A 220,463-nucleotide genomic window follows, 5' to 3' on the forward strand; every position below is an offset into this window, starting at 1 on the left:
GCTATGGCAGGATCAAACAGACCCTCTTTAGATGGAGATAGTGGGTGACTTTTAGCTCGACAGCAGTTATTTGGAGCGGGAGGGAGGGAAAACAGATGAGACACAGGAACCTGGAAGGGGTGACTGGAGAAGCTGGGTCACCATCACAGGATGGTAGGGCTTTGAGGAAGAAAGATATGTGGGGGCGTTTGTTGGTTTTGAATCCTTTCCCTTGAATTGCTGTGTTCCTATTGCTAAAATAAGCAATGCCTTGGTTCTAATAAGACTGTTCAGTCACTGTACTCCCCACTGGTCACAGACTCCTGAGGGGAAAAATTGCAGGACCCGAACTCAGTCGGACCTACTCAGAAGCACCCTTGCGATACAATGTACCGTAGTCCAGGGCCTGCTCTGAGAGGGGGAACTATGAAATTCCATCCTGGGAGAAAGGTAAAGGCCCAAGGTCTGACGGGGTGCAGCTCACCCTGCAGCTGAGACAAGGAACCTAACTATATTAGTACACAATCACCCCCCGACTGACATAGTGATAGTGGTACAAAAACTATGTGCAGACCAGCCCTTGCAAGTGTATTACCTAAGGTCACACAGGAAGCCTGTGGCCAAGCCAGCAATAGAACCCAGTGCCTGACAGCCCTACCCCCAAACCACAAAGCTATTGTCCTCGCAAGGCTGTGACTGCAGAAGGATAAGGGCAGGCTGAATTCCTCTGCATCCTCCCCATGCTGCCTGACCGTGGTGTGCTGGCTGGTGCAGTGAGAACCTAAACAGCCCTGGGGGTTACACCACAGAAAAACCTTCAGGGAGGGGAAACCCTCTGGTGCAGAATTTGCATCTCAAAGGCCTTGCTGCTCCAACCCTCATATTAATAGGTCAGCTTTTGTTGGGTTTTTGTGTTTCTGCTTCTGCCTTTTTTATTCCAGCGAATACAGTCATAATTAGACCAGGGCAACTGCCAATTATCAATCAAATAGCTTCAGTGCATCTTGGGAACTGGTATGTTAAAAATTTCCACAAAGCACTAGGCAGAAAGGCCAACTCAACTGCCTGGCAAATGCTCTGGAGGAGGGTGAGAGGAGGTCATCCACGGCTATCAGTGCACCCGTGGGCTGAGATGTGGGAGCTTGGTTATTTTGTATGAGGCAGTGCAGCGAGGGGCTGCAGAACTGGGACTAAGAAAGCATCGCAGGTGTCTAGGGTGGCCAGCAGAGCAGTTGTAGCGCTAGATGGCATTAGGGATCCTGGCACTGATGGATTCCCATTAGTGCGAACCCCTAGTGTAGATGCTCCATACCAGTGCAAATCTACCTTGGTCTCATTTCTTACACTTCAACAATAATCCCTAATGAAGACAAGCCCACAGTCTCCAGTGGCACAGTGGATTGAGCTGGCAATCAGAGCTGCCACTGACTTTGGGTAAGTCATTTAAGCACCTTGTGCCTCATTTTTTTCCATCTATAAAAGGGGGATAATAATACTTCCCTACCTCCCACGGGTGTCACGAGACTGGCTAGAGAGTCAGTGTGGCCGAGGAGCTACAGCACTAGACTGGAACGGAGGAGAAATAGGTTCTATTCCCAGCATGGCCGCAGACTTGCTAAATGACCCTGGGCCAGCCATTTTGCCTCTGAGCCTGAGTTTCCCCGTCTTTAAAATGGGGATAATGATCATCAAATGCTTGAAATCTCTGAATGAAGGTATTATCACTTTCTGGAAAACATTATAGTTGGTCAGTATTTAAAAATCAGCAAACCGGGAATCAATGATTATAAAGGAAAAATATCCCTGTCGACACTGCCCTAGAAGCCTGATGGTAACAACAGTGTTCAAATGTGGTCATAATAACTCTGATTTGTTCTTAATGTGGACAAGGCCAATGGGGCTGTTTCTGATCTGACTAACACACGTGTAAAACAGGAATAACTGATCACTGAAGCCAACAGCATTGCACTGGGATGAGATCAGTACTAGACCATCTGAGGCCACGTCTACACTACCTGCCGGATTGGCGGGTAGTAATCGATCTATCGGGGATTGATTCATCGCGTCTAGATGAGACACGATGAATCGATCCCCGAGTCAACGCCCGTACTCCACCTTGGCAGGAGAAGTAAGCGGAGTCGACGGGGGAGCCGTGGCGGTCGACTTGCCGCCGTGAGGACGGCCAGGTAAGTCGAACTGAGATACTTTGACTTCAGCTATGCTACTGGCGTAGCTGAAGTTGCGTATCTTAGATCGATCCCCTCCCCCCAGTGTACACCAGCCCTGAGTCACTACAGGAGACCATAAGGAAGCTCTCTTCAACTCCCTTCTTTCTTAAGAGAAGCTCAAAAAACATACCAGCTCCCCCACCCTCCATTCCCTGGTAAGACAGATTGATCTCCTGGCTACTCCATTTCTCATTGGATAGTTTGAAAGATGGCATGAGGAGTCGGGTGGCACCTTAAAGACTAAAAGACACACACACACACACACACACACACACACCCCCAGTCATGTGTATTCTGTCTGCTGCTATCCCCCATATGTACATACACACTTCCTCCAGGTGTGGCTAAAACTGTCCTTTGTCAAGGTTAATTAAAGGAAATATGCTAACCGCTTCCCCTTCTCTGCTTGTATACGGTGTTAACTGATCATTGAGATGGTCATGATAGGAAACACATTTTCCTTTATTTCATAGCCTTTGAAATGAGCCTATTAAAAAGATCCCCCTAAAAAACATCCAAATTTATTAGAGCATAAGCTTTCGTGGACTACAGCCCACTTCTTCGGATGCATACCTACACTACCTGCCGAAGTATGCATCCGAAGAAGTGGGCTGTAGTCCACGAAAGCTTATGCTCTAATAAATTTGTTAGTCTCTAAGGTGCCACAAGTACTCCTGTTCTTCTTTTTTCTAAAAAACATCTTCTCTGAGAGACAAGGCAGGTGAGGTAATATCTTTTCTTGGACCAACTTCTGTTGGTGAGAGAGACAAGAGTGTCACAGCTACTTCAAGATGGAACAGATTGTTTAGCATAAGTAGTTAACACATACTGTATCAGACCATTGAAGGTGAAGTGGCCCGTTAACACCTTTGCAGGCATAGGACAGAAAAGGGATGGTTAATGGGTTACAGATTGTTGTTATAAGCCATAAATTCAGCATCTTTATTAAGACCATGCTTTTTAGTGTCTTGCAAAGTTATGAATTTAAGCTCCCAGGCTCATCTTTTGAAGGTGCTGTGCAGGTTTCCTATGAGGTTTCCTGAGAGGTCAGATATGGAGTGATTGCTTTGTGAAAAGTTTCAGAGTGGTAGCCCTGTTAGTCTGTATCTGCAAAAAGAACAGGAGTACTTGTGGCACCTTAGAGACTAACAAATTTATTTGGGCATAAGCTTTCATGGGCTAAAACCCACTTCATAGGATTCATGCAGTGGAAAATACAGTAGGAAGCACACACACACACACACACACACACACACACACACACACAGAGAGAGAGAGAGAGAGAGAACATGAAAAAATTATCCTATTATCAGCAGGAGAAAAAAAAACTTTTGTAGTGATAATCAGGATGGCCCATTTCTAGCCCACCTTAATTGATTAGTCTCACTATAATTGGTATGGCAACACCCATTTTTTCATGTTCTCGATGTGTATATCTTCCTACTGTATTTTCCACTGCATGCATCTGATGAAGTGAGTTTTAGCCCATGAAAGCTTATGCCCAAATATATTTGTTAGTCTCTAAGGTGCTACAAGTACTCCTCGTTCTTTTTGTGAAAAGTGCTCGCCTACAGGTGATAGGGTGGTTTTGTCTTTTATCATTTTTCTCTGCGAGTTCATTCGAGAGGGTAGTGATTATCTGGTTTCACCCACATAGCTGTTATTGGAGCATTTAGTGCACTGATGAGGTAGTGTTGTGATAGGCATGTGTAGGACCCCTGGATCTTGAAAGGTGTGCTGTGGATGGTATTGATCATCATAGGCATAGCAGTGGAGATATGTCTGCAGGTTCTGCATCTGTTATGGCAGGGTTAGTGCTGCTTTCAATTGGTGGGTCCTGATTTGTGGGGGGCTTGCTTCTGATGATGAGTTTGGTGAGGCTGGGAAGTTGTTTGAAGGCCAATGGAGAGGGTTTTGGAAACATTTATTTAAGGATGTGGTCCCCATCAAATATGGATTGTAATTACACCTCTACCCCGATATAACACGACCCAATATAACACGAATTCGGATATAACGTGGTAAAGCAGTGCTCCAGGGGGCGGGGCTGCGCACTCCGGCGGATCAAAGCAAGTTCGATATAACGCGGTTTCACCTATAACGCGGTAAGATTTTTTGGTGCCCGAGGACAGCGTTATATCGGGGTAGAGGTGTATTTAATGATGCCCCATATGGGTTCCAGTGTGGTGGGTGGTAGGTGACAGCTGGGGGGATGCAGTCAGATGGAGGGAATTTCCATATTGAAGCAGGTTCTCTCGGGGTGTTTGGGTGGGCTGTTCCATGATGCAATCTACTTCTCTGGTGGAGTCTCCTCATATCATGAAGGCGGTTAAAATGTTTGGAAGTGTATATCCCACACTTTCTTCTCAGAGCATATTCGGTGGTACCTGAGTGCCTGGCTGTAGGCAACAGATATCTTGGTGTGTTTGGGATGGTTACTGGATCTGTGAAAGTAGGTGTGATGATCTGTGGGTTTCCTTGTATGTAGTTGCCTGTAGTGTTCCATTGCTAATGTTGATGGAAGTGCCCAGGGACGCTGATGGTGGTGTGGGAGCATTCTAGAGAGAGTTTGATGGATGGGTGGTGGTTGTGGAAGTTGTGGTGGAATTCTCTGAGGGCATTTAGGTCATCTGTCCAGAGAATGAAAAGATCATCAATATATCTCAGATGTACCATTGGTTTCATGGTGCATTTGTCCAGAAATTCTTCCTCAAGATGAAGAGGTTGGCATATTGGGGAGCCATCCTAGTACCCATGGCTGTTCCCATGGTTTGGACAAAGTGTTTGTTGTTGAATATAAAATGGTTATGGGTGAGGATGAAATGGATGAGTTTAGCGAGGAGTTTGGGGTGGATATCTGAGGGTTGTCCATTGTCTTGTAGATATTTGAGGCAGGCAGTGATGCCGTCATCATGAAGGATGTTGGTGTACAGCAAGGTGACACCCATGGTGGCAAGGATGGTGTTCTGAGGGAGGTTGTTAATGTTGCAGAGTTTCTGGAGGAAGTAGGTTGCGTCCCAGAGGAAGCTGGCACTTGGTGCACTGAGTGGTTTGAGGATGGCTTCTAGGAGTCCTGATATTCCTTCAGTCAGAGTGCCATGGCCAGAGACGATGGGTTTGCTGGGGTTCTCTTGGTTGTGCATCTTGGGAAGCATGTAGAAGGTCCGTTGGGACGGGTTAGTGGAAGATGAGGTTGTAGACTTTCTCTTGGAGTTGTTTGGGGAAGGATTTGATGATATCCTTAAATACTTCTGAGACACATTCCACAGTATACAGCCAACTGATGCTAAGGTTTCTTTGGGTTATCATACAGTTAGCTGTGTGGGAGTTTTCTTAAACATCAAGGTCCTATCTGCTCTGCATGGGCCTTGAAGTTCCCATGACACTTTTCAGAATAGTAAAGGTTTACCCTGATGGCATCCAAAACTTCACCTTACCCCTACTGCAGTGCCGCAGGCTGCCTGCATAGCTTATCTCCCCACCCCAGGTAATGCTAGTGATACCTTAGCTACACAGGTAAGTGCTTTGAGAGCCACAGATAAAATGAGCTATCAATGAGCAATGAAACGTTCTTAGAATTGAGTCCCATGAAGTCAAGGGCAAAACTCCCATTCCCTTCATGGGAATAGGATCATACCCTTTATCATTCACTTTTCATAGTATAAGGAAGAGGGGCCTCAGTGCTTAGCTGTGGCTGAGTTCCATCTGGTGTAGATGTGAGCAGGTTGCAAGGTGGCTCTAAGCCCACCTGATGCTGTGGGGCTAAGAGCCCATTTATTCCCCCCTGATGCTGGGGAATGGTTCGTTCCCACACAGTGAAGAGCAGCCTCGAGGCTTCTTTAAGTTGTGCTCGCTGCTGTGACTTCCAAGGAGCTATTACAGCAGCCGGGGATGGCTGCACTGCAAAGCACTGTGGCTTTGCTCCTTTCTCTTGGCCATACACTGGGGCAGGGAGGGGGCTGCAATGCAAGTGGCATGATCTAGAGCTACTATGCTGGTTCTGTGCCACCCAGGTACTCCTCCATGCTAAGGAATCTTCAGCTGTCTGCTTAAGCTGGCTACCACCCCTTTGTGCCACCGGAGCAGTGCAGAGAGAGCCAGCACCTGGACCCTGGAGTCCTGGTCAGACTCGGTCCCAGCATCCCCCAGTTCTCAAGCTGGATGGGAGGGGAGCCTCATTTTGCTCCCAGGGCAGGGGGGAGCATTAGTGCTGGACTGGGCAGAAGAATCTAGGGCACCTGCTGCCCTCACCCTGGCTCTGACTTTGCAATCAGCAATTTTGTGGTTGCAAATCGCATTAGCTTCACACCTTGCACTCTCCCCCCTCACATCCCCCCAAACCTGTCAGCTTTCAAAACAACCTCATGCTGTTGTGTGAGCAGCTACACTGGAATTTAGTATGACAGGAAACCCTTGCACTGCATTGCTCTGCAGAAGAAAGGCAGAAACACTACATGAGATGGAGGAAATGCAGCTGCTACCAATGAGCTGAATGGGGTCGGTAACACTTGGTAACAGCAGCTTTTTGGGGGTCTTTGCAAAGAGCCTTGAAAATGCAACTGATGTAAACAGACCAACCTGACGGGGAGTGTGGGAGGCTAAAGATCTCCCTGGACACATGCTCTGAATGTCAAATGGGTCAGCGTACCCCCAAGGAATCGTCTCACTGACCCCCCCCAATCACAATCCTTAGGCCAGTCCTGGGCACAGTGGGCTCCAGATCAGGGAAAAGAACTGGCATCATCTAGATGGGCAGGTGGCACAAAACTGCTTCCAACCCTCTCTGAAACACTGGGCCAGTTCTGCTTGTTCAAATGTCGAGCCATTGTCTGAGCAAGCGCACTATGGCTGGGAGCCTGGAATGACAGCAGCAAGGGGACCTCTGTTCTTGGGCACTAGGGCCTGAAGGCGCACCTGTGGGATGTGCCACAGAGTTCTCACAACCCCGGGAGAAATATAGAGTAAATAGATTTGGGGGAGAAGGGGGAGGGAGTATGGAGATGATGCAGAGGTTGCCAGGAGCAGGGAGAGTATTTTACCACAGGCATATCACACGTGACCCTGACGGAGGCAGAGCATTTTCCAGGGAGCTCTTCTTAGAAGGTTGGCAACAGGTCACTTTTTGAGTGGAGGCTACAGGACAATCATTTGGGGGCGGTTTGCTTCTGCAGTGTTATTGGATCCGGGGGCTCCGGGATGAGGCTCAGAGGCCCACAGCACTCCCTGTCCAGATGTTACTATGGAAATCCGAAAAATGTTGAAATGCAATAGAGGAGCCCACTAGTCCAGCGCCTGGGACACCAACAGACTACCTCAAGGAAGCTGTTTCCCAGGCATTACACTGAAATACAGACGCGAAGACACAGGAGACTTTAACAGGAGCGCCTGAGACAGGAACGCATTTGTTAAAGAAAAACCTAGCAGAGGCACATCAGAAGGTAAAATGGAATAGGGAAGTGACTGGATCAAAGGCCAGATCCAGGCCAGATCCTGCAAGGTGAGAAGCACTGTTAATTGCTACCACCGGCTTTGCTGGGTGGGAATTGAAAGTGCCTAGCACTGAGGAAGTGAAGACATATTGAGCCCAGTACTGGCCCAATGGGATATGTCTACACTGCAGTTAGACACCTGTGGCTGGCCTGTGCCACCTGACTCCGGCTCATGGGGCCCAGGCTAAGGGGCTGTTAATGGTGGTGTAGCTGTTTTGGGCTCCAGCTGGAGACCAGGCTCTAGGACCCTGCGAGGTGGGAGGGCACAAATGTCTACACTGCAGTTAAACAGCCCCTTAGCCCAAGCCTCGCCCACATCCGCTGGCACAGGCCAGCCTCAGGTTTTTAATTGCAGTGTAGACATACCCATGGAGGCCAGTAGCAAAACTGCCTTTGCGAGCAGGAAAAGACCCTTAATGCCTGGCGCTGCAGGCTTTTCTACTGGGTTTCGCCCTCTAGCTTTCATTTCACAGAGCAGCAGAGCCCTGCAACACAGATCAGTGTTAAAGGAACAGAACGCTCACAAGAGTACAATTGTGGGGCAACGTTATTAGCTTGAATGACAATCCATCAACACGGTGGATGTCTGCCATTTTACAGCAAAATATATTCCAAACTGATCCAAATATAGAGAAAAACTCAAGTGGAAAGTTCCCCAAACCTTCTCTGGACAGAGACTACACCTTGGAAATTCCAGGGGGGGGAAAGAGATTTTTCTGGGACAGTTAAAGGAGGAAGGGTGACAAAATTGCGCTTCAAAAGCTTTTGACCTTATGGTTCACTGCAGCCTGAAGAGAAGGACTGGGCTGGTTCTTGCTTTCGCAGTGCCCTGCTCGGCCGATCAAAGTGCTGACATTGGATACAGTATAATTCTTACAGCGACCACAGCACGTGCCTGAAGTGATCGCTAGAAGGGACGTTTTATAGGGATGGGAAAACTGCTTGGTGGCCTGATCCTGGAGTCTTGTCAGTCACTTCAATGGGAACAGGAGCAGGCCCTAGGTTTGTATCTGCCGAGTTAACTCCAAACCCACATTGGTACCATGGCAACACACTGGAATGCTGACATCAGAAGAGATTGTGCTCTGGTGACTTCTCTCTATGGATGGGAGAAGAGGGCCAACTGTTTCCTCATGCAAAAGGCCCTTCCAGTCCCCTACTGTGTGCACATCCCAGAGCTTGCCCCCTCCTGGGGGGAACATTGCTATGCATTAATATAAATATATTTAAATCACATGGGTTGAATGAGTGATACAAATGGCTGACAAGGATTGGGACATCAGCATAGATAACAGACTAGCTTAGTGAATCTGATCATGTCTCCCTGTACTGGCTAGCCCTGGTGAGGAAAAAGGCCTGCTACTTACAGTTAAAAGAATTCTCCTTTAGCTACAATGAAAGAGACCTGTAGTTTTTGGAGCCAAAGCTCACAAGTTCGATACCCACTGAGAACCATGTTGCTGATCAGAAACTAGAAAATTAAACTGACTTAGTCTAGTTTCATTGTCCAAGCTGAGAGACATGCAAAAAATAAACAATGTGCATATACAGTGGCTAGTACATTAGACTTTTATAATTCTAGCCTTGTAAATAATTCCTGGAGTTAACAACCAAGCCCTGCACAATGTTGCAGAAAAAACAGATCCCATGCAAAACTCACCTGGTTTCTGGTGATGTTACTTCCTCAAAGTCCATCCCAGGCTTGCTGCAGGGTTGGCTACAGTTCCTGAACTTTCTGAATGAATTGGGGACCAGTAATTAACAACAATTCTTAGTCATGCAAACATGAGACAAGTTGAGAGTTTCCTGCACTGACTCCAGGCAAAACAAATGTTTTTGCATAATACTCGTGAAACACCCTCTGGTGTGATTTTCTCTTTAGGTCTAGAGTTTATTCACACTGGAAACGTGATTCACACAGCAGCTTTAAGCAAATGCTTATAAAGTGACCCAGCCATGCTTTGAAAAGCTCTAGCAATTAATGACACCTGTAGGGAATTCTTTCGAAAGCCCAGGCTCTTGCAGGAAAACCCATGAGAGGGCTGGGAAAAGGGAGTTACCTCAGAATCATCTCCTCATGAGGGGTAGGGCATTCCCTCCTCCGTAGGGGGGAGGGATAGCTCAGTGGTTTGAGCATTGGCCTGCTAAACCCAGGGTTATGAGCTCAATCCTTGAGAGGGCCACTTAGGGATCTGGGGAAAAAATCAGTACTTGGTCCTGCTAGAGAAGGTAGGGAGCTGGACTGGATGACCTTTCAGGGTCCCTTCCAGCTCTATGAGATAGCTCAGCTCCCCACTCTGACCTGCCAATGTCTTCAGTTGAGGGGGGTACATCCAATACACACTACAGGCCGTGTGCCACCTAAGTCCACCCTGGCAGCACAACTCCCCTTGGAAGACACGCTCTCATTGGTTCCTTGCCTATGCCAAGGGGGTTGAGAGAACAGAGCAGGAACTGGTACCAGATTTTGGCAGGTTTAGAGGAGAATGAGCAGCTTTCCCTTGGCCCAGATCTCTTCCCACCTCCTATGCATTCCCCTGCCACAGAAACCCAGATTCTCAAAGGTATATAAGCTCCTAACTTAGGGTGACCAGACAACAAGTGTGACAAATGGGGGGGTGGTAATAGGAGCCTATATAAGAAAAGGACCCAAAAATCAGGACATCTGGTCACCCTATCCTAACTTTGCCTGAAATCAGTGGAAATTAGGAGCCTAAGTACCTTGGAGAGTCTGGGCCAACACGCACATGGTGATTTTCTCAGTGTCAGAGAGAGGGGCCTCTGCCATTGTTTGGGCCGAAGGAATGGGTTTTCCTCTCCCATCATCAAAGGGCAGAAGGGATGGTCTGGCCCATGATTTTTAACTGGACACTGTCGCTTTCAGTTTTAACACCGAGCTACATTAGTCTGCGGGCTGCAAGGCCTTGCTTTGCTGCACTCCGTGTGGAGCCAGCCGTCCATGCCGAGCCATTCAGAGCTCAGCTCCCAACAGCTATGGGCCTAAACCTGTACTGACAGACCAGCATTGGGTCCAAATGACAGTGGGAAACAACAGATTGGTGAGAAGACATGTAGATTTTTACCACTTTAAGACAAGGGGGGAAGGTGTTCACTAAATAAAATGAAACTGGCTATTACTCAGTGGGTGGATTTTTTTTATCGGTTCAGAACACTTATTTGAACCCAAAATAAAAATATATCTATATTTTGGGCCAATCTCTGCTTGGAGATACTTGGAGGGTAAATCTGGAATAACTAGTAAGTTGACACCATCCTGCCCCAACAGAACCCGCTGGGGCCACCGGACTGACTGGTAGGATCTGTGCCCTACGGGCAGCCCACCCAAGAGCAGAATTTGACCCAATGGCCCTGACTTGGAACTTGGGGCAGTAACAGTGTGTATGTGGAGGCTGGGGGGAAGGGAGTGGTTAGGTCAGGGTTTCTCAAACAGGGGTCACTGCTTGTGTAGGGAACCTGCCCCGTCCGCAGGTCCGGCCGATCGCGGCTCCCACTGGCCACAGATCGCTGCTCTGGGCCAATGGGAGCTGCTGGAAGCGGTGGCCAGTACATCCCTCGGCCCGCGCCACTTCCTGCAGCCCCCATTGGCCCGGAGCAGCGAACCGCAGCCAGTGGGAGCCGCGATTGGCCGGACCTGTGGACGCGGCAGGTAAACAAACCGGCTCGGCCCGCCAGGAGCTTTCCCTGCACAAGCGGCGACCCCTGTTTGAGAAACCCTGGGTTAGGTGGCTTTAAGCGACCTTTGCACCTCTTGTATTCTGGGGCCACATAGTGTCTGTTCATCCCCTCCCCCATATGCTAGAACAGTCCTAGGGTCCCCTACAGGGGCTGGGAAACAGGATAGCCATAGTGCAGTCCTTCCTGGACATGCCCCACCCCAGGGGCTAGGAGCAGGGCCAGGGAAGAGTCCTTATGCCAGCTCCACACCAGCCAGGAAGTCCCCCTGCACAAGAAGTGTTCTCAGGGGGGCATTTATGCCCATTTTGTGGTCCTTTTACACTGCCAGAGCAGCACAAAGGGCCTTTAGTTCGGCTCTCTGTGAGCTGAGAGGTGAAAACATTATCTACTGTCTGAGCATCAGCCTCTGAAACACAGGTGAGGCTGCATAGCTTGGGTTGGGGGGCAAAGGTAGATAAGTGGGACTATTGGCCTGAGCGAGCGTTTGGAGAATTAAGGCCATAATCATATCTAGGTTAGATCTAGGGTGTGATGAGCAGAATACCCCGGGGGGAGCTATAGACCCCCCCATGGAACATTTATTCATTGGGGGGAGGAGGGCTTTGAGGTGCCACTGAGCCACCAGAGAACTCAGGGGATTCTAGCAAGGGACTCCTGCTGCCAGGAAAGTCACAACACCCTCCTACTCAATTCCCCCCATTCCCTGGAAATGTTCATTCAGATTTGGGGAACTCTGGCTTCTGATGACTCTCCCAAGGCCGCCTGGTTGCCTCCACGTCAGGATGCAGATGGGAGCCTGCACGTATGGAAGGGGAAGTTTTGCCTGCTTTTAGCATGTTTTCTCTGTCCCCTCAATTCTCCCAGGAGGGGTTCAGCACAGAGGCGTGGGAGGCAGTGGGATAGGGCAGGGCAGAACAGGCTGGGCTCATGCAAACTTTCCCCCCTCCCAAAAAAAATGTGGGCAGAAACAGTGAAAGTTAATACTGCCAGAGCCTTTCCTTCCATATTGTAGAACCTCCCTGTGAAGGATCCCAGAGAATCTGTGGCACTTGGATTGGCAAAACAGGGGAGTTCAGAGCTGGTGTAGAGCCACTGGCCTCTGGCGCATCCTCCAAGATCCAAGCTGGTCTGGGAAGATGGTTGGTTCTGTGGGCCAAATCCAAAGGCAGGAGAGGCAACTCAGACCCTCCCCTCCTAATGGAAAAATTCAAGGTAACTCCACAAGTTGAAACTCTTTGAGGCTCATAGTTTTTGTTTGGAGGTGTGGTATCCCAGTGAAATTTCACCCTTGGGCAGAGCGGTATTTATTTTTCTCCAAGCTATGGACCCCAGAAATCTCTCTTGAAGTAATGGCAAACATCAGCATCCCCAGAGCCCAGGCACTGGTGGAAAATAGAGTGCTGAATTATGCTGGGCTCAGAACCCAAAGAAATTCCAGTGAACCAGTGGAACGGCCCTGGTTTAAAGTTGGTGTAAGTAAGATCAGGATTGGGCCTTTGGTGTGTAGGCAGCATAGATCAGGGCACCTTAAATATTGCTTGGGGGAGGTGACATTTTCACTTTATTAACAACCACCCACCAACTCCCCCCCTGCCCAAGAGAAACGCAAGAGAAGACCCATACATTGAAGAAATGAACAAGTGCTTAGGTTTGATGACACTTTCAATGCAACACTAGAAATATTAGAAGACCCCGAAGACACCTGAAGGTCTATTAAATCCACGGCTCATTTTCCTTGGCTGCCTATTTGCCTCGCATAGATCTGCTTTGCCTTCGGCTTGGCTATTTTTATTATTTTATATCCATTTGCATCAAGCAACTAATCTTAGCTCCATAATTAAAAAAAATCCCAACCCAGGCACATAGCCGATTGGGGATTTTTGTCAATTAAAGAGCTTGTTTGCAGGAAAACGCCCGGGGGAGGGGAGGTTGGTTTCCCTGTGGGGGGGTTCGTTCCCTGCAGTGCGTTTATTTAGGGTGCTGAAAGGAACAGACCTCCCCCCTCTTTTTAGTGGCTGCAAAACCCTCGCTCCCCCACCCCTCTCCCCGGTGTCTCAATTGGAGGCGTGGCCGCCAGCACAGCCCCGACATCCGCCCCTCTATATAGGCTGCAGCTGGGGGCGCTCCCTGTGAATCGGGCTTTGTGCGCTGCAGAGGGGGCCGGGGGGGACGCGCGGTCCAGCCGAACAAAGGCCGGGGGGAGGCGTGGAGAAAACCCAGGCGAGCAGCCGCAGCCGCCCCCTGTTGTCGCGCGCTCGCTGTCTCTCGCTGCAGCCCAGCCGGCTCTGCAGCCCCAGCGGCTCCGCTTCCCCCCCCACCCCCGTCGCTGCGCCAGCATGACCGCCAACGGGACCTCGGCGCCGCTCCAGATCCAGTTCGGGCTCATCAACTGCGGCAACAAGTACCTGACGGCCGAGGCCTTCGGCTTCAAGGTGAACGCCTCGGCGCCCAGCATGAAGAAGAAGCAGATCTGGACGCTGGAGCAGGACGGCGACGACTCCAACGTGGTCTTCCTGAAGAGCCACCTGGGCCGCTACCTGGCGGCCGACAAGGACGGCAACGTGAGCTGCGATCGGGAGCAGCCGGCCGCCGACTGCCGCTTCGTCATCCTGGCCCACGACGACGGGCGCTGGTCGCTGCAGTCCGAGCCCCACAAGCGCTACTTCGGCGGCACCGAGGACCGCATCTCCTGCTTCGCCCAGACCGTGTCGGCGGCCGAGAAGTGGAGCGTGCACATCGCCATGCACCCGCAGGTGAACATCTACAGCCTGACCAGGAAGCGCTACGCCCACCTGAGCGCCAAGCAGGAGGAGATGGCGGTGGACCGCGACGTGCCCTGGGGGGTGGACTCCCTCATCACCCTGGTCTTCCAGGACCAGCGCTACAGCGTCCAGACCTGCGACCACCGCTTCCTCCGCCACGACGGCCGGCTGGTGGAGAAGCCCGAGAAAGGCACCGGCTACACGCTGGAATTCAGGTCCGGCAAGGTGGCCTTCCGGGACGGCGAGGGACGCTACCTGGCCCCCTCCGGGCCCAGCGGCACCCTCAAGGCCGGCAAGAGCACCAAGGTGGGCAAGGACGAGCTCTTCGTGCTGGAGCAGAGCTGCCCCCAGGTGGTCCTGAGAGCCGGCAACGAGAGGAACGTGTCCACCAGGCAAGGTAAGCGCCCCCCCGTCCCCTCCTTGCCAGCGGCATCCTCGGGCGAGCTCCCAGCCTCCGCAGGGCTGGGGATCGCTCTGCGCAGCCAGGCCTTTGTACCTTGGGGGACCTCGCTTGGGATGGGCATGTGCCCATCGGTCTTGGAGCTGGGGGGGGGCTGCCCCCTTCCCCCCCTCCCCCCCCCCCCCCCCCCGCTTGGAAGTGGTTCCCATCCTATACAGGGTTTGCGGTTTGGGTCAATGGCTCTCCGCCTCCCCGGGATACACATTGTTCTAGCTCCTTGCATACGCCTCGTGGCCGGCGGTAGGAACTGCCATCGGTGCTTCATCCTAGTCCTCGCTGCCTTCATTGTGCTCCTGGAGCCGCTGCCCGACCAACTGCTGCAACGGATCTAACCCATCCAAGGCAGCTACTTTAAACCAGCAACAAAGCGGCCTCTCGCCGAAATCTCCCTTTTACCACCCCCCTCCCCCCGTGATTAAAATGGCCTAGCGGGCTGCTTCAGACCTCCCCTCCCCCCACTTACTCCTGAAGCTCTGCAGAATTGCACGGGCAGCCTCCCCCCCAGGGCTCTGCAGGGAGAAGCCATGCTAGACCTACAGGCCGGGGCTAGCTGCTCCCCTGCACGCTTGTGCATGCTGTCTTCTAGTCCCGCTCCAGCCATGTCCCTTCAGTGCGGGCTGGCTTGTGCAGACCGGCTTCTCCCTTGCCTGCTCGCTGCAGGGCAGAACTTGGCAGGGTTATATAAGGGCTTTCACTGAACCTCGGGTGTTTAGCGGCTGATTTGGGTTGCGCAGGGAAAACATGACCTACATTCAGCTCACACAAAGGGAGCATTGCCTTTGCCTGCCGCTGCTTTGGCCGGCCCCGCGGAGCTCCCCCTCCCTTTGGAAGCCAGGTTTTTCTTGGCTAGAGTGCAGAGGTGACCAGCGTTGTGTGTGATGGGGAGAGAACCGAGCGGTATCTTTGACCACAGCGCTCACTGTTAACTGGGAGTTCAGCGAGAATGCAGGTCCTATCTTGCACCTTCTGCACCCACAAGTTTAACCACCAGTTGCTTAAGGCTGGTAACCGCAGAGAGCGGGAGCTACAGAATGGTGCCCCCCCCCTGCAGTGTGAGAGCTTTGATCAATACCCTATATTTCAGTTGTGTAGGTGGGAGCCAGTCCATTACAAACTGCCTGGCTTTGTGATACAGGTCAGATATACATGGTACTGGCTTGGCTTGCCAGATGTGTGTGAAGGCTGAGGAATGGATTTGGTCTAAGCCCTTCTGTGAACAATGACCAAAATGGATGTGCAACCACAAGGATTCCTACCTCCCCTCACTTGAAGTGTCTGTAATGGTTGGATGGCTGCCTGCTCTGCCTTCACTCTGCAGGCTGCTACAGGGAATTCACTGACTTAACCACATCCAACCCAACTCCCCCAAAAATCAACTGTTCCTTTGGCTGATATTTAATATTTGTCCAGTCAAAGGGTGGGTGGGGGGGATGGAGAGGCTGGTAGGAGAACAAGGGCGGGCTTGTGGTTCAGAAAGAATAGCTATTGCTGAGCTCATTGGGGGGAGGGGGAGCTGCTGCTCCAGTCTTTTGTCATGCTGGAGTATTTGGGATTGGAAAAGCAGATGTCGGGAGGGGTGGTATCTGTGGGGGTGGGGGAGGCATTCAGCAGTGGTCAGATAAGCACATTTAACAGCGGGCTGCAGAGGAGGGAAGGCCTCCCTACAAGCCAAGGAAGTGGAGGAAAGCTCCTGCAGCACTGGTGGAAAGAACACTGCTCATTTTCAGGGTGTGGTATGGCTATGAGTGGAGAAGCCCAAGCAATGTGGTTGAGCTGTCTGAAGGTCTTGGAGTCTTCCCAGGAAGGGGGGGTGGGGCAAAATCTCTGCGTATTCAAGTTCCCTACCTCAAAATACTTCCATCCACTTTGGAAGAAGTGAAAGAGGCTGTGGGCTCCATCACCTATGGTGGGAACTGGTCAAATGACCCAGACTAGTGAGTCTATGGGGCATTCTGCTCGGCCTGATCCTTAATTTGAAGAGGGTGGGTGGGAAGAACCAGGAGCAAGAGGACCAAACACTGGCTATCCCTGTTAATTTGGGTTCCTTGCTCCCCTGAGAGTTTTCCCATGATAAGTTTTCTGGCCCATGTTAAAAGCCAAAGTGCAAACCTTTGGGGTGGGGGAGCGGGCAGAAGGGATTTGGTTCATGGGTCCAGATGGACTCCAGTCTGGATTCTTGCATTCGCTTCATTCAGTCTCCTCCTTAAAGGGGAAAGAAATAGCACATCTCTCAGGACGGTCATGGGTAGCAGTGGAGCAGTTAGCTGCAATATGATCTCTCCTTTAAGTATGTTTCAGGCAGGGAAGCCGTTTCCGCTTGGTTAATCCTAGCCAGCAGCAGCAATGAACAGTTGTGGAGTTGCTGCTTCTCTTTAGGCTCAGCTGGGGCACAACTTGCTTGTTCTTTCGGTCCCTTGCTGGTTTCTCCCTCCCCCTGCAGTAGAACGAACCACTCTGTTCCAAGGTTAATTGGAAACAAACCTAAAAACACATGTCCAGGGGAGGCTTTCCTAGATGGCCCTTTCCCTTACTGGGCTGATAAGCCTGTCCCTACTGTCTGATCTGGCAGAGGAGAGGATGCTTTGGAGATGGGTGGCGCTCTGAGTGACCTGGCTAAAAGACTAAGGGAGTCTCATCCCAAATGAACACTTGATAGTGGCCCTGAAAAGCCTATATTTTTGAACTGACTCATTGGGGTCATGCTCTCCTTCCCCTCACCCCCTTGGTGAGGAGGAGGGCAGCAGTATGTTGGTCTAACTTGTCTCCCCCTCCACCATCAGTGAGGTTGCAAAGAACATGGGTGGCAAGTCCAGTTGAGAACCCTTTGTTTACCCCTCTCCCTCTAAAATACTGAGTTTGGTGCACAGACTTGTTAGTGCTACCTCTCCACTAATTGGGCTGTGCCTGGCCTAACTAGAAGTTAGATGCACAGTGGATAGACTTAAAGGGCCTCTGAGAAAAGGATCCTTGTATCTGGAGGGAAGGAAAGACTCTCCCACAGGAAGTCCAGAGGAGCTCCTGGGTTCAGATAGCTCTAGCTGCAAAAGCTATAATAGCTACTGCCTAGGCTTGTCCGTTTCCTGACGAGCACAGGCAGCCCCAGGGATCGTTGGAATCGATGAACATAGGCCTAACGAGTGCTGAGTCAGCAGAGATCACTTGGCTTTTGTTGCCACTCTATTCGGGTACAGAACACTTGGAAATGGGAGGAGCTCTTCTTCCCCCCACCCCCCCAGTCCACCCTGGAATGAAGCCCTGAACATCAGGGATTCATGCCTCACTAATCTAAGGAAAAGTCTGCCAGGGCGGGGATGTGTGACAGGAAGCAGGGGATGGCAGGAGTCAGCTCTGATTCACCACTTCTTTGGGTGCTTCAAATCCTTCCTGGAGATGAATTTAAAACTTCCTCGGGGCTTGTCTGAAGAGCCAAAGAACAGGGTAATCTCCTCTTTCTGGTCAGGATTTAGGAATGTACCCTAGAGACTGAAGCTGTCATGGCTGGATCAGCTGGAAACTTAAGTCAAACAGGCCTATCAGACAGGCAGCATGGAAAAGTGAGGGTAGAATTCTTTTGAGGATCTAGATTTGTCTGCTTCCTTCGGAGAGATTATGCCCAAGTAACTGCTTGCAGGCTATTTTAGAAACCCAGAGTCTGCCTAGGGAGCAGGTGAGATCAGACAAAGGTGTAATGAACTAGCCTACTTGGAAATGCTCGGTTACCTGGGAAGCCTGCCAAGACCACAAAAGGAGCTGGTTTGTCTTGGAGACAGACTGTACTTTCTAGGGAATGGGAGAGTGGGGCTATGTTAATAGGGTGCTCACATATGCAAATATCAAGGTCAGCCTGTAATCTCAGGTTAGAAATAAAATGTGGTTTGGAAGATAAACAAACAAACCACCTCTTTCTGGGATTGGGGATGTTGAGTCTGCTGTAACAGCCTCCGGTGTGGGAGTTAGGTTCCCTGGGGTGAGAGCATGCCCCCCTGCTGCTGAGTTTTTACCAGATGTTTTCTTCTGGTGGTGGGAGGCTCCTTCAGACAGGACTCTCCTTCCCTGGACAAGGGAGTGATGGAGCTCTTCCCTGGGTGGGTGGGTGATCTCCCTCTCCTAGGGTGACCAGATGCCCTGATTTAGGGACTTTCTTATATATGCAACTATTTCTCTCCCCTCCCCCCCCCCCCCCCCAAAAAAAAAAAAAAACACAACAACAAAACCCAAGTGTGGAAGAAAAATCAGCCCCTTTTTAAAATCTGGTCACCCTATCCCCTCCATATGTTTACTAGTGTTGTCAGAGCATAAGTACTTCTACCATGGCTTGACTTGAGGGAACATCCAGTGAGTTTACGGGCTGTGTGCCAGAAGCAGGAAGCATGGGGGGAGGGGGAGGTTAGGAAGGAAATGAGCGAAGTGATCAAAGCTAGCCTGCATAAGCAATCCGTGTAAGTGATCTCTCTAGCTCTGCTACTTGTGGGGAAGGAGAATTCCAGAGGGGTTTCTGACTCCTGGCCTCCACAATACACTGGGGATAGGTGACTGCAGAGAGAGGTGTGGGTTAGTGCCTGATCTCTGATAGCTAAATGCCAATTGTAAAAGGGGCTTCTATTGTCCTTCCCTCTTAGTCTTAACCTACTTCTGGGAGTCACCTGGCCAGAGAGCCAGAGGCAGTACTCCCTAATGCTCAGAGCAGGGGAGTAGGATGGTGACTCTTGATCTGTTCCCAGCTCTGCCCTGACCCAGAGGTTAAATGACCTGCTCAGCCATTAATATGGGGATCCCAATCTGCCTAATGGGGCCATGATGGGATTGATGCACTAGTAGAAGTCCTTATTGTGGCTGCATCCCAGGACTCTAACCAGAGCACAATTCTAGGAGAACTGCCGCTGCATGCCTCTTCAGGTGCTGCATTAGCCACAATTCTGTAGACCTCCTTTCTTCAAAGCCAGCCTGCATAGGTTTGTTTATTTACCAGTAGTTGTGTCCAGACTTAGCCCCAACAAACTCTTTCCTCCTTCACTAGGAGTCACCATTCAAGTGTGAGACTTGAGGTGTGATACCCAGAGAAGCTTTATTGTAAAGTAGTCTGGGGCAGTGCTGCAGGTATGAGGGGATGGTCCCCTTGCAAGAACAACTAAGCAACCAGGTTCCATGCATCCCAAGCTAAGCAATGGGGAGTGCAGGCCAGTCATCTAAACTGAGCTTCTGTACCTACAGCCAGAAAGTGAGGAGTGTAGCAAGAGCTGGAATGAAGTTCAGATGAAAGGGAAGTTGAGCCCAACTTAAAATACCTTCAAACCCACAAGTGCCCTGGATCTTGGCCCAGGTGAGAGACTGGTTCTAATTCTACGATCCTGAATTCATGGCTTGCCAAATTCCCTCCATCGGCATTGGCAGCTCTTTCCTGTACACTTCTGAGCTTCTAGTTCTGCTGGCAGACCCACAGCAATGACTGCTTAAAGCAGTTGGGCACGGGTGGGAAATAAGTGGTGTATCTGGGTTAAATTAGCACTGGAGCACGTAGTCCTACTCCAGCATGCAGGTCCCTCCAGATAGCAATACAGAAGGTCTGTCATGCAGACCTCCACACAGAAACTGTGTTGCTGGGTAAAATGCCACAACATGGGAGCTCTCTAGAATCTCCACAACATAGCAAGTTGTTCAAGGAGGAGTCCTTTGGCCACAAGTGGGGCCCTTCTACTTGGGTGTTGGGTGGCAGGTTTGGATGCATCTTTTAGCTGTAACCCTCCTTTGCTGGAGTGCTGGATTTCTTTTGAGTTGGCCTGTAATGGTGTGTGTCCAAACTATTTTGGTTACATGATTGACTTGCTGGCTAGCTCCTTAAAGTCATCCCTTCATTGCTGCAGCATAGGAATCAAGAAACCTAGGTTCAGTCTGCTGCTCTGTCACGAAGGTGCATCTACACACAAAAAACAAAGCCCATGGCAGAGAGTCTTGAAGCCTGGGCCAACTGACTGGGTTTGTGCTATGGGAATAAAAATAGCAATGTAGACATTTGGGCCTGGGCTTGGAGACCTAACCCTCTTGCTGGGTTTCAGAGCCTGGGCTCCAGCCTGAATGGGAATGTCTACGCTGAGTCCATTGACCTGGGCTTTTAAGGTGGGTGGGTGTGTGTACACATCCGAACTTGAGTCAATTGCTTAACCTCTCTCAATCAATAAAAAGGGTTATTCCTCACTCATGCCTTCTGAAGCTTACTTTGGGTTCATAAGTGCCCTGCAATTGGCATATGGAAAGCACTGCATAAATGCCATGCACACATTGTGGCCACTGTTAAGTAGCAAGCGTGTTCATGCTGGAAGTGGTTTTGGTCTCCTCAAGGTTAGAGGCTCGCCTAGTTGTTTGTGCACTCTATGCGCAGGCCAGGGAATTGGAACTATGCATTAATGGCATGAACAGACATCTGGCTTAATGTCAGCCCCATGTGCCAACACTCAAGGGGCTTGACCCTTTGAGTGGTGAATTTGAATGGAATGTGTTGCCTACCCTACTGGAAGGACCCACTTCATGCTGCTGGACCTGCTGCTCCTGCAGGGCACCCGTGTTCCAGCATTCCACCTCTGATCTCTACCTCAAGACTTTCAGGCCATTTATGAAGTAGTTTTAATTTTAGCCAGATTTGGCCCCAGGATGGTCACATGCAACCTAACTCCATGGGTCAGGAGGCCTCAGACCTGCAGAGCACTGCAACGTTATTGAGGTGGGAACTGAAGAACCCGCAACATCTGAAAACCAGCTTGTAACCATTCAGCCCCACAAAGAAAGACCTGCTGCTTTCTCTGATGGGGTTAACATGCTGAAGAGGCTTGGTCTATGAATAACCCTTCAGGGAGGAACAGGAGTACTTGTGGCACCTTCAGGGAGGGTTGATGGCCTTGTGGTTAAGACACTGGACTGGGATTTGGGAGCTGTGAATGCAGTTCCTGGCTCTGCTATATAGAGTCCCTGAGATCTTAAAGTCACTTAATCTCTCTGCTTCAGTCCCTCATTGTTAAGATTGAGAATACGCCCTCTGTCTTGCCTATTTGTAAGGGCTGTTTAAACACAAACTGAAGTGGTTTTGTTAAAAACCCTGTGTGGACACTCTCATTTTAGTTATGTGACTTATTTGAATTTAAACCAGTTGTTAATCTAATTAAACAAGGCTGGTTTTAAGTCCGTAAGCAGTGCAAAAAGCTGTAGAGATGGCTTAAAATAACCCCATTGGTTTAAATCCTTGCAACTCTATGTAGGCAAGCCTCAAGGTCTTCCGGAGCATGGTGCCTAGTACAGAGGCCTCCGTCTTAGTTGGGCTTAGAGGTGTATTGTACTACAGATAACCAGCATTTGCAGCTTCTGTAGTGGGTTAATGTCACTTGACTTGTTACATACACCATAGAGCTCTAACTTCAGTATGATGCACCTTAGCACTTGCATCTATAGCTTTATATCTCCAAGCACTGGGCAGTAACTAATACTACCTGCTGTGTACCAATTCCCAGCATTACTACAGCTTCTGCCTACGTTGCTGGAGTCTGAGCCCATGGGCGCTAACTGAAAGCAGGTGTGCCCATGTAATTCTGTCCCTTTGTTCTGCATGCGGTCTCCTTGCACACCTTTCAGCTTTCCACGTGTTGCCATCCTGTAATAACTTGCACTAATACAAGCTAGAGGAATTCAGAGGTTGCTTCAGTCTAAATATAGGGGACTCCTGCCTGAATGCGTTTACCTTGTGCACCTCCCTAGAAGGGTCTACATCTGGAATCTGCTTCCAGAGCAGTGAAATGGGTGCCCTCAGTGGATCCCTCTAGAGATGATCTTGTTTAGGGTCCTGAATTTTTCCAGCAGCTACAGACCGTATCCATCACTTACCACCCCATGTGTAGTAGGCTCAGGGCGGAGGAAAGGGTGTTGCTCTAGAATACTTCACCACTGACTAATGATGTTGGAAGACCTGTTTGACTCTGAATGTACAAGCCTATTTCATGCGGAGTCTATGCCTCCCTGTGGTACTGAGAGGTTAATCTCTCCGCCTGTTGTGCTGGCAGCAGTTGGAAAGCTTTCCAGCCAGGGAATTAGGAATCCCTCTCCTGATCCAACTCTGGCTTTTCTTCCTGTCAGTTTCCACAGCTGTCTTCCCTGGGGGGAGCTTAAGCAAAGAGGGGTTGGGCTGAGAGAATTCTTTTGTTATGTAATATTCCTGATGCAGGGGACAATTGTACATACAGCTCATTGTTAATGGAGCCAACTCATAAGAATGCTTGTACCCAGATGCCTTGGTGGTAGTCTACTTCTTCTCCTGGTAGAAGTGCTGTAATTTAGAGATGCTCCCTAATGGCATGAATTCTCCTCATTTAAAACTTTATTTTAATAGAGCAACAATATACAGACCACTCTTCTCCCTCTAGCTCCAAAATGTCTCCAAACAACGCTGTTAATCCCCCGGCAGCAGGGCTGGGAGCTCTCACCAGCTAATTCCTCCATCACCTGGTTTCCAAAGATGCTAGCAATCCTCTTGCCCTCTTTAATATCCCATGTTCTCCAGCCCTCCAGACTTCTTTCTTTGCCAAATGTGAGGAGGAGTCTTCTCCATCTAAAGCCTGCCCTAGGAAGTGACTTTCCCTCACCTCTCGGTTCCTGTTTCCCTGCCACTGCTCCGCCTATTGCTTTGGACAACATCCTCCCCCAGATTCTTAACTATGAAACCTGCCACAGTCCAGCTTCCCTTGTCTCCACTCTCCTCATTCCATATCATGGGTGGATTTTTCGCCAGGTTTGTCTGACCATATTCAATAGTCCAGTTACATGGTTTCTGTTGATGAGGGCTTCTCCTTTAGGCCCTAGTGCAGCCCCTACTGCATCCATCTGGCCAAAAGCAAGAGCCTCTCCAACCTATCAGACTGTCTCCTGAAGTGGCTTTCTATCCACTCTGGAGTTCCCTGAAGATTAGTTCTTGGTCCTATTTCCCTCTTGTGCCTCTAACTTTAATTAGCAGTTCTGTCAAGGTCAGGCGGAGTCGTGCTGATTTCAGACTGGAAATCTACAAAGAGCAGTAATTAAAGTTTGACGGTAACGGTATTTGCAGAGCGCTCTGGGATAACAACCGAAAACTTTCAATATAATGATATTGCTTCTGGCTTTAGAATCGGGCAAAGTGCCAAATTCAAGGTGCGAGCAGCAAGCCCAGCTCTCAGCTTGGAGGTCTGCAGTTTCATCTTATCAGGCATAGACCCTCTCTGGAGGGGTAAGGGTTGGGAGGCGACTAGGCAACACAACCACTATTCACACCTGTCTCAGAAAGCAACTGCTTGCTCTAGCTTCCTGTCTGTCCACTGTCTCCCCCCCCCCCCCCCCACAATGCTTAATATGGGTGCATAAAGCTGTTGTCCAGAAAGCAACCATAGCAACATAGAACTTGCTGATTGGTTTGAAAAGTGGAAAGCAACAGGCTAGACACCAAGTGGTGTGTGATGCACGAGGGCTGGGGTATTTATAAGCTGTCTGCATACATTATCCAGAGCAATGGACAGGGATATGGGAATTACTAGAATATGAGCCCTAAGGCTTCTAATGTTACTATAATTGCCTGTAGCACAGCCTCTGACAGTAAAATCCTCTGACTAGTAACCGCTGACTCAGCCATATGTCCCTGGAATCACTCAGTGTGGGGGAGAAACGGCTGTGGGTGAGAACTCTCAGCTTCTCCTTAGGTTCATCCCCACCTTCCAGAGGATGGGAAGCATATCTAGTCTTGATCAGTGGAGGAGAAGGTCCAGATGGCCAAAGTGGATGACTTTATCCCTAGAATTAGCCAATCTTTGATGCAGGCTTTTTTTGTTGTTTTTTTTTCTTCCCCTCAGCCAGCTGCTAAGCTGTGGGTACAATAGCCTGTTTTGGTCACTAAGGATATTTTACCATGCAACATTTCCCTAATTTTGCATGGCTGTGACCCTCCAGACCTCCTGTTCTGTCTCAGTTACAGCCCTTTGAAGCATTGTTATGCTGGAGTGTAATTGCATTCCTTTCTGCTGAGTCTGTGTAACCCAACTCCAGCCTGGCATTTGGGGAGGGGGGCTTCAGGGAACCTTCTCTCCTCTCCCACGGCCTGATCTATTCCCTGTGAGTAAGACCACCTATGGCTTACGATCCAGTGTGCCACATCTGGTACTTGTGCCTGCTGTACCTCTTGGATAGTCTCAATGGACTATTGAGAGTGCACAGCTGAGACTTGAATGGTAGTGGGGAAGAGGGTGGGTTCTAGTCAGCCAGTGCTTTGTCTAGATGGTTCTCAACCTGTGGTCTGCAGCTCCCTGTGATCCCCAGACTAAGATTTCCAATGGGGTCTATACCTCCATTTGAAATTTTTTAGGGGTCTGCCAATGAAAAAAGATAAACTGCACCATTGTCTATCTAGACTTTGCTTTATCACTCCCACTTAATCTCATGCCCCCAGGTGGGAGACTAGACCTCTCCTGGTACTAATTGTTTCTTGGCTAACTCTTGATACATTCCAAGTACCCCAGCAGGTGGTTCCTGCTGAGCCATAGTGTCTGGGAAGCTAGTCTCTCTTCAGTACAATTTCATGGCCGCTATCTAGCGGTTGGCTCTGAAAATGGTACCAGTTGGCTCTATCCCCTACATTCCAGTTCTCTGTGCAGATGCAGTCTCTGCTTAGGAGGCAGGGATAGGGGGAACGGTGGCTCATAATTTCAAATTAAAACCCTGATGTGGAGGGCTAGGTGACTTGAGGTTCAACCATCGCATGGAGACCATGTTCCCAGTCAATGGGTGTAGCGCAGCTGGAGCAGGACAGGCATGGCCTATTTCTCTGACCAGGGGGGAGAGAAGAAATCTAAATAAGTGGCACCTGGAACCGCCCTCCAGACCTGAGGGAACAGAGTACTAGTCTCAGCATTTTTGGGGGCAGCAGTGGGAAGGAGAAGGAGGCACCCCAGGAAGGTAGAATCTAGGTCCTGGCATGTCTTGCTTTTTGCCCTCCGCAACCCAGCACTGTCTTCCCCATACAGAGCAAAACATCCCTCCAGATGACTTATTTCAGATTAAGGGAAGCCAAGAACAGATCTCCCTGGGAGCACAGTGCTGTACCCTAACGTTTCTGATCAGAAACCAAGGCTATAGTGGCAGTTCAAGGAGATGTATCTGCATGTAGGGATGAGGTGCACAGAACGCTGTCCCCTTCAGGTTCTTGCTAAAATAAATGTGTGAGAGGATTGTGGGCAGCCATATTCGGTCTGTTCTGCACTGGCAGCTCTTACCAGCTCCCCTTCCTTCTCTGCCCCTGCTGGCAATAGCCCCCTTCAAAGCCTAAACCCCAGCAGCAAGGTAGGAGCATGCAGAGTGACTCCAAAGGTACATTCCCTACTGGAGGTGTAACTTCCAACTGGTGCAGATATCCCTATGGTTGCTCAGAGCTAATGCGCTTTTAAAAGCTGCCTGACTCACCTAGATCTCAGATGGGATTGTACTTGTTCAGCTAGTCCGAGTTACTGCCGGTGCTGCTGTGGCACCAGTGCGACCCTCGGCAGGCTAGCTGGATCGAAGCTAGTGGAGTGTCTGCCTGAGCTGGGAATGACCCCTCCAGCTGCAGTGTAAAGGTACCTAGCACTGGGGAGCAGAAGAGACTGAGGGGCTCTGCTGACCCCACCACCGTGCACGGTCCCAGGGTACTCTGCTCCATGGCTCAGAGGCACGCTTGTGCCTGTTTAGCAGCTGTAAATGGTCATTGTGGGTGCTCTCTAAATTCCAGATGGGAGGATGGTGGAAAGAAGATGCCCTTCTCTAGCCTTTCAAATGTGAGATGTCTTGTAGTTGCCAGCTGATGCTGACCTTGCTGAAAGGTGTGAGAAGTGGGGCTTGGATTGCATTGCCATATCTAGTTCAGGAGTTGGAGGGCCACAGGAAGTGGTGTCCCTTGTTCCTACAGCTCACTATTCATTCAAGCTGAATTCTGCATGTGAGAGGAGCCTGGCACTTGTACTCAATGTCCGTTTGGAAATGGACGGGTGATACCCTGCTGTCTAGGTGGGAAAACTAGTTTACATGATGGAAGCCACAGACTAGCCCTGCCAGGTTGGAGCAGGGAGGGGGAGAGAAATAGGTTAGAGGCTCAAAGCATTGAGCCATGGCACTCTCCTAACACTCTTGATTATCTAGATCAATATAGTTTCTAACCACCTTCAGGAGACATCAGTGACCATCCTATTTATGGCCCCTTAACGTTTACAGAGCACCACTGATCAACTGGCAAATGGGTGACTGGGACTAACCCAGCTGCACTGAACAAGCTCTGCTTGTTGGCGTTTTCTGAGCTGCTACGACTGGGATGGTGAAGCCATTGCTCATGTATTTTAATGACCTTTGCTCTCAGTGTAGGATTACTCCATGCTCCCACAAAACCCCTGGTGAAGTACCTGCCTACTTCTAGAGGGGCAAATGATGGCAAAGGTCGTGGAGCAAGTGAGTGGGAATTGGGATATGCTGGCCCATTAACCCCTAAACTCTGGTGCTTAGTCCTTGGGGCCCTGAATTTAGCACATGCATTGGATTGTGTATCCATAAGACTCTACAGATAGCTAGACAAACATGTCCACATGCACTCCTGGTCTTGCACTGCTGAATGACTGCCATAAAACACTTCCACCGTTTACATTATTGGGTGAATCGCTCTGACCCTTCTGACTAACTTGCCAAATTTCAATCTGAGCAAACTTGGAGTGCTCAGCTTTCACCATGGAAAGCTTCCTCTTAAAAGGACCTTAGCGCTGGTTCTGGGGTGATGCAACGTATAGGTGACATCCACAGTTAATGGGACATGTATAACTTAACCAAGAAGAGCTTTGATTCAGCAGGTCTGAGAGGCCTAAAACCACTGTGGGCTCTGCAAAATGTAGGCAAGTCCCAGGCTGGAATACCAGGTGCTGCAGGTGGCACTTAATCCAATTTTGGGGTTTTACAAAAATTGCAATTAACCTACGGTGCAGTTGCATAAAACTACAGTATTTTATAGTTCTGGTCCAGAAAACCGATTACGAGGAATTTCTAAATCACCTTTGTCAATAGTCAAGTGGGTTTTTCTGTTGGCAGTTCAGACAGTGAGTTTTCTAGAAGCTGAACAACCTGCAGATATCAACAGACTTGTTTCCTGTTTATCATTCCCAGCTGTAAATAGTCTACAGCAGTGGTTCCTCAACCAGGGTTTTGGGGCCTCCTGGGGGGGTGTGAACAGGTTTCAAGGGGTATTAGACTTGCTGGGGCCCAGGGCAGAAAGTCAAAGCCCCACTGCATGGGGCTGAAGCCTGGGGCTTTGAGCCCCAGCACCTAGAGCTGAAACTTGAGCAGTGTAGCTTCTGGGGGCTCCTGTTGCATGGGGCCCCAGGTAATTGCCCTGCTTGTTACCCCTTAATGCCGGCCCTGGCTTTTGTATGCAGAAAACCAGTTGTGGCCCACATGGGTGGGGCAGCCTCAAAGGAAAGGCTGAGAGCCCCTGGTCCACAGCATTCTACTTTGTGTCCATAAGGGGGAAAAAATAGGGGAGAGCAATTCCTGCTGGCTTTCCTCCTAACCCCCACGTTTCATGTGGCGTTTGGGGAGTACTATATATACCCAACTGCCTCCCCTTCCCCCAATTAAGCTAGATTGACACCTTGTTTGGAAGCATGTGGTTCTACTAGTCTTGAATCTTGTTAGACTACGAAGAACTGGTCAGATTCGGAGTGCTAGGACATAGGGCTAGACCTAGTGAGAGATCAGGCTTCTCTATGCAGTTTCTCTGACTACTCCACCTGTGGGAAGGTTGCTCGCTGCTGCCGTATGGCTGGCCTGATAGTGCTTGTCAAACAGAAGCAGGGGCCTGAAATCCTTGCTGGAATAGGATCATCCAGGCCAGTAGAGCCAAACCAAAGGGGTTTGGTCAAAACATCTTTGAATGAAAAATTCCCCAGTAGTTGTATTCAGTCTTCCATGTAAACAATTTAAATTCCAAACCATTCTATTCCTAACTGAACACTGGATTTGGGAGAGGAAACGTCCCCTTCTAGGGGGGAGAGCAGGGGTGACATTCTGTGGAACTTAGCAGGAAACCAAAACTCCTTCCTTTTCTGTGACTTTCCCTGCCAGCTGCCACCTTAATGTCCTTCACATCTCCTGGTTACCCAAGAAACATTCTGTGCTTCCATCACACTTTGCTTGGGGAGGGGAGATTTCAGGGTGAGGGCAGCACCCCACCCCCACCCCCAAACTACAAGCTGTCAGAACTAAAGGAGAATTGTCTTAAAGGACTTGGCTTGGGCCAAGCTCTTCCTGTTACTCAAACTTGTGCAGTCACATTCATTCATTAGTTCTGTGAGGCCTTATTTTCTGCCCCTCCTTCCCTACCAGGGGGGAGACCAGCCAGAGCCAGCCTCTGACTCATTGCGTTCCTCAGTGTATCGCCATTGTGTAAAGGCTTAGTCAAATAGACTCCCAGATGTGAGTGGAGCCCCAGCTGCTACTTCTGTTGCTGAGCACAGAGGAGCAAACCCCATGGCAGGCATGGAAAATTGCAGGCAAAGGGGGTAGCAGCATGGGGGGGGGGGGAGGGGTTGCAAGATCTATGCCTCTGCCGAAGTTAGGCCTACAGCTGGGGATTGAGGGTCCTTACCCAAAACTCTTATCCTGCCAGGACCCTGCCCCTCTCCTCCCATAGTCTATCTGATAGAATGGGCTGGACTGAGACTTCCTGGCTGTGTCTGCACAGAGAACTTGTGGGAAACCTATTTTCCCCCAAACACCCTTCCCTCCACACACATCAGCCTATTGAGCTGCAGATCTGAGACTTCCCTAAAACCATCCTTGTAGACAGGGCCTTTGACTCTAGCAGAAGATGCTATCCCATAACCTGGTAGCTTCATTCTCTGTAGCTGACACACCTGAGATGTTCCCATCTGACTTTCAAACCTGTCTCCACTAATCAGGTGACCCAACATGGGTCACTGCAGCCAGCACCACAAATAACGAACGTGCAGCAGTCCCGAACGTGCCACGCAGCTTCCTTTTGGAACCGTTGCGTTCCTACCCGCTAATGCTGAATGCCTGGCATGTCGTCTGCTTGTCTTGCATTGAGTTCGGCAGCATGCAGGACTGGATGTGGCTATGACAAAAATCATGGTGAATGAGCACTTAGTTCAGTTAAGGCCATGTTGGAGGAGAGGCACAACAGTAAAAATTCTTGCAGGGCAGAGGTGGAGTGGGGGAGGGGAAAGAACTGGTTCTGATAGCAGGTTCACCAACAGGGCTGACTTGAGCAGAGTGAAGACCCTGATTCTGGCCCCTTTGCCTTTAACCTGGCTAAGCTGAGGTTATTCTAACCCGCTGGATCTAACCCCCTAGGATTTCCCCAGCATTAGAGGCTTCTCAGGCAGTACATTGCTGCTGAAACCCCTCTAAGCCCTAGCAGAGGAGGCATGGCTGGAGTACTGCTGTGCTCTGGCTATTCTGAGCTGCAAAAACTGCCTCCCAAGGCTGTTTAGCTTAAGCCAGGGACTGGACTGGTTCCCAGTTGGCTCCAGAACCCAGGGAACTGCAAAGGTGCACTGAGACCCACAACTTGTTGAGCTGTGTAGAACTCTGCTTAGAAGCAGGGCCAGAGGATGGGAGGTAAGTAGAATCTCTCCTCCAGGAAGAAGGCAGGCTCAAACTGCCCCAAAACTCTTGGTATATGTGAAGATGGGCACCAGCAGTATTTTGCACTGAGGGAAGTTCAGCTGAGAGATGGAGAGCAGTATTGGTGGTACTGACAAGAAGCCAGTTTAGACACGGGTAGATACAATTATGGATAACAAAGCTAGGTAAACACAAAGCTGAAAGCAAAGTGCTAGTGCTTTGCTTATCCTTCCAATTAATCAAGTATAGACCAGACCTAGCTGGCCTCAGTATTGGCTATTAAATGCATGTGAAGGTTTAGAGATGGATCTTTGAAGCCACACCCCCCCCTGCCCTGCCCCAGCTATCTCTAACGTTGCCCCTATCAACTTCTCACAAAGGAACAGGGTTCACCTTGATATTTGACTAGATAACAGTTGTCTAACTAGCCTGCCTCTGTCAGGCCTGTTCCCTTCTATGGAAGTATCTAATCTAGTGGTGTGTTTTTTTTTTTTTTAATTTAATTTGGCCACCACATCCCTTTAATTAGCAATCTGAATGACTCTCTGAAAATGCTGTGCCAACTACTAGGTGTAACCCTCAAGATTGAAAGATTAGAGGAAAACTAGTCATTGGCCTGTGCATTTGAAGGCACTTGGTCTAGGCAGTTTTGCTGTCTCTCCCTTCCAGCTCTGCAAGTCTTCAGTTTCAGCTTTGCTACCACTGTTAATAGTGAAGAGGTGACAGGCCGGTTTTATACTGGGGGAGGACCCTCAAACATCAAGAGTGGAAAAAGCCCTTCACAAAATATTCTACTTTATCCCACTGAAGGATGCTGTGAACAGAATGTAATGGCAACGTCATTTTGGTAGACAATGGCCCTTTAAAACACATGCCACAGAGAAATTATGTTGAATGCTCCCACTTTAATTTCGCTCCAGAATCTGTCAAGTTCAGCACTTCATTCTTCCTAATGGGCAAGTAACTTGTTCTCAATAACCAGCCATTTCCATATTCTTCCTAGAAAAACCCTGCCCATCTGGGGCAGCCTGATTGTTCCCTCAATTGCTAGCATTCACTTCAGCAGAGTTCCCCCTACAGTTCTGATTCCAAAGCCCAGTGGAGAATGGCAGGCTCCAGGAATAGAAGCAAAAGTAGTAGGTTGCTAAGATCTCTTGAAGTCTGACATTGGAATCTTACTCTGGGCCTTTCTTGGCTCCAAAGTGCTGCTTGTGACTCACATCCCAGAAGTATTTTTAGGAAAAAGCTGCCAAGCTTGGTGAGTTTCCCTTTCCGTGCAGGGATACTTGGCCCAAGTATGTATTGACTAAGCATATTTTCTTGAGGATAAATGCCTCTGTGGTCAGATGCAAGTGTGGCCTCTCTGTATCTCTCAGGGCCAGACTGGCTTAGGGTGCTATGGCAGCTGTTTGGGTAGCAGTGTACAGGAGCAACAGGACAGTTAGAACTACAAGGAGCTGCAGGTGTGCGCAAGCCAGGCAGAGTGGGGGCAATGTGTTGGGATGGGAGGGAGAGAAGCAGGCTGGAGAGTTGGATCTAGGGTGAAAGTGGCCCAGTGCAGACAAGGGGGAAGTCTTTAAGGTGCTAGGATTCCAGTTTTAATACAGACTGCCTTTGATCTGTGTAGGATGCTAGTCTAGTCTAGGCCAGTTGACATCCTTGTTGATAGGGAAGAGGAGAGAGGCATCTCTTGTGTCCCATCTAAACTAACTTCTGGGGTGGAGGGACGTGACCACAATATGGCATACCCTGAATTCTGTCCTCCTTTGTACAGCCGATGAGGTGCAAATTGTTTCAGCCATATTGCAGCCTCTGATTCCCAGTGCTGCAGCATGACTAGGAAACATGGAAGTGCTTTGACCATTAACACATGCAAGCCCATGCCCTGGTTTTAAGCATGCCATAAAGTCTACAGATGTGGTGGAAAGTCACATAGCTGAGAGAGAAGTTTTGCTAGTGTAGATTGAATAGTTTAGCATCTCTTACACATGAGAACCTCTAGTAGCCAATTGTAACTTCCCCTCATTCTCGTTTTCATTTGATGGGCTGATCAGGAATAGGGCTGAGTAGCGCTCTCAGCTGTTTGTGGTGATTATTGCAGACTTAGCTGAAACGTTCTGTTCCAACTGCTTGAGCATCCAGATTAAAATCTTAAATGTCAGGGAAGCTGTTCCGTGGATGCTTGTACAGGCTCTTTTGCAGAAAGCCTATGCACGGGGTACTAGTGCAGCTAAGGGGGATTCACTAAGTAGGCAAACGGTCACAGAATTTTTCTGCAAAGCTTGCCCCACTTCCTACCTCGCTGTTGCTATTCTTGTGCTGCTGATTCAATTAACTCATGGGGTCCCTAACAAACATGTTGAAAATTGGCTGCATTAGGGGCTGTTCTCTAATACTCCCTGCTCCTCTGTCCAGTCTGAGCTGGACTAAGTTGGTTTGGGGGCAGGAGGGGGGGAAGGTCAGTCTCATGGGGAGGGGGCTTCTTGCCGCCAGATGAGTTTCCTGACTTTCTCCTATAGGGATGGACCTTTCAGCCAATCAGGATGAGGAGAGTGACCAAGAAACCTTTCAACTGGAGATTAACAAGGACACCAAGAAGTGTGCCTTCAGGACCTATACTGGGAAATACTGGACCCTCACCTCCAACGGTGGGATACAGTCCACTGCCTCAACAAAGTAAGTCTCTAGACTGTCTCCTGACCAGTGCTTGTCGTGGGCAGGGCATTCTGCTTGGTGGTTGTCTTTGGAGCCAGGGGTCTCGTTTGCATGTAGAACAGAATTGTTCTAGCCTCTGAAGGCCAGCTGTTCTAAGGTGGCTCTGATACCCCAGTACTGGAGTATCAATGCTGGAGTCCAGGGTCCAACTGAAAGCAACTGGTCCATCACCAAGGTTGTCCCTTCCTACAGGAGGCTGAAATGCCGTTGTCTTCCCTTCCAACTACAAATGTATTCAGTGGATACACAGGCAAGATCCGCGGCTCAGTGAAGGTGTGCAGCATTCCTACACATGGCCCTAGTAGGGTAGTGATGCCATGCCTGATAATAAGGCCACAACCCTCTGCAAGCATTCATCCCCTTTAAAATAACTTGGGCTAAATGGTCTCTTCAATGGGAGGGGGCAAACAGTAGCTGTTAGGCAGTGTAACAATTCATCACTCCAGACCACTGGCTATCTGGAGCAGGCAACTTGCCAAGCTTCACAGAAGACTATAATAATTCCCTTCAGTAGGAATAAATAATCCTTTGCTGTTCCTATCTGAAGCCTTGGATGTAAACTAGGCTGTGTGCCAGAAATGGTCCAATATCATCCGTATCTGAAGGTGCAGCAGAATCTTGTGCTTTCTGCTGTCTGTCTTGGTGTCCTTGGGACAAGGGCTGGCCAGGCAAAATGAGACACTATTTATGATCCTCCCTCGCCTACACTGAGTGGTGTTGCACCAAGTGAGACTCCTCACTATTTTATCCAGTCAAACCAGACTGGCTAAAACCCTGCACAAAGCTGGGGGGACTCTGATCACTTGAATTGCAGCAGCTGCCCTGAAAGCATACAGTCGAGAGTCCCTGCCCCCTCAATGTAATTAATACCCACGAGCCTCCTTGCCATGTGTACCCAGTACCAGATGAATGTGGCTCCACTGAGCTGTGAAACTTGTCACCCCCAAAGCAAAGCCTAGCAAGAGGGTCAGGTTGACTCCAGGTGACTCTTCAGTCCCTCTGCCCAAAACCTCTGTGCAAGTGAGCCTGAGTTTCTGTAACTGAGCACTCGCCAAACCCCTCCTAGCAAGGAGATAAACTAGCCTAGGCCTGAGTTTGCCACTTCCAGTTTGTCCTTAGACACTGCCTCAGCGAATCCCCTTGGATCTCATAATCTCTAACTGCATCCGAGGATAGTTCTTCTGGAACTCGCAATGAATGGATACCCCAAGTCAGGCCTGCTGGAGAAACAAGACTCCAGAGTCTCAAATCTAGACTGGAGTCCTAAAGTAGATCTCAGAAGGTGCCTGACCTCCCCCTCCACCACCCCAGAATGTCTTCCTTGGGCCCAGCTCAGGTAAAACCTGTATCGCATCTCTACACAGGGCGAAAGCCTTGACATGTCACAAAGGAGACCGTGGACACAAACTCCTAGGGCTGAACTTTGTTGTGCCTGCCGTCCCCAAGGCGATCAGCTGAACAAAGGGGAACTTTATTGCCAAGAATATAGTCTGCTCCACAAATTGCTGGCAGTTCAGACCTAAATTGTAGCCTAAAATTACCCAGTAGACAGCAAATTCTTGTTTTTAAACACTAAAACTCCTTAGAAAAGATGCTGGGATAAACCCACCGAACCCTCTTCAGGATCTCAAACATTAGCTGGCCCGGCTGGCTGTATAAGCCTTTGCAGAATGAGCTCTTCTCCGTGGGCCCCAAGGTACAGCACTGCCCCTCTGTTGGAGGAGAATGGTCCCCCAGTACAGCTCTTCCCTTCCCAATGGCTTGTCTGCTGTTTGTCTTTGCTGTGGCAGGAACGCCAGCTGCTACTTCGACATCGAATGGTGCGACAAGCGCATCACCCTGAAGGCTGCAAATGGCAAGTATGTCACGGCGAAGAAGAACGGACAGCTCGCAGCCACTGTTGAGGCAGCAGGTGAGGGGATGTCTTAGCCTGTGTAGCCCAGTGATGTCTGGGAAAGTAAGGGTTGGGAAGGCTTGGGAAAGCTATAAACCTCTGACCTCACTGATTGGCCTATGGCTTTGCCACCCCCTGGCCTGTCTCAGAGTGAAGGTGGCAAAGAGCAAGGGAACAGTCTCCTCTCTCAGGCTCTGATGGACCAGACTGGAGGTGGTCAATGGGTTTGACTTGAATCACCCTGAGAGGATAACTTGGGACACCTTGGGGGATCTCCATGGCACATCTCTTGTACTCACCCCCAGGGAATCTGGATCTGTTCTAACAAGCTGGGTACCTAACCCCTCTTCTCTCCTCCATCCTGTCTCCCACCCTTTCGGCTGGGTAGGTGAGACAGAACACTTTGTGATGAAGCTGATTAACAGGCCAATCATTGTCCTTCGTGGGGAACACGGCTTCATCGGCTGCCGCAAGGTGACTGGGACCCTGGACTGCAATCGTTCCTCCTATGATGTCTTTCAACTGGAGTTCAATGATGGTGCATACAATATCAAAGGTCAGTCCTGCTGGTATGCAGCCTTGGGGGTTCCACCTACCCACATCTTCCCCTGTGGCTGCATTTGTATGAATAGCCCAGCTGTTCATGCAGTAACACATGACCAAATGATCTCCTTTCTGCATCATTAGCAGTGATACTCCCCTAAGGGCTACATGAGTTTAATCTTCTACACCACAGACCAAGGCTGTATGGCACCCTTCCATAGAGTGAAATGACCAGGAGGCTGTCTGATCTAAGCTGCCTTCTAGATCCATGGTTGTCAACCAGGGTACATGTACCCCTGGGGATACAGAGGTCTTCCAGGGGGTACATCAACTCATCTAAATATTTGCCTAGTTTTACAACAGGCTACATAAAAAGCACTAGCAAAATCAATACAGACTAAAATTTCAGAGGCAATGACTTGTTTATATTGCTATATATACACTGAAATGCAAGTACAATATCCATCTCAGTCAATTTTATAATTGTATGGTTAAAAATGACAGTAACTTTTCAGCTGTGATACTTTTTTGTTTTTTTGTCTGGTAAGCAAGTAGCTTTGAGGTGTAACTTGGGGGTACGCAAGACAAATCAGGCTCCTGAAAGGGGTACAGTAGTCTAGAGCAGTGGCTCTGAGCCCTTCTAGAGTGTGACCATTGGCTTACCACTTGGCTGGAGTGGCCTCAGTCTAGGGGACTCCTTTCTGCTCTCTGCCTCGTTCAGGTTTCCCTTGTTAAGCCGCTGTGCCTAACAAACCCAATCCGAAGCGATGCTGGCATATCAATGAAACCTAAACCTCCTTGCTATTGTACTGTGAATCCTCAGCCTTGTTGCAGAGGGACAACTCTCTGCACCACTTCAGCCATTGGCATCCTGGAGGCTGCCAACAACCAGACACCTTGGACCATAATAAGTTAGCATTTGTCACTGGATGGGGGTGAGTCTGTCACTGCCATTGAACTTGGGCTGGAGACAGAGTGTTGGGTTGCCTAAGTGCTTCTCCTTCCCCCTGTGATTGCAGTGACCCGTGGGGACTCCTGGCTCCCCTAAGCTGTCAGAACCCAAGTTAATTTAGGAAGCGCAGGAAACTTTGAAACAAGCAGGCTGGCCTTGCGTGGCCCTCTCCAGTCTTCCCATGGGCAAACTGAACAGCTCAGGCTGCAAAACTGGCTCTCCTTTCAAGTGTCCTAAAGGTCTTTGGCTATTGAGCTGATCTCTCTAACACTCCAGTACTATGGATCACAACTCATGGGGATTGTAGTGGCACCACCTCTCCTATCTGGGATTTCACAACACTTCTTTTTGCCTTCTTCAGTTCAGCTTGGTAGCTGGCAGTAAGGGGAAACTTGCATCATGGGCTCTGCACTATGGCCAAGTCTGGGGGGCTGCCAGTGTTTTCTAGCCTCTGGCATCTATTCCAAATATCCTTCATTCAGGACACTGCTTTTCTCCCCTTTCCCACTCCCCGTCTGCAGATTCCACTGGGAAATACTGGATGGTGGGAAGTGAGTCCTCGGTCACCAGCAGCAGCAATACGCCAGTGGACTTCTTCTTCGAGTTCTGCGACTATAACAAAGTGGCTATCAAAACCAACGGCAAATACCTGAAGGGTGACCATGCTGGTGTCCTCAAGGCTTCCACCGATGCAATCGACCCCTCCACCCTCTGGGAATATTAAATGCACTTTAGCTCCCTTCTTGCCAATTTTTTGTTTTGTTTTTTGTTTGGTTTCTCTTTCTCTGTAAAAGGATTTTCAGACTGGCTTGCTGCTCCCTCCTGCCATAGAATCAATGCAATTTGTTGGAGGTTGGTCTTCCTTATCTCTTAAAACTGGATAATGACCTAGGGAAAATGCAACCTGTCTATAGAGCTAGTGGTGACTTTCCTTGAGTTTGTGTTGGGCTTGGAAATTGTAGTTGCCATCCTCCACCCTGGCTCTGAGCATCACCTTTGTTGTCCTCTTCCTCTAAAACTAAAGGGAATAAGATCCCCTCTGCTCTCTTGTGCCATATTGGAGTGCTGGCACCGTATCTCAATCTCCACTGCCAATGCCTGTGCTGCTGTCAAGCAAGGGTTAACTTGAACAAAGCTGGAGAATCTTGAGTGCCAGCATCCCACACTCCTGGTATTTGCTCAGACCAAGGGAGGTGAGATGGGTTATGTTAAATCCCTGTCTGATTAAATGTGCTCTCCACTGTTCCCAGCATTGGGAAGAAACTTTCTCCTTTTCTCCCCACTTGGCTTATGATGGATAAATACCTTCTGCCCGAGTGGGGGCAGAAGAGGTGTTCTAGCATATCATACCCAGCCCATCAAGGGGCTGGTTTCAGCCAGCAAAACAGACCTCGGCTGCAGGACTAGCAAGCTTAACTCTCAGAACTGGAAAGACATGCAGGGGGTTCACCTAGAAACTCTCCTAAGGCCAATCAGTTTAGAAGGCTTCAGACTCCCAGCCCTATCAATGGGATTCTCCTTGTGCCCCAGGTGTGCTTCTAAGTGTCAAAGGAGCATCTTGGAACCTGCTTGAGAGGCTCCAGCACATCTCACTGAGACAAGTAGCTGAGAGGCTAATGAAGCTGCCTTAGAGCTAACCCTAGACTTTTGGAAGGGGACAGGCTTTTTTGAATTGATATCAACGGATGCTGTGGGTGGACACATTGAGCGAGATTAGTAGCAACCCTCTGGCTCGCCTCTCTGTGTACAACTGGGGAAGACTTCCTCTCCAAAAAACTTCTCCCTGCCAGCCAGGCTGGGAATTGGATTTCCCAGTGGCTGTTTAAAAGGGGTAGTGGAATTTGAACAGGGTGGGCATACCTGCCTATTGGTTAGCAAGGGTTGGGTCTTACAAGGGCTCTGAGCCCCCTCCTCTCCCAGTGTCTTCAGGAGGAGTTGAGTGAGCCTGGCACACAGCGGGACTGTGCCCCACCAGCTGCTGTATCTCAGTGGGTTTTTTGCCCAGCAGCCAAGTCTTCTGGGCTACAGGAGCAGTGTAAACAGGCCGACATTTCTCAGTGGCTGGAAGCAAAAATAGCAGATCTCAGTTTAGAATGGAAAACTTATTAGCAACTTTTGCACAGTGGTATTTGTTCAGTTCTTATCTCATACCCTACTGGAATCTTAACCCTCACCACAGAATGGTGTGGTGGCAAAGTGTAAAATGCCCACTTCTCATGTATAGGTCTGATAAAGCTATCTCCTCTCTGCCACCCCAGTGGGGCGAGGATGACTAGTCAGTGTCTCTGACCCAAGTGCCAACTCTGCATTGATGGCATGAAAACTTAGCAACATTACTGGAAGCAGAAAGGACCAAAACAGTATTTTAATGTCTATTTATATATGCTCTCCATAGCATTATTATCAGCTGTTGTCTGCATTAGAAGTATAACAATGTGTGCATTTGTAATAGGTGATGCTAACCCTCTTCAGGGTATCAGTAGGCACTTTGCCCTTTGAGGCCTTCCCAAGGGTGGAGTTCTACACCCTGTGACCACCCAAATAGCCTATCTTTTTGTACTTGGTCAACCCAATGTCCCAGTTTGAGCCTGTAATGATTTTGGGGGTGGGGGAACAGACAGGTGGATGTATTCCAGATATAAGGTGCTGCATCACAGCCATAGGTTGAGTTCAGTGGCTGGCTCCCATGGGTCAGTCCACATCTCCATGCCTTGCTAAGTTATAAACCATGCATGGTGCTTGTGGCTTCACATCTGTGCCAAAACAAATGGCTGCTACCAGTGGCCAGAGGCAAGGTAGGGGGAGGGGTTCATAAGCCTTAAAGCCATGTTGCCATTATATGGGTTCTTCCCATAGGAGCTTGGTGCTAAACTCTCTATTCAGAGAGCAACTGGCACCCCTAATCTGAGTGGGGATGAAATGGGCTCCTTATCATCATCTCTGCTCCTATTGTGATGTCAGGACTCTACCTCTGGGTTCATCTACCTTCTTTCAAATTCAGGGGTGATCATCTGTCAGTCTTGTAAGTGTTTAAACCACAATCAACTCTAGGGACACAGATGCCTCTAAAGAAACAAGTGGCCTGCTGAAATCCTGAACAATCCTGTGACTTGGCACATACTGCTTGCTGGCTTTCGCATCCACTGTGGCCCTCTTCTTCCCACTCCTAGCTGCCGTTTGAACCATGTAACTCCTGCTCTGGCTTCTTCCATGTGACAATAGGTCAAGAATTTTTCAGTCTCCTTTATCGGGTGTCGTGGCTTTGAAAACATCTCACTCTGAAATTTTGTTAACAGTTTTGGGTTTGTTTTTTTTATTTTTTGTAAGTGCCATTTGTATAACTTAAATAGCTTCAAGTGGAGAAAGACCAATAAAAACCTGCATTTGGAAATGAGGAAACTGGTGTGTGGTTCGTTCATGTGCCTGCAATTCTATGGTGGTTTCTCTGCAACATGCTGTTGGGCTGGGCTCTGGTAGCTGGAGTAGCCACTATTCGGGCAGAGGGAGAGGTTGGCACAAGGAAAAAGCAGGATTCAGGGAACTTGGTGGTGGTACAGGCTAGTCAACACATCCCATGTGCTGCTGGAGGGTGAAAATCTATAGCAGAACTTACTAAAACTTAACTAGCAGGTCTCCTAAAGCTGAACAGAAGTGAGACCTGCTCAGACCCACTCTTGGCTATGAAGGACCTACAAGCCCAGAAAGACTCCGAGCTAGATTTTACTTGTGTTATCCCAGTAGCTGCCTAGACTAGACCCCACTGTATCCTTGTGCTTGGTCTCAAGAAGGCTGGACACTCAATTTTTGGATTTGGGAGTCCAGAAGTTACTTTCAAGCACTGTTAAGCTAATAGAGGGGGGGAAAAGGGGGAAATATATCCTTGATTTAGTCCTACTCCCTGTGCAAGCAGATTAGGGGCTGGAGAGGAGTAGGAAGGCCACTATAAGTCACCCGAAGGGAAATGCTCCTCCTACTTTTGACACTAGACAAGCTGCCTGTCAAGTCAAACATAGGGCAGAGCTTAAAGGGGAGTAGTGTCAACTCAGCCACATGTAAGCATCAGGAAGGCCACTATTCTACCCAGCATGGACAGAGGGTGCCTGCCAACTCCCATCCCTGCAGCTATGCTTCCTGCCCTTAATGCCTAAGGGGGGGAGAGAGATGCTCTAACATCACTAGCTGGAGGCCAGCATCCATCCATAATGAAGAACCACATCCTCACCCCACATGAATTGCTGGTTCTGGCAGCTCTGCAAAGGGGATTAAAGGAAGCTTCTGAAACTTGGCTCCTGTCCAGTGAGCTCCTGGCCCTGCAGTTATGAATGAGTTATCTGCTCGTGAGGCACTATCCGCTAAGGAGGTGAGCGCACACCCAGCTGGGAGCAGGGGACAGAAGGCTCCTGTTAAAGGTTTATGGTTCTTTAGTAGCTTGAGGGGGGAGAGGCTTGATTCAGCTCTACTCCATTCAAGCCCTGATCTCCCTTTGCAGGAGAGAGAAGGGAGCAGGTCATCTCAAAGTAAAGAGCTTCCTTGGCAAGGCCTTAACAACTGGTCCTGGGGGGGGGGGGGGGGAGGAGCTTTCCTACCAGAGGCCCATCTCTACCTACTATTGCAAAGTTCAGTTGTTTGTGGTACTTCTCCTTGACAGTGCACTGGCTCCCCCTTAAGCTGGGGACCCTGCTGCTTCCTGGGGCTGCATTTCTTTGACACCAGGTCAAGTGAAGAACCAAGACTACAGTAAGAGCAGGTGTCAGGGAAGAGTGAAACAGGTGGGGTTTCATTCCATGCTCTAAGCCTGCAGTAGCCTGTCTGCTGGCAGCCTGGATGGACTAATCCCTTGTTAGAGCAGGTGCTGTTCACCTCTGCAAAGCGCCATTCAAAGGAGGGCCTGAGTTCAAAACACCTTCCTGGCCTGCCCATGCCTGGTTAGATCATAGAGCCAGATAAACTAGGCAGGACTGGAGTGAGTACCCCCATGCTGTGGCACAGCCCCTCACGTGTGTGCCTGGTGCTATTAGTCCTTTGTCAGCACTCACAGCCCTCAGGGGAAAAGCCTCAACTCCAATGGCTTTTTAACTTGTGTACGTACACGCCCCTTCATCTCCCCCCACCCGTCTGCAGCCTTTGACATCCTCTCACTCCTCCTGCCACTAAGATACAGGCAACTCACAGCAGAGACTTGGGTTTGTCCTAAGCAGCAGTAACCTTACTTGAGTGACTGGCTCCTACCAGAAGCTGTCAGTCATTCATGCCTGGGTTGCCCCATGCAGCCACCAAGCTGGCCCTGCTCAGGGTCCAGCCCCAGAGACCCCACCCACCCAGGGATGAGGGAGAGGGGTGAGGCTGTGCTCAGCCCAGTATTTCCCTGTTCCTTTGAGCTTCAGCGAGAAGCTCCAGGAGGCCAGTGGGAGCATACTGGTGCTCAGCTCCCCGGGCAGACAAAGCAGCAGGTCAGGAGAGGCAGACTCAGAGTGGCTGATGGTTAAAGGGTTTGGCAATAGCTTTTTAAAGCAACACTAGGGAACACCTGTTCCACTGCTTGGGACTGAAGTTGCAGAGAGAAAATCCTGAGACAGAAAATCCTAGTAACGGGGGGGGGAAATCAGGACCTGAAACTCATGTTCTCCCCCTGAGGTACCCCTGAAGCAGCTTTCCCCCTCCCCATGCACCTGGGAACAAGAGGACTCCGCACAGAGGGGAGTGGGATATACAGCAAGTGGGAATGAGCACGTGTGAACTGGTTGGATAGTTTCTCAGCTTAAATGCCTCAGCTGGGGAGGCAGGAAGGGCTGCTCCTTGGCTCAGTGATACGGACAGAAAGAGAGTCCCTCAGCCATAAGGAGGATGCAAAGAGCTGATCCCAGCTGCTCTACACAGCAGGTCCTGCTGCCATGGAAACAGAGGCCTAAGGCTGAGGGCTCTCAAAGGTAAGGGGGGGGGGGAGCATATGAGGCCAGGCAGAAAGAGGAGGGCTCACTCCAGCCCTGCAGCATGCAAAGGGAAAGCAGAACAGCTTGGCCCCTGCAGCCTCCACTCAGGCAGCATCTTTCGCAGGCCTGGGGTTGAGCATGTCCCACTCACAGCTATTAGCCAGCAGTTAACAGTGCAGCCTTCCACTGAGGCCAAGCCTGGACAGTTGCATCTCCTGGGGCAGATTCCTTCAGTCTCTATGGTGATGAGCATAGCCCTGCCAGTGTGTGGGGATGGGGGATGTGGAGAAGCAGGCAGCTAGTTTTCCTTTGAGGAAGGTCCGTGTAGGGTCCCTGTGCTGACCCCTTGCTGTGCAGCAGATCAAAGGCTGTTCTTCTGTTACAAAGAGACCAGGAAACTTCAGCAGTTCTGTGACAGAATGGGACGGGACACTACCAGATCAGCTAAGCCCAATTATATATAGATTTTAAAAGTGCATCAGGGGGAACATGACATGAGTACTCCTGGGGAGAACTGGGTGAAATTTTTCAGCTAACTTTTTTTCCCACTGAAAAAATGCAAATTCATATCAACCAAAACAACAAAATAGTGGAGAAAAAAAAATCAAAATGTCTTTTCAACCTTTTCAAAATATTTCAGTTTGAAGAAACTTTTCAGTTTCAAATTTCATTCCATTTTTTTTAAAAACACAAACTTTGAACTAACTGTCTCAAAAGGTTTTGTTTGCCTTGAACTTTTTGCCAGAAAATTTGAAAAAAATTGCAGTTGGTGTTGATCCAAAACAATTAATTTTTTTTTCCAGTCTGGCCCGTAAGCAAACAATCAGTTATTGGCACAGCTCTGCTCCTGGCTTCTGTTCCTGGCTCCACCACAGAGTTTTCAGTGCCTCCATTTCCCCATCTGTAAAGCAGGGCTGATAAGCCCACAGAGGCTAGATGACACATGCTAGAGTAGTGCAAAGTATTAAGAGAATCTAGAGTAGAAGCCAGTGAAATGTCACACAGCATGACTGCATGAGTGCTCCCTAACGCAGTTCAGCTCCCAAACTATTTTAGGGGACACTAAATAAACCTCTCTGCAAATATTGCCCCTCCCCCATCACCTGCTTTAAACAAAATATTTTCAGTGATTTTTAATGTCAAAACCCCACAGCTTCCCCCACTTACAGAAAGTAGTGAAAGGAACCAACCAAACCTGGGTTCCAGCACAGGACATCATCATTACCTCTGTTAACAAGATCCCCCCCCCCCCGGGGTGCCAACTCTGCTAGTGCTGTGGAGGTGGGGGTAGTAGATTTGTCAGACCTGTTGCCCCTCACCCTCTGTCCCACATCCAGCCCTGCTCCCCAGCATACCTGGGAGGGAGTTACCACGGACAGGGCAGCCCTGCCTCAGTAGCAGAGCTGGGTCCTTCTCCCCCCACCCTTCCCCTGCACAACAGCTCCCGGCCAGGCTGGGGGGCTCATTTCAGCACTGCCAGCCCTTGGATTCTACTGCCAGCATCAGGGGCCAACCTCTCCCCAGCCGGCTCTGTGCGCCTCTGCTCCCTGCCGCCCCACCCTGGGACAGGACCATGAACAGCCTCTCTGCCTCCCCTTGCCCTACTTAAATAGCACCTCTGGCACCTGCCTCCTCTCCCCTCCCTGATAGCTTGACCCCCCCATACCCTTTAATGACCCCCCCCCAGTTTAGGAAATGCTGCATTAAATGCTGGACTCAATCTAAGCAAGGCCTCCTTGGACTAAGCCGAAAGATGCCCAAGCACCACCCAAATTTCCCCTGGAGATGACCCTGCTGCACTTTTCAGTCGCTCTCCCCCGCACCAGGGTCATCTGTCTTTTTCTGAGAGCAGCCCAGCTGAACTCGGGGGTGAATGGAGACGGGGCACTGACCTCGCTGCCCTGCCCTGAACAGCAAATGGGGCTTCGCCTGGCCTCCCCGGGGTCACCTGACTCTTTGATGCTGCCCCTCAGGGCACTTGGGAGGGTTTCTGAATGCTCCCTGGCCATGAATAGCTCCCACCCCTTCGGGAAGAGGCCCTCCTCCCACGCCTCCCCCCTGCCAGCACTTGAACAGCTCAGAGGATAGGGTTCCAGCAGGCCGACATGCACACTCCATTTCACTGGGCCGTTTCCTTCCTGGCCTCTTGCTTTGCCACATCGTCTTTAATAAAACACAATTCCAGCAGCACGGGCTCAGCTAGACAGATCTGGCTTCCCTGGCCAGGAAGCCAAGCCTCGCCCGAAGAGCACAGAGTTTCCTCCTCCTCTCTCTCGCCCTCTCCTCCTTCCATTTGCTGTGTTTGTGCTGAGAGGAACAGCTGGGTCGAGGCACCAGTACCAGTTTGCCCTGGGACCCGATTTAGGCACCATAAGGACCGTCCCGAATCTCAGCCCCAGGCTTGGAAGCAGCCCCACCTTTATAAAGAACGCGTGGAGCTGTGCAGTTAATCAATCAACACTGCTCAGCTGCTGTCCATGAACCCTGCTCTGCCCCCATTCTGAGCAAGCACTGGAGGAACCGAGATAGTAATAACACCTAGATCTGACATAGCACATTTCACTCATCTGGCTCAAAGTGCCCTCCAACGGAGGGAAGTATTACCTGAGACACGCAGGGGGGAAGGGACTTGCTAGCACAGCAGACAAGTAGCAAAGCCAGGAACAGGACCAAGGTCTCCTGAATCCCAGTCCAGCAGCCTAGCCACCAGGCCACCCAGGACCCCAAATATATGTTGTAAGGTTTCAGCACATGGCAGGGCATCTCTGGAGCAGCAGAGTCCCAGGGAAGAGAGGAAAGAGGGCAAGGGAAGAAAAAGTACAGAATCAGTAGGTGCAGGCAGCCAGAAAACTGACCCTAGTGTGAAGGAAAAGGGCAGGCACTGAAGAAGGGAGAAGGATGTAAGAGGGTTTAGGAGTGGATGGACCAGACAAATGCCCTGAAAACATTCTAGAGTTCATCCCACTGCACCTTCAGGGGCTGGGAGGTTTGCCCAGCTTGCCCCAGCCCTGGTGCCTTGCAGGCTTGATTTTTCAATCAGCGGCTCCATTAAGCTTCCCCAAGCTGTCCTACCAACAACCTCCACTCTGACCTGGAGGGACCAGAGCTAGGCATGAGCTCGTTGTCAACAATGGCCCATTTCACCATTGGCCTCTCTGTTGCAAGGGCGCAAACACAATACACAGGTGATGCCTACCAGGAACTTGGCTGAGGCCACGAAGGAGCCATAATGGGCGACGCTCATTGTGGGGTAGGTCACATTCAGTGACTCTGAGGTGCAAAGCGCCATCTCTAGGTCTCAGTCCCTTAAACCACCAGGTTCCCCCCAAACAGCTTTCACTTCAGCAGGGGCTTACTGGCCAATAGTTGCGCTCAATGCAAAGTAAGAGACAGCGTTAACTAGAGTACAGGTATGACACAACCACAAAGCCAGGCGGGCTTAACTTCCTTGGACAAGGAGAGGCTCCATGCCACAAAGACAGCAGAGATCACCATCCCTGCCACACCCAGGGCTCTCCGGCTACCACAGCTGGTTGGCTGGCAACTGCCTGGGGCCTGATCTCACCTCTCGGCCTCCACACCTGCCAAGCTGGGACACTGTGCCATCAAAATAACAGCTCCCCTCCCCCCATTAACCATTACATGTTGCAAAACTGCTGTTTGTTTTCTTGGGTGAGAAAATGGCCCTAGAAACAGGTTTGACCCATTACAATCAATTGCGGCACCACATGTCACAACACCCAGGTGTCACATAATGGGGGGGGGGAGCAATTCAAGTAATGCACATCCCCCCACAAACAATGAAGCTCACAGTTAAAGCACCTGCCCTCCACTACCCCAATTACTGCTGGCTGGCCCCTCCCTACCTTGCTGCTGCCCCACGCTGTCCTCCTGGGGCCTAGGCACACCCCACGCCTGCTGCAGCTCTAGGCTTCCTTGCTCCCCCCTCAGGAAGGCACCTGGGACAGGAGCCAGGCAAGAGCTTTCAGGTGAGGGAACTGTACCATTTTCACCAGAGGGGAGCACAGGAGCCCAGGCCAGCCACTCAGGTCTCAGACTCCCCCCCTTCCCTGGAAACAATGTGTCAGCCCAGCTTCCTCCCTCCTTGGCCCTCCCCTATCTGAAATCCCCTGTAGGTTCCTGGCCAGGGGCCTTTCTCTGCTCCCTGGAGAGAGGGACCCAGAGCTACAGGCTGGCAGCCCCAGGCCTGCAGGGCAGGGAGGCTGGGCCGGCCCCGCCCCCATGAGGGGATGTGCCACTCCGTGCCCTGCAGTTCAGAGTCTTGGTGACACTGCATCTATTTAGATTGTACACTCCCTAGGCAGGGGCTGTCTCTTAACGTTCGTACAGCACCTGACACAATGGAGCCCAGAGGCACTACTGCATTAGATGTAGCTATTAAGTGGTGGCATCCTTACACCCAGTAGCTGCTACTAGACGGGAAAGAAGGTGGGAAGCTTTGACCCCTGCTGCGCAGTCAGTGCTGAGACGATTCTAGCAAAGCGGCCGCAGAACTGCACTGATCAGAAGCTGAAGGCCTTGTTTGGGGCAGCTAGTGTACTTCGCACACTCAGGGGCCCAGAGAAGCAGCCCTTGGAGGCAACCTTGGACCAGAAAGACTTTTTTTTTTTTTTTTATAAATAATTGCTTTAAATAGTAATTAGCTGAAGCATCAGATTTCTCCGGACTTTGAGTCCCAGCCCAACTGCTTTCACTTGACCCCTAATTCTCCCTGGTGTAATTAAACCAGCGAGAAGGGGCAGCCGGTAAGGAAGGTGGTTGTGGTCAGCAGTGGTGTGAAGAGCAGATTGCAGAGTGAAAGGAGGGGGCTGCGTTTGTGCCACATAGGGTCTTGGAAAATCCCAGCTCCTGCTCCCTGCTGCTAAACACACAAAGTTACAGAGAGGAGCTAGCCGGCAGGGAGGTCCCTACGGACATATACCAATGCCAGAACTCCCTTGCGCTCTCCAGCTCTGGGGTCTCTGGTGCTCCCTGGTGCATTAAGATCACTAGCACCAGGGCTGCATGTCACAGCGCACCCTAGAGTAAAAGCAGCAACTGGCCCACAGATAAGGCTCCTGCAGGAGGCCTCATCCCGCTCCTGGCCATGCTCCCTTGCCCCAAGGGGAGCGGTTGAAGGGGCAGGCATGGTTCACACCGCAGATTCCCTTTCAACTAGGGTAGACTTTTCTCTGAGCTTGGGAGCCAAGGCCTGATGGTGTTTTCCGAGACGTTTGCTCAGCCGTTTTGAAAAGAGGCAGGCTCGGTTGTTGTGTCTTGCGAGGCCGCGTTCCCTGAAGGTCAGCTTCCCTACCGTGTGCATCTGCTGCAATCTTTCATTAGCCACCCCTCCACCCCCGAGTCTCATGGGTAAGCAGTATGATTGCTCCCTCTGTGCTAAAGCCAGACAAGCTTCCTCGGCAGCTCTGCGAAGCATCTCCTTCCCTTCCAGACCTGGGTCCCCACTCAGTTCTGCTGAGGCACCTCAGGCCTTAGCTAAAACAGCCACTGCTCTTCCGCATGTGAAAATCGCAAATACAGTCTGCCTGCCCTTCCAAAGAGTCGTGTGGGGTTGTCGTACTATCTGAACAATCCCCTCACTATTACTGGTATTACAGCAGTTCCTGGAAAACCTGACAGCTCAGAGCCCCGATGTGCAAGGTGCTGTACAAACCCACAACTGGAATTCTGCTCTCCAGCACTATAAAGCGGCTACAATACACCTCTCTTCTACTTCTCATGGGGCTGACTTATGCCACTGACTCAACTAGTGTTTCAGATGGCTTTGTGCCAGAGTCTCAAGGTTTGCTTCATGGGATTGATTCTCAGCACCACCAGCTGCCCACAACCCCAACTAACGCCGGGAGTTGCAATTGCTCAGCACCTCTGAAAATAATCAGGCCTCACTCTTGAAGCACAATCCCAGAGAGCGCCAATGCCGTGATTGCGTCTTTCATGTAATAGGGACCCTTGAGTATGCACTTAACTACTACAGTGACTGGGATTCGAGAAGCACCGAAGAGCCCCGGCTTCGTTAGTGCCAGCACCATTCATAGAGGAGATGCTTCAATAGGTAAGTGAGAATTTACTGAGTTCTAGGTGGGGCTGGTAGCACAACCCTTCTTCTTCTAAGACCTTCTTTCCTGTTGCTTGTAACTTTGCCAAAGTTGAACTGTTCAGGCTGAAATTTCCCATGCAGCATGTCTGCCTCAGGCGGATTTGATTTTTTTTTTTGAAACTTTCAGCCAAAACGATGTAGCTGTTTCTGAGAACAAGGCAAGGGAAAAATACATTTTGCCCATGTTAAATTCTTGAGGCCTTTCCTTGGAAAAGCTCTAGCACCACCATCATTTATAGCAGGGACTTCAAATTTGACAGGTGAGTAGCCTTTGGGGCGGGAATGGACCTTTTGGGAAAATCCACCTGGATTTGGACGAGTTATAAGTGTTTGAAAAATTGGTTTGCTCATGCTTGGTAGAGGTCTGCTAAAGCTTCACAGCCAAAGTCTATAATTATTCCATCCTCACCGAGCACGCTCCCTTGTCACAGCTCCTAATACTCATGGACTGCACATGCACTGTCCCCACAGAGCCACCAAGTCTGCTCCAGCCCAGTGCTACAGGGGCTCAAAAGGAATGACTGCTCCGCACTGGGGTGGGGCCAGACACTGGACTTGAGAGCTGAAAGCCTCTCTCTCCTGTGCTCTCAACGAGCCGGGCTGGCCCCCAGGCAGTGCAGAGGAAGCCATTTAATTCAAGTGTGGAAAGGAAAAAAGCCAGATGGGTGCAGAGGAAGGGCAAATTGGGGCAAGGAGACTGAGTCATGGGCTGGGCAGGGAGGCTAGGACTGGGAGATGGAGGCAGAGAGATTGGACAAGGAGCTGAGGGGAGACTCTGGTGGGCTGGGTAAGGAGACTGGAGGCAAGAAGTTGGGGCAGAAGGGGTGGGACTGGGGGCGAAGGGGGATAGACTGGGAGTCAGGGAGACTAGGACAGGGGGGAAGAGGCTGAGGAGTGGAGAATGGGACTGGGATGAGAAGCCAGGGGTGAAAGGACAGGGACAGGTTGGAAAAGGGGTCAAGCTTGGGGGAAACTGACAGCACCGTCTGTGTCTTTTACAGCACACTCCCCTCCAGAGCCTGGCATGGAATCCCACACTCCTGAGCCTCACCCTCTCTCTGCTGTCAGCAAATACCTGTGAAACCCACTGGCACAATGTCTCCCATCCCACACGGAGAACGACAACCTACAATTGCTATCAGGTTACGCTGGTAGCTCAAGTCACAGAGGTTGGTGCAGTGGAGGTAGACGTTTCAATCCCGCTGAAGACCCATGCGGGTCCCAACATGATGGCATGTGCTGGAATTTTTTTCAGCTTGCTTTTTTTTCAACTCTCTCACACCCTATCTTAAAAGAACATCCAGGTTGCAAAGTCAAGCACTCAAAAATTAGGTAATTACCATAATTACGGTTGTCTGTGCACCCTTAATTCAGCCCCCTTGTGCATATGCATGACAAGTTTTCAATTATGGAATCACATCCCAGTTTTCCACAGGACCGCTGCCTCATTCAGTGCCCAAGATAAGACCTGCTTTGTGGATGACGTAGGCTGCTATCCATAGGATCCCAGCCTCGTTTGCTGCAGAAGTTAGTAGGGAAGCAATGGATGAGGCTAAGGTGACCAGACAGCAAGTGTGAAAAATCGGGATGGGGGTTGGGGGTAATAGGAGCCTATATAAGAAAAAGGCCCCAAAATCAGGACTGTCCCTATCAAATTGGGACATATGTTCACCCTAGATGAGACAGGCCATTGCAGGAAGAAAAAGGAAAGTCTCATGGTTCAGACTGTTGAAAGTTGCCCGGGAGAACTGGATTCTAGCCTTGTCTCTGCCACAGAGTTTCTATGCGTGGCTACACAAGTCCCTTAAAACAAACTTTTCACAGGTGGTCACTGGTTGTGCATGCCTCATTTTCTGGAGGTCTGGCTTGAGACCCGTGGGCCTGATTTGTAGAAGTGCAGAGTCCTCGGAGCAGCAACTGAAGTCAATGGGAGCTGTGCTATACTCTGAAAAACCAGGTCCTAGGCATCTCAAACTGGGTACCTAAAATCAGCGGATACTTTTCACCTTAAACTCTGCCTCAGCTCCCCATCTGTAAAATGGGGGCTAGCCCTAGCCCAACACCTCCATCTCCCGGGAGCATTGTAAAGATTAATAAAGGAGTGTTGGTGAAGCACTCAGATACTAGTGATGTGTGCCAGAGAAGAGCCCACAAGGAAATTAATAATTCTGACTTCAGAGCAGGGTTTGAATAGCGCGCAAGGAGAAAACCAAATACCGACTAGCTGCTTACTGGCTGAGAGACCCATCGGTCCTGCGCGCTGAAAGAGCCAGGGGTCCTGCGGGGGAAAAACAAAACAGTAGCTGATCACAGAATTAAAAACTTATCATGCATCTATACACAAGGGTACTGAATTAAGGCTGCAAAAGCACCTTTAATCTGGCCTTGCCGAGAGAGAGAGAGAGAGAGAGAGAGAGAGTGTGTGTGTGTGTGTGTGTGTGTGTGTGTGTGTACACACACACACCTTGGTTCTCTAATTCTACCTCCTAGAAAATGACCTGAGGGGAGCGGGAGGAATTAAATGTACTGACAAGATAGGGGAGAGCACACAGTCTCTGCACAAGCCGCACAGCAAGCTGTCTACCGCATTACTGCTAAGCCTCTCATTGTGAGGGCGTGCATGCTAAAGTGCACTGAACCTGCAGCTTCCACAGAGCAGCTGGAGAGTGGGGGATGCTGGAGGCACTGAGCCTTTGAAATGCCCGGCTAATCGTTCTGGATTTGCCTGTTAATTATCCACACAAAGCTGTACCTCTGCTTAATGGGACCGGGGACAGTTCTCTTCTCCTGGAGGGCGGGGGGGAATTCACTCCCTAGGAAAAAGAGGAGGGGAAAATCAATGTAACCCCCCCACCCAAACAAAGCTACTTACCTGGCATCAGGAGCAAGTCCCTCAATAGGAAGATGGGGCGTGCAGTGACAATGCCTCAACTCAAAAAGTCAGTTTAACCCTTCCCGCTCCCATCCACAAAACAGTACACGGAGAGAGCAACTGGGCCCTATTGTCTTGGTTTGATTTAGAGAAGCTATGATCATTGCGTAGCTTAGACCAGACACCAGGGAGTGTGTTACTGAAGCTAGTCACTGAGGCCACGTCTCGACTAGGGAAAAAAGGGGGTTGATTTCTTTTTAATGTATGCGCCCGCACGCTGCACCACAACCCCCCTATAGCTAGGCCAAATCAAGGCAAGGGACAGTTTTACCTCAGCGTGGCCCGTAGGGGTAGAAACCTTGGGTGGGGGAGAGAGGGGAGGACGGGTACCCCGAGCTAAGACAGCACTTGCCTTGTCTGTACAGGGATTCTATTACCTATGTCTCCCCTCTGCCCATGGGCTGCGCCAAGAATTGCAGCAGTACAGGGTTTGGAAAGCCAGGGCTTGACAAGAGCGTGGAGTCCCAATGTAAATGCTTTCTGATGCCTGCTCCCCTCATCCCACGGCCATTTTTGCCTGATTTTAGAGCCAAGTCTAGCGCTCCCAATGAGGCTGGTTGTGGTTTTTTGTAACCCCCCCCCGGTAGTATGAGTTCACATTTCCCTATTTTTCACTTGCTTTTTGGGGCTCAGGGACCCTTCCCCCACACATTTATGGGGCTGAAGCCAAATGAAAAACGCCCAGCAAAAGGACTGAAAGACGAGAGTCAGGGAAGTCGCCCACAGTTCCCTGCCTCCAACCCTCTCCCTGCTCTTCCTGTCTCAGTCTGTCACCAGGCTGCCAATATGGACATTTCCTCTTTCATTTCCTGTTTCTATTTTAAAACATTCACATCACAAAGCAGCCAGAGCATACAGGTCAATATGGCCTTGAAAATCCAGATAGGCCAGAGCAGGGGTTCTCAAACTGGGGGTCGGGAGGTTATTGCATGGGGGGGGGGTTCGCGAGCTGCCAGCCTCCACCCCCAAGCCCAGCTTTGCCTCCAGCATTTATAATGGTGTTAAATATATAAAAAAAGTGTTTTTGATTTATAAAGAGGGTCGCACTTGGAGGCTTGCAGTGTGAAAGGGGTCACGTCCAGTACAAAAGTTTGAGAACCACTGGGCTAGAATGTGTCTACACATGCTCATGTGCACACGCAGTCCGTTTAGTGATTAGTCCTGCTTCACACAGCAATGAGAGAATGGAAGCCATTTTATATCCCATTCTCGTTTTCCTTTTAGGCTTTTGGAACACATTAAGCTTTTACAGGAGGCCCGGATGTTTTGCCGACTAACTTTTAGAGTGGTTAAAAACTGTGACTGAAATCTGGTTCGAGAATTGTGGTTGGTCTCCCCTTTCTACCCATTGTCGCCTATAATTACCCTCAAACTCAAACCAACAAGCTTCTCGTGGAAGGACACTGAATTAGCAATGAAAAGCAGAGAAGTGAAAGCCAGAGTGCACAAAATTTATTTACAAAAAATTCAAATTACAATATGATACAGGGACTTTTTACACACAGAATTAGAACAGTTTTCTACCAGAGGGTAAAGAAAAATATTATTTTTTTTAATAAACGACCTATTCATTTTCAGCTATTGTTATACAAAGTCGCGGAACATGCACAATCTGTCTTTACAAGGTTGGGTTGTTTTAATATAATGTTTTGCTAAGTGCAAATACCAAATTTCTCTCTCCACCTTTAAGGCAAGTAAAATAGGACACTGCAATTAATCATAAAAAGTACCAGTCATAACATTGATGTGGGCCCACAAGACACACCTCCCCGTCTCCCTTTGAAGAACATTGGGGTTTCAAAGGGGGCAAAGGGTATGTCTACACTGTAAAAAGGCCTGCAGCAGCAACTTTCAGAGCTCGGGCTCTCGGGGCTCCAAACAGCAGTGTAGATGTTCAGGTGCGGGCTGGAGCCTGGGCTCAGAAACTCAGTGAGGGAGGAGGGTCTTAAATCCTGGCCTCCAGCCCATGTCTGAACAGGTACCCTGCTATTTTGAGCCCTGAGAGCCCGTGTCAGTTGACCCAGGCTCCGAGACTTGCTGTGGTGGGTCTTATTTTGCAGGGTAGATGTACCCATAAAAACACCAGGTAAGTCCAAAACATGGCATTTTCTGTTTTTAATTGCGCAGGAAATGGTTTGTTCTTTAAGCCGAGAAACATCCCCATTAACCCAACTGATGCTAGAAGACAATGTAGGGCTCTAAAATCACCAGTTAGGATGACAGGGAAGGAGAGGCCCCACATTTCTCTGCAGGGCAATTCCTAGTCCAGTTTTTCCTTTGTGACAGGAGCCCCAGCATAGAGCCGGAAAGGACCGAAAGGTGAAATGCTGGGTGAAGAGCTGATCTGATCTCTCCAGACTCTGGAGCTGCCCACAGGACTTGATGTTGGTTTCATACAATGGGCACTGATTTCTCTCCTCGCAGACACAAAATGGACCCTCACCATTGTGACAGGAGAAAGAATTCTCTCCTTCCCCTCAGCAAGGCCGCCCTAGGACCTCCAATGGAGAGAGACATCAAGCACGCACAGACTACAGGAACATGTCAGCGAGGACTCACCACCACTGCACCTTCCCCAAACACTACCTAGGGGGGACCCTGCTTCCCTTTAGCATGGAGATGGGAAAATCAGGCTTGCCGTGCGCCATCAAATCCAGAGGGTACAAAGTTTGCTCATGTAGTAGGAACCAATGCTTACCTTTAACAACGACTAAAAACTGGTCAAGTACAGACACGAGACCTCCCTTGGTTACTCTGCCTACTGCCTCTCCTCCCATTTCCAGCCTTTCCCTGCGCAGGCGAATATATATATAAAAGCCAGGAGTTTGAGCCAGGCCATTATTTTTGTTAATGGGCTATACTCTAGGGTTTCAATATGGCTGTGTGCAAATGGCCACATCACTTCTAATTTTGCACGGTGATAAGCATTTGCTAGTCTATGGTCAAGCACTGAGGCTGAAATTCGCTTGAGTGATTGGCACAGTACAGTAGAATCCAAACGCTCATGCTGTCCAAGCAGTTTTGCTGAACTCCGACTGACACAGGGGAACTAAAAAAAAGTAGTAACTACCGTATAAAATTGAATCTTTCCACCCAAATTGGCAAGACACCATAAAATTAAACCTAACAAAAATTACAGAGAGTTGGTACCACCACCCACTTCAAAGATATGGCTCAGTTGAGAGTGGTGGGTCTGGTTGTTTCCAGCTCTTTACTGCGGTGACAGACGTTCACTACAGGAGTTTATTGTATCTATGGAGAGAGACGCGCACATATGGCCAAAGATTCATAACCTCACATTTTTAACTGGCGAGTGCTTCCTGCTATGAAACCATCCCCGAATAGTCTCTTCTACTGTAACTGCACATGCAGGAATAGGGGGAAGTATAGGGAAAAGCAATTTATATTTAACTGGATTTGAAGGAACAGTAATTGTGCTTGATAAGCAGAGTATTCAAGAGTCCTTGTGCAACACACTTGAAGAATGAAGGACACAGACTCCCCAAAGGCACTGGGTATTAGAATTAGTACCTGCTTCATCTGAGGCTTTCAAAGAGCAATTGCTTTATTTAGGAAGTACGTGAATGGCGACGAGGAGGCGGCACTCACTCCATGGGCCAGGTTTGTTTGGATAAAGGCCACAGCCATGGTTTGGAAAGCCATCAAGATTTCCCATTCTCCTGTTCCTCAAATACTTCTATTAGCTGTACCAGCACCACCAGCATGCTAAGGTGACCACCAGCATCCTGCCAGGGGAAGTACTTTCTTCAGACGGCCTTTAGGATGTCAGCTGAAGCCAGTTCCTAAGCCAACAAGCTGTTTCAGCTACAGTGTTCTCCCCACCCACAATGAGGAACTGAACCTCACCCCTTCCAACAAGATTCCAGATAAACTTCTTATCAGACTGAGGAAGTCTATGAGATGAGCATTTTGCAAAGGCAGCAGCCCTTCGTCAGGAGATGTTCCATGCTGCTTAGAGATGTAGCTGTTAGCAATACGTCTGAAGCATCCTACAGGAGACACCGACTGGGCTTTCCTGTACCCATGTTCATGCTATTACTTATTTTTTTTAAAAAAAAACCAACCCTCCCAAGGGACTTGACCCCTTTTTTCTTTACACTTTGTAAAACCAGACAATGGACTATCCAGTAACAGGGGTCAGGGCTTTTCTGCTCATGTCTCAGGATAAAATGAAGGGCCAGCTGACAAAGGCAAAATTCACCCCACCCTGCCACTCCTGGATGCCTGATTGGACTACTTCCTTAAGACCCAGCATCATGCCTCTAGCCTCCCAGCTGAGTGAGGAAAAAAAGAAAAGACTCCTCCTGAAATACATTAGCCTTATTCCTTAATGGGCTAGATCGGTCACAGGATAGCATGCGGAGCACCATCTCTGGAGCGAGAGCCGAGGTGGATTGGCACTACTCCTCAATTCAATTAGACGAGACACACAGCTAAGCTCCACCTCCAGTGCGGGCACTGACCGGTTAGAGGGAAGGCAGGATCTCCGCTCTGTGCACGAGGCGCGGGAGGGATGGCACGTTCCAGGCATGTTCTTGAAGCAGGGTATGATGCGGTGGGACTCGCTCTGCACACACAGCTGCCTCTGCGCTGTGGGAGCCTCTCGAAGGAGAAGGCATGTGGCCGAACCCTTTCAACTGAACTACTGAGAAACTGCAAAGTGCACACACCCAATCTGCCCTCCATCCCTGTCCCAAACATGGTGTGTCAACATACCTGCCCATGGCTACTGAGGGGATCGTTCGGTATAAGGTGCAGATTTAAACCTGAATAAAAACCAGCTGAGCAGCATTCGGTAACCCACTACGTCCCCTAGGCTATTTTTTAAATTAAGAAGTCTTAGCAGCAATGTCAACAAATAGTTAACGGTGTGGTTATTAATGCTACATGGGCAACAGCACTTGACAACCCGGAACAAACAGTTAACAGGGCATCTCTCAGCCTATACATAACACCTGGGTGTGGAGAAATTGTATCAGCTCCCAAAAGTATGAAAACACCCACTGTGCAAGGGACAATCCCCCTACTGATAGCAATGTCCTCCTCGCAGCCCAGCCAGGTATTGCTCGCTGCCATATTCCTCCCGAGAGTACACGCTACCCATGACAGCACAGGCAGCCACCCTCATGTGCCCTCCTCCTGCCACTGCCAGTCACAGACTTCACAGCGCCCTGGTTCACTGCCTGCTCAATGCTCAAAGAGACGCTGTTTGCAGAGAGGGACTATGGAGAGTAGCAAGAGGGCAAATCTGACACAATAGAGAGGCAAGGCAGACACCTGTAAAGAAATCTGGGGTGTTAACTTGCAGGGAGGGAAATCAGAAGAGGGGAGATTAATTTGATCTGGTTCCTAACAACAACAACAACAACAAATACCAGTTTGGGGGACAACTGTGTGATGAAGTGGTTGGTTTTTTTAACTAGATGACCGCATTTATGGAAGGATATTCTGATAGTCTCATCCTCCACCCCGTTTTTTAAAAAAGCTCTGTTCCTACCAGTCACTACAGGAAGTGTGCGTGTGTGTGTGTTGGGGGAAGGTTTGTGCCTGCAAAGCTGTAGCTCTGGCATAAAACTTACCCATTTGACATAGGCAGCGTCAAGCCTTCCACCCCATCCTTCACTTCTTTCACATCCCTCACTTGGCTTGTTCGTCTGCAGCCAGACCACAATGCTGTCCCAGAGTCACACACTGCTCCCAGTTCAAGCCAGCCAGAGGTTGCTCCTTAACTCAGGTCACAGGGAAAGCAGGAGCGAGCCTGATTGCCTAAAGGAGTTTGCCACACTGCTTCTTAAAGGAAAACTGTTTCTCCTAAGCATCCCTTTGGCTAAGCTCAGCAGTATTACAGTTTGAAGTCTTCCCAAGCTGATTAAACGGATTTTTTCAGAAGTTTATTAAATGCGTCGAAAGGGGTATTTTGCTGCTTACCCTAGAACTGGAGGTGAAGTTTCCAGCTCGGTTAGACATACCCGCACCACCTCTGATTGAGCTACCATGCATGTGGCACGAGCAGCAGGATGGGCGAGCGGCTCGGAGAACGCTCCCATCCGAGACTCTAGACGTGCTCGGGCAGCCCGTTACTCATGCTGCTGTGGCTACGTTGCCATTTTTAGCGCACTAGCTTGATGAAGCTAGTGGAGGTATGTCTACACCGACTGGAAAGTACACCTCCCGATCTAGACAGCATCTCTGCAAATCAGTTTCCAGCCCATTTTAAAGTGATTTAAACATGCATGAAAAGCTTTGGGCCCAGGGTTTCAGAGCTGGATGTGTGCACAGTGTATGTATACAGCTACCAGGCTTGCATGCACAGCAGCACTAAGGGTACGCAATCGGTTACTGCAACGGGGGGCATGCAGTTTAGCCCATATGCAACTCTGAATCTGGGCCTTCATGTTTATCTTCTGAACAATTTGTATGTTTCTACCGACTGTTATAACCAAGGTTTTCATAAATGACTAGTGATTATGCGTGCCCAACTTGAGACACTGAAAAGGGCCCTGTGTTTCAGGAAGTATTGGCCACTCGTCCTCTGAAAAATCATGCCCCTTTAAGGTGTCTCATGCTAGGCACTCAAAATCAAGCATCAAGCATCACTTCTGAAAGTTGTGGCTTACAAAACTAAGCCAGTGGTTTGTAGCCTCTTTCTTTGAGCTGCTATGCAGTGGCATGAGTGGTACTTCGCAGCAAGATGGCTTCTGCCTCCTAGCACTGGACTCTTACCAGGACTGGCACTTCAGGGCTATTGCAGATCACAGTAAAAATTTGGGACTATTCTCTGAGGGATAATCAGTCCTGATGCTCAGATTCACCCCTTTTCCCCAATATTATCCAGGCGTGAAGGAAGACACAGCTGAAATCTTATCAGCATCTGAATAATTTCAAGCTTCCCCACCTCACCTTCCCTTCCAGCTAGCCTTTGCATTAGAGAGAGGGGGGCTGCTTTTGCAGACAGGAAGGTAAGTTTTTGGCACAAGGGGTGGGCTGAATGGCCACATCCCCACATAGCGTCACTTCCCTCTCAACGGTTGACTGAACAGCCTTTGTGAAACAGAAAGGCCCTCAGAGATCCCCTGGCCTGAACTGTGCAGCCTCTTATTGCTCCAAAGGCTGGGCAGCATGGTTAGAAGATTCAGGAGAACCAAATGTTGAATTACAAAGATTTAAATACTGTGCGTGTAGGGGGAGGGGAATCGAGATCTGTTCCCCTTGCATCTGGCTGAAATGATGGGGGACAGAGGGGAGGGTGGTGGTGGGGCCAATGTGGCTTCTCCCTGCAGACTCCATTACTAGTGCTGTTTGAACCAGATCAGAACCGATGCCGAGGCTGTGGACCAAAGTGCATAGGCAAGTTGTGCTCCAGCTGAACATTGATCTGGGGGAAATCGTAGTTCATCCGCATGTTAGGCAGTGGGGGCACGTATGGGGCAGGGATGGGTCCTATGTTCAGGGGTATGTTGTTGTACAGCGGGCGGACAGGAGGCAGCGGGAAGGGTGGATGCACAAAGGGATAAGGGGGCATTCGGGGCTGATGGAGGTTCTGAGGGACTGGTCTTGGGATGACTTCAACTCTCTGGATTTTCTCCACAGGCTTTTCCACAGGAGGGCCGATCCTCTTGAAACTGCTTTCTGCAAAGAAATTAAAAAGAAATTAGAAAGACCCCAGGCTGGAGCAGAAATCCCCTCCTCTGTTCACAGGGAGGTTCTTCAGTTCCAGCTGTGGGACCGTGCGCTGTTCGTGTAAGGAGCGACTTTGAGCTCTAGCAAGAAGCAGGCATGGTGCGGACAGGCGCAGCTCTACCACTGCATTTGGATTCTTGGCTTGCAGCGCTTCCACCCTTCTAGCACTGAGGTTATGGGCAGAGGCTTCCAGTTGTGTCAACTCTGATGGCAGCACGGAGTAACCCCTGGCTCAAGAGAGAACAGTTATGGACCTACAGCAACTGCGATTCTCCAAGATTTAGTCAGCGTTGATCCCACTGTTGGTGCCCATGTACCATGTGAGAATGGATGTTTGAGTAGCAATCTATCAGGGCTAGGCATGCACCCTGGGCCTCTTCACCAGGGCATAAAGGGTGGAGTGGCCACTGTCCTACCTCAGCTAGCACTGGCTTTGAACTGTAAGGGCTCGGAGGACCCTGAACAGCAGGGATGGAGGGTGTGATTTCCTGCAATATCTTTGGGAGATCTTCGAGTATTAAGTTTATGTATCATTGTGGGCCAGTGATTGTATGTAATTCCATAGGGGAGGATGAGCACAGCTCCTCCATGAACTAAGACCAGTGGGGAGTGATTATGCAAATTCACTCAGGTTGTAACACCACCAGAGAGGTACCACCACCTGGAGAGACTCACATATACTAGTTCAAATTGGATTCTCCAGAGACCAACAGACAAAGGACTTCTTAATAAACTGACTCAGGGTCTGCTTTCTGATCCAGCAAAGGGGCAGGACCTTCTGTTCAAGGGGGCTTCCCAATCCTGCCTGGGAAGGGTCGTAAGGCCTTTGGCCTATTGAAGCCCCCTAAGACTGATGGGTGACCTCTGGGGAGCTTTTAGATGAGTGCAGGAACTTTGTTTCTAATATGTTTTACCTGAAGTGCTTTCACTTTACAAATAAGCTTTCTGGCTTATAAAAAAACGACATGGTAACTCATGGCTGCAGGTGACTACGCTGTTCATAAGCCTTCCAAGAGAAAGCAAAGTGCAGACGCTGGCCTGTTTAGGCGGTCTGGTCTGGCTTGGCTTGCTGGGGATATTACAGCAAGGCAGAGAACAGTAAAAGACCTTGGTCAGGAGGGAGAGAGCCCAAGAGAGGTGATGGCTGAGGAGCCAGGGCGGGTACCTGTGGTAGATCAAGAGAGGGCAATGCAGGTGCAATTCCCCTGAACTGTGGCACAGGGATCCACACTGACAACAGCTTGAAGAACTACGGTTACAAGAGGGAATTAACCATTCTCTCTCCTTTGAGTACCTGTCAGCGTGGATCCCACTATAGGTGACTGGCAAGCAGTATCCTCATTGGACGGTGGGAGTGAGGAGTATCAGCTGGATCAGTGGAACAACTGAAGAATTACTCTGCCAGACTTGGCATCTGCCCTGGTAGCATGTGCATGAGCAGGGCATAGCATTTCACAGAAAGCTCAGAAGGGTACTCCACATAGGAGCCTTGCAGGTCTCAGATTATCACTTTCTGAAGCAGGAGACAGATGCGGCCTGTGCCCTGGTGGAGTGCACTTTGATGTTCAGAGGGAGAAGCACTCCGGCCAGCTGATAGCAGGTGGAAATGCACTACGTTATCCACACGGAGATTCTCTGGGATAAGATGGGTTGGCCGTTGGATGAGTCAGAAACAGCCACGAAGAAGCGGGAAGGCAGCGTTGGTCCTATGAAGGTCTGTAACACTTTGGATAGGTCCAGGTGTGAATTTCTTTTCTCCCGGTATTGAGTATGGCTTGGGGAGAAGACTGGCAAGGTAATGAACTGGTTCAAGTGAAAAACTGAGAACACCTTGTCACTACAGAAGAATGTTTAATGTGGTCTGGTCAGGAGAGCTTGAAGTTCACTGATTCTGAATTGAGGAAATGACCACTAGAAAGACCATCCTGAAGGTAAGGTTGGGTATGAAGCATTCCGACAGCCAGTCATCCAAGTACAGGTAGATACAGATTCCCTGCCTCGATAAATGCGCTGCCACTACTGGCAGACATTTTGTGAATATACTGTGCTGTGCAGAGTCCGAAGGGCAGAACCCCGTATGGATAATGATTGGGCCCCACCGAGAATCTGAGGTACTTCCTGTGGGCCAGATGGGTCGCTACGTGGAAGTATGTATCCTGCAAGTTGGTAGCCATGAGTCAGTCTGGAACTTGGAGAGACTGAATGATGGCGGCAAGCCATTGGGCAGGTCTACACTACAGCTGGAATCGACACTGTGAGATCGATCCACTGGCAGGCGATTTAGTGGGGCTGCCAAATCGACTACAGATCGCTCTCCAGTCGACCCCTGTACTCTACCCCCTACGAGAAGAGTAAGGTAAGTCGACTGGAGACTTTCTCCCGTCGATCGACCCCGCAGTAACTCGACCTAAGGTACGTCAACTCCAGCTATGTTATTCACGTAACTGGACTTACCGCGGTAGTGTAGACATAGCCTTAGTATCCTGAACCTGAGAGACTGTATGTGTATTTGTGGAGTCTCCTTGGGTTTAGGATAGAACACAGTTGTCTTCTCAACCCCCTCCCTTCAGAATAAGGAAATGAGTAGAGGCCTCTTCCCCTGGATTCTGTTGGAACCTCCTCTGTGGGCTCCTAGATCACTGGTTCTCAAACTTTTCGGCATCCTGCCCCCTTTTTAATTTTCGAGAAACCCTCACGCCGCCCACCTCTCCTTTAGCATCATCCAACCCCCCTTTAAACAAATTCAATTAGTAATTTAAACCCCCTGCTCCTTGTCCCCTGACCACCCCCTCCCGGGACCCCACATCCTATCCAACCTCCCATGCTCCTTGTCCCCTGTGTGCTGCAGGATTCTGGCTTGTCCACTAGCAGGATCTTAGAGCTAAGTCTCTCCAGGGTCTGAAGAGACCTCCATGGATTGTTCCAGAAGCTGGAGTCTGAGCCATGCATCTCACACACCCTCAGGGAAAGTGACAGGCACAGGGAGCATCTGCTAGGTATGGCGACTCTAGACAGAAGGCGTGCTCACTGTGTCTAGCTTTGAAAAGGATCCAGCGGTTTGCAAACTGTGGGTCGGGACCCCAAAGTGGGTCACGACCCCGTTTTAATGGGATCCCCAGGGCTGGTGTTCGACTTGCCGGGGCCTGGGTCTGAAGCCAGAAGTCTGAGCCCCACCGCCCAGGGCTGAAGCTCTCAAGCTTTAGCTTTGCCCCCTTCCCCCCGCCCGGGGTGGAGGGACTCGGTCTTCGGTCCCACTTCCCAGGGTCGTGGAGTAATTTTGATGTTGTTGTCAGAAGCGGGTTGCAGTGAAATGAAGTTTGAGAAACCCTGGATTAGCCCATCACAGGATGGGCAGGACTTGAAGCCTACAATTTCGAGTTTGCCAGGCTAAGGAGCCCTGTGGGAGATGTGTGGGTGTACAGAGGGTCTAGCCATCAATATGTGGTCCAGACAAGTCGATAGGATTACAGCGGTTGAAGATCATAGAAGTTCTGAATAGTTCAGGTTTACAGAAAATTTAGTCAAAGCTTCCAACTAGCAGGTCGGGCACTTGCTAGGCTTTGTCTTGCTGCCAAGGGCTGTAAGAGGGAAATGGGAGAGAGGCAGTGTCCACCCTGCCCTGTATGCACAAGGAACGCACATGTTCAGCCCTGCTAACACTGCTCCTCAAATTTCCGGTCTTGCATGCATGAGGCACATGCAACCCTAAAATAGGATCTACAGACACATACTCTGCAAAGAACACTGATTTTTAATTACCTCCTTTGTTGGATGACAACAACTCTCAGAGAGCTGCTCTGGTTTTAGGAGGTGCTGAGAGGCACTGGCATGCCTATTAGAGCTTTGCAGAGAAGAGCATGGCATATCAGCATTACACTGTTTTTGAATCTGTAGCGGTCAGATACCGAAGGAATTTTCTGCTCTTCCAGAGTCCCCTCCCAGCTGCTCCCAGAGAATATCTAAATACACAGGACTGTAGACTCCTCTCCCCTTCCAGACCCCAACCGTATGGGTAGAACCCCCTAGGCTCCAGTGCAGGGAATCCCTCACCCCACACAACTGTCCAGGCCCTGCACAGTTTAGGTTTGGACAATGAGGAGTACAAGGGGAGGCCCTAGTTGGGAGACACTAGTTTTGTGGCTTTCCCTCAATTTGGTTCCTAATTCATCTTCATTTAGGTCTTCTGAACTTCCTCCATGGCTTCCTGCCTTTGTTTTCATTTAATTTTGAAGACCAGAATCTGTCAGAATTCAGATAATTTAGTTAAAAGGCACAATAGATTTTTGGACTGAGAAGTCTGACTTTCCTCTCCCTCTTCCTCAGCCGTGAGGAGCCTCTGTTTTCTCTCCCACACTGTCCAAGAACGGGCGAGTGGCATAGTCTCCTGCCCTGAGTGGCCCACAAGCTGGAGCAACGGTGAGGCACAGACATTTTCAACCAGTGTCATTTAGGCCTTTTCTGACCACCCCCAGGGTTAACGGCTTCAGCTCTAGAAGACACCCCAGCAAAGATCCCGGTGCCCTGTCTATACTAGCATTTCCACCACTGGCAACGCAAGGGTGAAAATCCTTGCACAGAGACAACCTTTGGGGTCATATATTGTAGTCATCCCCCTTCTGGCTAAGGGACAGAAAATATTTCCTTTAGAAACAACTGAAAACTCCTTAAGCTAAAGTGGTCACTTGAGAGACAGTGCACACCCTTCTGAGGCAATCCCAATATTTAACAAGATAAGAGGACCAGAAAACAAACTAGTTCCTGCACAGCAGATCAGAGCCATTACCTACTATGGACACAGGTGGGGCAGTTAGAAGTTTTTGTACAATATGAAACCAACAAACTTCTGTAGCAATACTCCAAATGAGATTTATGGGAGTGTTATTACAAGGGAATCTGCAAAGAGCCTGGCCTTTGAAGATGCAACTAGGGACCAGAGACTCACCAGCAGCTTAGAAGCTCTTGCTCTCTCCTGGTGCCTCTACAATCCACCCTGGATCGCCAGTTTTGTATGAGGGCAATTACATGACCTACCTCCATTTTTCTTCTTTTGCTCCTCTTCAGCCTCCTTCTGAATCTCCTGGATTATTTTCTCATCATCTTCCTAAATTACAAGGAAATAAAACAAACAGGTTAATAAACCAGTTACTGCTGCAAATAGATCTCTGCATTTTGACCAGGGCTAATGCAGTTTTGTGTGCGTGTAAAGATCAGATGCCCATTGTTAAAAGTGAATCTGGCACAGTGGTCCTCTTGCAACCACCCTTGATTTTGTCAGAAAAGCATAATCAGCCATAGCAGTACTGCAGTACAGGTTCTGTACAGAATCCAAACCTACTCCACAGAGAATAATGAAGAGCCATATGATTGCTTTTCAGCTAGATCAGTGTTAAAATTCACTAGCTTGACAAATCAGAGTGCAGCAGCTAAACTCCCTCTCCCGTCCATCCGAAGAGTTGTTGGAGTGCTATTAATCTTTTAAAATGGCAATAGTCCATTAAATATTTACACTACATCAACAGCTCTAGAGTGGTGGGCCCAACAATTGGATTAACACAACTTAAATCCTGGCTCTAGTAGCTGAATGTTGCACTAATGAGTCCATTTAGATCCTATCTTGGATTCTGAGGACATGAATTCTAATGTTTTTTTAAAGCCATCTACAAGTTATAGTAAGAATGTTCAGTTATATTATATCAAGGGATTTGCAGTATTGTTGTAACCGTGTTGGTTCCAGGATATTAGAGACACGAGATGGTCTGAAGAAGAGCTCTGTGAGCCTAGAAGCTTGTCTCTTTCACCAACAGAAATTGGTCCAATAAGAGAGATTACCTCGCCCATCTTCTCTCTCCAATATAAAAGGGTTTGTGAGATCAAACTCAGGACTGAAAGTATCCCTCCACATCCAGCCAGCATGTGCAGACTGGGTCCTCCAATAACTTCTTCACCTCTTTTTCCTCCTCTCCAGCTTCCTCCTGAATCACTTGCATTACCCCTTCTGCACCTCCTGGATTTGCGATAGCCTTGTGAATCCTAGACATTCAAACAGTTGTGGTGGCTAATAGCCAGCATTTAGATAGACGGCGCTTTTCATAAAATGGTCAAAACACTTTGCAAAAGGTCGGTATGAGTGACTCTAGAAGGAGGTGCGGTGATGGGGGCCGTAAGTACCTAGATAGATGAGAAAAGTGCCTGAAGTGAGGGGAATTGATTGTGATACCCAGATGATCCCAATCAAGTTGATATAATTAATCTTAATACAAATCATTCTAATTTTAGTGTGAAAGCCAGGAATCATTTTGTTTGTTTCTTTTGATATCAACTATCCAGTTCTGCCTGTTCCATATCACTCTGAAAATGGCTTTTCCATTACAGAACAGCAAGCAGGAACTGTCAAGGCAAATCAGATCATGTCATCAAAGGGCCAATGAGATGGCTTCCTATTTGTGCCTAACAAAAGAACATTTGGGATATTTGGTTGTAGAACCTACGTTTGTATTTATGGCCGTGATTCTCTTAACCATTCTTTGCAATGTTACATTGCGGTTACTTTCTATCAGCCATTGGAGGCTACCGAGGTGAAACACTGACCCCCGTCATTCTTTGAGAAGAGCAGGAAATAAGCATTCTGGCCAGCACCTCTTTCCTCAGCAATAGTTTCTAAGACCTAAGGCTGGGCGTGGGAACTACTGCAGGACACAGAATATCTGCATTAGTCAGAAAGCACTTGGGGGTCATTTGTGTAAGAAATAAAAGTTACGTTCTCTTCAACTGTTGAAGAGATTGCAGTTGGACATATGGGGAATTTCAACAGTGGATGCCTCACAATATGCCTGGCTCTAGTTAATTCTATCCATCTTATTTCCATTACTGCAAAACCCATACATTTTTTCTTGCAAATTTTTAATGTGGAAAATATCCTGTATTTTGGAAAGTGCTCTGGGACACTCCTGTGAAATATGCTAGGAGTGTGCACGTATAAAAGTGATTGTAAGTTTTGCCAGCTTCCTGATTCAGAGCTGGTCGTCCAGTACTTGTCTAGCAGCAATGGCGGCTAAACTTCTTCAGGGGGTGTTCATGGGTCGGGGGGAGGGAAGATAAACTAATTGTCTCTGGGAAACCTTATCCTAATCTGAAGGATTATCAAGCCTAATTCCTTCCCCCTCTTTGATTATTCTTCTGAGTCAGTGGTTAAATTTAAAGTCTTTCCTAAACACTTTTTCAAAGGGGCTACTTCCATGGATTGCTAATGATAGTCTATATATTGCCATGAAAGTGCTGAAGCACAACTATTTTATGGAATAAGCTTACCATAAATCATGCACACGCTTCTAATTACCCTCCGAGTCTGAACTACAGATACCAGATTGCTCTTTTCCCTGGCTGGGAGAGTCCCAGAACACAATGTATAGTTAGGAACAGGCAAACAGAGTTCAGAGGCATATCCAGTGTTGAGTTTTTAACTTAATCTCTGGCCTAGAATTCTCAAGCTATCAGTATTTTCCATTTTCAGCCGGGTTAAAATACTATTGAAATAGCTGTTTCACCCACAGTATTTCCACTTCTTGGAACAGCTGCTTCTAAAAATTTGTATACAAGGAACAGGTCACTACTTCTGCTAACCTTACCCTGCCCCCCACCCCCACAAAAAGGTATAGCCTGCACCTTATTTTATCCGAAGCAACACACCCACCCCTAACAACATGCAACTGATAGGAGCCGGTCTTCTGCATACCAGCCCATGGAATGCTCCCCCTGGAAGAACTGGCTCCTGCCATGTACATCAGGGGTTCTCAATCTTTTTCTCTCCGAGGGCCCCCTCGACATGCTATAAAAACTCCAGGGCCCAGCAGGCGTGGGGGGGCTCGGGGTAGGGGCCTTGGGCAAAGGCATAGTTTGACTTCTATGGGGGTGTGGCGGGGGTGGCCAGCGGGGCTTGAGCCACCTCCGCATAGCGGGGTCCAGGGAGGGAACGCCACCTCCACCCACCAACTCCACCTCAGGAGGCCACCCAGCCTGTCTGAGCTGGGGGGGCGGGAGCGGCGGGTGCGACCAAAAATTATAACTCAAAGGTGGGGGGCTTAGCTCAAAAAGTTTGAAAACTGCTTAGGGTGCAAGGAGGGGATAGCTAGGGGCTGTGTGCAGGCAGGGGGAGGGGTACCTCAAGGTGCAGGGAGGGGGTAGCTGGGGCTGTGTGCACACAGGGGGTGGCTGTGGGTGCAGGGAGGGGGTGGCGAGGGGCTGTGTGCAGGCAAGGGGTAGCTCAGGGTGCAGCGAAGGGGTGGCGAGGGGCTGTGTGAAGGCAGGGGGTAGCTGGTGCTGTGTGCAGGCAGTGAGATAGCTCAGGGTGCAGGGAGAGGGGTATTAGGGGCTGTGTGCTGGGAGGGCTCCCCTGCAGTCCCTGTTCCCGAAGGGGTTTGCTAGCCATAGAGCCAGGCCCCCCCACCTGGGCAGCTCTTACTGGCTGCCTCTGCAGAAGCAAAGGGGGCTGGGAGCTGAAGGAGGAGCTTCAACCCAGGGCACCAGCAGGAGATGAGGGAACGCTGCCTGCTGCCTGCTCCATGGCACCAGCTGCCCCGCACTGCCTGGCTTCCTGCCTCCGACCTGGCCAGGGGCGGGGAGAGGAGATGGGGCTGCTCCGGGACGGCCATGCTTTTGCGCTGGTGTTTGGGAAGGGAGGGGAGCACCAATGCCTTCCATGTCCCCAACTCTGCCCATGGGCTCAGGGCTTCTGCCTCACAGGGGGCACCAGGGATCGGGGCTTCAACCCCATGGTGGGCGCCAGTGATCGAGCTCTGGGTTTCAGCCACAGGGCCCTGCAGCTCCCTTGAAAGGGCCCACGGACCCCTGGTTGAGAACCGCTGAGGTACATGCAAAAAGAACAGGAGTACTTGTGGCACCTTAGAGACTAACAAATTTACAGCCCACTTCATCGGATGCATAGAATGGAATGGTTGGGTCATTACACTAATTTAATCTATTTCCCCATGTTAAGTTATCCTCACACCTTCTATGGGTCACTTTGATTATTACTTCAAAAGTTTTTTTCTCCTGCTGATGATAGCTCATCTCAATTGATTGGCCTCTTACAGTTGGTATGGCTACTTCCACCTTTTCATGTTCTCTGTATGTATAAATATCTTCTGTTTATTCCATTCTATGCATCCGAAGAAGTGAGCTGTAGCCCACGAAAGCTTATGCTCAAATAAATGTGTTAGTCACTACGGTGCCACAAGTACTCCTGTTCTTTTTGCGGATACAGACTAACACGGCTGCTACTCGGAAAGCTGATGTACGTGATGCAGTTTTACCACCCCTCAGCAAGGAAAGCTTCATCTTTAGGAGATTCCTACCTCCTGAGCAAAGAGAATGCTTTTTGTGTCACTTAATGACAATCCCAAAGCCCTGCTGACTTGTATAATTTCTGTGTAGATTGTGGATTCTGTGGACACTCTTGTCACAGTAGCTCAATTCCGTGGATGACATCTGAAGCGGATACATCAACAGTGCAAGTTCCCTCTGCTAGGAGACCCTACTACAGAGATTCAGCTTTGGGGTCAAGACTAAAAAAAATGTAAACTACTGCAGTTTGGGTACCTAGCCAGCCACCATACCACTGTTATTCTCTGCCTCAATTGCCAATTAGCCCATTAGGGCTACCGGGGCAATATTTAGACTGTGTAATAGTGTATTCACGCAATGCTCGGAGATAGACTTTTTTGTTTAAATACATTAAAATAGACCCGTGAATTCCCGCAGATCAAATACACAGCCACACCATCAATTAAAAATTAATCTCACACACAATCCCCAGAGTCCTGCAGCAGCTCTCTCTACAACCCACTTCCTCAGGAGCCACAGAGAAAAGGTAGGCCTTATGGCACACCCTGAAGTCTAAAACTCTGGCTGTTACAGACCAGGGGGAAGAAGACTTGAAGAACACTCTGCCAGCCACACCCTCTCTTATATCTGTTCAGATGCCTCAACTGACTGCAACTGCGGCAGCGTAACCGGGGAAAGATGGAATCTCTTAGGTAGGTAGGCCCCAGCCCACTTAGGGTTTTATAGATCAAAAGCAACATCTGAAGATCAATCCAGAAACCCAAAGGCAGCCAAGTGCAGGTCATAGAGCACAGGTTTAACATGCTCCCAGAAAGAGACACTGCTTGACAAGTTAGCTGCTGAATTCTGAAGCAGTCGGGCAGCAATGAAGCAGTCAACTTTTCCATTGTGAAATCCAATTTTCAGGAATATTTATAATTAATTCCACATTCTGTGCACTGCAAAGCCTCGGCCTAGAACCGTTTTGCATCCATCTTCTAGAAGAGTGATGTCTACTAATGTAAGTGTACAAAAAAAAAAAAGCCAATAAAACACACTTTCCCACTTAAAATAAAAACCCTGCATTAAAACATTAGATTTGGCAAGTGCTTAATGGGGTTTAATTACTGTCAGTATTTAAGAAAAATGCATACCAGCTGGAATACTGAGGCACAAAAACTGATGCAATGTGAGAGTAATAAGAGAGACTTTAGGACATTCTTGTGGAGGAAAGTTAACACCACAAAGCACTGACTGTTAGGGTACGTCTATACTTACCCACTGGTTCGGCGGCAAGCAATCGATCTTCTTGGATCGATTTATCGCGTCTTGTCTAGACGCGATAAATCGTTCCCGGAAGTGCTCGCCGTCGACGCCGGTAATCCTGCTCCGCGAGAGGAGAAGGCGGAGTCCACGGGGGAGCCTGCCTGCCACGTGTGGACCCGCGGTAAGTACCTTTAAGTTCGAACTAAGATAATTCGACTTCAGCTACGTTATTCACATAGCTGCAGTGGCGTATCTTAGTTCGAACTGGGGGCTTAGTGTGGACCAGCCCTTATATGCGCAGTTACAGGTCAGAATTAAAATCTGAAAAAACAATTCTTACTCCCGAGATCTTAGTGCTGTAAATAACCACCCCTTATAACAGGAATGCTTTCACATTTTACTGCTATGCCCCTAAAGCAGAAGCTATCCCCTGATAATAAAAAAAAATTAAGACTGTAGACAAAGCCATTCCCCCCGCCCCAACTCCTACCTCCCAAAAAACCCAAGAACAGTTTTCACTAGTGCTTCACCTGCAACTGTTCTTTGCTCTGAAAAGAAATCTGGTGCAGCTTCAGGTGTGATGTTCCAGCATGGTTTATTGATTACCTTCTGCAATGGAGATACTTCCCTTGGGCATTTATTGACCAAAGATGTATTATTGTTATCGGGACAGCAGGCGTTCAATAGATTTCCCCCCTTTTCCCATTTGTAGCTTATACACAGATTTATCAGTCCCCTTTAGTTCTTAAAAGGAGTGATATAAATACCAGTAAGTTACGCAGCACTACACGGGGCTGGAAATTTAGCCCTTTTGCTTGTACTTGATCTGCAGCACTTCATGGAAACAGCGAAACAGAAGCTGCACTGACGGACACTCTAAAACGAGTATTGATAGAGGCCGTGCGTGAAGCAAGCCGTAACAATCTTTTTTATTAAAAAAGGTGGTTGGGCACTAAACTTGCCATAGGATTGCCACAATCCTGGATGAGCTTCCCTTTGTGCTCACCAGGCTGCTGTGATAGATCCAAACCTTGGATCCCACATGATTTTAATCTTGCAGGGTCAGAAGCACTCACTCTAGGCCTCTAAGCACACTCTCGGGGTGCAGAACCTCTATCTAGCACTCCTTCCTGGGAAACTGGACTCCACAGTCCAATTGCCTAGGCCCTGAAGTTAATGCTGGTCATCCCAAATCTCACCAGTAGCAACAACATGCTCCCCAGAGCTGGACCCTTCGAATTACTATTTCATCCTTCAGAGACTATGTGACAGTTAAAGCAATGGATACACAGACTTTGCAAAGGAATTTCTAAATCAAACACTTTTTACATAGACTAAGCATATGAGATACATAGATCTATGGAAGAATAAAGCATATGCGCTCAAATCTCTCCCTCTAGTGTCCTCATTGCTCAGAAAGCCCTTTGTGTTTTGATCAGTCCTTTCAGGGCCTTCCTTTCCCCAGCTCAGTCATGCCTTCTTGTTCCGGTAAGCGAGAACATCTCCCTTTTATAAAAGTTCCAGTCCCCCTCTTGTCAGGTGACCCCCCTCACCCCAAGGAGCTTCAAATCCATTGTCAGTTGATTTGTTTCTTTGTTACAGCCCACTTGAAGTCCACACTGGGAAAACTGGTGCTCCTTGGCTGCAGCCAGCGGATTGTTTTAAGGTGCTTCCATTTGAATGTAAGACCCTCCAGCATAATGACTCCTGATTGCTCTCCCAGTGGGCAGAGAGAGACCCTGATAACATCTACTGGATAACCCAGTCCAACATGGAGGTTAAAAAAGGAAGGCACGGTGCATTTCAGAAGCAAAATGATGTTCATAAAACAGAATAGAGTTTGCAGAATGATGGAGACAATCCAGACACACACTAATCTGTCACACAGGGCTTCTGTGAGGAGTAGGCAGTTTATGAACATCATTTTGCAGACATGAACAAATAATTTTCCACACTACAGACTTACGTGGAGCTCACAAACAATAATTGAGAGCAACAGTTTGGGGAATGCAAACAGTACTGGACATTTGCATGGATAACAAGAAGATCCAGAGTTCTAATTGGAAGGATTAAAAGAAAAGAGTTCTAGAAAGGATATAAACTCCCCTGCTTCTGGGCATAAAGCAATCTCTAACTGAATGGAATTAAGAAGAAATTCCTTATGGGCAAGTCATTCCATAACTGCTTCCTGCAACATTTCTTGCATCTTCTTCTACAGCATCTGGTACTGGCCAGTGTTTGAGACAGGATACTGAACTATATGAACCGCTAATCTGATCTGGCAATTTTTGTGAGCCTATAATTGCTAGTGTTAATTAGGTGAAGCCAAACACGACAGAAAACTATTTACAATCATTGACAAGGCGCCCGTCCTTTCCCGAAGTAACCAACCAGAGGGTTAAGATTCTGCACCCTTACTGTACTGGCAGAGTTTACCAGATTAGTAGTCAAGACCAGGGAAGAGGTTAGGAAGGACTAATCCTTGGGTGCCAACAAAACCATGTTAAAAACATGATGTACCTCCAAGTAAAGCAGCAAGCACAATTTATACTCTCTATCAGTGTTATACATCCCAACAGATTTAATAAGAAAAAAATAATTCTCAGCCAATATTCCAGTCTGTCTGTTCACAGGCTGCACAGATTCAAGCTAATCAAACCAAGTTGGGAGGAACAAGAAATCATCCTGTCCCCTCGGGCTTGTTAATAGTAGGAAATCTAGGATTCTCTTAGCCTCCTCTACAACACCAAGCAGGGTTCACACATTAAGATCACATAGGCACAGGAACCATTTCTGTGATGATGGTAGTTGGGGGAGGGGGGGGCGCTTTGCTTATCTTGGTCCTTATATATAAGTCTCTTATATATGAAATATAAGGAGGTGCCAAGCGAAACGCGATTAGGCAGATACCACATCACAAAGTTGCTCAAGACCTATTAAAATATTCTGCATTTTAAATGTCAACAGAAGACTAAGGGCTTGTCTACACTGGCACTTTACAGCGCTGCAACTTTTTGCTCAGGGGTGTGAAAAAACACCCCCCTGAGCGCAGCACGTTTCAGCGCTGTAAAGCGCCAGTGTAGACAATGCACCAGCACTGGGAGCCGCACTCCTCGTGGAGGTGGGTTTTTTTAGAGTGCTGGGAGAGCTCTCTCCCAGCACTCTGCCACAACTACACAAGCCACGTGCCACGGCAGCGCTTTAACGTTGCCCGTGTAGACTAGCCCTTAGATCTGCCCTGAATCCAATACGTGGGTATGCAAACAGTGTCTCACCAAGTTCTGCCAGTCAAATGAAAGACACGTGACGCAGAGAGTAGAACGAAGAAGAGTGCTGGACTGTTAGCTGACCAGTTTTCTACTTTAAGGAGGGATTCCAAAAACAAGGGAAGGATCTGGTTACATCTTAGAGAAAGAAGGCTCTTCCTTTCAGCTGCTTCTCTTTTGAGTTCAAAGGAATGCACAAAACAGTATGCCAAGCACGGAGGAAGAGGATGGCTCTGACTTAGCGCTCGTGGCAGATTCGTGGAGAGATTAAATAAAGAGCTGGGTTCAGTTGCTAGGGAAAGCACCTTTTCATTGCAACAAATGGAAAGCAAATTCTGACAATGCTTTTGAGGAGGAAAAGAACACACGCATCTACTGCCTCAGCAGCCCCGTGCATGCACACAGTGAAGCCAAAAACATCAGGGAAGAGAAACTGCAGTGTCAAAGGATAAAGGAAAGATTCACAAGTCACAGACAGAGGCTAAATCCCAACCGCAGCTCCCAAAATAGAATCTATTTTATGCTATCAATGAAGCTTTTCAAAATACTGTTTTTATCTGCAGGGTTTTTTGTACCGTCTTTAATTACCGAGCGTCACAGAAAAATGTCTGCCAGCCTCATGCAAAAGGAGAAAGGACAGACCCACTCATTATTTCTGGGTTGAGTTTTTTTGCTTTAGAAAAATGACGCTGAATGGGTTTATCCACCAGGGCCTCCCTTTCTGGTTTTTTTAATGCTCTCTTTTTTCCATGTATGTGTGGCCACAGCCGTTATTAATAAACTTGAAATGATTTCATGAAAGAGACTTCCAAAGGATTAAAGGTTTTGGTTTCAAATCATTCCCAGATCAGCTGTGGAGAGCCTGAGGAGCACCAGGCGCAGACTATTTCTTGTGCGTTCCTTCATGCAACAGGAAAGGGGGATAAAGGCAGTTCTGTATCATAAAGGGGACAGGGTAGATGCAGTACTGCAGGAAGAGGGGGGTGCTGCTAGAGAACACATTGGCATAAGAACATAACAATGGCCATAGTGGGTCAGACCCATGGTCCATCTAGCCCAGTACGCCCTCTTCTGACAGCGACCAGTGCCAGATGCTTCCGAAGGAGTGAACAGAACAAGGCACTCTATCAAGTGATTCACCCCATCATCCAGTCCCAGCTTCTAGCAGTCAGGTGTTTAGGGATACCCAGAACATGGGGTTGTGTCTCTGACCATCTTGACTAATAGTCATGGATGGACCTATCCTCCATGAACTTATCTAATTCTTTTTTGAACCCAGTTATACTTTTGGCCTTCGTAACATCCCCTTGCAACAAGTTCCACAGGTTGACTGTGCATTGTGAAACACCCTCCAAGAATTCTAATAGAGTGGAGAGGCATGATTTCCTTTTACAGAAGCCATGTTCGTCTATGTGTCTGATAATTCTGTTCTTTACTATAGTTTCAACCAATTTGCCTGGCATTGAAGTCAGGCTTACCAGTCTAATTGTCAGGATCACCTCTAGAGCCTTTTTGAAAAAAACTGGCATCACATTAGCTATCCACCAGTCATCTGGTACAGAGGCTGATTTAAGCAATAGGTTACATACCAGAGTTAGTAGTCCTGCAATTTCATATCTGAGTTCCTTTAGACCTCTTGGGTGAATACCATCTGGTCCTGGTGACTTACTACTTCTGCTTTATCAATTTGTTCCAAAACCTCTGACAGTTCCTCAGATTTGTCACACAAAGAGATGCAGAGTTATTAAAATAACAGCCATTCAGTTTTGAAGGGCCTGAGTGGATGATATGCAATAACCACAGTATTATGACTAAGGCATTTTAGAATTTGTGGTCCCGCATTAGACTAAACTGTTTTTTAGAGAGATTCCTCCCCCCACTTCCCCCCAGCAGAGTTAAAGTTGTTTGAGTGTCTTAGTTGTACATTTCTTACCTTAACATGTCTGGAGTTTTTTATGTATAAGCTTAACTCTGAATTTCCTCTGTTTATAATGCTTGATTTGGGGATAACTGCAACGTCTGTGGAATGATTTTTGCCTTAAGTTACTCAAGCATACTCTCAACTTTAACTCCAGCTTAACATAGTTTGTCTGGGAATTTCCTAAGTGTTTTATAATGTCATAACCCCGAAACAAGAAACTCAACGTAAAGGCTACCGTGCAATATTTCCAATAATTTGAAGACAGGTAATATTAAACGAACATTTTAACGTTTTTAAACTCCTAAGGGCAGATTCACTGGTTCACCAAAACAGTCAAACTCCATGAGTCATTTGGGTTTACAGCGGTGTCGCATCATCAGATCAGCACAGACCAGCTGAGCATACTGGTAAAATCTGGCCCTTAATTTGCAACTGATTTATGGGCTTAGAGGGTGGCCTTAGTGAGACCAGCAGTATGTGCCGGGGGGCAGGGAACTAGAGTCCCAATGTCTCTGTGCTTTCAGAACTCCCGGCAGCACTGCCTGAGCGTGCAATGGAATCGAAGCTGCAGTACCTTTCAAGACAGCATGTGGCCACAGAACATCTGAAGTGACAGCTGGGCCAAGCAGCCTACCAATGAGAGCTGTTGGCATGTGAGTCCAGCCTCCCTCATATCCCTAACTCATGACAACTAACAGAATTATTGAATGCAAATTAGCTGCAGAGGTGATAATTGGTTAAACTATCCCGTATGTCACAATGGCTCCACTTAGTAGTTGCCTGAGCTTGTCTGTAGCTTATAGAACCATAACCATTAGATACAATCACTAATAACTTAGCTTAGTTACAACTTAATCTTTTAAAATGTTGCCTGTGGACCAGATTTAAATTATTTTGACTATATAGAAAGATTTAAGTGCCTGCATTATTCTGGTAAGACCATTTGGGACAAAGAATGAAAATGCTAAATGTTTTAAAGGACTCAGTTTTTAATTATTTTTTAACAAACTAATTAACAGATTCATTTGTATAGTCTCAGAAGACTCATTCTAGACCAGGGTTCGGCAACCTTTCAGAAGTGGTGTGCTGAGTCTTCATTTATTCACTCTAACTGAAGGTTTCGCGTGCCAGTCATACATTTTAACATTTTTAGAAGGTCTCTTTCTATAAGACTATAATATATAACTAAACTATTGTTGTGTGTAAAGTAAATAAGGTTTTAAAAATGTTTAAGAAGCTTCATTTAAAATTAAATTAAAATGCAGAGCCCCCCGGACCGGTGGCCAGGTTCTGGGCAGTGTGAGTGCCACTGAAAATCAGCTCGCGTGCCGCCTTTGGCACCCGTGCCGTAGGTTGCCTACCCCTGTTCTAGACTCAAAGAGTGAGTGTTCTAAGTTTGGGGAAGGATACTTGGTATTTTTCATGCAAAACAAAGGTTAAATTCCTGGCTTTAAGGACAAAACAGAAATTGGTCTTAACTACGGGGTCTCTACCAATGCCTCCATAATGGGTTCTTCTTCACCAGGCTATCAACCATCCCAAAATGTAACAGCAAGTTAAAATGCATTTTCATGAAAGTGCAAAGTGGACTCCTGCACCATAGCTACCATTTCTTGCTCTGTTAATAAGACAATCAGAACGTGGTAACTCTGTTTGCCCTAACCGAAGTAGTGGGGGGAAGGGAGATGCTGAACTAGTCCAGGGTGTACATTTATAGACCAAAAAGAGCAGTGAAGGGGGAGAAAGCAGCTTGCTTCTAGATCTGCCCTGCCTCTAATAAAAGCCTCACTTGAATGCACACGTCCATTTCATGATTGCAGCACTCTGTAATACTGATAGCTGGGCAGGAGCTGCTCGCATGCACAGGGCTGCAGATTCAGGAAGCCGCTGCGTGGCTCAGGCTTTTATTTTCTGTACCCTTAGCACTAAGTTTGCTTACAAGGGCACATGATCCAACCATGGACACTCCAACTCCATACCAAGCAGCATGGAGCCTTCTGTTGATTAAGGAATAAAGAGGGTTAGAAAGGAAAGAAAAAACTAAAAAGGATTACACGGACAAGGGGTGAAAGGGACACACACAAATGACAATGGTGTCCAGACGTGGAGCACGGGGGCACAGTGCTGAGCAAGGTACCGAATCACTGAAATGAGGTCACCAAGACAGAGGATAGGAACCCCGATAGGGTTCCTGATGTTCTTCTGCCTCTCTCGATTTCCCCTTATGAGATACACAACTCAGTTTGCATCTTGCATTTCTTGACCTCGGGTTACTTTCTCTGTCTTGTTCTTTCCCCTACACCCCCTTTCCCCATGCTAGAGCAGAGCTGGGGCAAGGCTGAATTACCTGCCCTAAACCCTTCCACCTATTCTCTTTGAAACCGTTTTTTTTTTTTTTTTTTTATAAAGGAGTTAATACACAAAAATCCATTTACAATTTCAGCTTAAAAGCCTACACTGTCCCATGTGTTTCATGGCACCCCTGTGTACACTGAACGGAGAACTCACCCAGCTTCAACTCCTCAGCTAGCCAATGCTCGGTCATCCAAAAAAGTTGGCAGTTCCACCTCCCAGCTGAGAGTGGGAAATTTTGCTTTGCCACGCTGGTTAATTAAACAGAGGAAGAGGGCTAGATGACAGTATATGCTTTGTTTTATTCTAAGTACAGTATGAGCTTTTTGAATGCCCTTGTGTTCTCCCCGGCTCTGCAGAGATGCCATTGCTGAATACAATCAGCAGCCTTGTGGGAAACGAGGAAGCTCGACTGTTCCTGACTTGCAGAATCATGTCCTGATGGGAAATGGAACAGTGGAATTAGACTGTTTGGACACTGAAGGAACAGGCATCAGAAGTACTTTGGCTGTGGCACGGGGAAAAGGTGTAGTTAGTTCATTGTCTGGCTCTGTTCTGGGCAAAAACTATTCAGTGCTGGGAGAAGTCAGGAAAAAGGCAACTTTTTGGGGGGGGGGGGGGGGGTGGAGGTTTAAACCAGCGATTGAACCTAGCTGGGTTCAGAATTATTTGGAAACTCCTGAGAGCCTGCAGGTAGAGGGGAGGGACGGTGGGGATGTTCACCTAAAGGATGGCAGCAACGCAGGGCGGTTCACGGAGTAAGGAAGTCAAAGAGGTGCATAAAGATGAACCAGTGAAGCTCTGGTAACCCACTGTGGTCCTAGTGCTGCTACTCCTTCAAGGGTGAAGAGTTTGTACTAGTCAAGCTCAGGCAAGTACTGGGGAAAACTGGCTTGCAGCTTTGCTGTTTTAAGGCTGCTTCCTGGCAGCAGGAAGCTCTCAACTCCCTTCTTCTGCCCCCATCCCATTTTCTGGCTCTGTACAAATTAAAATCGTCAGGAATGTGACTTCCCTGGTTATTATACCTATCACAGCCTCCCACGTTAGAGCGACACTCCAGTCCTCCTCAATGCAAGCACTGCCAAAAGCAGCAAGAGTGGACATAACGGATACGTTATACGAGTAACTTTGTACCTTTCAGGCACTTTACAAACATTCACTCATCCATCTACACCCAGAGTCACAATACCCATATCTGATTGGTAATCAGGCACAGAGAGCAAGCGATTTCCTCAAAAGTCAAACAAGGAGCCAGACACAAAACTGAGAATAGATCCCTGGAATCCCAACTCCCATCCGCTGCCCTAAATACTACATACACACCTCATTCCTCTTTGCTGCACGCCTGTCCCACCACCCAGATGCCATGATCATTGTTCTTAGCATTCCCAACTGGAGAAGCATCTTTACTAGAAGTCTTTCAGTTTTTTCTTTGTTAAAGGGAATGCTGGGGTCCTTTACCAGAGCAATTTGGCTGTCCCTGATGAAAGGAAACGGTTGTGCTGTCTTAAACCTGCACCTATGCTGATCTGTAAACAGAGCTCATACGGTGGAGAGCTCCTAACACAAGGTATTAATACTCAACAGTGATTGTAATAGTCCATGATTGGTTAATCACTTACCGTGGGGTCGGTCCAGAGAGAGCATTTTGCACAATCCTGGCAAGGGGCCCCTGGTGATCGAGGATGTTGGCAGAAGTGGTCATACCCATTAATGGAGGCTCGGCAGAGGTAGCACATTTGGGCACCACAACGACAGGACATGCGATTGCAACCCTCGGATTTAATTAGGCCAGTCCCACACTTATGGCATTTTCTAATTCGGGCTGCAGTCATTTTTTCTTCTCTGCAACATAAGAGGGGTAAAAGGGAAAGAAGTTGGAAGCGGTATATTTGCTTTGCCTACTCTCAGCGTGAGTAATGAGAACCCAGCTCTCTCAATAGCACTTTCCCTAATTTCCCCCTCACTTCTTAGAGGGTCCTGTTTCTCCCTACTTCGTCTCCAAAGCCTCGTGTTGTTCCAAGGAGGTCTGGGCTGAACTGCATTTGGAGCAGAAAACAAATTGAGGAGTAGAAAACAAATTGAGTGAAAGGAAGTTAATCACCGGTTACATTCTACAGGCTTAAATCTGGTTTCCAAGTGAGCCAAAATGCAGCAGGGCTAAGCTGTGGGTTGGAAAGAATTTCAAACCAAAGTCAAAGGTGCAAAGGGCACGTGGATTCTTGACTTGGCTGCACAGAAATATAGTCAAGGAGATAAAGGTGCAGGGAAAGCAAACTGAGTAATGTCATTCACTAACTCCAGCTTTTGTGTCTGGCTGTTGCTTTGGTTACCAAGTTGCCACGAACATATATTTCAATTTTTAGTCCGCTAGGACTGAGATTTTTGGACATTTCTTTATTCACCAGAAATTAAAGAAAAATCAAGTCTTTCCTATGGAGAATGGGCATTTTATCCCTCTTGAGTCTACCCCCATTCCCACACAGACTCTCTAGATGTTACTGTTCAAAGATATGCACATCGGCTTTATGATAGCACAGAATACAAGCTGGAATCCAGAACATTATCTGGAAGTGTTTGGTCCCAACAATGGCACTGCACAACCCTTCCCTCTGGGAGACGGTTTGCGGACGATGGACATAATTCTAGGATTATAATTCTTGGGGTATAATCCACTGGAAGGGCTCCATTAACTATATTATCTTGGTGTGGGAATTGGAAGGAAAAGTCTTGGCAATTAGTTCCTGTCACCGTGAGGGCTGAGAAATCTATTTCTGATTATGAGATCCAGGCCAGGCTAAATTCGCCACCTAGGAGAAAGCGATACTAGGAAAGTCCAAACCAATAGGTTGGAGACTGAGGAATGTATCACAGTAGCCCAGTGGAGGTGCTGCACTGGTATTGAAAGAGATGGATTCTTTTGCCTCGGCTGCATATGGAACAAGCTACATTTCCATGGGGGTGGTGTGGTGTGTGTGTGTGTGTGTGTGTGTGTGTGTGTGTGAGAGTGAGAGTGAGAGAGAGTCAATCTAGTGGACTTGTGATGTGGACACAAGTTCAGCACACAATCAGCCAGATCAAAGCCGTCTGGAGCTCATCAGCAGAGGCTGTGTTGTATTGAGGTGCACTAGCGGAGTAGTGTGGAGGCAACCTTCACAGTCACAGCCCATAATATCCCTTGCTCTCGCCAGCATCATTAATTTCTCACAATTCAATTAACATCAATTTCAGACCTAGCGTAAGTTTTAGACTGTAGTGGATAATGAACTAGGATCCACACCCTCTCTGAATTTCATCCAAATACTTGGATCTGTATTAGGAATGGACAGAAAAAGCGGTCCATGGAACTGAATCTGCTCCGATTGCTGCTCCTCCCTCGGTCTCTTAACAGGATGCTGTTTGTACATTTTTGGAAACTCTGCACAAGGCAGGAAGCTAGGCCCAAACTCCAGCTGTGCTTCCTTTTCCTTATATTCAACAGGAAGCTTTATTGTCTTCACACGTGAAATCTCATCTGGACAACTACTGAAGGCAAAACTCTGTTAAAGGTTTTAAAGCTACTTTTCCCTTCTTATTTGGGACATGACAGTCACAATACTCTGACTTCCCCTTTTCTACTGGGAAAGGAGTGGCAGAAAGATACTGAATGATGCCCACGAAAGTTAATATTTTGCTGAAAATATATGTACCGAGGGATGAATGAAGAGGCTTCACTTGGACTCACAATGCTAAAACCTCCACAGTTCAATTCTAGTATTGAAACTCGATTTCTGCCTGCCCCAAGCACACTAAATACCAGATCAGAGATGACAAGATACAATATTACTAGAGACTGGGATACACCCAAGAGAAAGAGAGACCAAATTAACAGCAGCAGGCTGTTCTAATTCCAATATGCCAGACCAGCAGTTTTATATCGCAACTTACTTTCTACAATTAGAATCATAGAATCGTAGGACTGGAAGGGACCCCGAGAGGTCATCTAGTTCAATCCCCTGCACTCCAGGCAGAACTAAGTATTATCTCGACAATCCCTGACAGGTGTTTGTCGAGTCTGCTCTGACAAATCTCCAATGACAGAGATTCCAGAATATTTTGGCTGCCGCTACTGTATGGACAGAGATCAGACTCCAAAAGAGATTTTATGAAACTCCTTACGTTTTAGCATCTGCATTTCAAATAAAGGTCTATAAAAATCTTCACAGAATAATCCCTAGCTTGTAATAGCATGTAAAATGTGTGTGTGTGTGTGTGTGTGTGTGTGTGTGTGTGTGTGTGTGTGTGTGTAAATGTATGTGCACGTCTCCTTCTATGCAGAAGAGTAGGCCAGATGGGGGAGAGTTTTGTGTAAGTGACACCTAGGCAAACCGCACTGCATCATCAGTTTAGATTAGCACTGAACATTAACGAGCGACCTGGTGACGAACTAAGGATTATTGTACACACATACAGAGAGCATAAACAGGTGGGAGTTGTCTTACCAACTCTGAGAGGCATCCGAAGAAGTGGGCTGTAGTCCACGAAAGCTTATGCTCTAATAAATTTGTTAGTCTCTAAGGTGCCACAAGTACTCCTGTTCTTCTTTTTCCACATTAGAAGCTAGAATAAGTTTCCAGTTTTTCCAGATTCAGGAAGTTACTTACATAGATGTTCTATATTTTATGTCATCCTTCTCAGCCAGCTGTTCACAGGTAAGATTAATGTGCTCCTTCCATAGCCCCTGGCACTTCCTGCAGGTTTCCTGAAGAGAACAACATGTGTTAATGGGAAGAGACCATCCCAGACACATCACTGAATAGCAAAGCTTGTGAGGGTGCTCCCCAAACCGCATAGATTTGCGCTGAAAGATCAGGCCTACAACATACAGCAGAGATTCACCAGCAGCAGCCGAGTTTTGCAAACCATCAGCATGCAGCTAGAGACCCCAATGATGGGGAAAGTGCAAGAGGAATTTGGGAGCTTCCCGCTATTACAATAATCGCTTAACAATGGGCTCTAGGTAAGAAGCCGTCACCAATAGCTATGTAAGACGTGGCCAGGAACGCTTAGCTGAACAAGTTTAGAGGGACTAAGATGTACATATGGTGCTAACTGCAGCTGTCTTAGTCAACGTGAGGGGAACTCCAAAATGGTGCTAACCCTCCCCAACTTGAGAGGATGCTCATCATGAGAAATGGAGGGTTTCCATAGCATGGTCATAATGAAAAGCCTCGCACCACTTCTCAGGTGGACTGGAATCTCCATGTCACCCAGGCCACAAAGCAAATCAAGGTCCGGCTTAGCAAGTCCTCACAAAATTAAGAGAGCAGTCAACTTTAAATACACCAGTGGCCTGATGCTTAAAGGCAGCATGTGGGCAGACAGTTGGAGAATGGAGAAGGAATCTGAGCCAATTATTATGAATCCTTAACCTGAGCAGAAGTGATAATTTAACCAGAAGTTTGGAATAAACCCATCCTCTCTTCCCTGTAGATTCTCTCTTTTCCAATCTGGGGTTTGTAAACCCACTGGGGTCACGAAAGATGTCAAAACAGGGTAGGGAGGGAGTCTTGACACTAACTAATCTATTTCTATTTGAGGGATGAAAAATGAGCCATTAGCATCCTCTGATCAGCAAACAGTTAAAAAATATTTGATATGTATACCTATTTTTATATATACACACACATACACACACACACACGCTCATTTCCTGGCTGACTAACCTGATAAATTACCACAGTTTCCATATATGGGGTAGAAGCAGTAGCTCGGAGCCTGAAGAGAAGATAGCCAAGTCCAGTGCAACTCAAAATACAACCCATTTCCTCTTGACATCCCATGTCTTTCCAACCAGGATTCAATTATTACTGACTGTTTAACAACTCCAGGGGTCTCATTATATCATAGATAATACCTTTCTGAGGAATCAGGTACTACTCAGTCTCATGCTAAATCATTCCACTTGCTTCTCAACACTGGTGTTTTGCTAACATTGCTCCCATCCTTGCCTCAAACACTGTAGATACCTAACCCTCCCCCCCCCATCTCCCTTCAGGGGCATTGGAATGGGGAGGGGCCAGGGGACCACGGCCACCCCACTTTTTACCAGCCATAAGGCGAACAATAGGGGGTAGGGGGCAGAGAGGAGCAAACAGGGGACAGGGCCTCAAGGAGAAGGGGTGGGGTGGGAGGACAGGGCCACGGTTCAGGTGCCAGTGGCCCCCCCACTTTTAGGGAATCTTCTGCCACTCCTGTCTCCCTTAGACCACAGAGACTTCAATTTACTTCCAAATAGAATTCTCATCTTCTGCTCCCAGGAGGACTTGTTCCTCCACAACGAAGGAGCGAGAGATGGTGCTGCACTCCCAGTAAAGGGAATTAAAATGTGTCCAGTTTCTCCCCTTAGCTTCCACCATGCCTAAAGAAATGGCAATTATTGCCTTATACACTGCTGGGATCCTTCACAATCAATATTTGCACAAGTGAGCTGTTAACCAATACAAGAGGTAGGTTAAGTGCAGCTGAAATTGAATTCTAATGAGCTCTCCCCCAAAGATACTCTGCATAGCTTTGGCAAACATTCCATATTGTTTCTACCACTATGAATCTGGCCTGACGGGCCACCTAATAGCCTCACGGTGTTTTACCAAGATCACAGGCCTGGACATTTTGCATTGAGCTCTGTTATAGGAATTGAATTGACTAGCTCAGCTATTGAGCATTTACATGTACTAAGGCTACAATTTTGTCACGGAATCCGTGACTTCCAAAGACCTCCGTGACCTTCAGTCCCTCTGCCCCCCCACAGCAGCCAGGAACTGCGGGGGCTCCCCCAGCTCCAAGCTGCCGTGGGTGGCTGGGGAACCCTGCTGCTCCTGACCGCGGATACCCCGCAACTCAGAGCCACGGGTGGCGGGGGACCCTGGAGCTCCAAGCCCCCACTGGTGGTGGGCCCCAGGAGCTGCCAGTCAGCCCCTGCAGCTGCCCCGTAGCTCCCCATTGTGTCACGGATATTTTTAGTAAAAGTCAGGGACAGGTCACGGGCCTCCATGAATTTGACTTTGTTGCTTCTGACCTGTCTGTGACTTTTACTAAAAATATCTGACAAAATCTTAGCTTTAATACTAAGTAACCATTGGTCTCTGATCATTGCTCAGTTTGAACAGTGAAAGTCTAGCCCATTATTAAGAAGCTTTTTGCGCTTTACAAAGCAGCTCTGTTTCATAAAGAGAAAGTGCATTTCTTTACTGTCTCTGTTTTCTTATATGCAGCACTCCAGGCTGAATTTTACAGCCAGCCTGAATTATTTATTTGTATTACAATAGCACCTACATGTCCAAACCAAGATTGCCTAATCTGTGCGGCCCAACATACAACCACACAAAAAGCCCCCCCTTACCCCAAACAGCTTACACTTTAAAAGGATAAGGGCAAAAAAGTGTGAGGATAAACAGAGGCACAGAGGAGATGTGACTTGCCCAGTGTCACACCAGGAACAGAACCCAGTTTGCCGACTCCCAGGCCAGGGGACAATGCCGCCTACTTATAGTTCTGTTCATCCTGGCGCCTAACTTGGGAAAGTTAATTTTGCGGTATGTTTCCAAGACAGTGAGTTTATTTTTGTTTGGTATTTATTTTACCTGGTTTTCTGCATTCCTTTAACTCATCCATTCACCTGCTATTTTAGCAGTTTAGGTTCTCTGTGTTACCAGCACCGAGCTTTCAGTGTAACAGTCAGCTTGTCTAGATTAGCCAATAAACACACGGTCCTCTAAAAGGCCATTGCATTACTGAACAGTTCCAGAATGACTATGGATAATAAGGGGGACATTAAGTACTGATTATTTGGTTGCATCTGCCCAAGCTTGCCAGGTAGGGTGGGACAATTCACTAAAACATTGAGCAGGGAGAAGAGAAAGGAGGATGTGCTGGAGAACCCTTCAATCACGTAATGTAATCTTTTCACTGTACATCTATTGAAGGTAGTGGCTCCTGTTTCCTGCAGGCTGACAGGAAGCTGCTGTGATTAGCACAAACATGTTGCGGCTCAGGATGACCCTTTGTTTCCAGGAGAAGAGAAGTAGTTACACAGCTTTCCTATTTGGGGCCAGAGGTAAGGATAGCACGTTCGCATTCAGCAGAGAGATCAAAACAGACAATCCCTTGCCAGTTATTCCAAGACGCTGCATATGCAAAAGTCTAATTGCAGCCCTCTAAATGGCTTGATACTTGTGCCAGAATGAACATTAAGGGTACTTCCAGTCTACCCGCCGTATCAGCGGGTAGCGATCGATTTATCGGGGATTGATATATCACGTCTATATCGATCCCCGAACGCGCTCCCCGTCGACTCCGGAACTCCATTGGAGAGAGCGGCGGTAGCGGAGTCGATGGAGGAGCCGCGGCCGTCGATCCCGCGCTGTGAGGACCTGAGGTAAATCGATCTAAGATACTTTGACTTCAGCTACGCTATTCACGTAGCTGAAATTGCATATCTTAGACCTTGGCTACACTTGCGAGTTACAGCGCTGTAAAAGCTCCCCCAGCGCTGTAACTCACTCCCCGTCCACACTGGCAAGGCATTTGCAGCGCTGTATCTCCGCGGTTGCAGCGCTGCATGTACTCCACCTCTCCGAGAGGAATAGCGAGTATTGTGCTGCCGCTGCAGTGCTGCGGCGCCAGTGTGGTGCCCAATGCGCTGTGAATGGCCTCCAGAATTAATCGGCAGTATTCCACAATGCCTGTTCTAGCCACTCTGGTCATCAGTTCAAACTCTACTGCCCTGGCCTCAGGTAACCAGTCATGTGACCCACCCTTTACATTCCCCGTGAATTTTAAAAATCCCCTTCCTGTTTGCTCAGCCCAGCGTGGCATGGAGTGCTATCAGCGAATCTTTGCAGGTGACCATGCCTCCACGCGCCAAGCGAGCCCCAGCATGGAGGAATTACAATACCTTCGGGACATGATGGAAAGGGGCCATGACCGGGACGCCCTGCAGTGCAGGATCAAAGTGAAGGAGTTGCGGAGTGCCTACCACAAAGCCTGCGACGCAAACGGCCGCTCAGGTGCTCCCCCTGCGACCTGCCGATTCTACAAAGAGCTGGATGCGATACTTGGGGTTAACCCCACCTCCACTCCGAGCACCACCATGGACACTTCAGAGCCGGTGGGGGGGGGGGGGGGGGGAGGAGGAGGAGGAGGAGGAAAACGGGAGTGATGGTGGTGGGCCGGACGGAGAAACCCCGGAATCCCTGGAGCCATGCAGCTAGGAGCTCTTCTCGAGCCAGGAGGAAGGTAGCCAGTCGCAGTGGCCCGTACTTGGTGGAGGACAGACAGAAGAGCAGGTTCCCAGTAAGCGGGTTTTTTTTTTTCGGGAAGGAATTTTTTCGGTGCGGGCTCTTTGGGAGAGAAGGATTAGGCATGCATGCCTAGATGCAGAATGGTGCATTGATGTGATTTATCATATCGCGGTAATCTGCCTCGGTAATCTCCTCGAATGTCTCATCCAGAACGTGTGCAATGCGCTTGCGCAGGTTTATCGGGAGAGCCACTGTGGTCCTTGTCCCAGCCAGGCTAACGTGTCCGCGCCACTGTGCCACGAGGGGCGGGGGGACCATTGCTGCACACAGGCAAGCGGCATATGGGCCAGGGCGGAAGCTGCATTGCAGTAGAAGACCCTCCCTTGCTTTCCAGGTCACCCTCAGCAGCGAGATATCGTCCAGGACGAACTCCTGTGGAAAATGTTGGGACAGTGTTCAGTGTAGGTGCCCCCTGAAGCTGTTGGCTCTCCCCAAGGCACAGAAACCCAGAGGACAGTGCAACCCTGAAACAATCAGTCCCCCTTACTCACCATTTTGAGGCTCCCGTGGGATGTGTGTGCTCTGTTTCGGACGGGAAAATTATGTTATTGTGTAGACCCTGTGTGTTTTCTACTAGTTAAGAAGGGGGGGAATCATTACTCTGTCTGGTATAAACAATGCTGCCTCTGTTAAATGTTGCATTTTGCCTATACAGCTGCATCAACCTTGAGACCTCAGCCGTCCCTCTTATCGCCTGCGCAGAGACTGCAAAGACTCAGGAAGAGACCGCGAAAAAGCAAAGAAGACATGCTGCAAGAAGTGATGCAGCAATCTATTAAAGAGAATGAGAAAGCACAGGACTGGAGGGAGAGAGAAAGCAGGATCCGCCAGGAAAATGCAGCGCACCGGCGGCAAAGCACCGCACACCGGCAGCAAAGCACTGATAGGCTCATAAGCATTCTGGAGTGCCAAGCAGATGCTATCCAGGAGCTGGTAGCCACGCAGAAAGAGGAGCAGTACCACAAATGCAAACGCCACCCCCTCCCTACAGCCCTTGTCCCAAAACTCTTTCTGTTGTGCCCCACTGTCACCTCCAACCCACTTTCCCCAACTTCCATGTTCTTCACGCCACCCGCTGCCTCCAACACCAATATCTTCACCACCCAGCCCTAAAAATCATGACCCTTAGCCTCTGCACTCAACCTCCATCACCATGCAGTAAAGCTATCCTGAAGTGCAGCACTCACTGCACAGCACACCAGACAGGACATACGCGAATCTGTGATTGTACCGTTCCCCACTCCACCCCCTTGTTTCTTTTCAATAATTTTTTTTTCTTTTCAATAAATGGATTCTTTGGCTTTGAAAACATTCTTTATTATTGCATAAAGTAAAAGACTCCTTAGCCCAGGAAATAAACAGGCACTGCAAGTCTGCTTGTCTGCTAAGCAGACACTGCTTCCTAAAGATTGGAACTACTGCACTTCACTCCTGTGCAGGGTACCAGATATCACTGCTGGTTTTCAGCCTCAAATTGCTCCCTCATGGGATCCCTAATCCTTGCAGCCCAGCGCTGGGCCCCTGTAATAGCCCTGCTCTCTGGCTGTGCAAATTCAGCCTCCAGGTGTTGAATCTCGGAGGTCCATGCCTGAGTGAAGCTTTCACCCTTCCCTTCACAAATATTATGGAGGGCACAGCACGCGGATATAACCGCGGGGATGCTGTTTTTGGCCAAGTCCAGCTTCCCATACAGAGATCATCAGCAGCCCTTTAAACGGCCAAAGGCACACTCCACAGTCATTCGGCACTGGCTCAGCCTTTAGTTGAACCGTTCCTTGCTGCTGTCCAGGCTCCCTGTGTAGGGTTTCATGAGCCACGGCATTAACAGGTAAGCGGGATCTCCAAGGATCACAATGGGCATTTCAACTTCCCCTACCGTGATCTTCCGCTCTGGGAAAAGAGTCCCGGCCTACATCTTCCTGAACAGCCAAATGTTCCGAAAGATGCGTGCGTCATGCACCTTTCCGGGCCAGCTTGTGTTAATGTCAATGAAACGCCCACGGTGATCCACAAGCACCTGGAGAACCATAGAGAAATACCCCTTCCAATTAACATACTCGGATCCTAGGTGGGGTGGTGCCAGAATAGGAATGTGCGTCCCATCTATCGCCCCTCCACAGTTAGGGAACCCCATTTGTGCAAAGCCATCCACTATTTCCTGCACCTTACCCAGAGTCACAGTTCTTCTGAGTAGGATGTGATTAATGGCCTTGCAAACTTGCATCAACACGATTCCAATGGTCGACTTTTCCACTGGTTTGCCACCGACCGGTAGCTGTCTGGAGTTGCCAGCTTCCAGATTGCAATAGCCACCCGCTTCTCCACTGGCAGGGCAGCTCTCAATCTCGTGTCCTTGCACCGCAGGGTGGGGGCAAGCTCCTCACACAGTCCCATGAAAGTGGCTTTTCTCATCCGAAAGTTCTGCAGCCACTGCTCGTCATCCCAGACTTCCATGACGATGTGATCCCACCACTCGGTGCTTGTTTCCCGAGCCCAAAAGCGGCGTTCAATGGTGCTGAGCATGTCTGTGAATGCCACAAGCAATTTCGTGTCGTGCGCGTTACGCAGCTCGATAGCATCGTCGGACTCGTCCAGGGGGAAATTCCAAAAAGCCGGACATGTGCGGGAAAATAGGGAGGGGTCGTGGGGCTTGGATCCGTGCTGGGGCCGGAGCCGGAGCCGCTGGGGCTGGCGCCGCTCGGCCGGGGCCGGACAGGCCGGTGCCCCGGGGCCCGAGCTGAGCCGAGCCGGAGCCGCCGGGGCCGGAGCCTATCGGCCGGGGCCAGTGTCCGTGTCCCGGGGCCCAAGCCGAGCTGGAGCCGCCGGGGCGCTCCGCTGGAAACCGGGGCCAGCGCCCCAGGGCCCGAGCCGAGCAGGGCCAGAGCCACAACCACTCAGCCGGGGCCAGTGCCCTGGGGACAGAGCCGAGCTGGAACCACCGGGGCCGGGGCCGGCGCCGGCGCGCTCGGCTGGAACTGGGGCTGGCGCCCCAATGCCCGAGCCGAGCCGGGGACGGATTGGGCCACGCCTCCTCGCGCCCCGCCACCCCAGCTTGCCTGCCTCCCTGTTTCAGGCTTCCCGCGAACATTCGACTCGCGGGAAGCAGGGGAGGGGGAGGAGCAGGGGGGTGGAGCGTTCAGGGGAGGAGGCGGAGTTGGGACAGGGACTTTGGGAAAGGGGCGGAGTTGGGGTGGGGAAGGGGGCGGAGTTGGGGCGGGGGGGGCGCTTGGAGTGTCCTCTTTGTTATTTTAAAAAATGGTAACCCTAACAAAACAGCAGTGATAAAATTAGCCTGCTTACCCCTTCCCCCAACCCACACAACAAGCTTTTCAAGATCCAATCTACAGATGATCTGGCAAAGCTAAAAATTCAACACTTCTACCAATCAGCCTCCACCCCTGCTTGGCAAGCCAGCGCTGTTCACACTGTCATTATCTGATCAACACTGACTGTTATAGATTCAGGCCAGATAACTGCTGCATGGAGTGAAATGTAAGAAGACAAAAGAGAGATGCCTGACTCACTGCCCACAGCATTCCTGCATGCTTGCTCCCTCTCGTTGCATAAGAATTTACACAAGGCCATTTACTGATCAAGCAAAATGCAGAAGAAATCAACGGCAGGCTCCACCACTGGTCTGTCATCACCACCCTCCCACTCTCAGTGGCAGCTGTAAGGGGGGCCCTGTAACTTGCCGTAGCGTGTATGCTGGTTAATTCAAGTGCTGTGTTATGGCTATTCAATGACATCTTAATACTGCTGCTCTGGGAGTCCGGCACGTTTCCCAAAATATGTGAATGACAGCTTGGTATACTGTAGCAGCTACTCCTCTGTGGACCCTACATCTAAGAGGGTTCGATTATCTGCTGTAAACAGAGTACAGAATTAGGGTAAAGGTAGGGTGACCAGACAGCAAGTGTGAAAAATTGGGACAGGGTATGGGGGGGGGGTAATAGGAGCCTATATAAGAAAAAGACCCAAAAATCGGTACTGTCCCTATAAAATCGGGACATCTGGTCACCCTAGGTAAAGGTAAACTGGATTTTGAATTTACTGAGTGCCCCAGCAACAGAATCTCTGCTGCCTCATGCATCCTGAATGGTGATTGGATTTTGAGAGTTTCATTGACAGGCAGTGAGGACCACAGTGCTCTCAGAGTAGCATTTTAAGGCTGGTCTGTACAAAGCTGAACTCACTCGTTGAACTAAGGGTACGATTTTTAAAGCAGTTAATTGAGAAGTGCAAGCGAGCAGGGCCGGCTCCAGCATTTCTGCCGCCCCCAGCATTTCTGCCGCCCCAAGCAAAAAAAAGTGTGTTTAGAATGTATTTAAACAAAACTAGGGTTACCATATGTCTGGATTTTCCTGGACATGTCCGGCTTTTTGGTCGTCAAATCCCCATCCGGGGGGAAATTCCAAAAAGCCAGACATGTCTGGGAAAATAGGGACGTATGGTTAAAAAAAAAAAAAAAAGCCGCGATTGGCGGCGGCAGTTCAGCAGCAGGTCCTTCGCTCCTAGAGGGAGCGAGGGACCTCCGCCCCTGAATTGCCGCAGGTGCTGCCCCTCTCCCTTGGCCGCCCCAAGCACCTGCTTGTTAAGCTGGTGCCTGGAGCCGGCCCTGCAAGCGAGACACATATCACTAGCTTTAAACGGATATTAAGAGCGTCCAGACAAAGCTGCACTGGATTAGCTAAAATCAGTATAAATTAATTAAATGGGGTGTAACCTCTGTATGTCGACAAGCCCACAACACTCAGCATATGGGACTGTTTCTAGGGTCTCTCAGGTAGAGCTAGAACAGTGAAGTTAAAGAAACTGAACTAAAATCCAGTTTAGCTAGAGAAATGGATATCCGAGCAGCAGAGATGTACAAGGATATGTACTTATCTGTGTGTTGCATGGAAACTTGGCAATAGGATTCTGGGCCTCCAGACTTGCCAATATGGAAACAGCCTCTTCCTAGGGTGGATTGCTACATCCACTATTTAGTCCAGAAGAGGATTAACACTGTTGATTCAGACGTGTAACACTGGCAGCAGGTACCAACTCCAAATGCACTGTATACCTGCAGTATGGCAGAATGCACATAACACGCTATGTACACAAAGGGGACAGTGTTCAAATATAATTACCAGTTGGAAGGTATTAAAATGAAGCCTATTTTCTTCCTTCCCCTGATAATTTGCTTTGTATGCGCCTCCTGAAAGTTTCATCTGTTTCTCAGTTAATGCTGCCCCCTAGAGACCCAGAACTGTAATCGCAGCTGCTTATCTTTTTAAGAAGAACACTTGACTGGCAGTACTTGTTGCCATGTGACAAAACAGAATCTAGGTGCTAAAAGAATCAAACATGTTGTCAACAGCTGTGTAGCCTAGGAAGAGGGAAGCCTCCGCTCTTTTTAGCATAGCTAGGTTTCTTTAGGAGGATAGGTGTTGACAGGAATCCTGAACCAGCTTGGGTTGGCTTCCAAGATTGTGCTAAGCAAGATTATTACCTACACAAGTTTATGTTGTGCAAATGATTGAACATTAAAACAAACATGGGTGAAGAAAGGCTTGTTTAATTTCATACTGTAAATCAGAGCTAGTCAAAGTTTGTTTGCACATTTGATGAAAAATTGATTTTTAAACAAAAACTTTTAGCGAAGAGCTGTTTTTTCAAAGTTGCTTGTTCATCAAAGCTGAAAGTGTTGACATTTTATCCCCCTTTCCCCTCCCCCGAACGCAACAGACTGAATGATGTCACTCACACTTTCAGTTTTCTTTTGCTAATCTAACTTTTCCAAAAATCATATATTTTTTTGAAAAGTTAAAGTGGCAAGAGGAAACAAAACCAACCTTGCAGCTCTATCTTTTCAAATGCTGGATACGTTACAATAGAAAAGAAAGAAAAAAAAATTAAGAGTGCCACCCTGGACATTGTTCATTTTACTGCACTCAGTGGCAGAGAGAAGAGAAAAGGGGAGAAAACTGTTCTCTTTTAACGCCTTGCAAAATTAATAGCTTCAAATTTGTTTGTGAAATGGCTTTTCTGTTTTTTGACAAGCCCTATATTTAATGTTTGTAAAAAGGCTTGTATGGCCTTTAAGGAAGTTAACTCAACCAATCTCATCAAGAAATCAGAAAGGTGAAATTTAACCTTCCTCCCTGCAAAAGCAACTGATAAAGCGTACTCCACACTTGGTCCGTGGACCACCATTAGAAAATTATTGGATCCCCCTCAACTAGGCACTCATAACTTGAGCTGCTGTAGAAAGAAGTCTAGTGAATTCCCATGACCGGGTTCGGTTTTAGAGGTGAGCTACCAAGTTACTGGTAGCCTGCTGGAGTATTCTGCAATAATCAATTGTATTCTTTAGATCAGAAATGGGTTTCAGAGAAAACAATGTTTTTCCAGAGGTCTGATTCAGAAAGGCTAGGCTAATGGTCATTTGATTGCAGCAGTCAGACCTATGCAACAAGAATGTCAGCAGTTCCATGCAAGAAAACACTGCCAGCCAACAGTACTGAGGTACTGCTCGCCAAGTCTGGAAACTGCATTAGTTCTATCAGAGTAGCCCATCAATCTACTGCATACTTACTGTACTGGGAAGTGGACGGTCTGTATTTAGAATCTAAGACACAGAAACTTGTAGAAAAGAACACTGGTTTAACCTGGCTGCTTGCTAGTCTAAAAAGATTTCACCATTTGAAATGTTGTGTGATTTATTTCAAAACGTATTTCAACGCCATTTCTGAACTGAGTTTGATAGATGAAGACACGAGAAATGGGCATCTAAGGCTGCAGACACTGAGATGTGAGCACTAAATGGGATTAGAACTATTTGCATCAGACGCAGCGATCTTCATCACATCAGAATCTTGTCCTTTCCCCCTAACTAGATGAAGAGCTGTGTAACAAACTTTTCAGTACGGATCAGCTTTTCTCTCCAAAGTAACAATCTAATTCTACAGTCAGCCCTATTCCTTTGAGCTGATAAGCACTGGGGGAAAAAAAAGCGACATCCAATTTGCTCAGCAAACAGTTCCGCTTATACATAGTGAGAAAGGCCTCCACGCACCAACCTGCTTCAACCTGCACTCTAGGGCAGTCAGAAAGTGTGCCATTCGGTTAGATTTATATAGGCAGGTTAAATATAGCCTGTGACTTCATGCTGACGATAACATTTAAATGAGCATACATGGAGCCATTTAGCTTTTTGCTGGGGCAGGAAGTTGTATCAAGTTCAGTCATTTGCTACCAGAGTGTCACATGTAGTTGACCACAGGTTTTAGATTTGCTAAGTTGATACAAGATAATGGGTAGAGTCTTCCCAGCCAAAGTAAATAATTAAATACAAGCAGGCTAGTTCAAAGCTCTCACTGCCCGGCCCTCCCACAGCTACACCAAACGCACAGGACTGATTACCTTATTCCATTTAACAGAGTGGGCCTCTCAATGGTATCCACTTAAATCCTAAATGCAATGTTTTGCGAAGGTAGATGCCACTTCCAATAGCTTGAGCTCTAGATCATCTCCTGCTCCAGACGTACCAAGTAACAGTAGCCATGACATTGCGGGAAAAATACAGTGAAATCAATAGAGCTTGCCTTTATTAGACCACACTAAAGTAGTTTCTGAGACCTTGAGACCACACTGAAGTAGCTTCCAAAAGGTACTAAGTACAATTCTGTTTCACTTTTATTTGAAGGGCAACTCTAGCAAGCAACAAGTTGGCATCCATCCCTTAAGTGGTCACACCCAGATTGCACTGTGCTACAGAATATTGTAAAACAAAAACGATTCAGCTTCATGACAAAGGCTCTAACATACGCTGAAAGTGACATTAACGGGACAACAGCTATTTAAGTCAATTCTGTGTGCGCCGCCATTTTTTCCCCTACAAGCAATACCTCTAGTTACTCTAATTGAAAGGGATCAATGGAGTTCATTTCTGTTCTTTCCCTCCAGCCCCCAAGTTGGTTTAATTTGCACTTTTGACCACATTTTGCATAGTTATTTTTCACTCTTTCCCCTGTCAGTTCTCCTGCTTGCACGAGTCTTTCGCACAGTAACAGGGAAGAGAACCAGATACACAGGAAAAGGTCTTTAAAGTAACAACCGTCTCAGGAACACTCAGGTTCACGTAACACACCTAGGAAACACTAACTCATTTCTTGAAACAAGACTGGAGTTTCAGGTTGGCCTACCCTTTCAAACATTCTCTGTAAAGTGACAACTTTGATGGTATCTGATTTGGTGATCTGTGGTTAACAAAAGGGTCAGAGCTGAAAATCAGAAGCCCTGGCTACAGTAAAAGTTTAGACACATGCCAGGCTGCAGTACAAACTTTTGCCAGCACAGCAGTGATGAAGTGCGATCCCTGGCAGCTTTGCAAGCAAAAGCCCCTAGTCTTGATGCAGTTGTACCAGCAAAACTATGCTTTATCCAGTGTAGCCTATTTCATTTGGGACAGGCACTGCATGGCTGTAATAAGCTATATTGGTAAAAAAGCTTCTTACCATATATAATGGCAAAACTTCACTGCTAGCCACAGGGCAGAGTGCAACTAACCAGACTTTTCTTTGAGAACCACTTCATTACAGCTAGATAACACAAGATGTGTGTTTGGTTAATTATTGATGGATTTGCAAATGAAGTATTTATGACAGACTTATAAAACTCTTAGCAGCCCTGTGAACCGCCAACCTCAGCCTTGCAAATTTCACCCTAACATGAAGGCGAGTCATCTGTAAGTCATTTACTAACAGGGAAGAACAATGAGAAATATATCTGTAAATCTCAAACCAATGTCCTGCAGTAGGTGCCTGGGGAGACATTCCTGGGTGGAAACAGTGCTGCACTAGAAAGAGTCAAGGAAATCAAAACCATCAAGAAATGGAGTATTATGAAGGGGAGATTAGTCCCTAGGTTTTAATATAAGCACACGCACACAGAATCTCTCCTCACTGAACAGAGTGCCATCCATCCATTGTGCTAAGGCATGAAGAGGTTTGGAAGAGACCATGCAACAGTCTATCCTTTCATCAGTGGAGAGAAGACTGTCTCTACAGACATGTAGGCAGTGCAAAGTACATGTGGGGAGTAAAGATGTAGGCATTCATTCCATTTTTAAGCTCTAACAACACTTTATTATTCTAACATTGCAGCTTTGAGGGATGTTGTAGGTCTTTGGAATTGGAGGGAGCAGGCTTAGAGCACAGACAGCTATTTTGGTGTGAAAAAAAGGGAAAAGAGTGGCTTCCAGAACAAGAGGGCAGGTGGAGATTTCAGGATTCCAGTCAGACTATTTGGCAAAATAAGAAGCAGGAGATGGGAGAGCGCATTTAGTAACTTACATGACGTATTAGACCCGTCAGGTGTACACACACACACGATCATTCTGATTAAACAAGCAATACCAAGTGAACAAATACTGGTATTTTCCAGCCAGCAACGTAGAGGGTGTAAATCCCTATAGACTTAAAAGCTTTGAAGCAGCAGAGAAATCACCCCTACCTCGGAGGCAAAATACACAAATGTAGGACTCTCCAGCCCCACTTTGACACACATTCCTCAGCTCCCTAAGCAGGGTGGGGCATACTTTTAGGGTCTGTTTTCATTGCAGTTAACCCAGGCTCTCTCTCAGGTGTTGCCTCAACCTTCCTGCCATTCACAAACAAAACCCTCTCACCCAAGTTTGGTGGTGCCTTCAATCTGGGCTAGCTGGCCTGCTGGGGGTATAACTAAAGCATGAGTGAGGTTTACACTCAGGCAGGTAACCAGCCCTATTAGTAGTGAGGACACAGCTAGGCAGGCATTTGAGTGCCAGTAGTTCTCCACTGCCTTCCCACAATTCCTCCAGTGTGCACAGGAAGACAAACTCTCCCAGAAATCACCATGAAAGAATCAGAGTGGCTCAGCTTACTGCAGACATCCTAGTGACACAGACATGCAGGAGTACACCACCAGTGAGGACTTGGCAGTGTCCGCACACTCTGGAGCTAGGCTAACCGATCAAAGTCAACTCTGCAGTGAAGGTGCAGAAGCTAAACACTAGTGAGGCATGTTAGCATGACAATCTCCTGCCTAATAAGGGCTCACCTATACACCATCTTGCACCAGAGTGGTTAAATCCGTTTTAATTAACACCTTCAATGGTGTCAGAGCATGTCTGTGCGTGGAAACTCATTCTGGAATAAAAAAAAAAAGTGTCCTACTGTGATTTGTCACAAGTCAGTCAAGAGTAAAAAGAGAAAGGAAAAGACCACATGTATTTCACACTTCATCCCATCCTCTGATTAGTGCAGTCTCAGCATTAATATGGGAAGAGGGGCTTATCTCAACATAAGTTAGACAGGGAGAGAAATCTGCAATGACTCTCACAGTATTGTGAAATCCATAGAAAAATAGTTTCCTTTTTGTTGCAACACATTTCACTGCTTAAAAAAAAAAAAAAAAAAGCTTCCCCTATCCCCTTTGCTGAGCAGTACCCCAAAGAGTTTTCATTATGCTCACTGCTAGATCGTTTATATTGCTACTGGCCTAAGGACTGCTTCCTGTGTTAGTGTTCTTCCGCCTTTCATTAAAACCCCCCAAATAAACCAGAACACCTAGACTCCAGAAAATGTGTTTGAGAAGGTAGCAGTAATTTCTAAGTAGCAGTAGTATTTTCTTCTATTGCCCAACCACAGTGGGGAAACAAACCAGAACATTTTAAAATTAGACCACTTATTTTAAGGTAGTTCAGTTCAGAGTTAAGAGCTCTGGTTCGTGCAGCAGAAGGGATCTGAAGACCTAGTCTTCTCAGGGAATAGGGAAAATAGCCAGCATCTTCCAAAGATTGGCCAGAGAGAGAGAGAGAACGAGAATGACATGGAGATTTGTACTATTGCAAAGACTAGTGCTTGTTTTGACATCATTGCAGAAAGAGAACTGCTTTACTCATTTGGCACCAGTATCGGGGAGTTTACTACAACCAGAAGTCATGTTAGGATTTACTCATTCTTCCTGTGTCAAACATTTACCAGCCCCAAATTCCTCTTGCAACAGCAGGGACGAACACAGATGCACACACAGCCCCAACTTCAATTCACATTTTCTGCGTTCTCCTAGCACTGGGCTAAGCATCCAAGCACAACAGTCAATTTATACTTTACCACTTAAAAGTGGCCTTTGGCTTGCAAAGAGCTCCAGTTTCCAGCCTGCAGGGACATCCTAGCCTGGTAAAGCTTATTTTAGATAAGAGCACCTTACCGCCAGGTATAATTATATACCTATATAGAGTATAAGCCCCTTGGGGCAGGGACTGTTTTCACAGTAACCAGCACAATGGAGCCCCAGACATCATCATACCAATAATTTTAATAATCTTTTCTAAAAGGGAAATATAGTGGTTTATACACAAAGTTGTAAAATGATTGCTGTCGGAATAAAGTTGTCCTGCAGCTATTCTAGTCCAAGGCCTCTAGATCAGAGACTGCCACTCATGCCAAATTGTGTATTACTTATTGTGGTGTAGGAAAGTACACACTAGAAATGTATGTAGCAGCAACAGTGTGTCCTGTGGCACCTTTAAGACTAACAGATGTATTGGAGCATGAGCTTTCGTGGGTGAATACCCACTTCATCAGATGCATGCAAAACTTTTGTTCAAATATTCACTATACCACTCCAGTGTGATGCTTCAGCCAGCCCTTTCCAGTGTTTTTCTGTGAAAAACCCTTTACGTTTGTCAACTGTTTGACATGTCACAATTCAACCTCAGGCACAGGACCTCAAAAAATTGTGATGTTTCTCGTGAAGACTTTTTTTTTTTTTAAATGCACTTCAAGCAGCACGTGCTTTAATAGTTTTCAGCTTGCAGGTAAGGGAGGAGTCAAGTTAGGGCTGCTCTCAAAATACCAACTGGCAGGTTTTAATATCTCAGTTGACATCCCTTGTGTGGTCTACTCTGCAGGATTAGTCAGGCAGCAAGTCCAGCCATGGTAGGTGTTTACATTCAGGAAGACATAAGGCCTAGGATATCATAACTGGGGGAAGCAAGGCAGCAAAAATGCATGAATGGCTTTGACAGCCAAGTGAAAGAACGGTTACTTACCTTCTGTAACTGTTGTTCTTCGAGATGTGTTGTTCACGTCCATTACACATTAGGTGTACGCGCGCCGCGTGCACGGACGTCGGAAACTTTTTCCCTTAGCGGCTCCCGTCGGGCCGGCAGGGCCCCCTCCTTCCCGCCAGAGCGGCGCCCCGCTCCAGGGTATATATATCCCTGCCGACCCGACCCCTCCGGTTCCTTCTTGCCGGAGACTCCGACAGAGGGGAAGGAGGGTGGGAAGTGTAATGGACGTGAACAACACATCTCGAAGAACAACAGTTACAGAAGGTAAGTAACCGTTCTTTCTTCTTCGAGTGATTGTTCACGTCCATTACACATTAGGTGATTCCCAAGCTTACCATTGGAGGTGGGTAGGAGTCAAGGTACAACTGACTGTAGCACAGCCCGACCGACCATCGCGTCCTCTCTGGTCTGATGATGGATCGCGTAGTGGGCTGTGAACGTATGTATGGACGACCAGGTGGCTGCCTTGCAGATCTCCTGGATAGGGACCTGTGCCAAGAAGGCCGTAGAGGACGCTTGGGCTCTAGTCGAGTGGGCCCGGACCTCCGGGGCCGGAACATTGGCGAGCTCATAACAGGTGCGTATACAATGCACAATCCATGCCGACAAACGCTGTGTCGAGATAGGCAAGCCTTTCATACGTTCCGCAATCGCAATGAACAGCTGGGGTGTTCTGCGGAACGACCTGGTCCATTCCAGGTAAAATGCCAACGCCCTTCGGACATCCAGGGTACTTTAAGTACCCTAATGAGCTGTTAACTACTGGCTCAACACTACTATAAACTAACTGATAACTGCTAGATAACACTAATGACTATTGCTAAGGGACACTCTCAGACGAGAGACAGAGTTGTTCCAACGCCGCCACGGACGGTAAGAAGGAACTGGAGGGGTCGGGTCGGCAGGGATATATATACCCTGGAGCGGGGCGCCGCTCTGGCGGGAAGGAGGGGGCCCTGCCGGCCCGACGGGAGCCGCTAAGGGAAAAAGTTTCCGACGTCCGTGCACGCGGCACGCGTACACCTAATGTGTAATGGACGTGAACAATCACTCGAAGAAGAATAAATGCAACAAGCCTATTAGGGGGCTATTTTGACAACCCAATCCTCCTCAATGCCATAGGAATAGATGCCTCCTAGTTTACAGACTGTGCACCTTGGCCAATTCCAGTAAGTTTTCTAGATGTCTTTATAACAAAAGTACCACTCAACTACGAAGATTTATGGGGAATAGCAAAACAGAGAATGTAACATGACAGACTCTCATTAAACCACCGCTAAAGGAGGTGTTATTGCTATTGTGAACTATTTTCAAAATGCTTCCCCAACACTACTACTGATCGCTTATCAGCATTCCTGAAGATAGGAGGTTTCCACCATCAGATACAGACAGCAATTGGGACATTCAAGTCAAAAGTGAGGAAATAAAGGTGTTAAAATGTCTGAGAAATTTTAACAAAAAAATAAAATAGTAACTGGTTGAAGGAATTAAGTCCATGGTGCCTAAAATGTATTGAATGTACTTGAATTTAAACACTATTTTCATGCTGACTGTTCTGTTTCATTTGTTCAGTTGACAGAAGTATGAAAAGTTCAGCTAGTTTGATTCTACTATAAGAACAAATGGTATTGCAATTGCCCGTTGAGGGGAAGAGTGGATGGGAGCCCATAATGAACCATTACATTTTGCCTCCTTACTTTCCCCCAGTGAGGGAGAAACAGTGACCTATTTTGTGTTTAGGTCAGTAGTTGTATGAGGCAGGGACAGCTCATGAACCATACGGAGGGCACCACAGCAAGTGACATGCCAAACTGACTAATTTTGCATTTCATCAAGGTTTAGAAGGGCTGAATCAGAACTGTAACTCGGCAGCTGCCAACAGGTTTCACGGAGAGAACATAAAGGCAGCACTTACTCCTTAAACACCTAGATTTAAACCACTTACCAAACCGACAACTGGCACTGAATTAATGAAATACAATCTGAAGCAAGTAACAGGGGCTACAGAGTTTTTGGGGGGGTTAGGAAGAGAGAAATCACATCAAAGATTCTCCTAAATACAGATTTACCCTCTACTTTAATTAACACAATCTGCTGCTCGTTACCTAGGTGAGCAGCACGGGTTCAGTAGTCCTTGAATGAAACCAGTGCCAGTTGAGAAACAAACATCCCCTTATCTAGTATATAAAAGGGCTCATAGGGATTGATGAAGGAAACTATTCTGGATGAGATAGCCTTTTGGGGATGTATCTGACACTGTGTAACTGGTCAAATGAATTTTTAAAGAGGGGGCAGTGTCTTCGTGGCGTTTTTATAAATTCAGCAGTGTTGGTGCACATGAAAGCCATCCTTGCCCAGACCCATTCCAATTTCAGTTTTCTTTTCACCCTTGGAAAATATGGATGGTCAAAGCTGCTACTGGCTATTTTAAGCAATAGGCTTAAAAAACAACCCCCTCCCAAACCCAACAATAATCAGCACCTTTAGGGAGATGTTGCAATTCTGCTTTTTAAAACTGGAATTTACTATGTTGCAAATTACCCCCACCCCCACCCCTTCCAGCCTTGTGTGTGAACAACCCCTTCCTCCCAACGGAGCAAGTCTCAGTTCCACTTCCAACCTGCGCTTTGAGTGTAAGGGGAAATCAACACTGCTCGCCATAAAAGGAAAAGAAGCCATCTGCTGCATTTCTACAGAGGGGAGGCAAGTGGTGTCAAGAACAAGGAACTTCAGTGACTTCCTTAAAATGCAGGAAGCATCAGACACCAGTCACCACCCTCACTGGGACCCTGTCCAACTTCATTACGGGAGGCAGATGTGCTACAAATACAGAGGTCTTAAAAATATATATATATAAAAAAGAGACAGCAGGAAACTGGTGGTCAAAAGCAGACAGTGTTTTTACACAGTTACCTTCTTTCTGGGCAGCTACACTTGCTGTATGTAGTGTCCAAACATTTCGATAGCACAGATTTGAACCAGAACCCTCCAGCTTCATAAGCAGCAGCAGTTCTGCTAGGTGAGCTACAAACAGAAGTTCCTTCTACTGCTGCTAAGTGAACAGATTTTTTTAAAAATCTGAAAAAAAAAAAAAATGTAAATACTCCCCACTTCGTCACGTCCTACATACTCTATGTATGGGCACATTTACGTTTACTTAATCTTCAGATTCCTTCTTTGTATACTCAGGGTGGTGACACTTTTTAAAGAGTTGTTAGAAGGGGTTTAAAAGCTCATAGCTTAAACCAGGTGTGTTCACGTTACTGCATAATATGAAAACTAAATGAATTAAAACAGTTTACTGGTCATCATTAGTGCAGTTTAATCTTTGCATTTTACTCACTTTCAACAGTAAAAACTGCCTAGTCAATTTCACTTTGTTTAGAGTTATATTCGTTTTCTGGATCATGCAGTAGAGCAAGGATGCGATGCTTGGATGGCAAATACTGCTGGGGAATGTTAAAATATTTCAGAAGTAAAAGTTATATTGATCTTCAGTTTTGTAAAACCAAGATTTTACCAAACCTAACATATTGGGTTTAAAACGGACATGACCACTCAAACAATACAGCAACAGATTTTTGCTTTAGCAAATAAGTCTACCTAGTATAGAATCTTCTTTTTGTACTGTGCAAGAGTGTGCTCCATCAAGGACAAAGTATGACAGGAATCAAAAAAACAATTAGTTATACAAACATGCACGTTGCATTAACTATGAAGTTACTAACAACTTATTGTTCTGTCAGATGATGGAATACCATTCCTGGAAGCTTATAAAGCTGTGTGACAGTCTGATTGGATTTATTAGAACTTGTGCTAACAAACAAACAAACAAAAAGTTTCCTCAGGTCTGCAGAGTCATTTAGCCACTCAAGGTTGGCTGTGACCGAGAATAGATACACACCAATATTTGTCCTTGGGGAGGCGGAAAGCATCCACAGCGAATATCTCTTTTCATTGCATAGAAGACTGGCAGCCTCCTTTGTGAGACTGTGGCAGAGAATCACCTGAGAATGGATACTCTAACTAGAAGAATATGCAGTTCCCTGATCCAGATCCAAAACTCAGCTATGGGCATCAGAATGGGTACATCTGCCATTGTTAGCATTCCTTTCTCTTCAAGAGAAGTTGCACTTAGAAAAAGTTAACAACTGTGCAACTCAAAACTTGAGAGGTTCCTGACAGAGCTGTCCCTTCTATTTCCCAGTCCCATTACACAAAGGCTGCATCTTTGTCAATACAATAGCGGGAGAAAAGCAATTATGAAGCTGAAACTTTGATTCCTTTGAAATGATATTTTTAATTTAAAAGCAACACCACATCAATTTCATAGTTCAGAACATACAAGTCTTTTTCTTAGGTTGTTCCCACGTGCATATTTGCACAATGCACCAGAACAGTCCCTAACAGGTAACACCAGGAGTCACCTGATTAAATGAATAGGCTACAGGTTTAGAAACAAAACAGAAAGTACATCTTCGCACAACACAGTCAATCTAGGAACTCGCGGCCATGGATTGTTGTGAAGGCCAAGAGCATAACTGGGTTCAAAAAAAGAATTAGATAAGTTCATGGAGGATAGTTCCATCAATAGCTATTAGCCCAGATGTCAGGGATGCTACCCTATGCTCTGGGTGCCCCGAAACCTCCAACTGCTAGAAGCTGGGACTGGATGATAGCAAACGGATCATTCAAAATTGCCCTGTTCTGTTTATTCCCTCCGAAGTATCTGGCACTGGCCACTGTCAGAAGACAGGACACAGGGCTAGACAGACCACTGGTCTCACCCAGTATGGTCGTTCTTATGGATAACAGCAACTTGTCTAATTATACTAAACCATTTCCTAAAGAGGAAGAAGCCAGGAGCACTAAATGGCCAGTGCCCTTTTTTGCAATATACAGTCAACAGGAACAGAATCAAGTACTTCTCCCTTCCGCTCCAGCCCTTATAAATGTACTTGGAAGCCCAGGGCACCCGGGGCACAAGGTAAGCAGCGGAGCATTCTCATTCTCTAACTGGCATTCATGGTTGGGCTTGTGACTCATGCAGAGCTGCTGGAAGTGTGTCTTTCACCACCCGCATTTCCCCAAGATAAGTTGAATGCTGCTTGTGCCACCTGAGGAGGCTAATCTAATCTTTACTAACACACACTGCAGCACAATGCACGTTCATTAAACAGTTTGGGGCAGTGGTTTAGGTTCTCTATGGTGGCTGTACTGAGCAGCTGCAGCGGCTATTCGAGAGGAGCCATTTATAACAAACACTATTGGACTTCCCAAGAGTGCAGAGAGGATGTGCTATATAAAAGCCCCACAAAAATTCATTTCCGGTTATTGTCAACCTGTCTGGACGCACCAATTTCAAAGTGCAACCTTCAGCATGAACATGGCAAACAAACACTCACCCTTATTGTAGAGTCTCATTACAGAGCTGTCAAAAAGGAAAAAATAAGCCTCAGTAGCGCACAGTACAATATCAGAGTTATTAAATATAGAACAGCTGTCTGCCGCATGACTTCAGGTTGCAAGATCCCCTTGGATGTATTGTTCAGTGTGTATTATTTTTAAGGCTGACCTTCAATAGCATATGTTTCTGACCACCTGCGCCTCCATTAGCATATGCTCAGCTAAGCGCAATGCATCTTCCAAAAGATCAGCTGTATTTGCCTCTGTAATCCCCAGTTTCCAGTGGGGAAAGGAATAGGCAAGGTATTTGGGGGATTTAGGACACTCCCTGCATTCCACCACCTCAAAAAGCGGGGCAGACAGAAACCAACACCTCATTCTATTATGTTCAGATTCAGACAAAGGCCTATCATTATTCTGACAAGTGGGTACTAAATAAATCGTCCGTAACGTTCTGTGAATAGAAACGAGGAGGAATCTTAAGACTGCTTCTAATTGTCCTCGTCCTTTTCTGATATTTCTATTAGTACATGTAAAAAAAGACATGACAGGGATGTCTTTACTATACAAAAGTCATGAATCTCAAATTATGAGCCTAACGGTAAATTTTATCTCCCCTAATGAGCAAATGAAGGAGAATAAAGGCCCTAGGATTGCTTTACTGCATTATAGGTAGTCTATTTTGTAAAGGGCCAAGTTTTAATAAGGTTTCAGACAGAAGGAGAAGTGCACAATTTAAAATACTGACTACACTTAGAGTAAAGTTAGTCAGTCTCTGTAGATGATTCATACATCAAATTAGAAGGCTTCTTCAGTTCAAATGCAATGTAAGTAGTTCCTAAAAATGGGATTCCACCAAGCCATAAGGCTTGAATGTTATCATAGAAGATTAGGGTTGGAAGGGACCTCAGGAGGTCATCTAGTCCAACCCCCTGCTCAAAGCAGGACCAATCCCCAGATTTTTGCCCCAGATCCCTAAATGGCCCCCTTGAGGATTGAACTCATAACCCTGGGTTTAGCAGGCCAATGCTCAAACCACTGAGCTATCCCTCCCCCCGTTTATAATAAGACAAGCTCTTCAGCTTACTAGCCCCCTGACATTTACCTCTCGCCAAATGGTGTCAAATTGGATGTAGGGAACAGGGGTCACAAGGATGTCCTTATGGTGAAGGCATCAGATGAGCAATCAGGAAGTTGGGTATTATTCCCCACACTTTCTTTCCCGACACTTGTAAATTTGAGCTAATACTTCACTACCCTACTGGTAAACGGTGCAGCTGTATCTGTTCATTGTTGTTAGCCACTTTGATACTACAGCAATGAACAGCACAGTTGCTAGGATCTATGAACTGGAATATTTGGGGGTTGTTGGTGGTCAGCACTGACTAATAAGCGGTGTGGGAATTCAGCGCTGCTATCGCTGGGGGAGGCACAAAGTGTGGCATGGGAAGCTTGCAAGGTGCTCCCGTACAGGATGCCCGACTCCTAGCCAGTGTCAGGACACTCTTTCCCCTCCATCCCCACCTCTCTTCTGTGAGTAACGGTTTTTGGTTAAACTATCTACTGTCTTCACACCATTTTGGCCATGTTTTACTATAGTGCCTGCTTGCTCCATAGCAAAGGTTTGATATGACTTCTACCCTGTCAGCTACTGTTTTGCAGCACTCTGGTGTTTTACACAGTGATTTTATTCAAGAAGAGTAATCTACTGTGAGCCCCGTATTCATTATTTAGGTTTCTGTAGCAACTCAGAAGCCGGGCTCCTCTGTGCTAGGCACTACACAACTACACATACTTGCATTTTGCATGCAGATGAATGGCTCCTCACAAGCAGATCTAAAGCCTTGCGTACTACAGTATAGTTAAAGTGGTGCCTTCCCCCCTCGGGCATGGATACAGTTATACCACTATTGCTTATTCCGCTTCCTGTTTAAAAATAAGCTATACCAGTATAGCCAATTTTATACTGATACACCTTTATACTGGTGTAACTATATAGTCCCCCCTCCCTAGTCATAGAACAGTTGAGACCAGCCCCAAACAGCTATTTACGGAGACAGCCTGGGTAAGATTTATAAAGGAAGAGGAAGCATAGGGACTACTGGACAAAGGGGAAAGCATTCAAGAGTGGGACTCTGGGGCCCTCTTATGGCTGTTTGCTATCTAAGCCTTACAAAGTGTAAAAACCGAAGAGACTCTCCTCTATATACAATGGTGTCCTTCAGCTAAAAAGGAAGGAGCACTGCTAAGATAACAAAGAGGGGGAAGGGCTCCTTTGAAACTTTATTTGGCTGAGTTCTGGCTTTAATAGCGTGAATTTAAGCTACGGCTACTTCCTTGTTTATATGTATGCGTGGAGAGGTCCACATTATGAAGGCAAGGAAGAAAAACATAGCAGGGCTACTCCCCTCCAGAACTTGTGTTATTCTATTACAATGTCACTAGTGCACATCTCCTAGCACTAAGGGACTTCCTGAAGTTTAATTTACACTGCCTAGTGGTCAGTCCTCTGCAGGGCCATCCTGGAGATCTAATATAATTTTGTCTAAGCCCCTGAGTCTTGCGCAGGCCAGGAAAGGTTTGGGATACAGAGCTATATACTTTGGTTTTAAATGGGTCAAACCCTGCAACCAGTTCACTAGCAATGCTGACTGGCCCCAAAGAAGGCATTCCTCGTTATGGTAGTAAGGCAAGAGGCAGGCACTGTTTGTAGGTAGGGAAGGTGGCTCCTATAGGAATTTAGAAGATTCCATAGGGAAACAAAATACTTATGAAGGCAAAAATGCTAGTTGTGTCTGTGTTTCCCAGTCCAAAGTCAGTGATTTCCATTTCCCTGTTGCAAAGACTTGTGCACTGACTTTGCTATTATGTGCAGTTGAAATACGCTGAGAACAGCTATTCCAGTCTCATTTGCTCCCTTTAGTGTCTTAGGTCTACTGTGGATCAGAATTGGATGCCTCAGGAAGCCAGTGAGAAAGGCTGGAGAAGAGAAGTTGTTAAGAGTTTGGCAGTAGGTCTCATTTCCTTTTCTGGCAAATGATAATTTAACCATTACATCCTGAAGGCACCTTACATGAAGTTTGATTCTGGAGAAGAGCATGGTTCAAGCACAGCATGGGAAGCTAGGATCTGCCAACTTCTAATGCCGGATTCCACTGCTGTGGCTCTGGGAATTCATGCACCATGCTGACTCAATTTCCCCATTTTGTAAAAAAGGGAACAATACCTACCTACCCACAAGGGTAGGGTAAGTATTAGTGCATGTGAAGTGCTCTGAAATGAGAATGCTATAATCACCAACAATTATTACAACGAGGACTAACGGAACTGGCCAGGCATACATCTCCTTTCCTTCCCCCAACTCCAACCCCAAAGAGGTCTTGCTAATTCACTTCCCCCATGAATTGGAACATCCACTGTTTTCTACACGGGGGCTTCTCTCCAGTGAGATTTCCAGTTTTGCTGTGTTTGAGTCAGGGGCCAAGTGTCACCTCTGGCTCAAATCTACTTTAATGAAAGTAAGGAGTTTAGTCTGTCTATTCCAGCCTCTCAAAACTGGGCCTGAAGAGTTGGACGCCTACTCACCAAAGCAGTAACCATGCTAATCTGCGTGAAAGACGCCCGCCTCACCACATCCCTCCCCCAAACCTGCGCTTATTCAACTCACATTGTTACATCTTCACTCCCGTCTCCCCCAGTCTCAATCAACTCTGTCCGCAACCAGTTCTATCCCCCTAAAACAAAAAAGGCTGCATCCCAGTTAAAGCTGGGGAATCCCTCAAAACAATGTTATCCTTCCAATAACTAAATGCTGGACATTACCTCTTCACAAGGCTCCTCTACTTCATGCTGACGGCCCCCTAGCATTCAGCTCATCATCTTACACCAGGCTCTGTTCTCTGCTCCCCCATCACTACTCTTAAAATACAGTAGCACCAGCTCAGAAGCGATTTTGCTCCCTCCTTCTCCCCTTGAGAAAGATATCTGCTGCAACTGCCCTGTTCCCCCAGGGCTCAGAACACCAAGAGTGTTCTGTCTCTGCAGTCCACTTGCACGCTTGTTAAAAGAGCAGCTGTACGTGACCCAGTCTGTTCCTCTCCCCTACTCCCTTCTGGACTGGACAGCAGCAGTTCACGGATCCTTCTCAGCCGGGCAGAATTCCTATTTGCCCTGAGCGTACAGGTTTTTCAGGCCCTGTTTAAGCAGTGTATCTACCCCACTTTACAATCTAAGGCGTGGTCTACAGCTAAAACATAGGTTGACCCAGTTGTGTCACACTCCAGAGAGTTGTAGTTAAGCTGACCTAAGCCCCAGTGTAACCACCACTAGCTTGATGGAAGAATTCTTCTGTCAGTCTAGCTATTGGCTCTCGAGGGGGTGGTATGAAGCAGAAGGTGGGCCACGATGAGGAAGTCCCAGGTCACTTCCTGTTTGTGAACACGTGAGCTGCTTGTGCACGCTAGTGCAACCAGGGACAGCTGGTGGCGAGCCTGGTGTCCGCCCCAGTGGGCGGTACAGCCACGCGGGAGATGCTCCTTCAGCTGGGCGCTGGCTCCTGCGAGTTGTGGCCTGACATGCTGCTGCTTTTGCCACTGTGGTTCCTGGTAGAGCCCTGCAGATATCCGCTTTATATCCACGGATATCAGTTTTGTATTTGCGCAGGGCTCTAAGAAGAACCACAAACGGAAGCACACATAGCCAATACAATAGTAAAGGCTTTGACTAGCATAGCTCTCTAGGTCCACTTTACATGACACATGTAAGGGTTTATTAGCAGGAATTAACTAACCGTAGTTCAAGTTTATGTTGTACCTTTTCACAGAAAGCTCCCAAAACATTTTAAAAAATAGGGATCCTGTCCCACACTACTGAAACACAGCCACTTCTGGCACGAAAAAGCTGCTGTTTATCGTAAATAGAACATACACCATACCCAAGTGAAGAATACCTTAGAAAATTAAATCCACAGTGGGAAATTTAGGTAAGGCAATTACCCAAATTGCAATCTGGCTAGTGCCTACTGCACTTACCATATGGATCTTTAGAGACCACTGTGATGTTGCACTCTATATGATTTTATGAAAGTATGCTAATGAGTGTGAATATAATGCAACTAAAATATGCTTCATGCAAAAGGTCTCTTGTAAGGTATCATTACAAAGCTTATAATCTACTGAGTGTGGTCATCATATTTGCATAAATGTATCACTTGTATCTGAAACTAGAAATATGAAATAGAACTCTAAGGCCCTTTTGTAATTATGCAAAGTGCAGGCCATTAATGGTGGTTTGGAATCTTGATGGCTCCCATCAACCAGGACAACTGACTGTGGATGACTCTGTTTGCAGGCAGGCCTTCCTGTGAGTCAGGCTGGGAGGAATGAAGGCTTGGGGTCTTACAGTGACATGTGATCATGTCACCTGAACTGGAATCCATCTTTAACCTGGTGTTTTTCCATTGAGAAGCAGGGGTGAGAACCCAGAGGGACAAAGGATTCCCACCTTACGCAAAAGATATATAAGTGGGTGGAACAGAATAAAGGGGACGGCAATCATGAGGTGGTAGCTAGGGGATTTCTGAGTTGGAACAAGGGCTGTACCAGGGGAAAGGACTGTGCCCAGACTAGGAAGGCGTCCAGTCTGTGAAAGAAACTTATTGAAACCTCTCCGAGGGTGAGATTTTATCTGTATTCAATTTTATTACTGTATTGGGCTTAGATTTGCGTGTTCTATTTTATTTTACTTGGTAATTCACTTTGTTCTGTCTGTTATTACTTGGAACCACTTAAATCCTACTTTCTGTATTTAATACAATCACTTTTTACTTATTAATTAACCCAGAATATGTATTAATACCTGGGGGAAGGGGAGGGGGGGGGAGAACAGCCGTGCATCTTTCTCTATCAGTGTTATAGAGGGCGAACAATTTATGAGTTTACCCTGTATAAGCTTTATACGGAGTAAGACTGATTTATTTGGGGTTTGGACCCCATTGGGAGTTGGGCATCTGAGTGTTAAAGACAAGAACACTTCTTAAGTTGCTTTCAGTTAAGTCTGCAGCTTTGGGGCACCTGGTTCAGACCCTGGGTCTGTGTTGGAGCAGACTGGCGTGTCTGGCTCAACAAGACAGGGTGCTGGAGTCCCAAGCTGGCAGGGAAAGCAGGGGCAGAAGCAGTCTTGGCACATCAGTTGGCAGTTCCTAAGGGGGTTTCTGTGATCCAACCCGTCACAACTACAAATGACACCAGGATATCAGAGAGAGACAAGGTGGGTGAGATAATACCTGTTATTGGACCAACTTCTGCTGGTGAGACACACAATCTTTCGAGCCAGGATATCAAGTTTGTGTTTCCTTGCCAAGATGCCACCTCCAGCAGCAGTTCCTGTTAATGTGCTGTGCACTGCGAGGGAAGAGCATTACCTACTGAATCAACACTATCACTTCCTACAGTTCCTAGATTCCTTGGCAGTCTCCCATCCAAGTCTATTCAGATCCAACCTTACTTAACTTGTGAGATTTAGCAAGATCACAGCTTGAAGTGATATAGCCATACACCATAATGAAGTTACAAGGCAGCAGATTTCAAATGGATAGGAGGAAATACATTTACTATATTTTCAAGGCCAAGAGGAACCACTAGGGTCCTCTAGCCGGATTGCCTGAGTAACACAGGCCATAGAAAATAACTCGGTAATTCCTGCATCAAGCCCATGACTTCCAGTTGAGCTACCGCATCTCCTTTAGAAACACATCCAGTTTTGATTTAAACGCTTCAAGTTAATGAGAATCCACCAAATCCTTAGGTAAATTGTTCCAATGGTTAACCAACCTAACTAAGAAAGATCTGCTTCTTATTTCTAGTCTGAGTTGGTCTAGCTTTAGCTTCCAGCCACTGTATCTTGTTGTGTCTTTGTCTGCTACATCGTAGAGTCCTGTAACATCAGAAGTCTTCTCTCAATGCAGGTATTCTAGATTGATGAAATCACTTCTCAACTTTTCATTGGAAAAACTAGCTTTAGCCTCTCACTGTAAAGGTAAGTCTTCCAGACCTCAAATCCTGTAGCTCTTTTCTGAATCTTTTTCAACATCATTCTTTAACTGGGCACATGGCATCACTAATGCCAAGGTACACTGGTAATAGGTCATCCCTAATCCTACTCTAATATTCCCCCGTTTATAAAATCCAAGGATTGTGTGATCTTTTTTAGCCACTGCATTGCACTGGGAGCTCATATTCCATTGCTTATCCACAATGACACTACGTCCCTTTCACAGAACTGTCCAATCCAGAATACACTCCCCCATCTTATAACTGTGCCCTAAGTGGTATGACCTTGCAGTGCTCCTTCAATCCATAGAACTCTGCTGCACGATATCGTTGAAGCAAACAGCAAGATTTAAAATAGCATTAGACACTGGTAGAGTAGCTTCCACAAACTATTAAAGAGAAGTAATAAGGGCCATAGAGAGGCATAAGCAGATCAGCAGTTGGGTTAGGAAAAAATACTGGGCAACCAAATATATTCTATGGATTTTACACATTCCTCTGAGGCATCTGGAATGAACCCATATTGGAAACAGGTTAGATGGCCCTAGATCTTTTCTGGTATAGCTATGTCTATGTTCTTAAGGTAAGCACACAGCAGCCAGGGACAATTTTAACATAGCTGATGTTAATCGCTGTGTGTTGAATAGACACCTGCTAGTCCGATGGGATTGTGTGCACGTCAAGGAAAGGCAATGCGACCCCCCGCCCCCCACAAGACTGCCTTTCAAAGTGTGTGCTGCATACACAAAGGTACTGAAGCACCGACCCACAGTAGAGCAGTTTTACCACAGTTTTTGTCTGTCTGTTTACACAGAATTGGGAATCATTAGGAAAGGGATAGATAAGATAGAAAATACCATATTGCCTCTATATAAATCCATGGTACGCTCACATCTTGGATACTGAGTGCAGATGGGGTCACCCCATCTCAAAAAAAGATATATTGGAATTGGCAAAGGTTCAGAAAAGGGCAACAAAAATGATTAGGGGTATGGAACAGCTGCTGTATGAAAAGAGATTAATAAGACGGACTTTTCAGCTTGGAAAAGAGACGACTAAGGGGAGATATGATAGCGGTCTATAAAATCATGACTGGTGTGGAGAAAGTAAATAAGGAAGTGTTATTTACTCCTCCATATTATACAAGAACTAGGGATCACCAAATGAAATTAATAGGCAGCGGGTTTAAAACAAGAGGAAGTATTTCTTCACACATCACACAGTCAATCTGTGGAACTCTTTGCCAGAGGATGTTGTGAAGAACAAGAACAAAAGAACTAGATACATTCATGGAGGAAAGTCCATCAATGGCTATTAGCCAGGACGGGCAGGAATAGTGTCCCTAGCCTCTGTTTGCCCAAAGCTGGGAATGGGCAACAGGAGATGGATCACTGGATGATTCCTTCTGGGGCACCTGGCATTGGCCATTGTTGGAAGACAGGATACTGGGCTAGATGGACCATTGGTCTGACCCAGTATGGCCGTTCTTACGGCATGAGAAGGGGGATAGTAATAGTTATGGCAATATAGTAAAGAGTCCAAGCCACCGATAGTGGGCCTGACCCGCATGCTGTTGAGTACCCTGGGCTCCCATTCAGTCCTCAGTTCTCAAATGGTGTTTAACAACTAAAAGAATTAGGCTGAGTGTATTGTGCCTCCAATATCACCTTTATTTACCCCCACTTTCATGCAATGAACTCATCCCATACTTGTGCCGATATGAGTGAAGAACTTGAAATAATACTTCCTTACTTAAAGTAACTATGGCAGAAGGAGACACTTCATCCTGGACACCACTGAGCTGTCCTTAAACAACTCAATACCAGTCTCCCATACAGACCAAGGTTCAGTTTGGCAGAATGAGATACTACATAAAACTGGGTTCTTCTGTCAGCTTCACATTCACCCACCTGACAGTGCATGTAGAGGGAGGGAGAAAATCAGCAATGCTATTTAATGCTCATGGTGATGGCACAATACCAATACCTAGGTAGATTTAACAGTCTTAATTCCAGAAGACAGAAAGGAAGCTACTTAATTTAATAACAGCAGCCTTGTAACCACTGAAGAGAATATGGTTTGGGTCCTGGCTAACTGATAGATCACTTTTCTCCTAGTCAATACCCTGCCAGTTGCCAATCACCTCCCTGGTCTAACGAGGGGGTTAGTAACAGGCCACACTCAGGATTTATCTGCATGAGATTACACCAGTATAAACTAAGGTGTGAATTTAAGCCAACAGTTATACTAGTATAACCTTGTCTGCACAGTAATGCCTAGTTTTTACACAGCTTTTTATCAGTAGATCTTTAAGTGCTTTACAAAAGGGAGGCATCATTATACCCATTTTACAGATGGGGAAACTGAGGCACAGAGGGGTGAAGTGACTTGCCGGGGTCCCCCAGCACACCAGTGGCAAAGCCAGTAAGAATGCTTTTTTTGATTTAGTCTGAGTCACCTGGAAAGGTTTAAGCAGAAAACTAACCCCAAAAGCCACGTTTGTAGGAGAAGAGCGTCCACATGTGACTTTTCCAAATAGACAATGCCTCCTTGACCCAGGTCCTTGGCTATTGTCTCATTTGGGGGGTGGCACCTGTGCCACTCTAAAAGCACATGAGTATTGCAGTTTAAGCAGTAAGTATGAAGCTAAGCCAATGTTGGGACTGTACCTCAAGACCTAGCACAGAGGCGCGTGTCCTCCTGACTGATCCAGAATGACACAGAAAAGGGGAAGTCAAATAGAAGCCTCTGCTGAAAAAAAAAAAAAAAAAATGTAAGAGCCATTAAAAGCCAACCCTTTCAGGTCAACTTCATAGGAGATGAATCATTGAACAAATGTGTCCATCTTTATCTTGTTGGCAATGGTACATATAGGCTTAAACTTTCAAAATAATATGTGGGAGGTAAGCTAGGTTTGGATGGCTGACTTCTTATCTCCAAAATACTGCTCTTTAATTTTATAGAATGAGCTTCTTTGTTTTTAAGCTATATGATCTCTAAACAGTGCTGAGTTTGCTTCATTTCGTGCCTCCCACAGCATTCCTGGATTTCATGATAGCTCCACAGCAAAGTCACTGTAGAAACACAATTGATTTTATTTCGCCACAAAGACAACTTGTTTAATAGAAAAACGTGATGCTTTTCTCATCTACCATATCCCACAAAGATGGACAGTCAGTTAAAGAGACACCACAAGCACTCAGTGAATCTAAGGGAAGAACCCCCACTTGGTCACATGGAGCTGAACTGTTTCCTAAGCCCTCCACTACAGCCTACACTTTCCCCTTTAAAGTCAAACACCAACATGAAAAATAAATATAGTGAAAAAAGCAGCCATTGAATAGCTAATGGCCAGATATGCTGGTGGCTGGAAGATATAAAAGCAGCTATGTCTGTTCAGTATTTTGGCACGGATTTATGACAAGTGTACTTGTGTTTCCATTAGCTGAGGCTTTCCCAGATGACCCCTCGGTTTCAAAAGGCAGACTCAACATTAAACTCCCATCAGATTTTAGTACTGCTGAGCTCATTCTGAACACTTGTAGCAATGTTTTACATCAGTCTAGGCCAACACATTCCATTAATGCTCCTCTTGACTCCTGGAAACATCTGCTTTGTTTACACTAATAGCAATATAGAGGCCACTTAACAGTTACCTCTGCTCCCCTATCTGCGTCTAAGACAGAAACCACCTTGAGCCGCACACATCAGTCACGTCAGCCCGTCCACACATGTGCCAGCCCCTGTCCCTCAAAATCCTCAGCACTAGGACCTAAGGGTTCATTGTCTGGCAGAAAAAAAAAAAATAGAAATAAGCAAGAGATTCATCTAAACAACCAAAAATAGAAGGCAAGGGTTAAATATGTTACAGAAAGGAAATGGAAGAGGCTAAAGTTTAAAGAGGTAGGTTAATGTTTTATGTAGTTAGGCAAAGGTTAGCTAGAAAATAGGAAAGGCTAAACAAGGCACACTAGGTTAGGGTTAATATAAAAGAGAGAGAGCGCTAGGTATGGGGGCTCATACCAAACGGAGGAATTCGGCATGGGTCATTAGTTTTATTATAATGAAATTAAAAACGTGGTCTTGTTTCCACCACTCTGGTCTCACTACTTTGCTGGTACATAGCTTCCCTTCCTCCTTTCATACTTTTTGTCTTTCTAGAGAATGCTCGTCAGGCCAGGCGTGATTTTCTTCCATGAGCTTACGCAGTGGCTAGCACAATGCGGCCCTGATCCTGACTGGGGCCTTTGGTGATACACTAGCTACCTAAAAACCCTTGTAAGCAGAGAGTCTGTTTCTTGTATGGTGCATGCTTCAGTCCGCTGCTCAATATGAAGATCTGTCTTGATTTGGACCTTTGCTTTTTACAGTTTAACCTACTCAGTGTTGAATCCCAAAGACACCTACTCCAACTTGATGATCCATAGGAAGCTATGGACAAGCAACATTCAGACAGTGAAGGGTTTAACTGTGCTCCATCTTACATTCACCTTTCCAGTCCTTTCAGCCTGCTGAACAGTTCACAGCTTAGGTAATTTCCTCAAAATAAAATTGTCCCTCAAAACGTGTTTTCACCTAATCCTCTTTCCACCAAAGAGCTTCAAGATGAAAAATTAGTAGAGAGAGAAAGCTGGCACTTGTTTAAATTATACAGCCCCTTTCCAGTTTCTGAATCCATACAACAATGCAGCTATGGCTGGCAATTTTAATCTCAGGAACAATTAAATAAAATTAATTTCAAGGAAAGAGGCCTTAAGCAGTCAAAACTCCATTAATCCTGATGCCTTTAATTAAAAATGCACATGTAACATTTTTGACGTACAGGGAGCATTTTCTTGAGCACAGACACTTGACTTCAGTTGCAAATCAGTACATTTTTAGAATATGAAGTTGTAAACTGTTAGACTAACTCCACATTTACAAATACTTAATTAAAAAAATAAAAAGCAATTACTGCCCAGCTTCCATTTGAAGAATGCACGCCTGGTCAAATGGACAATCCTACTCTCCTTCAAGAACTTTGGCTTCACTATAGAAATGTTCTGTTTTAGGCTTACTTTTATGAATAATGGGGCAGCCCTGGCCATCCTGTAGTTAACATGGGAGCTGGGCTCAACTTTAAGAGCCTAATTGATCTAAACACAAATGCAAACTTTTAAGACCTGGTCTACACTAAAAACTTATGTTGGTATAACTGCATTGCTCAGAGGTGTGGAAAATCTACACCTGAGCAATGCAGTTATACTGACCTAACTCCTGGCGTAGACAGTGTTATGTTGACGGGACAAGCCCGACACAGCTACCGCCTCTTGGCGACGTGGAGTACCTACACTGACGGAAGAAGCTTCTGCTGTCGGTCCAGGTAGCATCTTCACTAAGTGTATGTAGCGTCTTTAATAAACACTACAGCAATGCTGTAAGTGTAGACAAGCCCTAAGATGGATTTGAAAATCAGTTAAGCCAGGGAATAAAACTTGACTCACTTCACCCTGGATAAACAACTCAGGGAAGAGGGCAACAGATTAGAGTAACTAGTCCTTCCTTTGAAGACTCGCTCATGATAACAAAAGATCCAAGAAGAGAGAGGTAAAGGCAGGGGCCCAAGACAACTGGTGACTATAACAGTCAGGTTTACAGAGGAGTGTAACGTTTCAAGGGACATTGTCACGGCTGGCTGGCCTAAAATCCACCTGCATGTGAAAATATTTGGAGACTATCCTGATGGAATCCCGCTGCTCAAATTTTAGACCTACCTTGTTGAGAATACAAGTGAAACGTCTATCTAGATCGAGAGCGAAGTTCTTCAGCCAGTCAGGGAAGGAGATTAGACGCCCCCCAATTATTTTGATACATTCCTGTGGGCCTCCAGCAACACCACCATCTAGTTGTTGCCAGAACCGGTGCAAGGAAGTTTTGCGCCCTAGGCAGCTCCCCACCCCCCCTCCCACCCTGAGGCACCCCACCCGCGGCAACTCCCCACTCACTGCCCTGAGGCACCCCCCCCCCGCAGCAGCTTCCCCCTCCAGGGAGCCGTGTGGCAGCTCCCGACCCCAGCTCACCTCTGCTCCGCCTCCTCCCAGAGCACGCCAACCCCGCTCTAATTCTCCTCCCCTCCCAGGCTTGCGGCGCCAAACAGCTGATTGGCGCCGCAAGCCTGGGAGGCGGGAGAAGTGGAGTAGTGACCGCGTGCTTGGGGAGGAACGCTGTTTAAAAAAAAAAGATTGGGGGCACCGCTTTTGGGCGCCCCCAAATCTTGCCGTCCTAGGCAACCGCCTAGTTTGCCTAAATGGTAGCACCGGCCCTGGTTGTTGCGCACATGCAGCAACTTTGCTCCACAAAGTCTAATATGAAGGAGGCTAGTCTCCCTCCAGTGCAACTCCACTGATGGCAGAATTAACACAGAGCATGTACCAGCATTCACATGACTGTTGTCTAGACTTGCTCTGAACAGGGTTAGATCACATAGTGGCCAGACAGGCCTGTGCGCGGTCTTACTAGACCTTCCACCAGTTGAGGATTGCCTTAAAAAAAAAAAAAAAAGTAGTCTAATCGAGACAGCCACAAGGGGTCAGGATGAAGCCACGCGTTCACATGGCTTCTTCTGACTCTCACATTCCAGTGTGCTTTAACTGGCCAGCTCTTGCCCCCATCCCCCTGCTCCATTAATATATTAAAATTACAACATGCTTTGTCCACACTAGGATTTTAACGCATTACCAATAGCCTTCTTCCTAGCGTAGACGTGGTCACAACATAGGGATAGCACTGTTCCTACTTGCATCCAGAGTGCTTTCTCCACCAGGAGGGGGATGAGGGGGTGTGTCTGTGTGTTTTCCCAAGTGAGATAACTTGAGGTTCACCCTGATCAGCTAGATAGAGGAAGATCTACCCTGTGACTTTTCTCTGCTAGGATTTTTAAACTTAGGGCTAGTCGACACTCTCAATGCAGCAGAGCTTTAACGTGCCATGTGTGGTCACGGGGCGCGGCTCCCAGCACTGGGGCACGGTTTATACTGATGCTTTACAGCGCTGCAACTTGCTGAGCTGGGGGTGTGTTTTTTCACACCCCTGAGCCAGAAAGTTGCAGCGCTGTTAATGGCCAGTGTAGACGAGCCCTTAGCTATCCTGTAAAGCCCACACCCTTCTCCCAAGTGAAGACACAAGCCTTACAATGAAGTGGAAGGAGCTTCAGAATAACTCTACTGGGATACTTAAGGGAAGAGACCCAGAAAGTCATGCTAGCAGTTCACCTTCGAAGCTTTTTGGGAAAGACTTTTTTAATTTAGCCTTTTATTACTAAATATTTGCAATTTTCTATATTTGCATATTTTTTCTAACCACCCAGGTATTTTAACCATTCCAGATGGCCTCTCTTCAAAAGAGAGTCAAATGACCTTGCTGCTGTGAAGTGATTGCTTTCTGTTAACTGTCACTTATCGTAACAGTCAATACATTTTGCAATGAGTGACACTTCCCTGTTCACACTTGCATCTCATTCAAGAAACAAGCACACACAACAGCGTAACTGTTCACAGTAAGGGCCCAGAGGGATGCCACACTCCTGAGGGAATGCTTTGCCAATTGAGTGAAAAGGAGCAGCTACATTAAAAAGAGTAGGGGAGACAGACGGCCTTATGCTCACAGTAGCCCAGCATTCACAGGTTAACAATGTTTTCACCCTACAACCCAAAACTATATTCTACATTTACCGTGAAATTAGCTGCACAGAAAAATTACTCCTCTCCTTCACTGACGTCAAGCGGAGAATTGCACATGGGTAGCTGCTTTCTGCTATAGCGTGCCCTTATGCAAGCAATGGCAGTTGGAGTGCATGAAGTGTGGCAAGCTCTGAACATAGAACTAACCCAGCCGTCTATGCTCCCCCTCCTTTCACTGACACTCCGAGAAGGGGCTTCATTCTGCAATATGAAGGTTCAAAGGGCACAAGTTTTAGGATGCTCTTAGTATTATTAGAAAGAACAGCACGCTATTCAATTTCTCAGCCTCACTAGAGACAAAGCCCAAGGGATTAATATGCTGTTAGCCATTTATATGTAAAAGGTAAAGAACCCCAACCTGCACACCCACAAACATACACTCCCCTGCAACAAATAATCTCACACAAGTGGGTCTGTTGGGCAGTTCTGGTAGCAATACTTTACCATGAGACTGCTTCCGGACCCAGTTTCTACCTTGCTCTTCACTCCTCTGTTACAAGTAGTCATGTCAGCATTCTGATGGATTGCTACAGCCCCATTAATAATGCATCAGCAGTAACAGGGTGAATGCATAAGAATGCAGAGCCTTGAAGGTTAAAAGCAGTAAGAGAGAGAAAGTTTACTGGGATGCAGAGATTTTAAGCTGTGAACTTCAAAACAATGCCTTTCAGATGGGTGACTCACATTCAGGCCTAACATACACCCCACCCCAACCCTCGGTGATTTTTACTAAACTGAACAGCACAATTTCACTTTCAACATGGCGACTACTGTTACTGCCTGTCGGGGTCAGTACTGTATATTTTGCATTTGGCAGTTATAGCATATGAAATGGAGGGCAGTTGTAGCTATGCAGTCGGCACACTACTAGTACATTAGCTTCCACACCACAGAAAGATTTCTACAGAGACGGGCTATATCTGGCTTCTGTTTCACGCCCACATTCATCATCTCGTAATGGTGCACCCTAAAGCAGTGTCGCATGGGTAAACCACATGGTATGAATGATGTGCACTACGCACCCACAACAGAAGCAGAGGAGTTCAGAGATTTGGGGGTGTGCTCCTGCATTTCAAATCTCTGAAAGGTGAGAGATCTTATGTTCCAGACCCTGCAGGGTCTGGAACAGAAGGCCTCCTCCTCCTCTTCCTCCTCACAGCAAGGATTGCAAGAGCATTGTCTCTCCCTGCACAAGGCACAGCAATACAACTCTTACGAAAAGAGTTGCCTGTGGTACAACGTAGATCAGATTCACCTGGAAAACCCATTTTTTTCCCTGAGAAGTACAGCCTATGAATCAAAACCAAAGCTACAGGCTAGTTATTGATTCTTCAGCTGTTTGTCTCCACATTTGCTTCCAGGTGAGACAATGATCACATTTTATTGTTACCTTTCTAATATAGGATTGTTCGTTTGAGTGATAAAACAGCTCTGGCTGCCCACTTCAACCCAAAAACGTGGAGAGTTTAACAGAATTCCTGACTGTTGGACCGTTAGTAAGTTTTTCCTCTTGTATTCCAGCAATCAATGGCAATTTGGCTGTGCTTTTTTGTTGTTGTTGTTTTTTTGGGGGGGTGGGAGATGAAAGATCAGCCCTGTTTTAGAGAGGGTCACAAGTGCCTCATTCTCTCTACTTACTTACTTATTTTTATAGGCCATTTAGCTCTCACATTGTCCCTTGCCAGTCACACTGCTTCTCTTTTGATGCTGTATGAAATAAAAACAAAATCCAACCTCTCATAAGGAGATCAGGTAAGTCACTAACCCCCCTTCTTTGCCATACACACACAAAAATGCAAATACTGTTTATAATAGTACCTACGAAACAGTCAAAATGCAGGTGAATGTGTTTGGCTTTCTTTAAACCTTTCTTTAACAATCTTCTCCCTTTTCATGAGAAAAGTAATAATTTTCAAAACTCTTCTGGCATTAAAAGTTCAAATGACTATCCATATGGGATTCTCAACCAACAAGATCATTAAGATTAGCTCCTGAGCATTCAGAAAGGACAGTGACGGGATGAGTAGGGGGAAAGAAGATGGGGGTCATCAGCATAGATTCTAGGTTAGCTTCACTTTTTTTTTTTTTATAAAGCTGCAGAGACCTTAATAAGTGTCACTTCCTCTATGGAGAGGAAGTGAGATGAACTGTAGGTTCTCTGATATGAACAGTTTCCCCTCCACTACAATGATATAAAAGGACAAGTGCTTTTAAAAAAAAAAAAAAAAAAAAAGTGAAGCAAGCCAGCCCCAAGCATGCTGTGACCAAATTAGGAAACAAACTCCACCGTCAGCCTCAGAGACAGGCAGATACAGTGGCCTTGAATTAGCCCAGGAAGCCTGATGACTGTCTCACATGCAGAAACCTGTTTACACTAGTACAGAATGGGGAAGCTAAACACATCTTTGTGCTGCATATACAAGGACATGCCATCCTGATGCACTTTTCTGAAGTGCAAATCTTTTTTCACCACCCCACACCCCCAAATGTTCAGAATTACCATTGCAAGAGCATGACTAGCTAGTGCAAGTCAAGGTGTGTGCTGAAAGTCATTCTGTCATCCCATAGGTTTTACAGCTCTCTAATGGACAAAATTGAGGAAACAGAGCAGTGATGGTTGTGATAGGGATCTCAGTGTGGGAGAGGGAAAGAGGAGATTTAGTTTCTTGAATAAGTTCAGAATAACGTTTTAAAATTGGCCTGGGAATACTTATAGTCTTTTCTACCTCAGGACCAAGCTTAAGAACACTCCCATCAGCAGAGCCCCAGAGAAGTGTGCTGGGGCAGGTCTGGGGTTTAATTCACTCACTGGCCCATCTCTAATCTTTACTCACTGGTTTAAGAGAGTGACTCATGGCCTTTCCTTTTCAGAAGTCAGCTGATTTTAATGTCTGAAGTGGGGAGTGGTTCTCAGGTCTCTGAGCAAAGATTAGCCTGTTCGCCTCACTGTCTGCTCCGAGGACAAATGCAAACTGTAAATAGGGAATATGCAACATTGAGGGGGAAATGTAATACATTCAATGACTAATTGTTTGTACAGAGGTTCAGAGTTGCCTCCATGACCCTTCTAAAACATCGCAGTGATCACATTAAATTACCCTCTCCCTTTTGTTCCTTATCATTGAACAGAAGAAACCAAGCATGGCACCACTCACCCCCTGCAAAGATAAAGGGGGTCTCAAGGAAAGTGGGCTGAATTTAAGACAAATCTCAGGCTGCAGAAGATCCCCAGACTTGCCTCTGGGCAATCCTTCCCCCACCCGGTGAGTCAAAATAGTCTCACACCCCACCTCTGTGTCAGTGGCAGTAGTTACAGTCCGGTTAAAAGATGTATGGAATGCACTTTCCATAGGTTGCCATACAGAGGCAAGCAACCAGCTTTTCCAGTCCGGCATCACCTGGCCAGAACACTCTTGCAACTTTAAATAGTGATCCTGAAATCCACCAGCTGATCAATAACTAGCGTTCAGGGCAATTTTGCCCTGAGACACCAACAAGAATCTGAATAATTGTCAAGATAGCCAACTATCTTCACCACCGCCACATGATTCTGGGCTGAGTCTAGCTACAATTTAAGTGGAAGGAATGGATTGCCTCAACTCTATTACTAGCAAACTAAGTTTCCATCCCACATGAAGTCAGATCCATCTTATTGCCTCTGCTCAGTAGAGGCCCAAAGGACTGAACTATAAAGGGAAGACAGCACTACCTCTTATGGACCTGAAAAGATGCATCCTCTGGGTCAGTGGCAGAAGAGTGTTACAATCATCTTTTCACTGAATGGATATTGCTTTATATGGTAGAAGCAGAGAACAGGAATAAATTGTGTTGCACTAAATTGCATTGACTTACATGGGCTATTTTTATAGAGCCTGGTTTGAAAGTTCCTGTTTTAGGAGGCTTTGGGTTAGATACACAACAGAGACACACTATTTCACTCATCTCTCTCATCAGGTCAGTTTTTAAAACTATGTTTTACTTTCCCTGCACATCTCGAGCGTACCCCTTTCCTTTACGCATGTGTAAAGGGCCTTGATCTCGCAAGGTGCTGAGCAAAGTCGACTCTCAGCAATTTCCCTGGGAGTTGGACATTAAGCACCTTGGAGGATAGGTCCTGTGGTTTGGTGCACACATTTTATTCATATGTGGGATCTATTCCTTTAAATAGACTTTGCTATTCCACCAGTGCTTTCTTCCCACCCTGTTATCTACCTTGCTTTGGCACTTCATCAGAGTCTAAAGGGACATTATCTGCAGAGAGTACACTCACCCCCAGCCTCCCTCTGGCCTTGGTCCCTCCCTACTCCCCCCTCCCCCAGTCCCTTTGAGGAGCAGATACTGAAATTCCAAAGCTTCTGCTGTAATATCGCTGCTGCTGCTGTCGATAGCATCTCCCCTTGTCCTGCTTTCTGACTGCAGTGCGGAGAGCACCAAGGCTACAGACAAGTTTCATTGCCCTTTTATGGTAGAAAAATGAATCGCCTGCCCAGCAGCAGAGTGCCTTAGAGCTGAGCGTAGACGACAGACGGAAACTTGCCATTTGTTGTGGTTTTGGCAGCAATATAATGGAGCCCGTTCCCATCTACACCATTCAGCTAGAAGGGTGCACAGAAGGCATTCATCAGAAGGGGAAAAAAGCAAAGCCCTGGAGTACAGAGACATACATCCACTGAACCCCAGGGAACTGCAACTGAGGGTGGGCAGGGTCATTAGCAAAGAGAATAGACAGCCTCAAAATGGTTCTACTGGACAAGGCACAAGTGAGCAGCGTGTTGCCCCATGAGAGTCCGCACATGCATGCGCGAGCACACCTAAGTTCATACCAAACCCCATCAGTATGGACAGGAGCAAGATGTGCTGCATCACATTTCCATTCCTTCCCCACCCCAGCAAATTCTATTCAAATAGGATGAGGGAATTTAAAAAAGTGAAACTGGGACTGGAGGTCACCACCACCAGGCAGGAAGTGGGGGATTCACTGTAAGCAAAACAGCCATCTCCAGCCTTGCCCCCCACCCCCAAAAGCAGAGAGGCAAAATAAAAGCGGCAACTAAATCCAAATAAATAAATACTCTCAGTGAAATACACAGAGCCCAGGCATATGAACTGATGAATAGGGAGTGACACAAGAGCATGGGACCTTCGAAATGTTTGCACTGCTGTCAGGAAGCTGAGTGAGACACAGCAGACTCAGCAGCTGGGAAAAATGTTGCAAAACAAGGAGAATTAAGCAATTCTCCATATCCACATCCAACTCGGGGGCATTTTGGACAAGCTTAATTTCTTTAACTGGAAGAATTTCTTTCCACATTGTTTGTGCAGATAGTGACAGAGTCCCTGATGCATTTTAAGTCGTAGGGCCATATAGGCATTTAAAGCTTAACTGCCCAAACCTATGAAAAGCAGATGAAGAATATTGTTGGGTGGCATGTATTTGTTTCTAAAATTACATGCTTGGGCGGGGGGGGGGGGGGGGGAGGGGGGAAGGGGAGGAGAGTCTACCATGGAATGTGATGTCACCTTGTGTTTACCCTCAGCTGGTCGGTCCTTTGTTTACACAAACATTTTCCTCCAATATAGAAATCTTCTTTTGTAGGGTACAACCAAGACATATGTAGCTTGGGTGGCATAACTGCTCTGTAGCAAATAGAGCTGTTTCCTACAGTAGTCCTCTGCACGGACCCCAATTTGAGGAGCAAACCCCACTGATTGCCTTGGTAACTTTAAAGCTGGCTGATTATGTAATACCCTCTGTACAATGTGGTTCACGCTTCTTAACACAGACCAGAGATGCGTTGTTCGCACCCCGCTAGAAAGGGCCATGTTCAAATAGAGCTCGCTAGCAAAAGCTCTGTACCAGCTTAGTCAGGATTTCAGTTCAATAGGAAAGGAAGGTTAAAAGCAACCGGGTGAGCTTGTTCATAGCCACCACCTTCAACTCAATCCTGGAAGGCGGCTCCAGCTGCAGCTTTAAAAAAAAACAACAACATCCAATAGTTGCCTGGCTGTAGCCAAGGGAACGATACTGACAATCTAAAGGCAAAGCGGCAGGAGGGTTTTCCACGAATGTAGGTATCTCAGAATCACCCTTTTTTCCAGCAGGATAGCAGTGAGTACTAAGCGGGCACATTCATTTCCTAATCACAGCCTCATTTAAAGGAGACATTACTCCTGGAAGCTAATCTAGTCAGAGGGCCATTCAGCTCAGAGGCAGGGAGAGTTTCTGCACTCTAGGAGGCACCACCCTCTAAAAAGAGGAAGGCAGCCCAGCTTGTCAGGGGAGAGAGAATGGCTCCTCAGTGACATATGGGAGTTCAGAAAGCGAATCTAGGAAATGCAAGAAGCTACCATGCAGCGGAAGGTTCCAGTGTAGCTTGAAATTATTCTGCTTGGTGTTTTGAGCTCCCCAGCACCCAGAGGGACAGTGCTGCTTCGTGCATGTGTTATTACCATGGCAACATCTTTCACCTTGTCATCTTTTTAGCTGTCTGGAAGTCCTGCAGTGCTTTGTGCTGCGACTGCCAAGAGGGGTGACAATCTCCCCCGCCCACAACACAAAGGGTCTGTGATACCTGCAAGCACACCATGTAACACACCAGACTGCACTGCCTGCACACACAGGAGTTTATGCAAGCTGATCATGGGGGCCACACTGGGGGAGAAGAGGTTCTCTTTTCAGAGAGGAAGAGTATTTCCCTTGTGGATGAGCGCCTGCCCTTTTAGTTTTTGAAGTCATGAGAGAAATACTGCTTGGTAATTTCATCAAAGGGCTTGGCAGCTTCAGTTTGGAAAACTGCAAAGACCTCAGCATGTCAAAACGCATGGGAAAGTAACATGCGTCATTAGAGGGCTGGAAGGTTCAAATGCCACGGCTGCACAGAAGTCTACTTTGATGTGAGGCAGCATAGAGGCGCTGTAATGCATCACCAGCACTGGCTAGTCCCACTCATATTTGGCAAGTCAGAGCGCTGCTGCAAACCCGACACCACTGTGTGCAGCCTCTTCCTACACACATCATGTACGTGGCTCACTACAGAACGGATCGAATGCCTTGAAACTCACGGTGGTTTAGCTTCAGCCAGCAGAGAATTGCATGATGTGTGTTAGCAGCTCCACAAAGCTAACTGCCTATACCCCAGGGGTCGGCAACTTTTCAGAAGTGGTGTGCCGAGTCGTCATTTATTCACTCTCATTTAAGGTTTCGCGTGCCGTAAATCTCATTTTATCGTTTTTAGAAGGTCTCTCTCTAAATCTATAATATATAACTAAACTATTGTTGTATGTAAAGTAAATAAGGTTTTTAAAATGTTTAAGAAGCTTAATTTAAAATTAAATTAAAATGCAGAGGCCCCCGGACCGGTGGCCAGGTTCTGGGCAGTGTGAGTGCCACTGAAAATCAGCTCATGTGCCACCTTCGGCACGCGTGCCATAGGTTGCCTACCCCTGCTAGAACTCAATACAAAACACTGACTAGCTCAATGTTTAATATACAAGAGGACATTCATGTAACACACGCAGACCACATTGCACGGGTACAAGAATCTTTTCTTTACTTGCAGAGTTGCTTGAGCTAGGTTTCTCCTCAGTGAATTAAGCTTTATTATACTCCCTCCAACCAGCAGGTGACATTAAGACGCAAGGTCTGGGCAGCTCACTAAGAGAGAAACTTCACATATCACAGCTGGAGATGCAATGGCACTGACAGATGGTGTGGACTCATTACCAGAGATACTAGAAATCCATTTGCCACAGAAAAATGCAGTATTTGTGGTATTTTTACGGAGAATCTATAGTTATTTTTTCACAGAACGTAAAAACTATTTACTAAATGTTACCAAAAGTGCCAGTGTCACTTCTTCAACGCACACAACCTCCCCCTCTTGTGGTTGATTTTTGAATGTGCTTTAAATATACATAGCTAAACATACTCCAATAACCTGCTTCTGGCATATAGCGGTTACTCAACAGCGTATAGGGGGGTCGTGTTTTACTGCATCTCAAATTTCACTTCAGCCTCCAGATATGAGTAATTAAAATTATGTAAAGATGGCAAACACTTTAAAAATCACCCCTAAAGACCATGTCACTGAGTTTAGCAAGGACAAATTTCATATTGATAAGTAATGTGCTATTCTGTACTGTTTGCAGGAATGTTCAAAGGCAGACAATTCTACAACACGTGGCAAGCACGACACAAACGGAATGAAAACGAGGCTGAAACAGCAGAGGCATTGGCAACAGTAAAGAGACAACGCACTGTAACTGGATCATTCTATTAATTTTATTTTATTATAATGATTGATGGCATTGGTAGGCTTCAGACATGCTTAAAAAGATATCCGTAAAACATTATGTTTAACTGATACCTATATATTGTGACCCGGGAAACTAAAGTTCAACGTTTCATTTTAATCATGGAAAAACACTGATTTTTATGTTGTTGTTTTTTTAAATCACAATTTTGTTATCACAGAAAGCTAGGATCCCTGCTCATTACACGCTCTTCATATACAGTAGTTACTGTAGGCAACTGGCAAGGCCTCCCTCTTACTGGCAATTCTGTCCATTGCTGATGTTAAGACTGGTTACGTCTCAGCCGCTTCGAGGACTGATCACGTGCGAGAGATGCACAAGCAATAGCCCCAGCAGAGTGTCTGGCATGATGCCTGCATGCTGCAGGCTGGATGAAGCACACAGCCAAGGGCTAACACTTTCAACTCTTCAAGGGGTGCAGATATACTTTTGGCCCAAACTTGAACCAACCACCACTCTACAAGATTTTAGGGGAAGTTTTGGGAGAAGCCAAACATCAGTGTGAACCCTGGAATTGAGACCAGAGAGGCTGAGAGAGAGTATGAAAACGCTATGGGACCACCATCTGGTTCACCACTCCCTGCCCCCTCACAAGGATCCTGTGTCCCCTCTGCTGAAACCTCAAGGCTCTCATTTCACCCCTACCACTTCACTTTATACTCCCCTTCACTTTACGTTTTGCATTGCAGCCGAAGTCCTTCCAGCCAAGGAGGGATTCCAGAGCCAGCTGTCGTAACTTGCTGGAGGCACCACTGTTGAGTCTCTGCAACCCTTCCGATATCGAGCATCCACTGCTCTCCTGCATCACCCCACATTCCCATACTAACCCTTTATGCGCTTCACTAAAAAAAAGCTTCCTGCAAATGGGGATGTTAACTAGTAAAATCCCCGTCATGGAAAGACAAGATAGATGGAACTTGGGGAAACCGTTCAACCACAGCTACAAAGCATAGGCAAGTCCTCCCATTTCAAGAAACACATTGATTCTTCCTATTAAGCCTAAAATTGTTTCTTTTTAAGTAATCTTCTAAAAATCCTGATCACCCCCATAGACCTCTGGCTAATGCACCAATACAAGCTGTTGATATTGTGGAAATCCAGTCCCTGTTTTAAGTACCGGCAAGTTAGCCTGAAATATTGTGGTATCAGAAGAGCCAGCCAAACAAAAGGATAGTGCATTTGAAGCACTGATCAACCTGAAAACACTGCCATACCTTCATGCCATAACTTTACATTCTGAAACGAATACCTGTAATTTTAGAATACTGTAATATTCTTCAAATATTTAAACTCCTTATTTGCTGTAACCTGTGGGATTGACCTGTATGGTTCACTTTAAAAAAAAAAAGAGGAGGGTTCTATTCTTTTATCAAGCAGTTTTAAAAATTGGTTGATTGTGCACAAGTCACTGGTGCCATCTAGTGGTTCTCAGCCTTCCTTAACCTACATGTCTGGATGCTGTAGTTATCACTTGGGCTGGCAGTACCGGCTGACGTTAGTTCAGTGGGTCTGTATGCCAGAATCCAAAAAACAACTGCTGATCCTTCATCGGGCTAGTCTTGCTCTCAGCTTCACAATGCTGACAATAATGTAGTTATCTATTCTTAGCAATACAAGTTACTCCAAAAAAATAAAATGAGACTTCCAGTACAAGATGATTACTTCTCATCATAGGCAAATGGCCACACAAAATTTAGAATTAAGAACTCTCAGTGGCTACAGTAGCTACAAGCATGAGTGCGATTCATTTAAGACAGGAGCTTCTGTGATACAGACCATTCCATAAGAGTCCCTGAAATTGTGGCTTAAGTTGAGCGAGACTCATTAGGTATTAGAGCTTGGATAAAGACACCATGTAGGTCTGAATTCATTGGCACTGTGAGTTAGAAGGCACTCTGAGAAAAAATGTAGAAGTCCTACCATCAAGATTCTACATGCATTTAGCACTCAAAATATCTAGAAGAAACTAAATCCTATGTCTCTACAGAGCAGATGCAGCACAAGCTGTGGCAATTCAAGGTTTCCCTATTCTGCTCTGCCAGTGTATCTCTCTCTTGATCTGGTGAGACTACCTCCACGGCTGAAAGGGTGGCTCACTCTCCAGGACCCATTCAGTGGCTAAGCCCTCTGCGGAGATGGCAACAAGGGTGCTGATTAGTGGGTTTTGTGAGGAGTACATAAATTCCCAGTCCTTTGAGTGTACAGATTTCATGTAAACCCTGCAGATGGTGACTTTCTGGCACTACTTATGAAGTCTGGACCCAGAGTGGTGACATGCAGCAACAATAGAAAGTGTCATTCTATTATGGAATTTGATTTTGGTTTCCCCAGTTCTCTTAAAGTTTCATTACAGTGAGAATGGTCATAAAAGCCAAATGACATTTTAAAAAGACCCTATTACAAGTCCAGTTTAAACTTGTGCTTAAGTATCTTGAGAGACATTACTGTGCACCCATCTCCTAAGCGGAGCACACAGAACTGGATTTAACCAGGTCTGTATTAACAGTACCCTGAAATGCAGTTCTGCGTTTAGTCACGTGCCTTAACAGAAGACCAACAAGTCACCTTGGCAAGAATTCTATCCCTCCACCACACCCATGTCACATGCACATTTCATACCGCTAGCAAAACAGAGCAGCCCTCAAGCGCTATACCTCAGAACTCTGAAAGAGACGACCAGGTAAATATCAGCCTTTTACCTTCCTGCAGCGAGGATTGGGACAGCTGAACCGCTTCACATCATTGTCCAGGAGTGCCGGGAAGTTACAGAAAGGACACCTACAGTGCAAAAAAAGACAACATTAACATCCTGTATTCAGTAACTCTGTTGTAACAAATCCACACGCCCATTAACAAGGTGGCCAGCTAAGGCCTGTCTATCAAAGAAACGATTCAATGATCTCAGCACTGCCTCTTCTCTTCCTACAGTTCTCTGATTGCAACCCCGCTTTGTGTCCTAAAGATCATGTGCTTAGTGCTGCTTCTAGACTAATTTCACACAAAGGATTAGTGCAGAGCTGACAAACCACAAAGGATGCAACGCTCTATTGATCTGGATTGGTTTCTACCTACCAAAGAAAGCAAGCTTCTATGAATACAAATATTCAGGGGTAAAAAAGTCAGATGCCTCAATTACAGACAGCCTTTAAAAAAAATCCAGCTGCCTTGTATTACCAAGCCAGCTAATGTTTTGGGCTATAGAACAAGAATCTACTGCAACACTAGCTGTCGAACGACCACTTGTTCATCTATCTCACAGTATTAACCCACTTTGACACGCTGGGAACTTACCTGACTAGCTCATCCGCACAGGCAGCGGCCACCTCTTCCTCAGCTTTCCGCTCATAGTATTTACACAGGATGTTCTCTGGGAGTACCTTCTCCAGCTCACTGGTCGGGAATGAACATGTGCAGCTCCCTTCCATGCAGCTGAGCTCTGACTACATTGGTGAGGGAAGAGAAGAAGAGACAATGAAAGTTCATAACACGTAAGGCACCGCTCAATTCTACTGAATCAAGATTGATTCAACAGAACCGAGTGGCCTAAAACAAAGAAAATGTTGGTATTGAAACTGACATTTCCCGATGTGACCACAGCAGATGTCTACATATGTGCAGAGGTGGAAGGGGAACAAGTGCCATATGCCATGTAAACACTCAGCTATCAAACACGGTCAATCGTTTTGTGCAGCGGCCATTTTCCCACAGAAGGTAGATCATTAATGGCAGAATTCATCCTTTTCAAATATTTCAAAATATTTCTACCTTATGAACAGAACAGTGACATTGTTTTATGAGATAAAGCCTGCTAAGTGCATATTTTTGTTGTCACAACCCCCTGTGTGGACTTATTTTTAAGTCACAGATGTTCAACTAGGCATTAGTATTGCTATACCACTACACTTCAGTTCCTCCACTTCAAGCTACACCACGAGACATGGTACATACACCTCTACCTCGATATAACGCGACCCGATATAACACGAATTCGGATATAACGCGGTAAAGCAGCGCTCCGGGGGGGTGGGGCCGCGCACTCTGGTGGATCAAAGCAAGTTCAATATAACATGGTTTCACCTATAACATGCTAAGATTTTTTGGCTCCTGAGGACAGCGTTATATCGAGGTAGAGGTGTACTAATATCAATGAATGCATAGATATCTAAAAGCTAAAACAAAAAAATGGAATTGGAACACTACACAAGAGAATCCCCTAAGACTTCACTCCCTGCACGCCTCAGAGCAGCGGTTTTCAAACTTTTTGAGCTGAGCCCCCCTTTGAATAATAACTTTTTGGTTGTGCCCCCTCCAACCCAGACAAAAAAAAAAAAAAAAAGGAGGTGAGTCGGGGTGGAGGCGGTGCTCCCTACCCGAGTGCCGAAACCCCAAGCACCACCGCAGGGGCGGAAGTCTGAGCCACTTGGCATCGCAACTCCCACCCCACCCCCGACACCCGCCCCAGTCCCTCCATGCCCCCTTAGGAGGGGCTCACCCCCCAGCTTGAAAACCTCCGCCTCAGAGTTCAAATCTTGAGCCCCAGCCACCAACCTACCCCATTGTGCAAAACCAGGTTACGGCTCTGGTTTGGAAGCAAAGACATAGGAAGAAAGTGAAAATATTGTCTCTCTTTTACTCACCCCATTGAGCCTGGCTATTGACTGGGGCAACTGTACACCGTTGGGAAAAATGTTGCTACGAGAACCTTAATTCCGCTTGCTTAACTATGTAACCTTAACCAGACATTAAGTTTCTGTGCATTTAGCACTGTTAAGGAGATATTCAATTCAGCGACAAAGATCCCAGTAGGCAATTGTTAGCTATCTGCAGGAGGGCAAGATGAATTTGTTTTTTTGCTACTAAAGTTGAGTGTGTTCCACACGATGGAACACTTCACAAGAAGTGCAGTTATACCAAGTTCACAAATTCCTCCAGCATAACCACATACTTCACATTATTGTTTACATGAGCTTACACATGATGCCTCCATCCACCTTTCATGCTCTTGTTGGGACACTTACCTTCCCAGAGCCAAAGACTGCCTCCTGAGCATATTTGATTAGGCACTCCTTGCAGAACAAGTGACCATCTGCACACTGCGTCAGTTCCTCAAACGCGAATTCCCCATAGCAACAACGACACTCGATCATCTGACCATCCTGCAACCCATTAAAAAGGATTAATTCCCCCACCATCCAACCCAAGTAACTACAGCGATAGGCTATTGGAAATATATAAATGAGACAGCCATAAAATTAGCATATGCAGTTGAGAGAACCTCACCACCCAGTCTGAGACTCCCAATAAGCTGAAAGTGGCATGAGCATTTCTATCGAGTAAGAATAGCTACAGTTTGTAACAAATAGTTGCTTTGTTTAGAGTTTAAATTCCCCAAGAAAGTTAAAAACCGGAGGCATTAACCACTCTCTAAGCAGACTGCGATATAGGACAAGCTATCACTGTAGCCAATTACCAAACCCATGCATGATTTGGTGTATTTGCTAGGCTGCCTAAGTGTTAAGAATTAGGAGATTTGAACTACAGAAGAACAAAAGTATCACTAGAAGGGGAGGAAGGGGACAGAATGCACCATTCACATTTGGAGACTAGGATTCAAGTTTAGTGGCCTACAACTACCCCAAAGGATATTTATCCATATCACAGGTCAGGAATATGGTGCCTTGGCAGCACTGTTGTAGAGGCTGGGAAGCTTGCACAGTTCCTGTCTGTGATACGACGGCACTAAGCATGTTCCCGTCCTTGTAAAGGCCTATATGCACTCCAAAGCTTAAAGGTAATAGCCATTGAAAGGAAAAAGGTAATCTATGGCAGCTGAATAGAACTCCAACTATCATCTCTCTTAACTGAAATGGAAAGGCTTCGTTTTCAGATTTCTAACAAGCCTCCACCGTGAATGGAAAAGAAGCCGCTCCAAGAACAGCACATCTGTTTTAAATTGCCATAATGTGCGTAGGAATGGCAACCCTGATACTAACCTTTTGCAGTGCTGGCACTGGCCAATCAAGTTATAAGCAGCAACCAAATGAGTTACTACAGATCATTACGTGCATCCATACTGCCTTCCTGGACTCAGCTGTTGATAACCTTTTCTAAAAGCCCGCCCGCGCCCCCCCCCCCCACTCTATCTATCGGGGTTCTACCAGCTCAGCAAAAGCAATCCTACAGCAAATGAATGGAGTATGTGAGGAGCCAGACCAAGTCAGCTTAGAAATCAGGGAGTAAATCCAAATACTTATTACAAAAATCAGGTGATAGAGCTACTGACCTTCTGATACTGCTCCTCGTTCATCTGCAGGGCAAGAAGGAAGTCTGCATGCTGAAAGAGACATGTGCATTTGTAATTATAGAACTAATAAGGCTCCATTCCAGTCGCTAAACACTTTTATGTAATCTTAAGATTTAGGAATCAGAAGTATGTTACACATGACGGGCTGCCCACAAACTGCTCAACCTACCATTCCAATTGCAGATACCCATCAAGCTATTTAAGACTCTGCTCTTCAACCCACCGCTGCTATGAACCAAATTCCAGACAGGCAGCAAATTCAGGCTCTTGCAGACCCAATGTGCAGAGCAGATACCAGAGTCAAGGGCTTTTACAGAGATGATTCTGAGAGCATCTGCCTTGTTTTTAAAGGAACACCATCAATTTATAAAGTTTTCAAAGCAATTCTTTCCCCAGCAAGTCAGTGTTAAGGTAGAAACTCAGACCTTTCCTAGAATCTGAGCTGCAGAGGCAGTTTGTAGTAATGGGTGCCAAGGTTCTGCTTTGGCAGACTTGAGTTTAGGTTCTGCTTTTAGTTTCAATGTAGGTAGACAGAGGAGTTCTGCATAGTATGTCTAGTCTCCAGAAGGTGAAGTGGGTAGACAGATTGCCTCGTAGGCACAACAGGGATCATGCTAGTTATAGTGTTGTATTAAACGCCAAAAGAAATCTTACCATTAGTACTGTGATAAAAGAAGGGATGTTACTGCCAAACAGAGGAAGAGGTTTAAAGCTTACTGGGGCCGAGAATGAGCAGTCCTATAACTCAAGGAACAAAATCAAACCACACCCCTTCCCTGGATTAAGGAGGGTCCAGAATGGCATTTTAACTCCAGCTCAGCATCCCAAATCAAGTGAAAATGTGAGCTGCGGGGAGATTTCTCCAGGCAGAAATGGTAGGTAGCTGCCTACGCGTGTAGTAAGCTCTGAATAAGTTGCTAGCTTGGCTATTCCCAAGGCGCCAAACCACAGCTCATTTCTAAAAGTCATGAATGGGAACTGGGAGGAGGGAGAATTGATAGATATTCAACGTTTTGTTCTGGTATTTGTATTTCTGCAGGAGACAGACAGACCGACCAACGATGAGGGCAGTTCATGTCAGTCTCACCTCGGCCATCTCTTTAATTTTCTGTTCATAGAACTCCTGTTCCTGTTGCACGGGTGGGAGAAGCGAGAGTCTATCATAGGACCTGTAGTGCCGTCTCTTGTTCTCCAAGAAGAACATCCGCTTCTCAATTTTCACATCACCTAAAGCAGGATGAGAAGGGACTGGGCAGTGAGAACAAAGCTCAGGGTGTTTCCTCATCTATACCTGTGACATGACAGACCACTACTCATTATACAACTTCAGGAGCTCAGAAGCAAATACTGTATCAAAAAGACATGGTATTTATTCATGAAGAATACCATATCTTCATATCCATACTAGACAGTGGAAGAAAAAGTAGAGGTTTCAGAGTCAGAGCACCTAACAGTGGTTCCTTCGGTGGTGGGTAAGCTCTGCTCGCAAGATGCACACAAACTACCATAAACACCATCTGCCACTTACCTTGCTCAAATTTGAAATCAATGTAGGAAAACTGGTTCATTTCTTTCCTCCGTTTTCGCTTCCCACTGTTTTCGGGAGACAGCTCCTGCCATTTTTTGAGGGCATCGGAAAAGGCCTTAAAAACAAAAACAAAAAAAACACACACACCCCAACAAGAAAAGAGGGACGTTAACACAATCACTCCAGATAAGTCTGCACTACTCTTTGCAAGAAAACAAGAACTGTGTGTGTGTCCATGAAAGCACTACAAATTCACAGGGCCTTCAAGCCTGACTTGAAGACAGGGAAGCAAAAGCCTCAGAAATAAGTCTGCTTCTCTATCCTTCACTCATCCTACCACCTTAGAGATGTGGGGAGATCACATCAAGTTGGAAACCGAGTGCTTTATTGTTCAGGCACAGTGGAATGATATACAACAACCCCTAAAGTGCTATCTATAATGCTGCAATGCCAGTACCCAGAAAGTAGTGGGTACAGTCTAATACATTCTGAAGGATGTTTTTGCAGGTAATCTGTGAAGGTTTAGGGCCAGATCATGCAAAACTTTTCTACAAAGCATTAAGCTAGTCTGAGGTGTTTAGTCATATTTCAATGTTGTGGTATTAGATGGGGGAAAAGGATTAACAGTTTCAGAAAAAAAAAATGGTCACTAGCCAGCAACAACTCAGACTAAACTAAACTAAACATATCGCCCCTTGAACTCACTTTCTTTGAGCTGCTCTGCAGTTCTGCTACACGGATAGTCTTCTAAAAAGAAACTACCGTGCAAGCTAAATCTAAGGGGGCCAGAATGGCTCAGTAGACTCAACCAATTCTTCGTAACTCAGGTGATTAGAAAAAGAATGAGTGAGGAGAGAGGGATCTCGCATATCAGCTGTAAATTACATAAGGGGTTGATCACATCTGCTTCTTACTCATCTAATTTAGGAGGTGACACTCCGTTATGTTTAAGTTGTGTTTGTATAAAACTGACATATTTGTTTTAAGATTTGGCTAGAATAGGCGTTGCTGGCAATTACACCTCCTTTTGGCCATGAGGCCTGGAATGTTCCTTGGGATAGGCTATGTTGTAATCACCACTAACTAGCCAGCACGCCCCATAACTCTGTATTCTGGGAGAAGCATAACAACATCAGCAGCAAGACGGGATGCTTCAGAAATGTCACAAAATAAGCTATTTCCTACCAGCCAGTGATCTGAAGATCAATTGCACTCCAAGTAAAGGAGCGTTTTTAATACTAGCAGATGGTGCAAACAAACAAAGGAACCAGGCTGCCCCCTTCCCAGCACCAGGGAGAGGCAGTCTTGGAAAGAAAAACAGAATCTGACTGAAGAACCTTGCGTGTGATTGCATAGTGTCCCTTGAGTTCATGTAGTGCCCACTTGATGTCCTGACTGCTCAGCATTTTGAAGTCGGCCATAAGGAGGTCAGCTGCTTGGATAAAGCACCGTTGATCAAGCGGGGCGAGTTTGGAAAAGTCAAAGTAGTCCACTTTAGGCACCTGGAGAGAAAATTAAGACAGGAGTTAATGCAAGCCTGACCTTTTAAAAATAAAAAGGCTTTCCTCTTTCAGCAGTGATGAGCGAACATTGGCAAGACCACCCAGAACTAAACTGACTGTTCTGAGAGTGTGCACAGTGTGTGTAGAATTAGGTTATTCTAATGATGAGTGGGTTCATCTGAGTAGGATTAAGATTTGCTCTGTTCTCAAGAGGATGAGACTTAATATCTATGCTGTCTGGCCCCTGTATAACCATTGGAGATCTACTTAAATAAAAGGAAAGTAGCCAATGGGGAGACAAGGAACCTTCCAGTTACTTTTGATGGAAATAAAGTGGGGAAATACACTGAAGCAGCTAGCCAGGCTAGTGACTGAATGGTAGTGCTCCAACGCCACACGGAGAATTGGATTAGAATTTCAGACTACTTCATACTCCAAGGAACTGGGTGTGCAGAAGCACTCCATATTAATATCAATTACCTACCGAAAAGGATTGAAGGGGTCAGAGTGCTTTCCATTTCTCCTTGATTGAAGGAGATTGCATGTGATGCAGTCTTGTACGGTACATTTGAAGGAAAAAACTGGCAGGAACTAGGGATGCACAAGACCCAGTAGAAGAAAGCCCTTTGGAAGTCATTTTACAAGCATGCTTTTAATAGATTTATAATATACCAAAGGCTCCCCAATCAGGGCCCCATTGCACTAGGCATTGTGTACAAACATTTACGGAAAGGAAAAGCTTATACTGAAAGCAGCCCAAATGGAATGTGTTTGCTGGGATGCAGATTAAACATGAAGACACTTTTCACTTGCCTTTGTCTCATCTTGGCTGGCGAGCAGGCTGCTATTGGGATTTAAAACCACTCTGCCTTCCTTCTTTGGATAATCTGGATTTTCCAGAAGAAAATTACAAAGTCTGCAAAGATAAATGTAGTTACTTGTGGGTTTGCGAGCCCACATCCCTGCATACATTCCTTTAAATTTTAGCTTCTTCAAATTAAGAAGCCCTGTGGATATGCTACAGCTGGGCATCACAGGCTAAAAGGCGGCATTTCAGGTTAAAGTAAACTACAGCCAGGAAGGTTTGAAAGACAAATCCACTCGTTTTTATTTATTGTTCAAACATTTGATCCTTCTTTCACTTGACCCTGAAGTTCAGTTCACACAGATGAGTTGGCAACATCATAACTATTTCCATATCAGAAAGGAGATGGCAAACATGACTTACCTCACTACATTTAAAGGCAGCCGTGGTCAGAAAAGTGGCCATGTTCAATCAGGCACCTTCTTTGGGTGTATTTCAAATCATTGTTGACGTCAGATAAAAAACATTTACTACTTTTTTAACTTGTGCTTCACTGTAGAACTAACAGCACCGAGATTGACTAGGAAAGGGTAAGCGCCAGCATGCAGCACTAGTGGCTGCCGTTTCAGCTAGAACAAAACCCCCTTTCGAAAGTTTTATTTTAAGAGCAAAGAAATCCCAGAGCACAAGGTGTTGCCCCGGCCCTGGACCAGCCTTTCCAAGATGGAGATCGGTTTCAAATCTTAGTTAAATCCTCCACCCGCCATCTAGCCTCACACAGAAACAGAGAAGAAACCATGTTTAAACTCGGTTTGAACACAGGGTACGAGCTCTGACTATGGGTTTCACTACAATAAGGTTTAAGTCACACAGGCACTGTCTAGACCACATTAGGAACTGGTTTAGCTACAACTGTTTAAGCCATATTTAAAAATTTTTGTTTTAAAAATAAACCACATACTTCACTCCAAACCCAATGGAGCAGAGGTCCTACTACTAGTGACCACGAATTTGGCAGATGCAAAAGTTTCAGTTTAGCTTAACTAAAAGCTTCTGCTCAGAAAAGGCCGTGGCAAACAGCTCATCAGGGCATCTACGTTGCCAGAGCCCTGAGGAGAAGATTTCAGAATCTAGCTCTACAGAAATGGGTTGTAGTGATCAGAGCAGGGGACTGTGAATCAGAACTCAGTGACATATTGCCAGCTCGGTTACTGAGGTTATGACTATACTGTGGCAAAAGACCCATGGCATGGCTGTGGCCGGCCTAGGCCAGCTGACTTGGGCTTGCAAGACTATAAATCTGCTGTGTAGTTGTTCAGGCTCGGGCTGATGCCTGCCCTCTGAGATTAGGGTGACCAGACAGCAAGTGTGAAAAACCAGGACGGGGTGGGGTGTAATAGGTGCCTATATAAGACAAAGCCCCATATATCGGGACTGTCCCTATAAAATCAGGACATCTAGTCACCCTATCTGAGATGCTCCCACCCCTCATGGGATCTCAGAGCCCAGGCTCCAGGCCAAGCTCAATCATCTGCACTGCAATTTTATAGCCAGAGCCAGCTGACCTGGGCTCTGTGACTCGGTGCCACGAGTTTATCGCAGTGCAGACATACATGCCAAAACTAGCATAGCCAGTCAGGGTCACACAAACAGTTCCTTAGGTTTCATCCCGTTGTGTGGATGCAGAGACTCTCTCAGAGGTGCTAGGAGGAACAGTTAATGTTTGTAAAGCACAGAAACCTTTCAATGAAAGGTGCTAGATAACAGCCATAGCATTCTTCCTAGCTCCAGCCAATGCTAACGACTCATTTTTGCAATCAGAAGAGGGGTTTTTCTTAAAAAAGCCAGTTCAAATGCAGCACTTTCCCACCCTCTCAACACTATTATTTTAGTCCAACTCTCACACTCAAAGCAAAGCGTTATATTAGGCACTGACATATTGAGCCAGAAAATAAGCTTAATCAAAAGTGTCCGCAAATGAAAATTTAAGATATATGGTACCCTGCTACGTGGCATGTTTACATTTTATCTTCTATGTCAGAGGAAAATGTTTAAGATGTCCATCTTGGAAAACAGCCTCATGCCATGACATTGTATGTGTCTGACAGCACTGGGCATTTTTTTAAAACTGCTGATGTCCAGTGAAATGGAAATTTCACAGAGTTCAAGCCAGAGCAGCTGAAATGTAACAGTTTAAATTGTGGGACAATCAGTTTACATTTTAATTATACTGTGTATGGTCACTTGGGTGCCTAACATTTTCAGGGAAGTTAACCTTCACTATGCCTGACAATTAGTTAAATGGGCCCCTCTATGCAGTGAACGTGCTGCAGTGCACCTGCACCAGAGGATATCAAGCCTGTGAAGAGCCTTGTCACAGCCCAAATCTGGCCCCTCCTATTTATTACATTTCAGCTTGACATGCCATCGAGATGAAAGCGCTCTTGCAAGTAAGGTTGATCAGAGCTCTGACCTGCTTATTCCAACACAAAAGATGTGATGACAACCCAAAAGATAGCTTATTAAAAGGAATAAAAATACAGGCAAGAAGCCTTTGTTGACCTGTCAGTCACCCATGCACCACAGAGCAGATCTTTTAGAGTGCTTACTGGATACTCTATAAACACCACCTCATTTGTCCTAGATCAACAGGGTCCTAGAAGCTAAAATTGGAGTTTAATCTAGTGAACCCTTGCAGAATAGGGTATTTGACAGGAGACTGGTGGGGAAAGGATGCTTCAAAGCATGAATGGGAAAGTGAGAAATTAGTGGCTTCTATTAGGGAAACCAAAGTCCCAAACTCTTGTCTCTGGTGGAGAGATCTTAAAGCACAAACAGCTAATGTGGGAGACTAGGAATTCTATGACCATTAGGTATTGAACATCCTAGGTTCATTGCTGACTGTCCTAATTATGGTTCCACATAACTTGTAGACTCATGCACCCTGATCTTGTTCAATTAATTGCCCTGTGCAGCCAGACAAGAGCTACCTTCATATAAAACGTTGTGAACACTCCAGCCACTGACCGTTATTTTCAATTTTTGCTTCACTTATTAATCAGCTTTAACATGTTTTAGCCTGTGAAATGGCATCTTCAGGCCATACTGATAGGCTCTACGTTACAGACCCAGGCTGATGAAGCAAAATACCTGGAGCCACTTCCTCTTGTTTCAAAATCATGCAATTTACCCAGTTCTGCTGATACCAAGATATTAGACTCCTCAACTGCCAAAGGGTATGTCTTCACTACCCGCCGTATCGGTGGGTAGCAATCGATTTATCCAGGATCGATATATCGCGTCTCATTAAGACGCCATATATTGATCCCCGAACGCGCTCACCGTCGACTCCGGAACTCCACCAGAGTGAGCGCCGGTAGCGCAGTCGACGGGGGAGCCGCGGCCATCGATCCCGCGCCATCTGGACCCCAGGTAATTCGATCCAAGATATTCGTGTAGCTGAAATTGCGTATCTTGGATCGATCCCCCCCCCCCCAGTGTAGACCAGCCTTAAGTGTCCAGATTTCGGCAAGGAAATGAGGAAGAGGGTGGTGCTGCGTTAATGAAGTACATTAGTCTTTATTCAGTGTTCAGTGGCATTTTGATCCTAGGGTGATCAAGAGAGATCTCAAATACAGTGTTTAACACAGAATAATTTTTCTGGAGTCACCAACGCAACTGCCGAAATAATTTAACAATCCTCAGATTGGTTTACAACTGGTTTTACTTGTCAAAGTTTCGCTCAAGTTCTAGGCTACCAGCAGCTGATATTTATAAAGTTAACACTATCAACTCACGACGTGTTCGATTTTTTTCCTGAATATTTTCTATACACATGACAAAGCTAACAGGGCAGGCCACTCCAGTGTTACGGAAAACCACATCAAAGCATCAGGAGGCGAGTCCAGGACGTCGTGTCAGCTTCATAAGGAATACATGCCAAGTCAGTCACAAGCTGGAGAGCAGGAACAAGCAGGAAACTAATTTTTCAAATCAGATAGGCAAAGGAAAGTCAAGCCCATCCACCGACTTTTTTAAAGCAGCAGGGGGAGGAATAGCTCAGTGGTTTGAGCATTGACCTGCTAAACCCAGGGTTGTGAGTTCAATCCTTGAGGGGGCCACTTAGGGATCTGGGGCAAAATCAGTACTTGGTCCTGCTAGTGAAGGCAGGGCGCTGGACTCGATGACCTTTCAAGGTCCCTTCCAGTTCTAGGAGATAGGATATCTCCATTAATTTGGGGAGGAGGGATAGCTCAGTGGTTCGGGCAGTGGCCTGCTAAACCCAGGGTTATGAGTTCAATCGTTGAGGGGGGCCATTTAGGGATCTGGGGCAAAAATCTGTCTGGGGATTGGTCTTGCTTTGAGCAGGGAGTTGGACTAGATGACCTCCTGAGGTCCCTTCCAACCCTGATATTCTATGATTCTATGAAAGCTAGTAAAACATCATCAGGACAGTCTATAAATATTAAGGGTATAAACATGAAGGATGGAAAGAAACTATCTAAATGTTTATTTAGAAGCAATGGAATATATTTAAGGGAAAATCAGCTCGAGAGAATGTAGGAAAACATCTTCCTGAATGCGAGATCTTGTAGGCTATAGAGTATCTCCCAAGGGAAGGAATGGAAACCTCTGTACCTGGACATTCAAAAGCAGGCTAAATGTACTAGAAAAATAGAGCACAATCCTGCATGACCTAATAGGACTTTTTAACTTTGTGACACTATGAACATTCCAAAAGTGAGAAGATATGTGGTACCAACATACCACTCAATTTTGCCAAGAACCCAGAAAAGTATTATTTTAAGCTCTACTTGTACCTGCTCTAATGTAGCAAGAGAGCTTTAGCCGTTCTGGAATGATTCAGTCTCCTTTGAGCAATGCTTTACAAAAGTCATCTCTGTGCTTTATTGCCGCCTAGACACCTACTGGCATTTTTCTAGAAGTTTGTTAGTAATGAAACAACTCTAGCTGCGACACAAAGATTTGAACGAATAGAAAAGCTGAAGGCAGAGTATTTTTCATGTTACCAAGAATAAGGGTGGTGGAGCTAGAACATAATGACAGCCAGTTTTGCTGAGCTGGGACAATGCCGTGGTGGGGGCGGGGGAGGGGAGAGGGGGGGAAGCTTTGTTTTCAAAAAGGATTCTATTATGATTAAGGAAGGATCTGTGCTTCTAGACACTCATGTCAATGCAGACTTCCTCCCCGGCACATTTTGAAGCAATATGATTAGGGTCAGGACTATGAATCTGTGACTGTAGCCAACTTATTTGTTATTTCATGAGTAAATAGTCCCATTAACCAATTTACAGCTATGTGAGAAGCTCGGACTCTCAGCTCTGTACTTACACATTTAGGTCATAGCAGTTCTTGATGTGAATTAATTCCTCAACATACTCTTTCCTCACATCTGGGAATCTTGCTTCCTATGGTGGGAAAAGCAAAAGGTTTGTTATATTGGAAATTAAAGTAATAGAAAAAACCTAGCACCAATATTAGTAGGAACAAAATATATATAGCTTAGCTAGCATGTCCCCTCCTTCAGGTGTCAAAGCATCGTCTACGAGAAATTTAAGCTTAACCAGCCTGGAGGGTGGCAACTATAGCATTCAGGTTCCCCCATTCAGTATCTACTCACCACACCCACCCACCCCTTTGCACAAGAGGTTAGGCCAGCTACCCTTGGGCACACTGGGGGTGGTGGTACTGAAGGAAGGCTCTATGAAGCAAGTGTAGCTATTGTTCAATAGTTTCCTGTCCTAAGTAGTTTAATCTTTTCTGCTAAGACTCGCAACACTCAAACACAATCAGTAAAAGGAGTCCACTCCAAGCATCCAGGTGTCTGTCAGTGATAAGATAAACCAGAACTGAGAAGACTGAACTTTTCTTATAGTTTTTGTATAAGCTTTTCCAGCATTCTTCTTACAAAAGGCACCACCCTATCCCTGGAGGGACAGAGAGTGTAAACCGGATCATGTACAGCATTTTGACTTGCAAGACTGTCAAAAAACGTAGTAGTTAAAGAACAAAAGTCAACTTTGTTATGTCCAAAGTTAAGCCCAAAGCGAACTGTGAAGAAGCACAAAGGGATCTCACAAAACTGTGTGACTGGGCAACAAAATGGAAGAAGAAATTCAGTGTTGATAAATGTAAAGTAATACACGTGGGAAAACATAATCCCAACTATACATACAAAATGATGGGGTTTAAATTAGCTGTTACCACTCAGGATAGATCTTGAAGTCATTTGTGAAGCAGCAGTCAAAAAAAGCTAACAGAATTTTAGAAACTATTAGGAAAGGGATAGATATTTTCTGCCTTATCATAATGCCACTATATAAATCCATCGTACACTCAGACCCTGAGTACTGCATGCAGTTCTGGTTTGCCGGAAGCTGGGAATGGGCGACAGGGGATGGATTGCTTGATGATTACCTGTTCTGTTCATTCCCTCTAGGGCACCTGGCATTGACCACTGTCGGAAGACAGGATATTGGGCTAGATGGACCTTCGGTCCGACCCAGTATGGCTGTTCTTATGTTCACCTCATCTCAAAAAAGATACATTAGAATCGGAAATGGTACAGAGAAGGGAAACAAAAGTGATTAGGGTTACAGAACAGCTTCCATATGAGGAGAGATTAAAATATGCCAGGGGATAAGGAGTATTTCTAACTCCAGATTGTAGCACAATCTGTTATTGTTGCAGAGCTTAGATGACTGCTCCATTCCACTAGGCATTGCACACATGGAGTAGAAGACCATAACTGCCCTGAAGGGCTTACAATCGTAGAAGACAACACAGAAAAAGGGTGGGGGAAGGAATATAAAGCTACAAGCAAAGGATGGTTTTCCAGTATCAAGTTAGTGTCATGATTTTATGTTATTATAGGCAGTCCTACCAGCCCCACCTTTTCCTAAAGTTACCTGACACTTCCCATTGCATGACTCTGTTTTCAGTTGCTTATGAAACTTTGTAAAACTGTTTGAGATGAAATCTACATGCCAGGCATCTGTCTGTGGCTAACTGTTTTGGAAAATTTCAGCCAGAAGGTTCAACGTCTCCAAGAACGAGGCTAGGGAAAAATACGTTTTGCCCATGTTAAAAGATTTCTGGAGACATTTTGTTTGCAGAAAGGTCGGCCAGTGGGAGCCGCGATCTGCCGAACCTGCGGACGCGGCAGGTAAACAAACCGGCCCGGCCCGCTAGGGGCTTTCCCTGAACAAGCGGCAGACCGGCTTTGAGAACCACTGCCCTAGAGCCTCCATGCTTTAGAGCAAGAACCTGAAATCTGGCAGGGGGTGACCTTTGTGCCTTTTTCAACCCCCATGAAAATCCATCCAAATTTGTCCAAATTGTAAGTTTTTTGGGGGGTTGGGAGAATTAGGAGGAGGAGTCAGTTTGCACATGCTCATTAGGGACTTGCTAGAGCTTCACAGGTAAAGTTGCCAAAGAGTCTGTCTGCACTGGGCATGCTCCAGTTTGCATGTGGGCAGGACTTTCCCTACAATTGCAGATCTGGGGGGCTGCAGGCTGTGCCAGGGTGAGACACCAGAAATGAGCACAGGGAGCCTGCATTTCCTGTGTTCTGAATGACACCCTCACCCCTCCAGCTTAGCCTAGGCAGGATGAAGGAGAAAGTTACTTAATTTGAATGCAGAGGAGACAGGAGCTGGATGTGGCAGGGAATGGGGAGGGAAATCTGGAAACAGCTGTGCAAGGAGACTGGGAGTGGGATGGGAAGTCTGGAGAGGTGAGACTAGGATTGGCTGGGTAAGGAGATTGGGACAAGAAGGCAGGACTGGGACGGGGCAGAAGGAAGGGAGTCAAATTTGGGGGGGAAATAGGTAGGAGAATCTGTGCCCACTAGAGAACACTCTCCTTCAGAACTGGGAACAGAACCCAAGATTCCCAAGTCCCACCATTCCTCTGCGCTCAGACATCTGTGAAAGCTAGTGGCAAAGAGTCTCATCCACCTCTAGAGCTGGTCCACATAGAGGATGACAACTTTCTACTGCTATCATTTATTCTGTTGGCTCAAGTAATATGGATCTAAAGGTGCCAATCCCGCTGATGACCCATGTGAATGTCAATATGATGCCACATGATGGAATTTGTTTTTCAGATGGCTTTTTTAAAAATTTAGGAAGTTACACTCAACAAATCTATATTAAAAAGAACAGTATTAAGGATGCAAACTCAAGCACTCAGAGGTTGGGAAATGCTAGAATTAAGGTTGCCCGGGCAACCTTAATTCAGCCCCTTTGTTTTTATGCATTATAATGCAGTCTATAATTATAGGATCACATACTATTATTTCCACAGGACCTCTGCTTCATTCAGTGCACAGAATGAAATTGCTCTGGAGATGAATCAGGGCTGTGTAGTAAAGGAGACATGTCTATAGGACCCCCGATTCATTTGTTGCTGAAGTCAGAAAGTGTAGTGAACAAGGCAGGAGATTGCAGGAGGGTCTTGTGGTAAGGATAGCTGAATGCTACCCTAGAGAACTGAATTCGATCCCTGCCTCTGCCACAGAGTTCCTGTGAGATATACTCAGTTTAAGATGACTTTTGCCTAACTTTTCACAAGTGGTCACCAATTGTGTGTTCTTCATTTTCTGAGTGTCCAACTTGAGACCCTGGGGTCTGATTTGACCAAGGTAACAGGCACTCACAGTTGCAATTGAAATCAATGAGAGCTGTGCTTTGAACTCGTGAAGGGCTGTATCAGGACATATTCTGTCCAAAAAAAAAAAAACACATCATTTTTAAAGGCTATAAATGCACAGTGTGGGCAAGTGAATGAGGTGACTTCCTCAGCTAACACAACACACAGATTACTTACTGTTTCTTTGATGAGCAGGGCAGTGAGGTCTTCGTCCTGCCCAGCGGCTCCTTGCTCTGGAACGTTACCAGAGCCAGGATCATGTGACCCCTGTGCAGGGAAAGCTGGGCCTGGCTGTTCATTGTCTATTGCTGCCCACTGGCCTCTCATTTCCTCTGGTGGATGAGCTGGTTGAGGAGAAGCAGGGCCTGGAATCCCATCCTGTTGTGGTTCAGGTCTGGGAAAGGCTGGCCCAGGGTTCTCCTCCCGGTATGCCCTTAGCAAGGATCCCAGTTCTGCTTCAGGCTGCCCTTGCTGCGGAGCACAACAGCTTGCTACAGTATGTGGCTCATTGTCTACAGGCTGGAAATAAGGATGATCCAACCGACTGTTGTCTCTGGTGGCCTGTCTGCTTGCTGCTGCTGCAGCAGCAATTGCTCCTCTGAGGTTTTGTAAGAGCTCTTGATTCAAGTCTTCATCCTCCTGGTCCTGTACTTCCAGATTTTCCTCCCAGATAGGTAGGAAGCCAGCTTCCTCCAGGTTGATTATTTCCCTTTCACCAGTGGGTTGTGGACTTGTCTTTATTGCTTGAACCACACTTGGCCCAGGCTCTGAATCACCCCCTCTTTCAACCCTGTGCCTACAGTGTTCAGAGGGTCCAGGCAGCTGTGAGGCATGGTTTCCATTCTTGTCTCTGCTTGGCCCTGCACCATTCTCCCCCATGTGGTTACAATGGGCTCTCTGGCACACCACAAAAGGCCGAATCCCCTCTTGCAGATGTAAGCTCTTCAATGCCATGTCACCCTTAGATACTTCTCCCAGCTGGTTCACACCTTGCCACTGAGCAGCAGATCTGATGACATTGGGACGCGGAATCTGCTGTTTTGGGGTCTAAAAAGAAAAGAAAACTGAATAGTGGGAGCTCTCCATTTTTGCACACACCATGGAGTGGTCTGTCTAGATGACCTGTGCATCCAACTAAAATTCTGGCCTGAGGCAGGGGAAGTAAGATGTTTAGCAAGCAGTATGATTAAGGGCTCTAATACTCATTACAGGCAACTTGCCCTACCTTATATTTCACTGTCTTCTCGCAACACAGTTCAACTGTACTTTAACTCTGACCAAAACGAACAGTAAAAGATGTCCAGGCAAATTAAGTACACATGATTTGAATAGACTTCTATCACACTGCACTGCTCACCCTTTAAAATAAAAAGTGGGAACTCTGACCAGTTTGATAACCACCCCTCAGTTCACCAATTCACTTAACAGGCAGCAGGAATCAGAACGTCATGTGCTAGTCCCAGCCATTGTTTCTGCTTTGAGCAGACTGAGGTTTGCAACCCACGAATCGAGGTTGAAGAGCCATTTCTACTTTTTTCAAACACTTGAATGGAATGGTCACTCTGTTAAGAAATCTGTTTTGCTAAACACCTGTAGTTGCTTTAATGGGGAAAAAATTGGACAACTTACAGGATTTTTTTTAAATAGCTTGAAGGTGAAATATGCTCTTTAAGAACAATCTAAGTAAGTTGCAGCTTTTGAACTTGTTCTGTATGCCGACATGTGCAGGTGAGAAATAACGTTATAAGGTAGAATATGCTTTGCCTGAATATCGTGTGTTTGTATTTCTGCAGCTTTAGAAAAATGTAACTAAAATCTGAGAATGTATTATGCACCAGATCATCAAAAAGCATATTTAGAAGACCAGTAGTTTTAGATAAAGCAAAAGGTTTTGTAACCCATTAGAACCCAGGCTCTAGCAGTCTGGTTCAAGTCGTGTGTTTTCTTGCAACATTCATTGTCAAAAACAGTGAGGGAGCTGATGTCTGCCTCGGAGGACTCATTAAGTCTTGCAGGGATAGAACTCTAAAAAATCAGGTAATGGAACTATGTGCCATACGTGTATCTTGCATTTTAGAGGTATGAGACAAGCTTCATATCCCAGGGAACTTGTGCATATTTAGGATACAAGACATTACGAGGAAAGGTGATGGGCAGACAAGAGTTACAGCAACAGGGTAATGTTGTGGTGGTGGTAATGCCCACTCAATGGTTACACTCTCTCCTACATTAACATTACATTCAGTGAAAAAGTATAGTTCATAAAAGGGCTTAAGAAATTTGAAGAACAGGGTTTGTGTGGCACAGAGAGCCAGGGAGAAGGATGTATGTGTTAGGGGCCATGTGGAGGAATATATTCAGATGCAAGTGGGAGGAGATAGGAAGTGGTTAATTTTGCACCCTGGGCAGAGTAAATTGACAAGAATCGGAGGAAAGAGAAACAGAAGAGTAGGAGGAGTGATACGGAGAGAGAGCTATACATATTCTGTTAAGGATTTGAGGTTAAGTTATTTAAGTCATTTTAGTTCACTTAAAATCCAGATTTCAGGATCCAAGTTAAGAGTACAACAAGGTTAAAAGTTTAGCCACAAAGCTTCTTTGGTTAACTGTAAAACGCTAATGTTTACATTTTCTTCAAGTATTATGCTTCTGTTTTATTTAGAGAAAAACAATGAACATATCATAACCTACTAAATATCCAACCATCTCAAGAGATCCACTTACAACTCAGTTGTCCCCTCTGACATGGAGAAAGCATAGATCCTTTTTGTAGTACACCTGGCACCCTGTGTTCTTAAACTGTACTAAACCCTTAGATTGCTTAGTCAGGAGAATTCAGGGTGACAATGCTCTTGGACTTCACCTTTCCCCAGCAACAGTACTGAGAGCAACCTCAGAGATATTTCTGTATTGACCCCCCGCCCCCAGGAAAAGATACCCACCTACAAGAAACTAGAGAGAAAATGTTGGGAAGGTGGTGTGGCAGAAGGGGACCTGGTAAGCAATAAACTATAATAATTGTATTAACACTGTGAGAGACCAGGTCAGCAAAGGGAGATTGTGTGTTCTGGGTTTTAAGGCTTTCCCATGTGAATGCGCTCCTCTAACTTATATTGGAGCTGTGGGGAAGAACAAACGAGGAAAGCAAAACAATGCCTTCCCCAATCAGAACACCTAGGCACATACTAGAAAGACAATGGGGCCCAACTGTTAACTTCGGAGATATTGTATCTTGTCTCCAACTGTAAACCTTATTTCGTAGTGCTGGGACCTACCAGCTCAAAGGGATTCAAACAGTTTAAAAGTGGATTCCTGAGAACGTAAGGGCACTTGTCAGGAGCTGTCTAGGGAGACTGGCTGGTGAAAGAGAGACAGGCTCCATGGAGGAATCTATGGAATTGGGCCTTCCCAGATCCAGGAAGTGGTAAGCAAGCATTATATTTAGGCTAATTTACTGTTTTTAAGATGTTTCTCTGAAATGTTTTTGTTCTAAATAAATAATACACCTTGATCACTAATTACCACTGCCGTTGCCCCAGAGGAACTAGAATTGCAGAGTCTTGAGTCTAGATCAGACCTGCTAACGCGATCATGGTTAACACACTGGGGACTGCATCCTAAACCCAGTCAGAGTGAGAAAAATGCTCCTTTCCACCCCAAGAAAGAGGTGCCGGCCCAAGACCTAGAGCAGTGTATGTGGAGAGGAGAGGAAAGGTGTTAGAGGAAAGCAGCAGTCAACAGCCCCACAATTGCATACCTTGGCAAAAGCTTACTGCATACAAAACTGAAGTCAAGAATGCAATGCATTCAACATTGTGCCAGGAACATATGCATCCAAAGTATAATATGTAGGCATCAAACCAGGGCACTGGTATACTACATGGAAATGGTTAAATTTAAGACCGTATGGCATTGCTTGATCCTTTTCATGTTGAAGATTAAAGCCAAACAGTCATTGCACACTTACCCTACACTGCTTTGCTCCTAAGAAGGCTGGAAACACAGAGTCAGTTTACCACAGGTTCCCTTATGTGTCAGAGGTCAGGACATTCTGGCTATTAATGCTTAGATTTGAACACTGAGACATGCCATATGCCTAAGGGATTGGATAGTTAAATACTCAAATTTACTTCCCTAAATGCAAGTCCAGAAGTTTACTGGAAGCAGTGGGCAAGAATTGTGTGCCCTTGATTGCAGAAGTGGCCGACACATGCCCATAAGTCAAGCAAAGTTCATGACCACTCATTTTAAATATGAAGCAGCCCTAGGAGACTACACATCCCAGTATACAGTGCTCCATCTTCTTGGATTAAGAGAAAATCACTATATGTTGGGAACTGTAATCTTTGTTGGCGACACCACTGTCTTAAGCCGCATGGCTTTGTTAACCTCACTTTACCCAAATAAGATGGAGGAGTTGTGATCCTGAAGAGTTGCCAATGCAGCCATCAGCCAACACTAAGCTCAGGTGCTCCTGCTGAATAAGCTACCACAATGGTCACTGTGAGCTCTGAAGAAGCATGTTATTCACCTGCACAATAGATTATTTAGAGAGGCAAAGAGTAATGTGGTAACTTGTACAACGTATGAAAATCACCTCCACCAGGATGACTACATCGTCGTCATCTTCCTCCTGCCGCTGCTGAACTGGCGTGTCTAGCAACAAAGGCAATTCTTCATCTGAGGAGTCCGATATGGTGATAAGTCCTTCATCTCTCCTGTTTATCCAGTCTGCAGTAAGGCAGAGAACATGATCTATTGGCTAAAGGTTTGCAGCAGCTCATAAAATATTTAGATCCTACAATTTCAATCTTTAAAAAAAAAAAAAAAAAAAAGTTCTAGCGTTTGCATTGCAATAATGGGGAAAGGATCTCAAAGGCACTAGTGCCAGTGCACTTCATTGGTACGGCCATCTCCTTACCAGTCAGCATACTAACGTAAGGAAATCTGTACAAATGCAGACAACAGCAGAAGACACCTCAAGCAGAAGCATATGTAAAAAATACATTTACTCTTTAGTGCTGTGCAAATCCTCATCTCAGATTCCAGCAGGAGCCGGTTTAGGGAATGGCATCGCAGCACAGGCTGCTGAAAGTGCTAATAGATACTCTAGTCTCAGTGCTCAGCTTCTTCAAATTCATTTCCACAAGGAATCGGATAGGAGGCACTGCATACACGAGGCTCCAGCAGTCAACATCTTAAAGGCTGTTCATTTGATTGATCATTTGAGCAAGTGCTGGAGGAGGGAGAGGATCCAAGTGCCGTTCATTCTCTTATGAAAGCAAAGAATGATCTAGCAGGAATCTGAGTGAATGAGGTAGGATCACTGGCTTTAGGAAATCTACTACTCCAGCCAAAAGTGTATTCTGCCAGGAAGTGGTGTCCTTATCTTACAAGGCTCTTTGCAAGAATGGGAGAAGAACACAGAAATAAGCATAGTTACTGGAACCTTGAACACACTTTTCATCCAGAGATTTATGGTTTCTCTACGTGACAGATAGCACTTATCCCAGAGGCAAAGCATGGATTTGATACTCAAGATTTTGGTTCAACCTTCAGTAATCCGATACAACAAAAGACTGCCATGACAGCCCATCACTTGCCTACAGAGAACAGATTTATCCCTTTATCTCCAAATACACAAAGACATTGGTATTTTAAACTCCACTTGTGAAGGAACAAATGCCAACTTACATAGTCCTATCAGGACATGAACGCAAAGCCAGCCTCCATGCCAGGAGACCCTTAACAGGTGGGCTGCATTACCAGCCCCTCAAAGATTTGCAAAAGTAGCTCTATTCTGAGTGGCTATTTCCAGGAGTTTAGCAAACAGCCTGAAGAAAGTGGAATGGGAGAAGGAGAAATTCAGACATTTCCTGGCAACCAAATGAGTATGCGATTTGGTGCAGCAGAGCAGGCGAACACCTTACGTATTACTCACACAGCTTTCAGAGGTTTACTGCTTGCAAGCACTAGTGTTCGATCTAGGGACTTTGCAAGTGCATGTGAAGTTACTTACCTTTCCCACTGTGGCTACGGAAACTGTTCAAGTGAATTACCTCTTCGTTGCCACCTCCCTCTGCCATTTTAAACAGCTGTGCATATGAGCATCAATACCTGAGCATGGCAATCACAACTTCAGGACCTGGAAAACAAGACCGAAATGGGGAGTGAACACATAGATGGTCCCATCTTGTTCTCTCTTCAGAGCCCACACCACACATGGACAATTTCAGTTCAGGAAGGATTGTGTTCCAAAACCTACTGCAACTATGCTCAGTTGAATTTTTTCAATTGCAGGTTCTAGAAATGCAGAATTACTTCAGGAAAAGCACACACATTTTAAGGGAGCTAAGCCTGTGACATGGTGATCATATTAAGCAAAGCGAAAACAAGCCACTTGAGATGCATAGGTGATTTTTTTTTTGGAAGCTATTGGAGTCAAGCAAAAGGTAAAGGTGGCCCTTCACTAGAGAGAATCAGTGTTTGGATAGTTAGTGTACTAGTCAGAACTGAGACAGGTAGTATCTTGAGCCATTTTAAAGGCAGACCTCACCATTACCCCTCACCTGATTTTGATACAGCCTCATCTACAGTCATTAATTCATTGATGGAATTTGCTTCTCAGATTTATTATTTCCACCACGCAATTGAGAGGGCCATTCTTGAAGCCAAAGGCCTAGTAATTTTAAATGTCATCCAAAGAAAGGAATCATTTAAACTTGGGGTTTTTTTTAGTGTTCTGGCACAGAAGCCAGGAAACTCAGGTAACAATTAAATCTCTCCTTTATTACTAGTTTTCAGCCAAGATCACAAATCATTCAACAGGTGGGATGCCTATTCCAGTATAGAAAGACGTGACAGGAAAGAAAACTAGATGGTAAGAAGCTGCCACTCTTCTGACCTGGAAAAGAACAATGGAGGAGAAGTAGGATTTCAAAAACCACCACCACCAGCAAAACAAAGGACAGGGGAAACCATAGAAAATAGCTTCCACAGAGCCGCTCTAGGGAGTGACTGTGTTACACCACTGAATCTGTTTTAGGAGTTTGCAAAGATGCTCACATGGGTGCATTATAGAGAAGGCTACGTTTATGTGATGGAAATTATGGAATTAGTGACTGAGACATCAGTGACATTCTCTGTTTCAGCCCCAGGAACTGTGGGACTCAAGCTGGCAGCCAGTGGGTCCCTGGCAGGGTTCCAGCGACAGGTGGCAGACTCCTGAGGGGCCCCCCCTCAGGGTTCCAGGGATGGGAGACAGCCTTGCACAGGGGGTGTGCGGAGGGAGGGAAGGGGGGGGGACACTTTGGAAGAGTGGCTGGGGTGTCCCATTTTCTCTTTGGGAAATATGGTCATCCCGCAGCTCCCAGCCACCCTGGTGACAGGGGAAATCACGGAGCCGCAGCAGCAAAAGCCACAGACAGGTCACGGCTTCTGTGAATTTTTGTTTATTGCCCGTGACCTGTCTGTGACTTTTACTAAAAATAACCATGACAAAACCTTAGCCTTAATTATAGATGCAGAGTAGAAGCGCACACATGCTTCACAGAGAAGGAATCGGACTTAGAGGACTAAGTGTTCATACACTTATCTGAATAGGCCTCCCTGATACAGACTAAGCATCTTTGGGGTCCTCCAGGCCCTGGTTGGCCAACCCTCCCGCGTGCACACCCACACCCAGTCTTTGGCAGAAAATTCTCAACGCTCCTTACAACAGGACATGGTCCAGTTTTCTTTTGTTCTGAGGATTAGGCTAAAGTGACTGAAAGGAGACGAGACCAAGGAGGCATGAGATGCTACGGAGAAAGTGACAAACTGGCTTTAAACCACCTGATCCTGGTGGGAGAGATGGGTAGCTCATTTAAAGATCCCTAAACGAAAAAACTCTAAACTTACACTACCAGAAATGCCACACTGAGTCTTCAGAGGTAAACCAAAGAATGACAGACTATCTGGTGGGGTTTTCTGCTGCCATCTGCTGGTAGAAAACACTATTTGTGTAGGCTGGTAACTGAACAAAACTGTAGCAATTGAAATAATGGCACTGTGTTATCAGTTGATAAACCCCACCACCACTACTATCCTTACGTTATGAAGCAAGCCATATCACAGTTTTTTTCTAGAGCCAATAAGAGGCCCCAGTACTAAGAGATGGTATCTGTGCTATGAACAAAGCAGTGAACCAGAATTCTTCAGAAGTGGAACTCGGGAGCAATTTTATCTACTGGTAGAACAGTGTTTTCCCCCCCATCTTGATTTTCTACCAATCTTTAAACTGTTTGAGAACACACAATGAAATCCCAAATTCCAACAGGTGTTGACGAGATGAGAGAGAACCTGAGGGTTAAGAGACATTTTGCCGCTCATTCCCATTAACATGGCTGCTCTTGGCACTTCGTTCATCTAGTTGGGGCTTTCAGGTAGGTATCACGGTACCGTGTACACAGTTTCCCTGGCAGCAAACACACAGAATACAAATACGTATTATTCCCCTGTTGATGGCACACCCACACCAACACTCCAAACAGGCAAGTGAAGGAATCCCAGGAACTAGTGGTCTTTCACAGACTTTGTTCTTAACACCAGGAAAGTGCCCTCAGATCATGCTTTACTTTCCACAAGAGATCAGATTCCTTTATAGGGCAGAGGATTTTGGCTTGGATTAGTTTCTCACCCTGATAACGTTTCTCACATCTGCCATTATAGAATGTGCAAGATGGCACCAATCTGACTATTCCAGTACAAAAGAGAATCTGGACTATGAACTCAAAGAAAACATCCAGAAACCATTCCAGCATAAATAATAGATTTCCATCTTAGAGAAACAAGATGGGTAAGGTAATAATCTTTTACTGAATCAACTAAAGAAGAGATCTGTGTAACTCAACAGAAGCTGGTTCAATACAAGATTACCTCACCCACATGGTCTCTCTAATATCCTGGGACCAACAACGCTACACCACCACGACAAACAGATTTCCATCTTGTTTTTTGTGATAGTCCATGGCTATTTCAGTTGCAGGAGGGAGAGGAAACACCGAAGACAAGGTGGCAGCCAAGCAAACCAAATGACCAGAGAGCAGTGGCAGTCAACCTTTCCAGAGTACTGTACCTCTTTCAGGAGTCTGATTTGTCTTGCATACCCTCAAGTTTCTCCTCACTTAATTCCTTGCTTACAAAATCAGACATAAAAATACAAAAGTGTCACAGCACACTAGTACTGAAAAATTGCTGACTCTCTCATTTTTGCCATGTATTTATAAAATGAATCAATTGGAATATAAATATTGTATTTACATTTCAGCATATAGTGCCGTATAAACAAGTCATTGTATGAAATTTTAGTTTGTACTGACTTCGCTAGTGCTTTTTATGTAGCCTGTTGTAAAACTAGGCAAATAGCTAGATGAGTTGCTGTACCCCTTGGAAGACCTCTGTGTACCCCAAGGGGTACACATACCCTAGTTGAGAACCACTGCCTTAGAGTCTAAGTTATGTGATCACACATGGTGGGGCAAGGAGGTGGGGGTGGTGGGCTGGTGCTTTTTTTTCCACTTTTTTTAAAACCACAAGTCTGGAGTACCTTGCTTTGAAGAGTTCAAACTTGTCATAGGAGAAGTTTGTGATGTTTAGATATAATTAAGTTGACACAGAAGTTAACTCCTGACAGAGAGGACCTGTAAAAGTATAAATTAGAACAGCTCTTCTGCACAGGAACCACCCAAGACACTTTAGTCTCTAGGTGCTTTGAAAGTCACATGTGCCATGTGTCTACTCCCATCATGCACCAGTGCAAACAGATGCTCCCCCCACATTTCAAAACCCCATCACCAGAGTGAATAGAAGATGGCACATTGCACGTTTGTTTTTTTACATACTAGACAATAGCTTGGTTATCACACCACCTAACAACTCCTGTCCTTCCCATTCCCAGTTCCCCAAACTCCCAACTTCAAATATGTATGTTTTAATATGAGCTCGGAGCCCAAAGTTTAGTCCTTTAGGTAAAAAGGGTTCCTTTTTGATGTAAGAGCGGATTGCTCACTGCGAGGGTGGAAAGGTGATCTATATTACAGACATGAAGTATGCACTCTTATGGAGGGCAGAAGGAACACAGTTGAGAACTTGTTGCCAGTCATTTGAAAAGTGGTACACGTCAGTCCCTAGGATTCTACTTTACTACTGTAGACAAATCGCAGTAACGGCAGTAGCCACAGAAAGAGGAAGGAAACAGTTAAAGTATATCCAAGCAACTAGCCACCTTTAGCACCTGCATAAGAAATACAGAGGCAAAACAAAGAATGAACTTCAAAGTCTAAAGCACATATTGAATCTCAGCACTAGAGACTCCGCTAACTCCCAGTTAGGAAAACAAGCCTTAGCTACAGGGCAGTGTGCAAATACACAGCTGCAGAGCCCATGACTGTAGACAAATAAGCATGATTGAGAGTTGAAAGCAGTGTTTTCAGATCAGTAGAGCAAGGATCTTGCTCAGTACAAATTTAACAGCACCAGCAGTATGATTCAATGCTCTAGGAAAATAGAGCAGTTTTTCCTCAATGTCACAGTCCACCACACCCAGACCCACTGCACCAGACAGAACACCCCAGTTTAAGTAATTGAGCCCAATATCAAATAAAAAAAAGTGAATGGTTCTCTTTGCGACACACAAGAGTTAATGTTGCACACAGGGCATAATTAATAACTTACTGAGGAGGACTCGGACACTAACTGTTGGCACTACTGGGGGAGGAAAATAGCCCTTACTATGACTATTATCTTTTTAACAAAGACAGCATTGTGTCACTCGGTAGACACGGCCTAAAATTAACCAGCCCCTGGGCTGCCAGTTGTCACTATTTAGTATAAATATTCTCCTGTTTAAGGTCTTGTCTACATTACAAGTTGCTTCATTTCAGCTTGCACTGATGCAACTGATTAAAGCAAGATGCAACAATGTAGTGCATTCATACTAGCGATAGAGGCACATAGTGTCAACAGGCCCTGCACAGTATTCCCTGCTAGCAATGCAGGGCCTGTAGATTGTTGCAATTACCCAACCTTGGCTGCTTTCGGAGCCTGCATGCAGCTAACAGACAAGTGGCTTGTCAGGTGACAGCCAGCGCTCAAGCTGTCAAAACTGCCACCAAAAGGTGGGCAGCAGCATTTTGGGATTGCATAGGGAGGACTAATTGCACCATTGTCACTGCCCCACGATCACTGCAAAAGAGCCCCCAGTGACACTGCAATGAGTACTCCATGTCACAGTAATCCGTTTTGCTCAGAGGAAGGGCAAGCGACTGCAAGCACCTGTGTGGTGTTTTACAGGTATGCTAGGGGTTGCAACAGTATTGGCAACATACTTTAGTGCAGAAGAGCTTTCAGAGAACTTCTTCTCCCAAACCCCATCCAAATCGGTCAACAGCAACTTAGCTAGTCCTGTTCCCACCTCCGCAACATGACCCGTCTTGCTGGGAACTAAAACATTGGTGTCCATATCCGAAAGTTACTGCTCAAGGCAAAAAAACTAAAAACCAGGATTTTATTCTCCATAACCAGCTCAGTTTCACCCAGAGGGAAAACTCTTCCAATTATTTCACAAGGGGGAAGAAAAAAAAAAAACAACAACAAACACTTAGAGTGGACAAGTTTTTAACATCCTGAGGAGTAACGGCAAGCAGATACACAGACAGATCATATCTCAAGCAAATTTAAAGGAGGCAAACCTGCCCTCCCCTACGGTAGAACGACACGTGCACGTACATCCAGAAAATGAAGGAGCTTTGCCATCCATTACATTTTTTTTCATTCTGAATTTCACTGCCATGTACCATCAAAACAACTTCAAGAGTAAAGGCCAGGCTCAGTGCTGCACCAACTTTTTCCATCTTATCACTTTTCTTTTCATGAAGGGCAGTGATCAAAAAGTCAAAGGAGAATCACTCTAAAAAGGTAAAACCAGACTTTCACCCAGAACAAGACATTCATTAATATCCTAATAAGGGTTCATTTCAAGAACCTACAAGCATGGACGGACAAGTTCCACCAAGCGGCATGAATAAGAAATTGATGAGTTTGTAGTGCCAGGCTGGCAACAATTCAATAGGCAACAAAGATCAAAGAACCCTACAGTTTTACACTGAATGAACACGGTCTTTCACTGCATGAAGAATAAGAAAATGAGCAAAAAACATGAAAAGTTACACTGCACCCTCATTTGCAGGACTTTAGTTGCAAGGGAAGTATAAACCTACTTATAACCAGACTAATCATGATCACCACCACAATTACAATATAGTCTATTTAAAGGATACTAACAAGAGGATTAAACCTGTCCAAAAGAGAGATAAGAAATACACAGAAATATGGCAGCCAAGCTATTCTGTCCCTGTACTCCCACCAACACAGGAGAAGATTGAACTGGGATTTATATTTCACTTCCTTTAGGCTAAAAACCTTTGAGAGGATGATGCACAACTTGTACCATGATTTTGCAGCCTCTGTGAGCAGCTTACAGTATATTAAAGGAACACCATAAAACAAACAAACAAAATGGAATATCACTGAAGCTCCCCTACACTTCTTACATAACCAAGAGGAGATTAAAGAGTTATTTCTCTATTTCTGTTTGTTTACTCTGCCTATTTGACAGCAATGCCTGTCTAGCCAATTTCACTGTATAGTCAGCACCCACTACTGTCTGTAGGTCTTTCACGCTGAAATAAGGGAGACAAAAAACATCAATAGAACAGTGTGATTGTAAAACCACAAAGACTCGCAGGGCACTTAAACAGGTGTAGTACCTAAAACTACTTTTAATTTTTTATACCGATTAGACTTCAAGTTGGCAGTGTCCCTCTACTTACTCCTAGACTCATAGGTGTACTTTCCAGTCATGGTCCATGCCTAAAGACATCATGATCTGCAAAGCTTTTTGCTGTCCCAATTAGAGCTAAGAGCTGAAGAATCTACTCTAGTGTACTAAATATGTGGAGATCATTGATTACTGGAACTTCTGAGGACTGTCAAAAATCCTTATGAAAAATACCATGAATTTGCAGTGGTGACTTAAGTTGAACTAAAAAAAAAAAAAAAAAAAAAGGAAGTTCCAATGATTACAACACAAAGAAATTCTGCATGCAAGGGACAGAACTCAAAGTGCCCTCCCCAATTCTTCTCTGCCTCCCCCTGCTTGTGTTGGGATGGATATGTTCAGATGGCACAAGAATTTAGAGGGGAACTCTGCTTAGTTATTTTTTATAAAAGTTGTCTTTAAAAGTGTAATTTAATTTTCTGTATTTATGCAGTTTTGAGCTTAATGCTACTTGGACAGATGTTTCTAGACCTTTTCATGTTCTGGCTCTAGCACAAGGCTGCAGTCTTTGGGTTGCAAATACTGCAGGGAAGATAGGGAATGTGGAAATCCTAAGTGTTTTGAAGAGACACCAAGCTCCCCACACAACAATTTGAGCCTAAGCTACCCAACAATATAGCTCCCTTATATCAACAGAAAAGTGTCAGCTCCCACTTTTTCGCTGCAGGCAGCTAACTTGTTTTCTGTTGTAAAGCTAGTTGAATATTTGGCTAATTTCAAACTGTAAAAACAAAAAGAAGCGACTTAAATAATGCATGAATTGTGACTAAACACACAAGAGGCATGATTCACACTATAAAAGACAGAATAGCAGCCCTTAATCAAACAAACAAAAAATAAAACATGACATGTTAAACTAGCCTGTCTTAACGTTTTATGTTTTAGATTGAAATTTCTTTGCAGATTTCATTACATAGAGCAGCACCTACCAGACCACGATTGCTGAACAGAGCTAGGTAGAGGTTAATGAAAGCTCCCCATGTTAAGTGATAGCTTCACAGGCAAAGAGTCCGACAAAAGCAAGCACAACAGGAAATACAGTGCACTATTGTATCCGATTCCTGTTGCTACATAGACATCAGCTATCTGCTGCTCACCTGGAACTGCTGGATTACACCTTTCAAAAGAGTAAAGCCAAAGTTTACAATTTATATCTGCAACATTGTTTCTGTTGGAAATACACTTGCGCAGAGGTCAAAGGACAGCAGACGCACTGGGTGGGGGGAACACTATGAGAACACTGGCTCCAGTCCAGTAAACACTGTCCTGTCCTCTAGGGCAGTGGCTCTCAACCTTTCCAGACTACTGTACCCCTTTCAGGAGTCTGATTTGTCTTGCGTAACCCCAAGTTTCACCTCAGTTAAAAACTACTTACTTACAAAAAAGTGTCACCGCCCACTAGTACTGAAAAATTGCTTGCTTTCTCATTTTTATCATATAATTATCAAATAAATCAACTGGAATATAAATATTGTACTTATTTTTCAGTGTATAGTTTATAGAGCTGTATAAACAAGTCATTGTATGAAATTTTAGGCCTGGTCTACACTAGGCGTTTATGTCGAAGTTAGCGCCGTTACATCGAATTAACCCTGCACCCGTCCACACCGCGAAGCTATTTAGTTCGACCTAGCGGTCTCTTTAATTCGACTTCTGTACTCCTCCCCGACGAGGGGAGTAGCGCTAAATTCGACATGGCCATGTCGAATTAGGCTAGGTGTGGATGGAAATCGACGTTAATAGCTCCGGGAGCTATCCCACAGTGCACCACTCTGTTGACGCTCTGGACAGCAGTCCGAGCTCGGATGCTCTGACCAGCCACACAGGAAAAGCCCCGAGAAAATTTGAATTCCTTTTCCTGTCTGGGCAGCTTGAATCCCATTTCCTGTCTGGACATCGTGGCGAGCTCAGCAGCACTGGCAACGATGCAGAGCTCTCCAGCAGTGATGGCCGTGCAATCTCAGAATAGAAAGAGGGCCCCAGCATGGACTGATCGGGAAGTCTTGGATCTGATCGCTGTGTGGGGCGATGAGTCCGTGCTTTCCGAGCTGCGCTCCAAGAAACGGAATGCAAAGATCTACGAGAAGATCTCTAAAGACATGTCAGAGAGAGGATACAGCCGGGATGCAACGCAGTGCCGCGTGAAAATCAAGGAGCTGAGACAAGGCTACCAGAAGACCAAAGAGGCAAACAGACGCTCCGGATCCCATCCCCAGACATCCCGTTTCTACGAGGCACTGCATTCCATCCTAGGTGCGGCCGCCACCACTACCCCACCACTGACCGTGGACTCTGAGGATGGGATACTGTCCACGGCCGGTTCCTCGGACATGTTAGCGGACGGGGAAGATGAGGAAGGAGATGAGGAGGACGAGGCAGTCGACAGCGCTTACAATGCTGATTTCCCCGACAACCAGGATCTCTTCATCACCCTTACAGAGATCCCCTACCAACCGTCCCCAGCCGTTAACCCGGACACAGAATCTGGGGAAGGATCAGCCGGTAAGTGTTTTAAACATCTAAACATTTATTTTTAACAGAACAGGAATATTAACAATAACAAAAATGGGTTTCTCATGATTAGTTTGCCCTAGGCGCTTAACGTTTCAGTCCAGGGCAGTGCAACTATTGAAAAAAAATCTAACAATGTCCGGTTTAGCATGATTGTTCTGCCCAAGCCGCTCTACTGTCTAGTCACTGCCAGTGCAGCTACAGTAAAATGCGGTCTATATGTCCGGGGATAGAGCAGAAATCCTCCTGGGACATCTCGAGGAAGCTCTCCTGGAGGTAATTGGAAAGCCGTTACATCAGGTTCCTGGGGAGAGCGGCCTTATTGGGTCCTCCGTAGTATGACACGTTTCCGCGCCACGAGACAATCAAGTACTCAGGGATCATTGCTCCGCACAGCAGGGCGGCATACGGCCCTGGTCTTTGGAGGCTTTCCCGAAGCATTCTTTCTTTCTCGCTGTCTGAGATCCTCATCAGGGTGATGTCGCTCATGGTGACCTGCTTTGAATTAGGTAGGGGAATGTTAGTGTTGGGACTGCTTGCCCGTTCCTTTACAGAACTGTAACCGCTGGTTTGCGGCCACGCGGTTGAGGCGGGAGAGGGGCAGCCTACAGGGATCGTTCCCGGGGACAGCCGCGAGGGGGTGGGACAGGGGCAGAGTTCCTGCTTGCCGGATTGCTGGCAGCAGGGACTGACATTGCTTTTAATGTGAAATGAGGCCAGTGCTAATATTTAAGTTTTAAGCTGCCACAAGTCTACGGCTTACCATGTCTGCCTGCTACAGAAATTCCGGTGTCCTGCCCCACTTCTCAAATCTGCTGTGCAAGACCCCAGGCACTGAATGCGAAGGCCGAGAATTCGACCTTGTGCTGAGTGCGCATGTGATAGGTGCTGTGCATGGTCTTGTTCACAGAGAAAGACTATGTTCTTTGTTCACAACTACATTTATCTTTCTGAGGAATTCACTCCCTTTTTCCCATTCCCACAGCCACATCTGCGACTGTCTCACAACCTAGCCTGGCATCACACTCCCAGAGGCTAGCGCAGATTAGGCGTAGGAAGAAGAGGACACGGGAGGACATGTTCTCGGAGCTTATGGCCTGCTCCCGAGCCCAGGCAGCACAGCAGACCCAGTGGCGGGAGAACTTGTCCCAAATGCACCAAGCAAACATGGATCGGGAGGAGAGGTGGCGGCAGGAAGACCAGCAGGCGACTCAAACCCTGCTTGGACTACTGAGGGAGCAAACGGACACGCTCCGGCGCCTTGTGGATGTTCTGCAGGAACGGAGGCAGGAGGACAGAGCCCCGCTGCAGTCTATCTGTAACCGCTCTCTCCCGCCACCAAGTCCCATACCCCCCTCACCCAAAGTGCAAAGAAGGAGGGGCGGCAGAGTCCGTGCTAACTCTCATTCCACCCCTGCAGAGAGCTCGAGTAGTAGAAGGCTCTCATTCCCCAAAATTTGACAAGTTCTTTCCTTCCCGCCTCACACAAGCCCCCGTCCAAGTTTCACCTCCCAGTTCCATGTGTAGTTGCTAATAAAAAATACGTTTCTGTTAATTACTGTTTCCATCATGTGCTTTTGGAGGAGGGGGGGAAGGGGGTTGGTAATTGGACAGGACAGTCACCTTTGGCAGGGTACATAGACGGGGGCAGGTCCAGCAGCAGGTCACATACACAGTGCAGTGATTAGTTACCCTGGTCAGTCTGGGAGGTGGTTTTCATGTTCTGTGGTGGGGGGTGGGTTGCTCTGTGACTTTGTGGCGGGGAAGGGCAGTTACAGATCTTATGCGGCGGTCCTTATCCTGGATCACAGAGCCACGCAGCAGGGGATCTGTAACCGTCCTCCCCCTGCCACAAAGTCACATCACCCCCCCATACACACAGTCCCGATCAGGAGGGGTGACAGGCTCCTTTGAAACAACCAGTCCACCACAGCGGAGCCTGTCAATCCTGGAGTTTAGAAGCTTCATTTGCGTCAGTACACTACACCCGCTCCCCACCACAGTCTGCGTCCCAGTTTTAAAACATTCCCGCGAAAACAGTAATAAAGACAACGGTGTTCATTAACAAAGTAGAAGTGATTTTATTTCTAAACGTGTGTTGGAAGGGGGTGAAGGGGATACGTAACTGGAGAGGATAGTCAACATTAACTGGGTAAAGAAACGGGGGCAGGTTCAGCTTCTCTGTACACTAACTGAAAAGTCACAGGTTACCCTGCTCACTCAGGAACCCAGCTTTCAAAGCCTCCGGATGCACAGCGCGTCCTGCTGGTCTCTTCTAATTGCCCGGCTGTCTGGCTGGGCGTAATCAGAAGCCAGGCTATTTGCCTCAACCTCCCACCCCGCCATAAAGGTCTCCCCCTTGCTCTCACAGAGATTGTGGAGCACACAGCAAGCTGCTATAACAATGGGGATATTGGTTTCGCTGAGATCACAGCGAGTCAGTAAGCTTCTCCATCTCCCCTTGAGACGGCCAAAAGCACACTCCACCACCATTCTGCACTTGCTCAGCCGGTAGTTGAAGAGTTCTTTTTCACTGTCCAGGGCACCAGTATAGGGCTTCATGAGCCAGGGCATTAGCGGGTAGGCTGGGTCCCCGAGGATGACTATAGGCATCTCCACATCCCCAACAGTTATTTTGTGGTCCGGGAAGTAAATACCTTGCTGCAGCCGTCTAAACAGACCAGAGTTCCTGAAAACACGAGCGTCATGAACCTTGCCCGGCCATCTGACGTAGATGTTCGTAAAACGTCCCCTGTGGTCCACCAGTGCTTGCAGCACCATGGAAAAGTAGCCCTTTCTGTTAATGTACTGGCTGGCCTGGTGGTCCGGTGCCAGGATAGGGATGCGAGTTCCATCTATGGCTCCACCGCAGTTTGGGAATCCCATCGCTGTGAAGCCATCTACGATCGCCTCCACGTTTCCCAGGGTCACTACCTTTGACAGCAGTACATCAACGATTGCCTTGGCTACTTGCATCACAACAACCCCCACGGTAGATTTGCCCACGCCAAAGTGGTTCGCGACTGACCGGTAGCTGTCTGGCGTTGCAAGCTTCCAGAGGGCTATGGCCACTCGCTTCTGGACAGTCAGGGCTGCTTGCATCCGGGTGTCATTGCGCTTCAGGGCAGGGGACAGCAACTCAAAGTTCAAGGAAAGTTCCCTTCCGCATGCGAAAGTTTCGCAGCCACTGGGATTCATCCCAGACCTGCAGCACTATGCGGTCCCACCACTCAGTGCTTGTTTCCCGGGCCCAGAATCGCCGTTCCACGGCATCAACATGACCCATTGCCACCGTAATGTCCTCGGCGCTGGGTCCCGTGCTTTCTGAGAGGTCTGTGCTACTCTCAGACTTCAGGCCCTCACCGCGGTGCCGTAGCCTCCTTGCCTGACTTATCTGCATCTGCCTCAGGGAAAGGTGGATGATAAGCTGCGAGGCGTTGAGAACAGCCACAACTGCAGCGATGGTCGCAGCGTGCTCCATGCTCGCAGTGCTGTGGCGTCCGCGCTGTCACTGACTAGAAAAGTGCGCTAACTGATTTCCCGCCGGCGCTTTCAGGGAGGGAGGGCGGGAGTGATGGACGGATGACGACAGTTACCCAAAAGCACCCTCGACACATTTTTTTTACCCAGAAGGCATTGGCGGCTCCACCCAGAATTCCAATGGGCAGCGGGGACTGCGGGAACTGTGGGATAGCTGCCCACAGTGCACCGCTTCCAATGTCGACGCTTTCCCCGCTACTGTGGACTCACAAAGTCGAATTACTGTCCTTAGTGTGGACACACACGTTCGACTTTGCAATATGGATTCCAAAAATTCGATTTAAGTAAAATCGAACTACTCTCGTAGTGTAGACATACCCTTAGTTTGTACTGACTTCGCTAGTGCTTTTTATGCAGCCTGTCGTAAAACTAGGCAAATATCTAGAGGAGTTGTACACCCCCTGGAAGATCTCTGGCTGGTTGAGAACCACGGCTCTAGAAGTTATGAATGTGTGGACAGACTTCCACTGGCAAGGCCACTTTGTTTCCAGCTGCAGCACAGCTTACTGCTCTTAAAAAAAATTAGATAGTGATAAAAAGGGTATAAACTATGATAGCACTAAAACAATGCCTCTTTTACGTCCACCATCATTTAACCATATTTCTCCAAGGTGTTCTCTCCATTCACTTTTGTTACTAGTAATATCTATGATCACTATAGTTTAAAGATTAGCTAAAAAGTAAACAATGTTCCTCAGACAGCACTATGAATAGACGATTTTCCTGGAGAGAGATTTTGCTATTTGTATGGAGTTTTCCACATATCAACCAAAGGGGACGGAGCGGGGGGAGGACACTTAAAAAATTTGGAAAGTAATTCTCAAGTCACAAATATTGGCAAGAGGACTCAGAGGCAGGCGTATCTAATACTACTTTTAACTCATTTTGAAACCGAGTAGATTTCAAAGTTGACTGTGCCTTTAAAGTTACTTCCTCTGTTACCACTTGTCAAATTCAAGTACTAGAAGTTTCATAAGAGGGGCCAAACCGGGTCAGACCAATGGTCCAGCTAGCCCAGTGTCCTGTTGTCTGAGAGTGGTCAGTGCTAGCTGCTTCAGAGGGAACGAACAGAAGAGGGCAATTATTAAGGGATCCATCCCATCATCCAGTCCTCGCTTCTAGCCCAGGGGTTCTCAAACTGGGGGTCGGGACCCCTCAGGGGGTTGCAAGGTTATTACATAGGGCGTCGTGAGCGGTGAGTCTCCACCCCAAACCCTGCTTTGCATCCAGCATTTATAATGGTGTTAAATATATATTTAAAAAGTGTTTTTAATTTATAAGGGGTGGGTCGCATTCAGAGGTTTGCTATGTGAAAGGGGTCACTAGTACAAAAGTTTGAGAACTACTGTTCTAGCTGTTAGGGACAACCAGAGCATGGGGTTTCATCCTTGACCATTCTGGCTAATAGTCATTGATGGACCTATCCTCAAACAAAGGCTTTCCAAACAAGCTAAGTCAAATCACCCTAATGCCCTAGTGGTGAGGTTCTGTATTGTTATGTTACTCTGGCCAGCTGAAGAGGAGAGTGCTATGTTGGAAAAGCAGTATGCTCAGCTCCAAGGATGAGGGAGCCTTGGTCACTCAGTCCATAATGCCATGGTGAGCCCTGGCTAGAGAGATGGTTACTGCAAGGCCTTGTTTTTGTTTGAGAGTAAAGTGAAGAACCCCAAGATTTTGCAAGTGAAGGATAACTCAGCATTAAGATACTGTATGGAACATTAATCTGCAACAGTGGTTCTCAACCCATGGCCTAATCAGCGCACAGCTGGAGCACATATGACATTCTCATGGCCATACAGGCAGTATATATATTGTGTGGATGCGGACCACAAAAAACACCACAGAACTACATATGCGACCCACAACGGTAAATTGAGAATCACTGCCCTGTACACTCCAGAAGAGAATTTTAACTTGCAACTTCCTTGCCTGAGATAGAGCAATAGAATCTCAACCATTCAAACCCTTTGGACCACACCAAATATGTTGGGATAATCAAGTCATGCTGGCAGTCCACTACAGGGATTGTTCAGTTATTAGAAATACAACTGTACTGGAATATAGGAGTAACACACACACACACACACACACACACACACACGGTGGTGCAAATGGCTCCTGAAATAGCTCACAACTCATCTTTCAATCAGTTGTTTTAAGAAGCTATTTTGTCCTGAGGCTGGGGACCAAAGAAATGCCATGATTTGTTGTTTCAACATGCTGCATTACGACAGCCATCAGTTTTTCTTCTAGTTTTCATTCTTGCAGATTAGCTGTGAACCTTCACATTTAGTGACTTCTAATGAAATGAAGATAGGCAGACAGCCTCTCTTCCTGATTCAGAGAAACACCATTAACTGGAAGTTAGTAGTTACTTTAAAACTCATTCTTTGAAACTTGAGTAGGCGTCAGGTGCTACACCTGCCTGTCAGTGCCACAGCCAACTTCTTATTGGACATTGCTTTCTTATTTTTAATCCGTTTCTCTCTTCCTCAATGTGCAAAAGGCCCGCACAAAGAGCAGGGGACACTGACTGGCTGGCTACAGAAGGGCCACAATGAGACTACCAGTATATAAAGTACTAAAACACACAAAGTAAAAATAGTGCAGAGTATTTCCTCTTATTTGTTTTATCAGTTTCAGGAATCTTCAGTGTTACTTGTAACAAGAATAGGTACAAACATCCAGCCATAAATGTGATTTTTAAACTACAGTCGAACACCTTGGATGCACATCTTCAAGAGTCCTTAAGGCTGCTTCGCCAGCTTCCAGCCTAGGCTCTTAAGGCGGAAGCGAGAGAGATAGGAAAGCGCCCAGGGCTGCTGGCTGGACTAACCCCAACATGCTGCAGCTGGGAGCCAGAAGAGCTATTTGAGCAAGAGCATGAAGTGATGCAGGCAGCTGGCAAACTGCTGTCGAGAATCAGGGCTAAAAGTAGCAGCTCATGGAAGCTGCAAGGGAGAGATCAGCCCCAAACCAACAGGTGCAGCCAGAATCTCAGAGCCACTTTAAGTTGACAGCAGCAGACAGAATTGGAGACAAGGGAGGCAGGGAAACTAGTTGTACTACGGTGAGCTTAAGGGCTTCACATGGTACTCCAAATGTATGGCAGCTGAGCAGAGAATGAACCCAGTGGACTGAAGAACCCAAGAGAGAGAACACTAAGCAGCACTCAGGAAGATCCGATTTAGACATGGATCCATCTATTATGCACTAACCAGGGAGCGTCACTAAGAGCAAACAGAGAAGGGGAGTGCATGTTGTGTTATGATTGGAGTTACCACAAACAGTTTCACTTTCAAAGGGCTGGTCTACACTGGGGGGGGGGGAAATCGATCTAAGATACGCAACTTCAGCTACGCAAATCGATCTAAGATATGCAACTTCAGCAAATAGCGTAGCTGAAGTCGAAGTATCTTAGATCAAATTACCTGGGGTCCACACGGCGCGGGATTGATGGCCACGGCTCTCCCGTCGATTGCGCTACCGCCGCTCGCTCTGGTGGAGTTCCAGAGTCAACGGTGAGCGCGTTCAGGGATCGATATATCGCGTCTTAACGAGACGCGATATATCGATCCCAGTTAAATCGATTGCTCCCCGCCGATACGGCAGGTTGTGAAGACGTACCCAAAGAGCTGGAGTCGGTGAGCATATGTGACGGGTTGGATCACAGAAACCCCCTTGGGAGCTGCCACCTGATGTGCCAAGACTACCCCTGCTCCTGTTTTCCCTGCCAGCTCAGGACTCCAGCACCCTGTCTTGCTGAGCCAGACACTCCCGTCTGGCTCCAGACACAGACCCAGGGTCTGAATCACTTGTCCCAAAGCTGCAAGTTTACCTGAAAACAGCTCACAGTAGTGTGCTTGTCTTTAGCACTCAGATGCCCAACTCCCAATGGGGTCTAAACCCAGATAAATCCGTTTTACCCTGCATAAAGCTTATGCAGGGCAAACTCATAAATTGTTCGCCCTCTATAACACTGATAGAGAGATATGCACAGTTGTTTGCTCCCCCAAGTATTAATACATACTCTGAGTAAATTACTAAATAAAGTGATTTTATTAAATACAGAAAATAGGATTTAAGTGGTTCCAAGTAGTAACAGACAGAACAAAGTCACCAAGCAAAATAAAATAAAATGCGCAAATCTATGCCTAATCAAACTGAATACAGATAATCTCACCCTCAGAGATGCTTCAGTAAGTTTTTTCTCAGACTGGACACCTTCCAGGCCTGGGCACAATTCTTTCCCCTGGTACAGCTCTTGTTGCAGCTCAGGTGATAGCTAGGGGATTCTTCATAATGGCTCCTCTCTCCCTTGTCTCTTCCACCCCTTTCTATATCTTTTGCATAAGGCGGGAACCCTTTGTCCCTCTGGGTTTCCACCCCCCCCACTGGAAAAGCACCAGGTTAAAGATGGATTCCAGTCCAGGTGACATGATCACATGTCATTGCAAGACTTCATTACTCGCTTGCCAGCACACACATATACAGGAAGACTCACAGGTAAATACAGCCATCTGCAGACAATGGGAGTCATCAAGATTCCAAACCATCCTTAATAGCCCACCCTTTACATAATTACAATAGGCCCTCAGAGTTATGTTTTATATTTCTAGTTTTAGATACAAGAGTGGTACATTTCTACAAATAGGATGATCACACTCAGATTATGAGCTTTGTAATGATACCTTACAAGAGACCTTTTGCATGAAGCATATCCCAGTTACATTATATTCACTTCTATTTTTATAAAACCATATAGACTGCACAACGTCACTGCATACCCCATTCTTCACTAACAGGAACAGTTTGAAATGAGGTAGAAGGCATGACTTTCCGTGGCTCAGTAACAATGATCTTTTATTGCAGCAGCTGGCCTGCTTATCTTGGGCGGGGAAAGGAGAGTTTCAGGGATCAAGTTGTACAGTAATTTTTAAAAGAGGGTTCAGCGAAAGCTGTTTTTAGAACAAGCAGATGTTCTCCTGAAGCATTTGAGACCCAAACATTCCAGTATTAAAGACCTCTCCGTGAAAATGACAATTGATTTTCATTGTTTTTGTCTTGCATTTCTTACAGCCGACAGAAAAGGGGCAGAGGTAAGTAAACAGGATTTTAAATGATTTAATAACTTAAGAAATGTTAATCACACAGTGGAGAGGTTAGTTTACAACATAAGATTTAAGTTGGCAGTGACCCTTTAAAAATCAGTTGCATGCTAATGATTATACAGTACTTTTTTCTAAAACATGCAAACCAAAATTGTAGTTAGTTAATTGTTGCAAGGGTTGTTAGCGACCGTAGTATCTACCATAGTGCATTCATAAACTCTTCTACCAGCAGGGATGCAGAACTACTTCTCCATAATGTATGTTATGCTATCTTTACATTGTACAAATCACAATAGTAGCTAGGCTCCACGTACAGGTGTTTTAAGCTTCTGTATAATTGTGGTAAGCTATAGCAAGCCATTTGCTGGGGTGGAGACCTTCCGGACCATCTCTGAGTGAGATGGTCCAAGGTCGGGTTACATAAAGGCCTCAAACCTGTGGGGGTCTGACAGAAAGAGATTTAAAGTGCAACCTCTACATTTAAGCAATTAACTGTCTACCACTTTTACCGTCTTTGCTGGATCACTGTAGTTTTGTCATCCTCCCTCGGACACAGCACACATCAATGTGTGTTTGTGCATAGCCACTGGGATCTTGATGGAGAGGCTCTTCTGGCTCCCTTGGGGAAGATGGGGCAGCTAGGCAGCACTCCTCCATTTAAGACTCTCTCTTCATTGCAGAGTTAACACAGATCTAGTTCAGGTGCAAGCGGCCACATTACAAAGCTATACTCAAGCATGTCCATTTAACAGCATCCACACTGGTGCTGCACTCACTCCTGTGAGGCACTGGGATTTCTGAAGGCATATCCTATATGCTACACTGCAGCAAGTGAGCCACTCAAATTCTTTTCCAGTGAATTGTAGGAGAACTTGTCTTTTTTCTGGGCACCTGGGGGAATTGTGGGAAGGTGCTAGAGGACTATCATTACTTTTAATGCAGGCTAAACCATGAAACTGTAAAATGGGCTGGTTACCAGCCCAAGTGCTTGCAGCACACTGGCTTTTTACCCCAGGAAGGGCCAGCTAGCTCAGGTGTAAAATACCACTATCAACTGAGATTTTTTGTGTGCAGATGGGAGTCTGATTACAGGTAACACCTGAGTAAGAGCCTAAGTTAACTCTGCAATGAAGACAAGCCTTTAAGTATCTAGTGACCTAATGATAACCCTGTATTTCACACTGTATTGATATTTGGAGAAGGACACACAAATGATGTGCTGTAACTAAAAAGTTGGTCAGAGGTAATCTTGTTGGAATAACAATCTGAATTTATTAGTGTTCATTCAAGCGCTAATGATTCCTAATGATTAGATACTCACAAGAACGGATTGGGAGGCCTCTTTTTGGCAAGGGTGTTTTGTTTTATTGTGCAATGGTCCTTCTGTTCTCTGCCCTCAACTCATCTCTGCTCAGGAGAAGCCATGATTGCATGTTCTCATAAGCAGAGAGAACGGCTGGCAGGCAGGATGGATTCCCGCAGCCCCTGGACCATCTTGAGCCCTGTCACGTGAGAGTGGCCAGTTCAGGGTGTTTTTTTATTATTAATTATTATTAAGTATGTGTCAAGATACCTGAAAGCACATGTATTCATATATGAAAGACATAGGATTTCACATCCTTACTCAGAACTGAAATAAGGATAACTAGCTAGTGGCCCATCTCAGAAGTGTTCTGTATTTTACATTATGCTTTTCTGAGGTCTCTCTGCTTTACGTACTCTACCACTAATTAAAAAGCCCATAAAGACAATGAATTCTCTGCTGACCAGCTAAAATGCTTTGAAGGCAGGCATTGCACATCTGTGTTTCAGTTCTACAGAGGACATTTAGACCACCAGTTAGAATCCAGCAGTTTCATCTAGTCAAAAATAAACGCTCTGCAAATATAAGGGTCACTACGGATGAAGCTAAGAAGGTTTGGCTGCAGCCTGTGCAAATTTGGTTTGGACAAATTATTTCTTTTGCCTTTGTTTTTGAACCCCACACCTCTCAGTCTCTTACACATCTGAAATGCCAAATGCAGTATGTTTTCATCTAATAAAGTGCAAAAATACTGCAAGGGGATTTACAATTGTACTTCATCAAACAGCCTCGTAACTGTTTAGAGCAGAGCCACAAATGAAAAACAAAATCTGTTGAGTGCTCTGTTGATGTGGTATTAAAATTAAGCCTACATTCTAATAATTGCAAGCCTACTTATACTATAACTGATCCAAAGGGATACCCGTTACTACACAGTTTAGCCTGACCCACTACAATACAATTCCAATGTACGCTGTAGATGGGCCTTTAACCATGTTCTGTAGCAGAGCTAAAAACCTATGAATCTTGCCAGTTTCCCTCATCTGCTGCTGAAAACCCTACAAGCAGCAGCAGAATAGAAAATCTTATGCAGCTGCCGGTTCTCTGTGTAGGGGGGAAAAAGGGAAGGGAATATTTATTTTTCTCCCTTTCAGTTACACAGCTGCAGCTGCCTCTTCTCCCTCCAACCTCCCCCCCCAAAAAATTGCAGGAGTCCTTGGAAACAACAGCAGACTGAGGTTGACAACTTTCTGGTCAGCTTCCCTGTTCTGCTGCATGTAGTTGTGAACATTAGACTTTGTCAGTTTCACTCAGGTAGCCAGCTTAACCCACTTTGCCACCAGGGAATGTTTTGTACTAGAGCCTGGGTAAATGCAGGTTTTCAAATCCTGGTTCAGTCTTAGTCTTTACGTACCTTATTAAGCAAAAGTGACCTGCAAGAAGCACTGGAGAGCTGTTATTTTCTCTCACATCAAAACCAAAAGTGAATCCGCTCTTCTTGGGAATGTTACCTAGAGGCTAAGTTCCATTTCCAGCCCTGCAATGGCTTTGGGAAGTCACAACCTGTCTCTCACTTGCCTCTGACTGAGAAATGGGAACAATACTGGCCACTTCCCAGTACTGAGAATTTGTTAGTGTTTATAAAGCACTTTCAGGTCCTCAAATAGCAGGTGCTACAAAAACAGACTAAGTTTACTGGAAGTCACTTGCTGTAAAGTTTCTTACCACATGTGATTCAAAGAATGAATGGAATCTATAGTGGGTAGACATGTTTCTGAATTATAGTGCACAGAAACATCAAGTCAGACCTCTACAGACCTTAGTTAAAAGCTTATCAAAACAAATGTTAATTCACCAAAAAACTTGTTTTGGACTACAGTTGCTCAGCCAACCTACAGAGGTGAGAAGTTGGTGTGAATGAGAATGAGTAACGCAGTGCCTGTCTTCAGAAACCAACTTAAAGTATCATACATCACAATGATCTTCAGAGCCCAAGCAGCTGGCTACACCTTTGACTCATCAACTTTCTTACATTTCAGGTTATAAATAATGACAATGACAAACCTTAAGAACAGCCTTAACATGACTGACAAGCATCATGGACACTGAAATGTCAGATTTTCATGAAGATTTTCATGCTCAATTTACATTTCCCCTGGCTGAGCAGTGCAATTAGAGAACTCAAAGAGAATAACCCAGCTGAACCGTTGCAGTACTAGCTCTGCCACCCCCCATTAACCACCTCTCATTCTCACAACCACCTTCAAGTGCCTCTCTTGGCAGAAGACTGACCCTGTATGCCAGCTGTCTGAAGCTAGCTATCTTGGCAGGAGACAGAAACAGACATAGGAGCATTATGCCTCAGGGAATAAGTAACAAATTACACTACATTCAATACTTTCTCCATTTAAATGGACATTTATAATGCCTCTTGCATGTGGAAACAAGACTTGTTAGCGTGTCAACAGCACAGAAAACTACCTAGGAGAGGGAACCCTGACAGGTACAAATATTAACTGTCCTTTAAAAATAGTTAACATTCAGCGCAGCAAAAACACTGAATCTTTCATAATTGGAATGGGTTAGAAACTTGGGCTGATCACTATCAGTTTTCAGGACCAGTACGCCTTTCTAGGTATTGGACCGGGACTAGGGATCAGTCTGAAAATTCCACACTTAAGATTAGTCTCTAAGGTGCCACAAGTACTCCTGTTCTTTTTGCGGATACAGACTAACACGGCTGCTACTCTGAACACTTAAGATATTGCAAGATAAATCAGCATGGAAGCCAGAATTCTATAAGAGTAATGCAAGAGTTCCAACAACCGAAAACAAGGTAATTTGAGCTCCACATCTGTGACTCAGATCAAGACTGTAGAGCATTCCATATTCTCTATGCTGCAATACTTCAAGAAACATGGCAAGTTATGGATAACCTGAACATATTAACTGGACATTTCTTTGCTCATCAGTTTCAGCCAGCTGCTTAACATTTTACTGTAGTTCTCAGTTGAGTTAGTTTTTCAAATTAGTGTTACAGACAGACATGTCATCAGACGACAGATAACCCAATGAATTACATTTGCACTGAAGCCTATACAAACGATCATGTCAATACATAACTAAAGCTTGATCTCATGGGCTAATAGATAAGTAGCCTCCCAAATAAGTTGTATATTCCATGGCTTCTACTGCCCATGTACTTACTGTAAATAGCAAGGGATCTATTACAGTCTGTATAACTCCCATTTACAGTAACTGAAGTTATGTGTAGCAACTTCAGAATACATAAACCACCCACCCCCACAATAAAAAGGCCATTCGTTTAGTGAATGCCCATCTTTGTTAGTTGCCTGGAGGAGAAAGTCTAACATGATTTCAGAACACAAGTCCACTTTTTTGACTGATATCATTTAAGCCAAAACTTAAAAGGTTTCCAGATGGAGTCCACATGCAACATGTTTCTGACTGGAGAAATATTAGCACAGTTCCAAGTCCCCTGAAAAGAATGCAGCCTACTGCAAGCACTGAAACCCATTAGTGTACAGGAGTTAGCCTGCACTATTACACTGAAAGCTACTCAAAATGTCAAGAGTATTTTTCTAGATGCACATTTCAAACTAATGAATGGGAGTTTCTTCCAGACTCTGAAAACACCAACAAGGCCTCACTTCCTCTCTACTTTGGTGTTTGGGCTGTTTATTCTTATTAATCAGCTCCTGGCCACTCTGCAACACTTCCTGTCTCCTTTCAGTTGTTTCTCCAACTCATCCTTCAATTTCAATTATTTTAACCCTAATACGAGTCATCGACTTTTGCCACTTAGAGACTATTAGAATGTACAGTGTATGTCCAACTACAAGACAGTGCTAAACATGCAACTGTTGGCCATGTCTGTCAGATACCGTTCTAGCACCCACCTCATTTCCAAATAAGACACAGCATCAGACTGCCGTGGAATTTACAGCACCAAAAGAGTTTCTGAAATATAAGTCTAAGGGTATGTCTACACTACCCGACGGATGGGGGGGCAGCGATCGATCCAGCGGGGTTGATTGAATGCGTCTAATCTAGACGCGATAAATCGATCCCCGAGCACTCTCCCATCAACTCCACTGATACTAACTGTCTAAATAGGTAGTAATTTGGCTTCAAGCTAATATTAGGCAGAGGAGTCTGGGAGGGTAGAAAGTAATGCGTAGCTAGAGGCAGGCGGAGTTGATGGGGGAGTGGCAGCAATCGACTCACCGCAGTGAAGAACTCACAATGAGTAGGTCTAAGTACGTCGACTTCAGCTACATAACGTAGCTGAAGTCGCGTAACTTAAATCGATCTCCCCCCAGTGTAAACCAAGGCTAAGATGGAAAGCGAGTCACAGGCTCTTTGTTGTGTTCATAAGCACCTAGCACAAAGGAACCCTAGTCATGGATGACAACCAAGGTGCTACAATAAATAAATAAGTAGTAATAGTGCCCTGTTGTAAGCGATAATACATCCCACCCTTCCTCACCCCTGCCCCACTTTTAAAAGCACCCACTTGCACTCATTTATTTAGCTGTATAACAGTGATCAGCTTGACCAAAAATCATATTTAAAGTCTTTTTTGTGGGTGGTATAATGCTTTGCATCAACAGCGGAGGGCAGCATCACTACACAGTATGGACTGAACCAAGCCATTACAGTTCTTCCACTGAAAATGGGTCTGAATCTTTTGCCAAGTGTTTGTAACCTCCTGTTGAGCAGAACTGCTCGTCAATATCTAGTCTCATTATTAAGGCTAAGATTTTGTCACGGGTATTTTTATAAAAGTCACAGACAGGACGCGGGCAATAAACAATAAATAACGGAAGCCTGAGCTCCACCATGCGTGGGGCTGACAGCCTGAACCCTGGCATGTGTGGAGCTGAAGCCAGAGCCAAAGACGTCATGGAGATCTGTTAAAGTCACAGAATCCATGACCAAATCATATCCTTACTCATTATGCAGACACCCAGCAAATAAAACCCATTAAGATGTTTGTTATGTAATACGGAAAGGCCCACTGAAGTAGGTAGGATTTTGCATAGCAACAGTACTACAGATGGAACTTTTACATTGATTATAGTATTGCAGGGGTAATAGCTTTAAAGTTGGCCCTGCAGTTTTGCAACTGCCACAGAATAAGGATCCTGCCCTGCAGCTAGTACCCCTCCCTTCCCCGCATGGCACTATACAACTGTTTAAGAGCAGCAGCCAAAGATTTGAGTCAGTGGATATCCATTCTGTTCCCACACAGCTACTGAAGGTTCCAGGGGACAAAAGGGAGAGTACATTCAGACACCAGTTCCTCCACCAGCAGAGAGAGGCACAAGAGACAGCCTTCTAGGGAGGGGCGTAAGATATAGCTTGTTGCTCTCTCTAGCCACTGAGGCCCATCTTCTCCCAGAGAGCTATGACTAGGACCCTACCAAATTCACAGTCCATTTTGGTCATTTTCACAGTCATAGGATTTGAAAAATAGTAAATTTCATGATTTCAGCTCTTTAAATCTGAAATTTCACGGTGTTGCAATTGTAGGGGTCCTGACCCAAAAAGGAGTTGCGGGGGGGGGGTTGCAACGTTATTGTAGCGGGGTTGTGGTACTGCTACCCTTACTTCTGCGTTGCTGTAGGTGGCAGCGCTGCCTTCAGAGCTGGGCAGCTGGAGAGTGGCAGTGGCTGCTGGCTGGGAGCCCAGCTCTGAAGGCAGAGCCATCGCTGGTAGCAGCACAGAAGTAAGGATGGCGTGGTATGGTATGGCCACCCTTACTTCTACGCTGCTGCCCGCAGAGATAGGCCCTCAGTCAGCAGCCGTCACTCTCCGGCTGCCCAGCTCTGAAGGCAGCAGCGCAGAAGTAAGGGTGGCCACCCTTACTTCTGCACTGCTGCTGGCATGGCGCTGCCTTCAGAGCTGGGCGCCTGGCCAACAGCCACCACTCTTCGGCCACCCAGCTCTAAAGGCAGCGCAAAAGTAAGGGTGGCAATACCGCGACCCCCCTAAAATAAGCTTGTGACACCCCCCCCAACTCCCTTTTGGTGCAGGACCCCCAATTTGAGAAACTCTGGTCTCCCCTGTGAAATCTGTATTGTATAGGGTAAAAGCACACAAGACCAGATTTCATAGGGGGAGACCAGCTTTCACGGTCCATGATGTCTTTTTCATGGCTGTGAATTTGGTAGGGCGCTAGCTATGACTGTCAAGCGTCTACACACTGCAATGTCTGAGGAAGGGTAGGAACCACAGAACAGAGGACACTTAAAAAAAGAACCAAGACTCTAGGATGAGGGAAGAGGGGGGAAGGATAGCTCAGTGGTATGAGCATTGGCCTGCTAAACCCATGGTTGTGAGTTCAATCCTTGAGGGGGTCACTTAGGGATCTGGGGCAAAAATCAGTACTTGGTCCTGCTAGTGAAGGCAGGGGGCTGGACTCAATGACCGTTGAGGGTCCCTTCCAGTTCTATGAGATAATAATATATGGAGATATACCTATTATAAGAGTGAAGACAGACATGAAAACCGATGCAAATTGCTTCATTTTGGCATGAAGATCATCAGCTTCTTTCAGCTATCAAGCTAACTATCTCAGCTATTTGGATCAGAGCTGAAACATTACCACCGCCTACTTGAAAGCGTCCTGGTGAAAGACACCAATAAATAAAGTCATAGCCCTGTAGTATTTCGCTCTTACCTCTAGTAAAGAATGTGAGTGTGGATGAAGTATACATCTCATTTTACATAAAGAAACCAGAAGGTATCAGATTGACAAGTAAGACACAAAACTTTGCTTAAAGAGTTGAAATTTCACCCAGTTTTGACAAACAATCAAAAAGCTGAAGAGAAAAATGGACTTTTTACTTTTTTGTACTGTAGGCAGATCTATTTTAAGATTTATAAAAACACAAGATTGAAGCTAATCTACATGTAGTCTCAGCACATGCCACTTTTCAGACATTTACTGATACAAGTGAAGAGAGACAGTCATTAAGGTGGGGGTTTTCAAAAGGCACAAATGACAGGTAAGTGCCCAATGTTAGTAGCATTTTTGCAAAATCTGCTGCAGAACTCTTAAGAAAGATGGCTCACAGTCGTAAAGTTGGAAAACCTATATTACTACTTTCCAGGAACACCAACAGTGTCTTCAGTGCTGTACCATCACAAGAGGTATGACCCTGAAAAGCTTACACTCTAAAAAAGGCAGTGTTCTAATATACCAGATTAAATATACCATATTGTAGATGGTATCTGTTCTTGCATCTGAAGAAGTGAGGTTCTTACCCACAAAAGCTTATGCTCCCAACACTTCTGTTAGTCTTAAAGGTGCCACAGGACCCTCTGTTACATATTGTAGATACATTTTTGAAAATTTGTCTCCCTCATTCCTGCTGGAAATCAGTTAAAAGTGTAGTTCCAATTTTCACTGCTTTAAGTTCTAACTAGAGAAGGATCTGACTTTAAAATACAAAGCGTCAAGTTACCTTAGGAACAGGACTCTCTTTTGAAACCCTGACCTTGCCTACAATCATTTGTCTACAAGAGGTGTAATTCCAATGGTAACAACTGCAGAAAAGTTAGCACAGGCCAAACACAATCATTTCCCCCATTGTATCATCGATTACCATGTGGCAGAGCTGCTAGTGTCTCCTACAACTAGGCACTTCGCTTCCACAACTGCTCTCTCAGCCATGGAGCCAGCATTTGAACCCATGGCTCCCTTTAAATGAGAACCGCAAGGAGCAGCCAGGTTTTGGTTTTCACAATAGAAACTCCTTTAACCCCCAAGCTTCCAACTCAGCCCGAAGCGTCGGTTCCACAACAGGAAACGAGGCGAGAAGCGGAGGCGAACTTCGGGTACTTCGGGGAGCTGTTCCAGGCCCGACTCCGGCGTGCTGCTGGAGCGGTTCAGAAGGTAAACACGCAGCACGGCCTAGCCGAGGCGAGGCTGGGCAAACCGGCCCATGGCCAGAGGGGCTCTTAGCTCGGTTACAGGCGGCCAACACGCACACGCTCGACAGCTGCTAACAGATCGGAGGCACCGAAGCAAATTCGCCGCAGCGATTGTAGCCAGAGCAGCGTGTCTCGTCTCCGGGCTCGGCGGCGAACGAGCCGGTCCCGTCCCTGCTGAGGGGCATCACGTCTGTTACAGACGCGCTATACAGCGAGGAGGCGGCTAGACAGGCAGCTCCCCTCCCCGGGCCGGGCTAGACCGGCTGCGACCCCCCCTCCAAGCCGGGGCAGAGAGGCAGTAACCGCTCCCCCCCCGCCGCTGGCAGCTCGGCTCCCGGAGGAGACACCCCCGTGACACGGGCCCCGCCAGGGGACAACGCCTCCTCCCCCCTGCCCGGGGGGGGGGACACCGGCCGGGGGGGGGGGGGGGAGACTTGCCCAAGGTCACGGGGCGAGCCAGGGGCAGTGCCGGGTATGGAACCCGGGCCGCCGCCGCCGCCTCGCTCCCTTCGCTGCTCTGGGCCCAGCCCTGGCGCCTTCCCCGCGGCCGGGGGGAGCGGGGGGAGGGGGTGACGGGGGGACTGGACGCCCGGGGGGGGCGGAGGGGAGCCCTGCCCGAGCCAGGCCCTGCCCAGCGGCGGGGGGTACTCACCAGCCCTGGCCGCTCCGCCACCCCCTGGGCCGCTCCGTCCGACCCTCACCTCCCCCGACCCCCGCTTCATTTAGCCGCCGCGGCCAGGCAAGCTCCTCGCCTCCTTCCGGCCCGCGCTGCGCCTGCGCGACGCGCCACGTGACTGCGCCTCCCCCGACCATAGAGAGGAAAGGACGCGGGGCGGGGAGGGAGGTGAAGGGAAAGGCGGTCGGCAGGGGCCCGTCTCCGGGAGCGCACCATAGAGATGGGTCGGGCTGGTCCTCCCGCGTCCCCCTATCTGCGGGGGAGGGATTCAGAGCCGGGGGCGGGGGAAGACCCATGGGGGGAAGGGGGTCAGGGAAGAGCGGGGGGGGGGGCAGATAGACCCACACCCCAGTACAGCCCTGGCAGCCCAGCATGAGGGGGAACTGGGGCTGGAGAACAGAGCCCTGGTTCTGGGCTGTGCTTCGCCCCCACCCTGGCACCCTGGCAGGGCAGAGCCCCAGCTGATGAGGGGCCATCCTGGGGTGAAGCGGGAGCCTGGGGCGAGGGCAGGGCTGGAGCCTGGATGGCAGAGCCCATAGGGCCAGGGGATGCAGGGGCAGGCTGGCCTTAGGGCTTGGTGCTGGTCAGATCACCCCTGCCCAGCTGAGCCCTGAGGGTGTAGAGGCTGCCACAGGCCATTGAATGGTCTTCAAATGTACCATAAATTTCCCCCTAGTAACAGGGGCCAGGGCAACTGCAAGATCCAGATATACCCACCTGAGATCCAAGGACGGAAACGTTTGCAGTAACGGTCAGGGGGTGCTCAAGACCCATAACTCACTTCATCCTCAAGGTGGTACAGAGCCCTCATGCCCTGCCAGCCCTTTGCACAAGGGTGAGTTTCACTACCACTAAGCAGAGGTTCAGTTCCTAGTTGAATGCAGGTTATTGCTGGATGCTAGTCCTGTGTCTCAACCACCCAGAACTGTCATAACCACCTGAGGGGCTGTTCCCCTTGAGACACTGGCCTGGCTAAAGTGATCATATCTACTCCTATGAAAACAATACAAACGTCAGTATAACTACTGTATTATAGTAGTGTGTGCTTACTGAAACAGTACAATACAGCGATAAATCACAGTGACTTTAAAACAACTGAAGATGGTGATCTTACGTCAGGTAACAAAGATCAAAGAAAATAAAACTGAAATTAATAAAAGAGGAACAATCAGTTTCTATGAGGTCAATACACTAGTGAAATAATACAGTTCTGTTCCATTCCATCCCCTGGGCTCTATTCTTCTTCCTCCCCCACCCCATCCCATCCGTTTCCCTTGGCTCTTTTCTGCCCCCTCCCACCCATTCCCTTCCTAGGGTGAGCTTGAGCAAGTCACTCCACCACTCGGTGCCTCTGTTTTTTCATCTGTAAAATGGGACTAATACTGACCACTATAAAACACTTTGCAATCTACTGCTGAAAAGCGCTATATAAGGGCTAGTCATTATTACATGTAAACCAGAGAAATTCATAGCAAATGGCATTGCTACAATAAAGTAAAAATAAACAACACTGACTAGTAGGTAACTTTTGACTCTATAGGCTCAAGGTGATTCTGAATTAGCTTTCTAGTTCTCTAGCTATTTATGTTGCTCACATCACCACAGTATCTGAATGACTCACATTGAACCCAGTATAAATAACTGACTCCATTAAGACAAAAAGAACAGGGTGTTTATCCCCCACTTACCTGTAGAAGAAATAAACCTAAGCCCATAAACCCTGCTATAGAGAAGCATCTTGTATTTACATATAAACAAAACAAAATATGCTGGTTATAAGGCAACCATTGTGCAACTCCAATCAAATAAAAAACTGCCACCTACTGGGCTCTAATAAAAGTGCCGGCACCCTCATGGACGCTTCTATTACAGCCTTTCCTACAACTCTTGGAGGCTGGAAAAGTCTGATCTACGTGCCCAGGAAATTTGAAGGGGTCTCTGACTACTAATGTGCAACAAAGCACGCGTAACCAGCAAAAAGACAAGTCATGCATGTCATGGTTCCTGATTTCCTATAAGTTAGTCACGCCGCCAATAGACAAAAATGGTTTCAACTGGATAAAAATCAGAATTCTAATGTTTTGCACTCAGTTTGCCCAGGTCTGCATGACCGTGCAAGGCAGTGAAGAATCAGGCTCCTGGAAAGTAACATACCCACGAATGGATCAAATAAGGAGTCCTGGTTCAGTCTCCACTCCAGTTGAAACTAATATCTAACTGACAAGTTTTTCACCTCTGGATCACTCTGTTCCAGATCTTAAATGTGCGGTAACCAGGTAAAAATCAACACAGTTGCTTAAAGCAACATAGTCCACAACCCACTAGTCTGAAGTCAGAAAAGAGACTTGCTGTAAATACAGTCAAGCACTGTGGCCCTTATGGAAAGAAAGTTCATGAAGATCAGTATGTTGAGGCAAGGAGCCAGGTGACACAGCACAAACCTTCCAATCAGAAATTCATACAAAGTACAAGGCAACAGAAAATGCAGTTTCAAAAAGGTTCAGTACATAGAGACTGACTCAAAGATTAAAAGAGGAGGAAAGGTTTACATATACAAATCATCAGGCTGGAATTTATTATTTGTATTCCCACAATGCCCATGGGCTGCAGTCAGGGATTGGGGGCCCATCATACAAGATGCAGAACAAACAAATAATAGAAAGACAGCCCCTGCTCTAAAGAGTTTACATTAATGACAAGGCAGCAGGTGGATGTAGCAAACAAATGGGTAAGATTGGGAGGGAAAACAGATAGCAGTAATATGAGCATGTTACGGCCTAAACTAACAGTGTGACAGGCACAAGTATGAAGTTTCTGATTGATTTAGAGGCAGCTGTAAATCTGGTAGATGGCCATGCTATGTCCAGCTGGAGGATAAGAATAAACTAGTGTCAAACAAATACATAAATACAAATAATCCGAAGAAGTGGGCTGTAGTCCACGAAAGCTTATGCTCTAATAAATTTCTTAGTTTCTAAGGTGCCACAAGTACTCCTGTTCTTCTTTTTATAAATATTTTAGAGTATGGAAATTGTAAGCCACTATCCAGGCTGGGCTTATTCAAAATAAAAGTGACAGTTTTGTGGCTGATCTACTTTATATTTAACATGGCAAAAATCATCAGGAAACCTGCTTGAATGTAGCCAATGCCATTAACAACAGATCCAGTGGATCACTGACTTATCCAAGCCTGCCCAGTGGAACCCTGTCAGATGTCAAAACATATTCTCAGATGGAAAAAAACACTGATTGTACTGAGGGTTGAAGAACTCTTTCATTGACACTTGAATGGAAATTCATTGAGCGCTTTTACTGATCAGTAAGCCCTGGTAACCCTATTTAGAAATCCTAAAGCTACGGAACTGAAGGAGGAAACTATTTTGCTGTAGTACACGCAGCTGAAAAGACCACCTCCTTTCCCTACACTCTTGTCTCCAACATTTATTATTATTTATTTGTATTACTGCAGCACCTAAGAGCCCCAGTCACAGACCAGGCCCCATTGTGCTCGGCATAGTACAAAGAGACAGTCCCTGTCCCAGCTAGCATCATGCTACGCCATTTAGTTAGATGATTTAAAAATACATGTCCAGGCTTATTACAATGGCAGGCAGCGTACTCATTGGTATTGCAATCTGAGGAACTAGCTGTTTTATTAGTTGAACCTTTTATTTTTCTTGCATCTGTCATCGATCTCAGTAACCTTTTTTAAAAAGAAAGAAAGAAATTCAAGAAGCTGAAAAAATATTTTTTCCTCTAAATCAAGTGATGTGCAAATTGCATTTGCCCATGGAAGTGTCCGTGCAGCTCCACTACGTCCCTATGTGGCATCAGGTATTACTAGGTAGCTGTTTCCTGGGAAATTTTCACAATAGAGTGTTTTCACTGAGATTAAACTTGAAGCAGGACTGGTAGGAGCTAGGTAGCACTGGAGTATCCTGTAAAACTCTCTTCAGTCAATCAAGTATTAAAGAGCAGCACTGGTGAGTTAATTAATTAGTGAAGCTTTTCCAGCGAAAGGTGCACTGGAGAGGTGCAGATGGGCCGTGCTGCAGAAGGAGCCTGGTTGACTCAGCCAAAGTTCCTTCTGGGGCTCCTAAGGGAACTTGGGCAGAAGGTGCTCACTCCATACCTAGATAACTCTGCTGGCTATTGTGGAGGGGATAGGGGGACTCCGCCATGGCTCTCCCTTGCCCCTGCCTCTCCCTGCAACCTTTTGGGTAGCTAGTAAAGGTGGCACTGCTAGCAGGGTCTATGCTGCCAAATAGGACCATACTTAGTCCCTGCACAGGGGTGCAAGTGGCAATGGGAGGCTTCTTGTACCCTCTCCCCTGTTCTGTGCACCCATTGGTGGCTGGGCACAGTCTGGCCCTTAGGGTTTTTATGGCACTGGAAAATAAAAAAAAGCAACAACTTGAAAAAAAAAATTAATTTCCTGCCCCTAGAGGCTCTGGACCAAGTTACTTTCTCAGATCTACAGGGTATCCCCTTTTGGCTTCATTCCCACTCTCAGCCGGTCCGTCAACGGGATTTGCGCACACACCATTCTAGGTGCAGATTTGCAGCTGAGTGTGGCCTCTCTTCTTTCCCCATCTCCTTTTCCAGTTCCTTGTCTCCTTCTCTCATTCCACTCAGATTGGGGCAGGGGCCATCTTTCATTATATGTGCACAATGCTGCCCTGACCCCTGACTGGGGGCTACTGCAATGGAAATTATAAAAAATAAATTCCTTCCCTCCATTCCCTTTCTAATTCATAAGAACATGAGCGCGGCCATTCTGGGTCAGACCAAAGGTCCATCTAGCCCAGTATCCTGTCTTCTGACAGTGGCCAATGCCAGGTGCCCCAGAGGGAATGAACAGCTTCTGGCAAACAGAGGCTAGGGACACCATCTCTGCCCATCCTGGCTAACAGCCATTGATGGACTTATCCTCTATGAATTTATCTAGTTCTTTTTTGAACCCTGTTATAGTCTTGGCCTTCATAACATCCTCTGGCAAGGAATTCCACAGGTTGACTGTGTGTTGTGTGAAAAAATACTTCCTTTTGTTTGTTTTAAACCAGTTGCCTATTAATTTCATTTGGTGGCCCCTAGTTCTGGAGTTATGAGAGGAAGTGAATAACACTTCCTTATTTATTTTCTCCACACCAGTCATGATTTTATAAACCTCTATCATATCCCCCCTTACTCGTCTCTTTTCCAAGCTGAAAAGTCCCAGTCTTATTAATCTCTTCTCAAACAGCAGCCGTTCCGTACCCCCAATCATTTTTGTTGCCCCTTTTCTGAACCTTTTCCAATTCCAATATATCTTTTTTGAGATGGGGTGACCACATATGCATGCAGTATTCAAGATGTGGGTGTACCATGGATTTATACAGAGCCAATATGATATTTTCTGTCTTTTCTACCTATCCCTTTCTTAATGATTCCCAAACATGCATCCGAAGAAGTGGGCTGTAGTCCACAAAAGCTTATGCTCTAATAAATTTGTTAGTCTCTAAGGTGCCACAAGTACTCCTGTTCTTTTTGCGGATACAGACTAACACGGCTGCTGCTCTGAAACCTGTCATTAATGATTCCCAACATTCTGTTCGCTTTTTTGACGGCCGCTGCGCCTTGAGTGGATGTTTTCGGAGAACTATCCACAATGACTCCAAGATCGCTTTCTTGAGTGGTAACAGCTAATTTAGACCCCATCATTTTATATGTATAGTTAGGATTACATTTTCCAATGTGCATTACTTTGCATTTATCAACATTGAAAATTCCTTCCTAACTGGGTCATTCCTTCTCTTGTAGAGAATTGTCTCTTTTGTTTGGCTTCATTACCGGCCGCAGCGCCCCCCTTCTCTTCCTGTTTTGTGTCTCCGCCTGTCCCCACCCCTTTGCATTTTAATTCTAGTCTCTCTTTCACCAAGATTGCCCCTCCTTCTCTTTTCTTGGCCCAAATCCTGGGCTCCAGCTTACCTGGCTGGGGTTCTCAGGAGTACTACCACACAGGTTGCAGAGCTGCTCAGCAGTCCTGCAGGTCCTGAACCCTCTCCTCTGCAGGGAACATTGGCTGAAGGATCCATGTAGTGATGGATCCACCAACTGTTCCACTGCTCCCAGGACAGCAGTGCACAGAGAACCCTACAGAGCTGGGCTCCAGAAGGCACTGGCTGGGCACCTCCCTGGACCACCTCTACAAATCCTGCCTCCACCCCCACGGCACTGACTCCGGACAAGTCCCACTGCATCTAGAAGCCACCGCACCGGAGTGTCCAATTTTTCTTCTTGGGGGGTATATTCTTCCTTCATTCAAACACATGCGATTCTGGCTAACGCTAATGGGATTTCCTCATGGAGAATGATAGGACACATGGGGGCATATTCTGCTATCTCCTTGCTTTCCCCTTCCCCATGGCTAGTTGTTAGTAATTAGCCATCCATCCAATGCACAGCATGCAACACTGATCACATCATTCCACTGGGCTGTAACAGACTGACTTTCCTCTGTGTTATATTTTAGGCAAGAAGTTGAGCTAATTTCCACAATCTGAGGCTTTGCTTGAAGTGGTGAAGATCAGGGGCTCTCACTCACCAGGGCTATTGCTTTCTTGACATACATTTCCCTGGGTACAAAACCCTTCCCCTGCTGACAACCCTTGCATAAAGGAGGAATGGATGAACATTAGGGCATTAAAGAACTCTAGAACATTTGGAAAAGTTCCTTTGTCTCATGAAGCCTCTAAAATTAAACAAACAAAAAAAACCAACCTATCTTCACAGGTTTGGCTGGAATAATGGCAGCCAGAGCTTGACGAAACAGAATGATCCTTTAAATCAGTGGCCAGAACTGAGTCATTCCAATGGAATCTCACACTTGGCCCACTTCCCCCTCCTCCCCCCATGAATTTCAAAGGCAATGCTTTTCTACTCACCACTTTTTCTAATGGGTGTCACACTCATATTCCACCACAGGAGAATAGGGCTCTCAGAATTAGATAGTGTGGTAAGGATACCTGATAAGAACCTAGAGAGAGAGACAAGAGTATGTCTACACTGCAATAAAAGATACACACACACTCCCCTCCACTCCCCGGCATGGCCCAGATCAGCTGATTCTGGCTTGCGGGGGTGTGTGTGTGGGGGGGAGGAGGGGTGTCCGGCTGCAGGGCTAAAAATTGCAGTATAGACATTTGGGCTTTTTCAGATGCCACAATTCACTTCCTCTTTTTCATATGCATGTGGATCAATGTACCGCAGAAGAGGGTTGATGGCAGATTGTTGTTAGAATATTCTTGCTATTTTTTGTTAATTGTAGTCTCTCTGAGACACAAACACAAACACACACACACACACATCACACAGCTCAGTAACAACCAGAGCATACAATTCTGAGGGTTTTTCCCTCACCTCTCAGCTCTACTTTTTGCTGGTCGATTCGTATTTCCACCCTGATCCCTGACACTATTTTTCACTGTATCTTATGATGTTAATGGAAGACTGCCTTGCTGAAGAAAGATAAGGCAGTTGCCTACGAGTCAGACTTCCTCCTTTGTGATTTTGGCTTTTACCAAAACACATGGGCGTTGAGGATGAATTAGTCTTTTTAAGGTGCATTGGGATAGGAGGTACCATACAAGTGCACAGTGTTGTTATTAGCATTTAGATACCAGAGTAATGGGAGCATTCTAAATATACAAGTTAGTAGACAGCTGGACCGCAGATGATAACTTTTTTGGTCCGAAAATGTCAACTCATCTAAATGAACCGTTTGCAGGAAAGAGTCAGTTTTGACCCCTGTTGCTGTTTCAAAAAATATTTGGAAAAAAAAGAAAAAGAAAACATCCTGTTTCGACATTTTCAAAATGAAAAAGTGCACGTTTTTGGGTCAAAGCAACTTTTTGTTTCAAACTTGAAGTAAAAAAATAAATAAATAGGTCAAAATTGAAATGAACCATTTCAAGACTATTGAAGCAAAATGTTTTGATTGACCTGATATCAATTTTTTTTTATCTTTTTAGTCATGAAAATTTGAGATTTCAACTTTTTATGCCAGTTTCAGCCTCTCGGAAATTCTTGCAAGATGGGAAAAATGCTTCATGTCTAGATCAAGTAGCTAGCGCCTTATTTAAATCAACTTTCATGAATAAATGCACACAGTATATTTCAAGTGGACAGTGTCTAAATATCCAAGCAACATAAAGTGATTTGATAGTATCACATGACTAAGTCATAGGTGTTTTAAGGAAATGAATCTGACAGCTAACTTAATAGCTTTGGCCAGTGATGCTGGAAACTATTTTGAGGGGTGACCGTGCAGTCGAAAATGGCAGCACCCAGAGAGTGCGCAGAGAAGACGCCTTGAACAGACCTCTCCCTAATCTACTCTAAATCTAATTTATCAACCTTTCTTAAATACATCTAGACTTTTGCATCATCAGCAACGAAATACATCCCTCTACCACTCGGGCCATGTCTATACTACCGGGACTAGAGAGGCACAACTGTGGGTGTGGTAGCTATGCCCGCATAACCTCGTAGTATAGACGCAGCCTACAGCAACAGAAGGGGTTTTCTGCCATTGTAGGAACCACCACCTCCCTGAGCGATGGTAGCTACATCGAAGGAGGCATTCTTCCATCAACCTAGTTGCATCTACACCAGCATAGCTACACCAGTCAGGAGTGTGGATTTTCACACCCCTGAGCACCAAAGCCACGTCAACCTGACTTTTAAGCATAGACCAGGCCTCAGACCCTTTCATTAGTAGCAAAGGCTGCACCTTGAACAATAGACTGGGCAATAACTGTGCGTACTTAAAAATTCATTCAATTATCAGAGGCTAGTTTGAGACCAATTTACTGTTTTACGTCTCTTAAAAATGCAGCAGGCGCAATAGGAAAAGTTCTGTGGTTTTGTTTTTCTTTCAGTGCAAGTCATTCGGTAAATAACTGAAGGCAATTCAAAGCCAGTTTAAGACTCTAATGAAGTGATCCTAGTGTGTTTTCAAACCTCGCCACTCGGGGGCATTGGCCTCGTGCACAGAATCGCGGCACTATTTCTGCTCTTCCCAGAACTTCAAGCAGCAGGTGTTTCAGGTGAGGGCTGATGTTCATTGGCAAAGCTGTGTGAGGACCCAGGCAACGGCAATGGCGTGGAAGGTCAGGGCTGAGATGTGCTAGCAGGGCAATGTGAATGGTCAGGAGATATTGCAGATCAAGCAATCACAAGACCTGTGCACACCATGCCTAGCTCTAACCGGAGATATTAGGCCCAGCTGTTAACATCACTCTTTGCTGCAGTAAGTGCTGATTATACCAGAGGGCGACAGTGTGGCCACAATTACTCACTGCATCAGACTGGGACCTCTCATTTCTACTCTGCTGCCTTTCCAACATGCCATTTCAGGGCAGCTTAGCTAACAAACGACTGTATATCCACTAGGTGGGGCTCTGGGACCAAGAAAATCAGTTGGCATGGTCTCCAGTTGAATGGACGTCTGTTAGTCTAGAAGGTGCCACAGGACTCTGTCGTTTTTTACAGATCCAGACTAACACGGCTCCCCCTCTGATACTTGTTACCTGGTGTTCCCTGCCTTCCTTCCAAAGACAAGCCCCTAAATGGAGATATAGTGCCGAGGGTAAAGCAACATGCTTGTGTAAACATATAGGACTGGACACAAACCTCCCTTAGAGGACGCACATTGAAGGTTTATCATTTTCACCTTAAAATCCATATTTGCATGTTGGTCCGGGTGTTGGAACAGGCTCGGGGTTCATTGTGACAATGGGATTCTGATGATTATGTGAGCCTAGATATAGGGTATAGAGGTCTGAGTCTAGGTATGCGTATTATAATATTTGAATTGTGCATTTCCTCTGAGAAGATCAAAGAAGTCAACCAACATTAATGAATTTAACCTCACAACAGGTACATACATGTTGTTATTCCCATTTTAAAGATGGAGAAATTGAGGCCCAGATAAGTTACATGACTTGCCAAAGATCACATAGGGAGACAATAGCACCAAGATCCCCTAACTCCCAGCCCTGTGCTTTAGCTACATGCTAATATTTCTTCCCTACAGGGGTCAGGTCTGTGTATATGGGGCATGTATGTATGAGTGTGGGGTCTGGGTATGGAAGCATGTGCAGATGGGGATGTGGGTTGGGTATATAGGCATGTGCAGGTGGAGATGCAGGTTGGGTAGATAAATAAGGTTTTTAAGGTCAGGCTTGACGAAGCCCTGGCTGGGATGATTTAGTTGGGGATTGGTCCTGCTTTGAGCAGGGGGTTGGACTAGATGACCTCCTGAGGTCCCTTCCCACCCTGATATCCTAGGATAAGGGTCTGAAGAAGTAGGGATGTGGGTAACCCACAGCAGTGCAGTGTAGATTACCTGGTCTCTGTTTGTTAGGTATCAGACCACAAGTGCAAAGCCCAGAATGTTTGGTGGGAGGGATGAGCTCAGTCAGAGAAGTATACGTCTGTCCGTGGCATACACCTGCCGTCTCTCCTTTGTCTTCTCTATCATGACTATTATTTATACAGTGCTGTAAGTTCTGCCCATCTCTCTTCCCAGCTAGTGCTCCTTCTGCTGACAGCGGAGCCTCTGTGCCAAGAGGTGGTAGAGTTGCCACTCATTGGAACCTGTCCTTTCTTCCAATCGGAAAGAGTCCTGAACTAACGCCCCGGGGCAGACCCAAACACTCCTCACTCTTTCCTTTTCGGGTTGTATGAGGGGGAGCCCAGAATCCAAACCCAGCTCTGGATCTGGGCTTTGGGGCTGGGATCAATCTCTATTATGAACTGAACTAAAACCCCAGCTCCAAACACACCCAGATTTCTGAATCTGAACTCTACAGCTCTCGTAACATAAAAGCCATGTGCTTCCTCCCAGCCCACCTATTCTAATTGCCAGTTTCAGTTGCCAGGTACTTTCAAGACTCCCTCCACCCCCCACCCCCCCACCCCCCCGTTGGTGAACAGAGGCGTGAGGAACACAGAAGTTTCTTGTTTGTTGTGGGATCCAAACTTTCCCGAAGTTCAGGGGTGTTTGGATCCGATTATTATGGCCAGAGAAACAAGTGTAACTCACACACCTCCTGGGTGTGGTGTTCTGTCCCATCTAGTGACACCGAGGCCACTTAGAGAGAGAGATGAATGGGTCTGCTCTACAGCCTTAGCTAACAGGTATATGGCTTTTAGCTCTTGCACTAGGCCCCAGGTTCGATCCCGCCCGCCGATGACCAGGGTCTGTCGGTGTTACAAACGGACAACCAGGATAATCAGGTCCACAGAGAAAGCTGCATGAAGTACAAACTCTTATCCATTAACACCATATGCTGTCACAATACTACGGTACAGTCAATTCATTTGATCTGATAGCAGCTCTCTAGGTCTAGAGGAGGTAGGCAGGCAGAACACAAGAAATACACTGAAGGAATTAAATCACGGTCCAGTGATCATGTGGATGGGAAATGGATATTCTTCATCTCTCCCCACAACCTGACACATGCCTGTTACTGATGGAGCCAAGTCCAATGACGGGTTGCGTGGCTTTGATCTTTAAGACCCATTGTCAGTCACAGAGCACATTTATTAATTATTATTGGTATGACACTAGCAGCCAGAGGCCCCAGCTGAAGTTCAGCGCCCCAGTGTGCTAGGTGCTGTACAAACACAGTGAATGAAAGTTCCAGCCCCCAAAAGCTCATCAGTTAACAGACATAAGAAACAGGTGGATGAAACAAACGAGTGGGTAGAGGGAGGATGGGATGACAAAAATCCTAGGATGTATTAGCACAGAGTGGCTGTGTGCACAATTCAATAGAATCAATCGATATCAGTGATCACAATACAGTAGATTCTACTTATTAGCTACCTCTTGCACCCAGCAAAAAGTTGCCGTTATCTGGAATAAGTGGAAGGCAGGTTTGTAGGGCTACAGCCAGGGCAAGAAGTGCTGGGACATGCCTTCCCTGGCTGCAACCCCGCAAATCTGCCTGCAGCCAGGGATCTGCTGCCCACACAGGAGCTAATAGGCTGGGGTGCATGCATCCCTGCCTAATGGGGGAACCTCTGGTGGAGTCCCAATGCTGCAGCTGGGAGGGGAGATTGCAGGCAGGGGATTGCAGCAGCCTAGATGTTGGGGCTTTCCATGGGGACTGCGGCGCGGGTCACCCATGGAGCTGCATGGTACCTCCCCCGGTGCTCTCAGGGCTGCATCCTGCCTTGGTACCACAAGGCTGAGACCAGGGAAGGAAGCACTGAAACGTGGCAAGGCTGGGCCCACGGTGCCAGGGCAGGGCGCAGCCATGAGAGCACAGGGAGTGGTACTGTGCAGCTCCATGGGCTGCCCAGAAATTGATGGAATTATGGACTGAGAAACATTGCATTTGGTGCCAACGTGAACATTGACCACTCTAGGGTACTAACAGTGTTACTCTATGGTCTGGAAGCAGCTGCATGAAAGGAAACAGACCTCAGAAGGCTGGAGGCAGAGGAGACGAGAGTTTTTCAAAAGATGGCAGGTGTAGAATGGAATGATTTTCAGACAAATGAAGTTAGAGGGAGAGCAGGATGAGAAGTCAGAGTACGAGTCTGGCTGCGATCAAAAAAGATTACGACAGGAGGGACACTGGAGTAGGCACACAGCTAATAGGATGGCAAAGAAAATAAGGCAGACACTACGAAGGTCAGTCCGACCTAGAAGCCAGCCCCAACTAGGTGGCAGGCCATCATACGCAGGGACTTAACCAGGCTGGGCTTCAAGGAGGAACACGTCTGGGGCAGGAAGGAATGGTGATGCTGTACGGCTTCTTGTGTCTGCAAAGATGCTTCGGGATGAAAGATATATACACACACATACACAATCAGTTAGCCTTAATATTTGCTTGTATTTTCCTTGGTAGATGAATAGGAACTGGAATGCCTGGCTGCTGCAATGAAATGGACAGACAGACTGTTTATACCCCATATTAAGCTAGGCAGGTAAGGGATCAACTAAGGGCATAATTAATGGAGATATCCCATCTCCTAGAACTGGAAGGGACCTTGAAAGGTCATTGAGTCCAGTCCCCTGCCTTCACTAGCAGGACCAAATACTGATTTTGCCCCAGATCCCCAAATGGCCCCCTCAAGGATTGAACTCACAACCCCGGGTTTAGCAGGCCAATGCACAAACTACTGAGCTATCCCTCCCCAAGTAGGCATGTTAGAGCAGAGATATAAAGAAGACCCATTGGTCAGAGAAAGGTCTCATTTATCCAAGGCAGGATGGAAACATGGTTCTGCACTTTCTGGGCCCGTCAGACCCAGACCAGGATGCAGGGAGGAGCTGGGAAGCTGTTTATCTAGTTAAGCGGATGGTCAAGAGGCATTGTAAATTAAGGACAGTTGGTTTTCTCCCCTCGCTGAGGCAAACCACCCTTTGTTTGCCATGTCACTGTTGTATTCTGACCGGGCTGAAGAATACCACAGCCCTGGGCCACATGCTGGGCCAGGCTGGAGCAGCGCTCGGCGCAGAGGGGGTGATGAGTGTTAGCTTGACTCACTGAAATGCTATCTAAGCAGATGGCATTGCTCATTGGGTTGAGCTCAGCAGCAACAGAAACAAAACTCCAGGCATTCACAGAGCCAGTGGGGTTGACTCGCCTCGTTGGGTGCTGGCCTGTTGGAATCATTCGTCTCTGCAGAACAGATCTAGAGGCAGTGGAGATAGCTGCCTAGAGCTCTCCAATCTGGACCCGGTCAAAGAGCCACTGGGCACGGTAGGCTCCTGGATTATAATGGAAAGCACTTTGCAATCATTCATTTTGGGTTCTTCTGTAAAGCAACACACTCCAGAGAAATCTCTTCAAGGGGACTCGGGGTGTTTTCCACTGTGGGGCTCAGCATGGTGCTGTGTAATTGTGATGGTGATGGCAGATCCATGTTGCAAACCCAGCATCTCAAAGGACACACGCACTCATCAGACTTGGCCAAATGGAAACATCTGCCTGACAGCACGGCACAAAAAACAACGTATCAGTCCTGGGCACGTCCAATCCAGCCGCAGCCATGGCCAGGCAGGGTCTGAGTTAGCAGCATCTCTCTGAAGAGGGCCATTGTGTGTTACTGGACGTATAGCAATGCCAGGATCTGGGAAATCGCTTTAATTGCCTGAGTGTTTCCTAACGTTTGGCTCCCGGAGACTTTATTTTTTACTCCTCGCACGATACAGCAGGATGAAACAAACAATCCAAATTGAGAAAAAGAGCCTGAATAGAAGAGATCAGGCGCAAAGGAACTACAATGACTGGGCTAGAGATGAGATCGTTCTTGGGGCTGGATTCGGAGTTTCTTTTCTGAAATATCGGACTGATATTTGGCGGGGCGGGGGAGGGCAAAGAAACAAAAAGCTTGAAATGTCCTCTTTAGGGTCCATGTTTCTGTGCCGATCCCATCTGTACGCTCATCTCCCCGGCGTCAGCCACACCTGATCCCACTGGGATGAACCAGAGGTGGGTGAGCCTCGAAGTTTTGGAATTTCAGCTCGGATAAGCACCCCAAGCCTGGCTCTGCATCCGTAACTTTTTGGGGCTGCAAAACTGGTCTGAAAACACAGCCAGAGCAGCTTTCTATGCTCAGACCTCCATATGAACAGCTGAACGGAAGAAACCATTTTCAGCACATAACAGTGAGTTTTATTGGCCCTACAAAACCCAGGAACTGTGCTACATAATCTCAAGCACCATCTACTGGCATCTCATCTATTGACTATTTGTCTGGATACAATTTTTGTCACAGTAAAATTAGGCAAAATTCACAGTGCAGTCATGGTAAAAATGTACAACATCCGGGCATGCTCATGGCAGGGTTGAAGCCCAAGCCCCACCATGCGGGGCTGAAACCAAAGCCCGAGCAGGGCTGAAGTTGAAGTCTTGGACATCTGTTAAAATCACAGAATCCGTGACCTCCATGCCAAAATCATACCCTTCATTCTTTGTTTGACGTGGTGCTGAAGACGTGTTGGTCCCAGGATATGAGACACAGTGAGGGAATATTTTTACACCAACATCCCTCACCGTGACAGCATTGCATCCTGCCTCATATATCTACAAGACAATGAACAACACTCACATCCACCCCAAGCACATCGCCAACCTCATCCATTTCATCCTCACCCAGAACAACTTTACATCCAACAGCAAACACTTTGTCCAAACCCTGGGAACACCCAGGGGTACTAGTCCGGCTCCCCAATATCCCAACCACTCCATGGGCCAGCTTGAGGAAGAATTTCTGGAAAAATGCAAGATGAAACCAACGCTGTACATGAGATGCCATCAATGATATTTTCATCCTCTGGACAGATGACCTAAACTCACTCAGAGGTTTCCACAACATTTTCAACCACCACCACCCACTCATCCATCCAATTCTTTCTAGAACATTCTCACACCAGCACCAATTTCCTGGACACCACAAACAGCTTTAACAATGGAAATCTACAGACAACTGTATACAAGAAACCCACTGATCACCACATCTATATTCACAGATCCAGTAACCACCCCAAACACATCAAGAAATCTGTTATCTACAGCCAGACACTCAGGTACCACAGAATATGCAAAGAGAAAGTCCAGGATACACACGTTAACACACTAAAACCACCATTTCTAAACAAGGACACTGCACCAGACAACAGGCCACCCAAATGCCCTGAGAGAACCTGCTTCAATATAAGGGGGGAAAACACCAATTACACACCCCTAGTTGTCACCTACTAACCCATACCATGTATTATCAAGCAATTACAACCCATACTTGATGGGGACCACATCCTGAAAGAAATCCTTCCTAAACCCCATCTCCTGGCCTTCAAACAAACCCCCAACCTGGCCAAGATTAGAAGTGAAGTCCCAGCATACAGGTACTTCTTGAAACTGGAATGCCCTAAGCAGTGGGCCCCAAATTGTTTCATGCCAAGACCCTCTTTCAGCTCACTTCTGTTACCCGAGAGGGGGTGGAGTTGCAGAGAGAGCCTGCCCCACACTCACCCCACATCAGCATCTCTGGCCCCTGGCTCACATTGCAGCACCTGACGGAGGAGGGTGACGGTGCTTAATTTGAGGGAGTGGTGTTGTGATCCCATGTGCCCGAGGCCAGGCCACAATGCCCAGAGCAGGGGGCCAAGACCAGCCAGCCCCAGGGACTGAAGCCACTTCAACTAGGAGATATTCTGGCATTCTTGCATTTTCCTTTTCCCCCTTTTTTGTCCATGTCTTGCAACCTCCTGGTACCTTTTTGTGACCCCCCCTCTCCGCCCCCTGGGAAATGCTGCCTTAAGCATTCCTTGTGCCTGGATCAGTGATGGCTAGAGCCCCCAGGAGGCAGGAAATGGTAGTGTTTAGTAGCCCACCTAGATAGGCATGTCCCAGCCGTGTTTACATCCCTTCTACCCCATTTTGCTTTGGCCTGTTATAGAATCATAGAATATCAGGGTTGGAAGGGACCTCAGGAGGTCATCTAGTCCAAACCCCTGCTCAAAGCAGGACCAATCCCCAGACAGATTTTTGCCCCAGATCCCTAAATGGCCCCCTCAAGAATTGAACTTACAACCCTGGGTTTAGCAGGCCAATGCTCAAACCACTGAGCTATCCCTCCACTCATGGCCTGCCCACGGAGAAGTCAGATAAAAACAGAAAATACTCTTGCTGGAAGCTCACAACATAACACGACTTTATTTCTTGGAATCCAGAACCAGAACACACAAGAACCGAAAAGAGAGTGAGAGGGGGCCCCCAAACGAAGTGGCCTTGCAGCCTGGTGCACAGGGTCCCAGCACAACTCAGGTCTGGCCCAGCCGCCCCTCCGTTGGTCTACAGGGAGCAGACAGGCCATACCTGAGTGGCGCTGTGGCCCTGCTTTGGTCACTTGAAATATCGGAAGGGGTGCAATTAAAGTGATGGCTTGTCATTTAAGCTTGCACTACGTCACGTGGCCAACCATGGTTAGATCCACCCCACCCCACCCCTGGGGCTTGGGCTATCAGGGTTTTGTCCCACTTTCCTTGTGGGCCTTTGGGTCTGGGCAGAGTGTACCCACCACCTTTGGGTCTCTCCTGCAGCATTTGGTTTCCTCTTTCCCCTTGACACTGGCCCAGGATCTGTGCTGGTTGACGGTGTTTAGTCTCCCGCTCCCTTGGGGCTGCTTTGGCCAGCAGTCTGCACTCTGGGGCTGGATAGTCATTAGCCCAACAAAGAGCCCTTGCCACAGAACCTTTGAATCATTGAAGGGATTAGGAAAAGCAGCATCGGTGCCCCTCTTCTTCACCCTCTGGTGCCTGCCTGTGCCTCCTCAAGCCCAGAAGAGCCCGATTCTCCGTGAAACATCCCATTAGATACCAGAGTGGAGGGAAGTGCTCAGCTGGCGCCGAGGGAGACATAAAAGCTCCCAGCGCGTGGGCCGCGGGTTGCACATTTTCACTCCTCTCCACACTCCCTTGTGAATCCAGCGGAGGAAGGTGAGAACAGCAAAGAGGAGGAGAAGAGCTTTTCACAGGAGAATGCCTATCAGACAAGATGCTGCCCAAGGCAATTGACAAAGCAATAGTCTTATTAATAAATCATGCCCACGCATAGGCGACGCGAAGAGGGGGGCATGCGGGGTCAAGTGCCACACAGATTTATGCTTGGCCTGGGGGGGGGAGTCCTTCTCCCACTGCACCTGCCCCGTGGCACACTTGGCCCCTGTACTTGACAACCGGGCCCAGGACCAACCGCTTCTCACGCCAGCTACTCCGGGTCGCTGCTCTGTGCAGTGCAAGGGGCTGGGGAAGCCAGGGAAAGGGGCTGAACACGGCGGGGGGTGGGAGGTGCAGCGGGAGAAGGACAGAGTCCCCTCCCCCCCCCCCCCCCCCGCAGGTAACTCTTGTGGGGCGGCAGCCCTGGGATGGGCTCAGGATGGAGTAGGGGCGCGCTAGGCAGAGGAGACACATGGGGCAGTCACACGTCCTCCCCTTTAGATTGTGCCCCCCGGATTGAAGAGGCACGAGTCGTCTACGTGCACATGCCACACCCTGCTCTCTGCGCTGGTAGAGGCAAGGGGATTTGAAGACTCACCAAGAGGGTCCGACAGAGTTTACATTTAAAGAAATCCAAAACCAGCTACTGTCTCTGTCAGATGTGCTGAGCAGAGGAGACTAATCCACAAAAGCTCTTTAATCCAACAGTGGCATTTAATCTTCCAGAGAGAAAGACGTGGTCTATGGCATCACACGCTGACTGGCAGAGGTGCCACTTGCAGGCAGTATCGCCTTGCATGGGCTTCAGCTCTTTTAGAGTTATAGAATTGGGGTTTCACTCTGAAAAGTAACAAACTGGCATCCGGGGGCTCCGTGTTTATTCTTCTTCACAGAAGCTGTGCGCTGTTGACAAGGAGAAGGAGATTTGCTTTCTCTTAACAGCCAACCTTGCTAATGCAGCCTGGGATCTGAGGGTCAAGCTGGGTTCTTTCCATCTCATGCAGCATCACCTGTAGTAAGAGTTCTGCAGGACAATTCGGGCCCTCAATTCGGCAACTCCACTGCCATTTGACTGTGTCCTTTTTGACGCCTGTGCAGCCTCTAACTTTCAATGGGCTTGTCAAAAGAGTAACTCACTAGAGCTCACTGAACTATCCTGTTGATGATGTACGAGGAGGAATAGACGCTGGCTCCTCCTCTCTGTGCTGGCTGCTGTTCTGTGGCAGAACATGGTCCGTTTCACACAATGAATTCCCACCAATGAAGGCCTCTTCTGCATCGCTCATGTCCATCTATCCATCCATCTCTGCAGGATATGCTATCCAGGCCACTTCTCGCCTGGTTTTGCTTCGTGATTTCATAACCTGTGATTCGAACAGCAGGGCTGCTTTTTTACTGGGAAACCCTGGGATAGGCTCAAGAGAGAAAAAATCCTCCTTGGAAAACATAATCCATCTGCAACGAGTCACATTATGAAAATAGCCACGTTTGTTCTGCCATGCTACACTGACATCGGCAGCAGGGGAACAGTTTAACAGCTGAGGAGTTTCAGTTTGCGATGGTTAATTTGCCATTGTGAATAGTCTCCCTACAGGCAAAGGGCAGACGTGAGTGTACATGGTGAATTTCAGGCTGAATCAAAAACACTAGAAACCCAGGGTAGCGCCCCCAGGGGCAGGGACCAAAGATGTCCACTGGAGGGCGGATTTTTTTTGCCTTCATTTGGATAATTTCCCAGCAACTAAAGAGTTATTGCATTGGCTTCAAGACCGGCGTCCTATTGCTGATCACTGATGCTCTCTTTACTAGGATAGGGCTGTAAGCGTTGGTTTCCCCATTTGACGAACGGGGATCGAATACTTACCCACCTCGGCGGGGTGTTGCAAGGCTTCGTTGGTTACAAAGCACTTTGAAAAATTCCCCTAAAAGAGCACTGGAGGGCAAAGCGACCCTGTTCACTGCTAATAATCAGAGAGCTGGGGAGATGCTACAGTCAGAGCAGGAATAGAAACCAAATGTACCCCCAAATCAGGGCAGGCCGCCCCAGTGCTCTGGCGTGGTCCGCTCTGTACCGCCCCTGTCATTACGCCCCTACCTGCCTCTGCGGGAAGGACGCGTCCTACAGAATCTCTCAATGGTACTTCAAAGACTCCTGTCACCATGGTACCTAAGCATCGCACAGCAGTTCAGCTTCAATAAGCCTGTCCACAAAAGATTATAATCACATCGGCGCCTTCCAGTGGGCATTCTTTCCACCCTTACTTCCTACTCCCCCTCCTTGTGAAGGTGCCTAGAGGATTCAAGTGAGAATTATCCCCTTTTGGTTGGGTTTTTGAAGCAGCCTATAAATAGTAATAGAGAATGTTATCACTGCTACATAATTCTATAGGCTGCGTCAAAAACCCTGGAGAAAAGCACTTGAGGTCCTATTGTCTATTAAATCCTCTAGGTTTTCTGAGTGATTTCTATATCTCCCCAGTGGTTTCATTCCTATTCAGTTCAATGGGACTGTTCTAGGAGGGTTTCTCCTGTTTTCCCCTCCGCTCCAACCCATTCTGGGGGCCCAGCCATACTTTGTACCACCAAAATGTGAGCAGACCAGACCATATAAGGGAGGAGGGATAGCTCAATGGTTTGAGCGTTGGCCTACTAAACCCAGGGTTGTAAGTTCAATCCCTGAGGGGGCCATTTAAGGATTTGGGGCAAAAATCTGTCTGGGGATTGGTCTTGCTTTGAGCAGGGGGTTGGATTAGATGACCTTCCAACCCTGATATTCTATGATATAAGGCTGAGCACACCCTTTTCTGCCAATAGGGATCCAGGATCTTTGGGGGTGGGAAGGGACATATGCATCAGAGGAATATGGTGAAAAATGGGAGTTCATTTGGGGCTCTGTGTCCAGAGAAAGCGTAGACGTGAGAGACAGCGGCGCTTTTTCAGGCAACGGTAAAGTCGGCCATGGGGCTGGGTTGGATCTGTTTCCTCTCTCGTTTGTCTCGTCTTTCGGTGGCATCTCGTTTTCATGCCTCCGTTAAACATCCATCCCGAGGATGAGGCTCCTGTATCTCTCTCGCAGCTGGGAAACGCAGCTCGTGCTGGATCAAATGCTGAGGACGCAGAGCGGTTGCTCTTATATTGTAGCTGTGGCTGCGGGGGTGGAACCTGGCTTGCATCTTCAGCACGCCCATCGCTTGCTCCAGGGGAGATTTAGTTGCTTGGGTGCTATTAGGAGGGACTGATGCTAAAAAGCCTTGGCTCAGCTGTGTGGTGGGGGATGCTCCGTTAGACCCCAGCCCTGCCCCTGGAGGAGAGCCAACAGGCCTGGAGGGGGCAGTTCAGAGGGAAAAAGCCACTGTTGTTCCTGGCTCTTCCCCTGAGCAGGTGGAAGCCCCTACCCGTGAGCATTACACTTTATTCTATGTGGCTAGCTCCCCTCTCTGGGCAGTGAATTAATAGACAGCAGCAATACTTCCCCCTCGGTGGCTTTATTACATGGCCGAGGGGGCCTGGGTAGGAAAACAGCCATGCTGGGGCTGGTGGGGATGGCCTGACGGGTGTGCGCCTGAGCTGAGATCCACAGGAGTTCGCCCTGTTGCTGTACACGCCAGTCTCCCATGACCATGCTCCGTTCTGCTCTGCAGCCATACATCCAGCTGGGCCCAAGGCCCTGGCATACAGGTGTGCTAGTGCTGCCGAGAGGCTGCCCTTTATGGCCTGGCCCCAGTCACATGACACAGGCCAGGGCTCCACTGGGCCATACTCAGGGCCCAATAAGTCCAACGGCTACCGTTACAGAGCAGAGGGGCCTGGGAACAATGGCTCTGCCGTCCTTTGACCGCGGGAATGCCAGGATTTAGCCTGTGATTTAAGCTGCCCGGTTGCAGCAGAGCAGGATTACAGGTGCTTTGCTGGGGCTCAGTGAGTAATACTCCAGCCTTTGGCTGACGGGGACGTGGGCTGAAATGAGGAAAAGGGTTTCACAGACGGGGCTTTGAACATCAGCCCTCCCTAGCAGCACAGACCAGCAGCCCATGCTGTCCCCATCAGTCCCAACTAAGCTACACCAGCATTCGCCACCTGCCAGGATGCATCCCTCCTTCAGCAGAGGCAGCCCCTTCTGCTGAGCCCAGAGCCACTGCCAACGAGACGTGTGGGGAATCGAGCCCCGGAAAGGTTTCAAACGACGCAGTTCCATGGCATCGCGGGGGGAAATCAATGCCCACCCTTCAGCTGGAAGGTCAGCTCTGCAGAGGGCGCCTTGGCCGCCTGCAGAACGAAGAGGCTCCGAAGCAGCGCTGGGCGAGCAGCGCTCGCTGAAGGCTTCGCCTCTCTTTCTCCAGCCATGCTGTGAATTACAGCTGGATATTTCTGCACAGGGTTGGATGGGTCATGCTCATTGAAAGGGAAAGCCGTGAGAGCTGCACGCGGGCATACGGAGCTCCTGGTGCTAGAATCCCACTGAGGCAGGGCAGAGAGAGACAGCCGAGAGCTGATAAGAGCTGCAAATGTGGACAGGCAAACGCAACACCTCCCATGTGCCTTCCCCCACCCTACTCGCAGCACAAGTTCATCCTTGAAAGGGCTGGTCCTCTTTGCAGAAAAGAATCTGTCCATTCGAGCAGATGATTTCCCCCACCCCAAGAGGTTCAGATTCATAAATTATACAAGGATTAGTTATTTTTTCCCTTTGGAACTTCCTTCCCCTCCAGAGTCTGTAACTTCCCTGGCTGTTAACCTTCAGAGGGTAGTGCATGGCCCACGAGAAGGACGGTGGGGGAAGGGGTTAAGGTGCTAGCCCCCACCACAGGCAAGCCAGGTTCAATTGCCGGCTCCGCTACAGCCTGTGTGAGAGACCAGGTCCAGATTAAAGAGTTTTGGGGTGCTGTGCTCTATGGAAGTTAGGGGCCCCCCCACTTTCTCTCAATTAGATAGCCAATGTGAGATAAAAGACAATAACCGCCTGAGGTGAAAATTCAGTGTCCCCACCCCTCCTCTGGCCCCCTAGCGCAGAGGTTCTTCGCCATGGGGCTCAGTGCGCGCCTGATGGTTTGGTGGGTTACGGTAGAAGCAGGCAGGCCAAGTGCCGGGTGACAGCACTACTCATTCAGGTTTGGCCCAGCCGCCCCTCCGTCCCGACGGGGGGATGCGTGTGAACCAGATTTGACTGAATGGCATTGTGACTACCTGGTGCCACTCAGGGCTTTGTTGCTGCTGCTCTTGTTTCTTTGTCTGGTGAGAGGGGGCCTTCCTGAGGTGGGGACCCCATGCCTGGGCACCGAGAGCACGTTGGTTAATCTGAACATGCACGAGACGTGGAACAAGTCACTTAGTTGCTCTGGGCCTCGGTTTCCCCTTCTGTACAATGGGGATAATAGGACTGCCCTGCCTCACAGGGGTATTGCGAGGATAAATATACTGACAATTGTGCGGTGCTGAGATACTAAGGTAAAGGGGCCATGTAGGTACCTAAGAGAGGTAGAGTTTTGTTATATGGTTTGATTTGATCTGAGGGGGTCTATTTATTAGTATATTTTAAAAGATGCTCAAGGATGACAAGAGCATTGGACGGCGGCACTTTGACTGGAGAGCAGTAAGCATCCAGAGCCATAAAAAACAACAGGTTCGTAGCACTGGCAGCCAGGGGCGGTTCCAGGCACCAGCACACCAAGCGCGTGCCTGGGGCGGCAAGCCGCAGGGGGCGGCCTGCGGGGGGTCCGTCGGTCCCGCGGTTTCGGCGGCGGTAGGGGCACTCCCGGAGCAGCCAACTCCCCAGCCCTCCTTTCCCAGCTATAAAAATCACCTGCCCCAAGCAGTTTTGGCTCCAAAAAGTGCTACAGACTCCAGGACATCTACTAAGGGCTTTGCTATTGCTATTGATTTTAAGTGGAAGGTGCTCAGATACCACAGAGATGGGTGTCGTATGAGAGAGAGAATGAATCAGTCCTGCTTGGCTGTCAGATCTCAGGCTGGCAGCTAAGGGAAAACAAATCTGTTTACCTTTAAAGTGACTCTGTTTAGTCTGGAATTAGTGACCCCCGACGGAGGTGCAATGGTGCCGTTTTTACTGTCACTCCTCAGAGCAGAACTGCACTTTAAATCCGTACCCAGGATGTCTTGTAAACCCAACCGGCCACTGTGGTTTTAACATCCGCCACAACGCCATCCAGAACCGGCTGGTGAAAGCCATCCCGTTGGCCCTGGGGAAGATCACCGTCGACTCCGCCATCCCCGGGACAGACAGCCGACTGTGACCCGACATCGTCGTGACGGACGCAGAAAAGAAGAAGGTCCTCAGGGTAGGCGTCACGGTGCCATTTGAAAACAGGTCACCGGCCTTCCACGAGGCCCGAGCACGGAAGGCGTTGAAGTACACCCTGCTGGCCGACATCCTGAGAGCCCAGGGCTATGAGGTCCAGATACACACCCTGATCGTGGTAGCCCTGGGCTCGTGGGACCCCCACAACGAGCCAGTACTGAGAGCGTGGGGAGTCAGGCGACGCTACGCCCGGCTCATGAGACAGCTCCTGGTGTCTGACACCATCAGGTGGTCCAGAGACATCTATACGGAACACATCATGGGACACCGTCAATACCACGTTGAGTAATCGAGACCGCTAACCAGGGAAATAACCCACTTCCTTCCCTGACGAACCAAAGGACGCACCCCACCCAGGTACTTATTCGCTACACTGATACTGACTTGGACGCTATACATTCCATGGGTGGCGTACCCGCGCCCATTTATCCACTGACGCTTTAAAAACTCCCGCACCCCAATCTGGGTCTATGTTGGTTGTGTGATATGTAGGTCTCTAGTGATTCTTGTAACCAGTACCTGTAATCCCTCATAACTCAAGCCTGACCCCAGATGTACAGTACCTTCTCTCTTAACTTGTGTCTATTTAATTTTAAACATTAACTTTAATAAAATGTTTATTACGTAGCTGACCAGTGACTAAGGAATTTCTGGAGTTCTCCTCCATCCTTACATAGATTCCACACCCAGTGAGGGCAACGGACCTTATAGGGATCCCTGATATTATATAGAAAGTGTGGGGGACTCAACGAGACAATGGTCAAAGCATGGTGGTCTAGGATGGCCTTAGTCTGTATGTAGGATATGGCTGAAAGATTCATGCCATAATCAATACATGTGGGAGAAATGCAGTTCTTCCTTGCCCTAGTGCAGTCAGGCCTCCTCAACACCAGGGCTAATGCAGAGGAACAACAACACTGCTTCAGTTTCAGTGACTTGCTGCAGGGGGAGGGGGTTCTCTTCCTTAGGACTGACTCATCCAGGATGCACCAGACAGTCTCCTGCCAAAATACAAACCGGGATAATGACACCCCATGTGCTTCTTCACGTCCTCTCCTAAACAATGGCATGCTGTTGCTGTGCGCTGCTAAGCGGCTGATGTGTTCCACCCCAGAGGTGACTCCATCGCAAAGTAAGGGGATCTTCATCTAATCCGTTCTGGCAATCTTTTGTTACAAAAGGCACTGTGGCAATCTAAGTGAGGACACTTTGCTCATTCCATGGTTAGCTAGGGCTACGCCATTCACTGTCTTCTGATTTTTATGGCCCTCCTATTACAGGAATGAGGCATTAGACAGCATTTCCTTTTGGCCTTTTCAGGCTTCTCTGCTCCCTTTTCCTGGAACACGTGCTCCAGCTACAAGTTCAATACCTCTCCATCCTGATAGAGGCAGCAGGTTTAAAAATAGCCCCCCAGCCATGCCCAGATCAAATGAGGGTATGTGCGTCTTGCACAGCGGAATTAGCCTCGCAGCGCCCCCTTTGAAGCACAAAGAAAGAACTGTGCAAAATTAAAATTACAGGGCAAGAGCCTAGAAAGAAAGGAGCAAAGATCTCCCTGTAGAAATACATTTCAAGAGGCAGAGCCCAATGCCCAGTGTTGCTAAGGGAGCAAGGGGGCAGGAGGTGCCGGGTGTGTGCATGCGTCCTGGTGGGAAGAATGTGCCAGTGCTGGTTTCACCTCCTCTTCTCTATTCGGAAAAGGGACAAATCCCACCTCTTGGGGGGCTGTCAGAGCAGCAGATCCCACCCCTCTCCAGCTCTGGCTCTTGGAAAACGCATGGATTTACCAGCCTGGGGAGAGAGAGGAGTCTGCTGGAACAGATCATCCCAGCTCTGCTCTTAGCCCAGACCACAACACCCACCTCATTGGGGACTGGCAGGGACCCCTCGGAGGTCCAGCCTGATCTTTGTTAACAGCAGCTAAGATCTGCCTTGGCATTCAAACAACACTGCTTCCGATTTACATTCTAGCATCTGCCAGGAGAGCAGATCGCCCTCACATCTCTCTCCGTCTCTGGGAGGATATCAGCTCCAATTGCACAGCACTCAGGCCACCGTTTCTCTGTCATTTCACGTGCCATGGAACTTTGGACAGGTCTGGAGAAGAGCAACTCTTGCTCGCAGCTTCAATTCAATCGCTGACAACTTAAAAGCCTCCAGGGTCACAAGGACCACTTAGAAGGCAATCGGAGTAAATAAATGCCTGCATCTTCATGGGAAGGAAAATAGCTTGGACAGGCAGCTGCACCAGGATTATTTCCAGCAGAGTGATCGCTTCCCCATCTACCTGCCAGCCACAGCGTTAATATACATTAGGGGCTTTTAGCCTTTGGACTTGAAGACAGCTGTCTGGAGGTAACTGACTCCTATCTTCACTTCCATCTGTGGTCCTTGAAGGCTGTTTTCTGCAGGGTGAAATAACATACAGCCGAGAGAGAGCAGGGATTGTTTTTTTAGAGGCTGTAAATTCGTGGGCACCGGCAAAAAATCAGAGTGATGCTGTTATAGTGACAGGGACCTTTGTGTCTAACGCAGCCCTGTCTGCTCAGCTGCATGGAATCTGTCTGCACGTCTGACGACAGCTTCTCACCGCGACATCTTCACAGTTAAGTGCATCTATTATTATGCTCTGGGGCTGAAAAAATCCATAATTGCAGAGAGATGGAGCTGGGTCCATGCACTTCTGTACCCTGCCACCCTAAGAATGCCACAGATCACGCCAATGCCACCTTTGAAGTCCTCGCTGACACCAGTGATGTCTTGGTCACCTACTTCCTGGGGTGCATCCTGGCCGTGATGTGCCTGGTGGGCATAGTTGGCAACATCTACACATTGGTGGTCGTGAACCTCTCCATGACGTTCACTGGCTCGATGTACATTTATATCGTCAACCTGGCACTGGCAGATCTCCTGTACCTGTCGACCATCCCCTTCGTGGTCTGCACGTATTTCGTGAAGGACTGGTACTTTGGAGATGTGGGTTGCAGGGTCCTGTTCAGCCTGGACCTCCTCACCATGCACGCCAGCATCTTCATCCTCACCATCATGAGCACCGAAAGGTACCTAGCCGTAGTCAAACCATTAGACACTATTGGGAGATCCAGAGACTACCGGAGGACTGTCACCTGCCTGGTGTGGCTGGTGTCCTTTCTTCTTGCCCTCCCTACTATGGTCCTCATAGACCTCAGGACGAGTGACCAGGGCGGGGTGACCAAGCGCATGTGCCATCCCACTTGGCAGATGGAGACCTACAAAGTGTACCTCACCATCCTTTTTAACACCTGCATCCTGGCCCCTGGGCTTGTCATCTGCTACTTATACATTAAGTTGGCCAAGACATACTGGAGATCTCAGACTGCTGTTTTCACCACCAGGGAAATGAACCGGTGCCCCAAGCAGAAAGTCCTGTACATGATATTCAGCATCGTCCTCACCTACTGGGCTTGTTTCATACCCTTCTGGCTCTGGCAGCTGCTCAGTATCTACTACAAGCAGCCAGGGAACCTCACCAACACCACCATGGTCTACATCAATTTCATCGTGACCTGCTTGGCCTACAGCAACAGCTGCATTAACCCTTTCCTTTACACGTTGCTCTCCAAGAATTACAAAGAGTATCTGAGGAGTCGCCAGAAGAATTGCATCAACCTCTCCACGTTAAAGCCCAAGAGGCGCTCCTCGAGGAGGTCCATGTTCTCTGGAAGCCACACCTACATGGAATCCATAGCCATCGCTCAGATCACAGGGCTCACTAATGAGGATGTCTGCACTCTGTGAAAGGTGAGTAGGTGTGAGGGGGAAGGGAGCTATTTAATGATTCATGCTTGTGGGTTTTATTTACATGTGTGGTACCACCTGCGTGGCACAGCTGCACCAGAAATTACGTTCAAATTTAACACACTAGGTATGAGCAACATATTCCCCTCCGGTAGCCAGTCCACATAGAGGATAAGAGCCTACTACAGCTACCAGCTAACCAAGTTACTCATTGGGAACATGGTAGAAGCCCAGACTTTGGAGCCGAAAGTCCTGGGTTCTAGCCATGTTGACCCCCACATGGTGCTGGTAGGTCATTACACATGTAGAAGATCATTACAGTAGCAGCTCTGGTCTAAACTGTATTTACATAACTCTCATTTCGAGTCAGTGTGGCAGGGAAAAGGAGGCTACGTGGTACAAGCACCATGCCTCGGTTTTCTGGCATCCAGCACCAGACAAAGGCTTTAAGGATCACTTAATACTTGGCAGTTACTGCTTCTCCACATTGAGAGAGAGCCCTTAAATCTAATGTAACTGAATGGAAAACACAGATGCTGCTTTTCCCCTCCTCCCCCCAGAACCAGTTCATTTCATTTGTGTTTGCATTGTAATCAACATCTTTCCCTTGAAGAGCCCAGTGCATTGTTAGAGCTGATAGGATGTTGTTAAACAATGACGATGTCACAACAATAAAGAGGTAAAACAATAGCTCCCAGCCTGGAGAGGCAGAATTGGAAGAACCAGGTTCTTTTGGGGAGTATCTCAGATTATAATTAAAACCTAGTCGCACGGTGCCCACTGAAGTTCCATTGAAAATTAGTTTAGATTTGCTAGTAAAATGATCTCCAGGCAAAAAGCAAGGCTCTGAACTGAATTGATCCTTTCAGTTCTGTGCCATCGTGCTTTCGGGATTGTTTTGGACATGCTGCTTTTGATGACAGCTATCGAACGACTGCTAAATCCAGCCCCAGAAGACTATGACCTTCCCTCATCACACCCACACAACAGAAGTTAGCTTTCAAGGACAGAGTAAATTCTACTGTGCATTTTAGTGCCCTGGCGGATCTGACAGGCGGGGTGTGATTCTAAGGCCTGGCCTATGTTACATCAGTTACGGCTTCCCGCCATTGCTACCACCGCTGTACGGGTCCATCAGTGGAAGGGCTCTAGTCTAGGCAGGCTGACAGCATTTTAAACACCACATGGACTAAGCCTGCTCCGAGCAGGTCTCCACAAGAGTGGCGGCTGGGAGTCTGTCCATGACTGGTGGGACTTCGCTGCACGTAGCAATGGTGGGAAATTCGGGGGAAGTCAGTCTAATGTAGGCATAGTCCATGTGGCGTTTGCACAAGCAGAAATGTGGTCTCCCTAGGCCACAAGGGGCCTTGAAAGGCCTGGCCTAGATTAGGGAATTTTAGTGACAAATTGCTTCTCTTGCTAACACCCACTGGGAGCCATAGTGTAGACACCCCCTGGCTCCAGTGTGCATTCATTAACACGTTCCACTAATTGTCTTTCCAGCTGAGCCGGCCTGGAGGCAGCCCCCTCTGGAGGCGTTAGTCTGTGCTGGCCAGATGGTGCTCCCTAGCAAAATGACTGGCCAAGTATTATTTTATCAACTACACGTGGTTAATAACCTAGTAATTAAATCAGGATGCTTTGATCAACCAATCTAAGTTATTAACCAATCACACGGTGTGTTAATATCATCTGCTGCAAAGAGCCACAGGAGATGTATTAAAAAGCCACTTGCAGCTCCCAAACCTCCGTCTGAATATCAGTGTTATTGTGTCCTCTTCCCTCTCTGTAGGGTCCATGGGGAAGAGCAGTGGCCCTATCAACTCACCCGGCAGAAGGTCTTCTGTCGCTGGGTTCTCCTTGGGACACAGAGGCTGAGGAGGAACAACGGTGCCAAACCTCCTGCCATCATTTGCATCCCATGCACCTGTCCCTGTTTTACTGGTTCCTGCCCCAACGGTGATGGTTCTGAGCTGTTGCCATCTAACCCAGTGTCTGAGCGTCTTCTGCTATTAGGTGCCCATCAGCGCCTGCCACTTGGGCACCACCATGAAATTAAATGAACACAATTAATGTTGTCCCTAGGCAGGCAACGGACTGACTCTGCTGTAGGCTACCTCCCACCGGCTGACTGACATAGCACCCCGATGGTAACACCCCAGGAAGGAGAAGCCGGATGGACAGTGGTGCATCTCGAACTGTACCCTACAGGTGACCAAGCTCAGCAGAGAAGGTTAAGCCCTGGGACCTCACTGCGGGTTGTCACCACTGTGACGGGACACGTGGGGAGAATATGCAGGTGGACGAAGGGCTGTGCACCGTATGGATGCTGTCGGTGGACTCCAGGGAACAACTTTCCCAACGGAAGGCCCAAAGTTAAAACGCCGGACGAGCCCAGAAGGCAGGTGGGTGACTTGCTGCAGGCTGTAGTGAGGATGTAACAAGGCTACCTGAACTCCACTCCCCTGCGACATCAGAGCGAGGAACGGCTCTGGCACGGCCTGCCCGGCTCTGCTGCATTCCTCTCTCTCCCCGCACAGTGTGGCATGAGGTGGCACTCAAGCCCATTGCTGGCTAACCCCCCGCCGGATGTTGCATTTTTATTATTGGGTGCAAAGGTTCCATCAGTAAAATAAAAATACGCTGAAAGAGGAGGCGGCACTTTTCTCTGCACCTAGGGGCAGCTCTCGGTTGGGCCAGAGCTGAAAGCAGGTCCCTTTAAATGGTGTGGGTGAGGGCAGTGTACGAGGGTTGGCCCAGAGGGGACTGCTGGAGTTTGCGTGGGGGGGAGGGGAGGAAGTGGGCCTTGAGCTGTGTGGGCACTGCCAGGAAATGGGACAAGGAGGGTCCCACTCAGAGGCGGATTAAGAGCTCCTGGGGCCCTGGGATGGAGCAACGTGGGGGCCCTGCCCCTGGCACCGGAACTGTGGCCCGACCCCACCCCTTTTGTGGGCCCCGCCCATGGCCCCACCCCATTCCACCCCTTCCCCTGTTCCACCCATGGCCCCACCCCGTTCTGCCCCAAGACCAGAGATGCTGTGCCCCTGCTGTGAGCCTGGGGCTGTGGTGGGAAGCAAGAGCTCCTGTAACTCCAGGGCTGTGGTGGGGAGAGGGTTTTCCAGGGGTCCCAAATTGGCTGGGGCCCCTGGACACGCTTTAGAAATGGGGAAATTGAACCTATGAGTCAAGATATACATCCGCCAATCCCTCCCTCCCAAGGGGGCTGGCCAGTTGGAAGCCATACTCCAGCCACTGTTCTACTGGAGACACGAGTTCTCAGGGCCACTGGGAGTGGGAATTCATCATCGTATTTACTGGGCTCTGTATACAAAACACAGTGGGCCCAGCCCTGCGGTCCTTGCTCAGGCAAAACGGCCAGTGCTATCACCTCCCACACACACAGGCTCAGACCCATTCTCCTCACACAGGAACAAGTTCCCAGAGTCACTGCCATGCAGGGGGGACCGTGAGACACAGACAAATGTTGAACACGATCACCGTCCTGCAAGGACAGGCTGGTGGGGGGAGCCGGAGATTGGGGAGTGGCTCTGGAGTCTTTCACCAGTGGTCCAGATCTAATCCAGGCCAGGAGGGATCTAAAGGTGCTCCCACTTTATTGCTATCTGAAGTGTGTTCGGAAGTGTCAGTCCCGCCCCTAGCAGACACCTACCCACCTCCCAAACATGGCAGGCAGCTGCAGCCTCAGCAGTGCGTCCACGGGTCACATTGGCTTTGGAGACCCATCTCCCTACCTGCTCTGAGATCTGGGCTGCGTTAGCAGAGCACCAGGGGTCGCCTTGCTGTGGCCCAGGCTGTCTCCATCCTGTCCAGCCAGCATGTGGCTGCAGGACTGCCAATCTCGCCCCTTTCACCCACACTTTCTACAGCCCTGCACGGGAGACTCTGCCATGGAGAAAATGGTCCGTACCAGTCCCGACCCAAATGCTGGCGGTTCCCTCCCCCCAAGCAGGTGTGACAGATCAGGGCTACAATCTGCAGCCCGGCACTCAAACCAAGGTGAGTGCACATGGAGATTGCTGTAGAAGAAGGTCAGGGCGCCAGGGCCAGAGTCGGAGAGAACAGTCTCCACCAAACCCTCTGTGACGGAGGATACTGGCGATTGATGCTGGTGTTGCTGGACCCTCCCCAAGGAAGCCTTTTCAGCAGCTCAGATAGTTAAAGCTCCTCTGCTCGGCGAGGAGTGACGCATGCACCATGCGAACCAGGCGTCTGCCCTGCAGCTGCATCCACTCGCTGAGCTCAGGGGTTGTGCTCTCAAAGCGCCCGCATGATTCCACTTCCAAAAGGCATTTATGTACTCAGGAGCCTAAGGGAAGGAGAGGTAGGCTCCTAAGTCACTTTTAAATAGGGAGCATGGCCTCCTAAGTCACTTGGGTGATTTACATTTTTTTACTCCAGTTCCCAAGTATACAGAGCCCAGGACACGGCTAAGGGGCTCAGACCCTGAACGCACTGGCCCTTTTCACGTTGTTTCAAATTCTTTACAGCTCGAGACTTATCCACACTGACTGATGGACCATCTCTTCCGTCAGCCCTAGAGGTGAAAGTAAGTCGGTAGGCCCCCGTACGGCGTACCAGCAAGAGCCGGTGCGCCGTACCGGGGCAGCCCAGCTTCCCCAGGCAGCAATTTAAAGGGCCCGGGACTCCCAGCAGCGGGCTTGTCTACACAACAAAATTAAGTCGATTTAAGTTAGGGCGACCCACATCCACCATAGTAATTAAATTGGCTCTTCACGTCCACCCTACCCTCCTTCTGCTGGTGGTGCGCGTCCTCAGCAGGCACACTTGCTCCTTAAGTGGGGCATTGTGGGGGGCTGACAGCCCGAGCGGTCTGCCCTGGGGTGGTGGGTTCCCAACTGTCAAAGGCAGCAACAGGCGATGTAAGCAACACCCCCAGTGCATACACGGACACGGGGTTGACCTAACCGCTATGTCTCTTGCAGAGGTGGTGTTATTAAGGAGATGTAGTGGGCGACTTACATCGGCGGGAGCAGCAACGTAGTGTGGACACTTACAGAGTTAAGTCGACGTAAGCACTGAAACGTAGACCAGCCCTGAGTGAATAGATGCTGCAAACCTCATCTCTGTGTAGACACGCACCCCTGGGACACAGAGGTTACCACAAACTAAGGAACAACATCTCTGTGGGAGCACTTCAGTGACACGGTGGGGGCCATTATTGCTAATCAGATCCCGTTCCCTTGGGGCCGGTCAGGAAGGGGTGGGGTGGTGTGTGAGTGAGAGTCCAGTCACTTTAGGGCTTTTATTTTTTTAGCCCTCCCCAAAAATGCAGCCAGCTGGAGAGATGGTTCCATTTCCTCCACGGCTGAGCCATGATCCCACCAGCCCCCACCACTCCCCCATGCCAGTGGCCGCGGAGATTCGCAGCTAGGGCCTGCCTGCGGTGAGTACACCTTGGGTTTATCAGCGGTTTTGTGCTACACTTTACTGTCCTCCACTGCCAGGCAAGGGGCTCTCAGTCATGCACTCCCCCCCAGCCTGCGATCCGGAACCCCGAATGGAATGATTCCAATGTCAGAAAAGATTAGTGAGTCTAACCTGAATCTACTGCACTCAGATCCCCATGGAGCGCCAGGAGCGGGGGCTGCTTCTTAATTGCTTTTTTTAAAATTGTTAAAGACTTTCCTTTCCCTTCCCCAACCCCCAGAGCTGTAAGGTCGCAGACAACACGCAAAGGAAGTGAATTGAAACTGACGCACCTGCCAGGCTGCCTGATCTGAAGCTGCCCCATTGCAACTATCACCTCCTGTCAGAGCAAAACACATGGCAGAGGCAACGCCAATACGTTTGCCCTGGAGAGATGTGCTTTGCTGGGCAAACTTTGGGAAGAGGACACTGGGAGGAGGAGAAAGATACCGACAAGAGTTAATTCTCCTTGGAGAGGTTCAGGTAGTAAGAGAAATCGGGGCTGGAGCTGGCTTCTTGCACACCATGTAGGAAACCGCAGCTCAACGAATGCACTGCTAATGGCTTCTTCCTAAAGCACTTTACAAAGAGTGGCCCCTTTGGGCTGGGGGGGTGTCACGCCCTTGTGTGACAGCAGTGAAGTATTATCCCCATTTTACAGATGAAGGCACAGGCTGATGAAGTGCCCATACAGGGAAATCTTTAGCAGAGCAGGGAATCGAACCCAGGACTCCTTAACTCCCAGCTACAAGACAACCCTTCCCCTCCTTAGCAGCACTCAGTCAGCTGTAAGCTTGGTGCCCAACGGGCAGGCAGCAGCCCATCCATTTATCTAAAGTCGCTCCGGTTGCATTGATTTGCTCTGACGCTTGGAAGCCCAAAAATCAGCCTCCTCACTGATTTTAGTCCACACGGCAGAGGACTGTCCCAATTTAAATATCTAGGCATTTCATTCAGGTGCCCCTTCCTCCCTCTTCAGGCACATCACACAGCAAGCAGCAACGAGGCCCAGAGCCCGCTCCACAGACTCGGGTTCACGTTCTGGCACTAAAAATGGCTGGGGGGGGGGCTCCAGCCTGAATCAGGGGGTCCACACTGCTCGGTCGAGCCGGGCTCTGAGCCTCGCTGCCGCAGGCTGCGTAGATGCACCTTCCAGATCTGTAACGAAGACGTACAATCAGAACAAACCCCACGCTGGTCCCCGAGGTGCTCAGGAGACGATTGCCCTGCTTGATGCTTTGCGAGCCACAGCTACCCTAGTGCTTCGGATCCGAGGCCACAGGCCAGGTTTTGTGTGCAAGCCTTGATTGGATCTTTTAGTAGGATTCTGTGAGACTGTAGCGGAGGCTTTCCTGAGATCCCAATCTGGCACACCACCTGCGGGCCCTTCTGTAATCCTCCGAAACAAAAAAACCAATCAGGTTTGTCTGGCTGGATTTATTCTCTCTAGTCCAAAACCCCGGTGGTGCCTTTTTAGGCTCCTGTTTCCTTAGTGATCCCCTCCCCCTTACCTTTGTTCAGAATGGTCCGTCCACGCTCAGCTTTTACATCAGCCTTTTAAAACCCTGTTATTACCTCCCTGCTCGGCTGCAGCAGCATTGCGCTCTGCGGAGGAGGCCTCTGAGTCCTGTGTGGTGAGCAGAAAGCCAGTTGCCCTCATACGGTGCACAACCAGCGCTCCACGGGGCTGTAGCTGCATGCACAAAGTACAGCGGCCCCTTAGGCCCAGCCTGCCCAAAAATCTCTCTCAGGATTGCTACAAGCTTGGAAACTCAGAACACTTTCTCTCACCTAGATGCATTAAGTACCAAAGTACGTACTGACCTTTAAAAAAAGAAGCCCTAGGCCTTTGGGAAGCTGTTGATAACACATCATCCACTTTTAATAGTTCTTAACAACATATCACAACTAGAAATAATTCTGGTTTTGAATGATCAGTGGTATTAATGTGAGTACTACTTTAGTCCCTTGAAGGGGAGGGATAGCTCAGTGGTTTGAGCATTGGCCTGCTAAACCCAGGGTTGTGAGTTTAATCCTTGAGGGGACCACTTCGGGATCTGGGGCAAAAATCTGTCTGGGAATTGGTCCTGCTTTGAGCAGGGGATTGGACTAGATGACCTTCCAACCCTGATATTCTATTTCTAGAGTGCCTTTCCAGTCTGAAGGATCTCAAAGAGCTTCACAAACCACTACTTAAATGCTACCACCTCTGGGGAGGAAGGCAGCGTCATGTCTCCCTCTAGTGGCCAGCCCAAGCAAGGATAAAAGCCTGCTGCGGAGAAATGCCCTTTTTGAATTCACACCAAAACCACAGCGATGAGCAGAGTGGAGAACCTGTGTAGAAGAGAAGGTGGGGGAGGAGAGGACTCCTTTAGCTCTAGTGGTGGGTACTTGTGCTTTTGGTGCCAACGGGCACGGGTCCAGTGTCTGCCAGTCCCTGTGGTGTCAGTACAGACATTGCCAGGAGTCAGTAACACATGCAAAGCAACACAGCCCAGTAGTTTAGGACAGGAAGTGAAAGCCATCTCCAATTAATCCAACACCAGGGGGCGGGGATAAATCATATCCACCAAGTTTGGGAGGAAATCCACTTCCTGGAGGGGACAGGGTTGCCAGGGAGAAGTGAGCAGTGCATCATGAGACATCTCAGTAGCAACTTGTGTGTGAGCTCCCACTGGCTGCATCCTCCAAGTCTCCACCAGCTACACAATTAACGGACAGCGACGACGGGGCTTGGTTCAATTCAGGTCAGGATCCCGCAGCCTTACAAAGAAGCTGCTAGCCTACCTTGGGCATGGCCGCTTGCCCATCGCTTCCCTGAATTCGCGGGACAATGGGCTGTTCCAGTCTCCCCTTCTCACCGAGACCTTAAATTGTTTCCTAACAGCGAGGTAAAGTTGCCTGGGCAAAGGGTGGAACCCCCAGGAGGGGCGTTGCAGCCATGACAACTCCAGGACACGCTTTACCAGAACGACATGTTCCACTCACCCCAGGGAAGACGAAGGGATCATGGCTGAATGATCCTTTCCTGCATGGTGAACCTCGTAATGGCATCTCTAAACAGAGACTTTATCCCAGGAGGAGTTCTTGGCAGAGAAACGAAGCCTGAGCACCAGACGAGAGCCCTAAATGACTGTGAAGGACACTGCTAACGAAATGGGCTGAGCCCAACCGATATCCCTTGGGGTCCGTCAGCTCTCCATTTCACTTGTCACATGCTGTCTTCGCCAGGTTTGGACACTCTAGGTTTATGTGGAGTGGGCGTTTGGGCAAGGCCTTTAGAACACAGGACTTGACAGGCCAGAGCAGCCGATCGGGGCTCCAAGTCGGTTAGGATTTGTCCTCCAGTAATGCCTAGGAACCCAATCACAGATCAATGCTAAGGCCTGTACAGGCACATCACAAAAAGACAGCACGCATGCCCCGAAGAGCTCGCCATCTAAGCATAAGGTGAGACAATGGGTGGATGCCGATAGACAGGAAGCACAAGGCAACAAGAGGATACTGGGGCGCAGGGCAAGCTGGCTCTCAGCATACCACCTGCTGAACCACTCCTGAGGTTTTTGTAGGCGTACCCCACTTTTGGCAGAGGCCCAATAGCTATTGCTCCCGAGAAAGGCAACTCTGCTCCTGCACACGCCCAAAGAAAGGGCTGTATCTGGCCAGTGTTGCAATGCTGTATCTGGAGTCAAAAAGTCCTCTCCTGAAGGCTTTAATGATCAGCACGAGACACAAGCAATCTTGTCAAAACCACACCGCGATGCTCGTGTCCAGCCACAGGTGGTTGAGAAGGACCTAGAGCGGTGGTGGGTCTGCCCCTCCCTACATACCCTCACACTAGAGCTGGAGAACGTGTAGGGCACAGGCAGGGTCTCACAGGCACTGCCAACAAGATCTCTGATTGAGAGTACACTAGACTGAATTACAGCTTCCCAAAGGGAGGGTCCGGTAGTGCCACTGTGGAAGCACCAACCTCCTTTCAGGACAGGCACAAGAAGTCAAGAGGGAAATGGGAGAAATGTGCTAAATTGCTTGATCTTTTTGAATCAAGGCTCAGCAAGGAGCGGATTCTGGATAATGAAGATCCAGTGTGTCCATTCTTCAAGGAGTAGCATTGCTGGGTTTTTGAGCCCCGGCTGGTGGTGAAATAGCCTGGTGTCAAAACAAAGGAAAAGGGGTGGGGCAGGAAATGCTGTCCAGGGTGCTGAAAGGGATGTGCCAGAGTGATTTGTAAGGGTGGCTGTTATCCTCTTGTTGCAGATGGGGAAACCGAGGCCCAGAAAAGTTAAACCGCTTGCCCAATGCCATACAGCAAATTAGTGGCCGAGCCAGTTTGCCCTAGACTCAGCCTCCTGCCCAAACCACTAGCCCACAAGACGGGATGAACTGGGCAGAGTCATACTATTGCATTCCTGCACAGAGTCATTCTCGCCTTTCCTCCCCTGGGACCTTGGCGTCAGGATGGCCTCGCTTCTGGATCTTCCCCCTCCTTGGCACTGCCTGCTCTGGCAAGGGGCTACCAGCTTGGGCCAGTCTTGGGGGCATTAAGCACAGAAAGGAGAGGAGCGGCTTGGTTTTCACATGCAATACACACACAGCTCTCCCAGGCATTCTAGTGCCCCTCCCCTATGCCTTCCCCAGTCTGTCTTCTGGGCACTCTTCCAGACGCTGCCTCCTTTTCCTTCTTTCACAATGTCCCTCACATCCGATGGCAACACATTTTCCCCTTGCCCTCCCCTCTTATCCTCCTTCCCCTCTAATTTACACTGGGGCTCCCTGTCCCCCTCCCGCTCAGTTCTGCTAAACTTGCTGGCCCTGACGTCTCCTCGGGCCGAAACACACAGCATAGCTTGTCCACTGAACACCAGGTAACTGTAAAGGCACCGGGCCCAGCAAACCCCGCGTGGACACGCATCAAACCGACGCTCTCAATGAATAACAATATGTAATTATTAGGAAGATCATCCTCTTGAAAGCGGTTATTTAACAGCCTTTTCTTCATGTCACGGCCAATTAAGTCATAAATTAGTCCTCAGGAGGAAACTGTCCCACTGGGGTTGGTGGGTTGACGCTGCTGCAACAGAATTAGCTGAATCCTTGGCAGCCATTCAAGAGAGGGGGAAATCAATCAGTAATTGGAGTTGAATAAAGACTGTTGGCTTCTTCCTCGGGCAGACTTGGATCACTTCAAGAACCATTCAGACCTCACAGCTGCTCCGGTCATGTTCTTTTCCTGTAGTGAGTGGGCGTGAGCCTGCACTCCGGATCCAAACACTTCCCGACCTGATTTGAGCAGCCTCAGGCTTGGAGGAGCTGAGCTGTGCAGCATGGACCTGCCAGTAACGATCGGGGCCGTTATCGCCATGACGCGCAGAAAACGTGCTGTCAACATTTGCACCGAAGGTCGCTTGAGTGATCATGTTGCTGCAAAACCAAAGAAAACAGAGGCCAAAATACTTCAGTAAGATGAAGTTAGGCACAGGTACACGTTCCCCGCACAGCTCCCCTCCCCACCCCCCAAACCCGCTGAGCTCCTGAGCACGCCCCAGGACCCATTCATGCCCCCTCCCACCCACTCCATAGGTTCTATTCCGAAAGCAGCAGAAAGTTCAGAAAACAATTTCTCCCCATACATACATACGTACCTCTGCTCGTATGCGGTGGGGCCCAACCAGGGGAGGTCTCTGCCATGGCAGCAGAACGTTGTGGGCTGACAATTTTTGATGCCAAAAGCACAGTAATCATTAAGCCAACCTAATAATCCCTGTCAGGAGGGGAGCAGAGCCAAATAGGATGGCAGCCAGGCCCTAGGAAGGCTTCAAAACCTTCATTTCCAGGGATACAGGGCCCAGCTTGGGTAGTTTGGCCTCTTACAGAGCTGCTTCTGTTTTTCAGACACATGTTAACACGCTCTATCTGAAGTGCCCTCCTAGGGATCACTGAGGCTGGAGGCAAAGAGCCGGAGCACAGGGAGTTACTAAGCTGACATTAAAAGTTAAACACTGAAGGAATCAATGGAAGATGGAAAGAACTAAGAGCTGGAGCACTTGAAATTGACCGCAGGGATGCATCTGCTCTGCAAGGTCCTGGGAGAAGATGGTGGTACCATCTCCACCATCTGAGTGAGTGACAGATCTTTCTGGTTCGGTGGAGAAGAAAAAGATCCTTTTCTCCTTTGCTGCAACTCCCCTCCGTTTCCCTCCCCCCGCGCACCATTTCTCAAGATTTGATGCAGACTGGCTCAAGTCCAATACAAGTCCAAGACTGCATCTCAGTCCAATACAGCCTTGACCAGGAGCCAACAATAGCACACATCAGTGCTAGCTCGAGGAGTTTTGGATCAGGTATTTTCAGAGATTAAGGCCAAAAGGTACCATTGTAATAATCTAGTCGGACCTGCTACATAGTACAGGCCATAGAATTTCACCCAGGGATCCCTGTATCAAGCCTGTAACTTCTGGTTCAGCTGGAGCATATCTTTTAGACAGATGCACACACTAGATTTAGAGAAGTTGAATGATGGAGAATCCACCAAATCCCTTGGTAAATTGTTCCAATGGTTAATTTCCCTTCCTTAAAAACCTGCACCTCGTTTCTAGTCTGAATGTGTCTGGCTTCGGCTTCCAGACGCTGGATTTTGTTATGCTAGATTAAAGGACCGTTGACAACCAGAAGTTTTTCTCCTTGTAGGTACTTACAGATTGTGATAATTGCTTTCTTAACCTTCTCTTTGATAAATCCTGATCTTTCTAAATAGATTGAACTTCTTTAGCTTTTCACTCGATGGAAGTTTTCCAGGCCTCAACTCACTGTTATAGTTCATTTCTGAACACTTAACACGTGGACACCAGGATGGGACACTGTATTCCAGTAATTGTCTCAACTAATGCCACATACAGCGGTAATAACTCCCTACTTCTACTTGATACCTCCAAGGATTGCATTTGTTCTCTTAGCCACCACACTGCACTGGGAGTTCATGTTCCCTAAGTCCTTTTGAATCACTGCTTTCCAAAATACAAACCTTCATCCTAGAAGTGAGACCTATGTCCTTATTTCCTAGATATATGACTTTGCCTTCAGCTGTATTAACACACATGATGTTCAAGCAAGCCCTTCACGTGCAAGTCAGATTACTCTAGAACTGATCTATCCTTTATCACACCACCAATTTCAGCATCCGCAAACTTTATCAGCAATGTTTTTCTCTTCCAGACCATTGATAAATGTCTTACATAGCATTGAGCCAAGAACTTAAAGGACTGAAGGAGAGTCCATCTTCTCTTTTCCCTTCCTTCCTCTTCCCCATCCTTCTATAGCTTATTTTGACCATTTTCTTCTCTCTCCCTTCTTGTGGCTGAAAGTCTTAAGAATCAAAGAGCCCAATTCACTTCTCTCTCACCAGCTTTTCACTGTTGTAGCTTCCATTGGACTCAATGGAATTTACTCATTTCCCCCACAGGGAATGGAGATTCAGACCCTAAGAATGTCTTTCAGCATTAGGCAGAAAAGATGGGATCTGTT

At 47.2% G+C, this 220,463-nt stretch overlaps 3 protein-coding genes across 7 annotated transcripts; 2 read left to right on the top strand and 1 right to left on the bottom strand.

Annotated features, from left to right (window-relative positions):
* Positions 1-13,448: 13,448 nt before the first annotated feature.
* On the top strand, positions 13,449-39,771 carry FSCN1 (fascin actin-bundling protein 1). Its single transcript, XM_005289067.5, has 5 exons — positions 13,449-14,551; positions 32,788-32,944; positions 34,774-34,895; positions 35,266-35,433; positions 36,894-39,771. Exons 1-5 carry the CDS (start codon positions 13,729-13,731, stop codon positions 37,094-37,096), a joined length of 1,473 nt encoding a protein of 490 aa, XP_005289124.1. The 5' UTR covers positions 13,449-13,728; the 3' UTR covers positions 37,097-39,771.
* Positions 39,772-52,789: 13,018 nt separating this feature from the next.
* On the bottom strand, positions 52,790-180,017 carry RNF216 (ring finger protein 216). Of its 5 annotated transcripts, none has more exons than XM_005289066.5 (17): positions 179,872-180,017; positions 151,935-152,060; positions 150,513-150,646; positions 146,093-146,962; positions 142,595-142,671; positions 137,251-137,353; positions 136,273-136,437; positions 134,936-135,050; positions 134,495-134,634; positions 133,387-133,437; positions 132,122-132,259; positions 130,395-130,543; positions 129,803-129,881; positions 81,820-81,917; positions 78,799-79,021; positions 64,085-64,154; positions 52,790-59,002 (listed from the first exon to the last, which is right to left on the bottom strand). In XM_005289066.5, exons 2-17 carry the CDS (start codon positions 151,999-152,001, stop codon positions 58,683-58,685), a joined length of 2,799 nt encoding a protein of 932 aa, XP_005289123.2. In that variant the 5' UTR covers positions 152,002-152,060; positions 179,872-180,017; the 3' UTR covers positions 52,790-58,682. The 5 variants fall into 5 exon arrangements, with proteins under 5 accessions (XP_005289123.2, XP_042709052.2, XP_065415069.1 ...); XM_042853118.2 differs by having other exon boundaries at positions 152,033-152,060; positions 179,872-179,990; XM_065558998.1 differs by lacking the exon at positions 52,790-59,002 and having other exon boundaries at positions 64,090-74,922; positions 179,872-180,015.
* A 25,468-nt stretch (positions 180,018-205,485) lies between these two features.
* LOC101950754 (urotensin-2 receptor-like) lies at positions 205,486-207,491 on the top strand. The gene has a single exon (XM_005289196.4). The coding sequence runs from the start codon at positions 206,376-206,378 to the stop codon at positions 207,489-207,491; it is 1,116 nt and encodes a 371-aa protein (XP_005289253.2). The 5' UTR covers positions 205,486-206,375.
* Positions 207,492-220,463: the final 12,972 nt, after the last annotated feature.

Source organism: Chrysemys picta, chromosome 10, assembly GCF_011386835.1.
Source record: "Chrysemys picta bellii isolate R12L10 chromosome 10, ASM1138683v2, whole genome shotgun sequence".
NCBI classification, from domain to species: Eukaryota; Metazoa; Chordata; order Testudines; family Emydidae; genus Chrysemys; species Chrysemys picta.

Bases quoted from the DNA above. Each gene is read 5' to 3' on its own strand.
- FSCN1 (XM_005289067.5), top strand. From the start codon at position 13,729: ATGACCGCCAACGGGACCTCGGCGCCGCTCCAGATCCAGTTCGGGCTC. The intron at 14,552-32,787 runs GTAAGCGCCCCC...TTTCTCCTATAG, and splicing joins GAACGTGTCCACCAGGCAAG to GGATGGACCTTTCAGCCAAT. The intron at 32,945-34,773 runs GTAAGTCTCTAG...TTGCTGTGGCAG, and splicing joins CAGTCCACTGCCTCAACAAA to GAACGCCAGCTGCTACTTCG.
- RNF216 (XM_005289066.5), bottom strand. From the start codon at position 152,001: ATGGCAGAGGGAGGTGGCAACGAAGAGGTAATTCACTTGAACAGTTTC. The intron at 150,647-151,934 runs GTAAGTAACTTC...GCCTTACTGCAG, and splicing joins CCGTAGCCACAGTGGGAAAG to ACTGGATAAACAGGAGAGAT. The intron at 130,544-132,121 runs GTAAGTGTCCCA...TCACCAATGTAG, and splicing joins CAGTCTTTGGCTCTGGGAAG to TCAGAGCTCAGCTGCATGGA.
- LOC101950754 (XM_005289196.4), top strand. From the start codon at position 206,376: ATGGAGCTGGGTCCATGCACTTCTGTACCCTGCCACCCTAAGAATGCC.